This window comes from Anolis sagrei, chromosome 7 (genome assembly GCF_037176765.1).
Source record: "Anolis sagrei isolate rAnoSag1 chromosome 7, rAnoSag1.mat, whole genome shotgun sequence".
Lineage (NCBI taxonomy): Eukaryota > Metazoa > Chordata > Lepidosauria > Squamata > Dactyloidae > Anolis > Anolis sagrei.
In genome coordinates, this window is record NC_090027.1 from 20,392,181 (window position 1) to 20,680,538 (window position 288,358).

General features: G+C 42.8%; 5 protein-coding genes and 1 non-coding gene across 10 annotated transcripts in view; 3 read left to right on the forward strand and 3 right to left on the reverse strand.

The window, feature by feature from the left end:
- The window catches only part of NFU1 (NFU1 iron-sulfur cluster scaffold), a 21,258-nt gene extending 8,273 nt beyond the window's left edge, over positions 1-12,985 (reverse strand). Inside the window, exons 1-6 of the mRNA XM_060787493.2 lie at positions 12,829-12,985; positions 9,569-9,672; positions 8,365-8,509; positions 5,531-5,597; positions 3,440-3,554; positions 2,497-2,560 (exon numbers count right to left, since the gene is read on the reverse strand). Of these exons, the coding sequence (XP_060643476.2) occupies positions 2,497-2,560; positions 3,440-3,554; positions 5,531-5,597; positions 8,365-8,509; positions 9,569-9,672; positions 12,829-12,884 (551 nt within the window). The 5' untranslated portion in view covers positions 12,885-12,985. The remainder of the gene's footprint in view (positions 1-2,496; positions 2,561-3,439; positions 3,555-5,530; positions 5,598-8,364; positions 8,510-9,568; positions 9,673-12,828) is intronic.
- Positions 12,986-22,409: 9,424 nt separating this feature from the next.
- AAK1 (AP2 associated kinase 1) lies at positions 22,410-130,935 on the reverse strand. Of its 4 annotated transcripts, XM_067470710.1 has the most exons (22): positions 130,515-130,930; positions 125,722-126,149; positions 97,531-97,649; positions 97,060-97,168; positions 94,652-94,794; positions 91,957-92,078; positions 89,813-89,894; positions 84,474-84,606; positions 79,871-79,974; positions 79,265-79,344; positions 77,460-77,614; positions 75,652-75,950; positions 75,201-75,446; positions 69,540-69,769; positions 65,731-65,888; positions 61,256-61,375; positions 57,737-57,832; positions 49,210-49,311; positions 46,716-46,829; positions 43,258-43,368; positions 38,807-38,911; positions 31,642-35,620 (listed from the first exon to the last, which is right to left on the reverse strand). In XM_067470710.1, the coding sequence occupies exons 2-22, from the start codon at positions 125,894-125,896 to the stop codon at positions 35,526-35,528; spliced, it is 2,898 nt and encodes a 965-aa protein (XP_067326811.1). In that variant the 5' UTR covers positions 125,897-126,149; positions 130,515-130,930; the 3' UTR covers positions 31,642-35,525. The 4 variants fall into 4 exon arrangements, with proteins under 4 accessions (XP_067326808.1, XP_067326809.1, XP_067326810.1 ...); XM_067470707.1 differs by lacking the exons at positions 31,642-35,620; positions 38,807-38,911 and adding an exon at positions 22,410-25,908 and having other exon boundaries at positions 130,515-130,935; XM_067470708.1 differs by lacking the exons at positions 31,642-35,620; positions 38,807-38,911; positions 49,210-49,311 and adding an exon at positions 22,410-25,908 and having other exon boundaries at positions 130,515-130,935.
- Positions 73,401-73,519, forward strand: LOC132782826 (5S ribosomal RNA). Its single transcript, XR_009632104.2, has one exon. It is a non-coding gene; the product is annotated as a 5S ribosomal RNA (ribosomal RNA).
- A 6,563-nt stretch (positions 130,936-137,498) lies between the features above and the next one.
- Positions 137,499-182,561, forward strand: ANXA4 (annexin A4). Of its 2 annotated transcripts, none has more exons than XM_067470713.1 (13): positions 137,499-137,686; positions 154,132-154,179; positions 157,919-158,006; positions 158,102-158,196; positions 161,028-161,141; positions 163,698-163,788; positions 164,914-164,993; positions 167,042-167,098; positions 170,475-170,568; positions 176,637-176,732; positions 176,964-177,022; positions 178,171-178,293; positions 181,965-182,561. In XM_067470713.1, exons 2-13 carry the CDS (start codon positions 154,177-154,179, stop codon positions 182,022-182,024), a joined length of 960 nt encoding a protein of 319 aa, XP_067326814.1. In that variant the 5' UTR covers positions 137,499-137,686; positions 154,132-154,176; the 3' UTR covers positions 182,025-182,561. The 2 variants fall into 2 exon arrangements, with proteins under 2 accessions (XP_067326814.1, XP_067326813.1); XM_067470712.1 differs by having other exon boundaries at positions 137,588-137,720.
- A 1,787-nt stretch (positions 182,562-184,348) lies between these two features.
- Positions 184,349-212,992, reverse strand: TSR1 (TSR1 ribosome maturation factor). Its single transcript, XM_067470711.1, has 15 exons — positions 212,816-212,992; positions 210,057-210,160; positions 207,967-208,183; positions 206,540-206,674; positions 204,207-204,628; positions 200,550-200,709; positions 198,769-198,929; positions 196,206-196,396; positions 193,947-194,109; positions 191,766-191,876; positions 190,375-190,507; positions 188,788-188,904; positions 187,643-187,783; positions 186,022-186,096; positions 184,349-184,832 (listed from the first exon to the last, which is right to left on the reverse strand). Exons 1-15 carry the CDS (start codon positions 212,919-212,921, stop codon positions 184,657-184,659), a joined length of 2,412 nt encoding a protein of 803 aa, XP_067326812.1. The 5' UTR covers positions 212,922-212,992; the 3' UTR covers positions 184,349-184,656.
- Positions 212,993-213,979: 987 nt separating this feature from the next.
- On the forward strand, positions 213,980-231,961 carry GMCL1 (germ cell-less 1, spermatogenesis associated). The gene is made up of 14 exons (XM_067470714.1): positions 213,980-214,369; positions 216,578-216,701; positions 217,118-217,214; positions 218,417-218,514; positions 219,783-219,895; positions 220,317-220,382; positions 223,192-223,276; positions 223,488-223,578; positions 224,733-224,873; positions 225,711-225,780; positions 226,817-226,892; positions 228,191-228,336; positions 229,156-229,243; positions 230,551-231,961. Exons 1-14 carry the CDS (start codon positions 214,128-214,130, stop codon positions 230,677-230,679), a joined length of 1,566 nt encoding a protein of 521 aa, XP_067326815.1. The 5' UTR covers positions 213,980-214,127; the 3' UTR covers positions 230,680-231,961.
- The last annotated feature ends 56,397 nt before the right edge of the window (positions 231,962-288,358 follow it).

Here is a 288,358-nt window from a genome sequence, read left to right on the forward strand (position 1 = left end):
TGATGTCGCCATACTAGATGACAGTCGCCTTGAGGAAAAACAACAGGAAAAACTCAGCCGCTATCAAGACCTCAAAATCGAACTGCAAAGGCTCTGGCATCAACCAGTGCAGGTGGTCCCAGTGGTCATCGTCACACTGGGTACCGTGCCAAAAGATCTCAGCCAGCATTTGGAAACAATAAACATTGACAAAATCACAATCTGTCAACTGCAAAAGGCCACTTGACTTGGATCTGCGCACATCATTTGAAAATATATCACACAGTCCTAGACGTTTGGGAAGTGTTCATCTTGCGATTTTGTGATACGAAATCCAGCATATAGATCTCGTTTGCTGTGACATACTGTGGTGTCAGTAAAATAATAATAATAATAATAATAATAATAATAATAATAATAGATACATAGCCGCTTTGGATTTCATTCAGAAGGGATAAGGCGGGGTATAAATAAACATAAACGTAATAATAGATATGTTGCTGCTTTGAGACTCCTTTGGGAAAGATAAAGCAGGGTATACATAAACATAAACATAATAATAATAATCCCAATTAAAATAAATGAATAAAGAGCAGCTTTTAAAGAGCGATTCAGGCAAGAGCCCCTCATTCAAAATGCATCAGGTCGTTTATTCTAACTATTTGAATTTATGGCAAAAAGTTGGTAGAAGCAGAAACCAAGGAACATTGGTCCCCATTCTATCCCTACAGAGGCTCTGTGCTTCTTCTTGCACAGAATGAATGCATTCATTCAGAGCGGCTCATATCAATTTTATTGCAGCCAATGAGTTTCTGGTGTTTGCAGCAGCTGGCAAAGTGAAGCCTCCCATTCAGATCTTTGCTTCTCGTTTTGGGCACAAAAAGGCTCTTTCTCATGTCCCACAGATATTGACTTTCTGATATTTAGGCAAATATTTACCATTCGGAGCCATAAAAGCTCTCTATTCACAGAGCATGGAGAATCCCAGAGCTAGAAAGGAGTCTCATCTAGTCCAGATCATTCCTCAAAACACAGATCTTGATTGAGGAAAGGTCTAGACTGGATGGCCTCTGGGGTTCTTATTCTGGCTCTAACACGTAAAAACATTAAAAGAGAACTAAACATAGAAATATATTTGAAAAACACATTGTTAAAGCCTTGGTTCAACGAAGAGCTGGCAGCCATGAAGCGTGTGAAGAGGGAACTAGAGCATGTGTGGCGTTTAGGGCGCAACAAGTCAGACCAAACACAGCTGTGTGCCTATCTAAGGGCATAAGCCGCAGCAAAAGACATTGCAAAAAAAAAAAAAAAAAAAACCACAAAAAACTGCCAATAGTGCGTCCACACAGAACCATCCAGCGGAGAAGAACAGGGAGAAGACCTGGTTATGGCTCATGAGTGGAACACTGAAAAATAAGACAAATGCCATTAAGGCCAGAATTGAAAAATCAGCTAATGACCCAAAATGTAGACTGTGCAAGGAAGCTGATGAAACCATGGATCATATCCTCAGGTATTGTAAGAAAATTGCAGAGATGGATTACAAACAGAGGCACAACTCTGTGGCCCAAATGATTAACTGGAATTTATGTCACAAGTACCACCTGCCAGCAGTAAATAATTAGTGGTGGGATCATAAACACACAAAAATACTGTGGGACTTTTGAATCCAGACTGACAAAGTTTGGAGCACAATACACCAGACATGATTGTGGAAAAGAAAAAAGTTTGGATTATTGATGTCGCCATACCAGGTGACAGTCGCATTGAGGAAAAACAACAGGAAAAACTCAGCCATTATCAAGACCTCAAAGTCGAACTGCAAAGGCTCTGGCATAAACCAGTACAGGTGGTCCCAGTGGTCATTGGCACACTGGGTGCTGTGTCAAAAGATCTCATCCGGCATTTGGAAACAATAAACATTGACAAAATCACGATCTGTCAACTGCAAAAGGCCACCTTACGTGGATATGCAGGCATCATTCGGAAATACATCACACAGTCCTAGATGCTTGGGAAGGGTTTGACTTCTAATTTTGTGATACGAAATCCAGCATCTAGATCTCATTTGCTGTGACATACTGTGTTTTTGGGTCAGTGAAATAATAATAATAATAATAATAATAATAATAATAATAATAATTCCCATATGTGGTATTGCCAGGTCATATGTCTTTCACGCGTACATTTCATTTTCATTGTCTGAATATAGGCATTTGCTTTTGCTGTTTTCAGTGGACTGAATTGGACATCCTTTTAGGAACATTTAGCCATTTTTAAACTTTTTTAAGAGAGGGAAAAGTGGCCTATAAAAATAAATATAATAACAAAATGCCTTTGGGGAGAAGACAACCTCGTCTTTGGTTGCATTATTATTCGTTTTATGGTAATTTAGCTGTTGTTTACATCATAATCATTATTATTATTGTTGTTGTTGTTATTTGGGACTCCCTGACACACACGCACACACCCCTGCTTTAACCCTACACATTAGATCCAATAAAGTGATGGATGTACCTTATCCTGGTGTCCAGCAGCTCTTTTATCATAAGCACAACTTCGTCATCTTCCTCGGAGGGAGCTTGAGAATAATAGAAACAATGGCCGGTGTTAAGATCTATTATCCATCTATTATCCATCTATTATCCATCTATTATCCATCTATTATCCATCTATCTATCCATCCATCCATCCATCCATCCATCCCTCTCTCTATCTACCCTTATTTTTTCTCTCTCTATCCATCCCTATTCTTTACCTATCTATCCATCTCTATTCCTGACTGATTGATCAATCAATCAATCCATCCATCCATCCCTGTCTTTATCATTCTTATCCATCTATCCCAATTCCTGATCTATTTATTCATCCCTATCCCCTATCTGTCCATCCATCCATCCATCCCTATTCTCTCTCTACCCATTCCTATTCCTTAGCTATCCATCCCTATTCCCGACCGATCTATCCATCCCTATATTTATTATTATTCTCTTATCCATCCATCCCTATTCCTGATTCATTTATTCATTCCTATCCCCTATCTATCCATCCATCCATCCCTATTCTCTTTGCGTTCCTATTGCCTATCCATCTATCTATCTATCTATCTATCCATCCCCATCTATCTATCTATCTATCTATCTATCTATCTATCTATGCCTATCCCTGATGGATCTCTCTCTCTCTCTTTGTCTCTCTCTCTCTCTCTGATTGATATTCTCCAAATGGACCTGGAATAAAACTTTCCAGTTTCTGTACATTCCTTATGGTTGTAAACTGCTTTGGGTCTGAGTTCCCGAGAGCAAAGACAGGTACAAGTAAGAGCAACGGCGATGATTATGATTATGATGATGTGCCTGGAAGCTGGGAAGGAGAGCATGAAGGGGTGGACTCTTCATGTTGCCTCCTTGCCTCCACCTTGGATGTCCACTTTTTCCATTTCAGAGCATCATCCGCTCACCTGTCTCTGGGCGAGGGGCCTCATCGGTGACGACAGGGAGGCCGGAGGCAAAGAAGTCCATGATTGTGGCGTAAATGTCCGGCTTTATTAAGTTCCAATCCACGTCCTCGCTTTCCTAGAAAGGTTTACGAGAAAGAGCTTCATGAATTGCAGTCGTTCTGCGATGGGACATCTTTTCTTACTTAAGGCAGAGAAAACAGTTCTGAAAAAAGATGGTCTCCAAGGTGCCACTGAGTTGAAACATGGGCGCATATACACTGTAGAATAAATGCATTACTGTTATATTGAAATATACAACATTGTAATATGTTATATTGTTATATTGCAATATGTAACATTGCAATGTTATATTGTTATATTGCAAAATGCAATATACAACACTGAAATGTTATTTTGTTATATTGCAATATGTAACATTGCAATATGCATTATATTGTAATATATTGCAATATGTAACATTGCAATATGTTATATTGTTATATTGCAATATGTAACATTGCAATATATGTTATATTCCAATATATTGGAAAATGCAATATGCAATACTGCAATACGTTATACTGTTATATTGCAAAATGCAATATGCAATACTGAAATGTTATATTGTTATATTGCAATATGTAACATTGAAATATATGTTATATTCCAATATATTTCAAAATGCAATATGCAATACTGCAATACGTTATACTGTTATATTGCAAAATGCAATATGCAACACTGAAATGTTATATTGTTATATTGCAATATGTAACATTGAAATATATGTTATATTCCAATATATTTCAAAATGCAATATGCAATACTGCAATACGTTATACTGTTATATTGCAATATGTAACATTACAATATGCATTATATTGTAATATATCGCAATATGCAACATTGCAATGTTATATTGTTATATTGCAAAATGCAATATGCAACACTGAAATGTTATATTGTTATATTGCAATATGTAACATTGCAATATATGTTATATTCCAATATATTGCAAAATGCAATACTGCAATACGTTATACTGTTATATTGCAATATGCAATATGCATTATAATTGCAATATGCATTATATTGTAATATATCGCAATATGCAACATTGCAATGTTATATTGTTATATTGCAAAATGCAATATGCAACACTGAAATGTTATACTGTTATATTTCAATATGTAACATTGCAATATATGTTATATTCCAATATATTGTAAAAAACTGCAATGTTATATTGTTATATTGCAATATGTAAATTGCAATATATGTTATATTGTAATATATTGCAATATGCAACATTGCAATATGTTGTATTGTTATATGGCAATATGTAACATTGCAATACATGTTATATTCCAATATATTGCAAAATGCAATATGCAATACTACAATATGTTATACTGTTATATTGCAATATGTAACATAGCAATACGCACTATATTGTAATATATCTCAATATGCAACATTGCAATGTTATACTGTTATATTGCACTTGCGATATGCAACATTGCAATATGGATTATAGATGCTGGATGGCCATCTGTCAAGGGTGCTTTGAATGCAATTTTCCTGCTTCTTGGCAGGGGGTTTGACTGGATGGCCCACAAGGTCTCATCCAACTCTATGATTCTATGATTTTTACTGCGAGTCTCCTCGAGCGACTTTGACAACATTTTTTAAAGCAGTCCACGCGTTTCAAAAAATTGAGATTTTGGGGTTTTTTCTCTCCATTGCATTTGTTTCCCGTGGGAAAAGGACCATTAAGCAGCAACTGCTTTAATGTGTCTTTTCAAAAAGGAATCCTTTACAGAGTTTTGCAAAAACAGAAAGAGAGAGCAGGTGATAAATGGGGTCTGGCAACGAGGTTTGGAAGAGCTTTCCTCCTCCAGTTGCAATGGGGAGAAAACAAGGCAGAGCTTTGTGCAACAAAAAAACCCCAGACACAAATCTTTGCTGCCATCTATTTTGAAGCATAGAATCATAGAATCATTGAGTTGAAAGAGATCTTGTGGGCCATCCAGTCCAACCTCCTTCTGCCAAGAAGCAGGAAAAGCATGTTTTAAAGGCAGAATGCTGTAAACAAGGATGATTGAGATCTACCTTTGTGACTGTGATGAAGTCGGCCCCAAAGAAGATGCTTTTAACGCCTTCGATCCTGAAGAGCTGCCTATCGAAAAAGGAAAGGAAAACAAAGAAAATAATATTACAGTATAATGGTATAGCACAATATAGTAATATATAATAATAATAATAATAATATTGTGACATGCTAATAAGATAATATATTGTATGTACATATAATATTGATCATACTATAATCATAGAATCATAGAATCAAAGAGTTGGAAGAGACCTCATGGGCCATCCAGTCCAACCCCCTGCCAAGAAGCAGGAATATTGCATTCAAATCACCCCTGACAAATGGCCATCCAGCCTCTGTTTAAAAGCTTCCAAAGAAGGAGCTTCCACCACACTCCGGGGCAGAGAGTTCCACTGCTGAACGGCTCTCACAGCAAGAAGTTCTTCCTCATGTTCAGATGGAATCTCCTCTCTTGTAGTTTGAAGCCATTGTTCCGCGTCCTAGTCTCCAAGGAAGCAGAAAATAAGCTTGCTCCCTCCTCCCCGTGGCTTCCGCTCACATATTTATACATGGCTATCATATCTCCTCTCAGCCTTCTCTTCTTCAGGCTAAACATGCCCAGTTCCCTAAGCCGCTCCTCATAGGGCTTGTTCTCCAGACCCTTGATCATTTTAGTCGCCCTCCTCTGGACACATTCCAGCTTGTCAATATCTCTCTTGAATTGTGGTGCCCAGAATTGGACACAATATTCCAGGTGTGGTCTAACCAAAGCAGAATAGAGGGGTAGCATTACTTCCTTAGATCTAGACACTATGCTCCTATTGATGCAGGCCAAAATCCCATTGGCTTTTTTTGCCGCCACATCACATTGTTGGCTCATGTTTAACTTGTTGTCCACGAGGACTCCAAGATCTTTTTCACATATAATACACTAAGAATAATACAATATATATAATTCGAAACACAACAAGATGAGTACACTGCAAACAAGGTCACTATGCTGGCTGTTGTATCACACGTTGGACACTTCCCAAGTGTCTAGGACTGTGTGATGTATTGGCGAATAATGTGTGCAGATCCCAGTAGGGTGGCCTTTTGCAGCTGACCGGTGGTGATTTTGTCAGCGCTGATTGTGTTTAAGTGCAGGCCAAGGTCTTTAGGCACTGCACCCAGAGTGCTGATCCCCACAGGGACCACCTTGACTGGCTTGTGCCAGAGTCTTCGCAGTTCGATCTTTAAATCCTCATATCTTGTCAGCTTTTCCAATTGTTTCTCTTCAATCCTGCTGTCACCTGGGATTGCAACATCGACGATCCACACTCTGTTTTTTAACACGATTGTGAGGTTAGGAGTATTGTGCTCCAAAACTCTGTCAGTCTGAATTCAGAAGTCCCGGAGTAGTTTGGTGTGTTAATTTTGCGTAACTTTTTCAGGCTTGTGATCCCACCAGTTCTTTATCGCAGGCAGATGGTATTTGTGGCACAAGTTCCAATGAATCATCTGAGCAATGGTGTTATGCCTCTGCTTGTAGTCTGTCTGCACGATCTTCTTGCAGCAGCTGAGGATGTGATCTATCGTTTCATCTGCTTCCTTGCAGAGTCTACACTTGGGATCTGTGGTTGACTTTTCAATTCTGGCTTTGATGGCATTGGTTCGAATGGCTTGTTCTTGGGCTGCCAGAATCAGGCCCGCCGTCTCCTTTTTCAAAGTTCAGTTTGTGAGCCAGAGCCATGATTTTTGTCAATCTGGCTCTCAAAATAATAATAATAATAATAATAATAATTATTATTATTATTATTATTATTATTATTATTATTCTCTCCCCTCATGTCTCGAGGCAGGGCAAACACACCATCATATTGAAATATATTTCTATGAAATAAATATATGAAAACACAGAAGAAGTCCTTGGGCTGTCAGAAGGATATCAGGGCAAATCAAATCACAGAAACAGTATTTCACCTAGTTTTCTGTCCCTGTGAGAGTTGGATTTTGCAATATTTGGCTTGTTGAGGATAAGGCTTCATTGGAGACCCCTTTACCCCATGATAATCACTCTTCTGGGAGTAGATTTCCTTTCTATGGGGGAAGATTCCTCCCACTTCCTGTCTTGTGATGAAGTCAATGATACCTAATGTTGTACCTATTCAACCACCATTGATAACTGATGTTGTACCAAATGTCAATGATGGACTTGTGAGTCAGCCTGAGATTTTAAGTCCAGAAAGTGAGAGCTGTGTTTCTGGAGCTGCAGGCCAAATTCCTGAGAGAAGCCCAGGACAGCAGTCAGAGAGAGCAAGCTTGTTTTCTGCTTCCCTGGAGACTAGGACACGAAACAATGGCTTCAAACTACAAGAGAGGAGATTCCATCTGAACATGAGGAAGAACTTCCTGACTGTGAGAGCCGTTCAGCAGTGGAACTCTCTGCCCCGGAGTGTGGTGGAGGCTCCTTCTTTGGAAGCTTTTAAACAGAGGCTGGATGGCCATCTGTCAGGGGTGATTTGAATGCAATATTCCTGCTTCTTGGTAGGGGGTTGGACTGGATGGCCCATGAGGTCTCTTCCAACTCTTTGATTCTATGATTCTAACTCACTTTTGTTGGGTATGAATGACCAGCAGATATATCAGAAAACTGGGCATGTCCACACTGTAGAATTAATGCTGTTTGGCCACACTTTTAACTTCCAACGCTATGAGATCCTGGGAGTTGTAGTTTGGAAGCATCGTCACTCTCAGGCAGAGAAGAAGTCTAAGGGCCTTGTAGAACTACAGCTCCCAGGACCCCATAGCATTGAGCATTGGAAGTGAAGGTGGCGTGAAACTGCATGCAAAGACCCATGGCACCGGCTCTCACCTGGCTAAGGGCGAGCAAAAGGTGGAAGCAGGCGAGGTGAACTCCATGGTCCTGGACGGCAAGACCGGCTTTCCCGGAATGAACTTCAGGCTGTTTGGATTCGGGGTGTCTTGCGTCTGGATGAACATTGAGCGTACCAACACCTCTAAAAGGAAACACCATAAACAAGACATATTATAGAAGTGTGATATGTTGGTTGCAGTTTTTTTAGTAAATCAATTCTATGCAGGATTCTATTGTATCACCGGGGGTGTGAAATGGGAGGGAATTGCTATACATATTCTCTAACATATAAGGGAATTCCATCTGCAATATCTTCTATTTCAAAAGCAAGTGGATTCTTATCATCTGGCATTCACATTGACCTTTCTGTCTTCTTATATTGTCCTGTCTTTTTCTAATCTTCTCCTCTGAGCCTTTACTATCAATGTTTATTTATTTACCGTATTTATATACCACCCCTCTCAACCTTGAGGCAACTCAAGGCGGTTTTGTTGGAGCACGCAAGAAATCAGTTAATGTGTGTGCGTCTACTGTAAAATAAGATACATGAAACCGATTGGTTGGGCAATGCATGGGGAGCAGCCTGAGCCTGGGACTTTTGGGTACTGTTACATTTTTGTTCAGGCTTTAGCTATGCAAGTGCACAGAGAGATGGCGAGAGAAGCAGCGAGAGAGACTGAGTTTGGAGTGTGCTCTTACTTCAAGAACTGCTGGAAGGAGTTTCTCCACATGAACAAAGAAAGACCATTTTAAATCTCTCTAAAAAAAGATAATATCTGAGTTGATGCAACTGATCACATGATTGTACATATGTCGTTTTGAATTATGAAGAGTAAACTACTTGTGTGTGTGTGTTTGCTTTCAACAAACAAGGATTTTTTCTCCCATCCTGGACATTATTCCACAGGTGTGTATATATACATATACACTCCATTTGCTTCACTGCCAACAGAACCTCTGAGGATAACATTAGCCACAGATATAGGTGAAATGTCAGGAGAGAATGCAATCTGTTGGCCAGACAGCCAAGAAAACTCACAGCAACCAAATACTTTCCTAAGTTTCAGAGTTTTGAAAATTGAGGTTTGCATGAGACACAAGGTAAAGATGGTAACCGCGTGCATGGTTCATAAAACCTCACGAAGAAGTCCCTTAGCATGACGGATTCCTCTTTAGCGGCATTCCCCCATTGAACGCTCACCCGACTGCAGCATTGCAGGCCAAGCTGGGAACCTCTGGAGTGCAGCAAAGTGCGGAGGTTGCTTGGCTGTTGAATGAAGACCTCTCAATCCCAAATGACAGAAGCTGAAAGGAAAAGACAAAAGATACATTTGAGCAGCAACGTCCCAATGCCAGATCCAACCAGGGATACTTACATCTCCACTGTAGAATAAATTGCTCCAAAGACCTCTGAGCAAACTTCTGAAGATGATATCAGCCACAGATGCAGGCAAAATGTCAGGAGAGAATGCTACTGAAACATAGCCAAACAGCCCGGAAAACTCACAGCAACTCACTAATAACACAACGGTTTATCTTATCTGCAGATTAGCATATTCATAAACATAATATTATTATTCATGAGCTCATTATGCATATGCTAATTTAAGTGTCAGGTACATTTCCTTTTTCAAAAAAACTTTTGTGTTCATAATTTTTTTGAGAAAAGGAAATGCATCTGTGTCAGACTGTAGGATCTATATAGCAATATTAAATAACCACTCACAAGCCGTTTTGCTTTGAAATTGATATATTGCTTGTATTTCTGCAACAAAGGAAGACACGAATGACTTTTTCCCACCACCACTTCCTTTTATACACCTTCCCTGCCCATCTCCCCCTCTTCTCAGTTTCCTTATTAGAACTTGTTGCTTCACAAGTTCCAATATAAGGTTTCCAGTGCCCTCTGCTGGCTTCAAAATGTCACAGAGAGAGAATTGATTCAGCCAGGATGCCACGGAGGGGATTTGTGATGTTTTCATGCAGTCAGAAATTGACTCCTGACAATCTGAAACACCACACATAGATTAGCATATGCATAATGGCTCATGAATATTATTCATACATTTATGAATATGTTAATTTGCAAACAGGAAGAAACTTTCCATTATTTTTAAAGGTAATGCACCTGACACTTCATGCATAAATTAGCATATGCATAATAAGCTATGGATATTATGAATATGTTTATAAATATGCTAATTTGTAGGCAGGGAGAAACTAATTTTTTTAAAGAAAAGGTAATGCATCTGACACTTCATGCACAAATTAGTATATGTATAATAAGTTTGTGAATATTGCAACAATTCCTGGATGGCGCAGCTGGCCTGGACCCTTTCCAGTCAGGTTTTCACCGGGGCCATGGGACGGAGACAGTCCTGGTTGCCATTACGGATGAACTCCGTCGCCAGTCTGACAATGGTGGATCCGCGCTATTGGTACTTCTCAACCTTACTGCAGTGTTTGACACCGTCGACTACGATCTAATGATTCACCGTCTTGCCATGTCCAGAGTTTGCAGTCAGGCCCTTAATTGGTTCAACTCATTTCTCCGGAACCGGAGCCAACGCGTGGAGTACATGGATCAAGTCTCCGATAGATCCCCCCTCCTATGTGGGGTCCCCCAAGGTGCAATTCTCCCCCCTCTTCTCTTCAACATCTACGTTAGACCCCTTGCTAGTTTGGCTCGGAGTTTCGGCCTGGACTGCTACCAATATGCCAACGATACCCAACTCCTTCTGCACCTGGAGCCTGGAGCAACGTCAATTCCAGACAATTTCACCCTATGTCTGGAAGCTCTGTCAAACTGGCTACGTGCTAGCAGACTGAAAGTGAACCCGGCGAAGACCGAGATTCTCTGGCATGGCCGCCCGGCAGGTCTGACTCCTCCATTACCCACCTTCGATGGTGCCGCCCTATCTCCATCGACCACTGTTAAGAGCTTAGGTATCGTCCTGTATTCAGCTGACAATGGAAACTCAGGTCGCTGCTGCCAGCAAACAGGCCTTTTTCCATCTATGACAAGCGAGGCAACTGGCACCCTTCCTATCTGACGAGGCTCTGGCAACTGTCATCCATGCCACGGTCACGTCTAGGCTGGACTATTGCAATGCCCTGTATGTGGGCCTTCCGATGTCTACCACCCAAAAGCTCCGTATTGTTCAGAATGCGGCAGCCAGGCTACTCACAAAAACGCCCATGAAATGCCATATAACACCAGTGCTGCAACATTTACTTTGGCTTCCAACTGAGTACCGTGGCCTGTATAAGATGCTAGTTCTGACCTTTAAAACTCTTTACGGCCAGGGTCCATCGTACCTTAGGGACCGCCTCTCCTTCTCCCATCATCAGAGGTCGCAATGACCAGCCCAACGTGACTTACTCCATATACCGGGTCCTAGAGAAGCGCACTTGGAAAGGACCAGGCGCAGGGCTTTTTCTATTTCTGCCCCTGCCGTGTGGAATTCCTTGCCGCGTGACTTAGGGCCTTTTACTCTCGCACTTAAGACCTGGCTTTTTACTAGAGCATTCGATCTCTGTTGATTTTTAATTTCTGTATGTAAGTATTTTATCTTTTACAATTTAGCTGTAAATCGCCTAGAGCATTCTCGGATGGAGGGCGATTAATAAGTAATTAAATATTATGATGATGATGAATATTATTATGTTTATTAATATGCTAATTAGTAGACAGGGAGAATCTGTGTTCACCTGACATTTCATGCATAAATTAGCAAAGGCATAAGGAGCTCATTACTATTATTAATAGGTTTATGAATATGCTAACTTGTAGGAAGGGAGAATTTGGATTCGTACTTTTATTTGAGAAAAAGAAATGCAGCGAACTCTTCATGCATAAATTAGCATATGCATAATGAGCTCATGATTATTATTGATATGTTTATGAATATGCCAACTTGCAGGCCGGGAGAAACTGTGTTCACCTGACACTTGGTGCATAAATTAGCATATGCATAATACGCTCATGGATATTATGAATATATTTATGAATATGCAAATTTGAATTCAGGGAGAAACATACTTTTTTGTGTTTATACTTTTTGGGGGGAAAGGAAATGCACCTGATGCTTCATGCATAAATTAGCATATGCATGAGCTGATGAATATTATTGTTTATGGATATGCTATTTTGCAGGCAGGGAGAAACTTTGTGCTTACCTGACACTCCGTGCATTAAATTAGCATATGCATAAGGAGATCATCAATGTGTTGATTTGCAGACAGGGAGGTAAAGCTAGGCTGATATAACGGCCCGACACCAAGAAAACAGGGCTTGGGGAAAGAACTACGACTCCCAGAATTCCCTGCATGGCGGGCGGGCTGAGAGGCTTCTGGGAGTTGTAGTCCAACAAAGCAAAAAGTGCCTAAACAGCCGGCTGCCGCTTTAGGACTCGGCCTATTGCGGTTTCCGGGCCCTTCTTTCCTATAAAGGCCACCTACCGGCCCCGCAGCCTCCCCAAGGCCGCTGCTCCGAATCCTCTTGCCACCGCCGCCATCTTGCCTCCTTCGTTATCCACGAAGGACCCCTCGGCCGGGCTGCCCGGCGCGAACGCCTGATCCACGTCTTCCGATTGGCCCGCACGGCGTAAGAGACCCCGCCTTCCGTGACGTCGCTTCTGCGCCTGCTCCTCCGAACCTCAGGAGCGCCACCAGCCGCCCCTGCTGGCCATAGGTGGAAACTGCAGGTGGCAGCTTTTTTTTTGCAAAAGACTCAAAAGGTGGATTTTATTATTAGTATCATGTATTATATATATATATATATATATATATTGTATCACATTATACTCTTATCATATTGTTATATATTATTAGCATAGCAGTATATTGTACAATACAGGCAAACTGCAATATTATTAGTAATATTACATGTAATATATAATATATAAGTATATTATATTGTATTATTAGTATTATATTACATTGTATTGTAATATTATCAATATTATATGTACATACAATATATATTATTAACACAGCACAATATTAGTACTCTATATTACTATATTGTACTATACCGCTATACTGAAATGTTACTAGTAGGCTTGGGCAATCCATGGTTCTAAATGGTTCTAAAGTACTTACAAAACTAAAGTTCTGGTGGTGAAAATTTCAGAACTCTAACAAAACTCTCAAAATTTCATAATAAATGGCAGTTCCTAATTGGTTCTGTCATTAAAATCAACAATAATGAAATAATAATTAAATTTTGAAAGTTTTGTTAGAGTTCTGAAATTTTCACCACCAGAACTTTAGTTTTGTAAGTACTTTAGAACCATTTAGAACCATGGATTGCCCAAGCCTAGTTACTAGTAATATTACATGTAATATATAATACACAATTAATATATTGCATTATTGTTAGTATTATATTGCATTACATTATATGATCAATATTATATGTAAATACAATATATTATTAGCATAGGAGCCCCCGGTGGCACAATGGGTTAAACCCCTGTGCCAGCAGGACTCAAGACCGACAGGTCGCAGGTTCAAATCCAGGGAGAGGCGGATGAGCTCCCTCTGTCAGCTCCAGCTCCTCATGTGGGGACATGAGAGAAGCCTCCCACAAGGATGTTAAAACATCAAAACATCCGGGCATCCCCTGGGCAACGTCCTTGCAGATGGCCAATTATCTCACACCAGAAGCGACTTGAAGTTTGGGTTGTTGTAGGTTTTTTCGGGCTATATGGCCATGGTCTAGAGGCATTCTCTCCTGATGTTTCGCCTGCACTTTGGCAAGCATCCTCAGAGGTAGTGAGGACTTGCAGTTTCTCAAGCTGCTACTAACACGACAAAAAATAAATTATTAGCATAGCACAATATTAGTATTCTATATTACTATATTGTACTATTTATTTATTTTATTATTTGCATTTGTTGACCGCCACTCTCAGCCCGAAGGCGACTCGTGGCGGTGTACAGAACATAGAACATAGAGACAACAATTACAATGAATTCAAAGCCATGACACACATGTTACTAACACATAACTAATTACTAAAACTAAAAATCCGCTTCGTCTTGTTTGGGTCATAATCAGTCTCGTAGTCATAATCATTCCGGTGGTCATTCCAAGCATAGCACTTAATTGAAGGCCTTTCCGAAGAGCCAGGTTTTCAGGCCCTTACGGAAGGCCATGAGGGAAGGTGCCTGTCTAATTTCAGCAGGGAGGGAGTTCCACAGCCGGGGGGCCACCACCGAGAAGGCCCGCTCTCTAGTCCCCACCAGGCGTGCCTGTGAGGCAGGCGGGACCACGAGAAGGGCCTCCCCGGATGATCTCAAGGTCCTCGTGGGCTCGTAGGCCAAGATGCGGTACTCAAGGTATTTTGGGCCGGAACCGTTTAGGGCTTTGTAGGTTAGCACCAGCACCTTGAATTGGGCCCGGTAGCTGATCGGCAGCCAGTGGAGCTGGGACAGCAAGGGCGTTGTGCGCTCCCTGCGTCCCGCTCCGGTTAACAACATGGCTGCCGCGCGCTGGACTAGCTGGAGCTTCCGGGCCGTCTTCAAGGGCAGCCCCACGTAGAGAGCGTTGCAGTAGTCTGCTATACTGCATTATTAGTAACATTACATGTAGTATATAATTATTATATTATATTAGTAGTAGTATATTGTATTACATTATAATATTATGATCAATATTATACCTATATTATATTAGCCTAGCACAATATTAGTATTCTATATTACTATATTGTACTATACTGCAATATTATTGGTAGTATTACATGTAATATGTAACATACAATTATTATATTATAATATTGTACTATATTATTGATAGGATATATTATTAATATATTATTAATAGGATATATTAATAGGAGCCCCCGGTGGTGCAGTCAGTTAAAGCGCTGAGCTGCTGAGCTTGTTGACCGAAAGGTCGCAGGTTCGAATCCTGGGAGCGGTGTGAGCTTCTGCTGTCAGCCCCAGCTTCTGCCAACCTAGCAGTTCGAAAACATGCAAATGTGAGTAGATCAATAGGTACCGCTCCGGCGGGAAGGTATGGGCGCTCCATGCAGTCATGCCGGCCACATGACCTTGGAGGTGTCTACGGACAACGCCAGCTCTTCGCCTTAGAAATGGAGAGGAACACCAACCCCCAGTATTGGACATGACTGGACTTAATGTCAGGGGAAAACCTTTACCTTTGCATGTATGTATGTTTATATGTATATTTGTATTTATTTCTATATGTGCATGAATGTTTGTATGCATGTTATTTATATGTATGCCTGTTAGTATGTATGTTTATGTGGGCATGCATGCATATGTATGTTTATATGTATGTATGTAGTGTATGCTCCGTCTTCCAGGAGCATGGTTTATTATTATTATTATAACTTTATTTGTACCCCGCTAGCATCTCCCAAGGGATTCGATGCGGCTTACAACAGGCCGGAGCCCAACACAATACAACAATACAATACATAGCAAATAAAACAATTTAAGCAGAAAAAATAACAGTAGCAGTACAACAGGACATTATTTAAAACTGAGCCGGCCAGGAGTAGGGTACAGAATTAAAAGTGCTGAAGTGTCGGAGGGATATAGGATTAAAATATAAGTGCAGTGTGCGGTGAGGGTGATCTTGACTCTACTAAAGTGCCTTTTGGTTTACATTGCCTTTTAGCTGCATGGGATAGCATTCCTTTGCATTTCCCCAGGATTGCTATAGACCCAGCAGCACCCTGGAAGTTAAACAGTATCAGAGTCTGGAAAGCCAGCCTGCAGGCCCTCTGCAGTTATTGGTTTAGAAAGTATCTCTTTGGGTTAGGAATCTGCCCTTTTTCCTGGGGTTGAGATCTCCATTTTGGAATCTCCCCTGCCTCCTTCAGTAGAGAAAAGAGCCTCAGATGTGCTGTTGGTCAGACAGGCAAAGCTCTGAAAAGTCATTGTGAGTACAATTGAGATAGATAGATAGAATAGCAATTGAGTATAATTGAGATACTGAGATAGATAGATAGAATAGGAATTAAGAAATTGAGTTATAGAAATTGAGTTATTGAGAAATCGGGATAGATATTGAATACTGTTGAACATTACTTCATCTTCAAAGCTAACCTTGTGCTTAGATAGGGGAAGACCTGTTCTTTCTAACCATAGCAGCTCAGGGTTAGGGTGAAAGATCCCAGGATTTTTTCTACCATTTGGAGAAAAGTTACCTCAGTAATTGAAAAAAAGGGGGAAAAAAGAGCATCCCTATGGTTTCCCAAATTGACTGTTTGTGTTGTAACTTTATCAAGCTGTGCCAAGTCTGCCAAGGACTTTGGAAATAAATATTTTGTTGATGTTCATATCTTGACTGGCATCAGTTGCTGAAAGTATTGAGTTATTGCTTCAAAAAAGACCTCCAGCAGTTCGCCCAGATAAAGAGAGAAGCACATTTTAGTTTTAACATCGCATCAGGGTGTGACGGCAGTGTATGTATTTGTATATATCTTTATATGTATGTGTACATGTTTGTATTTGTATGTATGCATGTTTGAATGTATGCATGCCTGTATGTGTATATTTTCCAAGATGGCTCCCACTTCCAGAGTACCATAACTCTCACCAACAATGGATCTAGACCCCACTTGACACACAGATCCTTACTTTGAAAGTAGTTGCTATCCTGCAGAAACATCGTTGTTTTTGTGGCAACCACAAACTAAGTTCAATGGGTTGAGGCTTGATCTTCATTGAAAAACTAGAGCAAAATGGGCTCTGCAGGATGATGCCCTTCTTGCAAAAACCAAGTTTGTGCAGTTTAATAGACTTTTTGTATGATAGAACTAATTAGAAAATAATATTTATCACCCAGGAACCAACATTATGTTACATAGTGTAATATATTATAATAAAAACATGTGCGCCAGCTGCGCCCGTACCTTGGGAAGTTTGACTTGGCCACGGTGGTCCACGCTTTGGTTACATCCCGTCTAGACTACTGCAACGCTCTTTATGTGGGGTTGCCTCTGAAGACTGCTCGGAAGCTGCAGCTAGTCCAACGCTCGGCAGCCAGACTACTAACGGGTGCTGGGTACAGGGAGCACACCACTCCGCTGTTACACCAGCTCCACTGGCTGCCAATTAGCTTCCGAGCACAATTCAAAGTGCTGGTGTTAACCTATAAAGTCCTAAACGACTCCGGCCCTGTTTACCTCTCCAAACATATTCTCCTCTATGAACCATCATAGTTTGGAGAGGCCCTGCTCTCGGTCCCACCGGCCTCACAAGCGCGTCTGGTGGGGACGAGGGACAGGGCCTTCTCGGTGGTGGCCCCACGACTCTGGAACTCTCTCCCACCGGAGATCAGAACCGCCCCTTCTATCCTGACATTTAGGAAACAGGTGAAGACGTGGTTATGGAGACAGGCTTTCGATGAGTGAGACAACACCCTGAGATATGGATGGAAGATGATATATAATTGATTTTAGTATGACGAGTGACCACTGTAGTTTTGAATATATTTGTTGTTTTAATGTGTTATTGTAATATGAACTATGATGTTTTACCAATTGTATGTGTTTTTATGGTTGGAAACGGGTCTGAGTCCCTCAAAAGTGGTGAGAAGGTCGGTATATAAAACTTTGAAATAAATAAATAAATAGTAATATAATAAAATAATAATCAATATAATATAATATATTGTGCCGCAGGGTGATGTCCCTCCCGCAAAGGCAAAGTTTGTGCAGTTTAATAAAACTTTCCCCATGTTTTTGTAATAGAACCAATTAGGGAATGACATTGATCACCCAGGAACATAGTGTTATGATGATTAGAAATACATCTTTATCGCCATCATCCTAATGACAAAGCTTTTATTTCACAAAGAATACAACCGTTTCCAGCGCTAGTGTTTCCTCCAGACAAGACTAAAGAGGCGGCAAGTGCTGCAGGCAGGCCAGGCTCCTCCAAAGGGCTTTTTCAAGTCATTTCCAGCCATTGTTTTCAATGTTAATACACCTTCTTGGTGTTGAAACCCGACCCCCCCCCACCCAATAAAGTATTAATAATAATATATGCAATAATGATGGAGCCATTAAGAGATTTGTTTTCCCACCCAAATATAAATATCATAACAGTCAAAATATTCCCGCGGTGGAAACAAAAAGGAAAGTTATGTCCAAATAATGACCGTGACTCCAAGTATTCCTTCGCTTGATTTAAACGCTCCCCAAAAATAATGAAAAAGAGGAAAAAATAGGATAAATAATAATAACAACAACAATGATCTAGCCTCAGAGTCTCTTGTTCATGGTCCACAAATCATAGCCATAAATGGGTTTAAATACAGCACCGTCGGTTTGGAATGGCAACTCCCATCACCCCCAATGTAAAATAAGCGATACGGAAGGCAATTTGGAGATTTTTAGGAGGGGAAAAGAAGAAGAGATGGTGGAATGGAGACCTTTTTCGTGAAGCTGCATTGCAGCTCCTCTTGAAAAAATATTATGAACTGCTTCTAGGTACAAACAAACACCAAGTTCCTCCTTTGGGGACTGAAGTCATCCTTTTCCCCAATGATTTTATATGTGTGTGTGTTTGTGTGTGTATGTATGTGTATATGTATATGTGTGTGTATATATATATGCATATATATATCCTCATTTGCCTATATAGAGAGAGTGCCTAATTTATCTCATACACACACACACACATACATATATATATATATACACACACACACACACACACACACACACACACACACACACACACCCCCAACTCTCTGGGTCCCTTAGCAGTCAAAGTGCCATCAAACTGTGTTAACTCTACAGTGTGGGTGCACTCTGATTGATATATATGTGTGTGTTGTGTACCTCGTTTACCTACCTACACACACCAACTCCCAGGGTCCTTTAGCAAAGTGCCATCGAACTGTGTTAACTCTACAGTGTCGGTGCACTCTGATTGATGTGTGTGTGTGTTGTGTACCTCGTTGACCTACCTACACACACACACACCAACTCCCAGGGTCCCTTAGCGGTCAAAGTGCCATCAAACTGTGTTAACTCTACAGTGTGGGTGCACTCTGATTGATGTGTGTGTGTGTGTTGTGTACCTCGTTTACCTACCTACACACACACCAACTCCCAGAGTCCCTTAGCAGTCAAAGTGCCATCAAACTGTGTTAACTCTACAGTGTGGGTGCACCCTGATTGATATATGTGTGTGTGTGTGTGTTGTGTACCTCGTTTACTTACCTACACACACACATACACACACCAACTCCCAGGGTCCTTTAGCGATCAAAGTGCCATCAAACTGTCTTAACTCTACAGTGTATGTGCACTCTGATTGATATGTGTGTGTATTGTGCACCTCATTTACTTACCTACACACACACACATACATATATACATACACACACAAAACTCCCAGGGTCCCTTAGCAATCAAAGTGATGTAAAACTGTGTTAACTCTACAGTGTGTATGCACTCTGCTCTCTCTCTCTCTCTCTCTATAAATATATTCCTTTGTCAGCACACACACACACAGAGAGAGAGAGATACATACATTAGCCAGTATACACACACACACATATTTTTGCAAATGAGGCATACAAACAATCCCATTGAAATTTAGACCCCATAGTAAGACTGAAGGAAAGTTGCAATCAGTGGATGTCTGTATCAAAAACGGAGCTTGGAGTCTAATATTTTGCTAGTTTTAAGAAAAGCCTGCCATTTGAACCAGACAAAAATAATAATTATTTGTTGGGTAATAATGCACCCTAAGCCAAGTTGTGTTCCTCCAAAACAGAGTGTGTCCACACTGTAGACACCACTTTGCAGTTCTGCAAGGCAGTTCTGCAAGACCTCTGCTAAAGAGGCTTCCCAGGATCCCGTCGCTTGCAGCCATTGCAGTTTAAAGCGGTGTCAAAAGGCGTTAAATCTACATTGTGGATGCTTCCTTGGAGACGCCAAATGGGAAACTCCAATGAAGGTTTTCCTAAGAGCTCTAGAGCTTCTTCTTCACTGCACTACAATTTCCATCATCCCCAGAAAGATTTGCAGTATCCAGATGAGAGGAAACAACCAGCAAAACAATATAACTGCAGTTGCAAAGAGCAAAAAACTGACCCATCTCCCGTTCTGAAAATTCTGAATATTCACATTTTTACACATTGGTCCATAGGAGGCTTAGAACTCCATGAAAAGTTGGCGGAAATCAGCAAAATGTTATAGTTTCCCAGGCTTTCTAAAGAGGTTTATTCATGGAGAGGTTTGCTTTGCGTTGTGCCCAATTCCATCTTGGCCCTTTTTTCCAAATCCAAAGAGGGTTATAAGGGCTGCAAGACTCAGAAAACGCACTCACTGAAAATAATAATAATAATAATAATAATAATAATAATAATGGGTTTTTGTGAGTTTTCCGGGCTGTCTAGCCATGTTCCAGAAGCATTCTCTCCTGACGTTTCACCCACACTGATGGCAGGAATCCTCACTGGTTGTGAGGTTTTTTGGAAACAAGGCAAGTGAGGTTTATATATCTGTGGAATGTCCAGAGTGGGAGAAAATATCGGTGTAATGTCAATATATATTGTAAAAGTTTAAAAATCTCCATGTTGCTAGCTGTGAAAGAGTTAAGTTGTGGAGCATGATGAAGCATGCGTGGAACATACAAAGAAGATATTGGAATAGACTAAGAGGCTGATAACAGTGGGGTATAAATATAGCGGACGCCATTTGTTCTTTCTCTTGGCTCTTCTCCCTTCCATCTGACCGTGATAACAAGTAAGTGTTATTGCAATGAATGAAATGTAAATAAAGGTAAGAGCCGCTACTGAAGCAGAAACAACTGTCTGAAGTCAGTTAATTGGAAGATAAGAAACAAGTTGGCCCGTAAATTGCATTGACAGAAAGAACTCTCATCAGTTGGAGACAAGTGTGAATGCTGCAATTGGCCACCTTGATTAGAACTAAATAGTCTTGCAGCTTCAAAGCCTGGCTGTTACTGCCTGGGGGAATCCTTTGTTAGCAGGTGTCTGGAATTCCTCTGTTTTCTGAGTACAGCACTGCTCTTTATTTACTGTTTTGATTTTAGAGTTTTTTAAATACTTATAGCCAGATTTGGTTCATTTTCATGGTTTCCTCCTTTTTGTTGAAATTATCCATGTGCTTCTTGTGAATTTCAATGGCTTCTCTGTGTTGTCTGACATGGTAGTTGTCAGAGTGATCCAGCATTTCTGTGTTCTCAAATAATATGCTGTGTACGGGTTGCTTCTTGATGAACCAAGCAGAGCGCTTGATGAACCAACCTGGATACGGAATATTATTTGAGAACAAAGCAATGCTGCACGGCAATGTCAGACTGCACAGAGAAGCCATTGAAATCCACAAGCAGGTGGACAATTTCAACAGAAAGGAGGGAACCGTGAAAATGAACACTATCAGGCTACCAGTATTTAAAAAAGAATAACCTTCTAAAATCAAGACAGAAAATAAAGTGCAACACTCAAAAGACAAAGGAATTCTAGACAGGAAACATTCAGGGCCAGCTAACACCTTCCAACAAATGATTCCCCGAAGCAGGAAGCAGCCAGGCTTTGAAGTTCCAAAGCTACTCAATGCTAATCAAGGTGGCCAATTGCAACATTCACACTTGCCTCCAACAGACAAGGGTTCTTTCTCCAACCATGGACATCATTCCATGGATATATATTCACTCACCTCGTTTCCAACAGACCTCTATGTAGATGCTCTCACTGATTGACTTTGCAGCTGCAAGCTCTTTCTTTCTCCCACCCTGGACATTGCACAGATATATAAACCCCACTTATCTCATTTCCAACAAACCTCACAACCTCTGAGGATGCCTGCCATAGATGTGGGTGAAATGTCAGGAGAGAATGCTTCTGGAACATGGCCAGACAGCCTGGAAAACTCACAGCAACCCAGTGATTCCAGCCACGAAAGCCTTTGACAACACAATAATAATATTGAACTTGGTCCAATAAGCGTCGAAAAGCACCCAACGAAGCCAGTTTGTTTCCTTATAGATCTTCACAATGATTCGGTGAAAGGAGAAAATGCCCACTGATGTTTAATAACAAACAGGCCTCTTGAGTCTCTGCATATTCTGCAATTCAATGTAATTCATATTATTACAGCTCTGTATTTAAACCCTGGGAGTTGTAACACTGCAGAGAGGAATTGTTTTGCATTTTGGAGAAGCCAGAAACTTGCAGTTCAGCCCTTTAAAAGGAGCAAAGGAGGATTGTCCAGGCGGCGTGTTCTTAAAGGAGAAACTTCCTGGTTTCCTTTTGGAGAAAAGAATAACGTGAGGATGCAGGAGCTGTGTCTACAGAAGGTGGAAAACTACAGCTTCCAGTTTCCTTATAACAGAGGCAGTGCTGTTTCTACATTTCGAAGATTTGCCTTTCGTCCTGATCCCGAAAACATCGCAATGACAAAAAGAACACACACAAAAAAAACTTTCCCATTTGCTTCTTTCTAATAATGAAAAATAATACAGAATGAAAGAGGATGAAAATGGATGGAAGAATAGCTTTTCTTTCCTCTTCTTCCCAGGCAGGTTCTGCAAGCTTTCTATCGTCAAACAAATGGGTGGGAAAAGCACACAGATTCCAGCATTTCCTTTTCTGCAAAGAGGTAGAGATGAGTTTCCTTGTTGCATCGATGACAGCGATGATGGTTCTCTCTTTTTGCAAAATACAAAAGAGCAATACTTTTGGAGAACCAAAAGAGATGGGCTCTGGCAATGCAAAGGGAGGGCTTTCTGCTCATGCTCAGAGGCACTTTTCCCAAGAGAGGAGAGAAAACCCGGGGCCGAGGCGCATCCGTCTCATAAAGTGCTGCTTCCTTAAGGAATAGGTCCTACTGCTTCCATATTCCTCTTCCTGCCGTAGAGACACAGAAAGAGAGGCATCCTTCAGAGAAAATCCTTTCCAAACGTCGCCTTTTGAAGGGACGATGGCTCCCATTGGAAGCCAGATCTTCAAGTCATGAACATGTTGAAAATGTATGGCTGTTTTGCTTGAAATCGGCTCGACAATCTTTCATTACGTTCTCACCTTCAACAATTGCCCATCAATGAGGTCCATTGTGATCCATTAATGATAAAGGAAGAAAAGGACTTTGGATTTGTTTGTTATGAGCATGGCTCAACCGTCGACACAGCGATGGAGACAAGAATGGGTTCCGGAGGCATGTTTGCAGAGAAATAATCGATATTCTTCAGCAAGAGGCAGGAGACTTAATCCAGCAGTGAGTTATTCCCCAGAGTCAATATCACTGAAAGGGATTGGAAGGCTGTTGGGAGGGTTTTTCCCTACCCCAAATGACCCACCAATCCACAATCAATCAATACAATGGGTCTAGTTGGGAATAAGGATAGAAGCCATTCACTGGTGGATTGGGCTTTTTGAAGTAGATATATCCTTCCTTTTGGACCCATGGATTTCCAGAGGTTGAGGTATAACATCCATGTTTGGGAAATGCAGGCTCCTTTGCAAAGTCTGGATCGGCCGCACTGCAGCGCGAAACACTCCTTTCCCCCAAAACAAGGCACAAGGCGACTAAATGCGCCGCTCCATTTTCTTGCAAACGAATCCCGTCCTATGCCAGCTTCTTGGATTGTTGGTGCAATAAAAGCAATTTGAAGATTGTCCTTCACGAAACGGGGTGGGGTGGGGATTGCAAGACACCTTACCTGTCATGCTGCAAGGTAGAAGGTGGTGTATCAAGAAACACACATCTAGAGCACTTTCCTCCAGAGAAATGAAAAACTCTTCAATACGGTGCAAATATGGGAAAGCAATGATGGCAGAAGTTTTGTTATTGAGGCTATGTGTGCATGCATAATTCAATCTCAAGGAGGCGGTGTGACTGCACCTGGCCCCACCTTCTATTTGGGTGCCAATGCTGCAAAAAGGAGAGCAAACACTTGTGTCCAGATGGAAAGGAAAGGACACACAAATGTGCCAAATTCCTGAAGTTTTCTTGAAGGAATGTGCCGAGAAGTTCTTTGTAGGGCAACAATGCCTAGTCCCAAATCTCCTCCTTTACTTTTCCTAAGACTCCAACCCAGTTAGAAGGGCTGCGATCTCAAAATCACCTAGAAAGTGATGCTAGGTAGGTAGGTGTGTGTGTGTGTATGTGTGTGTGTATATATATATATATGGACGCAAACACATTGCAGGACAAAACTTCTGTTTCCAGCAACTATTTCAAGAGTAAGATGCAGGAACTGTTTGTGTAGTTTTTGTCAAAGCTTCTTCTCTCTGGATGCCACTTTTTTCGAACCTTTACCAATCTTAACGGGTGCAAATAGCAAGAGGGAAGGAGTTCTACCCAGTACCTTCCCCTTCTGGTTCCTAGCTTAAATCGTTGCTTAAATGTTGGAGGAAGAAATGGAAGAAAGGAGGAAGGAGAACATGCAATGGCCCGAAACCAATGGCTTCATAGGATTCAGCTGAGCGTCACAGCAATTGGATCTTCAAATATATTTATCTCTCTATACGGAGTGTATTCGGTCGTCACAGGCTTGGCAGGGCAGCCTATGCAAAATAATAAACCAAACGGCATCCCTATGTATACGGGGGAGAAACGCTTCAGGGCTTCGGCTTCCCCGGTTTAGAAGGAAAGGGCGCGGAGGCAAACGGGTCGGAGGCAGGCAGCTCTGTAGTCCTGGAGGAAAGGGAGGTGGCCACCGAGACGGAGCCAGCAACGACCTGTCGGTTGGTCTGAGACACTACTTTGTAGGCCGCGATGGGCTGGGCACCAGCCTCCACTTGGTAGTGCCGGGAGTATTTGGCCAGCGCCTGTGGGCGCAAGGGCTGAGCGGCCATTGGGCCCAAGAGGCCACGCAGGAGGTCGTTGCCAACACTGGACGGGTCCCCAGCCGCCTCTGGAGCCGGGGCTGCATCCACATTGTGGGGCTGGGAGAACAAGGCTGGCGGGTATGGAGCCTGGCGGAGAAGGCAATTCGGGGGGCCTGATTCCGGGGTCTGCGACACCAGACCAAAGCCGTACTGACCAGTTCCCGGAGCAGATGGAGATGACTCCTTCGCTAACTCCTTTGCCAGCTCCTTTGCAAGCTCCTCCTGACTCTTCTTCTTGGTGAACGGGGCACGGAGGAAGACGTCGCCTTCATCCAATAGCTTGGCTGAAACAGGGCTCTTGGAGGCAAACGGCGCTTTGGCGAAGATGTCCTCCTGGACCGACTTGGAGGTCCGGAATGGTGCGGTGGCGAAGACGTCCATCTCCTCGGATTCCGGAGCATCTCCGGAGACTCCGACCCTTTCCTGGTTGGCTTTGCAGGGCTCCTCCTCCTCTTCAGACTCCATCAGCAGAGGCCGGGATCCGCTGCAGTCCAGCAGGTCCCCCTCGTCCTCTGTCGCTTCCCCTTCGCTGCTGTGGAAGGAGCCGTCCTTGGCTGGCGAATCCGGCGCATGACTTCCGCCGCCCGGGATCTCCAGCTGCCGCCGGTTCAGCAGGAAGGGAGGCTCGCCTCGGCTTTGCTCGGTGTCAATCACAAAGTAGACAGTTGGCTCCACGGGATGGGCACCTGCGAAACACAAAACGAGAGGAGACGTCAGCACACCCGAGACTCCCTTCCTCCTTTTAAACCACAGGTGAGTGCATGACGTTTTGACTCACAACCACCAGCACACATGGAGGGAGGAATCCGATTGAAAATCAAAACATAACATGTAAAATGAAAATTATAAAAATTATGCAGAAATGAAGCCAGGTATTCACAGCACACAGACATAGGACACTACGAACCACCGCCTCATGTATCAGGACTCCACAAAAATGGACATTTGAAAGAGATGGAAGATGTTACAAATGCCACAGACACTCAAAACCTCACTCAAGCCCCCCAAGAGATGATGGAAGGGAGATGAATGCATTGTGCATGTGTGTCTTGATTGGAAATGAAAAAGAGCAGACTCAAATCCTTCTGGATTCTGCCAGAGAGTTAGGGAGCCTTTGAAAGGGGCACTGACACTTTCCGCAGGAAAGATAGCCTTGGGATCCCATGGAGTGAATGCAAGATGGAGAAAGAAATGCCTCCCGATCTCCCTAATTTAGCTTCTTGGGCCCTCTTATAGCAGAACACGCCTGTTATCTGCAAGGCCTGTGTCCAAATTCTCTCTCTTGGGAATCAAACTGCACAAGCAAAAGGCAATACATGCAAAGAGGGGGTGGGTTGTCTTCCCCATCTGCCTGGGCCTTTCCCAGATTCGCAGAAGTCGGTTGGAGGACTCCAGCACATCTTTCTTGGAAAGTGCCATTGGCTGCCAAAGGTGAAATGTTGGGAGCTTGGAACACATGGACTCCAACTCCCAAGCGATGTTGGCTTGGGATGATGGGAGCTTGGTTCCTACCCATGTTGCCTGTGAAAGTGGCTCTCTTGCATTAAAAACTACAGAGCAACCCAATCTGCCACTCGCTTAAACTCATGGCTGACGGACTGACTCCTTTGGTTTCCTGACTTGCTCCAAAGCAAAATAATTGATACCATTTTCTATTTAAATCAATGCAAGAGTGGTCACAGCTGGCCAAGGATTCTGGGAGTTGAAGCCCAAGTTCCTTGGAAGGCCAAAGTTCTGTTTATGGTGGCAATATGAAGAATAGGACGAGACCGTCATGGCCGAATCCATCCCTAAACCCGAGTTAACTAAGCCAGACGGTCAACCCTGAATTGCCCTTCAAATGAAAGAGGGTCGCGTCCTTGGGCTGTTCTTTCAGAACAACAAAGCAGAAGAGCTCTTATCTTATTACCGCTTTACCAAAAGAGCCATATCACTTAATTTTGGATGGAGAACACAGACATGGACCCGAAGACACAAGAGCTTACCTTACAAGGGGTAGGAGCTGCTTTATCGTGGCAATGGACTCATGTGAGCAAGGGGACAAGGAGAAAAGGCAGGTGAAAACTAAGCTGCCGGAAACCCAAATCCAAGGCTCATGTTCATTTGGGGGGAAAGTTGTTTTCTGGGGAATACAACGACGATGACTCAGGGTCCCACCACCCCTTCCCAAGCCCTGAAGCCATTGCAAATGCTCATCCTCCAACTGCAGAGAGACCTGGAATCTGACAATGCACATGGTGGGTCGAGGTTTTATGTGAAACGAGGAAAAGGAGGAGACCGGAAATGCCGATGCTTTTCAAAACAAGAATCCCCGCTACCCTTTATGATTGACGACAATATAAGGTCAGCATCAAAATCATTGTTTATTGAGCAGCCGTTCAATGCTGGCACATTACATTGAGAACACAGAGACACCGAAGAAGGGGAATTGGCAGTATATGTACCCAAAATAAAAGAGGTCTTTCCACTCACCCTGAAATAAGCACATGCAATATGTGTGTGTGTGTGTTGCTGCTGATCTTGGTGCCATTTCTGTTTCACGGAGACCCTAAGGGGAGTATTCTTGGCCAGGTTTCTTTCAAGGAGGTCTGCCACTGCCTTCCCCTGAGGCTGAGAGAATGTCACCCTGATGGCTTCCATGAGATTCAAACTAATGTTGTGCTCACAATGGAAACCCATGGGGAAGAGTCAGGAATGCCTTCACAGCTACACGGCAACAATAAGCCAACCCCAGCCTGTAATGGTACCGTTTTGACTTGAGTCTCATATGCCATCGAATCTAATGTGCACTTCCATTTCCAAAATCCTAAAACCAAAGACAGAATTCTCTGCCAAATGTAATGCGCAACGGCATGCCTTGCTGCTTGTCTCACATGTCTGGTTTTGGCACGTTTAAGTAATAATGCCGGGCTTATTTCCAATACAAATCATAAGCCTTGAACTGGGTTTGTGTAGCCTATCATTCATTCACTGTAACCATATGCACATATTAATGCTTCTTGTTTACCGGCTGTTAGGATTTGTGGAAATTGTAGTCCAAAACACCTGGAGGGCCAAAGTTTGCCCATATCTGTTCTACGCCATGTCTGAGTCAGAAGAAGAAGAAAAAAGCTTTGAGGGAGTTCATTGACAAATCCTATAATAATTCCAACCATTCATCAACTGGGGTCTCCCTATTTAAGGCTGTGGGGGGGGGGGGGATTTTTCCCACTTTTCCTAAGTTAGCTAGAAGGATGCCAAGTGAGTAGGGAGAGAAGGTTGCTGCTCCCTGGCCGATGATACATTCAACACTGGCATCCACCAAACACGATTACAAACAATTGGCTGATCAAAAGAAGGCTGTGCAACCCCGGTTTCAAAGGGCGGAACTTGGTTTACCAATCGACCAAATATCTGAAATCCGCACAGCCCTCTCGGAAGCTGTCCCCACAGTTTATCGGTCCCTTTGCAATAACCACAATTATCAACCCGGTGGCTGTTTGCTTGGACTTGCCATATCCGCGGAGGAAAGTCCACCCAGTTTTCCATGTTAGTTTGCTCAAGTGGGCCTGTACTTCCTCCTGGTGAACTATTTATTTATTTGTTTATTTATTATTTACAGTATTTATATTCCGCCCTTCTCAGCTTGCAGGGGACTCAAGACAAATTACAATGTATATAATACATGGCAAACATTCAGTGCCATAGACACACAACATATATAGACAAACACACAGAGGCTATTTAACATTCCAGCTTTTTCATGAGGGTATTCTGGCCACCAGGGGAGCTGTTGCTTCACTGTCCACTTGTGATACTGATAAAGTACTTCCTCATTCTTTGCAGGCTTGCTGGAGATTTTTATAGCATCGTAAATTAGTTAAATTAGCCTTCCTGCATAGGCGGTACCTAAATTTCCTACTTGACAGATGCAACTGTCTTTCGGGCTGCAAAGATTGACAGCAAGCTACACAAATTGGTCGGACACTCACTCCGACCCAGGCTGGCTTCGAACTCATGACATTTCGGTCAGTAGTCATCTTAATGCAGCTGACTCCCAGCCAACTGCGCCACAGTCCCGGTGTAATTCACATGAACAGGTGCAATCTCTTTAAAGGCATCAACATATGTTTTCATTGGCTTCATATTTTCTCTTTACTGGAAACTGTGAACTAAACCTGACTCTGGGACTGTTCCAATAATAGTGGGGTCTCATACTCATTTTGAGATGAAGTCTATCTTGGACTCTAAGAGCTTCTCAGGGACGTTTATATCATCTAGTCCAATGGATGTCTCGAGTCTTGCATCCTGTGTGGGTGGCTGCTGAACACATGCGGGCTCCCCAGTTGCTGAAACTGTTTCACAGAGACTTCCTCCTTAAGCCTGGACCTTGACTGGTTTTTTAGTTTTCGTCTTTTTCCTTTGTTTGGAGGGGAGTTATGCCAGGATGTCCGTACCAGCTTGGGACTGTTTCCTCTGTCTGTGACATGATATGAAGAGGGGGAGGTTGGGCAGATGGATGACAGCAAACTATAGATAAGGCCAACTGGTCTTATGGGAAACCAAAACTGTAGGACGACCGCTGTAGAAACTGAATGTGGCCAGTACAGGGGGATGGGGATGGGGAACAATGTGCATGAGGAAACTTTAGAACTGTCTTTCTTACTATGGTGGTTGTTGGAATTCAACCCCACACTGCCCAAGTCTCAAGTCCTCAAGCTTAGTATAGGCCAGTGGTTCTTAACCTGTGGGCTGTGGACCATCAGTGGGCCGCAAGGACAAAAATCTATGAGTCTCCTTCCTTGTTAGACTAAAGTTATTGACATATGCGGATTGAGTTGGACATGATTTTATCTTGGCAAACTGACATATGTATTTTATTTTATATGTATTTTAATATATTGTTGCTGTATGATGTTTTAGACTGTATTGTGGCATTGAATCCTTGCTGTTAGCTGGTCTGAGTCCCTCCGTGGAGGTAGAGAAGATTGGGATAGAAAAGTTTTAAATAAATAAATTTTATTTTATTCATTTTATTGCCGCTCTTTTCGCACTGCCTGCCACTCCTTCCCTGTCGCTGACCAGCCCCAAACATTTGGATAGAGTACACCAGCTCTAGATGATTAAATATGATTTTATGTGGGCGAGCAAATGGCAACTACTGGATGACATATGTTCTGTATCAGAAAGCAGAGCTGATGTGGTCTATCCAATGAGTTTTCTGAATCAGCACCCCAAATAACCACAAATCAAAAGTTGGCCAAAAACTGATTCATAAACCTTTTTGGTACTAATGGTGGAGAGTGGTCAGTGGTCAAAGTTATCCCTGGTTAAATAAAAAAAGGTTGGGAACCATTGGTCTAGACCAGGGGGTCCTCAAACTAAGGCCCGAGGGCCGGCTATGGCCCTCCAAAGTCATTGACCCAGCCTTTGCTCAGGATCAACCTAAGTCTGAAATGACTTGAAAGCATACAACAAAAACAATCCTACCTCATCAGCCAAAAGCAGGCCCATTGAAATACTAATAAGTTTATATTTAACATTGTTCTTCATTTTAATTATTGTATTGTTTTTAAGTGTTTTTGCACTACAAATAAGATATGTGCAGTGTGCATAGGAATTCATTCATGTTTTTTCAAATTATCATCCGGTCCTCCAACACTTTGAGGGACTGTGACCTGGCCCTCTGTTTAAAAAGTTTGAGGACCCCTGGTTTAGAATAAGGGTTTCCATTTCTCCCTTTCTCCTGTATGACAATTGGGAATGTATGTATTTTGTTCTCTCCTCTCTGTTACTGTTCTCATTCTGATTGATTGTTTAAAATTGATACCTTTCTACTGCAAGCTTTTTGAATCTGCCTTCTGCCTTCTTACACTTTAGTATGGAGAGTATGTGCTGTGTGCTTTGAGATCTCTCTCTGCTTGTGTGTCAGGAGAGATCTAGTGATTGGTGGTTTTCCCTCTCTTGAAACTGTAGAAGAGATAGGTGTTGGAGTAGCTTAGACCCAGTTCTTTACTATTAAGAAATTAAGTTATTTCTTACTGTTGTAAATAAACCTTTTGTGATTTTTTAAAGATTGGACTGCATGTTTGTCTCCTAAGCTCTGAATTCTTTACAGCCACATCTCACGGCACTTCATGCTCTGCTCGCTAATGCTCAACGTTTGTATCCTATTTATGTTTTTGGATGCTCTGTTATATATTTAGGGTAGTTTTCCCTAACAATGGTAAGACGGAATAAGCCTGTTTCCAAAGATTGTTCTTTGTGAACTTGCTTTTTGTTCCAAGAGCTTCCAGATTTTGACGCCCCCTTTGCCATACAACAACAACAACAACAACAAAAATAAACAACACCCATTTACAGTAAAATAATATACCAAGGCGGAACAATATTTAAACCTCTCGCATGGAGCTACAAATATTACTCATTCCCAACTAAGGTTCAGTTTTTGCTCTGTTTATTCAAGAATCTGCTACATGTCACTTCAATGACGCTTGGGTCCAATCCATCAACCTTGGTACAGGATAAATGGTTTCAGCCCCCCCCCCCCTCCCCCCAAACGGATTATCTTTGCATGAATCGTTTCTGGAAAAACAAGAGATAATTCCCCCCGGCCCCAAACAAAAAAAATAATACCATTCAGTTCTATTTCAGTTGGCATCCTCCATTCACTTCTGCACTCCGAACTCTTCAACAAGTTCAATCAAACTTTTGGAAAAGTACTTTTAATTCACTGAATGTCCTTTTTTGGTTCTTAATATACAGCAGATGGTGCACTTTGTTTAAAAAAATCCATTCTTTTTTATTTTATTTCATTTCATTTTCCATATATTTTTTTCTTCTTCGGCATCTGACTATACAATAACGTTCTATCTAAAGCTTTGCCCGCCTTCACCCAGCACCAGCGGCCTGTGCTTTAGAGGAATATCCCCCTCCCCCCCCCAAAAAAATCAAGCCCGATTTCACCCCCAAAATCCCACCCTAAAAGCCCCCAAAAATATAAAGAATCTATCCACAATTTTTCGCTAAGATCACTTCCATAATTATTATTTTTCTCATCATCATCATCATCATCATCGGGAGGGGGAAAAAGTGCAGCACGCAAAATGGACACATCACACGGAAGCGATACTTTCCAATTTTTTTTCCCATCATGAAGACTGTTAAGAACAAACGGACGGATCAAATCCTATTTACAGAATTGGTTAAGCTAATTTCCGAAAGGGAAACGAGAAAGAGAGGGGGATTATACGAGGGTGGGTGAAAAGGTAATGCCTCCGTCGTTCTAACTTTTCTTTCTAAACTTGACTGATTAGAACCATGAATCGGAAGTCAAAAGAAAGAGTCATCATTGGATTTCTGGCCCAAAAGGTTAATATGCACCTCAGGAACTCCATCATCGCTTGAAGAATGTTTATGATTTGGCCCCTTCTGATTTTTACATGTTTGGACCTCTGAGAGACAACCGATGTGGTTTCAGATTCAATGTCTTGAATGATGTTCAAACAGCTTTAAAGTTATGGCTCACAAAGTTAAACCCTGCATTTTTCCAAAATGGTTTGGATGCCCAGGTTAAACAATGGTGCAAATGTGTCCAAATTGATGGTGACTGTGCTGACCAGTTGTTTTGGTAGAGGACAGTTCAGGCTATAATAATAATATGATAACACTTTATTTATATTCCGCCCTATCTCCCCAAGGGGACTCAGCGTGTATCATAGTACACATATGTGGCAAACATTCAATGCCGTTTTGGATCGACAGGACAGAGACAGACAGAACAGAACAGAAAGGAGGTTTGTTTTGCTAACGTCCAGCTTTTTAGCGCCTTGGAGGTTGTGCTTGAATCCAGCCACAGGGGGGTGCTGTTGTTTCATCCTCTATGATAAAGAGCCATCAGGACTTCCTCCTTTCTTTTGGTCGCCGGGCATTATCTGACCTTTTTCTTTATGGTGTCGTAAAATACCTCCCCCGCATGTTTAGCAGTACCTAATTTCTCTACTTACAGCTCTAAGCTGTTTTCAAACTGCTTAGGTAAACTATTGTTCGTCCCCAAACTTTTTAAACAGAGGGCCGGGTCACAGTTCCTCAAACTGTTGAAGGGCCAGATTATAATTTGGGAAAAAAAACCATGAATGAATTCCTATGCACACTGCACATAACTTATTTGTAGTGCAAAAAACACTTAAAACAATACAATAATTAAAATGAAGAACAATTTTATCAAATATAAACTTAGTATTTCAATGGGAAGTGTGGGCCTGCTTTTGGCTGATGAGATAGGGTTCTTGTTGTTGTTGTTGTTGTTGTTGTTGTGTGCTTTCAAGTCATTTCAGACTTAGGTTGACCCTGAGCAAGGGCCGGGTAAATGACCTTGGAGGGCCGTATCCGACCCGTGGACCTTAGTTTGAGGACCCCTGGCTTAGGTAAACTGTCAGCTGGTTTGACAGCCAGGAGCTCACGCCAACCCAGGGCTTTGAACTGGTAACCTTTCAGATGGTAGATTTTATCATTGCCAGATTTTTTAAATCATTTTATTTACATTTGGCCCGCCCCCTGTCATTATGTTTGGTTTCTATGTTCTGTGTATATTGTTTTATATGTTTTGATGGTTTACATTTTGTGTTTTATATTGTAGTTTGTTGTTCGTGCCTGGCCCCATGTAAGCCGCTCCGAGTCCCCGTTGGGGAGATGGTGGCGGGGTATAAATAAAGTTTATTATTATTTATTATTATAGCTGGTGATTTACCAGCTGTGCCAAAGCCCGGCCCCGATCTGGAGCAACTTCTGCTGTTATAGGTTCATTTCTAACATTTTTAGGACCCAGGAGGCAAAACGTTTTGACCCATCCTCATATGATTCAATGGATCGGGAAAGACTCCTCCTCGGAGCCTTTTCCCTTTATGTATTCCATTAGGAGGGACAACAATTAAAATCTTAGCCATTCATACTTTTGAGAATAAACAACTGCACCTTTTTAAAATGAAAATTTAAAATAATCCAAAAATAACAAAAATATCCTAATACAGCTACATCCACATCCACAAAGGTAGCCCATAAGCGAACAGTTATCCCACTACGGAGTTATAACGAGAGGCTCTTCCTGTTGGAAAAGCTTTGGACTCCAAGAAGAAGAAGACGGAGAAGAAGAAGAAGAAGCCAATGGGAAACAAGTTTACTATATATCCAGTATTATTATTTTGACGAAACGGAGCGCATGGGAAGTTCCGGAAACCCGTTTCGGGGAAAACACCGAAGCTGGGGAAAGCACTTGGCCACCGGCTGACAAAGGAGCGCATGCGACAAAAGATGCTCAAGGGAAGCGACAGTCCTTTTTTTCCCCATTTCAAAATGGTCTACAGCGAAGGTCAGGGAAATGGCTCCGATTACCTGGACGATGTATATATATATATATATATATTGCAAAAGAAAAGAAAAAGGAACAGACACACAGGCCCCAAACAACCTCACCTGGCTCAGAGGGAAGGAAGGAACACAAAGAACCCGGAAATGTACATACAATTTGCAGAAAAATAAAAAAATCAAGGATCGGCGGAGTTTGGTGCTTGGCCCCCGAAACAAACGAGTTCACTGGACATCGAAAAGGGACATGAGCCATGCTTCTCTTAAGGTGTGTTTCTGCATGGGATAGTTTCCAGAGCTTTAATGGCATCTTTTGTTAAATTATTAGTATTCTTATATATCTATATATTTCAAAGCACAGTCCATTCCTAAGCGGAAGAGGAAGCGAAGCTTTTAAAAGACCTTTTCTGTGTTATTCAGTGGTCTTAAGGCCCCGTTTTGGCCTTCGATATGACCGCTTTCCCCTCCAATTTGGCATCAGAGAGAGAGGGTCAAGGCTAACTATTTTTTCATTATCCTTTTTTGGATCAGGGCAATAAAAGGACGAGTATCGTTTGTTTAGCGATCTATAGCCTAATGCAAAGCAAGGAGGGCATTGCTCGTCGCCGGCATTTTCTAGCAAGGAATTGTAATTTTTTTTGGCAAGGAAGGAAACCCCCGGCGACGGGGTTAAACGGCTGGTTGCTTCCTTTGAAGAGAATGGAGAGATCAGGATTTGTAATAGCCGTTTTTGGGGAGAATGTGCTAAAGGGGAAAGCCTCCTCCCCCAATTGAAACCAAAAAGAGAACGACCCGGAAAAACACAAAAGCCATTTGGGAACGCAAAGGCTGGTCCATGGAGGGGGCAAGGAAAGGAGGGACGGAAAGTCAACCAGAGAAAAAAATAAAATAAAGGAATATATATCTATTATCTATGTATATATATATATGTATATTCCTCCCGTGAAGCACAAGACCTCTGCTACAGGTCTATGAGTTGATCCACTAGCAGGAGGGACCTGGCGAGGTTGGGGAGGCTGGACTCTGAGCTTCCGCTGCTGTTTCTAGAATGACCACCTGGAAGTGCGAGAGACAGCAGTTCAGTATTCAGGCACCAGGAAGGAAAGAAAGGTTAGCTTTTTCGTCAAGACAAAAATAAAGAAAGGAAGAAAGAAAGGAATGGGTTCAAAAACAAAGAAGGAATTAAATAGGAAAAAGGCCACGTGTTCCACAAACAAGCCAAAAAAAAAAAAAAAAAGAGTAGAAATAAATAAAATACTAGGGAGAGAGAGAGAGAAAAAAAACACATTCCAGAATCTATGTGGGATCTCTAAAGATGTGATCAGTAGCTCAAACGTTAAATGGGGAGCCTATGGATTTTGTAGGGTTTTCTCCAGTTTGGAAACTCTGTCCGTTCCCCTTCCTCTGAAATAAGAGTCGAGAGTGACGGGTATCCATTGACGATCTCCCATCCAAATCCTAACCAGAGCTGAGCTTGCTTAGTTTCCAGGCTCAAGTGGCTGGGATCCAGGCCTTTTTAGTGTATATTTAGGCCCAGCTACTTGGACCTGAATCAGTGGTTCCCAATTTGTGGTCTGTAGACCACTAGTGGTCTACAAGAATGAAAATATGGTCTTCAGCCTCTAGGCATGTGCAATCCATGGTTCTAAAGTACTTACAAAACCAAAGTTCTGGTGGTGAAAACTAGGAGGCACTGGTGCTTTGCTTCTACAGTGTTGCTAAAGTTATGGAAGGCGAAAGGGAGACGTGTGCCAAGAGGAAGGCGCTTCAAGCCAACCCCGACCGAGATCGCCTTCCACCTGGAAACCAATGCCCTCACTATGGAAGAAGATGCAGAGCAAGAATAGGGCTCCACAGCCACGTACGGACCCACAAGAATACTGGAAGACAATCCTCCTCGGAAAACGAGGGATCGCCTAAGTAAAGTTATGGTAGTCAAAATTTCAGAACTCTAACGACATTTTCAAACTTTCATTACAAATGGCAGTTACTAATTGGTTCTGTCATAAAAATCATCAATAATTAAATAATAATGAAATATTGAAAGTTTTGTTAGAGTTCTGAAATTTTCACCACCAGACCTTTAGCAACACTATAGAAGCAAAGCACCCTCTAGTTTTCACCACCAGTTTTAATTTTGTAAGTGTTTTAGAACCATAAGCATGGATTGCACATGCCTAGCAGCCTCACCATTACTACACCGTTGCCTCAAAACCACGCGGCAACGGTAGCAACTTGTCTCACAAAACCCTCTTATAGTGCTGAGCCAACAGGGATGTTAGGAAGGGACAGGCTGACTACCAACAAAAGATTACTACTATTACATCATCTGAGGATTAAATATGGTTTTCTGTGGGTGAGCAGATGGCGACTACTGGATGGCATATGTTCTGTAATGGAAACTAGAGCTGATGTGGTCTATCCAATGCAATTTTCTTAATCAGACCAAAAACTGATTCATAACCCTTTTTGTTGGAAAGTGGTCCCTGGTCAAGTAGTCCTAGTTTAAAAAAGTTGGGATTAAATAGATGGGGTAGGATATAAATAAAGTCTGATTGAGTTTGATTGATAAATAAGTAGTTTAGTTAGTTCCATCTTGTCTCCCGCATATGCCATCAGCTGGAGACCCCTCTCCCCAGCACCAACTGCTGCTCTGGACCAGAGAGAGGAGAGGGGAGGCCAGGGGACAGTTCCATCTTGTCTCCTGTGCTATTCTAATAATATAGTATAATATAATATAATATAATATAATATAATATAATATAATATATTGTATATACATTTAATATTTATGATATTATAATGTAATGCAATATAATACTAATAAAATGATATTGTAATTATATACTTATATTACATGTAATATTACTAATAATATTACAGTATAATTGGTATGGTACAATATAGCAGTGTTTAATGCTGATATTCTACTATGCTAATAGTATAGGGTATTGTATGTATATATACTTTTAAAGCCGCTCTGAGTCCCCTTCGGGGTGAGAAGGGCGGCATATAAATGTCCTAAATCAATCCATCAATCAATCAATCAATCAATAAAATCTACAGCCTCTTCTGTCCCAAGAAGGTTGGGTGGTCCTCCTGCCCTTTAGAACAAGCTTAAGGGTTTTCTTTAAATGAACCAAGGAGAGAAAAAATGGGGCATAAACAAACGTAATAATAATAATAATAATAATAATAATAATAATAATAATAATAAGGAGACCATCCTGTTTTCATGGAGTTAAAGTGGCCTCTTCTCTCAATGAAAGGGAGGGATGCCATGCTATTTGGAGAAGGATTGCCAAGGGGGATGGAGCTAGGGATGGCAGAGGGTCATTTCCAAAGCCTTTAGGGTTCTGTATGTGAGAAACATACAGATATAGAAGTCTTGTACTACAAGAGAAATACCCTGGAGTTTGATGGAATCCCAGACCGTCTCCATGCCACGACTGAGCCAGAATCAGGAGACCAGTGAACAAAGTCTTGAGCTGATCAGAGGCGTGAGGACATTTTGGAGTCCAATTCAACCTAGCTGCTGGATTTTTTTTACCCTGCTTGTTTGCCCTTGACCCTTACTTTTTAGGTCAGTAAAAGGAAAGGCAATTGAAGCCAAGCCTTTGATAAACTGTCTGCAAAAATCTGCAAATCCCAAGAAGCTCTGCAATTGCCTCCTACTCTTGGGCCTTTTATCCCATTCAGATTTGAAGAACTCACACTTTTGAAAGCTTGGCATCCCATTGAGGCCATTCTCAACTTCTCCTGCGCCTGTTTTACCAGGGTTTCGTGTCCCTGTATTGATCTTGAATAAATAAAGATGTCATCCAAATAACAGGCGTTGTAGAGAAGAATATTGACATTCTTTCCTCTGGCCCTGTCATGGCACAGAGATGGTCTGGCATTCCATCAGACACCAGGCGAATCCATTACACCCTGGTTATTGGTTATAGCTCTTGAGGACCTTCTGAAGTCTAAAAGAACCTAGGATGTAGTTTGAGAGGCAATGTTTGCACTTTCAAGGGGGTTCGGAGCAGCAAAACTCTGTCAAATTTAGGAAATGCTTGCTTCTTCACAGTAACTTCTCAGAAAAAGATAGGACAGGGGAGGGTGATTTGAGTGCTGCCAAAACTCAGGAAGCTGGAGGATATAGAGCCTTGCATGCAGCGCAGAGATCTCCGCTGTCTCTGGTTTGGGATTTGGGACAGAAAGGCAGATGGAGGATGGCTGCCTCCTTGCCCTGCTTACCTTGTGCATTTTTGGATATCAACACAGGGATGGGGTCAAACTCATCTTCGGCCACTTTCTCAGAGCCCTCCGGGACATCAAAGCCCGAGATCAGGTTAGTATCTTCTGCAGCGTTGAGGGAGCGAGGGAGGGGAGGAGGGAGAACCCAAGTGGAAAACAACAAAAGGAGCAAAAAGATAGAACAGAGAAAAGCCGGTTAGAAATCATCGGAGGCATGTTAGGCGGAAGGTGGGGGGGGGGTGTGTGTTAAAGAGCAAAAAGGAAGGCAGGAGAGGAAAGCAGGATATGAATACAAAATCATAAACAAGGTGTCAAAGGGGCCAAAGAAGCAACAGGACAGAGAGAAAGCGGCCCAGGGGTGCAGCGGTTGGTTAGTGCCTCTCCTTATGAGAGGAAAGAAGTGGCTTCCAAATTGTTGTCTGCGGAAACAACTGTGCAATTTGCCCAGAGGACCAGCCTGCAAGATGGTCATCTCCTTTCTGCTACTGAGGGTCAAGGAGGAAAGAGGCAACGGGCATTTCCTATCCTCTTAAGGCGCCCACCCACATAGGGCAACAACAGCTGAACAACGTCATGGACGACCGGGGCCAATCTATTCCCTTATAAGCAGCCTTTCCCCTACAGCAAACCCAAACAGCCTCTCTATATTTTGCTCTGTAGTCCTTCTCAAAACAGCAAACATTTGGAGAGGGACTGCAAAGAAAAAATAAACACAGAGTTGAGAAGTGAGTGACGGTTCTATACCACGCCTGTGCGGAAACTGTATGTTAGATATGTTGGAGGAAGCATCACTATTTCTATAGAGATATAAATATTATATAGAGGTATTATTAATATTGTCTCCCATGTTGTTTAACATCTACGTGAAGCCGCTGGGGGAGATCATCTGGAGTTTCGGGGTACGGTGTCATCTGTACGCGGATGATGTCCAACTCTGTCACTCCTTTCCACCTGCTACTAAGGAGGCTGTCCAGGTCCTGAACCGGTGCTTGGCCGCTGTGACGGTCTGGATGAGGGCGAACAAATTGAAATTGAATCCAGACAAGACAGAGGTACTCCTGGTCAGTCGCAAGGCTGAACAGAGCATAGGGTTACAGCCTGTGTTGGATGGGGCCGCACTCCCCCTGAAGATGCAGGTTCGCAGCTTGGGTGTGACCCTGGACTCATCGCTGAGCCTGAAACCCCAGGTTTCGGCGGTGACCAGGGAAGCATTTGCACAGCTAAAGCTTGTGCACCAGCTGCGCCCATACCTTGGGAAGTCTGACTTGGCCACGGTAGTCCACGCTCTGGTTACATCCCGTTTAGACTACTGCAACGCTCTCTACGTGGGGTTGCCTTTGAAGACAGCTCGGAAGCTCCAACTAGTCCAACGCTCGGCAGCCATGATTTTAACAGGAGCGGAGCGCAGGGAGGATACAACCCCCCTGTTGCGCCAACTCCACTGGCTACCGATCTGCTACCGGGCTGAATTCAAAGTGCTGGCGTTGGCCTTTAAAGCCCTAAACGGTTCCGGCCCAAGCTACCTATCTGACCGCATCACTGCCTATGAACCCACCAGGAGTTTGAGATCTTCCGGGGAGACCCTGCTCTCGATCCCGCCTGCTTCTCAAGCTCGGCTGGCGGGGACGAGAGATAGGGCCTTCTCGGTGGTGGCTCCTCGGCTGTGGAACGCCCTTCCTACGGACATTAGACTAGCACCATCTCTAATGGTATTCCGCAAAAAGGTGAAGACCTGGATGTTTGTGCAGGCGTTTGAGTAATTTAGTGCAATCTGGTAATGGAACATAGGAATGGAACAATGGACGACGAACCTGGACTACGCTTGGATGATGAGAAGATTGGGTACGGTTGTTTTTTGTAATAATTGTGCATTGTAATTGCTTATTGGTAATTTATGGATAATGTGTTAAGTCAATTGTTATATGTTGTATGGAACCACTGCTGTTTCTACTGTTTTTACTGTTTGTGAACCGCCGTGAGTCGCCTTCGGGCTTGAGATACAGCGGTATATAAGCAAAGTAAATAAATGAATAAATAAATAAATAATTATTGTATATAAATATTGTATAGAGGTATTATTACATAGAGTCTCGCTTATCCAACCTTCGCTTATCCAACATTTTGTCTTATCCGACGCTCTTATCCGATGCCCACATTCCCAATAAGGGAAAAAGGCAAGACAAGGAGGAGGAACAATAAAAATGAGCTTTTACCTTCTTTTCCATCTCACCAGAGCATCAATCCTGCATCTTTTCCCTGCTATTTCTTCCCATAAACTCATACAGAGCCCTGGCTACACTGCACTCAGCACACTATAGAGGCCAGATATTCATATTCACATGTCTACGCAAAGTCCTGCAATGTCACTTTTATGGATACAAAGGTTCATCCCACACAAGAGGAAAAAACTTAACCAGGCTCCCTTTGATGCTTTCGTTTGGCTAAGCAAATTGGAGCTTTATGAAAATGCAAACAATATTTTACTGATTCATGCAGACGTGATGAGGAGACTGGGTCTTTTGTGCCCAGGCCATTTGAAAAGTGCAAGAGAAAGGGGAGAATAAGACGGTTGCCGCATCGGTCAAGAGGCGCCGTTTTTGCAAAAACAGGTCAACCATTTTTGTCTTGATTTGGCGGATGAGATGGGCAAACCACAGCTTGCTCCAAAGGCCTTTGTAAGGAGAACATAGGATGGATTTTCTGGTCATTCAAGACAAATCTTTGCACAGAAGAGCGGACTTCTGCTCGATTTGGCTGGTGATTTTGTGGCCAGTTAAGCACTGAATCCACTCCTATTGAAAACCTTAGAGCTGCTATCCAAGACCAGGAACCTATTTTGGATTCTCAGTAACATGAAAGGATGGTTCCTTTCACGTTCAGACTAACCAGATTCCCTATGCCACGACTGTAGGAAACATTTTCCATGTAGCCATAACCATAGTGACCATAAGAATAATAGATAACTGAACAGACTCCTAATCATGATGGTCCAAAACTCTTGTAGATTGCAAGGATGTGGATGAAGATGAAGATGATGATTGACAGCCCTGGGGTTCAAGCAGGCTTATAACAATTACTTTGTGATGGCAATTATTATTAATATCCTGCTTTTCTCCCAAGACTCTATTTACCGGTAATTATATCCCACTTGTCTCCAAAAGTGTGTCAAAATTCAAAACAACAATATAATTAAAACACACACACAAAGTAATTATTGAGATAGAATTAAGATAGTACCATGTTGTTGTTTTTTTCAGAAGACAAAAGGTTTGAAAAAGAGTCCAACCAAAACAACACAACGTTTTTAATCCTTTTTTTAAACTTTCTGTTTGGAGACCTGTGCAATTTGGTGGCTATTTGCACACACAGTCTGCCTATCAAGGCTGCGGAGGAAGTAGGCTTAGGGTGCATCTACATTGGAGAATGAATGCAGTTTGGCACCACTAATTAAGCACCATGGCTCAATTATTATTGTTATTGTTGTTGTTTTTGTAGGTGCTATTATTATTACATGTACGTAACAACACAGCACATATGCACATGAGGTCCAAGGGTCTGGGATTCATCTCTGAAAATCGGGTTCTCTCAAAGGGCCTGGGATATTAGAAGTATCATTAAATGAGGATGATAAATTTATTTTGTGTACATAACAACACTATTATTATCATTACATGTACATATACACATCATTATTAATTATTATTATTATTATTACATGTACAATGTACACATGCACATTAGGTCCAAGCGTCTGGGCTTCATCTCTGAATATTAGGCTCTTCTCAAGGGCCTGGGATATTAGAGGAATCATTTAGATGATGGTGATGATGACAATGATGATGAATTTATTTATTATGTGTAAAACAAAAAAGGGTAGGGAACCATTGGCCGATAATGAAAACATGTTTTTTTTCCACCACCATTATATCTGGTGTGTTGTTGTTGTTGTTGTTATTATTATTATTATTATTATTATTATTATTATTATTATTATTTTACTGACACAAAATCACAGTATGTCACAGTAAACGAGATCTCTATGCTGGATTGCGTATCAAAAATCACAAGTCGAACACTTCCCATTATTATTGTTATTATTATTATTATTGGCAGCAACTCTCAGGCTCCCAGGTAGAGATGGAAAAGGAGAAGGTGGAGAAGAAGATGATTCACGGCAATTAACACGACGTCAAACTGCATCAAGTCTGTGGTGTAGATACACCCTTAAGTCTACAAAAGTGTGTGTCAAATCAACTTTGTGTCTGAGATGCTGCAAGATCCCTTTGCAGGTCAATTCTTACCAAGCCTAGCAACCTCCCTCGCCGACGCACCCTTCCCCTTGAGCATTTTCTCTCGGTCTCAATTGTCTCTGTTTCCAGTCTCTCCTTTCCATACTTCTAACCAACTAACCAACCAACCCACAGAGCGAACCCCAAGGGCCGTTGCCGTACCTTTGTGAGCCTGGGGCGGCAGGGCCAAAGGCGCAAACTCCTCCAGGAGGTCGGTAGCTGGGTTGGAGAGCAGAGAGCAGTCCAGGAGGGAGTCCTCTCCGGTCAGAGAGTCTGGTCACCACCAGGGAGAAAGCGACAGGCCCAAGAAACAGTACAGAGAAGAAGAATTGCAGGTCAGCAGGACCCTTGGGTGGTCAAGGAAGCCCTTGGACCACCCAAAACACAACACAAAGGGGAAACCAAGGCAGCATTAGAAAAGAGCCCCATGTTGCAGGCAGGGAAGGAGAGGGCTCTGAATGACAAACAGCTCCAACCTTTGTGTGTTTGATGTTTGGGGACTAGGAGACATTGACCTTCGATTAACTGAACAGGGCTCTTGAGGGCAGGGGGATTTGCTACAGGAACATTTCAAGTGAGGCTGCAAGATAAAAACTCAAAAATAAGGAGAGGAGGTTCATAAACGCATGAAATGTATGTACAGTTGGCCCAGGGGAGGGTGGATTTTGCTGCAGAAACACTGCAGGTGAGATGTTAGGAAGGCCCTTCGACTTAGTTACATATTATCAGGGGTTTCTTAATATATTTTATTGGGGTTTTAATTACAGAATTGGCTAATACTTATGATTTTAACTTGTTTTAAATTTTACATTGTTGTATGTATATGGAGATGTGGGTATGTGGCAGCTTTCTGACTGGCTCCCACTTCCACAGGCCACTGCGACCCTCACAAGTGAAGGACCAGGGCAGACTTGGCACACATAACCGCCATAACCAAGTGAGGATACAACAGGTATGGGCAAACTTTTCAGAAAAGGGACCGCATGCTGGGCTGGGGGGGGGGGGGAGTTGGTGCATGTACCTGCAGGGTGATCCTTTCTGTGGGAGGAGGTGGTGGCCTGCCATGTCCTCCTGGAAAGGGGAGCTTACACGTGGTTATGAGAGGCTCTTAGAAGAGCCCAGCACAGCTATGTGTACCTGCAGGGTGCTCCTGTCCAACATGTCCTCTTGTGAAGGTGAGCCTTGGGAGAGCCCTGCACAGCTGCATGTGAAGGCACTGCTCTTTGCAGGAGGAGATAGTGGCCCAGTCATCCTCCTGCAAAGAGGAGGGCTTACACATGACTGAGCACAGCTCTCTGGAGAGCTCTGCGCAGCGATGTGCGTTTTGGGGGCTATGCCACCCAGCTGGGGGCCAGGCCTGGGCCGTAGACAAGACCACAAAGAGCCCATGGACCTGGGTTTGCCCATGCCTGGACTACAAGATGAAAACTCAGAGGAGGTCCATAAATGAATGAACTGTATGTACAGTCGGCCCTTCGCATTTGTGGGTTTATGTTTTAGTTCAGCCAATGATTGTGTCTGATGTCACTGGGGATGATGGTTTTGCTGGGCCTGAGATTTCAAGTCCTAGCCTTGTTGAAAGGCCTGAGCTTTCAAGTCTTGAAAACTAACATTGTGTTTCTCTTGCAGAGTCTGAAGGCCACATCCCTGAAGGGGGCTCAGAGCAGCCTTTCTCTAGGGAACTGGCTTCTGAAGGTGAATTGTTAGGTGAAGAGGTTAATGAGCCAGGAGATAGAAGACCAATCTTCTATAAACTTAGAGCAAATTCCCAAGCTCACTGAAGATCATTGCGCCTATTAGCGAAGAGACCCTTATCTAGTTGTAAATGATTTCTTGACAGTTTATGAGACAGGAAAAGCTTTATATGAGACGTGGAAAAGGTTTTAGATCAGTCTGGGCAATGTTGGTGTTTCAAAGAACATCTTGCATCAAGCTTTTATCAAGGGAATTTCTAGTTTCATGTTTCAAGTCAGCCAAGTTCCCGTTTCCAAGTCTAAATAATTATTCTGGAGTTCTGTGTATTGGATATTCATGCTGTCTTTTTTATCCAGATTTTGCATCCTTGGATTTTGTATTCTACCTTTATACCTTGAAGTTAATGGACTATTTCACATCTTTGGACTATATTGTTTTTACCATTTTTATTGCTTTGCTTTTATATATTCTTCAATAAACTGTTTGATAATATTATTGGACTGCTCTGGGATATAACAGTTTAACTTCTGTGGATGTGATTACACTACAAAACAAAATCTGCACCGTTATCTTCTTGTATACAACTCCATTTATTTAACTGCTTCCAGACTCTACCCAGGTTAACAAAAATGAAAAAGGTGTTATTCCATCAAATTTCCCTGTCCATATCTCACGTATATTGATATTTTAAAAATTCCCATCTCCACCTAATAGTCCTAGTCAGTGTCATTTATCTCAGCCGTGTTCTTTTTTTCTGCCATTCCTCATCACTGATCATAAAAATGGCTAGCGGCCAACCTCCCCACTCTTCTTTTAAATAGCACTATGCAACAAAATTTGAAATATGTTCTATTCCTGGTTCGAAAGTGTTATTTCCTGTTTAATTGTGCGGTCCTGACTTCAAAAGCAGTTGTTCTACTCCAGAAACTTTGTTTTTGTGGCCACAAACAATGTTGAATTGTGTTGTTGAAGGTTTTCATGGCCGGAATCACCGGGTTGCTATGGGTTTTCTGGACTGTATGGCCATGTGCTTCTGGAACATGGCCATACAGCGCAGAAAACTCACAGGAACTCAGATGTTGAATTGGTTGAGACTCGATGATGAGAAACTAGAACAAAGTGTGCTGAAGTGTCTCCCTCCCGCAAAAAGCAAAATCTTTGCAGTTTAATAAACTTTTTACCATACTTTTATGATAGATCAGACCTGAGGCGTTTTACAGACACGGTTGCTAGCAGATCAGAATTCAATGGTAACAATTAAAGTGGTCTGATTTTATGCCGCAGCACTCGCTTGTCGCCAAAAAAGACATCATAAACTTAAGGAAAATTTACCTGCATTTAATAATATCTATTTTATATAGTTTTGTAATTAATAATATTTGTTCAGTTCTACTTGTTTGTATTTTATCTGATCTGTTGATTGTAATACATTTACTACCACTACCACTACTATTACTACTACTACTACTACTACTACTATTATTATTATTATTATTATTATTGAACAAACTAGGAAATGGCATTTATAACCCAGGAACAAAAACTGTGATACATAGTGTTAACTGAAAGGGCTCTGGGGGGAATACTGCTGCAGAAACATTTGCACGTGAAAACCAAAAAGAAGGAGTGCCGGCCATAAGTGCATGAAATGCATGTATGATCGGGCCATAAACTTTTGTGGATTTGATTATTAAAACCTGTCTAGGGTGATCACAGGATTCAAAAGGTTGGGTTTTATCCATGGCTTCCTGTTTATGTGATGAGGTTGGGGACGTCTCCCCGAAGGACGTGGGGGCCGAAAGAAGAAGCGAAAGCACAAAGCAAGCAGACAGGAGAGGATCCCTTACACCCATCCACTCACCCACCCTCCAAGTGAACCATGGGCACAGCTGCCCTTTGGAGCCCCCTTTTCTCCTCCCACCCACCTGCTCTGTTGGAAGCCACAGAGTCGGTCTGCGAGGAGGAGACGCGCTGCTGGCCGCTGGGGGCCTCCAGGCCCGGGATGAGGCTCTCTGCGGCCCCCGCCAGGTCGGCTTTTCCTTTCCAGAGGCAAAAGAGGAGAGAGCAGAAGCCAACAGTTAGGAGCAGGGAAAGGAAGGAAGGAAGAAGAAGAGAGAGAGGAAAAGAGAGAGGAGAGGAAGGATGGAGAGGGTGGAGCTGGAGAAGGTGGAGATGGAGATGGAGAAGGTAGAGATGGAAAAGGAGGTGGAGATGGACATGGAGAAGTTGGAGATGGAGGGGGGTTTCACCCTGAGCCCAGTTCTTTATTAATGACTGAGATGAAGGGCTAGAAGGCATGATTATCAAGTTTGCAGACAACAGACACCAAATGGGGAGGGAGAGCCAATACTCCAGAAGAGAGGAACCAAATTCAAAACTATCTTAACAGGTGAGAGAGATTATGGGCCAAAACTAACAAAATCAAGTTCAACAGGGATAAATGCAAGAGACACCACTTAGGCAGAAAAAATGAAATGCGAAGAGACAGAATGGGGGGTGATGCCTGGCTCAACAGCAGGATGTGGGGAAAAGATCTTTGAGTCCTCGTGGGGAAGAAAGGGAACAGGAGCTGGGAATGTTATGCAGCAGCAAAAAAAAGTCAATAGGATTTTGGCCTGCATCAAGAGGAGTCCCGCGCCTAGACCCAGGGAAGTCCTACTCCCCCTCTATTCTATTCTGCCTTGGTCAGATCACGTTACCTGGAACCACACTGTCCCATTCTGGGCACTGCAACTGAAGGGAGATGTTGACCCTAAGCTAGAATGTGTCTAGAGGAAGAGAGAGACTCAAAGGATCAAGGGTCTGGAGAACAAGCCCCATGAGGACAGAGCGGCTGAAAGAGCTGGTCATGTTTATAATGCAGAAGAAAAGGCTGAGAGGAGACATGATGAGGTCCATGGATCAAGAGGTGAGGGGAAGAAGGGAGCAGGCTTCTTTTCTGCTGCCTTGGGGACTGGGATGCAGAGCAATGGCCTCAAACTACAGGAAAGGAGATTCCATCTGAACACGAGGAAGAACTTCCTAATGGTGAGAGCTATTCAGCAGTGGAACTCTCTGCCCCGGAGTGGAGGCTCCTTCTATGGAGGCTTTGAAACAGAGGCGGATGGCCATCTATTGAGGGTGCTTTGAATGCAATTTTCTTGCTTCTTGCCAGAATGGGGTTGGACTGGATGGCCCATGAGGTCTCTTCCAGTTCTAGGATTCTATGATTCTATGAGGAAAAGATGGAGATGGAGAAAGTGATGATGGAGAAGGTGGAGATGGAGAAAGAGAAGGAGATGGAGAAGGTGGAGATGGAGAAAGTGAAGATAGAGGAGGTGGATATAAAGAAGTGGATGGAGGTGGTGAAGATGGAGAAGGAGAACGGGAATATGGAGAAGGAGAAGATGATGGAGAAGGTGGAGATGGAGATGGAGATGGAGAAAGTGAAGATGGAGAAAGTGAAGAAGAAGATGTAGATGGAGATGGTGGAGAAAGAGGAGAAAGAGAAGATGGAGAAAGAGAAGGAGAAGGTGGAGATTGAGAACGTGAAGATCTAGGAAGTGGAGATGAAGAAGCAGGTGGAGATGGTGGAGATGGAGAAGGAGAACAGGAATATGGAGATGGAGTAGGTGGAGAAGGTGTATATGGAGAACGTGAAGATGGAGAAAGAAAAGAAGAAGATGGAGAAAGAGAAGATGGAGATGGAGTAGAAGGAGAAGATGGAGAAAGTGGAGGTGGAGAAGGAGAGGGAAACAGGGAGGGAGAAGGAGAGGGAAGGAGGTAGGAGGGAGGGAAAGAAAGACAGAGAAGAGAGAAGGAAGGAAGGAGGGGGTAGGAAGGAAGAGAAGGGAAGAAGGAAGGAAGGGAAAAAAGGAAGGAAGGGAAAGCAAGGAAGGAAGGGGTGGGGGAAAAGAAAGAGAGAGAGACAGATAGACAGACAGACAGAAAGACACTTGCCACTTCTTCCCAGCAGTCTTTAGTGTGCTTTATTCCCCTTTGCTTTGAGAAGGGAGCACCACGAGGCTCTTCTCTGCCTCTAGAGCAGTGGTTCTCAACCTGAGGTCCCCAGATGTTTTTGGCCTTCAACTTCCAGAAATCCTAACAGCTGGTAAACTGGCTGGGATTTCTGGGAGTTGTAGGCCAAAAACATCTGGGGACCCCAGGTTGAGAACCACGGCTCTAGACAAGTTTACGCAGTGGCAGGAGAGTCAGGATTAAGGCTTTTTCTCCCAAAGTGAGATGCACAACAAATCTTCCTGAATCCCAAGCCCACCTTCCTCTGAGATTTCCCCCAGAATGGGTCCACAATGAAGTCCTCTCTTGCTATACTTTCTCATTTCAGAGGGTCCAAGGAGGGCCTGGTTGCAAACTGAAGGCAGCTGGGGAGGGCTGGGCATGCAGGAGAGAAAACCCCCAGGAAGGCCTTGGGGTGGTTACCATTCACGGCGTCAGAGGCGCAACCGAAGGGGTCAGCAAGAGGCAGAATGTCGGGGAGCAGAAGAGCAGGTTCGGGAGATTTGAGGCCCTCAATCAGTTTCTCTGACGGCCCAGAAGGAAAGCAGGGAGGGAGGAAGCAGAGAGGAAGAGCGTCAAACAGGAAGAAGGGAGGGGGAAACCAAGAACATCCATTAAAGAAAAGGCATTTCACAACTAAGGGGGCGCCCACACTGTAGAATGAAAGCGTTAACAACACTGTCTCGGCTCAATACTATGGGAGTTGTCGTTCGGTGAGGCACCAGCTCCATATGGAAGACGGAAAAACTTGTAAAACCACAGCTTCCAGGTTCACATAGGATCCAAACGCATTCATTTGACAATGACAACATACCCTAAAAGGGGTTTGCATTAGAGACTTGTCTCACCAGTCTTTAAATCATGCTTTAAAAAATTGGGGAAAGGGTGAGAAGACTTCCCAGGATCCAGGGACCAGGCTCATCTTCAATTTGAACCGACATATATCACACGTTCAAGGCCTGTGCTCTGCATGCTTCCACACACTTTAGTTAATGCTCCACAACAACCAGACCATGCGACTCCATTCAAGGTGCATCTACACTGCGGAATTAATGCAGCTTGGCACCCCTTTTACTGCCACGGCGCAATGCTAGGGAATCCTGGAAGTTGTCGAAGCCACAGCATTCTTCAGCAGAGAAGGCTTAAAATCTTATGATACTTCGCCTGCCATGATTCCATAGCATTGAACCGTGATAGGAAAAGCAGGCTCAAGCAGTGTAGAATATGCACCTTGAAAGGTGAATCATATGTTTAGTTGCACACAACTACTTCAAAACACACAGCAGACAGGAATAACACTGTAGGTAACAAAATGTGATTATTTTTTCTGGGTTGCTGTGAGTTTTCCGGGCTGTCTGGCCATGCTCCAGAAGCATTCTATCCTGACGTTTCGCTTGCATCTTTGGAAGGGCATCCTCTGAGGTTGTGAGGATTTTTTTTCTGTTCCTGGTTTGAAAGTGTTGAATCCTTTTTCATTGTGTGGCTCTTACTTTCAGAGTAGTGGTGTGACTCCAGAAATTTTGTCTTTGTGGCACGCAGCAGCAGAAAAATCTAGGATTGTGAATTAATTTCTACACATCACCTTTTCTCGGGAGGAAATGAAAAGACCTTTTTCCTTGATGTATTAGCTAAACTTTGAGTCTGTTCCAATCCAGTTAGAACTTGGGTAAATATAGGTTGCTTACCTGTAACCGTAGTTTCCCGAGTGGTCACCTGTGAATTCGCACATATGGTAGTTTCTGTGCTGGAGCAGACAGCTTCGGAACCTTCTAGATGAGTGGTTCTCAACCTGGGGTCCCCAGATGTTTTTGGCCTACAATTCACAGAAATCCCAGTCAGTTTATCAGCTGTTAGGATTTCTGGGAGTTGAAGGCCAAAAACATCTGGAGACCCCAGGCTGAGAACCACTGTTCTAGATAGATTTGAAAACCTTTCTGGTGGTTAGCCCCGCCCAGTCTCCCTTCGTGAGTATAAGTATAAGCCAGTGAGCAGGGCAACCACCTCAGTTCTCTTCATCTGCAGCTCTGTCAGCAGCTGAGAAACTTTGTTTGTGTGACTAGCTTTTTTGGACTGCCTGACTGACTAAACCGGAATGTCTATCGCTCTCTGACTTTCCCCACTCTGACTTGAGTCTGTTTGCTGAATTTCTAACTTTAAGTACTGTATATACTCGAGTATAAGCCTAGTTTTTCAGCCCCTTTTTTAAGCTGAAAAAAATCCCCTCCGCTTATACTTGAGTCAAGGTTATTTATTATTTTACTCTGCAATTAGTATTATTTGTATTACATGTATTATTTTACTCTATTAGTATTATTACATTTATTATTTTACTCTATTATTACTACATTTACATTATTTTACTGTATTATTATATTGATTGCATTTATTATTTTACTCTATTATTGTTATTATTACATTTATTACTTTATTATTATTATTACTATTATTAAATTTCCATTATTTACTCTATTATTTTTTTTATTACATGTTATTACAGTTATTATTTCATTCTATCATTATAGGTAATAGGTAAGTACATTTACATTGAAGGAGGTTAGAATAATGGTTGAATCAGAGTTGGGCAGTCTTATCTCAAATTAGAGTTTTGTGTAAATACTCAAAAACATTTGACCTACTGTATTGTCGAAGGCTTTCATGGCCGGAATCACTGGGTTGTTGTAGGTTTTTCTGGGCTATATGGCCATGTTCTGGAGGCAATTTTTCTCCTGACGTTTCGCCTGCATCTATAGCAAGCATCCTCAGAGACCTCACTACCTCTGAGGATGCTTGCCATAGATGCAGGCGAAACGTCAGGAGAAAAATTGCCTCCAGAACATGGCCATATAGCCCGGAAAAACCTACAACAACTCATTTAACCTACTGACGATTACCAGTAGCAGCTACATTTTCTCACCCTCTGCTTATACTCGAGTCAATACGTTTTCCCAGTTTTTTGTAGTAAAATTAGGTCCCTCGGCTTATATTCGGGTCGGCTTATACTTGAGTATATACGTATTCTCCTTTCGACCATCATGGCGGCCGCTTTGGCCTTTAAGCACTGTGCCTCATGCTCAGTAAGCTATTCAGACAACGTTGGCCTTTCGTTACATTTGTTGTGCCTGGGGGACAGACAAACAAGGAAAAATCTGGTACTTCGTCTGAATGCGTGCTTTATGAGCAGGGGAAAAAGAATTGCTGATTCTTGCAATTCACAGTTGACCACGATGTGTGATTCACAGTTGACCACGATGGGAAAGTTACATTTTAATTCACTTCTTGACGGAGGAGCTCGACAGCAGGACTGTTCCGCAAACATCCATGCTCCATCCCCCGCCCCCCAAAAGCTTGAAAGCCCACTGTTTCTTCAATCCATCCATCACAGCCGTCTTTGCCCTTGTGCCAAAAGAGGATGAGGTGCATTGCTTTGTCTGGGAGAGAGCGACTCTTGACTGTTTCCCTACAAAACACCTTGATTTCGTACTTCTGACCCTCATCCCTCCAGCGAGAAACTGTTTGCCTTTTGTCCTGTTGCAAAAAAGCCCAAATGAATGAGGTATTATGCAAACGATATTCCTGGAGGTCTGTAATTAGCTAGTTTTGCACAAAGAAAAGGGCTTTCAATGGCCCCAGCAGCTGTGTGCAAATTTCCTCGTGCCAATTAAGAGAGCCCATTAAGAGAGAGAGAAGCTACCAACTGGAAAAGGCAGGCAGAAAGAGTAGAAACAGCATTTTGAATGGGCATAAAGCTCCATTAGAAGAGGCCTGAGATGCTCTAGCATTGAGCAAAGAGTGGGACTAGATGGCCTCTAAGGGACCCCTTCCAACTCTCTGCTTTTAGATCAGGCATGGGCAAACTTTAGCCCTCCCTCCAGGTGTTTTGGACTTCAACTCCCACAATTCCTATATATATATATATATACACACACATACACACACACACACACACACATATATACATACACGCTATAGGCCTGCGAGACGTGTCTTCCTTTCTGTGCAAATGCGAGGCTCCATTTTTTAATAAACTTTTAAATAAACTTCATTATTTCCTTCCATTAGGTAACTTGGCCACGGTGGCGCCATGGGTGAAACCCTCGTGCTGACCTGAAGGTCAGCAGTTCGAATCCATGAGGTGGGGCGAGCTCCCATCTGTGAGCTCCAGCTTCTCGTGCGGGATATGAGAGAAGCGGTATCACAGGCTGTATGGCAGTGTTTCAAAAGCATTATTTCCTGGCATTTACGGCAGGCATCCTCAGTGGTTGTGAGGTCTGTTGGAAACTAGGCAAGGGAGGTTTATAAATCTGTGGAATGATGTCCAGGGTGGGAGAAAGAACTCTTGTCTGTTGGAGGCAAGTGTGAATGTTGCAACTGGCCAGCTTGTTTAGCACTGAATGGCCTTGCGGCTTCAAAGCCTGGCTGCTTCCTGCCTGGGGGAGGTCTTTGTTAACCCAGAGTGTTTCCTATCTAGAATTGCCCTGTTTTCCGGGTGTTCTTCTTTGTTTACTGTCCTGATTTTATAGTTTTTTAAATACTGTTAGCCAGATTTGGTTCATTTTCATGGTTTCCTCCTTTCTGTTGAAATTATCCACGTGCTTCTTGGGAAATTTCAATGGCTTCTCCTCTGTATAGTCTGACATTGTGGTTTTTATGGTGAACCACAGACCGCAGAGAGAAGCTGGTGAAGACACACAACCTACAAACGATCTACAGACCCACTTTTTACATATCAGGAGTGACTTGAGAAAACTGCAAGTTGCTTCCGGTGTGAGAGAATTGGCTGTCTACAAGGATGTTGCCCAGGGGACGTTACCCGGATGTTTGATGTTTAACCATCCTTGAGGGGGGGCTTCTCTCATGTCCCTGCATGGGGAGCTGGAGCTGACAGAGGGAGCTCATCTGCGCTCTCCCTGGATTCGAACCTGCGACTTGTCTGTCTTCAGTCCTGCCGGCACAAGGGTTTAACCCAGACTCACTAAGAAAATCCAACAAATGCTATGTTCAGCAAAAGACAAGAGGGATCCTCTCACCTCTGCAGAAGTCTACCATATACCATGCAGCTGTGGACAAGAAGTCTACGTAGGGACCACCAAGCACAGCAGCATTGTCCAGGCATGAATCAAGGAACATGAAAGGCACTGAAGACTGATCCAACCAGAGAAGTCAGCCATAGCAGAACACCTGATGAACCAACCTGGACACAGCATATGATTGGAGAACACAGAAATGCTGGACCACTCCAATAACCACCATGTCAGGTTACACAGAGGACACCAGAGACAACAGCCAAAATGGATAAAACTCAGCTAGGGGAATGCTTGTGGCACAAGATGCAGAAAGGAACTGTGGGAGTTGGAGTCCAAAACGCTGAAGGGCTGGGGTTTGCGCATGCCTGTTCTAGGATCTCCAAACAGGCCTCTCCTTGTTCTCAAGGGACGCCATGTTCCCACCTGGTTTGCAGTCCCCTGAAATCATGGATATAACCAAACGCGATTGAATTAATTCACAGGATTTCCACATGCTTCTTGTGGAGTGCGGGACCCATTTGGAGTGAAAGAGCTCATCACATTTCAGGTTAAATCCCAGAGTGGATCCACCATTCCACTCACATGGACTCCACTATCATCTTGCTTCTTTCTTCGTGTTTATATGTGCGAAAGAAAGAGCAAAAAACACAACTCTTTCTACAGGCAAAAGTTCAATAGAGGCAGGCAAAGGAAGAGGACCTGTTTTAAGCAAATGGCCTTTAAGATCCTGTCCTGCCGAAACTTGCGCCTCTTCCAAACACTCCATGCTATCAGTACTTTCAGGCTGGTTACACCAAGGTATGAATAGTATGTTAATGGCTGCAGCAAAAATCTGTAATTAGGAGGAAGGAAAAGTGCAATTGGAGCAACCAACGGGGTGCGAGTTAGAACAGGCAAAAGGGAAGCAGGCGCTTTTGGGCCCGTTACTCACTCTTTGCCTTTGGAAAGAGAGAAAAGGGCAAGGAGGTCAATAAAGGAGGCAGCAGCACAGGCCTTTCCTTTGGAGATTGGCTGAGGAAGGAAAATGCCAGGTAAGGAAGGAACCAAACGGAAAGGAAGAATTCTGAACTGAGGCGAGATCTGGGGAAGAAATGCATCAAGGAACAGGCCCTTTCATGCGGCACAATGTGCTATCCAATCCTGGGTTTGGTCAGCCATGCTTTGGCAGAGAAGTACAACTCTGATCATCCCAACTGCATTTGAGACCTGGCAATTAGAGTGGTGCTAAGACTGTGGAACGACCTGCCAAAAGAAGAGCTCCAATATGTCAGAATGTAAAACCCACCTCAAGACCCATCTCTTCCGGAAGGAGGCCTATGCGGCCAGTTTATAGAATTTTTACAATGCTTGTGTGTTTTGACTGGGCTGTGACCCATTTTGAGACACAAAGAGAGGCAGCAGGTAAGAAGTAAAATTATTATTATTATTATTATTATTATTTTACTGACACAAAAACACAGTATGTCACAGCAAACGAGATCTATATGCTGGATTTCGTATCACAAAATCACAAGTCAAATACTTCCCAAGCGTCTAGGACTGTGTGATGTATTTTCGAAGGATGCGCACAGATCCAAGGTGGCCTTTTGCAGTTGACAGATCGTGATTTTGTCGATGTTTATTGTTTCCAAATGCCGGCTGAGGTCTTTTGGCATGGCACCCAGTGTGCCAACGACCACTGGGTGCCGTGCCAAAAGATCTCAGCCGGCATTTGGAAACAATAAACATTGACAAAATCAGGATCTGTCAACTGCAAAAGGCCACCTTACTGGGATCTGCGCACTGATCCCAGTGTGCCAATGACCACTGGGACCACCTGTACTGGTTGATGCCAGAGTCTTTGCAGTTCGATTTTGAAGTCCTGATAACGGCTGAGTTTTTCCTGTTGTTTTTCCTCAATGCAACTGTGACCTGGTATGGCGATATCAATAATCCAAACTTTTTTCTTTTCCACAATCGTGATGTCTGATGTATTGTGTTCCAAAACTTTGTCATTCTGGATTCAAAAGTCCCACAGTATTTTTGCATGTTCATTTTCCACTACCATTATTATTATTATTATTATTATTATTATTATTATTATTATATTATTCTGCAGCAGCTTGGCTGCTTTGAGTCAGGAAAAATAAAGCAGGGTATAAAAATATAATAATATAATAATAATTATAATAATTGGCATCACTTTAGGCTTTCAAGGGCTGAAAATAAGCATGATGAAACTGTTGGAAATAGCAACTTCCTTCAAGCTTCCACTGGTTATTTGTTTGTATATAATTCAGAATACTTCCTGTATTATATATGTGTGTATTGGTTTGCAGTTTTCCTTAACTTTATGTTGTGGGAGGGGTTGCACACCATGTGATCAGATCTGAGACTGCTCTGATCTCAGACTCCAATTTAGAAGAGAGACACCACTAGACTGTTAAGACTGCAGAAGCCATTAGACTCTTAGAGAGGATAGAAGCCAATAGACTTTCAGATGCTATTAGACTCTCAGACCAAACAGATGCCTTAGATCAGTGGTTCCCATCCAGTGGCCTGTGGACCACCAAGTGGTCCCCAAAACCAAAAAAATGGTCCCCGAAACATTTTTAAAACCTTTATGGCAGTTGTTCCATGGATCACAGTGGTCTGCAAGAACTAAAATATGATCTGCGGCCTCACTGTTACTACACTGTTGCAACACCCCACAGACCACACTCCCTTCCTTGTGGCCCTGTGCCCGTGGAGGGGAGGCAAGAGAAAGTCGTAAGGGACAGTTTCTTGGGTCTTGCGTCCACATTTTGTATTTCTTTCAAACTCAGCACCCTCCCCTTCTTCTTTTTTTTACACGTGCATTAACAAAACCCACAAATCATAACACAGCCCAACCAAAACCAAAATTTGTTTTCCTTGGTGTCTTCGTTTTTGTGCCTGTTCCTGGGATAATTAGGGATGCTGATTCAGAAAATTGCATTGCGTAGACCACATCAGCTCTAGATGATTAAATACGGTTTTCTGTGAGCAAGCAGATGGCTTGCTCACAGATAAAATATGTTCTGTATCAGAAACTAGAGCTGATGTGGTCTATCCAATGCAATTTTCTGAGTAAGCACCCCAAATCACCAAACTGAATCTAAAGTTGACCAAAACCGATTTGTAACCTTTTTGGTACTAAAGTTGGAGAGTGTAAAAAAAGTTGCTTTAGATGTGGCCTGTTAAGATTATAAGAAGGATGCCCTGTGTTATCTAAACAGATAAACTACTTCAAATCTATCTGTAACTGGGTTGATATGCAATGTACCTGTATGCTGAATACATGAAGTCTGTGAGTAAACCAACTATGTTATTTTAATGAAGGCTACGTCATTTTTGGTCTCTTGAGAGCATAACTTAAACCAAGATTTTTTAAAGGGAGAGTAAATGTTTTTGACGCAACTGAAATAACACTTCTGAAACGCTGCTATATATGTTTTTTGTGCATTGGCATATATTTCTACCTAACAGTTCAAAGATATATCCAAGTATTTCAGTCTAACAGCCGAAAAACCTAATTGCCTTGTATGAATGCTAGTGGATTTTTATTACTAAGGAGAAGGTTGACTCAAGCAAGTTTTTAACTCTTCTCATGAAGATCATACTTTGCAAAAGGTTATGATTTCCAACAAGGTCATTCCTTTCAAAGATTCCATTTCACAAACGGTTATGGAGATTCACATTTTACAAAAGAAACAGTGTTTGGCCCTGAAATATAGGACTACTTGATCCACCTCAGTGTGAGGAGACTCCGTGGATTGTATGCAAGCAACAGCAGAACGTGAACTTACCGACGTAACCTGGAAGGGTTGTCGTGGATAACAGCGCATGCTAAAACCCCCAAATACGTCCACAATCCCCATCCCTAATGCAAATCCTTTCTCCCCACAGAGGCATAATGTCGCAGTTACCTGGCGTCTCTGACAGCGGAAGAGGAAGAGGAATGAAAGGGTCAGCGACCGCCAGCAGCGGAGGGCTGGAGTCCAAGATGTCTTTAGTTTTTTCAGCTGGAAACGAAGCCAAGGAAGGGAGAAGTCGGAAGGAAAGGGAGGAAGCGAGAGAAAAAGAAAAGGAAGAGAGGAGAGAAAGATGTCAACGCAAAGCAAAGCACAGGAGAGGAAATGCGACACAGAGCCACATGCACTCAAAAGGAGTTGAGCTGGAGTCTGCTAGTATGGCTACCTTATCCCTGCCCTGGACAGTAAAGAAAGCCATTTTTTGATCTCAAAATATATTTCCAAGATTCACAAAAAACACTTGATAGTGAGATTTGTCAGAAATATCAGGTCGCTGCTGCCAGCAAACAGGCCTTTTTCCATCTACGACAAGCGAGGCAACTGGCACCTTACCTGTAGGATGAGGCTCTGGCAACAGTCATCCATGCCACGGTCACATCTAGGCTGGACTATTGCAACGCCTTGTATGTTGGCCTTGCTATTTCTATGACCCGAAAGCTCCTTATTGTCCAGAATGCTGCAGCCAGGTTACTCACAAAAACACACATGAAATGCCATATAACACCAGTGCTGCGGCATCTACACTGGCTCCCAATTGAGTATCATGGTTTATATAAGATGCTGGTCCTGACCTTTAAAACTTTATATGGCCAGGGTCCATTGTATCTTAGAGACCGTCTCTCCTTCTACCATCATCGGAGGTCGCCACAACCATCCCAACGCGATCTGCTCTATATACCGGGTCCTAGGGAAGTGCACTTGGAAAGCACCAGACGCAGGGCCTTCCCTATTTCTGCCCCTGCCTTGTGGAATTCCTTGCCTCCCTATTTGAGAGCCATGCGCGACTTGGGGCATTTTGTCCTGGTGCTTAAGGCCTGGCTTTTTACTGGAGCATTTGACTCATGTTAATTTTAATATTTGTATGTATGTGTTTTATCCTGTGCAATTTCTGCAGTGTAAATCGCCTGGAGCATCTCGGATGGAGAGCAATTAATAAGTAATTAAAGATGAGATGAGATGAGAAATATTAAAAATTAACTAGGCTTTTTAAATTACAAAAATGTGAGTCAAGCACTGAAAGGGTAAAATGGAACAATGACTCGGCAAAAGCTGCAGTTCAATATAAGCAGGCGTGTCTGTAGCTTAAAAGCCCTCAGTGTTAGTAACCCTCAGTCTGTGAGAGAAGGGCCTCAGTGTGTTAGTAGCCTCAGTGTTAGTAGGCCTCAGTGTGTGAGAGGCCTCAGTGTGTGGCCTGATGCGAGAAGGATTCAGTGACAGAAGCCCCAAGTTGAAGGCCTCATGTGTGAAGCTCCAGTGTGAAGGTTGCTGTGTGTAAAACCTACTGTGTGAAGCTCCTGTGTAAGTTTAGTGTGAGAAGAGTCTCTGTGAGAGCAAAGCTTTTTATCTGCATGAGAAAGGAGCCAAGCGTGGAAGCAAAGAACTTTATATGTGTTCTTGTAAATAGTGCAACCATATTGTTTTGCTATAAAGAAAAGCTTCCTATGGAAGAGATAACATTGGCCTGTGTGTTTTTGGGCTACTGGTGTTGGGTTCATGCTGCTGTTGCTAAGTTACTCTGCTGTACATTTACAAGGAGGGTCTTTGGTTAATATATGAATTTTCCCAACAGGCCAAGCTTTTACCAAAAGGTTATGTCATTATCTTTCAAAAGGTTGTGACTTCTAACAAGGTCATGCTAGTCCAACGCTCGGCAGCTAGACTACTAACGGGTGCTGGGTACAGGGAGCACACCACTCCGCTGTTACACCGGCTCCGCTGGCTGCCAATTAGCTTCCGAGCACAATTCAAAGTGCTGGTGTTAACCTATAAAGCCCTAAACGACTCCGGCCCTGTTTACCTCTCCGAACGTATTCTCCCCTATGAACCATCAAGATTATTAAGATTGTCTGGAGAGGCCCTGCTCTCGGTCCCACCGGCCTCGCAAGCACGTCTGGTGGGGACGAGGGACAGGGCCTTCTCGGTGGTGGTCCCTCGACTCTGGAACTCTCTCCCATTGGAGATCAGAACTGCCCATTCTATCCCGACATTTAGGAAACAGGTGAAGACGTGGTTATGGAGACAGGCATTCAACGAGTGAGCCAATATCCTGAGATATGGAAGGAGGATGATGAACAACGATTTTAGTGTGACGACTGACCATTGTAGTTATTGAATGTAATTGCTGTTTTAATGTCTTATTGTAATATGAATTATGATGTTTTATTGACTGTATGTGATATTATGGTTGGAAATCGGTCTGAGTCCCTCTAGAGAGGTGAGAAGGTCGGTATACAAAACTTTTAAATAAATAAATAAATAATAAATGGTTAGCCCGATGTTTAACCTGGTGGCGCAGTGGGTTAAACCCTTGTGGACTGAAGACCAACAGGTTGCAGGTTCGAATCCGGGAGAAGCGGATGAGCTCCCTCTATCAGCTCCAGCTCCTCATGCGGGGACATGAGAGAAGTCTCCCACAAGGATGATAAAAACATCAAATCATCCAGGCATCCCCTGGGCAACGTCCTTGCAGACAGCCAATTCTCTCACACCAGAAGCGACTTACAGTTTCTCAAGTCGCTCCTGACACAACAAAAAAAATGTCTTTCCAACGATCATAAAATCTCCAAAACGGTTGAGGAGATTTCCATTTTCCAAAAACTTTAGTATGACTCAACTTCTGCTGGAAGTTTGATCACAGAGTTGCACTAAAGACCTAGAGATTCCATAGAGACCATATTCCTAAACTCCATAAATAACACTATGTAACACAATTTTTGTTCCTGGGTTATCAATGTCATTTCATAATTGGTTCAATCATAAAAACATGGAGAAAGTTTGTTTCTGCAGGAGGGACTCCCTGCTATAGCACAATTTGCAATAGTTCTCCCATGAATCTCATTATAGAGTCTGAACCAATTCAACCTAGTTTGTGCCAGTCACAAAAACAAAGTTCCTGGAGTAGAACAATGACTTTTAAAGGAAGTGCCAGAAAACAACACTTTCAAACCAGGAACAGAAATATTTTCAAATGTGTTTCCATAGTGTAATTGAATCTGCAAAAGAAAAGCCTGCCAAGATGAGGGGCTGACTGCAGTCCCCAAATCTGTGAAGTCCTAACTATATATCTTCCATCGGCTGAGATGTAATTTCACTCTTCTATTTATTGTTGCTGCTAAAACTGTTTTTTACACTAGTGGTCCCAAAACGGCACAGCAGTTTATAAAGCAATGCAAACAAGCAGGTGATAAATCAAATCCATCGCACCACGGCACTAAACAGGAAGGAAACTGACAAAGCAACCAAGCAAAGGCACAAGCGTCACAAATCAAAAGCCTTTGAAGCGGAGGCAGGTTTCAAGGCTGAGAAGTTGGAAAAGAATTCTCGGCGTGGAGATCAGGCACAAAGAAGGCCTCACAAAGACAGGCACGGGACCTTGTTGACACCATCGGAAGGCCCTGCATGGAGTGGGCTTACCTGGCACAGGTGCAAGGGGAGAGGGACCAAAGGCATCGGCCTGGGTTGTGGCGGGCGGTGCTGGCTGGAAACCGGGGATCAGGTTCTCCACCGAACTGCCAAGCTTTTCCGGAGGCTTCCCTGAAATCATAAGAGCAAGTTCAGGGCGGCATCCTCAACGAGACCCAAATTGGAAATACATCCTCATAGAACAGCTATATTACCATTGTGCTATTCTACAACAAAATTAAATGTTTTCCCCAGCACACACCACAAAACAAGATCCCAGTCCCTCCACACTCCCACCACCACCACACACACCCCAATGCCACGTCAATGTGAAGCCATAGAGTTCAACACAGCCACAGCTCTAGGATAAAAGCTTCTTCTCGATCTGTTTGTCCTTGCCTTTGTCACCGTGTACTGTCTGCCAGATGACAAAAGTAAGTCATTGTGAGGAAAGGCTTCTCAGAGATGGAGAAGGGAGAAAGTAGGCAGGCAGGGGTCCCAATGGCACTCAAGCAACACCGAGTATATACATGAATACTTAGAATAGCTTTATTGTCATTGCGCTATTGCGCTAAATTAAATGCCTTCCCCAGCACATGTCACAAAAACAACACACCTGTTCCTCTACGTTCTAATCGCTAAGGCACATCCTCCAATGCCACATCAATGCGAAACCATGGAGTACAACATATTTCTAGGATAAAAGCTCCCTCTCAGTCTGTTTGTCCTTGCCTTTGTCACCCTGTACCGTCTGTTAGAAGCAGAATAATAGATTTCTAGAGTTGTAAGAGACCATCTAGTCCAACCTCATTTTGCCAAGAAGCAGGAACATTGCATTCAAAACACTCCCAACAGATGACCATTCAGCTTCTGTTGAAAAGCCTCCACCACACTCCGAGGAAGAGAGAGAGTTCCACTGCTGAACAGCTCTCACTGTTACGAAGTTCTTCCTCATGTTCAAATGGAATCTCCTTCCAGATTGGACTATTGCAATGCACTCTACATGAGGCTGCCCTTGAAGACGGCCCAGAAATTTCAATTGGTCCAACAGACAACAGCCAGATTGCTAGCTGGAGCGAATTACGAGAAGCGGTCAATCCTCCTGTTTAAGGAGCGCCACTGGCTGCCGTTCATTTTCCGGTCCCAATTCAAGGTGCAGGTTCTTACCTACAAAGCCCTGAACAATTTGGGACCCGTCTACCTGCGTGACCGCATTTCCATTTATGAACCCACGCAATCTCTTCGATCATCAGAGAGGCCCTTATCTTGCTCCCGCCCCCTTTGCAGGTGCAACTGGTAGGGATGGGGGAGAGAGCCTTTTCTGTGGTGGTCCCTTGACTCTGGAACCCGCTCCCTAAGGATATTAGGCAAGCCCCCACATTGGCAGTCTTTAGGAGGAGCTTGAGAACTTGGTTGTTCCAATGTGCCTTACCTGATCGAAAGACCAATAATTTCCTGATATGACCAATTCTCTGCAAAATATCCTCTGAAGCACTTGATTCTACTTGTTAGGGCAATCAACTCTACCTCACCCTCTAAAACCTCTATTCAGACTCATTTTATTGCTATCACATCCAGTGTTTAAAATTTTTAATCTTTTAGACTTGGCCCTGCTCTTAGTGTTGGATCCTTGTGTTTTAAATGTCTTGTATTGCTGATATGTTATTTATAATGGTTTTGTATTGTATTTTTTTAATTTATTTTCCTTGTTTATTGCTATGTTAATTTACTAATGTATGTATTTTCGGGCTTGGCCTCATGTAAGCCACCCCGACTCCCCTTGGGGAGATGGTAGCAGAGTATAAATAAAGTATCATCATCATAATCATCATCATCATCATCATTATTCCTGTAGTTTGAAGCCATTGCTCCATTGTGACCTAGTCTCCAGGGCAACAGAAAACAAGCTTGCTCCCTCCTCCCTATGACACATTCCCCTCACCTCTTGTTCCTTGGCCCTCATCCTGTCTCTTCTCGGCCTTCTCTTCTGTAGGCTAAAAATGCCCAGCTCTTTCAACTGCTCTGTCCTCATAGGACTTGTTCTCCATACCCTGGATCCTTTGAGTCTCCCGCTTCCTCTGGACACCTTCCAGCTTATAGTCAACATCTCTCTTCAATTTCAGTGCCCAGAATAGGACACAGTGTGACTCCAGGTAAAGTGGTCTGACCAAGGTAGAATAAAATAGAGCACGGGGAGCATGACTTCACTGGATCTGGGCACGAGACTCCTCTTGATGCAGGCCAAAATCCCATTGGCTTTTTGAGCAGCCGCATGACATTCCTGGCTCATGTTTCCCTTCCTCCCCACGAGGGCTCCCAGATCTTTTCCCACACGTCCTGCTGTCGATTCAGGCCTTGTCCCCCATTCTGTCTTGTTGCACTTCATTTTTTCTGCTTAAGTGGAGTATCTTGCATTTATCCCTGTTTAGCTTCCTTTTCTTAGTTTTGGCCAATCATCTTTCTAATCCGTGAAGATTGTTTTGAGTTCTGCTCCTGTCTTCTGGGGTATTAGTTATCCCTCCCCATTTGGTCCCGTTTGCAAACTTGATGATCATGCCTTCTAACCCTTCATCTATGTAAATAAAAATGTAATGTTCGTTTATGGGATTAACAGAACTCAAAAACCACCGGACGAATTGACACCAAATTTGGACACAAGACACCTAACAACCCAATGTATGTCCTTCACTCAAAAAAATTGATTTTGTCATTTGGGAGTTGTAGCTGCTGGGATTTATAGGTCATTTACAATGAAAGAACAGGTTGTTGTAGGTTTTTTCGGGCTATATGGCCATGGTCTAGAGGCATTCTCTCCTGACGTTTCACCTGCATCTATGGCAAGCATCCTCACTACCTCTGAGGATGCTTGCCATAGATGCAGGCGAAACGTCAGGAGAGAATGCCTCTAGACCATGGCCATATAGCCCGAAAAAACCTACAACAACGCAGTGATTCCGGCCATGAAAGCCTTCGACAATACAATGAAAAAACATTCTGAACCTCACCAACCATGGAATTGAACCAAACTTGGCACACAGTTCTCCCATGACCAACAGAAAATACTGGAGGGTTTGGTGGGCAGTGTCCTTTGGTTTTGGAGTTGTAGTTCACCTACATCCAAAGATAACTGTGGACTCAAACAATGATGGATCTGGACCAAACTCTACAAGAATACTCAATATGCCCAAATATGATCACTGGTGGAGTTTGGGGGAAATAGAATCTTGACATTTGGGAGTTGTAGTTGCTGGGATTTATAGTTCACCTATAGTCAAAAAGCATTCTGAACTCCACCAACAATAGAATTGGGCCAAACCTCCAACACAGAACCCCTAAGTGGGCAACAGCAATGCGAGGCAGGGGATGGCTAGTGATAAATAAATAAAGAAATCCTGCTCTGCTATCTATATTTATCCAGCCCTCATCCATCATGATGTATTGGGCTCTCAATCTTCCGATCTCCCCCCTTTCGTGGATGTCTATGACCAGCTAATGTCACCTTCCCATTTCCTGCCCTGTCTGTCTATATGCTATGCGACTGCACCAGGCATGCCATCTATATAAATAAAAATGTAATGTTCGTTTGTGGGATTAAAATAACTCAACAACCGCTGGACGAATTGACACCAAATTTGGCCACAAGACACCTACTAACCCAAGGAGTGACCATCACTCAAAAAAGTTGATTTTGTCATTTGGGAGTTTTATTTCCCGGGATTTATAGTTAATGTACAATCAAATATCATTCTGAACTCCAATGATGGAATTGAACCAAACTTGGCATACAGGGCTCCCATGACCAACAGAAAACACTAGAAGGGCTTGGTGGGCATTGACCTTGTCTGGGAGTTGTAGTTCACCTACATCCAGAGAGCACTGTGGACTCAAACAATGATGGAACTGGACCAAACTTGGCACGAATATTCCATATGCCCAAATATGAACACAGATGGAGTTTGGGCGGGGGGGGGGGGGGGGATAGACTTTGACATTTGGGAGTTGTAGTAACTGGGATTTATAGTTCACCTACAATCAAAGAGCATGCTGAACTCCACCAATGACAGACCTGAGGCAAACTTCCCAAAGAGACCCTCATACTTAAGGCCACCCAGTCCAACTCCTTCACCAGGGCAAGAAAACGTAATCAAAGCCCTCCTGACATAGAGCCATCCAGCCATAGATATAGATAGATAGATAGATAGATAGATAGATAGATATGATTCACACACAGAGAGACACAGATATAGTATCATAGATTTGAAAAGGACCCCTAAAGAAGGACAATTATATGCTGCATGTTTCAGAGTTGGCAAAGCAGACAATCTCCACATCAACACTGCCAAAGAAACAGCAAGAAAATACTGTTTACCCACAAGCATAAAGAAATTACTTATATTAGAAATCAACACTTTCTAATAACGAGTGGCAGGGGACGACTGAAATGAAATGATTATGGCAAGTGAAGCCTGGAGTCCCTGCAAACTCACCGTCGCCCAACTTGGCGAAGTCTTTATTCAGCAGCTCTTCTGCCGTGAGTTTGGAGAAGTTGTCATCATCGAAAGGGTTCCATGTGGAGACGTCTGGCGGGTTGTAGACGTTCTGCTGCGAGGTCCTGGGAGATCCGGACGGCGTAGTGGAGGCTGACCTGGAGAGAAAATTTTCACCATTTGCATTTAATGCACCTCCGCTTCTAACATGACGCCAAGGCCTACCACTGCCGCTGGAGATACAGAATTAATTTCATTTGATTCAACTTGACTCTGTCATGATTGAATGCTGTAGAATCCTGGGAGTTCTAGTTTGGCACTCCTTGGTAGAGAAGGCTCAAGGCCTTAGGAAACCACAACTTCCAGGATTCCGTAGATTGGGTCATGACAGTTAAAGCAGTTCCAACTGCATTTATTCTACAAGGTAAACTACAATTTTCCAAACTGTGCGCTGCGACACATTAGTGTGTCGGCGACAAGTGTGTAGGTGTGTCGAGCAAACCTAAGGAGAAAGCTCTGAGTCTATATGAGGTAAGCAAATATTATAATAATATATTTAAAATAAATTAAAGGTTTTCATGAGATATTTTATCCCTCCATCTCTTCCAGCGGGTCTACCCAGTCGCCTTTCAATCATGAACTTTGATTTGCATTCTATTACCAATATATGCCAATTCTGTAGCTGTGTTTGGTATAGGTTTTCATGCATAAATATAAGTGTGTGTGTGTTTATCTATGTAATTTAGTATCTTATTGTATGTTTATGTTCATTCATTTTTTAATTTGTTGTAACTCACCTTGAGCCATAAGGAGGGGTGGGTAATAAATAAAATGTATTATTGTTGCTATTATTATTGTTGTTGTTGTTGTTTATAGAATATTTCTCCAAAGGGAATGGTAGGATATGATATGAGGAGAGGCAGGAATGTTACATTAGTGCTAGTCAATTAATAAATCTTAACAAATCTCTAATATATCATCAAGAGAGAGGAGAGTGATATGGAGGGCAAGTGAAAAACATTATATAACATTTTATTGTATTACATCTAGTTTTCAATCTCTGTTACCCTAACATTCATTGCTTATACTACTAAAGCTACTAACAAATTACTATTATTATTATTATATTACAATTTACCGTATATATTTGAGTATAAGCCTAGTTTTTGAGCCCTTTTTTCAGGCTGAAAAAGCTTCCCTTGGCTTATACTCGAGTCAAGGTTATTTATTATTTTACTCTGTTCTCATTATTATTACATTTATTATTTTATTGTATGTATGTATGTATGTATGTATTATTATTATTACTACTACTACTACTACTACATTTATTATTTTACTCTCATTATTACTGGAAGGATACATAAGCACATTTACATTGAACAAGGTTAGAATAATGGTTTAATCAGAATTGGACAGTCTTATTACAGTTTTATAACTGGCCCCTCGGCTCTGGAATTCTCTCCCATTGGAGATTAGAACTGCCCCTTCTCTCCTGACCTTTAGAAAGTTGGTGAAAACCTAGCTCTGGAATCTGGCATTTGATGAGTGAGTCAATAACTCTTGACCACACGGACGGATGGTGATGAATTGTGATTTTATTCTGACGACTTGGCCTTATGTAATTATACGATTGTATTTTAATGAGTTTTTTATATTAGTGTACAAGGGGATGTGATGTTTTAAACTATTGTGTATTAATCCTCTGTTGTAAACAGGCCTGAGTCCCTCGTTGAGGTGAGAAGACCGGTATATAAAAGTTCTAAATAAATAAATAAATAAATAAATTTTATGTAAATATTCAAAAACATTTAACCCGCTGATGCCTCAATTAATGTCATTTTATTGGTATCTATTTTTATTTTCAAATTTACTGTATTTCCCACCCTCAGTTTATACTCGAATCAATATGTTTTCCCATTTTTTTGTGGTCAAATTATGTTTATGTTTATTACTTTATTTATTATTGTTATTATTACATTTATTTTACCCTATTTATAATTATTATTACTTTTATTATTTTACTCTATTTATTATTATTATTACTATTATTATTACATTTATTATTTTACTCTCATATTGGAAGGATACGTAAGCACATTTACATTGAACAAGGTTAGAATAATGGTTTGATCAGAACTGGACAGTCTTATTACAGTTTTATGTAAATATTCAAAAACATTAAACCCGCTGATGCCTCAATTAATGTCATTTTATTGCTATCTATTTTGAATTGATCCGTAGCAGCTGCATTTCCCACCCTCGGCTTATACTCAAGTCAATACGTTATCCCAGTTTTTTGTGGTCAAATTAGGTGCCTCGGCTTATATTCGGGTCGGCTTATACTCAAATATATATATGGGTATGTATGTCTTATAACTAGATACTAAGGTTTTTATATCAAGCTGCTTTGTGCCCCTTCGGGTTAGTTTAGCTTCCAGTTTCCTGGTAAAACCGAATTACTGTGTCATGAATTGATGAATGTCTAAAAAAGTGTGTCACCAATGTAAAATCTTTGGAAAGCTCAGGTGTAAACCAGGCATAGTTAAACTTGGGCCCTCCCTGCAGGTGGTTTGGACTTCAACTCCCACAATTCCTAACAGGCTACCAGCAGGAATTGTGGGAGTTGAAGTCCAAACCACCTGGAGGGAGGGCCCAAGTTGGCCCAGGCCTGGTGTGCACTATTATGGCCCTGTGCACTTCTGCCCCACACAGATCTTGGTGGCTCCTGGTCCATCGCAAACCTGACCGGGGTATAGGGTGGCAACCGGTGTTGGACGGGGGGTTACACTCCCCCTGAAGCCACAGGTCCGTAGCTTGGGAGTCCTCCTGGACTCATCGCTCACGCTTGAGGCTCAGGCGTCGGCGGTGGCCGGGAGGGCTTTTGCACAACTGAGACTTGTGCGCCAGCTGTGCCCGTACCTCGCTAAGGCTGATCTGGCCGGGGTGGTCCATGCCTTAGTCACCTCTAGACTGGATTACTGCAATGCGCTCTACGTGGGACTGCCCTTGAAAACAGCTCGGAAATTCCAATTGGTCCAATGGGCAGCAGCCAGGATGTTAACAGGGGCCCATTACAGAGAGAGGTCAACCCCTATGTTTAAGGAGCTCCACTGGCTGCCGTTTATTTTCCGAGCCCAATTTAAGGTGCAGGTGCTTACATACAAAGTCCTGAACGGTTTGGGACCACCCTACCTGCGTGACCGCATCGCCGTCTACGAACCCACACGCTCACTCCGGTCATCAGGAGAGGCCCTGCTCGTGATCCCGCCTGCGTCACAGGCGCGTTTGGTGGGAACGCGAGACAGGGCCTTCTCTGTGGTGGCCCCCCGCCTCTGGAATGCCCTCCCGAAAGATCTTAGACAGGCCCCTACTTTGGCGATTTTCAGAAAGAACCTGAAAACCTGGCTGTTCCAACGTGCCTTTTCAGATTAGGAACCCCACTACCAAAGCCCAGAAGCACCTTAGTAGAGCCAAGATCACCCTCACCGCACACTGCACTTATATTTTAATCCTATATCCCTCCGACACTTCAGCACTTTTTAATCCTGTACCCTACTCCGGCCGGCTCAGTTTTTAATAATGTCTTGTTGAATTGCTATTGTTATTGTTTCTGCTTTAACTGTTTTATTTGCTATGTACTGTATTGTTGTATTGTGTTGGGCTCCGGCCTGTTGTAAGCCGCATCGAATCCCTTGGGAGATGCTAGCGGGGTACAAATAAAGTTATAATATAATAATAATAATAATAATAATAATAATAATAATAATAAACTGCAGGCTATGCAAGACGCTATGCAAGGTGCATACTTGGATTTGTTGAGGCTGGCTTCGGCCGCGGCGGCCTGAAGGAGCTGCGTGGACTTGCTGGCCGGAACCCCGAAGACGGTGCTGTGGGTCACATCGCTGAGGATCCTGCGGTGCCCGGCTCGCTGGGCCTTCGGGGAGGAGGGTGGCGTGAGGGCGCCCGCCTTCTGGCCCTGGACAGCCGCCGCAGGGGTCGCTGGGAGGTGCTTGTCCTTCTGTCGTGGAGGCGCTTGCTGTGCAGAGGAAAGGAAGGAAGACTGTCAGACTTGGAAGTGGAAACGCAGGGTGCCTCTATGATGTACAGGCAGTGAAGTAATGTATAGGCTTTCATGGATGGAATCACTGAGTTGCTGTGAGTTTTCTGGGCTGTATGACCATATTCCTGCAGCATTCACTTCTAATGTCTCGCCTGCATCTGTGGCTAATGGCATCTTCAGAGTGAAGCAAGTGGAATATTTACAATACACACACACACACACACACACACACAAACCTGTGGAAGAATGTCCAGGGTGGGAGACAAAACTCTTATCTGTTCAAGCAAGTATGAATGCTGCAATGAGCAAGATGATGAGCATTGAGAAGCCTTGCAGCTGCAAAGTCAATTGGAGAAGGTATCTTCATATCTTCACTGTCCCTGGAGGCATTTCTATGTTCTCAAATATTATCCAGGTTGGTTCATCAAGTGCTCTGCTATCACGGACTTCTCTGGTTGAATTAGTCTGCCGTGCCTTTCATGTTCTTTGATTTGTGTTTAGGATTGGTTAATTTGAAAAGTTAAATGTAAAATCCTGTGAATTTAACAGCAAATTGTTTTTATGCATGTATGAATATATGTATAATTTAAATTGGGGGTTTTTTGTAATCAAAATGAAGGTGTGTCAGAAATATTAAATATTAACTGGGTATTTTCGATTGCAAAAGTGTGAGTCAAGCACTGATAGAGTTAGAAGGTTGAAGCCTGTTAGAATTAGTGGGCCAAAGCTAGTGTCATTCATTCATTCATTCATTCATTCATTTATTATTTACTGCATTTTATACCCCTTTCTCAGCCAAAGGCCACTCAAGGCAGTTCACAATCGGCAGCGATTCGATGCCATAATAATAACAGGGTACAGTTAGAAACAATTATAAAAACAGTTATAAAACAGTTCAACATTAAAAATATAAAAAGGAGAGTGAGTAGGCGGAAGCCTATAAGTGTTAGTGGGCCCAAGCTAGTGTTGTCCTGAGGAGTGTGAGGTAAACCTCAGTGTGAGAGAAGCCTGTGTGAGGAAGTTCCATTGTGAGAAAGCTCCATTCATGTGTGTAAAGCTACTATGAATTTGTCTTTTGTGATATAGAAACCTAGTTCTTGTAAACAGTGCAACCATATTATTTTACTATAAAGAAAAGCCTCATCTGGAAGAGATAACATTGGTCTATTTTCTTGAACAAACAAGGGTAGTGGGGTACAAGTAAAGGATTACTATTATTATTATTATTATTATTATTATGTCTCCCAACCTGGACATTCTTCCAGAGGTACAGTAGAGTCTCGCTTATCCAACCTTTTCTCATCCAATGTTCTGTATTATCCAACGCAGTCTGCCTCTCACCCATATCCACAGCTATTTCAATAAATTGTGATGTTTTGGTTCTAAATTCGTAAATACCGTAATTACTACGTAACATTACCATGTACTGAACTGCTTTCTCTGTCAATTTGGTGCTTAATTTGTAAAATCATATCATAATCTGACATTTAATAGGCTTTTCTTTATCCCTCCTGATTATCCAACATTTTCACTTATCCAACGTTCTGCCAGCCCGTTTACATTGGATAAGCGAGACTCCTCTGTATGTGTGTGTGTGTCTATCTATCTATCTTTCTATCCCATATAGTGTGCAGCTGTGGACAAACCTCCATAGAGTCCCCGAAGTGCACCAGCAATGCCCAGACACAAATCAAGGAACACAAAAGGCACTGGAGACTGAGTCAATTTGAGAAGTCAGCCATAGCAAAACACCTGAGGAACCAACCTGCACACATAATATTACTGGAGAACACAAATGCAGCACCATTCGGACAACTATCATGTAAGACTACACAGAGAAGTCACTGAAATCCACAGGAAACACGTGGTAAATGTCAACACAAAGAAGGAAACCATCAAAATGAACAAAATCTGACTACCACTATTAAAAAAAAACCAGAATCAGGACAGTATATAAGGGAGAACTCAAGACAACAAACAATCAAGGGTTAGTGAACACCTCCCAAACAGAGGATGCCTCCAGGCAACAGAGGCCAGGCTACCTCTATGCAGAACGGTTTGGGACCCGCCTACCTGTGTGACCGCATTTCTGTGTACAAACTCACACAATCTTTTTGTTCATCTGGAGAGACCCTGCTCTCGCTTCCGCCTCCCTCGCAGATGCGATTGGTGGGGATGAGGGAGAGGGCCTTCTTGGTGGTGGCTCCCTGACTCTGGCATTCACTTCCCAGCGATATCAGGTATGCCTCAACACTGGCAGTCTTTAGGAGAAGCCTGAAAACGTGGCTGTTCCAGTGTGCCTTCCCGGAATAAGAAAATAATACCCAGCAAAATGTCCTCAGAATTCACTTTAACTATTCGTTGGATTGCGCTCCCCTCACTTCTTTTAAAACCCTCCTACCAGATACATCCTACCTTGTTCATGCCTAGTGTTTATTTTTTTAATTTTAAACTATTACATTTGGCCCGGCCATAGGTTTTTAAATCTTTGTGTGTTAATGTTTATATGTGATTTATATTAATTGTATTGTTTTTGTTTATTGCTTTCTTGTTTTATTGATGTGTTGTTGGGCTTGGCCTCATGTAAGCCGCTCCGAGTCCCTTGGGGAGATGGCGGCAGGGTATAAATAAAGTTTTATTATTATTATTATTATATTATTATTACTATTATTACTATTATTATTATTATTATATCCTCACTGATTGACTTTGCAGCTGCAAGGCTACTCAGTGCTATTCAAGCTTGCTCATTGCAACGTTCACACTTGCTTTAAACAGGGAAGGGTTCTTTCTCCCACCCTGGACATTATTCCATGGGTATATATACACCCCACTTGCTTCACTGACAACAGAACGTCTGACGATGCCAGCATCCTTAGCATCCACTGGACTTTGGTTTTACTGTGGATAAGGGTATTAGAATGAACAGAAGAGATGGTCTAGGAGCTCCTTCAAGTGATGATTTCCGCCTGCGTTCTCCTATTCCAAACTCACTCTGGAAAGCAGATGGCAAAACAAAAGGCCTTTGGGCATCACAGAAGAATTCTAGCTGGAGATAAGTATCGCCTTGGCTAGAATGGTTTCTTCTATGTTCAAAGACACACAGGCAAGAGTAGGAAAGAGTGGCTTTCAGTGCAAAAAAGAAACAAAGGGGAAGTCACCTAAAAATGCAAATTTTAAAAAATGCAAATTTAAAAAAATGTATTGATTCACACACAGACACACACACACACATATATATCAATCACCCTTGAATAGCAATGAAGGGAAGGGACTAAGAAAGAGAGTCCAAAGTGAAATTGCATTTGCAAGCATCTGCAAATTCCTGGCCTATTGCCATCCCTCCCCCTTTCCCCCCTTTTTTGCACAGTGAGGCAGCTGCTTCATTCGGTGCAAAGAAAACCATTTCTCATTAAGGAAAGAGCACTTGCTTGAGATGAATGTATGCATTATATGAGCATTAAATGGAGGGCTTGTCTCTCGTCCTTCCCTTTGGCGGAGGAGCTGCAGATAAGGAAAGGAGGGGAAGGGGTGCAAATCTCCCACCAGCTTGGTTTCGAGCAGGTAAGGCCCCCAACTGTTTTTTTAATGTTTATGTATTGTATGTGCCTACGGCCATACCACCCTGAACACACCCGATCTCATCTGATCTCGGAAGCTAAGCAGGGTCGGGCCTGATTAGTACTTGGATGGGAGACCGCCTGGGAATACTGGGTATTGTATGTGAATTTGTGTTCCAGCACTGAATATTGGCCGTGTATATACTGTGCTCCGGCCTGAGTCCCCTTCGGGGTGAGAAGGACGGAATATAAATGTTTTAAATAAATAAATAAACTTCTGGGTTCCTCCCAACACACATTTTGCACCAAAGTTACAACATTTGACCCCAAATCAGTAGGGATAGCTAATAATAATCCAGAGGACAGGGTCAAATCAGCAGCTGAATAGCCGTTTGTCAGATCATGGCAAAATGGCCGCTTCCAATGCAATGAGTCTAAGCCAGGCCTGGGCAAACCATTAAGCTGTATTTTTGGCATTGCAGAGGGATTGGCTGGTGCCTTTTCCTGGAAGAGCACTTTGGTTTTCTCGATGTTCAATGAGAGCTTCTCGTATGCTTCTGCAAAGGCGTTTAGAGTGGCTTGTAGGTCTTCTTCTGAATGCACACAGATGTTATAATCAGCATATTGGAGTCTGAGGTTAAATAGCTTGCCATCTGTCTGATAGATGATTCCACTCCGGTGGGAAGCTTCCCATCAACAAGGTTAAGTATCATAGCAATGAAAACAGAGAATAAGGTTGGGGCAATAACACATCATCTCTGTTTGACACCTGATTCCACCTTAAATGGGTCACTTTGGGAGCCATTGCTGTCCAAGATTGTTGCCATCATGTCATCGTGGAGGAGCCACAGAATGTTCACAAATTTGTCAGGCAGCAACCAGCCAGTCTTTGAAGCTGAAAGGCCATTAAATGCTAGCCAAGGTGGCCATTTGAAACATTCACACTTTCCTCAAGCACACAAGAGTTCTTTCTCCCACCTTGGACATAATTCCATGGGGATATATATAAACTCCACTTGCCTAGTTTCCAACAGACCCCTCAACCTCTGAGGATTCCTGCCATAGATGCAGGCGACACTCACAGCAACCCAGTGATTCCAGCCATGAAACCCTTCGGCAACACCCTGACAGGTCTGCTTGGGTTGTGGCCATTTCTCAAGGGTGTTTAACCAGTGAATTTTTGCACTAACTAGGGATTGAACTAGATGGCCCTTTCATTACTACAATTCTCAATAATAATAATAATAATAATAATAATAATAATAATAATATCAAGGAAAAGCTTTATGAGAACTACCACTCCTCTTGGCGTCCCCCCCAGCAACAGCAAGGGTATCTCTCTGGGCAGCTAAATCAGGAAATCCCAACTGGATGGCCCCCCCGCGAGAGGCAAACCAAGAATGGGCAACGCGGAAGTCCCTGAATAGACTCAGAAGCGGAGTGGGCAGATCAAAAGACAACTTGGACAAATGGCACTACCTAAAATAATCCCGTACCTTGTGTGACTGTGGAGCAGAACAGATAACTCTGCATCTGTATGCTGGTCCATTGTGCCCTGCCTCATGTACAGAGGAGGAATTGTTGGAGGCTACAGACAATGCCGTTGCTGTTGCCCGTTTTTGGTCAAAAGACACCTATTTTTATCAGTTTTATACTAATTTATGCAATGCTTTTGATACGAAATAAATAAATAAATAAATAACGTAACATCGGCTGTTAGGAATTGTGGGGGTTGAAGCCCAAAACTCCTGGAGGTCGAAGTTGGTCCAGGCCTGGTCTAAACCAAGGCAGATTCAAGCACTCCATTTGTTTGGTATCAAACACAGAGTTTAGATCTAGCGGCTTACCGGGTGATCCTGCGACGGGACAGGCTGGACCGCTGCTTGCGGCACCATCTGAGTCGGAGGCTTTGGCTGCCCAGCCGCTGCTTTCTGCTGGAGGCCAGCCTGCTGGGCCAACAGCTGCTGCTGCTGCATGTAATTCTGCACAGCTGGAGGCTGTTGCGGCTGCTGTGGCGCCGACGGCTGTGTGGGTGTCACGGTGGTCCCCTGCGGCCCCACCCTCACCTGTGGCTGAGCAGCCGGAGGCATCACCTGGAAGTACAAAACACAACAATATACCACGCTGGCTCCCTTATCATCATCATCATCATCATCATCTTTATTCCTATTCTGCTTTATCTCCCAAAAGTGGCTCAAAGAGGCTTGACATAAAATTTAGCAAAAAAAAAAAAGAAGTGAGCATTGGATCTGAGTAAATACTGTATTCCGACAAAGGTTACAAAACCAACTGTCTCACCTGTTGAGCCTGCAACGGAGGCTGCGGCGCCTGCTGATAAAATGCAGCGGGTGCTGTCGGCTGTGGCACTGCCTGCACTTGCTGCTGTTGCTGCTTGAGGAAGAGCTGGTGCTGCGGCGTGACTTGGACTGGAGTCCCAGGGCCTTGCGGCTGAGTGGCCACAGCAGGTTGCTGCCCCGAGAGCGCCTGCTTGGGCTGGGCCTGTGGAAGGGGGGCGGAGGGCTGGGCCAGAGCCTTCGGCTGCGCAATGACCGCAGGGTGCGCGGGCTGCCCGCCGGCCAAGGCTCCTACAGTTGCCACTGCAAAGAAGACAGAGGGTGTCCCGTGAAAACAGGCATGACAGCAGTCATTATTGTTCTCCAGAAGTTTCTAACTGTTGTAGCCTGATCAGATTCTGAGCGCTCAGAAGACGAGGAAGGGGATGCTAGGATAGATGCAGAGGGCCCAGAGGAGGATAGATAGGCCTGGACAGCATTGTTTTGGAATCTCCTGGCAGTTCCCACGAGACTGGAGAAAGCAATATAAATTCTCATGAGAACCTGCCAGAAGTGTCGGCTGAGAGAAATGTGGGAGACGAATGTTTGTCTAGACTAGGCATGGGCAAACTTTGGTAGGCTGTTAGGAATTGTGGGAGTTGAAGTCCAAAACACCCGGAGAGCCCAAGTTTGTCAATGCTTGGTCGAGATCAAGACACTTGGAATTGCAGAGACAGGGCATACAACAAACACAGACTCGCTTTTCCCAGAGGCTTAGAGATAAGGAGAGGAAAAGCAGGTGCATGACAAATGATGTTATGGGCGGGATGGAGAGGTTTTAAAGTGGTTCCTGCTGGTACAATCTTTTGTGAGAGCAACTTTGTCTTCATGTGAACAACTCTCGGTTTTGGGGTACTATGTTCCTGGAATTCACGTAATTCAAGTTGCTACGTTTGTTCTTGCTTCTAGTTCATGTGTGGGATAGGTTGCCTGCCTTGCATTCATGTGATCATTTAATTTTTTTGTGGATTGGCTCAGGAAATTATATTTGAAAGGATTTTGGACTCTCAACTGTCTTGGAAATAATCTTTTGAATTTTGATTCTCTCTTTTGAATTTGCTTATTTTTATAAGTTCTTCTTTAAATAAACTTTTACTCACTGGATTATCTGGGCAGAGTGGTTTGTGGTGAAGCAGTGTTTCAGGGTTCTAGTGCGACACTAACCACACTCAGATCAATACAGACAGGAGTATTCCCTTACCCATTTGATATGTGTTCCAAGGCCTACCATGGAGGCCTGGAACCCTGGATAGTGCTGAACTCTCTGTTTCTGGACCATGGTTTGTCAGGATTTGTAACAAAAACCAAGTATGTCATCATATCCAAGTACTAATTGTGTGATGAATAGATTGAATGAAATTGTATGATAGGAGTCTGACTAAGGCGAATTAAATCTTGGCAATTAATGCACCCAAATTCCTTTAGAACAGCCTCAACGTTTCCAGGTGTTTCAGAAGATACTATAGCTGAAAGCCAACATCACACTCAAGGAGATTTCCCTAGGAAAACATGACAATGTTTTTGGGAAAGTAGTGCACTTAGCTGGACCTTGAACGAACTCTCAGGACAGTCCATGAGAGCAACAACAACAACAACAACAACAAACTTTATTTCTACCCCGCCCATCTTCTCATGGTGACTCAGGGCGGCTAGAAGGTGGCTGTGCCAATGGATTTGGCTGTCCAGAGACACATAACACTGAATGGGAAATGGTCCAGGAACACATACACACGGACACCCCTTTTCCCTCCCAATGCCTGCCCTTCTGCTCACCCTGCGGCTGGACGCTGGCCTGCACCGTGGGCCTCTTCCTGGGTGTTAGGGCTGGCTGGATGGGCAGGATCCCCGGGTTCGGCTGCGTCTGTCCAGCTTTGGGTCTTTGGCGAGGAGTGATGGACGTCTCTGTTGTGGGAATCGGGTCTGTCAGCCTGCAAGAAGAGAAGAGAAATAGTCATCTACAAACCTTCTTGTACACAAACTTGTCCAATGTGGGATAGGCAATGCTACTATTAGGTGGATCTGTATTTGGTGAAGTGACCAAACCCAAAGGGTTCTCTTCCCAGTGGTGCCTCTTCTTCATCCTGGAAAAAAGGGGCTATTTGGGGGCTGTGAAGAGGGCTCTGTCCTGGGCCCAGTTCTGTTCAGGATCATTAATGACTTGGAGGAAGGTTTAGAGGGGACTCAATTGCAGATGGGACTCAATTGGGAGGGAGAGCCCACATTCCAGAGGGCAGGATCAGGATGCAAAATAACCTTCAAAGATTCGAAAGCAAATTGGCCAAAACAAACAAAATGGATTTCAACAAGAACTGTAAAATACTCCACTTAGGCAGAAATAAATGACAACAGCCCATGTGAGAAAGATATTGGAGTCTTTGTGGAGAACAAGCTGAACATGAGCCAAGATTGTGATGCAGCAGCTCAAAAAACCAATGGGATTTTGGGCTACATCCAAAGGAGTTATAGGGATAGAAATAAAGTTTTATATAATAAGAACAATAATAATAATAATAATAATAATAATAATAATAATGAGGAGGAGGAGGAGGCTCACACAAGAAACCGGAAGTGTTTTGCACCAGAATGCAGCAAAATTGAATAAAGCAACAACAACAACAACAACAACAACAGGAGTCTACCGTATTCCATGCAGCTGTGGACAAGTCTACATAGGGACCACCAAACGTAGCATTGCCCAAACACGAATGAAGGAACATAAAAGGCACTGCAGACTACTTCAACCAGAGAAGTCAGCCATAGCAGAGCACCTGATGAACCAACCTGGACACAGCATATTATTTGAGAACACAGAAATGCCGGGCCACTCTCACAACCACCATGTCAGACTACACAGAGAAGCCATTGAAATCAACAAGCATGTGGACAATTTCAACAGAAAGGAGGAAACCATGAAAATGAACAAAATCTGGCTACCAGTATTAAAAAAACTCTAAAATTACAACAGCAAAACAACAGAGAGTAAACAATCAGGCACATCTAATCACCTCTCAACAAAAGATTACCCCAGGCACTGCCAAGCCATTAAATGCTAATCAAGGTGGTCAGTTGGAACATTCACACCTAGCTCCAGCAGACAAAGGTTCTTTGTCCCACCCTGGTCATTCCACAGATATATAAACCCATTTTCCTACTTCCAACAGACCTCACTACCTCTGAGGATGCTTGCCATAGATGCAGGCGAAACGTCAGGAGAAAATGCCTCCAGAAAAAGGCCATATAGCCCGGAAAAACCTACAACAACCCAACAACAACAACACTTTATTTCTATCCCGCCCCATCTCCCTGGGGGACTCAGGGTGGCTCAAATACATAAAAATGCAAATATGCAATACCTTTTACAGTAATAAATAAGTAATACAATTTAACATTTACAATTGAAAGCACCCCTCATCTTTCTAGACAGGATGTGATAATCTTATATGCTAATTTGAGGTATCTGGGCTCTCTTTCTTCATGTTTATGAAACTTTTGGGTTCCTCTCTTGCAGCGTAAGCTAGTTGTCCAGAATTTAAGTTGCCAACTCTCACAGATATAGACAGATAGATAGATATTCTCACCTGGCTTTGGGCTGGGTTTTCTTAGCAGCGGCTTCGCTCGCTTTCACTGGCTCAGGGAGTTTGGCAGGGAGTGGAGAGTTCTGCAAAGGGAAAACCCAAAAATGATCATAACTAGACTTGTGCAATCTGGGTACACTGCGATCCGTTTCAGTGACCTGGATTTTGTTGGGGGTCCTGATCCATTTTCCGGGTGACAAATTCGGGAGGACAGAAATTTGTTTTTGATTTGGGAAGCCAAAAGATTCGTTTTCTATCCGGCCCATTATGAGAGCAGGTGGCAGGGGCTTCCCAGTCTCCCCATCTTGTCATTTTAGCCATCATTTGTCCTTATATCCTTCATTAAGACCTGGATTAAAAGCATCGCAGTTAAGATGCCACTCTTTCGATCCTTTCCCTTCTGTCTGCAGAGGAGATTGGAGGCTGAGCCCTTACCGTTACGGCCAACCGAACAAGCCGGACCAGTCGGATTAGCCAAAGGGAACCAGCCAAAATGAATCCGTGCACAAGCCTAATAACAACTTCAGATTCTCCGAAGTTGTGGGAAAGAGTAAAATAACACTCCTCTCTTTGACACCTTTTAGCTGAGACGAATTCGCAATGACTCACCTGTACATTCTGGACTGGGCAATCCCTCTTTGCCAGTTTGAAGGCAAAATGGGAGACCTGATAAATTTCTGGCCGTTTCTCAGGATCGGGCTCCAGCATATAGCCTAAAGAGAACAGAGATATTTAAAGATTTGGCACATCATGCTAAAAGCATGAATAATTATGACCCTAAATGCGCTACGAAAACAATTGCAATTACTGCAAAATGAAAATTTAGAAAAACAAATGAAGTTTGCAAGGGTAAATTTCTTCCAGAATGCAAATAAAATAGGTAAGTGGCTCTCTAATAAAATTAAAAAACAAAAACAAAAGCAACTGATAACTAAAATACAAATCAGAAACAAAATATATACAGAGGATAGTAGCATAGCCAATGAATTCACGAAGTTCTATAAAGATTTATACAAGAAAACAGAAGTAAGTGAGGAGAAAATAACAAAGTACTTATGTGATCTAAATATTGGAAAATTAACAGACAAACAGAGAGAATTACTAAATGGAACGGTCTCAATGCACGAAATTGACGCAGCAATCAAAAAGCTAAAAAATAATAAGGCGCCAGGGCCAGATGGCTTTACAGCCATATTCTATAAAACCTTCCACAATGAATTAAGCCCTTTACTTCAGGAGATTATAAACAACATATTAGAAAGGGGAGAAATCCCCAAATCGTGGGAAAAAGCAAATATAACGCTCTTACACAAAGAAGGAACGGAACCAACAGAAATCAAAAACTATCGCCCGATTTCACTCTTAAATAACGATTACAAAATCTTCACAATAATTATGGCCGAAAGACTAAAAGAATTTCTAAAAAATTGGATATCTAAAGAACAATCAGGATTCTTACCAAACAGACAAATTAAAGATAACACCAGAACCCTAATAAATATAATCGAGTATTACGAAAAACACAATGAGAAAAAACTCGCACTACTTTTTGTCGACGCTGAGAAGGCATTCGATAAAGTAAATTGGAACTATCTAAAGCTATTAGCGAAAGAGTTAGATATGGGGTATCATTTCAGAAATGCAATCGATGCAATATATGAACATCAAGAGGCCGCCATAATAATCAATGGGCAAGAAATAAAAAAACCGATAACAATCACGCAGGGCACACGACAAGGGTGCCCTCTCTCCCCATTGCTTTTCATTTTAGTGATGGAAAAGCTAGTAAGAAACATCAATAACGACACAAATCTAAAAGGACTTAAATTTTAAAACAACAATACAAACTAAGAACGTATGCAGATGATGTGGTATGTTTTATTGATGATACGGCAAACAATATTAGGGACTGGCTAAAAAAGATCGAAGATTTTGGAATATTGGCAGGGTTCAAATTAAATAAACAAAAAACAAAATTACTGGTCAAAAATTTGGATGGGAAAACAAAGGAATTATTAGAAAAAACAACAGGTGTCCAAATAGTAAGTAAAGTAAAGTACTTAGGAGTTAACATTACCAAAAGCAACGCAGCACTAATCAAAAATAATTACGAGATTTTATGGAAGAAAATACAAAAAGATATGGAAAAATTGAAGTGTCAAAATATATCCTTCCTAGGCCGGATTGCAATGGTAAAAATGGTAATTCTCCCACAACTACTATTCTTATTTCAAACTATCCCGGTGATTAGGAACAATTATTTATTCAAAAGATGGAATTCAGATATAACAAAATTCATATGGAAAAATAAAAAACCGAGAATCAGCATGAGGATATTAACAGATGATAAGAGAAGAGGCGGCCTGGGCTTGCCAGACATTAGAGTCTATTATGAGCCTTGCAACTTAGTTGCAATTAGAGTGGGCCACACTAAAAAATAACCAATTATTAACCCTGGAAGGTTATGATTTAAGAGCCGGATGGCACAGCTATCTGTGGTACGACAGAAGGAAAACAGAGAAAAATTTCAGCAACCATTACTTAAGAGCAGCCCTCATTAAAACGTGGGAGAAATATAAAACCCGACTATTCAGGAAGACCCCATTGTGGATATCATTGGTAGAAACAAAACACAAAAAAGAACTCGCAGAAGACAATTGGCTAACATATCACCAAATACTTAGGAAAAATGGAGAAGGTAAAATGGTACTAAAATCTTATGAAGAAATTAAAAAAATAAACGGGAAAATCACATGGCTAAATTATTTTCAGATAAGGGAGGGCTTCAGGAAGGATGAAAAATTAGGATTTGAACAAGAAAAAGGGACTTGGGACATCATTATGGAGAAAAATAAAAAGCTAATAAAAATACTATACAAACAACTGCTAGCGTGGAGCACAGAAGAAGAGCAAGTTAAGGAATGCCAAATAAAATGGGCAAAAGATCTGGGCCATAACATTCTGTTGAGCCAATGGGAAGAAATCTGGACAACAAAAATCAAATACACTATTGCCAGCGATCTTAAAGAGAACTGGTATAAAATGTTTTTTCGCTGGCATTATATGCCAGAGAAAATAGCGAAGTTCAACAAAAGCATTTCAGATAAATGCTGGAAATGCGAAAAAAAAGACAGGCACATTCTACCACCAATGGTGGACCTGTGAGAAAGTTAAAAAATATTGGAAAAAAATACATCAGACTACCCAAAAGATACTGAAGGTAAATTTCCCGCAAGCCCCAGAAACATACTTATTAGGCATACAAAATGAATCTAAAATGAATAAGAACCAAGAAAAAAATTTATTCCTACTTTGCACAGCGGCTAGAATAGTTTTAGCAAAGAAATGGAAGCAGAAAGAAACCATCCGAGGAGGACTGGATCATGAAGACATTTGATATCATACAAATGGACAATTTATCGCAGAGAATAAATGGTGCAATTAAAAGAACGGACTGGACAGACTTTAAGGATTTTATGAAAACAAAAGAAATACCTATTGTTCTTGACCTGACCTACATTTAAAAAAGAAAGGAAGAAAGGAGACTTGTCGGCAGACAGGGAAGGGAAGAAATCATTCCTACACCGAATGATAAAGTTTCCTGGAAGACCCTGGGAAGTCACACAAAGGAATGCACGGGGTATTTTATGGTGTTTTTTTTCTTTTTTTTCTTTTTTCTCTTTCTTTCTTTCTCTTCTTTCAAACACACTTCCCCCCCCCCTTTTTTTTTCTCCCTGCACTTTTGTTATATTGTCTGATTGTTATAACACAAAAACCAATAAAAAGTATTTTAAAAAAAATGCTAAAAGCATGAGCATAAAATATAAAAATAATGCAAACCTTACAACAGAATGAAATATAAACAGTATTTTAAAAATTCTCAGTGAAAATTCATTAAAACCTATTCCAAGTTTGCACTCTCAGACTTGATCTTAAAAACCTTCATCTTTAAAAACCTGTCTGAATAATTAGTAATATTATGATGTTTGATTCACAATAGGTGCCATGGGTTTTTAGATTATGATGATGATTATTATTATTATTGCTACACAATGCGTTGTTGTAAGGACACAGTCATCTCAAGCTGGAGATTGCAAATCTCTATCATTCAATTTTGTGCAATTCAGTTTTGTGCAGAGTGGTAGGTCTTAAGTATTAATGGGCACAAAAGGACCAAGTGTTACAGATATTGTACTGTCGCGCACTGGGCCTGTAAATGATTGTCTTTAAAACAGGACGTGCAACCTTTGCCCAACGGGAAGCCAGGGGGCCTAAAGAGAAGTTCTCAGAGGTTTCCACCACGAACAGTCTTTAGATGGTTTGAGAAGTACAACAAAGTCTTTTATTAATGAACAATCAAACAGAAACTCCTCCTGTCTTCAGTAAAGTTAAGCAAATGATTCCAAGCTTTTAGACAACTGGTGAATTCCTAATCTTGCCCACAAAGGACAGGCAACTGTCATCAATAACTTCTTCTTTAAAGGAAAATCCCCTTTTTGAACTTCTCCCAGGCTGACTGTAATCTAACCCATACTGATGTGGGCTCCGCTACCGGGTCAAACTGCGTCTCGAACGCCGAGTGGACCTACCAGCAAGGCAGTAGATGTTCTCCAGCTGGAGTTCTTTAGTCTTTAGGGCTGTTTTCCTGGAAATTCTTAAAGCTGTGGGGATGCTTCCCTGGAGTTCTTAAAGGTTGAAGCTTTTGTACAGGGGAAGTTTACACACATCCTGTACATAGCTTTCCTTGCTGAGACTAACTCAAAAATGGCTCCCTTCCCTTCCCAATTGCCCTGAGCAAGGGGCGGGACCAAACTCAATGATGATGGACAGGTGGCCTGCCCTATAACTGCAACCAAAAGAAGCCATCTATCTGCAGAGTCCCCGAAGCTTAGGACTGAAAACAAACATCCAATGCAAAGCAAACAAAATTGGAGCTCCTGGTACAGCTGTACCAGAACAGATATATAACCCAAATATATGACTCTGCTTTAAATCAAAATCAAAGGGTGAATCTACACTAGAATTAATGCAGTTTGGCCCCATTTGAATGGCATCGGATCAAAGCTATGGAATCCTGTGACTTGCTGCCAAAGAGATCCAGTGCCTCCGAAAACTACAGCATTGAGCCATGGCAGCTCAAGTGGGGGCAAACTGCATTAATTCTAAAGTGCAGACGCACCCAATGTCAGGGTCTTCAAGCGGACATACTCACGTATGAGGCAGTGCATGTCGTGGGAGTAGCGGGAGTTGTCAGGGATGGTGAAGTTCCCGTCGCAAATGGCCACTTGGCTCTCCCCAAAGGGCAGGGTGAAGTAGCAGATCTTGTATAGCAAGCAGCCCATGGCCTGCAAGGAAAGGAACAGAAATCATCATCATTATTAATCAGAGGATGGATCGCCATCTGCCGGGAGAGTTTGGATGGTGCCTTCCTTTATGCCAGAAAGGGGTTAGACTGGATGGACTTTGAGGATCTCTTCCAACTCCAGGATTCTATAGCTCTATCATTATTATTGCACGATGTAACAAAATTTGAAAATGTTCCTGTTCTTGGTTTGAAAGTGTTATTTCCTGTTTCATTGTACGGTCCTTCCTCCGAAAGTAGTTGTTCTACTCCAGAAACTTTGTTTTGGTGACACGAACTAGGTTGAGACTCTGTGACGTATTTGTTGATAAATTAGAGCAAAAGTTGGTGTCCCTCCCGCAAAAACCAAGTTTTGGCAATTTAATAAACTTTTCTCATGTATTTTATGATAGAACCAATTAGAAAATGACATTTGTGACACAGGAACAAAAAATTGTGTTACATAGTGTTGTTATTATTATTGCTGCTGTTGTTGCTATTATTATGTATATTCCACTCTGTCTCTACACAAAAAAAACTAGGAAAGAAAAGGAGCAATTCATCAGTACGCTACAAACAACTTAGAAAACAGAGGCCCCATCTACACTGCCATATAAGCCAGTTTCTGATTTTAGATCATCTGCTTTGGATTATATGGTAGTGTAGACTCATACTATCCTGGTGATGCAGCACGTTAAACTGCTGAGCTGCTGAACTTGCTGACTGAAAGGTTGGTGGTTCGAATCCGGGGAGTGGGGTGAACTCCTGCTGTTAGGCCCAGCTTCTGCCAACCTAGCAGTTCGAAAACATGCAAACATGAGTAGATCAACAGGAACCTCTCTGCACACCATGCAGCCATGCCGGCCACATGACCTTGGAGGTGTCTACGGACAATGCTGGCTCTTTGGCTTAGAAATGGAGATGAGCACCAACACCAGCACCAACCCTCAGAGTCAGGCACAACACAAACTCTATCTTCCGCGGAGGCCCTCCTTGTGCTCCCAATACCATCACAAGTACGGTTGGTGGGGACGAGAGAGAGAGGGCCTTCTCGGTGGTGGCCCCCTGCCTCTGGAACGCCCTTTCACGGGAAATAAGACAGGCCCCATCCCTCCCCTCCTTTCGCAAGAGCTTGAAGACCTGGTGGTTTCAACAAGCCTTTGAGAATGACCAGTTCTAGTCCAACCCAAACATTGTTGACTATGGCCTTGCACTCCTTACTTATTACCCCGGTCAACCCTCTAATAGGCCCTGGAAGTGAGCAGCCACAGTCCCGTTCCTGCTATTGCCGTTAGCCTCTTATAGAACTGTATTCAATTCTCGTTACCCTCATATTTTGAGATTGCACTAGCCTTGGCCTGGTTTTTTAATTGCTCTGAACAGACAGGATTACTTTCAACATACATGTGTTATTGTGATAATTTTATGTTTATGTTGTTTTGTTAATTTTATGTTATGCTGTTTACTTTGTATGTTTAGGTGATGTTACTTGGAAACTGCCCTGAGTCCCCCTCGGGGAGATAGAGCGGTATATAAATAAATAAATACATTATTATTATTATTATTATTATTATTATATTAATGCCAAGGGGAAACCTTTACCTTTACCTAGACTCACTGAACATCGAGAAAACCAAAGTGCTGTTCCAGTAGTCACCAGCCAATCCCTTTCCAATGCGAGATACAGCTTAATGGTGTAACATTAGAGATTGTTGACCATTTCCACTACCTTGGCAGCCACCGCTCCACAAAAGTAAACATTGACATCGAAATACAACACCGCTTGAGCTCTGCGAGTGCAGCATTTTTCTGAATGAAGCAGAGAGTGTTTGAAGACCGGGACATCCGTAGGGATACCAAGGTGCTTGTTTATAAAGCTATTGTCCTCCCAACCCATCTATACGCCTGTGAAACGTGGACTGTCTACAGATGTCACATGCAACTCCTGGAACAATTCCATCAACACTGCCTCCGGAAAATCCTGCAAATCTCTTGGGAAGTCAGGCGGACAAACGTCAGCATACTGGAAGAAGCAAAGACCACCAGCATTAAAGCGATGGTCCTCCACCATCAACTCTGCTGGACCGGCCACGTTGTCCGGATGCCCGACCACCGTCTCCCAAAGCAGTTGCTCTACTCCAATCTCAAGAACGGAAAACGTACTGTTGGTGGACAGGAAAAGAGATTGAAAGATGGGCTCAAAGCCAACCTTAAAAAACTCTGGCATAGACACTGAGAACTGGGAAGCCCTGGCCCTTGAGCGCTCCAGCTAGAGGTCAGCTGTGACCAGCAGTGCTGCAGAATTTGAAGAGGTGTGAATGAAAGGGAAAAGAGTGAAACATGTCAAGAGGAAGGTGTGTCAAGCCAATCCCAACTGGGACCACCTTCCACCTGGAAACCAATGCCCTCACTGTTGGAGAACATGCAGATCAAGAATAGGGCTCCACAGTAACCTATGGACCCACCTGCACACTGATCTTGGAAGACTATCCTACTCAGACAACGAGAGATCGCCTAAGTAAGTACTAAGTAAGTAAGTAAAGTACCTAGACTCATACAATCCCGTTCAAAGCAGATAATCTGGATTATACGGCAGCGTAGATCCAATCTGACCTGCAAGAACTTTGTCACTGTCTGGTTTCTTTGCATGGGATTCATAGGTTTCCAGATCTCGTTCCTTTAAAAATTGCAAATCTAATTTAAAAATAGAAATCTAGAATGTAGTGGAGACCAGGCTTCGTATCCCCGACACAGGGTGCATCTCCACTGCAGAACTGATGCACTTTGACACCCCTTTAAGGAAAAAGCAATATTTAAACAGTCCTAAACACCAAGTGATCCCTTGTCTGGTCAGGTTCATGGACCTGAAGCTAAAAAAAAAGCCTCCTCCGCCGGAACAAAGCCCTGATTGCAATGTAAATTTAGTGCTGATGAAATATTAAAGGCAGACATACCTATAGAACACATTAATAAAACATTCTGGTAACGATACCTCATTCTATGGCTAAATATACTTCCCGGCCTTGAAAGGGAAAGCTGCGGTCCTGAAATGAGTCAGGCTTCCTTGGAGTAAAAGGGGAGGAGAACCAATCTCGTCACATGCCTTTCTCCACATCTTTAGTGACTTTGACTCTTTCTCTGGGTGCATCCGCACTGTAGAATTATTGCGGTTTGGCACCACTTTAAACCCAAACCGCTCAATGTAATGGAATCCTGGGAGAGAAGGCTCAGGACCTTGTCAAAGACCTCCCAAGATGCCGTTGCATTGAGCCACCAGGAAAGTTTTCACACTTCAGCCTTTTGGCTAATTGGCTCTGTTACAGCACTGCAACATAATTAATTTTAATGTAATTGCAATTGAACCTTGGGGGGGGGGGGTTGTAAATTAAGGTTCATGTTTTTATGCAAAACTAGCCGTCCCCTGACACGCGTTGCTGTGACCGAGTCTGGTGATCTGGGAAATAAAATCATGAGAAAGTGTTGGTTTCTAATATATGTAATGTCTTTCTGTTTGTGGGTAAACAGTATTTCTTGCTGTTTCTTTGTCAGTGTTGATATTGAGATTGTCTGGTTTCCCTACTCTGGAACATGCAACATAATTGTCCTTCTCTAGGGGTCCCTTTCAAATCTATGATCTCTCTGTGTGTGAATCATATATATCTATTTATATCTATGGCTGGGTGGCTCTTTGTCAGGAGGGCTTTATGTTTCCTTGTCCTGGTGAAGGGAGCTAGACTGGATGGCCTTAAGTATTTTCTCTTGGTCATGGGGGTTCTCTGTGGGAAGTCTCCCCAATTCTGTCATTCGTGGGGTTCAGAATGCTTGTTGATTGTAGGCAAACTATAAATCCCAAAAACTACAACTCCCAAATGTCAAGGTCTATTTTCCCCCCAAACTCCATCTGTGTTCATATTTGGGCATATGGAATATTTGTGTCAAGTTTGGTCCAGATCCATCATTGTTTGAGTCCACAGTGCTCTCTGGATGTAGGTGAACTACAACAGCCAAACTCAAAGTAATGCCCACCAAACCCTTCTAATGTTTTCTGCTGGTCATGGGAGTTCTGTGTGCCATGTTTTGTTCAATTCCATCATTGGTCTTCAGAATGCTCTTTGATTGTAGGTGAAATATAGGTTGCTTACCTGTAAGTGTAGTTTCCCGAGTGGTCACCTGTGTATTTGCACCTATTCCTGTATCTTCACAGAGATTCTCTTCTTGGGTTGTTTCAACTATTAAACTTGCTTATCGCTTGTGTGGGAAAGACTTACCTTTACAGGTCAAGGCGCATTCCACAAGGGCGGTGGCGACATCAACGGCGTTTATTAGAGGAGTCCCGCTTGATGCTATTTGCAGAGCGGCTACTTGGTCCAGACCCACTACTTTTGTGAAGCATTACAAATTGGATGTGATGTCAAAGAAAGACGCGGCCTTTGGTAGAGCTGTGTTATTTTCTGCTGTGGCATTCTGAAGACCAATGATTGTAGGTGAACTATAAATCCCAGCAACTACAAATCCCAAATGACAAAATCATTTTTTGAGTGATGGTCACTCCTTGGGTTAGTAGGTATCTTGTGGCCATATTTGATGGCAATTCATCCAGTGGTTTTTGAGTTATGTTAAGCCCACAAACGAACATTACATTTTTATTTATATAGATTATTATTATTATTATTATTATTATTATCCATGAAACCCCATATTGCCTACTCTTGATATAGAATCCTAGAATGCTAGAGCTGGAAGTCCAACCCCCTGCCATGCGGAGAGGCACAACCAAAGCACTCCCAATAGACAGCCTCTGTGGAAAAGACTCCACCACATTCCCAGGCAGCCTAGGCCACTCTCCAACAGCTCTTACTCTCAGGAAGGAAGGAAAAAAGAAAGGAGGGAGGAAGGGGAGAAGGAAGGAAAGACAAAAGGGAAGGAAGGAAAGAAGGGAGGAAAGAGAACGAGAGGGGGGGAAGGAGGGTGGAAAGAGGAAAGCAAAGAAGGAAGGAAGGATGAAAGGGTGGAAGGGAAGGAGGAAGAAAGAGGGAGGTAAAGAAGGAAGGGAAGGAGAAAGGAAAGAGAGAAGGAAGGATAGGATGGTGAGAGAGAGGACGGCCTGAGAAAAGAGCCCAAAGGACCGCATCCAGTCCCCGGGCCTGGGTTTGCCCATTCCTGGTGCAGATGCACCCTTGCAACGCAATGGAAAGGAAGGCACCACCTACCCAAATGTCAGCTTTTGTTGTGATCAGTTTGCCGCTGTAGAGGTTAACCATCTCAGGTGCACGGTAGGACAGCGTGGTGTACCTGTGAGAAAACCAAAACACAGTCCATTATTTGAGGTAAAAGCTTTGGGAGGTGTTAACTGACACTTGAAATGCAGCATTGGCCAGACACAAATCAAAGAACACAAAAAGCTCGGCAGACTAATTCAACTAGAATGTCACAAAAATTAATGTGCAGATTTTATAAGTGTGGATTTAATATGATGTATGGGAATGAATAGAAGAATGGAAGGATGTATAGAGTTAATAATTTTGGAAACACCAGTAAAAGACCCAGACCTGCTTGCTGGACTGTAATTAAAAGTTGCTAATAAGAGCTGAAAAGTAAACTCTGATAAGAATTGGGACAGTGATAACAGAAATGTTTACAATGTTTACAATGTTAAGAAGGAAGTCAACATAAGAGCAACACAAATCAAGAAGATCAACATCTGGCCAGGAAACAGATGGATCCAGGATGGAAGACATCTATCATTAATTTACAACTTTGGGACTACATCAGCAGAATATTCCTATAAAAGACTCAGTCTAATAATGCTCAAAGTGAGTCTGTTCCACCTGCTATGCTCTGCTCCATGGAAAGGAGAGAGATAGTGTACCATGGAGTGGCAGATTTGCAAGGGAGCAGTCTGGTCACTTTGGGGCTTCTTAATGAACCAACCTGAACACAGAATACTATCTGAGAATACAGAATTGCTGGACCACTTGGGACAATCTCATGTTAGGCTACACAGAGAAGCCACTAAAATCCACAAGTAGCACGTGTACAATTTCAACACAAAGAAGGAAACCATGAAAATGAACACAATCTGGCGATCAGAATTACAAAAAAACACCAGAAGACAGTAAACAAAGAACACCCCTTGGAAATAGAGGAACTCCAGACAGCAAACAATCAAGGACTGATTAACAGAGGGTGTCTCCAGGCAACAGAGGCCAAGCTAATTCAATGATTGACTTTGCAGTTTCATGGGTACTCAGTGCTAATCAAGCTTGCTAATTGAAACATCCACACTTGACTTAACAGACAGAGGTTCTTTCTCCTGCCCTGGACACTATTCCACAGGTGTATATATATATATATATACTCCACTTGCCTCATTGACAACAGAACCTCTGAGGATGCCATTAGCCACAGATGCAGGCCAAACGTTAGGAGAGAACGCTGCTGGAACATGACCATACAGCCTAGAAAACTCACAGCAACCAAGTAATTCTGGTCATGAAAGCCTTCAACTACACATTGGACACTTTCCCTTGTCTGCTCCTTGGGCCATTAATGAGAATGGCTTGATCCTATTTCAAACAGGCCCAGCTTTTGTGTTTTTATGGAGCACAGCATCCTCCCCCTGGACTGACTTTGTTCTTTTAACATATAATTTTATTTGGTTATGCAGATAAATTATAACACCTATATTTCTATACTTATCTGCTACTTATACCTATGCAATTTCTCCCTCTTCCTCCCTCCCTACAGGAACATTGTCAGGGGAAAAACTTTATCTTTACTAAGTATTGTATAAACACCATAAATACACATATGAAAAATGTATTTCTACAAAAGATGCATATTCATCTTTGTTTCCACCGATACCTTCTATTTTCTGGGCAAAGAACTGATAATAATAATAATAATAATAATACTTTATTTATACCCCGCCACCATCTCCCAAAGGGACTCGGAGCGGCTTACATGAGGCGAAGCCCAACAACACATCAATAAAACAAGAAAGCAATAAACAAAAACAATACAATTAATATAAATCACATATAAACATTAACGCACAAGGATTTAAAAACCTATGGCCGGGCCAAATGTAATAATTATTCAACTCTATTTTTCTCCTATTATTTCCTCCATCTCATTCTTAATTTTTAATATATTTTTTGGTATATTTTCACAGTCCCACCACTTCTGATAAATTCCAATTCCACCACACTGATGCCAGCATAATTCTGATATATTTTTCATTATATGAACAAATTGTTGTGGGATTCGATACTGTTTTGTCAATAATAATTTATGCTGTGTTTCTTTCATCTTCAGATGTTACGTTATTTGCTTTTGTTGGTTCTGGACTCACTTTTTGATCTCCTCTTCCACTGCGTTCACTCCTTCCAGCTGCGGGTTCTGGAACTTGTTGGTGGCGCTTCCAAAGTCGCATAGGACGTAATGGCCGCGGTCGTGGAGGAGGATGTTCTCCACCTGGAAACGGGAAACGGATCATTATATGTAGCATTCTAATGATGTATATAGGATTACTATGGTGTATTTTATATTATATTTGATAATCCGGTTTTCTTGTATTTGTTTGCCTTGTATTCGCCTTTTGCACTGAAGCGTAGAGAGAGGAGGCACAGAAGATATATATGAGATAGTAAAATATATTATATAATATTAATGGTAAAATATACTGAATGTGTATTACATATATTGTGGTAAAATAATACAGTACAATATAATAATATAAATTAATATAATTATTGAATATTACTGTATATACTCGAGTATAAGCCTAGTTTTTCAGCCCTATTTTTAGGCTGAAAAAGTCCCCCTCGACTTATACTCGAGTAAAGGTTATTTATTATTTTACTGTGTTATTATTATTGTTGTTATTATTATTATTATTTTCATTTCATTTATTATTTTATTCTATTTATTATTATTACATTTATCATTTTACTCTATTATTATACATTTATTATTTTACTGTATAATTGTTGTTATTGCTACATTCATTATTTTACTCTTTTTATTATTACATTTATAATGTTACTCTTTATTATTATTGGAAGGATATGTAAGCACATTTACATTGAAGAAGGTAAATAATTAATCAGAGTTGGACAGTCTTATCTTAAATTACCATTTTTGTAAATATTCCAAAATATATAACCTACTGATTCATCAATTAATATAATTTAATTGGTATCTATTTTTATTTTGCAATTTACCAGTAACTGCTGCATTTCCCACCCTCGGCTTATACTCGAGTCAACCTGTTTTCTCAGTTTTTTGTGGTAAAATTAGGTACCTCCGCTTATATTCGGGTTGGCTTATACTTGAGTATATACGGGTATATTACATTTAATATTACTAATAGTATTGGGGTACAGTACTATAGTACAATGTATCTATTCTATCCATCCGTCCATCCATTCATCTATCTGTATATCTTCTATACACATAATAAAAGTGAAAATATGTATGTGTGTATGTGGCTGGGATGTCTACTTACACAGAGAAGCTCCTGCCTCCACAAATAGGCTATAGCTCCCACTACTCATGAGACACCGAAGGGTCTCCCTCCAAGGATATTCCATGTTGGAGTGAGCACCATAAACATGTCCAAGAGCCCTGCCAGTGCCTTCTATAAACACCAGACTGCTCACCACCCAAGTGATGGCTTTCATTCAGGGACAATTTCCTCCTAGATTTTAAGTGTTTCTGCTGGGAGAGATCAGAGTTCAATGCCCTCAGTATGCAGATGACACCCAACACTACTACTCCTTTCCACTAAAAGCCAACGTAGCAGTCCAGACCCAGCTGTTGTGGACTGGATGAGGATGAACAAATTGAAACTGAATCCAAACAAGACAGAGGTCCTCCTGGTCAGTTGTAAGGCAGCCTGTGCTGGATGGAAGGGGTCCCACTCCCCCTGAAGACCCAGTCCACAACCTGGGGCTCCTCCTGGACTCATCACTAAGTCTGGAGGTGTTGGCAGTGGCCAGGAGAGCCTTTGCACCATTAACACTTGTGCACTAGCTGTGACCATAGCTTGAGAAGCCAGACTTGACCATGGTGATCCATGCCTTGGTTACATCCCATTTAGACTACAGTAATGGGTTCTATGTGAGGCTGCCCTTGAAAAGTGTCCAGAAACTCCAACTAGTTCATAGATCTGCAGCCAGGTGATTGACAGGTGCTGGACCCAGGGAGCATAGCACCGCTGTTACACTGGCTGCCAATGTTGCCGAACCTGATCCAAGGTGCTGCTTTGACCTTTAAAGCCCTAAACCAGGCATCCTCAAACTGTGGTCCTCCAGCTGTTTGGGCCTCTAACTCCCAGAATTCTAGACCATTGAACAAGCTTGTGAGGGCTTCTGGGAGTTGGAGGCCAAAGCAGCTGGAGGGCCACAGTTTAAGAATGCCTGCCCTAAACGGTTCAGGCCCAATTTACTTATCTGACCCCATTGCCTCTTACCAACTGGACCAATCATTAAGATTTTCCAAAGAGTCGATTCTCTTGTTGTCACCGCCATTGCTGTCACAAATATGGTTGGTGGCAACGAGAGAGAGGACCTTCCTTCTTGGTAGCCGCCCCAGCCCTTTGGAACTTCCTCCATCCCCATTGAGATCAAAACTTCCCCTCCTTTCCCTGTTCTCTTTCAAGAGCCAGTTGAAGACCTACCTGTTCAAGCAAGCTTTTGATGAAGGAATTCAATTGCTAATGACAACAAGGTCGATTTGCACTGAGCTTAGCAAAATATACTATTTAATGGATGAGTCTCCACAATACTTGTAATTGGTTGTACATGTATTTAATGCTTAATATTTATTTATATCTGATTTCTGGGTGTTATTATGCTTTGTGTGATTTTTGTCTTGTATTTTATGTTAATTGTGCTTTGGTTTGTACTGCATCATGTTTTCAGCCACTTTGGGCCCCGTTAGGGAGAAAAGCAGGATATAAAAATTTATTATTTATTGTTATTATTATATTATAAATATATTTATTTCTATTATAAATAAATATTATATATATATAAAGGGCCCACCTTCAGATCCCTGTGGACGATGGGCGCCTTGCACTGGTGCAGCCTGGCCACAGCTTCGCAGGTGTCGCAGAAGATCTGCAGGACTTCATTCTCCGTGAAGCCTGTCTGCAGCCGCTGGTTCATCAGGTTGACCACTTGGCCGCCTGGAAGACATCAAGAAGAATTCTGGCTCATCACAAATGCAAAGCAATGGGATTTCCAGGACACAGGGCTTGAAAGTGAGCCCTTCTCAGAGGGGTCAAAGTTGCCTTAAATCAGGCATAGGCCAACTATGACCCTCCTCACAATTCCTAACAGCCGGTAATAATAATAGCATAATATACTAGTAGTGTGTTATATACAATGTGGTTTAATAACACAGTACAATAATATATAGTAATATAATTATTATATATTATATATAATATGAGCAATAATATTGCAGTATAGTAATATAGTATAATATAATAAATAATACTAATATTGTGCTATGCTAATAATATTATATATATAATATTAATATAATACAATATAATACTAATAATACTTCCATATAATAGTATTGTAATATAATAATACTAATATATTAACATAATAATATTATAAAATATAATATAAACAATAATCGTCATCATCTTTAAATTAATATAATAATTATAATATAACATAAAACTATAAAATAGTACAATAAATATCTAAAATTATATATTGTTATAAAAATATTATAATATATAACAATATAATAATATACCAGCTGTTAGGAATTGTGGGAATTGAAGTCCAAAACACCTAGAGGAAGGGCCAAAGTTGGCCCATGCCTGACTTAAATGAACTAAGCTGTTGAGAAATTTACTTCTTTCCCTGCTTAGAATTCTGCATTATTTTCATGGCTTTAAACATTATTGGCCTATTTTTCTACAGTTTCGGTTATTCAGTTGATGCAAAGGAACAAAACCCAGAGAAATCCGCATAAATTTTCAAAATATTAAGAAGAGGGTGGTTTTATTAGAGAGAAAGTGCCTCCGTTTATTTTCTTCTGGATGACTATAAAGGTCCTTGGTTATCTCGCATCATGAGGCCAGAGAAACATCTGCATCCACTGGGGTTTGGTTCCTGCACACCAAAATCCATCAATGCTCAAGTCCCATTATGGACATCGATGCTCAGATTCCATTTATATAAAGGTTTATCATTTGGATTTTTAAAATAACTAGCATATAAATCCATTGTTGCTTGGAAATGCATTTTATTTTTGCGCCTTCATTCCCTTATATACCATCTCTCTCCTCCCTCCCTCCCTCCCTCCTTTTCCTTTTTTCTTTCTCCTCCTCCTTCCCTCCCTTTCTTCCTCATCCCTCATAACAGTTTCCATTACTTTTCTTTTCCTTCCTTCCTTCTGCTTTCTTTCTTTCCCCTTCCTTCCCTCTTCCTTCCTTTCTCTTCCCTTCTTTTTCTTTCCTCCTCTCCTCTCATACCTTTCTTCCTTTCCTATATACTTCCCTTTTTCTTTCTTTTCCTCTCCCTCTGTTCCCCTTTCTTTCTTTCTTTCCTTCCTTCCTTCCTTCCTTCCTTCCTTTTGGTTCTTTTTCTTTCTTTCTTTTCTCTTCCTTCCCACTCATTCTTCTTTCCTTTATCTTCCCTTTGTTCTATTTCCTCCTATCCCCTTATACCTTTTTACCATTTTCCTTTCTTTCTTTTCCATTCTTCACTTTTCTTTCTTTCCCTCTCCTTCCCTCCCTTCCTTCTTTCCTTTCTCTTCCATTCTTTTTCTTTCATCCTCTCCCCTCATACCTTTTTCACTTTGCTTTCTTTTTCTTCCCTCCTCTTTCTTTCTTTCTTTTCCCCTCCTTCTCTTTCTTCCTTCCTCTTCTCACCTCATACCTTTTCCCTTTTACTTTTCTTTCCCTCCTTCCCTCCTTTCTTTTTTCTCCCTTCTTTCCTTCCCCTTTTCTCTTTTTCCTTCTTCCCCCTTCCTTCCTATTCCCTTCTTTTTCTTTCCTTCTCTCCCTTCAAACCCGTTCCCTTTCCTTTTATCCCTTCCTTCCCTCTTTTTGCTTTCTTCTACCTCCCCACTTCCTCTTTTCTTTCTTTCTTTCTTTCTTTGTCTTTCTTTCTTTCTTTCTTTCTTTCTTTCTTTCCTCCCTTCTGTCATTTTTCTTTTTCTCTCATTCCCTCTTCCTTCCATTCTCTTGCCTTCTTTTTCTTTCCTCCCCTCACACCTTTTCCCCTTTCCTTTCTTTCTTTCCTTCCTCTTTTCCCTTCATATGCATGTCACTTTGCATCAGCTCACCAACAAGTATATTTTGACTTTTATACACATAGAGGGAGATTTTCAAGATGTGGGTGGTCGAATCCATGGATGTAGAATTGGTGGTATTGCAAATGAGTAGATATATCTGTTTGTGTGGCTGCATACAAATGCTACGCACCTCGGCAGAAATCCATCAGGATCAAGACTTCCCAGACATCCCCGCTGCTGACGGAATTGATGCTGGAGTCGATGTACCCGACAATGTTCTTGTGTCCCACAAGATCCCGCTGGGAAAAAGTCAGAAACAAAGGGACAAGCTTGAATGCAAACCATCATCATAATACTACGAGAGAGAAAGAATCAATATCTGAGAAAGCCTCTGTTGGAAGTTAGAAGCATATATTGCAGGCATGGGCCAACTTTGGCCCTCCCTCCAGGTGTTTTGGACTCCAACTCCCACAATTCCTAACAGCCTACTGGCTGTTAGGAATTATGGGAGCTGCAGTCCAAAACACCTGGAAGGAGGGCCAAAGTTGGCCCATGCCTGATCTATTGGCTTTAAAATATCTGTTGGATTTGCGACAGTTTCCGATGTGCAAGGGTTTCTGTTGAGCAAGAAGGCATATCATTGCAACCAGCATTGGCTTACCATGATTTGAATCTCCCGTTTGCAGACTTGTAGGTCGTGTTCGTTGTTGACATACATGCGTTTGAGGGCACATTTCACGCCGTTGCCAGTCCTCACCAGGAAAACAATAGCAAACCCGCCTGCAGAGAGACACAGAGATAGGAAAGAACTGAGCCTACGAGACGGGAGGCGTCTGAAGTTACACAAGGTGAGAGGGAGATCGTATGGAGCGTCTATTATACTCTGAATACACTGAGTTGCCATAAAGACTCCAAAATTTCCTTGAGACAGTGGTGCTTTTGCTTCCTGATGGTTCAAGACAGACAAATATCATTCCTGACACAGCAATATGAGAAATATTGTATATAAAACTATCTTCAAGCAATGTGTAGTGCTTTGGGTGTTGGACAGAACAAATACGTGTGTGTATATATAGGTAGGTAGGTAAAGGTTTTCCCCTGACATTAAGTCCAGTTGTATCCGACTGGGGTTTGGTGCTCAACTCCATTTCTAAGCTGAAGAGCCGCCATTGTCCATAGACAGCTCCAAGGTCATGAGGCTGGCATGACTGCATGGAGCACCGTTACCTTCCCACTTGAGAAGTACCTATTGATCTACTCATATCTGCATGTTTTCGAACTGCTAGGTTGGCAGAAGCTGGGGCTAATAGCAGGAGCTCACGCCATTCCCTGGATTCGCACCTGCAACCTTTCAATCAACAAGTTCAGCAGCTCAGTGGTTTAACCCACTGCACTACTGGGGGCTCCGTGTATATATAGAGTAACCGCAGCATGGGAATCGTCCTCTCATGATATGGCACTCCGGTTAATAGCCTGGTCGCCGATCCTTGAACAAGTTGCTGGTTCCAAACTATCTTCAAAAGCAATCCCACATAGAGAGCGTTGCAGAAGGCCAGACGGGAAGTAACCAAGGTGTGGACTACCATGACCAGGTCTGGAGGCTCAAGGTACAGGCACAGCTGGTGCACAAGTTTTAGTTGTGCGAAGGCGCTCCTAGCCACCACCTGGGATTGCAGGGTCAGCAATGAGTCTGGGACAACCCCCAGACTGCATGTGCCTTCAGAGGGAGTGTGACCCCATCCAGCACAGGTTGTAATCCCACACCCTGATCCACCTCCCCACTGACCAGGAGTACCTATGTTTTGTTTGGAATTACCTTCAACTTATTAGCCCTCATTCAGTCCATCACTGATGACAAGCACCAGTTTAAAGGCAGGACAATATCCTTGGCTTTAGGTGGAAAGGAGTAATGAAGTTGGGTGTCATCAGTGTAAATTTGATAACAAACTGGAGGTCAGCTGAGACCAGCAGTGCTGCGGAATTTGAAGAGGTACGGATAACAGGAGAAAGAGAAAACATGCCAAGAGGAAGGAGACACCTGACGGGGACTGCCTTCCACCTGGTAACCGATGTTCTCACTGCGGAAGAACATGCGGGTCAAGAATAGATCCCCACAGTCACCATCATACTCAGACAATGAGAGATTGCCTAAGTAAGTAACGTAAGTGGACAGAAAAAGGATTTATTAAAATGATCATTATTATTATCTGTGCTGTTCGTTTTAATCCAAGCCAGTTCTGGATAATGCAAATTAGCAGTGCAGGAAAACACCATGTGGCACTTGCATAATGGCCTGTTACTCCCAATATGTTCCCCACTTAGTTCTGATTGGAAATCGGCCCTTTTAGACTCGTTTCCCCGCTTTTTGAATCTCCAAAAGAAATATTGGGAGCAGACCAAAGCTGCAGTGAATGCCGATTTAAAAAAAATAAAATAAAATAAAGTTGCTGTACATTGGGGAAAGTGTTCCTAAATGGAATCTACTCTTAACTTGTAAATAAAACAGCAACGATTTATCTTTCGCTTGGTTTGCAGCCGCAAAGGCCCAAGCAGTATGAGTTAAAAAGCTACTTAAATGGCGTTAAAAATGGATGAGTGCTCTAAAAAAGGAGGCTCAAAAGGTGCCTCTCTCACTGTGGGGCAGTCTTTTTAAAAAATAACTATTAATAGAACTGCTTTATCAAAATTGCAGGTGGTAAGCAAGACTGGTTTCCTGACACCGAAGGAAAAGACCTCTTCTTTGAGAAGACCTTGCTTCAGAAACATCACTTTACCTTTTTGTGTCCATTTAAAGGACAGATTGCACCTATTCAGCCACTATTCTAGAATGACTTAATTTCAACCTTCTGCTGCAAACGTGCTCTATAGCAGGCATGGGCAAACTTGGGCCCTCCAGGTGTTTAGGACTTCAGCTCCCACAATTGCTAACAGCCTACCGAGAGGTGTTCGCCTGAATACAATGTTGCTCTCACAAAAGATTGTACCAGCAGGAACCACTTTAAAAGGCCTCCAGCCCTCCCATAACATCATTTCTCATACACCTGCTTTTTCTCTCCTTATCTTTAAGCTTCTGGGAAAAGCGAGTCAGTCTTTGTTGCATGCCCTGTCTCTGCAATTCCAAGCACCTTGATCTAAACCAGGCAAGGGCAAACTTGGGCCCTCCAGGTGTTTTGGACTTCAACTCCCACAATTGCTAACAGCCTACCGAGAACTGTTCACATGAATATAAATTTGCTCTCATAAAGGATTGTACCAGCAGGAACCACTTTCAAAGACCTCCATCCCTCCCATAACATCACTTCTCACACACCTGCTTTTCCTCTCCTTATTTCTAAGCCTCTGGGGAAAGCGAGTCTGTCTTTTTTGCATGCTCTATCTTTGCAATTCCAAATGCCTTAATCCATAGCAGGCATGGGCAAACTTGGGCCCTCCAGGTGTTTTGGACTTCAACTCCCACAATTCCTAACAGTCTACTGAGAATTGTTCACCTGAATACAACACTGCTCTCAGAAAGGATTGTGCCAGCAGGGACCACTTTAAAAGGTCTCCACCCCTCCCATAACATCATTTCTCACGCACCTGCTTTTTCTCTCCTTATCTTTAAGCCTCTGGGAAAAGCGAGTCAGTCTTTGTTGCATGCCCTGTCTCTGCAATTCCAAGCGCCTTGATCTAGACCAGGCACAGGCAAACTTGGGCCCTCAAGTGTTTTGGACTTCAACTCCCACAATTCCTAATAGTCGGTAGGCTGTTAGGAATTGTGGAAGTTGAAGTCCAAAACACCTGGAGGGTCCAAGTATAGGAAGAAGAAATGGATAGAACAGTCCAACTTTGGAGGTACTGCTGGGTTTAAATAGTTCCCTGAATGTATATGGAAGCCATTACTATTGTTGCTGTGTGTCTCCACACCATTTCTGACTTATTTTCTTGGAGGAATGTGTCTTAATCTTCTGCTGAGGCTGAGTGTTAACGCCTATATATATTAGTTGCTTAATTATTCCATAGTATACATTGATCTACGGGCCCTCTTGAGCTACACTCCTTCCTATTTATTATGACTTGGTTTATTACTGGTGTTGCAAGTTGATTTGTTGTGTGTTTTATTATAATTCATACTGTCATCTTGTTGTAAGCTGTGCTGAGCCCCTTTGGGAGATGAGGCGGAATATAAATCAAGCTTCATTCATTCATTCAGTGTGACCTGCCCAAGAGCATCCATGGCTGGCCTCTCGGCCATGAAAGGTGCATCTACATGGCAGAATTAATGCAATTTGACACCACTTTGTGGCTACAGATTCAGGCTAGTTTTAGTTTGGCAAAGCAGCCGTACTCTTTGACAGAGAAGGCTACAGCTCTTCCAACATCATAATTCGCATTGTTCCATAGTATTGAGCCAAAGTGGTGTCTAACTGCATTAATTGTAACATGTAGACGCACCTGGAGTCTGACACTGAAACCATAACACTGGGCTGGCTCTCTGGGAAATACGGAGCCATACAAAATTTGTCACGGTTTCCAACACGCAGGTTGGGGATGCAGGGATTTGCAGTCCAAGATTACTGAAAGGCTGCTTAAGGAAAGAGACTGGATTGGCCTCAATTTGCAAGTTCTGTCTACCTGGATTCCTTCACTTGCTGAATGCAGTGGGGGAAAAAGTCTGAAAAACCCGGCTCTTCTTCTTCACTGTTCAAAGGGGCCATTATGACTTCCAGCATCCCAAAAAATTTCAAAACCGTCTTGCTTTCGCTTCCTTTGCAAGAACTATATTGACTGGGGGAGCCTATACATGGAAGGCTCGTAGGGAGAGCAGGGAGTGAAAGCAATGAATATTTTAAAGGGCTGGTAATTATACACACGAAACCCACTCCGGCCCCATTACTCCAAACCAGCCGTTGCCGGCCCTTCCGTCAGCGGCTCTTTTCAACCCTGTCGGTCTGAGTCAGCGTTTGCACACATTCACCTTTGGCTGGATTACTAATGGAAACAACTTCCAAGCAGAATTATTAAACCAAAGACGATCACAGGGCAGTTTTATTACCTAGCGGAGGCTGGGATAATGTAACCTGCACATTCCAAACTAAAACTCCATTGACTCTACAGCAGGCACGGGCAAACTTTGGCTCTCCAGGTGTTTTGGACTCCAACTCCCACAATTCCTAACAGCCTACCGGCTGTTAGGAATTGTGGGAGTTGAAGTCCAAAACACCTGGAGGGCCAAAGTTTGCCCATGCCTGCTCTACAGCACTGATTAAGAAAGAATGTCTCAGGGTGTATCTACACTGTAGGATGGAGTTTTCCAAAGTTACCAAACTTTTCATGTTGAGACATGCCTCCTTTTGTGACACTGTCATTAAGTTTTACTAGCAAGCTGAAGGTTGAACCAACCCCTAATATGAGTTTCATACTACACGCACACACATATACATACAGGAGAGTCTTGCTTATCCGACATAAAATGGGCCGGAAGAACATCGGCTAAACGAAAATGTCAGATAATTTCACGTGACACACCTAAGCACGACACACGACACACTAGTATGTCCCAACAAATAGTTTGGAAAGCTCTGCTGTAGAATGTTGTTGTCATTTGTATTCCATTGTATCGCTCCAAAAAGTGACTCAAAGAAGATCACAGTAAAATCCATAGGTAATGGTAAAGGTTTTCCCTTGACATTAAATCTAGATGAGTCCAACTCTGGTGGGTGGTGCCCATCTCCATTTCTAAGCTGAAGAGCTGGTGTTGTCCGTAGACACCTCCAAGGTCATGTGGCCAGCATGACTGTATGGCGAGCCATTGCCTTCCCACCGGAGCAGCACCTATTGATCTACTCACATTTGCATGTTTTTGAACTGCTAGTTTGGCAGGAGCTGGGGCTAACAGTGGGAGCTCACCCCGCTCCCCAGATTCAAATCACGAGGGGGCCCAATACAATTTAAAGCCCAGAAATACACAAACATCAAAACAGAATTAAACACCAACAGTATTAAAAATACTGTATATACTCAAGTATAAGCCTAGTTTTTCAGTCCTTTCTTTAGGCTGAAAAAGTCTCCCCCGGCTTATACTCGAGTCAATGTTATTTATTATTTTACTTTGTTGTTGTTGTTGTTGTTGTTGTTGTTACATTTGTTATTTTATTATTGTTGCTATTATTACATTTATTATTTTCCTCTATTTATTATTGTTATTGTTACATTTATTATTTTACTCTATTATTTTTTTACTCTATTTTTATTGGAGGACATGTAAGCATATTTACATTGAAGAAGGTTAGAATAATGGTTTAATCAGAGTTGGACAGTCCTATCTTGAATTACTGTTTTATGTAAATATTCAAAAACATTTAACCTACTAATGCCTAAATTAATATAATTTTATTGGTATCTATTTTTATTTTGAAATTTACTAGTAGCTGCTGCATTTCCCACCCTCAGATTATACTTGAGTCAATACATTTTCCCAGTTTTTTGTAGTAAAATTAGGTGGCTCGGCTTATATTCGGGTCGGCTTATACTTGAGTATATACGGTAAGTAATTAAAATTGCCACAAATGAGTGCTATTGGATCCTGGAAGTTGTGGTTTTGCAAGGCCCCAAGCCAAAGAATGCCGAACAACAATGGCCAGGACTCCACTGCAATTAAAGTGCTGTTAAACTATCTTAATTCTCCCATGTAGATGCCTCCTACGATTGATCAAGTCACCCGACTGCAGTCCAGTTCTTTGGGATGCTGACAAGCAAAGTTTCTGTTTGTTCTCCGCATCTTATACATGAAGAACTCTGTAATCGCAAAACCCGAATCTTTGGTTTCACTGACCCAACTGTGGCATTTCCCTGCCAAGTCCCCATAGAGTCACATTAGAGGACCTTGCAAATTCCAAATACCCAGGGCCGTCGCCAGAAAAAAATTTCGGGAGGGGTTGAAATTTTCGGGGGGAGGGTTGAAAATTTCACAGGAGGGTTTGAAACCTGCCTCCTAGCTCGCGCTGAAGCAAAGAGCACAGCAGGGGGCAGAGCAGCCTTCAATAGCCTGCAGCTCTGCCCTTGTCAACCACCTCCACCAAGTCTGGCCTCCTTAATGAGAGCATTCAATATCCCCCACCCCCAACTTGGTTGCTTCACTACTGTTCTATCACACGCTGGGCCTGTAAATAATTGTCTTTAGAACAGGATGTGCAACCTTTGCCCAGCGGGAAGCCAGGGAGCCTAAAGAGAAGTTCTCAGAGGTTTCCACCACAAAGAGTCTTTAGATGGCTTGAGAAGTACAACAAAGTCTTTTATTAATGAACAATCAAACAGAAACTTCTCTTGTCTTCAGTACAGTTAAGCAAATGATTCCAAGCTTTTAGGCAACTGGTGAATTCCTAATCTTGCCCACGAAGGACAGGCAACTGTCTTAAATAACTTCTTCTTTAAAGGAAAATCCCCATTTTAACTTCTCCCAGGCTGACTGTAATCTAACCCTTACTGATGTGTGCTCCGCTACCGGGTCGAACTGCGTCTCGAACGTCGAGTGGACCTACCAGCAAGGCAATAGATGTTCTCCAGCTGGAGTTCTTTGGTCTTTAGGGCTGTTTTCCTGGAAATTCTTTGGAGACTCTTAAGACCTTTCTCCCCCGGAAGGTCTTAAGGGTTGAAGCTTTTGTACAGGGGAAGCTTGCACACATCCTATACATAAGCTTACCTTGCTGAGACTAACTAAAAATGGCTCCCTTCCCTTCCCAATTGCCCTGAGCAAGGGGCGGGACCAAAACTTAGCAATGGTGGACAGGTGACTTGCCCTATGACTGCAACCAAAGAAGCCACCTATCTGCAGAGTCCCTGAAACCTAGGACTGCAAGCAAACATTTAATACAAAGCAAATAAAGTTGGAGCTCCTGGTACAGCTGTACCATAACAACTACATCGGCTATTGCTGCAAGTAATGACAGTGTAAATAAATTGCTAATATTTGCTTGAGATAGTGCTTGCAGTTCTGGAGGGACTCTTGATTTTTTGCATCTCATAGACTTAGCATGGGGATTTGGTTAACCAGTTAAAATTCATGAGTAAACCAGGTTTTTTAAAAAAAATCTGAAACATTTCGGGGGGGGTTGAACCCCTAACACCCCCCCTCGCTACAGGCCTGCAAATACCTCTCAAGAAATCCCGAGGCCCTTCAATGCAACCCTATGGGATGTGAAGTCTAGTAATTGAATTGGATTCGCTGTATCTGCAATTTCCAGAAATGGCAGCCTACCCAGCATTACAGCGCTTATTCATTTGTAAAGGCATTCAAACAAGGAGCTGTTGCCCGCAGAAACCAACTCCACCAATTAATAACAGCCTGCATGAAACCAAGGCCAAGACGTAAACCTTCAACATCGATTTCCAAGTTGGACCCTGAAATCTGCCAATGCAAAACAAGCCAGAGCAATCTGGATGACAAATGTGGATACGGAGCACTCGGTATCTCTTTTATCTTAGACTGTTCCCCTTTCCCCCACCATTCTCCATTAACACTGGAAGAGATTAACTAGACCGTAAAAACAAAAGGCAACCAAACAACCAAAAATCAATGAGCACAGCCTGTTCCTGTTTGGCTAAACCACGTCGTAGTTCCCCTGCCGAAACCAAGAGCATGGAAAGGATGTAGGAGAGAACCGTTCGGCAAAGTTAAGGCCCTGATGGCAAAATCTCTTATTTCTTATTTCTAGACTTGAGACCTCAAAGTGTCTCGAGTTTACAAAAGCAATGCAATCAAAGAGCATGCAAAAAGTACTTGGAGGAAGCCTACTAAGCTGGATGAAGAGGAGAGAAAGGCCAACAGTCTGTAATAGTAATAATAATAATAATAATAATAATAATAATAACAACTATATTTATACCCCACCACCATCTCCCCAAGGGACTCGGAGCGGCTTACATGAGGCCAAGCCCAACAACACATCAATAAAACACGAAAGCAAGAAACAAAGCAATACAATACAAATTAATATAAATCACATATAAACAATAACACACAAGGAAAGGACTTGAAAGCATGCAATACCCACAAGGAAAATCATAAAACCCAGGCAAGTTCCTATGGGGAGAGACAGCTGAACAAGCTATACACCAAATTAGGAAAGAGAGCGGAAACACCAGAGGAAAGGACCAGGATTCAAAAGGACCTTCCGAGATTGGAGAGACAAAATGAAGATAATGTATTTCGACAGGGAGAAATGTATGGTTTTAATATGTGTATATTTTAAGTTGCATTGTCATGCTTTTAATTGTGAGCTGCTTTGAGTCTCCATATGGAGAGGGCCCTCCAACAGGGGCCCCCAGGTGGCGCAATGGGTTAAACCGCTGAGCTGCTGAACTTGCTGACCAAAAGGTTGGTGGTTCAAACCCGGGGAACGGGGTGAGCTTCTGTTGTTAGGCCCAGCTTCTGCCAACCCAGCAGTTTAAAAACATGCAAATGTGTGTAGATCAATAGGTACCGCTTCAGCAGGAAGGTAACGGCAGCTCCATGCAGTCATGCCAGTGGCCACCTGACCTTGGAGGTGTCTACGGACAACGCCGGCTCTTTAGCTTAGAAATTGGGATAAGCACCACCGCCAGAGTTGGGCATGACTAGACTTAATGTCAGGGGGAAACCTTTAGAAAAGGTGGGATATAAATAAACATAATACATAACAAATAAAATATGGTAGCACACTTAGGCAAAACAAACTCCGAAATAAATAGATATAGGGTGAAAACAGCCCATGGGAAAGGGATCTAGGAGTCTTCATAGACAACAAGCTAAATATGAGTCAATATGGTGATGCAGCAGCTTAAAAATGGAATATGGACTGACTTGGAGTCCATATTGGGCGAGACGGCCATCTGTCAGGTGGGCTTTGGTGGTGTCTTGCCTGGTAGAAAGAAAGGGGGTAGACTGGATGGTCCTTGGGGTCCCTTCCTACTCTAGGATTCTAAGACCAACATACAGGAATCCACCTTCTCAAACCTTATCAGGGAAAAAGAGCTCCAGTGCATCCTTCATGCCTTCCAAGCACAGAGATTTGGACCAAAAATGCTCTATCTCCAGATTGCTAGCAAGTATTTGCAGAACCATATGACACTTCTCTGATCAACTTTCTGGAATGCGCTTCACGTCTGTGTGTCCGTAAGAGGATTTCTCCCCTTCTCTCCTCCCAATGACAGCTCAGCGGCCAATCCTTTGAAAGATTACTGAAAATGATGCCGCACAAGAGGAGAATATTTGGAAAGATTAACAACTATCAAAGTGTTTTCCATCCTGAACGCAGGAGAAAGATAAGTCTCGCCTCTCAGATCAGAGGCAAAACCATGGATGTATTGTCGAAGACTTTCATGGCCGGAATCACTGGGTTGTTGTAGGTTTTTTCGAGCTATATGGCCATTTCTAGCAGCATTCTCTCCTGACGTTTCACCTGCATCTATGGCAAGCAGCCTCACAACCTCTGAGGATGCTTGCCATAGATGGAGGCGAAACGTCAGGAGAGAATGCCTCTAGAACATGGCCACATAGCCCGAAAAGACCTACAACAACCCAGCAAAACCATGGATTTCTGTTGGGCGAGTGGGCTTATTAATGGAAGACCCTCCCCATGAATGTATAGAAGGGTAACTTATTAGCAGCAGTAACCCAAAGTGATAAAAAGAACACACAGACCAATGTTATCTCTTCCAATGGAAGCTTTTCTTTGTAGTAAAATAATATGGTTGCACTATTTACAAGAACAAGGTTTCCACAACACAAATAACATTCTTTATACTTCCTTCTTTGCTTCCACGCTGGGCTTCTATCTCATGCAGATGAACAGTCTCACTCTCACAGAGCCTCCTCTCACAACAAACTTCACACAATAGCTTTACACATAGGTTTACACACAAGGCCTTCAACCTGAGACTTCTCTCATTGAAGCTTCTCATAGACTAAGGTCTACCTCACACTGTGAGGCCTTCTCACAGACTGAGACCTTTCTCCCACTGAGGCAAACTAACACAGAAGCCTACTAAGTTACAGGCACACCTGCTTATATAGAAATGCTGAGACATCACATCCATTTAACCCAACTGAGTGCCTGATTGTCGCACCTCAGGATAGATTCACCTTGCTCAGAACACCACACACACCAAGGCTGTAGGTTTTGTAGTTTATGAAAGAAAAGGCAAAGTCTTAAACACAAAAGTAAAGTTGCAAAAGTTCAATAGCCAAACAGAGTCTTAAATGCAAAGGCAGATTTTCCAAAGTCCAAAGTCAAATAACATGAAGCATAATCCATAAGCATTGATCAAACAAGATTCCATGGCAGCATAACAAGAAGCCAAGATCCAAATCAAAGTCCCAAGAAGCCAAAAGCATTGCCTAAAAACCCAGGCAATCCAAAGAAGTTATCAGGGTGTTCGCTGAAATTGCACTGACAAAAGGTTGCCTGCAATCAGCTCACTAAATATACTTTCCCAGCATGAAAGCATTCCTTTGACCTCTTGTTTGCAAGCCTTGTACTACGGCGAACTTTGAATTGCAAGCAATCCGCCCTATCTAAGTCTGCAGAGCCTTCAAGGTCGAATAACTCATTATCCTGAAGCTGGGAATCAGCAGCCTGAGAATCAGCAGGCAGAGAGCTCACAGGCTGGCTCAACTCCTCCATCTGCACCTGTGAAGTTTTACTAAGATCAGAAACACCTTCTAAGACAACATCCCTTCCCATGGGAAACTGGAACTCCTTGTCTTCAGCATCAACATCGTCTGTATCAACAATAAGAACACGTTCAGGAATCTGAAACCCATCATCCTCTTCCTGAGGCTCCAGCTGAGCCACAACACTGACTCACATTTTTGTAATTTAAAAATACCTAGTTAATTTTTAATATTTCTGACAAAGTGCTCATGTGGACGGAGTGTTGGACTATGAAACTAGGGCTCAGCCATGCAAGGCACACTCAGAGAATGGCAAAGTCAAATAATGTCTGAAAATTATTATTATTATTATTATTATTAAACTTTATTTGTACCCCGCTAGCATCTCCCGAAGGACTCGATGCGGCTTACAAAGGCCAAGGCCTCAACACAACAACAACAGACAATAACAATACAATGCAAAGCAAATTAAAAACATATGCAATAACAAAACAAAAATTACACTATTACGCAATAAAACCAGGGCTGGGCCAATGAAGGGTACAGGTTAAAAAAGTGCTGGGTGTGAGAGGTGATATGTTGGGATTCTGGGCAAGTGCAATGTGCAGCGAGTCTTAAACTCTAATAAAGTGCTTCTGGGACGTAGTGCTGGGGTTATCCTATTCTGGAAAGGCACATTGGAATAGCCAGGTCTTCAAACTCTTCCTAAAGACTGCCAACATGGGTGCTAGTCTAATGTCTTTGGGGAGGGTGTTCCAAAGTGGGGGGGGGGCAACCACAGAGAAGGCTCTGTCCCTCGTCCCCACCAAACGAGCCTGCGACGCAGGTGGAATCGTGAGCAGGGCCTCTCCGGATGAACGAAGGGAGCATGTGGGTTCGTATACAGAGATGCGGTCATGCAGGTAGGCAGGTCCCAAACCGTTTAGGGCTTTGTAGATAAGCACCTGCACCTTGAATTGGGCTCGGTAGGTAAATGGCAGCCAATGGAGATCCTTAAACAGGAGGGTTGACCTCTCTCTGTAAGGAGCGCCAGTTAACATCCTGGCCGCTGCCCGTTGAACCAGTTGGAATTTCCGAGCTGTTTTCAAGGGCAGCCCCACGTAGAGCGCATTACAGTAATCCAATCTGGAGGTGACTAAGGCATGGACCACCCTGGCCAAATCAGCCTTTGCGAGGTACAGTCACAGCTGGCGCACAAGTCTTAGTTGTGAAAAAGCCCTCCCGGACACCGCCGATGCCTGAGCCTCAAGCGTAAGTGATGAATCCAAGAGGACTCCCAAGCTGCGGACCTGTGACTTCAGGGGGAGTGTAACCCCATCCAGCACAGGTTGCCATCCTATACCCACATCCGGTTTATGATTTACCAGAAGGACCTCTGTCTTGTTGGGATTGATTTTCTGCTTGTTCTCCCTCATCCAGACAGCCACCAAACTCTTTGACAGAGAAGATAAAGCCATTGCAAAATGACACCTCCAAGGATTGAAAAACATGCAGCCATGGCAATTCATGTGGTATCACACTGCATTCATTCTGCGGTGTAGATACACCCCGAGGGTCTCTCCATCTCCATTCCTCACTTTCAAAACCGCTTTTAAAACAATGCTATGGGGTGCTTATTTAATTACATTTTTTTTAAATCCCTTTTTGCAGCAGCGTTTGCTTTCAACCTCTGCCATAAGTCACCTTGAACGCCATGCGGGGAGAAGGGCAGAATGCAAACTAAGCAAATAATATAAAATAAAACCCTTCCCCTCCTTTTGTCTGGACGTCAAGTGATGCCTTTTCCACAAATGGAGAAACACGGAAAGCAACCCAAGGCCTGAATAAAGCGGAGCCACAGTGACGAAAGCCATTTGCTTAATATACTAATATATATGTATATATAGCTCATAGGGATTTTAAGTTGAGTCGAACATGTACAAAACCTTCTGAGCCACGTTCCAAAACATCTTGACACATCCTGCTGATATGGCAACAGCTAGAACATGGAAATACAGTAAAAAAGGGAACAAGCCTAGCATACACAATTCAGAATTCACATTTGCTCCTTTTGGATGTGCTGTTCCTTGCAGCTTTTTGTGGCTTGCCTGCCGCTGTGACAGGTTTCCCAAGGAGTCTTATATGAAGTGGTTTTAGTTGCTTGTTCAGGGTGGGACGTTGGGCGGACAAGGCAAAGTCCAATCAGCACATAGAAACATAAAAAGGGGTTCAAACTGCCATCGGACTCCATGCATAAACTTCAAAGGGCTGTAAAATCCGCCTTTTCTGCAGTGATGTGGGCATTTGGTATCCACCAGGATTTTGTTTCAAAACCCATTGATGCTCAAGTTGCATTATATACAAGAGTACTGTAAAATGGTCCTCTGTTGATGTATTTGTGGAGACTCAGAAATCGAGGATTTGCCACCTGATTTTCTCTTTGGCACATAATATTCAGGATCAAGATCCAACTTCTTGGGATCGAATCTACATTCCGATAATGTGTCCAAAAATATTTTCTCTGTGACACCAAGTCAAGGGTAACTCACAAGGTTTCTGTTTGTTTTGGCAGCCATGAAAATTCAGGCTGAGTTTATTCCTGATGTTGCAACTGAAAGCTATAAAGATGATCTCAGTTAATTTTATCCCATCTAAAATGTAATTATATTTATGTGATATTTAATTTTAAGCGGCAAGATTTTTATACTAATTATTTTATTTAATATTTTGTATTTTAATATTTTATATTTTAATATTTTGATATTTTTTTAATGTTTATGTATTGTATGTGAATTTGTGTCCTGGCATTGAATGTTTGCCATGTATATGCTGTGCTCTGCCCTGAGTCCCCTTCGGGGTGAGAAGGGCGGAATATAAATGTTTTAAATAAATAAATAAATAAATTGTTGCACTTTTCTATAGTGTTTTATTTGTTCAGATGGAAATGGCTTATTGCCTAGGCCAGTGTTTCTCAACCTTCCTAATGCCACAACCCCTTAATACAGTTCCTCATGTTGTGGTGACCCCCAAACATAACATTATTTTCGTTGCTACTTCATAACTGTCATTTTGGTATTGTTATGAATTGTAATGTCAATATCTGGTATTTAGGATATATTTTCATTCACTGGACCAAATTTTGCACAAATACCCGAAACGCCCAAATCTGAAAAATGGCGGAGGTTTTTTTTTGGGGGGGGGGTGCTTTTGTCTTTTGGGAGTTGTAGTTGCTGGGATTTATAGTTCACCTATAATCAAAGAGCATTCTGAACTCCACCAATAATAAAATTGAACCAAACTTGGAAACCAGAACTCCCATGAGCAACAGAAAAGACCTGATTTGGTGGGCATTGACCTTAAGTGTACTTCACCTACATCCAGAGATCACTGTGGACTCAAACAATGATGGATCTGGACCAAGCTTGGCACAAATACTCAATATGCCGAAATGTGAATACTGGTGGAGTTTGGGGAAAATAGACCTTGGCATTTGGGAGTTGGAGTTGCTGGGATTTATAGTCACCTACAGCCCACCGGCTGTTAGGAATTGTGGGAGTTGAAGTCGAAAACACCTGGAGGAAGGGCCCAAGTTGGCCCATGCCTGATCTGAATACTATAGATTTCTATAGTCTCACTTGCTGTTTGTGGGGATAAGCAAAGATCCACTGAAGTTGGAAATGTTACCTAGCCGTCATTCTCGCTTCTTAGAGCTCATAGGCATTGCCCACAAAGTGAAATCTGCACTCTTTCAGCAACTTTGTATGTGCTGCAGTTTGGTTCCAAGAATGCCCCCAAATCCATGGACGCTCAAGTCCCATCGTATACAGTACAGTGAAATGATGTCTCTTATAGAATCATAGAATAATAGAGTTGAAAGAGACCTCATGGGCCATCTAGTCCAATCTCATTCTGCCATGCAGGAAAAGCACAATCAAAGTATCCCAGAAAGATGGCCATCCAGCCTCAGTTTAAAACCTTCCATCAAAGGAGCTTCAACCACATTCCGAGGCAGAGAGTTCCACTGTTGAATAGCTCGTACCATCAGGAAGTTTTTCCTGATGTTCAGGTGGAATCTCCTCTCCTCTCATTTGAACCCATGGCTCCGTCGAGTCTTAGTTTCCAAGGCAGCAGAAAGGAAGCCTGCTCCCTCTTCCTTATGACTTCCTTTCACATATTTAGACATGTCTCCTCTCATGTCTCCTCTCAGATGATTCATTGGAACTTGTGTCCGGGAGGGCCTTTGCCCAATTAAGACTCATGCACCATACCTCGTGAAGTCAGATCTGGCCAGGGTGGTCCATGCCTTAGTCACCTCCAGATTGGATTACTGTAATGCATTCTACGTGGGGCTGCCCTCGAAAACAGCCCAGAAATTTCAATTGGTACAACGGGCGGCGGCCAGGTTGCTAACTGGTGCTTCTTACAGAGAGCGGTCAACCCTCCTGTTCAAGGAGCTCCACTGGCTGCCGTTCATTTTCCGGTCCCAATTCAAGGTGCAGGTTCTTACCTACAAAGCCCTGAACGGTTTGGGACTGCCTACCTGCATGACCGCATTTCTGTGTACGAACCCACATGATCTCTTAGATCAGGGGTCCTCAAACTAAGGCCCGGGGGCCGGATGCGGCCCTCCAAGGTCATTTACCCGGCCCTTGCTTAGGGTCAACCTAAGTCTGAAACGACATGAAAGCACACAACAACAAAAACATTCCTATGTCATCAGCCAAAAGCAGGCCCACACTTCCCATTGAAATACGAATAAGTTTGTATTTCTTAAAATTGTTCTTCATTTTAATTATTGTATTGTTTTTAAGTGGTTTTTGTACTACAAATAAGATATGCGCAGTGTGCATAGAAATTCATTCATGCTTTTTTCAAATTATAATCCGGCCCTCCAACAGTTTGAGGGACTGTGATCTGGCCCTCTGTTTAAAAAGTTTGAGGACCCCTGTCTTAGATCATCTGGAGAGGCTCTGCTCGTGCTCCCACCTCCTTCGCAGGTGCGATTGGTGGGGACAAGGGAGAGGGCCTTCTCGGTGGTGGCCCCCCGACTCTGGAACTCACTTCCCAGGGACATCAGACATGCCCCAACTCTGGCAGTCTTTAGGAGGAGCCTGAAAACGTGGTTGTTCCAGTGTGCCTTCCCAGAATAAGGAAATACCCTCAGCAATATGTCCCTAAATTCACTGTAATATTGATTTGGGATTGCCTGCGCGCCCTCATCTTTCTTTGAAAACCCTAACCTAGTTATACCCTACCTTGTTCATGCCCAGCATTATTTTTAAATTTTAATTATTACATTTGGCCCGGCCATAGGTTTTAAATGCTTGTATGTTATTGTTATTGTTTATTGTGTATTTTTTGTTTATGAGATTTATTTTCAACTGTTTTGTATTGATTATTTGTTATTGCCTTCGTTTATTGATGTACTGCGGGCTTATCCTCATAGAATCATAGAATCAAAGAGTTGGAAGGGACCTCATGGGCCATCCAGTCCAACCCCCTGCCAAGAAGCAGGAATATTGCATTCAAATCACCCCTGACAGATGGCCATCTACCCTGTTTAAAAGCTTCCAAAGAAGGAGCCTCCACCACACTCCGGGGCAAAGAGTTCCACTGCTGAACGGCTCTCACAGTCAGGAAGTTCTTCCTCATGTTCAGATGCAATCTCCTTTCTTGTAGTTTGAAGCCATTGTTCCGCATCCTAGTCTACAAGGAAGCAGAAAACAAGCTTGCTCCCTCCTCCCTGTGGCTTCCTCTCACATATTTATACATGGCTATCATATCTCCTCTCAGCCTTCTCTTCTTTAGGCTAAACATGCCCAGCTCCTTAAGCCGCTCCTCATAGGGCTTGTTCTCCAGACCCTTGATCATTTTAGTCGCCCTCCTCTGGACACATTCCAGCTTGTCAATATCTCTCTTGAATTGTGGTGCCCAGAATTGGACACAATATTCCGGATGTGGTCCAACCAGAGCAGAATAGAGGGGTAGCATTACTTCCCTAGATCTAGACACTATGCTCCTATTAATGCAGGCCAAAATCCCATTGGCTTTTTTTGCCGCCACATCACATTGTTGGCTCATGTAAGCCACACCAAGTCTCTTGGGGAGATGGTAGCGGGGTACAAATAAAGTTTTATTATTATTATTATTATTATTTTAATATGGAGGCCATGGCCTTGCGGGCCCAGTCTGCCTCTCCTGCCATTCCCAAAGGCAGCAGCCGGCAGGGAAGCATGTGAGGCTGAGGCCGTTGCATAAGCCAGGCTGCAGCGCGGGGTTAAGCATGCACAGCATGGGAGGCAGAGACTGCAGCCGCCAATGAGGAGCGGCCTGGCTTTTGCAAAGCAGCACCGGAAAGAGATCAGAGGGACTCTCCAAAATAATTGAAGGGGAAAGAAGTGTGCATCTGCTGGAGTGCAAAAGGCAGAGCAATTGCTCCTGAACAGCAGGGGGTGCATTAAAGCATGCACAATGGGGGGCCTACGGAACCACAGGTATCAGTAAACGCTGTAGAAATGAAGGACTTTTGGCCCAAGAATAACACAGAATCATACTGGATGACTTCCAAAATGCCTTGTCAGATCTGGACAAACGAAGCCGCAGATACAGGCTAAATAGCAAAGCAACCCCTTGCAACTATAATTGGGAGAAACAAATAAGGAGTAAACGGATGACTGTCACCAAGCATCTTGCAGGACATGCAGGCCCACCAAAATAAAGGCAAAGAGGCCCCCCTGAGCCACCAATAACCTTTCCAGCCGCCGGATCCCATGCAACACAGGGAGAGAAGGCTCAGCTGTCAGCATGGGTTGGAATCAGGCGAGAAGGAGTCATGAATAAGCCCCAATCCTTTCAGACTGCGACCGAAACACAACGCAGAGGGGTTGTTTACATGCGCCGACGCAACCGAGACGACAATCCCTCCAAGCGTTGTTGGTTTTGAGGCAAACTGTAAGCTGGCACCAAAAGGAATGGTCCGGATGCCAATCCTCAGCCCAATGGCTCCACATCACTCCAAGAAAACTGAGTGAATAGAGGATTTCCTTCATGGGCCAACTTGGGCCCTCCTGGTGTTTTGGACTTCAACTCCCACCATTCCTAACAGCCTCAGGTCCCTTCCTTTTCCCCCTCAGCCGCTTAAGCGGCTGAGGAGGAAAAGGAAAGGGCCTGAGGCTGTTAGGAATGGTGGGAGTTGAAGTCCAAAACACCAGGAGGGCCCAAGCTGGCCCAAGCCTGCCTTAGAGCGAGTGAAATTTCAACCTGAAAACTATGGATCTTGCAAAGTGCACCAAGAAACAAGGATTGTGGCCTCTCCGGTGGAAACTGTGGCACTAACAAGCCAATGAACTCCATCACATTTTCCAGCAGTGTCTATTCACTTCTGTGGGCCCCACAAAGTGTGTTTCTGTGCTGCCCTCACAGCACAACTGAGAGATTGTGTGCTTTTTGCACATGGAGGGCCCCAGGTTCATTCCCTGAGAGAATGTGCACAACTCGGTCACAATTTTAAAGATGGGTTACGAAGATATCAGGATCAAAGGTTGAACCGGGCCTTGAAAGGACTGGATTCTGGTGTTGTTTGTGCCTTTGTTTTGGGCTGTGAGAGCCATTCAGCAGTGGAACTCTTTGCCCTGGAGTATGGTGGAGGTTCCTTCTTTGGAAGCTTTTAAACAGAGGCTGGATGGCCATCTGTCAGGGGTGCTTTGAATGTAATATTCCTGCTTCTTGGCGAGGGGTTAGACTGGATGGCCCATGAGGTCTCTTCCAACTCTATGATTCTACGGCTCCACAGAGGTGGTTATGACAGTTCCTTTCTCTCAAATAGAGCCTGTGGAACCTGGTGTTCATTGAAGGTCTCTCAACCAAGTATCGACCAGGGCTGACCCTGCTTAGCTTCCACAATCAGGTGCCTTTGGGCATTTAAGGGTGTGTAGCTATTGCATATCCATGTGCCTTCAAGTCATTGGGTAATAAATTCCACTGTGTTTTCTAAGGTAAGCAGTCCTCAGAGGTGGTTCTGCCAGTTCCTTCTACTGAAGCAGAGCCTCCAGGGCTTGGCATTCATTAGCGGACTCCCACTCAAGGACCGACCATGCTTAGCTTCCAAGATCAGATGGGACCGAGCGCCTTTCAGCCTGCACTGAATGTGACTGTTTACCTCTGGAGTCTGCATAAGCAGCAGAAATCCACATCAACCACTGCAAGGCCTTCCTCAGGTAGCTCAGAGTTTGCAATAAAAGGATATGTTTTATTTATTCTGCCTCTCTCAAGGCTGACCTATTCCGCTCGAGTGAAAAAAGAAGATGAAGTCACAGATCAGAGGCTGGCTAATGGGTGACTTCCCTTTCGTGTCAGTGGCCACCTTTGTACCAGGAGTTTGTCAGTTTCACATGCGGACCACGGCCTTGCAAAGTGAATCTTAAAGCTTCAGCAGGTTGAGGGCCCTTCTGCACAGCCCTATATCCTATATCTATATTTATCTATCTATATATCTATCTATCTATCTATCTATCTATATATATATATATCGCTCTGTGCGTAATGAGTACCTTAAAAACAAAAGAACCAATGAACGAAATCACACCAAATTTGGCAACAAAACGTCTCACAACACAAGGAGTGACCATCACTCAAAAATTATGATTTTGTCATTTGGGAGTTGTAGTTGCTGGGATGTATAGTTCACCTATAATCAAAGAGCAATCTGAACTCCACCAATAATGGAATTGAACCAAACTTGGCACACAGGACTCCCCTAACCAACAGAAAACTCTAGAAGGGTTTGGTGGGCATTGACCTTAAGTTTTGGACATCTAGAGAGCACTGTGGATTCAAACAATGATGGATCTGGACCAAACTTGGCACAAATACTCAATATGCCCAAATATAAACACAGATGGAGTTTGGGGGAAATAGACTTCGACATTTGGGAATTGTAGTTACTGGGATTTATAGTTCATCTACAATCAAGGAGCATTCTGAACCCCACCAATGACAGAATTGGGGCAAACTTCCCACACAGAACCCTCATGTCCAACAGAAAATACTGTGTTTTCTGGTGGTCTTTGGCAACCCTTCTGATACATCCTCGCAACCCCCCCCCCCCCCCCGAGGAGTCCCAAACCCCAGATTGAGAAATGCTGACTTAAGGCCATCCAGTCCAACTCCCTTCACCAGGGCAAGAAAACATAATCAAAGCCCTCCTGACAAAAGGCCATCCAGCCATTCATACACACACATATATGTATATGACAGATGCAGTATCAAAGATTTGAAAGGGACCCCTAAAGAAGGACAATGATATGTTCCATGTTCCAGAGTGGGCAAACCAGACATCAACACTGGCAAAGAAACAGCAAGAAATACTATTTACCCACAAGCATCAAGACATTACATATATTAGAAACCAACACTTTCTCATTACTTTATTTTCCAGATCACCAGACTGGGCCACAGCAACGTGTGGCAGGGGACCGCTTGTAGAATATAAAGGCAGAAAATCCCACAATGTCTGCTTTGAACCGGGTTATTGGGAGTCCACACTCGGATAATGTGGGGTTTTCTGCCTTGATGGTCTGGGATATAGGGCTGTGTGGAAGGGCCCTTAGACGGGAGCAAGAAGTATCTGCCGAGAAGCCCAGCTTTAAGCCGGTTAGGGCTTTAAAGGTCAAATATCATCAGGAAAGCTGACCCAGATACTAATGGGAAGCCAATGCACATGGGCTTCAAGCTACACGAACGAGAGAAGGGACGCCGCTTTGCCAGCCATGGCCCCATGGCCCCAACTGTCAATCTCTGGGCCCTCAAATGCAAGCAGGGCTGACAAAGTGAGTCCTGGAAGTCCTCAGAATGGTTGCAAAGAAGAGGACATTTCAGCAGGATGGATAACAAGGCCTAGGAATTTCTCTCCTTGGTTTTCAATATCCGGCAAGGAAAGGTCTGTTTTGTAACCACTCCTGCTTTAAAGCAGTCGCCTGTCAACTTAAGGAGGGACCATGCATTTCAATGGGTTTTCTTAGGCAAGAAACATCCAGAGCTGGTTTTGCCAGTTCCTTCTTCTGAAGGAGAGCCTCCAGCATCTGGGATTCTTCAGCAGTCACCTATTGAAGCACTAACCATGCCTGACTCTGCTTAGCTTCCATAATCAGATGTAACGTGGTATTTTTAAAACAGGTATTTCGATCTAGAAGCAGTCAAAAACAACCTGCATCACAATGCTGCTTATACAGGTAGGAGCCATTTGAATACTAATCCCATCCCCCCCAAAAAGGTGATAGGAATATCAGGTCAGGGGTCTGGTGAGGACAAGGGGAGACTGGCCTTCCAAGTCACAACAGCACTTGCTGAATTTGTGATAAAACATATCCTTCCGCCAGTTCACAGCAGGACCCTCAATGGTTGTTATTACAGCCAGTCCTCCCCATTCACTGGGATTAGGGGAACAAGTCCCACCATGAAAGACAAATATCACAAATAAAGAAACTACATATATATATGTGTGTGTGTGTATGTAAAGGTTGTCCCCTGACATTAAGTCCAGTTGTGTCCAACTCTGGGGTTGGTGCTCATCTCCATTACTAAGCCGAAGAGCCGGCGTTGTCCGTAGACACCTCCAAGGTCATGTGGCCGGCATGACTGAATGGAGCGCCTATATACATACACACACACACACACACACATCTATATAAATAAAAATGTAATGTTCATTCGTGTGATTAACATAACTCAAAAACCACTGGGCGAATTGACACCAAATTTGGACACAACACACCTATCAGGCCAACGAGTGACCATCACTCAGAAAAACCGCCAAAAAAACACAGCTCCAAAAGGCTGTTAGTAAGGCTGTTAGGAATTGTGGGAGTTGGAGTCCAAAACCCCTGGAGGGCCCAGGTTTGCTCCTACCTGGTCTACACCGTGGAATTATTCCACAGCATTGAGCCATGGTAGTTAAAGGGGGCCCATAAGCCATCCAGCCCAACCACTTTTGGCAGTAAAGGAGGACACCATCAAAGCCTACCCGACAGATGGCAATTCAGTTGGAAAGGAGCCCCAAAGGCCACCCAGTCCAACCTCATTGGGAGGTAATTCAAGCCTACCCAACAGATGGCCAACTAGTTGGAAGGGGGCCCCAAAGGCCATCCAGTCCAATCCCCTTTGGTCTTAAAGATGTGTGTCTGTCTGTCTGTCTGACCTATCTATCTATTTATCTATATTCTATCCATCTACCTTCTGTTCCATCTATCAATGTCCCTTCCATCTGCCTCTTCTGTCTATTGTTTCATGCCTGGAATTCCTGTTTTCAGAGGGCCACAGCAACTCGTGGCAGGGGACGGCTAGTGTGTGTGTGTGTATATATATATATATATATATATACACACACACACACACACACACACACACACACACACATATACTAGCTTGAGTCTGTGGTCAACCTGGAGACCATGAATCCCTATGTGGGCCGTATTAAAGAACTGGGTCTGTTTAGCCTCCAGAAGAGCGGGTTGAGAGGAAACATAAGAGTAATGTATTAATATGTCAAAAGATGTCATAAGGAAGAGGGAGCAGACCTTGTGTTCTGATGCCATGGAAACTAGGACCTAATGGAGCCACGAGTTTAAATGGCAGGAGAGGAGATTCCACCTAGAATCATAGAATCCTAGAGTTGGAAGGGACCTCATGGGCCATCCAGTCCAACCCCTTTCTATCAAGAAGCAGGGAAATCGCTTTCAAAGCCCCTCCAACAGATGGCCATCTAGCCTCCCCTTAAAAGCCTCCAAAGAAGGAGCCTTCACCACAATCCGGGGCAGAGATTTCCACTGCTGAACAAACCTCACAGTCAGGAAGCTTTTCCTCATGTTTTGGTGGAATCTCCTTTCTTCCTGTCGTTTGAAGCCACTGTTCCGCATCCTAGTCTCCAGAGCAGCAGAAAACAAACTTGCTCACTCCTCCCTATGACTTCTCCTCACATGGCCATCATGCCTCGTCTCAGCCTTCTCTTCTGAAGGCTAAACATGCCCAGCTTTTTAAGCCGCTCCTCATAGGGCTTGATCTCCAGACCCTTGATCCTTTGAGTTGCCTTCCTTTGGACACATTCCAGCTTGTCAACATCTCCCTTCAACGGTGGTGCCCAGAACTGGACACAATATTCCAGATCTGGTCTGACCAAGGCAGAATAGAGGGGTAGCATGATTTCCCTGGATCTAGACACTATACTCCTATTGATGCAGGCCAAAATCCTGTTGGCCGCCGCATGACAGTGGAAAAAAAACTGAACATTAGAAAGAACTTCCTGACTGTAAGAAGTGATGTTTAACAGAGGACCTCTCTGCCTCAGTGTGTGAATGAGGTTCCTTCCTTAGAGGCTTTTAAACAGAGGATGGATGGCCATCTGTCAGGGGTGTTTTAATTGTGCTTTTCCTGCAGGGCAGGGGAGTGGACTAGATGGCCTTTAGAGGCCTCTTCCAACTCTATTATTCTATTATGTGATTCTATGAAATGCATGTGAGCCACCCATGGTCACTTTGAACAATTTGGTGTCTGGGTCTCACAGACATCCTCCAACAAATCATCCCACTTAGCATGTCTACACTGGGCAGGACTAACACCAGATGCACAGTCAGCCAAATGACTCACTGGGGAGCAGAAGGGGCATGAGTCAATGCACCACTGGGCTCCCTTTCTTCCCATTGTAACGCAGTAAAGACACAGGGCAGTAGCAACGGATTCACAACAGTCCGAGTCCCCAGTTCTGGGAAGAAGTCAGGCATTTTCCAATCCCGCTCAAGGCCCTCGAGCCACAAAGACAAAAGGAAAGAGCAGGGAGTCAACACACATTGCTTGAGGTCTTCCTTGAGGTTCTTCTGCTTAATTATGAAATTTACAATAATTGTAGTTCCACTCCTTTGAGGCCAGGCCCTCATGTGTTTCCTTGTCCCATAAAGGAAAAACAGGGGCCACCAGTTCTGCAACTGAAAAGCAGGCTTCTTTTAAAAGAATGCAGAAGGGCTTCAAGCAAAGACACAGTCCTAACGCATTCAGAGTTTCGTGTTAAAGGGTGCAAAGTGCAGTGGATCCTGGACCTTGCATATTGTCATCATGCATCTCAGAAGTTACGTTTGTGGACCAAAGTTCAAGTGAACTTTGGTCCCTTCTACACTGTCCTTCTATCCCACGATCTGAACCCAGATTATCACAGAATCATAGAATCATAGAATCAAAGAGTTGGAAGAGTTGGAAGAGTTATTCCAGATTATAGGGCAGTGGAGACTCATATAATCCAGTTCAAAACAAATAAGATGGGATCAGATCCTGGGATAGAAGGACAGTGTAGAAGGGGCCTTGCAGGAGTTCTCCAAGGTACTGAAGGTGCTGAGGACCAGCTTAACATCTTGGAGACCCCCCTGAAAGTCACTGGAGAAGACTGAGGATGCTGCTACATTGTGGGATTAATGGAGGAACACCACTGGAGCAAGGGCTGCTGGTGCTAGAAGAGTGCAATAACAAGGGACCATCCCTGTGAAGGCCATGAAGCATAGTTGCAAGGACTATAGGAACCCAGTTTTGCTTTAATCCAACAAAAGAGGGGAAATACCTTCTAAAGCAGTGTGATCTGGCAACCCCCCCCCCCCCCCACACACACACACACACCTCATGTTCCAATGAAAGAGTCGTTTTTTCTTGCCCTTCACTCATCCTGGACACCCCCACTTCTCCACTTCTCTGTCTCCTTTCCTTTCCCATTCCACCTTTCCTTCGGGCTTTAGACATACAGGGCCCCCATTTTGGACCAATTCTTTGCTCTTCTTCTAATCCAAACAGCTTCTGAATCTGGAGGCCTCAATAGCAAACATTGAGGCCTCCAGATTCTTTCTCACTATTTATTTATTTCGTACATTTCTACCCCGCCCTTCTCAACCCCCGAGGGGGGGACTCAGGGCGGCTTACAAAAGGCACAATTTGATGCCTTTTCTAAGCCTAGGTACCATGCTCGCAAAAAAGAGAGAACAAGATCAGAGCATGGCATGAAAAGGTTGAAGAAGGCAGAAAGAAAGGAAGGGAGAGGGGAAAGAAGGGGGGAAGGTAGAAAAGAAGGGAGGGAGGGAGGAAGGAATGAAGAAGGGAGGAAGAGAGGAAGGAAGGGAGGGAGGAAGAGGGGAGGAAGGGAGGGATTAAGAGAGGAAAGGAGGAAGAGAGGAAGGAAGAGAGCACGGGGAAGGAAGGAAAGAAGGAAAGGAGGGAGGGAGAGTGGAGGAAGGGAGGGAGGGAGGAAGGAAGAGGAAGGGGGGATGAAGAGAGTAAAGGAGGAACAGGGGGAGGATGGAAAAGAGGAAGGAAGGAAGGAAGGAAGGAAGGAAGGAAGGAAGGGAGGGAGGGGAAGGGGGGATGAAGAGAGGAAAGGAGGAAGAAAGAAGGAAAAGAGGAAGGAAGGAAGGAAGGAAGGAAGGAAGGAAGGAAGGAAGGAAGGAACAAAGGAAAGGAGAGAGGAAGTGAGACAGGAAGGATAGAGGAAGAAAGAAAGGAACGAAGAGAGGAAGGGAGGGAGGAAGAGAGGAAGGAAGGGTGAAAGGATGGAAGAGAGGAAGGGAGGAAGGGAGAGAGGAAGGGAGAGAAAGAAATCCAGTAATACAGGGAGGAGTTGATTTCCTGCCTATGTCAACATCAGGGATTCAACCAGCAGGTCTTACATTTCCTGAAAGAAACGAGAGGAAAATCAGACTTATTTGTGGCTTGGGTCTCCAGACCACCATGGAAAAAAAGGCCTCATTCAAAAAGCAGGCCGGTTAACCATTCAGCTAAACTCATGCCTTGCCAAATAATTAAAAAAAACCCCTCACATTTCGCTTTGTTATTTTGGGAGAGAGAAAGAGAGAGAGAGATGACAAGAACTGGCTTTTTGCCCACACTCTCTGTCACCGCCTGCAGCAATTTACCATGACCAGCAAAGCAGCATTTCAGTGACGCTGGGTCACCAAAAAGAGGGGAGACCGCCCTTAACAAAGTCGATATCCCTTTAAAAAACATACGAGGGAGCAAAGAGCCCCAGCCTTGTTAAAGACAGGCCTCTGCTTTCCGTTTTGATTTCCAGAAGGCTTGTTTCATCATTGTGCAAAAGCAAAAACCTTTGCACAGGGGTCACAACCGAAATATAAAGCAAAACATGCAAAAGATGAGATTTCTCCATCCCATCCTATTATCCTGACATCCCCCCCCCCCTTTGGGACTTGGGCTTCATACATTGCATTATAAGCCCTAAATTTCAAAATCCTGTTTGGAACAGATGCTCTGCTCCAAGTCCAAGTACACATTTAGCACAATCCTGAAGGTCAAAGCTAAATTTATGCCATTTTTTCCCTTGGGGAGGAAAAGAAAGGAAAAGGTCCCACTGATGAGCGACCCTGGAGCCAGTTTGCAAACATTGAGGAGCTGCGTAGGGCCGCCTCTCCCCTCTCAAAGCGGAGATTATAAGCAGAGAGAAGCTTTAAAATGCAAGCTGGCTTGCAAACTAGGCCAACCGCTTGCCATACCTTGAACGTGATGGCTCAGATTCACGCAGCCCACAACACAAACACACGTCACTTGAGCGTGCCTTGAACTCGCCACCGGAAAATTTGATGGGGAACTCGCTCCTATTTACATACAATTAACCCTTTTCTTGCAACACCCAAAACCAAAGAAAGGGGGAAAAACGACTCCCCTCCCTTTAATATTGACATTGATGCAGCTTTGGAAGTTACATAACGTTATTGCTATATATGGGGGGGGGGGGGTGAGTAAGTATGTATGGGGCTTGTCTGCTTGGGTCTGCTGATTCAATAAAAGTGTGTGTATATATGTATGTGTGTATATATTATACATGGGTATGTGTGTGTGTATGTATAGGTATGTATGTGTGCACACATATATATATACACACACACACATTTATATATATGGGTATGCATGTGTGTATGTATGGGACCGCCTTCCACCTGGAAACCAATGCCCTCACTGCAGAAGAAGATGCAGAGCAAGAATAGGGCTCCACAGCCACATACGGACCCACAAGGAAACCCATGATGGAAGACCATCTTACTCGTCCAACGAGGGATCGCCTAAGTAAGTAAGTATATATTTGAGTGTGTGTGTATATATGGGTCTGCTAACTGAATAAAAGTGTGTGTGTATAATATATGGGTATGTGAGTGTGTGTATGTGTGTGTGTGTGTGCACGCATACACACATAGATACCTGTATATAGTCCCTTTGATCCGCCCTGAGTCCCTTTGGGGAGATAAAGCGGAATATAATAATAATAATAATTATATACACACACACATACAGATCCATGTGTGTGTGTGTGTGTGTGTGTGTGTGTGTGTGTGTGTGTATGGGTCTTCTTGGGTCTAACTGAATAAATGTGTGTGTGTATGGGGCTCATCTTCTTGGGTCAGCTGATTGAATAAAAGAATGTAAGTGCATATGTGTGTGTAGATATATATTCTAGATTTATTAGTTTTACTCACTTATTTTTGGCTTGTTTATTATATGTTTATATTGATATTGTTTTACTTATTATTATTATTATTATTATTAACTTTATTTGTACCCCACTAGCATCTCCCGAAGGACTCGATGCGGATTACAAAGTCCAAGGCCTCAAAACACAACATAACAATACAACACCTAAAGCAAATTAAAACAATTAAAGCAGTATTAAACAACAAGCAATAAACAATACATCAAGACACTATAAAACTTATTGGTTTGATTTGGTTTGTCTGTCTGTTTGTTTTTTTATCATGGCATTGAATGTTTACCACTTTGCCCAGGAAGATCGGGCGGGTTATAAATAAAGAATTATTATTTTACTGACACAAAAACAAAGACTGTAAGAGCAAACAAGATATATGCTGGATTATTATTATTATTATTATTATTATTATTATTATTATACGGGGCTCATCTTCTTGGGTCTGCTGAATGAATAAAATAATACGTGTGTCTGTATCTATATCCATATAGATATAATAGAGACAGCTGTCATCCATTATCATTATTAAGCCTGAACATACTAGGACTTTTAACAAGCAAAAGCTATTTACAACCCCTCTGGAGAAAGCGAAATGGGATGATGGCAATTCAGCACCCAAACTGAGGCCACAAATAGCTTTCCATTAATTCCTGCTCATCCTCAGGGAAGGGGAAGGAGCTGGAGGGGGTGGGAGGAGGAGGGTGCCAGGGCCCGGGGCCCCTTACCTTCGGCCAGGACCTCGTCCACGGTAACCTGGTGCCTCCCAATGTTGAAAACCCGGCCGATGTACCCAGTGCCAGGCCCGCCGCTGCCTCCACTCCCCCCGAGGGGCCCGGAACCGGCGCCGGAGCCTCCCTGCTCCCGACGAGAGTCAAAAAACTTCTTCATGGCTCCAGACATGCGCCTGCTTCTGCGCCGTTGTCGTGCAAGTTTCCCTCTCCCCAAAAAAATAGAGGTATATGCGTACGTTTATATATAGATATATATAGAGAGATGAATATATATTTCCAATATACAGCTCCTCACGTCTTGAAGCGAGGCAAGATAAATTCCCTTTGCTGCAATACTGCTTTCTGCCTTAAAGGTCAAATGCTTCTTTTTGTCTCTCTTGGTCTGCCAGGCCTGAAAGGCAGAGCTTGGGAATTATGCACACCTGGAAAAGGGGCAGAAAAAAAGAAGACATAAGTGTGTTCAGACATCATTTAATAGCTTATTATTAAGCAGCACAGAAACACAGCCCTCCTTGGATGGGAAATATGCCTGATTCAGTCTAGGAGCAAAGGGAGAAAACACTGCTCAACAAAACCCTGAGTCATGTATTTGGAAATAATAATAATTGGAGACGGGAGGTGGAGGAAAAAAGACGTGGTTTTGAACTTTGAGTGGGTTTTGATGGTTTTTAACTGGGAATTGTTAAATACTGTTTATATTTAATCCTGTTTTAATGTTTGTATATTTGTATATCTTAAATTGTCATGCTGACGCTTTATGTTAAGCTGCTTTGAGTCCTCTTCGGAGGAGATAAAGCAGGCTAGAAATAAATATAATAATAATAATAATAATAATACAAGCTGTCGTCCCTATGCAGCCCTTGGCTTAAATGCTACAGCCTTAACTTGGACCGGAATTGTTTTCATATTGTCATTTATTCACACCGAACACGATGGTTCTTTTTGTGTATGGTTGTCACAGAGAGCTCCAAAAGTTTAGGGCATAAATATTAGAACAATCACAGATTTGGTGGGGAGGACTTATATTGAAACATTTGCTGGTAAAGGTAAGGCCTTTGGCCCTGTTTTGGGGAGAAAGATGTGGAAAGGTATGTCTGATTGGATGACCACCTTTTGTGATGGGGGGGGGGGGGGAGAAGGAAAGAAGCACCCTCCAAAAAAACCTTAGTCTTATTTCATTTTCTGGATGGAAGAAGAATGACTGTGGTAGAGAGAAAGAGAAAGGAAGGGGGGAAGGTTGGATACAATCTGGGGGCGCAGAAAGCACCCCCAAAACACTATATATATATATATATATATATATATATATATATATTGTGGGGGGGATCCTCAAAGAAAGCCTTAGAGGAGAGAAAGAGGGGAGAAAGGAAAGACAGGCAGCTGGAGGAAGTGGCAGAGGGAAGAGGGCCCTGGCAGGAAGGAAAGAGAGAAGGAAGGAAAGAAGGAAGGAAGGAAAAAAGAAGGAATTATTATTATATTTATTTATATCCCACTTTTCTCTCCATATGGAGTCACAAAGCAGCTCACCACCTAAACCATTTCAGCACATCTTAAAATATTAAAACAGTATTAAACAACATTACTATTTTAAAAAATCCAGGTTAAAACCATAAACACATATATTTATTTATTTTATTTATTTACAACATTTATATGCCACCCTTCTCACCCCGAAGGGGACTCAGAGCGGCTTATAAGTCATATGTACATACAATATACTATATTATTAGCATAGTACTAATACAATAATATATAGGAAGGAAGGAAGGGAGGAAGGGAGGAAGAAAAAAGGAAGAAAAAGGGAAGGAAAGAAGGAAAAAGAAAGAAAGAAAGAAAGAAAGAAAGAAAAAGGGAAGGGAGGAAGGAAGGAAAAGAAAAGGGAGGGAGGGAAGGAGGAAGAAAAAAGGAAACAAGGAAGGACCTTCTTCAAAGTGGGGAGAACACTTGAAGAATGACTGGAGAGAAGAAAAGGAATGATGGGAAAGATGCCGGAAGTGGGACAAAGAAGGAAACCTATGGAGGAAGGGAGCACCCCGATAATATCTTAAGCCTTATTAAAAGGGGGGGGGGGCTCTTGAAGAGGAGGTAAGAGGAAGAAAAGGAAGGAAGGAAGGAAGGAAGGAAGGAAGGAAGGAAGGAAGGAAGGAAGGAAGGAAGGAAGGAAGAGCTTCTTAGACAAATCTCTCTTTTTCCTTGGGGCGGCCCTGGAAGAAAGGAACAGGAGGGATACAGGAATGACAGGAAAATGGTGGAGACGGGATAGGGGAGCTCTGGATAGATGTGTTATACACACACACACACACACACATATATGTGCGCATGTGACTGAATGTGTATTTATTTGTATATGTATATATATGTATTTATGTATAGGTTTATATGTATTTATGTAGTGTGAAAGGATCTGTATGTATAGAGGTGTGTATGTATTTATACATGTATGTATACATGTGTGTATGTGTATGTATATATTTATGTGCATATAAATATGTAGGTATATGTATGCATAGATTTATGTGCATGTGTGTATATTTATTTATTTACATCCCACTTTATCTCTCCATATGGAGACTCAACATGGCTCACAATTAAAAATATTACAATACAACTTAAAATGTACTAATGTACTAATAATAAAACAGCATTACCATTATACATTATTATATGTTAACAGTATATTTTATATATTAGTACTGTTACAATATTATTATTATATTGTATTATATTATATTATTACTATTATCTGTATACACAACATATTGTGTTCTTAGCATAGCACAATGTTAGTATTATATATTATTTTACTGTACTATACTGAAATATTAGTCATATTATATATAATTATTATATTATCTAGTATTACATTGTGCCGTATACCACTATATATATATATATATATATATATATATATATATATGTATATATGTATATATGTATATATGTATATGTATATATGTATATAACACTACTATAACACTACTAGTATAGGACACCATTCGTATTATATAATATATTGTACTATTTAATTAGTTGTAGTCTAACATATTATATTACAACATTATTAATATTAGTACTGTTATATTACAATGTATACATGTACAGGTTTGTATATGTACAGGTTTGTATATGAATATATTAATATGCATATGTGTATGTATGTATATGTATGTATGAATTGATAGATACATAGATATGTATTAGGGGGTCTCGCCTATATGTATTTGTATGTTTATGTGTGTATATGCATGCATGCGTGTGTATATATCTATTTATATATATGTACATGTGGGTGGATTGGTATGTTTATGTGTGTATATGCATGCATACATATTTATGTATGTATATATACATGTGGGTGGGTAGGTAAATTATGTTCTTATGTGTATGTATATATGTGTGAATAGCTAGCTAGATAGATATGTATTAGGGGTCTCCCCCTGCCTGTATGTATATGCACGTTTATGTGTGTATATGCATGCATTTATGTATGTATATATACATATGGGTGGATTGGTAAATTATGTGCTTATGTGTGTGTGTGTATGTATGTATGTATGTATGCATATGTATCTGTGAATAGCTGGATAGATATGTATTAGGAGGTCTCCCCCTCCCTGTATGTATTTGCATGTTTATGTGTGTATATGCATGCATGTATATGTATATATCTATTTATGTGTGTATATATACATGTGGGTGGATAGGTAAATAGATAAATAGATAGATAGATAGATAGATAGATAAATAGATAAATAGGTAAATAGGTAAATAATAAATATGTAGGTGGGTAGATAAATAGGTAAATGATAAATAGATAGGTAAGTAGGTAGATAAATAGATAAATAGGTAAATGATAAATAGACAGACAGGCAAATAGATAGGTAGGTGGGTAGACAAATAGATAAATAGGTAAATGGTAAATAGATAGGTAAATAGATAAGTAGGTGCGTAGATAAATAGATAAATAGGTAAATGATAAATAGATAGACAGGCAAATAGATAGGTAGGTGGGTAGACAAATAGATAAATAGGTAAATGGTAAATAGATAGATAGGTAAATAGATAAGTAGGTGGGTAGATAAATAGGTAAATGATAGATAGATAGGTAAATAGATGTGTGCAACAGTCTACATGCATAGTCTTTGTGAAATTAAGATGGGTAGGTGGGTAGATAAATAGGTAAATAGGTAAATGGTAAATAGATAGGTAAGTAGGTAGATAAATAGGTAAATGATAAATAGATAGGCAAATAGATAGGTAGGTGGGTAGATAAATAGGTAAAAAGCTAGGTAAGTAGGTAGATAAATAGATAGGTAAATAAATAGATAGGTGGGTAGATAAATAGATAAATAGGTAAAGGATAAATAGATAGAAAGGTAAATAGGTAGGTGGGTAGATAAAATAGATAAATAGTTAAATGATAAATAGATAAGTAGTAGGTAGGTAAGTAGGTAGATAAATAGATTGATAAATAAATATGTAAATGATAAACAGATAGGTAAATAAATAGGTGGGTAGATAAATAGATAAATAGGTAAATGATAAATAGATAGGTAGGTAGGTAGATAGATAAATAGGTAAATGATTAAAAGATAGGTAAATAAATAGGTTGGTAGATAAACAGGTAAATGTTAGGTAGGTAGATAGACTGGTAGGTAGATAGGTAGGTAAATAAATAGATAAATGATAGATAGATAGGTATAGATAAACAGGTAAATGACAGATAGATAGGTAGGTAAGTAGATAGATAGGGATGATGCCTTGGGGCTCCCTGGCTTCCTGCTCACCTGCTGGGGGGGCTGCTGGGCTGCGCTGCCCGCCTGGGCGGCCTCCTTCCGGCATCGCTCCCAGGCCCTTCCGCCGCCACTTCCGCCTCGGCTTCTCGCTCAGCGACCGGGGCCGGCGGGGAGGAGACCATGCCGAATGAAGGAAGGAAGGAAGGCAGGCAAGGAGGAGGCCCAGTCCCCGGCTTCTCCTGCTCCTCGTGCCCGCCTGCCTGCTTCCTTTTCCCCCTCAGGCTTCAGGAAAGGCAGGCTCCGCCGGTGAGGAAGGCCTCACTGAGGAGGAGGAGGAGGAGGAAGAGACGCTCTCGCCGCTTCCACAGAGCCAGCCGGGCGGCGGGAGGGGCCCCGCTGCTAGGAAGAGCCGGAGCGAGGGGGCGGAGCCAAGTAGGAAGGGCTACCTCAAGCCCCGCCCCTTTCACCCCTTCCTGCCCGGAAAGCGCCGCCTTTCCCCTCATACAAGCCCTTTCATCAAAATCTTTTCAGTCATGGCGACACAAAGCAGAAGAATGATAATTATCCCTAGAATATGATAATAATAATAATGAGAAGAACAACAACTTATTTGGTTTTCACTCCTTTTTTCCCACCCCTCCCCCCCGGAAAATAAGACGTTCGCGACGCGTTGCATCCTGGGAGGAGGGGTTCCCGGACTCCGAGTCGTTTGGCTCTGCGGGGGACTACAAGCCCCGATAGGCGTCGCGCGCGACATAGTGCTGCGCAGGCGCAATGGAGTGGTGTGCTCTGAATGGCAGGATTATGTGTCATCTGTTGGCTAGAGCCGGTTTTGGAGTCCCAGCCTCCACCAAAAAGGAACTGGGCCCAAAGCTTAATGGTGATAACAATACTAATAGGTTATTATTATTATATAATAGGTTTATTTCCTGCTTTGATCTTAGGAACCAAGACCCAAAGCAGACCAGAAATCTCTAATTATAATGATAATAATAATAATAATAATAACTTTAATAATGTTGCAATCCCAGGTGACAGCAGGATTGAAGAGAAACAACTGGAAAAACTGACACATGAGGATTTAAAGATCGAACTACAAAGACTCTGGCACAAGCCAGTCAGGGTGGTCCCAGTGGTGATTGGCACACTGGGTGCAGTGCCTGAAGATCTTGGCCTGCACTTAAACACAATCAGGGCTGACAAAATTACCATCTGCCAGCTACAAAAGGCCACCTTACTGGGATCTGCACGCATTATTCGCCGATACATCACATAGTCCTAGACACTTGGGAAATGTCCAACGTGTGATCCAATACAACAGCCAGCAGAGTGATCTTGTCTGCTTGTGGACTCATCTTGTTGTATGTATAATAATAATAGAAATAATAATAGATTTAATAATAATTTAATAATAATAATAATAATAAACACGGGTGTCTGTGGTGGAGGAAGCACATAAAATCTAGGATGAAACAGTCCCCTTATGAAATAATAATAATAATAATAATAATAATAATAAACCTTTATTTGTACCCCGCTACCATCTCCCAAAGGACTCAGTGCAGCTTACAAGAGGCTGAGCCCAAATACAATAGTAAAAACAACAGCAACAACAAACAGCAAAATAACTAAAAAACAAAACAATAACATTAACAGCACACAACGACACAATTAAAATCAATGGCAGGGCCAAATGTAATAATTAAAAATTAAAAGTGCTGGGCATGACCAGGTGGAGTGTTTGGTGGGGGGGGGGGGCATGCAGATATCTTGGATCTCTGATAAAGTGCGTTGGGACATAATGCTAGGAGTTTCCTTATTCTGGGAAGGCGCACTGGAACAACCATGTTTTCAAGCTCCTCCTAAAGATTGCTAGTGATGGGGCCTGCCTGATGTCCTTAGGGAGGGAGTTCCAGAGTCGAGGGGCCACCACCAAAAAAGCCCTATCCCTCGTCCCCACCAATCACGCTTGCGATGCAGGTGGGATCGTGAGCAGGGCCTCTCCAGATGAATGAAGAGATCGTGTGGGTTTGTACACAGAGATGCGGTCACTTGTGTGGTAGGCAGTATGGGGTTGGTGGAGGACACTGGCAGAGTTCTTGGACATGTTCTTGGTGCTCCCCATGAACCTGCAATGTCATTAGAGGGAAGGCCATGAGTGTCTCCTGAGTGGTGGGAGCTGTACCTGTTTGTGGAGGAAATTTTCTCTGTAAATGAACAAGCAGGAGCTTGTTTCTGTAAGTCTCTGCAAAAGGCCACCCTGCTCGGATCTGCACGCGTTATTCGCCAATACATCACACAGTCCTAAACACTTGGGAAGTGTCCGACATGTGATCCAATACAACAGCCAGCAGAGTGACCTTGTTTGCTGTGGACTCATCTTGTTGTGTTTCAAATAGTAATACTACTACTAATAATAATAATAATAATAATAATTCACTGGCATGATTCACTGGAACTTATGTCACAAGTACCACCTACTAGTAGTAAAGAATTGGTGGGATCATAAACCTGCAACAGGAGTGGAAAATGAACACGCAAAAATACTGTGGGACTTTCAGATCCAGACTGACAAAGTTTTGGAACACAATACACCAGACATCACAATTGTGGAAAAGAAAAAAAGTTTGGATTATTGATGTCGCCATACGGGTGACAGTCACATTGAGGAAAAACAACAGGAAAAAACTCAGCCGTTATCAGGACCTCAAAATCGAACTGCAAAGGCTCTGGCATAAACCAGCCCAGGTGGTCCCAGTGGTCATCGGCACACTGGGTGACGTGCCAAAAGATCTCAAAGGGCATTTGGAAACTCTAAAAATGTAACAAAATCACGATCTGTTAACTGCAAAAGGCCACCTTACTTAGATCTGCGCGTATCATTCAAAAATGCATCACACAGTCCTAGACGCTTGGGAAATGTTCAACTTGTGATTTTGTGATACGAAATCCAGCATACAGATCTCATTTGCTGTGGCATACTGTGGTTTTGTGTCAGCAAATAATTAATAATAATAATAATAATAATAATAATAATAATAATAATAATAAATTACCGGTAATAACAAATGTAGTAACAATAACAATAGTCATAATATTTATATACAACAACCTACCTTTTGCCGCCCCCAGTGGCCACATCGGGAATTGCTCTCCTTTGAGATTCAGCTTCTTCATGCAACCACCCTTTGCCTATGGACGGTCCTTCGTCGCCCCCAGTGGCCACGTCAGGAATTGCATGGGTTGTTTTTTTCCACTCAAAAACCCTCATTCACTAAAAATCTAGGTTGAAATTGTCCCCTTATGAAAGCTTTCACTGGGGGGTGGGCGGTCTGGTGTCTGTGGAGAACATTGGCAGGCATTTAGACATGTTCATGGTGCTCACTATAACTTTCAATGTTTGAGGGAGGGCCTTTTGTGTCTCCTGATGGCTGGGAACTATAGCTGCTTGTAGAACTTTGTGTAAGTGGACTCTCTTGCCACATACATATTTCAACTTTTATTATGTGTATAGATAGAGAAAAAAATGTGCTCATTTTATGTCAAAACTAAATCAGGTATCTGCGACTGAGAATAATATGAGTCGACAATGTGATGTGGTAGTAGCCAGCCTCTCCCCTCCCAACATCCCCGTTGCCTCGCCACTATAAGAGGGTTTCACGAGAAAATGCAGGAGATTTTTGGAAGGAATTTGTCATTATAGGAATTCTAGTTCACCTACATCCAGAGAGCACTGTGATTGCAAACAACAATGGATCTGCACAAAATTTTGCTGCGCAGAAGCGGATTTTAGCCAAGTCCCATGCATAAGACACACAGGCAAGAGGAAAAAGGAACAGAAAAACTTATCAGCAGAGGCATAAACTTGCAGTGTTGCATACAAAATCAAACAGTACAACAAATTTACATAGTCCTTGTAAGTAACACAGAACAAGGCTTCTTCGTCTTCATTCAAATGAGAGAACAAAACATAAACCTTGAGTAAATAGCTATTCCACCATAGCAAAGAGCATCGCTGTTGAGCATAGCAGCATTACAGCATATTGCTTCTCTTCCTCGGAGTAGCGTATTGCTTCTCCAAACTGTATTCTAAAATCCATACAGTTATACCCCACCAGGTGTGGCCCAAACATGTTTATTTATCGTGTTATCAGAAACCATACCATTGTGTTACAATTCTAACAGAACAAAACAAACACACAGATTAAAAAGAAAAAGAAAAAAAACCACACAGATTTTGCAAACTTTGTAGTTGGTTAAATGTCCGTCGACCAAAGTTCTTGATTTGTTCCATCCGTAGATCATCCAAGCCAGCTGCTTTGCCATTCTTACATTTGTTGAGAGCCATGTCCAATTCAGTAGATGTAAAAGGTTCATGGAGGTTGTTGACTGACCTACATTACCAGCTGCACATAATAATTAACATCATAAGATTTTTCTTTAGCACACACTTGATCCTGCTACGACTTACTGTAGCAAATTTGGCATGCATACCCAATATGCCCAAATGTGAATGCTAGTGGATTTTGGGCTTTGACATTTGTTAGTTGTACTGGGATTTATAGTTCACCTGCAGTCAAAGAGCACTCTGCACCCTATCAATGATGGACTGGGACCTAACTTGGCACACAGAACCCCAGGAAGAACTGAATGTACTGGAGGGATTTGATGGGACTGACCCACCATGGTGGGAGTTGTAATTCATCCTGCAGCTGGAGAGCATAATGACCCCCACCGATGATGCATCTAAAGCAAAATTGCCCAGCATGACAAACTTTAAGTACTGATGGAGTTTCAGGGAATTAACCTGGCATGATGGGAGTTGTAGTTCATCTACAACCTTAGGCAAGCTAGTATTAAAATAGAGTAAGCAATCTGAGTTATATACATAACAAATAACTATTATAAGAGGCTTGTAGAAGGTTGCTATTTCCAACAGTAACTGCACAGTGGCAGATAGATAAGAAGACGCTCCAAAGGGTCACCACTACTGCCCAAAGAATCATTAGCTGCTCTCATTCTCCCCTCTTTGGAAGAACTTTACAGGCCTCACAGCCTTAAGAAAGCTCTGAGCACTCTTGGGCATCCATCTTGCCTGGGATCTTCTTCCTTTGAATTATTGCCACCTGGCAGACAATACAGAGTGACAAAGACAAGGACAAACAGACAGAGGGGCAGCTTTTATCCTAGAGCTGTGGCTACCTTGAACTACATGGCTTTGCATTGATGCGGGATTGGGGGCTGTGAAGTGGTGGTGGGAGTGTGTGTTTTGTGATGTGTGCTGGGGAAGGCATTTAATTGTGTTGTGCAATAGCACAATGGCAATAAAACTACTATATTCTATTAAGCCCTGGCAGTCCAAAAAGAAGACTTTCCCCAGTCCTAGGAAGCCACATTCTCTCTTTGCCACTTCCTTGCTCAAGAGAAGCAGTGCATTAAACCTACAGGTTTCCCATTCCCTTTTATACACAATACCTCAAGCAGGAGCACTTTGAATTGTGCCCGGTAGCAAACTGGCAGCCAATGGAGCTGGCGCCACTCCTGTTAGCAATCTGGATGCCGTTCGTTGGACCATTTGAAACTTCCAGACAGTCTTCAAAGGCAACCCCACATATAGCGTGTTGTAGTAGTCTATATGAGATGTAACCGGAGCGTGGACTACCGTGGCCAAGTCAGACTTCCCAAGGTACGGGTGCAGCTGGCGCACAAGTTTTAACTGTGCAAATGCTCCCTTGGTCACCATTGAAACCTGAGGTTCTAGGCTCAGCGATGGGTCCAGGATCACTCCCAAGCTGCAAACCTGCGTCTTCAGGTATAGTGTAACCCCATCCAACACAGGCTGTAACCACAGGCCTTACGACTGACCAGGAATACCTCTGTCTTGTCTGGATTCAGTTTCAATTTGTTTGCCCTCATCCAGATCGTGACAGCAGCCAAGCACCGGTTCAGGACCTGAACCGCCTCCTTAGTAGCAGGTGGGAAGGAGTGATAGAGTTGGACGTCATCTGTGTACAGGTGACACAGCATCCCAAAACTCCGGATGATTTCCCCCAGTGGCTTAATGTAGATGTTAAACATTATATTTCTTTGTGCTTTTAAATGCATGTTAACTGTGCCCTCAACTCGCTCTGACACTCTAAATCAGGGGTCCTCAAACTACGGCCCGGGGGCCAGATACGGCCCTTCAAGGTCATTTACTCAGCCCTAGCTCAGGGTCAACCTAAGTCTGAAATGACTTGAAAGCACACAACAACAACAACAACAACAATCCTATCTTATCAGCCAAAAGCAGGCCCATACTTCCCATTGAAATGCTTTTTTTTTTTTTGTCGCGTCAGGAGCGACCTGAGAAACTGCAAGTTGCTTCTAGTGTGAGAGAATTGGCCATCTGCAAGGACGTTGCCCAGGGGCGCCCGGATGATTTGATGTTTTTGTCATCCTTGTGGGAGGCTTCTCTCATGTCCCCGCATGAGGAGCTGGAGCTGATAGAGGGAGCTCATCTGCCTCTCCCTGGATTCGAACCTGCGACCTGTCGGTCTTCAGTCCTGCCGGCACAGGGGTTTAACCCACTGTGCCACCGGGGGCCGAAATACTAAGTTTATATTTGTAAAAATTGTTCTTCATTTTAATTATTGTATTGTTTTTAAGTGTTATTTGCACTACAAATAAGATATGTGCCGTGTGCATAGGAATTCATTCATTTTTTTTCCAAATTATAATCCGTCCCTCCAACAGTTTGAGGGTCTGTGACCTGGCCCTCTGTTTAAAAAGTTTGAGGACCCCTGCTCTAAATAAATAAGTGGGGCCCCTCCAGCATGAAAGTCTCTTGATTCACACCTGTAACCTTTTCCCTCCCGGTGGTGGAGAATTTGGGGAATGGCAGTCCAAAAAAAGACCCTTTCCCTAACCTAGAAGCACTGCATCTGCCTTCTTTGCTCCTTCCTGGCCTAAGAGAAGCCGTGCGTAAAATCCCTAGGGTTGCCTTTCCTTTTTACGCACCAGGCTTTTGCACACATTGCTTCTATTGTGCAATGGAGACGCTCCCCTTGCCTTTCCCGTTCGTTGCCCAGCCCTGGCCTCCCTCTGGGTCCCTCCCTTCCTTCTCCTCCTTCCTTGGAAGTGAGCCAGGCAAGTGTGGCCTCCCCTCAAAGGGCGGTCCAGGGCGAGGCGAAAGGGAAACGTCCTTTCTGGGTGGCCTAGTGTGGAAAGACAGCAGCCGGCAGGTGAGAAGCAAAGAGACAAAGAAAGGAGAGGCAGGTAAGGAGCACCTTTCCTTCTCTTTCCCTCTAGGGCAGGCATGAGCCAACTTCGGGCCTCCCTCCAGGTGTTTTGGACTCCAACTCCCACAATTCCTAACAGCCTACGGCTGTTAGGAATTGTGGGAGTTGGAGTCCAAAACACCTGGAGGGAGGCCCGAAGTTGGCTCATGCCTGCCCTAGACCCAAAGTCCCTTCCCGGACACATTGGCCCTTATCCAATGGATATGCATGTGTTCAGTCTTTTAATAGATCTGTCTTTCATGGTTTAATGCTCCTCTTCTCTATATGTTTTAACTTCTTCCGCCTTGAAGGAAACAGAGGCAGGTAGCAAAAGGAAACACAAGGCTGATCTGGAAAGGTTACAAGGCACATAGCTCTCTCAGGGAATTTTCTCAAGGGAAGCTGGTATCAGTGCCATGTAGCGGGAAGCCAGCAGAAGCAAATGAGCAGTGCTAGCCGTCAGTAGCCAATTGACTGGCATTGTGGTCAAGGTTAGAGATGAGTGTCCTCATTCTGTTTCCCTCTAAGTGTGAAGTTAACGCTGTACGAGAGTTATCCAGAAAGTAAAGTTCCAAGGCGCATAGCTCTTGCGGGGAATTTGCTCAAGGGAAGTTGGTATCAGTTCCATGTAGCAGAAAGCCAGTGGAAGCATACAAGCAGTTCCAGTCATCAGTAGCTCATCGACCGGCATTGTGGTGAAGGTTAGAGAGGAACGTCCTCATTCTGTTTCCTTCCAAGTGCGAAGTTCACGCTGTACGAGGGTTATCCAGAAAGTAAGGTTCCAAGGTGCAAAGGTCTCGTGGGGAATTTTCTCGGGGGAAGTTGGTATCAGTGCCATGTAGCAGGAAGCCAGCGGAAGCAAATGAGCAATGCCAGTCATCAGTAGCTCAACAACTGGCATTGTGGTGAAGGTTAAAGAGGAGTGTCCTCATTCTGTTTCCCTCCAAGTGTGAAGTTAACGCTGTACAAGAGTTATCAAAAAAGTAAGGTTCCAAGGCACATAGCTCTTGTTGGGAATTTTCTCAAAGGAACTTGGTATCAGTGCCATGTAGCGGGAAGCCAGCGGAAGCAAACGAGCAGCGCCAGTCGTCAGTAGCTCATCGACTGGCATTGTGGTGAAGGTTAGAGATGAGAGACTTCATTCGATTTCCTTCCAAGTGCGAAGTTCACCCTGTATGAGGGTTATCCAGAAAGTAAGGTTCCAAGGCGAATCGCTCTCGCGGGGAAATTTCTCAGTTTCCCATGTAGTGGGAAGCTAGTGGAAGTTCCAAGTGCAACATTTTTAGTGCCATAATACACCATCTAAATGCTAAGGGCATGAACACCGCTGCGACTCATCATGAAATCATTTCGATTTATGGAGAGGACGTAATGTCAAGACAGAATGTGACAAAATGGGTGTGGAATATATTGTGAGACCATGAAGAAACTTCACAGAGTGATACAAAACAAACGTGGGATGCTGATGGCAGGAGTCTGTCTCCTCCATGACAATGCATGTCAGTCTGCACACCGCTCATGCAACACAAGAGTGGTTGACTTCCTTTGATTGGGACGTTTGAAGCCACCCCACTCACAGCTCTGATCTCACACCCAGGGACTATCACCTGTTCACTCATTTGAAGGAACAACTGGGTGGAAAACACTTTTCTGACAACGACGAGGTGAAAATCATAGTGACGAACTGGCTGAAAAAGGCGGTGGGAGACTTCTATGACACATGCATCAAAAACTCGTCCCACAGATGACAAAATGTATTGAACTGAATAGTGATGATGTGGAAAAATAATGTGATACCTCATATGCTACAATCCATGTCGATTTTATTAAAATATATTCATTCTTCCTATTTTAAAAAATCTTGCAACCATACTTTCTGGATAACCCTTGTATGACGCTATGTAACACGATTGTTGTTCCTGAGTTATAAACCTACAGAACCTCTCTTGTTTGTAACTGTTCCTGTGGCTTTCAATTAGCCTTTGGGTACCCATGTATTTGGATGGAATTACACTGAAAACATATCACTGTTCCAACTTACATACAAATTCTACTTTAGGACAAACCTACAGGTGTGATCTTGTCTATATAAATAAAAATGTAATGTTCGTTTGTGGGATTAACAGAACTCAAAAACCACTGGACGAATTGACACCAAATTTGGCCACAAGACATTTAACAACCCAATGTATGTCCTTCACTCAAAAAATGATTTTGTCATTTGGGAGTTGTAGTTGCTAGGATTTATAGTTCACCTACAATCAAAGAGCATTCTGAACCCCACCAACAATGGAATTGAACCAAACTTGGCACACTGTTCCCTCATGACCAACAGAAAATACTGGAAGAATTTGGTGGGCAGTGTCCTTTGGTTTTGGAGTTGTAGTTCACCTACATCCAGAGAGCACTGTGGATTCAAACAAGGATGGATCTGGACCAAACTTGGCATGAATGCTCAGTATGCCCAAATGTGAACACTGGTGGAGTTTGGGGAAAATAGAATCTTGACATTTGGGAGTTGTAGTTGCTGGGATTTGTAGTTCAGCTACAATCAAAGAGCATTCTGAACCCCACCAACGATGGAATTGGGGCAAAGATCCCACACAGAACCCCCATGACCACCAGAGTGGGCCACAGCAACACGTGGCAGGGGACAGCTAGTAATAAATATAATAATATAATATATTGCCCTGCAGGGTGTTCCTCCTGCAGAAACAAATTTTGGCAGATTTGTAAACTTTTTCCATGTTTTTATGATAGATCCAATTAAGAAATGAAACGAAAATCATGTCACATAGTGTTATATACAATGGTGCACCTTGAGTGTGAAATTACCATATTTAAGGTTTAGAATTTTGTGGGTTTGATGAATACTTTTGAGTTGTGGATGCAGAATCCATGGGGAAGAAAAAGTGGAGGGTGCAAACTGCATCCAAACAATGGGTGTGATAGTGGCCTAAAGGTTGTTGCGTTTAAGCGGAATTTATTCTGGTCCAATGCAAAAGATACAATAACTTTGCACAAAAGCAGGAGGGGAAAAAAACCCAGAAAACTTTACTCTTGTCAGCAGAGTCAAAACATAAACTTACAGTGTTGCATACAAAATAAACAGTGCAACAAACTTACATGGTCCTTGTATGAAAAACAGAACGCAAAGAGCTTGGCTTCTTTATCTCCCTTCAAATGAGCAGCGCAAATGGTTGAGCAAAACACTGTGAGTCAAAAGACTCCTCAGAGCAAAGGCTTTTGAGTGTAGAGCTGAACTGTATTGTAAGCCACATACAGTTATGTGTGGCTCAAACCTACTTGCTGACCTAGATTAGCACCTGCACATGATAATTCACAATATAAGGTTTTCTTTAACACACACACACACACACATATACTTGGTACTGATCCTTTTACAACTCACCGTAACAAAGGTAAAAAAGGTAAAAGGTAGTCCCCTGACATTAAGTCCAGTCATCTGACTCTGGGGTGTGGTGCTTATCTCCATTTCTAAACCGAAGAGCCAGCATTGTCCATAGACACTTCCAAGGTCATATGGCCAGCATGACTGCATGGAGCACCCTTACCTTCCTGTTGGAGCGGTACCTATTGATCTACTCACATTTGCATGCTTTCAAACTGCTAGATTGGCAGAAGCTAGGGCTGACAGCGGAAGCTCACGCCGCTCCCCAGAATCAAACCTGCGACCTTTAAGTAAACAAGCTCAGCAGCTCAGCGCTTTAACCCACTGCGCCACCGGGGGCTCCTGTAACAAAGGTGCAATGGGTTTATTTCAACAGTGCTCTTAGCATGAGCAAAGGTGCCATTGGGTAGCCTCTGGGCATGTGCAGAGTACCTCCATCCCCTGTTTGGGTGCTTTTTGTTATTTAATGTCCAGTGACCGATTTTCAGGAGAGGATTCCCAGGCTGCAGCACCCAACACTTGGCTCAGCCTGTTTTAATATGGGCGCTTAATCCAATCCTGCCCGAACAAGCAAGCCTTTCAAGCCTCTGCTCTTGACGACCTGCATTGTTTTTGAAGCTGATTTTGATCTTGGAATACATTACACCATATAACAAAATTTGAAGACAATTTCTTTTCCTGGTTTGAAGGTCCTGTTGTTGTTCATTCGTTCAGTCATTTCCGACTCTTCGTGACTTCATGGACCAGCCCACGCCAGAGCTCCCTCACCACCCACAGCTCCTTCAAGGTCAATCCAGTCACTTCAGGGATACCATCCATCCATCTTGCCCTTGGTCGACCATTCTTCCTTTTTCCTTCCATTTTCCCCAGCATCATTGTCTTCTCTAAGCTTTCCTTTCTTCTCATTATGTGGCCAAAGTACTTCATCTTGGCCTCTACTATTCTTCCCTCCAATGAGCAGTCAGGCTTTCTTTCTTTTCTTTTCTTTTCTTTTTTTTGAATAATTTTTATTGAGGTTTTCTAGTAGCAATACATCAACAAGGTGTTCATCATTGACATATTGTTGTAATTTTAAAAAATGAGGCAGGGAGTGGGGAAAAAGGGATAGGGAAGGCGGGTGCCTAACAGCTAGAATTGGGAGGTGTATACGGGCTTTATTTCTTGAAGTATGGACTGGTTGGATCTTCTTGCTGTCCAAGGCACTCTCAGCACTTTCCTCCTATTTTCTTATTTTGAAATCCTATTTTCTGTTTAATTGTTTGGTACATATTTTGAAAGTAGTTGTCCTACTTCAGAAACTTCATTTTTGTGGCTGCCACAAACTCTATTGAATTGGTTGAGACTCTATGACAGGGGTCCTCAAACTACGGCCCGTGAGCCACATGCAGCCCGCAGAGGGCATTTGTCTGGCCTGTCGAGGGGACTGGGCCTCGCGGGAAGCCCCTCGCCGCTTCCATTGCTTGCACCACACAGCCTACTCTCGCAAGGAGCCCCTCGCTGCTTCCCAGGTCCAGTCACCTTACCTGCAAGCAATGGAAGTGGTGAGGGGCTTTGCATGAGGCCAGGCAGTGCGGTGCAGCTTACCTGGCTTGTGCTGCCCCTCGTACGAGCCAGGAAAGGGATGCTGCACTGTGCGGAGCCCCTCGCCAGGCCCAATCTCACCAGCAAGCAATCTCCGGTGAGGAGATTGGGCTACGCGAGAGGCTCAACGTGGTGCAGCCTCCCTTTCCTGGCTCGCACGAGGGGCAGCGCAAGCCAGGTAAGCTGCACCGCACTGCCTGGCTCGCGCGAAGCCCCTTGCCTCTTCCCAGGCCCAGGCCCCTTGCCTGCAAACAATGGAAGCAGCGAGGGGCTTTGCGTGAGGCCAGGGCACGCGGTGCAGCTTTCCTGGCTTGCGCTGCCCCGTGTGCGAGGAAAAGGAGGTTGCACCGCATAGCCTGCTCTCACGTGGAGCCTCTCGCCGCTTCCATTGCTTGCCGACGAGGAGATTGGGTCTGGCGAGGGGCTCTGCATGGTGCAGCCTCCCTTTCCTCCACTGGATCCAGGTCTGGACACCTCCAGGATGATCTTCAATGGCAGCTAAGCTATACATCCCAGCATCTCCCAAATCCAAGGTCTATTTTCCTCAAGCCTCTACAGAGTCTTCTGTTGGTGATGGGAGTTTGGCTGATAGGTTGATCAGTAAACATATTCGTGGGTTCCCTGCTGTTATATTAAGACTGTTACCCATGCTGTGACATGCTTAAGTCAAAATTTAATTTATTTGTAATTAGAAATAAGTATTTCACAGTGTATAATTACATATTGTTTTTGTGATTAATCACTATGCCTTATGTTCAGATTGTAACAATGAAAATACATCCTGCATATCAGATATTTACATTACAATTCATAAAAGTAGCAAAATAATATATGTGCAGTGTGCATAGGAATTTGATCATCGTTTTTTAAAAAAAACTATAGTCCAGCCCTCCAATGGTCTGAGGGACAGTGAACTGGCCCCCTGTTTAAAAAGTTTGAGGACCCCTGCTCTTTGAGCTACTCACTAGAAGACTATAGCAAAATGTGCGATAGCAGGGTGTCCCTCCTGCAAAGACAGTTTGTACAGTTTAATAAACCTTCCCCATGTGTGTATGATAGACCCAATTAGGAAATGTCATTGATAACCAAGGAACCAAAATCCTGTTATTCTACATAGTGTTATTCTATTGCTCTGCTTCACTAGATGCTTCCTTATGTGAAACTATACTAACCTAAGGAGTCATGTAGTATGTTTGAAACGGCTAGATTTATTATTTTCATGGACTAGAATCTGAGCACAGATTTACATAGTTGTCAAGGGGAAGTGAAGCACAGAATTTGGTTCTTCCGCACATTCAAAGTTATTTTGAACTCTCAAAGTATTATTTCCGATTGCAAATCTTCTGGCTGCTGCTTTGTCGCTGAATGCAAAAACTGACACTACGATAGCCCGCAGAGAACAGAGAACGAGAATGGAAAGACAGGAAACTAGCAACTAGCAATGGATGAGGGCAGAGAAAGGACAGGAAACTTGGAAATTATAATTAACTAGCCGTCCCCTGCCATGCGTTGCTGTGGCCCACATGGGGGTTCTGTGTGGGAGGTTTGGACCAATTCCATCGTTGGTGGGGTTCAGAATGTTCTTTGATTGTAGGTGAACTATAAATCCCAGCAACTACAACTCCCAAATGACAAAATCATTTTTTTGAGTGAAGGACATACATTGGATTGTTAGGTATCTTGTGTCCAAATTTGGTGTCAATTCATCTACTGGTTTTTGAGTTCTGTTAATCCCAGAAACGAACATTACATTTTTATATATATAGTCTAGCCGTTCCCTGCCACGTGTTGCTGTGGCTCACATGCGGGTTCTGTGTGTTGGTGGGGTTGAGAATGCTCTGTGATTGTAGGTGAACTATAAATCCCAGCAATTACAACTCCCAAATGTCAAGATTCTATTTTCCCCAAACTCCACCAGTGTTCACATTTGGGCATATTGAGTATTCATGTAGAGTTTGGTCCAGATCCATCATTGTTTGAGTCCACAGTGATCTCGGGATGTAGGTGAACTACAACTCCAAAAACAAAGGACACTGGTCACCAAACCCTTTCAGTATTTTCTGTTAGTCATGGGAGAACTGTGTGCCAAAGTTGGTTCAATTCCATCATTGCTGGGGTTCAGAATGCTCTTTGATTGTAGGTGAACTATAAATCCCAGCAACTACAACTCCCAAATGACAAAATCAGTTTTTTGAGTGAAGGACATGCATTGGGTTGTTAGGTGTCTTGTGTCCAAATTTGGTGTCAATTCGTCCAGTGGTTTTTGAGTTCTGCTAGTCCCACAAACGAACATTACATTTTTATTTATATAGATGAGAGGGAAAAGTACATAGCCATGAATGGAGAATCATGGGGAACAGGGAACTAGCAAGGATTAGGAGTTGAAGCATGCATTGGGATGAGACCTCACCAAACTACAAATCTCAGGCTTCTATGGGAAGCATTTGTGACCGGCCTCCACACTCCACCAAGACTTTCCTTTTTAAAGGTGTGACTAATGCCCGCCTCCTTTTCCACCCGAAGAACTTCCACTCCCAATTGCCAAGATGGCACAGGAGATGGGGAAAGCTGCCTGCCGCCTCTCCTTGTGCAACCCTTGCCAAGCCGGCTGGCCCTTCGCGTGGGACGGTGCGCACCAAAGGCCACAAACAAGTGCCAGCAAGAGAGAGTCAGCATGGCATTTCTCAACCGGAGAGAAGGAACCAAACCCAGTTTGCTGCTGCAAGTCACAAACACCTGACTTGTAAATGACTCCTAGTTAAGAAGGGAATGAGACAACATGAAGTGAGAGAGATTTGGATGCTTTTCTTTGGAGGCTTTTAAGCAGAGGCTGAATGGCCATCTGTCGGGGGTGCTTTGAATGCAATTTTCCTGCTTCTCAGCAGAATGGGGATGGACTGGATGGCCCACAATGTCTCTTCCAACTCTAGGATTGTAGATCTACCTTTAAGAAGGGAAATCCACTCCTGGATGAGTTATTATCAGGGGCGGGGGGGGGGGGGGGAGAAGAAGACTCCAATGAAGCTTTAGCTCCGATCCTTGTTTCCACAACAAGCCACATATTCCAGCTTTAAGAACCCAAAGATGTGTTAGAAGAGATCCTTTTAGGCAATTTGACTTCATCTCCCATAGCAACCCCCCGGTGGTGCAGCGGATTAAGAAGGACTGAAGACCGACAGGTCAGTGGTTTGAATCCGCGAAGAGCGGGTTGAGCTTCCTCTGTCAGCTCTAGCTCCCCATGAAATAAGCCTCCCACAAGGATGGTCAAACATCAAACATCCGTGCAACGTCCCCTGGGCAATGTCCTTGCAGACGGCCAATTCTCTCACACCAGAAGCGACTTGCAGTTTCTCAAGTCGTTCATGACACTCACACACACAAAATATTAATCATTGTGTAGCATGATTTTGTTCCTGGGTGATCAATGTCATTTCCTAATTGCTTCTATCATAAAAACATGGGGGAAGTTTGTTAAACTGCCAAAACTTTGTCTTTCTGGGAAGGACAGCCTGCTATAGCTCTAGTTTTCCAATGAATATCTCACAGAGTCGCAATCAATTCAGTGTAGTTTGTGATACAGAAACAAAGTTTTTGGAGGAGAACAATTACCTCAAAGTAATGATCTGTTTGTGATTTGAGAGTATTATTTCCTGTTTAATTGTGCAGTACTTACTTTGGAAGTAGTTGTTTTACTCCAGAAACTTGGTTATTGTGGCACAAACTAGGTTGCATTGGCTGAGACTCGATTATGAGATATATATTGAAAAACTAGAGCAAAATGTGGTACAAGATGATGTCCCTCCTGCAAAAGGCAAAGTTTGTGCAGTTTAATAATTTTTCCCATGTTTTTATGATAGAACCAATTAGGAAATGACTTTAATAATCCAGGAACAAAAATCATGCTACACAATACTTAATTGTGTGTGTGTGTGTGTGTCAGGAGCGACTTGAGAAACTGCAAGTCGCTTCTGGTGTGAGAGAATGGCAGTCTGTAAGGATATTGCCCAGGGGATGTTGCCCAGATGTTTGATGTTTGACTATCCTTGTGGCTTGTGGGAAGCTTCTCTCATGGGGAGCTAGAGCTGACAGAGGGAGCTCAACCCTCTCTTCCCGAATTCAAACCACTGACCTGTTGGTCTTCAGTCCTGCCGGCACAAGGGTTTAACCCGCTGCACCACCAAGGGGTTCCAACAACAACAGCAACAACAACAACAACAATATCCTCAGCTGTTGCAAGAAATTCGCACAGACGGACTATAAACAGAGGCACAACTCTTTAGCCCAAATGATTCATTGGAACTTATGTCACAAGTACCACCTGCCAGCAGTAAAATAATAATAATAATAATAATAATAATAATAATAATAATAATGTATTGTCGAAGGCTTTCATGGCGGAATCACTGGGTTGTTGTAGGTTTTTTCGGGCTATATGGCCATGTTCTAGAGGCATTCTCTCCTGACGTTTCACCTGCATCTACGGCAAGCATCCTCAGAGGTAGTGAGGTGCAGAAGGCCACCTTACTGGGATCTGCGCGCATTATTCGCCGATACATCACACAGTTCTAGACACTTGGGAAGTGTCCGATGTGTGATCCAATACAACAACCAGCAGAGTGATCTTGTTTGCTGTGGACTCATCTTGTTGTCTTTCAAATAATAATAATATAGGGATTGATTCCAGGGGTTGCTGGGGAAAGTTTCCATAGACGTCTCCTGCAAATCTGGAATCGGAATGAATTGGAATGAATGGCTCTTTTCTCAAATCCCACTGAATACTAACAGAAACCAGCCCTTTATGGGGAGTTGCTGACTTCATTTCTCCAAATAGAAAACAGGACTTTCCACTTGCGGTGATTTGGAAGAAGAGTCTTTGCAAAGCAAATGGAAAAGAAAACAGTGCTGATCCTATTTATATTTTCATTGCCTAAACTCTGATACGGATGATTTGCATTCCAAAGTGTGCACCTAGACGGTAGCATTGAGGCAGTATTGGCACTGCTTTAAGTGCCATGATTAAGGCTACGAAATCCTGGGAGCTGTAGTTTTGCAAGGCCTTGATAGTGCAAACTACAATCCCGCAAGATTTCCTAGCATTGAGCCGTGGCACTTAAAAGTGGTGCCAAAATTGCATTAATCCTACCGTGTGGGATTAATGCACCCATTCTCAGCTTGGTTGATGATGGAGAATAATGGGAGTTGCAGGACATTTGCTTTGTTTGCTTTGCTTTGCCTAGGATTGAAGCTTGTAAGATTCAAAAGGTTTGAAGTCTATAAGGGAGAGAGAGAGATTAATTGTATACTGACAAATCTATCTATATGAATAATAAAAATGAAAATATGTATATGTCTGTATGTGCCTGGGGTGTCCACTTACACAGAGACAAGCTCCTGCCTCCACAAACAGCTCTAGCTCCCACCGCTCAGAAGACACCAATGGTCCTCCCTCCAATGACATTGCAGGTTATAGTGAGCACCATAAATATATCCAAGAATCCTGCCAATGTCCTCCACCAACAGCATCCTGCCCACCACCCAAGTGAAGGCTTTCCTGCGGGGAAATTCCATCCTAGATTTTATGTGTTTCCTCCACCACAGACATTCCAGTGCTTTTTACTCTCGCAATTGGTGTGGGATTTGCATGACTCCGCCCACTGCCTCTCCCTGAACCCTTTCCTGTTCTTTTCTATGCCACAAAGCAAATAGAGGAATTGATCAGCAACTGAACATAATAGAGAGGTTTGGGGAGAATTCACCATGATTTCTAGGAGTTGTAGGGATGTATAGTTCACCTGCAATCTAAGAACTGCAGTCTGAACTCCATCAAGGATGGACCTGGAACTAACTGCAAAACAAATAATTCCTTCTTCAAATAACCCACTGTGATGAAGTCTAAATAGTTAGCTACAGTTATGTATTGTTATAGATAGGTGTTTGTAAGGGTAAGTATATAATGTTGCATAATATTGGAGGACGGTAGCCAGCTCAGCTCGCTTTGAGCTTAGTTGCTATGGAGATAGGGGCGGAGCCAACTGCCACTTGGTAGAGCAGCCATTTTAAAGCAGTCAGTCTGTGGTCGGTGAACTGCAGAAGTGGCTGGTTCTGTCGTGTGTGACAAACCAGTGAAGATTCTGTAGTTAAAGAACTACAGGGGAAGGCTGATTCTTTGGTATTAAGAATCAGGAAGGTTTTGGCTTTGAGCCAATATAGTGACTCATTTATATTAAAAGTAACGGTTGTGGAAAAAGAGGGGAAGAATAAGCATGTGCCTGAAACAATCTGTTGAAGGAAGAAACATCTTTTTAAAGGAACTAAGTTTGAGACCTGTTTGTTAGAAGAATTAGACCTCCTAAGAGTTATTTAAGAACTGTTATGAATGTAACCATTGAAGATCTGTACCTCTAAGAGAAAGGAAACTTTGAAACCATCAAGCTTCTGTACCTCAATAAACTTGTTACAGTTTCTTTTTAAAGTCAAGTCTATGTTACAGTTCCTTTCCAAGTCAAGTCACGCTACATATTGAAGAAAGACCAAAGCAATATTACAAGCTATTGGTTGTGTTATCAATTTAATACGTCCTCACAAAGAGGTGGCTCTTTTTACCAACTCTCTATAAATTAGTAGCAGTTATATTTATACATCTTTACAATTTGGTGGCATCATTACAAATTAGTGGCCAAGCCTTTACAATTAGGAGCAGTAATATACGGACTCCTTCACACCCACGTATTGCTGGGTACTCAAGCTAGATAATAATAATAATAATAATAATAATAATAATAATAATAATAATGTATATTTATGCGCCCCTTTTGCTTTGTACGAGGGTTGAATAAAAAGTAATACCTCCACCTTCATAACTCTTCAACAGATGGCAGTACTGGTATGCAGCAGGTACTGGCTTGTTCAGTACACTCTCCTCTACAGTTCCATTTTGGCAGGAAGCCTTAGCATTGAACGGGTGTGTTGTTAAAGTGCGAAGTATGGAACCCTAAACAGACAGTCGGTCAATGCAACTTAAGCAATGTGCAGTCATTGAATTCTTGACAGCAGAAGGTGTCACCTCAACATCTTTAAACTTACTCACTCAACTACGCAGGGTACTCACATTAACACAATCACCATAAATAAATACATTCATTATCTGCTGAATCCCTTTGGGGTGACACCTTCTGCTGTTAAGAATTCAATGACTGCACATTGCTTAAGTCGCATTGACCAACCGTCTGCACAGTGTTCCATACTTCACACATTTTAACAACACACCCGTTCAATAAGGCTTCCCACCAAAATGGAACTGTAGAGGAGAGTGTACTGAACAAGCCAGTACCTGCCGCATACCAGTACTGCCATCTATTGAGGAGTTACGAAGGTGGAGGCATTACTTTTCATTCAACCCTCGTACAAACAAGACTCAGAGCAGAATCTCAACTGGGAATCTAATTTCTAAAGTGGCCGGCATTTGCATCTCCAATTTGCCTCTTGTTTGCGGAAACTGCAAAGGGAGAGTGGAAATAACAAAAATAGGTATTTGCATTGTATATTTTGCCCCGATTTGCTAAACAAGGTGGCTTCAAGCAGGTAGATAGGAACAATAGCAATGGAGTAAGTGCCCGCTGCAATCATGGATAGAGGGCATGGGATAAAGTGCAAGGATGAGCAAGTACTGCGGTGAACAACTAGGGACTAAGTATTCTCAAAAGCTTGTTTGAAGAGCCATGTCTTCAAGTCCCTATGAAGGCAGGACAGTGTGGGGACCTGCCTGATCTCTCTGGGGAGGGTGTTTCAAAACCGGGGGGCCACCACCGAGAAGGAAGGTCCTCTCCCTTGCCCCCCACCAACCACGCTTGTGAGGAGGGCCTCCCTGGCAGAATTTTAGAGCCTGTACCAGTTCATCGGAGGGGAAGTAATCATGAAGATAGGCTGGATTCGAATTGTTTAGAGATTTATAGGTGTCAACCTGCACTTTGAATTGGGACTGGAAACTTACCAGCAGCAAATGGAGCTGCTTTAATAGGGGTGTCGTGTGCTCCCTTTAGCTAGCTCCAGTTGGTAGCCTGGCTGCTAATCTTTGCACCAGTTGCAGTTTCTGAGCCGTCTTCAAAGGCAGCCCCACGTTGAGTGCATTGCAATAATCCAGTCTAGATGTAATTTACTTACTTACTTACTTAGGCAATCCCTCGTTGTCTGAGTAGGATAGTCTTCCAGGATCAGTGTCCTGGCAGTGTGTCCATAGGTGACTGTGGAGCCCTATTCTTGATCTGCATCTTCTCCCACAGTGAGGGCATCGGTTTCCAGGTGGAAGGCGGTCCCGGTCAGGATTGGCTTGACGCGCCTTCCTCTTGGCACATTTCTCTCTTTCACTCTCCATTCGTGCCTCTTCAAATTCTACAGCACTGCTGGTCATAGCTGACCTCCAGCTGAAGCGCTCAAGGGTTTCCCAGTTCTCAGTGTCTATGCCATAGTTTTTAAGCTTGGCTTTGAGCCCACCTTTTAATCTCTGTTCCTGCCCACCAATATTCCGTTTTCCGTTCTTGAGTTCAGAGTAGAGCCACTGCTTTGGGAGACGGTGGTCAGGCATCCGGACCAATGCTGGTGGTCTTTGCTTCTTCCAGTAGTAGTTTTGTCCGCTTGTCTATCCAAGAGATTTGCAGGATTTTTCAGAGTCAACGCGGATGGAATCGTTCCAGGAGTTGCATGTGACGTCTGTAGACAGTCCACGTCTTGCAGGGTTGGGAGGACAATAGCTTTGTAAACAAGCACCTTGGTCTCCCTACGGATGTCCCAGTCCTCAAACACTCTCTGCTTCATTGGGAAAAATGCTGCACTCGCAGAGCTCAGGCTGTGTTGTATTTAGGTATCAATGTTGACTTTGGTGGAGAGGTGGCTGCCAAGGTAGCGGAAATGGTCAACATTTGCTAGTGTTACACCATTAAGCTGTATCTCTGGTATTGGAGAGGATTGGCTGGTGACTGCTGGAACAGCACTTTGGTTTTCTCGATATTCAATGAGAGGCCGAGCTTCATGTATGCTTCTGCGAAGGTGTTTAGAGTGGCTTGTAGGTCTTCTTCTGAATACGCACAGACGACGTTGTCATCAGCATACTGGAGTTCCTAAACAGATGTTGTTGTAACCTTGATTTTGGCTTTCAGTCTGCTAAGGTTGAATAGCTTGCCATCTGTCCGATAGATGATTTCCACTCCGGTGGGAAGCTTCCCATCAATAAGATGAAGTATCATAGCGATAACTAAGGCGTGGACTACTGTGGCTACGTCAGGCGTTTCAAGGAACATGGCAGGGTACAATACAGTTAAAACACAGCAAAACATAACTCCAATAAGACATCTTCTCTCTTCTCTCTCTCTCTCTTCTATATACATCTATCTATCTATCTATCTATCTATCTATCTATCTATCTATCTGTATGTGTGTATGTGGCAGAGGTGTCCATCCTAGGGTGGACATCCCAGGGTTCCTTACTCTCTCCATTGCTGTGGAATTTGCATGACTCCGCCCACTGCCTCTCACTTAACCCTTACCGGCCCTTTCTTACGGCACACAGCAAACAGGAATTGATCAGCAGCTGAACAAGAGGTTTGTGGGGAATTGACCTTGATTTATAGGAGTTGTAGTTCACCTACATTCAGAGCACTCTGGACCCCATCAATAACGGATCTGGACCAAACTTGGCACATAGATGCAACATGCCCAACTGTGCATAGAGGCAGAGTTTGGGGGTGATTGCCCTCGGAATCTGGGAGTTGTAGTTCACCTACATCCAGAGCACTTTGGACCCCATCAATAACGGATCTGGACCAAACTTGGCCCACAGACACAACATGCCCAACTGCATAGAGGCGGACTTAGGGGGGGTGATTGCTGTCAGAATCTGGAGTTGTAGTTCACCTACATCCAGAGCACTCTGGACTCCATCAATAACGGTTCTGCACCAAACTTGGCACACAGACCCAACATGCCCAACTGTGCATAGAGGTGGAGTTTGGGGGTGATTGCCCTCGGAATCTGGGAGTTGTAGTTCACCTACACCCAGAGCACTCTGGACCCCATCAATAATGGATCTGGTCCAAACTTGGCACATAGATGCAACATGCCCAACTGTGCATAGAGACAGAATTTGGGGGTGATTGCCCTCAGAATCTGGGAGTTTTAGTTCACCTACATCTAGAGCTCTCTGGACCCCATCAATGACGGATCTGGACCAAACTTGGCACATAGATGCAATATGCCCAACTGTACAGAGAGATGGAGTTTGGAGGCAATTGCCCCCGGAATCTGAGAGTTGTAGTTCACCTACATCCAGAGAACTCTGGACCCCATCAATAATGGATCTGGCCCAAACTTGGCAGAAAGACTCAACCTGCCCAACTGTGCATAGAGGTGGAGTTTGGGGGCAATTGCCCTCGGAATGTGGGAGTTGTAGTTCACCTACATCCAGAGCACTCTGGACCCCATCAATAATGGATCTGGCCCAAACTTGGCAGAAAGACTCAACCTGCCCAACTGTGCATAGAGGTGGAGTTTGGGGGTGATTGTCCTCGGAATCTGGGAGTTGTAGTTCACCTGCATCCAGATAAACGGTGACCCCCCTAACGACAGTGAACTGGTACCACACTTGGCACAGAGAAGCCCCATGACCAACTGAACAGGGGGTTGTGGGAATTGACCTTGATTGTGTGAGTTGTAGTTCACCAGCACCCAGAGAGCACTGAACCCAGCCAACTACAGATCTGGACCAAACTTGGCACACAGATCCATCATGACCAGATGTGCATACAGGCCTGGTTTGGGGAGGATTGACCCACTATTTTGGGAATTGTGGTTCATCCACATCATTATGTATTTTCTAATGAGAGCATTCACAAACAACGAAATCAAAGACTGTTTTTTTCCCTAATAGCTAGTGTTACTAATTAACTAAATGATATGACCGAACACCCCAAAACAAACAATGACTTTCTCAAATAACCCAGGCACTGCCAGGTACCCAAGTTAAGGAATATATATATTAAAAGACATAGACATAAGATTAAAACACATTGGAAATTATTCCTATCAGCAAAAGGCCACTTTAAATGTATGTTTATTAATGTATAGTTGGGTAAATTTTCCAATAGCTGGGCTTCATTTCCATTTAGATTTATGACCGAGAAAAATATTGCAATGTCTTCATTACCGGTCTTAAATTGACATTGTACATGATCCGTGGACGTGGTTATGTTTAATTTCCTGATTGGCTCCAGGATACGGATTGTTTGCCCAAACTCCCCATAAAAGCCACCGGTTGCGAGGAAGGAATGGGATTTTATGGGCCCTTCTCCCTTATCATAGAAGCCCATTATTATTTGAAATCTGTCAAATATTATCTATAGCGTTTTGCTTCCTCTTTTTCTTGCAGAGATCCATCCGACTGGGAATCAGGAAACTCCACTTTCGGCTCGTCATGGTGAGTGAGTGCCATGTGGTGCCTGGCATTTTCGGGGCCAGAAAGATAAGAGCTGCTCTTATCTTATCTAGGGAAAGGCTATCTGATTCCGTTGGGAAGACTTTGCCCTCCCATCCTAGACTTGGAAGGGGCCCCCAAAGGCCATCCAAACCAACCCCTTTTTTCCATTATGCATGAAAAGCGCAACCAAAACCCTGCTCAATAATAATAATAATAATAATAATAACAACAACAACAACAACAACAACAACAATAGGATCCTAGAGTTTGAAGGGGTCCCCAAAGCTCATCCAGACCAACCCCTTTTCTGCCATTATGCAGGAAAAGCACAAGCAAAACCCTCTGACAGAGGGCCATCCATCCTGCCTCTGTTTAATAACAACAACAACAACAACAACAACAGAACTATAGAATCATAGAGCTGGAAGGGGTCTCTAAAGTCCATCCAAACCAAGCCTTTTTCTTCCATTATGCAGGAAAAGCACAATCGAAACCCTCCTGACAGAGAGTCATCCAGCCTCTGTTTATTATATTATTATTGTTAATAATAATAATAATAATAATAATAATAGAATGATAGGATCCTAGAGTTTGAAGGGGCCCCCAAAGGCCATCCGGACCGACCCCTTTTCTGCCATTATGCAGGAAAAGCGCAAGCAAAACCCTCTGACAGAGGGCCATCCATCCTGCATCTGTTTAGTAATAATAATAATAATAATAATAATAATAATAATAATAGAACTATAGAATCGTAGTGTTGGAAGGGATCTCTAAAGTCCATCCAAACCAAACCTTTTTCTTCCATTATGCAGGAAAAGCACAATCGAAACCCTCCTGACAGTCACCCAGCCTCTGTTTATTATATTATTGTTGTTAATAATAATAATAATAATAATAATAATAATAATAATAGAACTATAGAATCCTAGCGTCGGAAGGGGACCCCAAAGGCCATCCGGACCAACCCTTTTTTCTGTTATGCATGAAAATCACAATCGAAACCCTGCATAATAATAATAATAATAATAATAATAGAATGATAGGATCCTAGAGTTTGAAGGGGGCCCCAAAGGCCATCCGGACTGACCCCTTTTCTGCCATTATGCAGGAAAAGCACAAGCAAAACCCTCTGCCAGAGGGCCATCCATCCTGCCTCTGTTTAATAATAATAACAACAACAACAACAACAACAGAACTATAGAATCATAGAGCTGGAAGGGGTCTCTAAAGTCCATCCAAACCAAGCCCTTTTCTTCCATTATGCAGGAAAAGCACAATCGAAACCCTCCTGACAGAGAGTCATCCAGCCTCTGTTTATTATATTATTATTGTTAATAATAATAATAATAATAATAATAGAACTATAGAATCCTAGCGTCGGAAGGGGCCCCCAAAGACCATCTGGACCAACCCTTTTTTCTGTTATGCATGAAAATCATAATTGAAACCCTGCATAATAATAATAATAATAATAATAATAATAATAATAATAGAATGATAGGATCCTAGAGTTTGAAGGGGGCCCCAAAGGCCATCCAGACTGACCCCTTTTCTGCCATTATGCAGGAAAAGCACAAGCAAAACCCTCTGACAGAGGGCCATCCATCCTAACTCTGTTTAATAATAATAATTAAAAAATAGAAATAGAAATATAGAATTCTAGAGTTGGAGGGGACCCCCAAAAGCCATCCAGTCCAACTACTTTCTGCCAGGCAGGAAGACACAACTAAAGCCTTCCTGACAGATGATAATGATGATGATGATGATGATGATGATGATGATAATAAGAGAACTATAGAATTGTAGTGTTGGAAGGGATCTCTAAAGTCCATCCAGACCAAGCCTTTTTCTTCCATTATGCAGGAAATTATTATTATTATTATTATTATTATTAATAATAATAATAGAAGTGTAGAATCCTAGAGCTGGAAGGGGCCCCAAAGGCCATCTGGACCAACCCCTTTCCTGTCATTATGTAGGAAAAGCCCAAGCAAAACCCTCCTGACAGAGGGCCATCCAGCCTATGCTTAATAATAATTATAATAATAGAAGTATAGAATCCTAGAGCTGGAAGGGGTCCCCCAAAGGCCATCCAGACCAACCCCTTTCCTGTCATTATGTAGGAAAAGCACAATCAAGTCCCTCTTGACTGAGGGACATCTAGCCTTTGTTTAATAATAATAATAATAATAATAGAACTGTATAATCCTAGAGCTGGAAGGGGTCCCCCAAAGGCCATCCAGTCCAACCTTTTTTCTGCCTTTATGCATGAAAAGCACAATCGAAACCCAACAAAGGGCCATCCAGCCTCTGCTTAATAACAATAACAATAGCAATAACAACAACAACAACAACAACAACAACAGAACAATAGAATCCTAAAATTGGAAGAGGCCCCCAAAAGCCATGTAGTCCAACTCCTTCTTTCTGCCAGGCAGGAAGACACTATTAAAGCTCTCCCACCCGATGATGATGATGATGATTAGGATGATAATGTAAGTATAGAATTCTGGAGTTGGAAGGGGTCCCCCAAAGGCCATCCAGACTAATCCCTTATATGCCATTATGTATGAAAGGCACAATCGAAATCCTACCGACAGAGGGACATCTAGCTTTTGTTTAATAATAATAATAATAATAATAAGCACAATAATAGAACTATATAATCCTAGAGTTGGAAGGGGTCCCCCAAAGACCATCCAGACTGACCCTCTTTTCTGCCATTATGCGGGAAAAGCACAGACGAAACCCAACTGACAGAGGGCCACCCTGACTCTACATAATAATAATAATAATAATAATAATAATAAGGAATCCTAACATTGGAAGGGACCCCCAAAGGCTATCTAGCCCAACTCACTTCTGCCATTATGTATGAAAAGCACAATCGAAACCCTCCCGTCAGAGGGCCATCCAGCCTCTGCTTAATATTAATATTATTAATAATAATAGAATGATAGAATCCTAAAGTTGGATGGGGCCCTCAACCCACTTGTTTCTGTCAGGCAGGAAAACACTATTAAAACCCTCCTTGCAGAGGACCATCCAGCCTCATGTTAGAAATCTTAGTTCCAATATTGTCCAGCGGTTGTAATATTATATAACAACAATCATAATTTATTCCATCATCATTATTATATCATTATATTGTTGTCATTCTTATTGTTATTATGTATAGGAGACGGACTACAAAGCACCTGGAAAACCCAAAAGGTTGAGAAATAGCGGGTGCATCAGTCTACACTGCAGAATTGAGGCAGTTTGAGTCCCCCTTAACTGGCATGGCTCGGTGCTACGGAATTCTGGGAATTGTAGCTTTGCAAGGTTTTTATCCTCGCTCCATACTTTGAACTATGGGTGTTGTAGCATTGCAAGATCTTTTGCTTCCTCTGCTCAAGAGTACTAAACTACAACTCCCAGAATTGTATGGCATTCAGCTATGTCTGCTAAAGTTGTATTAAACTGGATTAACATCGCAGTGTAGATGCACCCTTAAGGTGCCGGAAGCCATTTCAGCCGCGGGAACTCATTGGAGAACATTGAGGAGGTCACACTCTCTCAGCCTCATGGGAAGGTCACAATGTTGTTGACCCACTGTGCCCTTTGATCCAAGCCAGCCGCGCTTCCCTTTTAACAACTTGAGGAGGGTTGCAACACAATTAAAAAACCATGAACACTGCAAAAAATCAACAAATATACCTGTTTCTATCAAAGATCCCCATTACAACTGTATTTCTAGGCTGGGAACCGAGGCACCATCCGGGGAGCATCCAACTTCAATGCCAACGAAGATGCCCAGAAGCTGCGCAAAGCCATGAAAGGCCTGGGTGAGACCCCGAACCCCCCTTTGCAAATTACATTGATCTGGCATTTGGGGAATTTGGATGCAAAACCCATGGTTTTCCTTTCTCTCCTGGGCCAGGAACGGACGAGGACGCCATCATCGACATTCTGGTCAACAGGAACCTGTCCCAGCGGCAGGAGATTAAGATGACCTACAAGGCCACCATTGGCAGGGTGAGTGGCTAGCAAGGCACTATTCTTCTTATTATGATTATTAATTGTGTGTGTGTGTGTGTGTGTGTGTGTGAAGGCATAATCATTATTGGGTTGTTGTAAGCCAGACCTTGAAGCTGCAAGGCCATTGACTGCTGGGCATTAAATCAAGGTCGTCAGTTGTAACACTCACACCTGCCTCAAGCAGACAAGAGTTCTTTCTCCCACCCTGGACATCATTCCACAGATATATAAACCCAATTTTCCTGGTTTCCAACAGACCTCACAACCTCTGGGGCTGCCTGCCATAGATGCAGGTGAAATGTCAGGAGAGAATGCTTCTGGGACATGGCCATACAGCCCGAAAAACTTACAACAACCCAGTGATTCCCGCCATGAAAGCCTTCGATAATACAATAATAATAATAATTATTATTATTATTATTATTATTATTATTATTATTTTACAAATCAACATCGGCAGGGTGCATAGCTAGCAAGGTATTATTATTATTATTTATCATTATTATATTGTATTATTATAATAATATTATTATCATTATTATTACTCTTCCAAGGTATTATTATTATTATTAACAAATCCACCATTGGCAGGTTGAGTGGCAATGAAGGTGTTATTGTTATATTGCATCTGTGTCAAGCATCCTCAGAGGTTGTGAGGTTTGTTGGATACTAGGAAGCTAGGAAAAGGAGATATATAAACCCAATTTTCCTAGTTTACGACAAACTTCACAACCCCTGAGGATGCTTGCCACAGATGCAGGCGAAACATCAGGAGATAATGCTTCTAGAATGTGGCCATACAGCCAGAAAAACCTACAGCAACCCAATAATAATAATAATAATAATAATAATAATAGGAAAAGGAGATATATAAACCCAATTTTCCTAGTTTCCAACAAACCTCACAACCTCTGAGGATGCTTGCCACAGATGCAGGCAAAACATCAGGAGATAATGCTTCTAGAACATGGCCATACAGCCCGAAGAACCTACAGCAACCCTATAATAATAATAATAATAATAATAATAACAATAATAGGAAAAGGAGATATATAAACCCAATTTTCGTAGTCTCTAAGAAACCTCACAACCTCTGATGATGCTTGCCACAGGTGCAGGCGAAACATCAGGAGAGAATGCTTCTAAAACATGGCCAGACAGCCCAAAAAACCTACAGCAACCCAATAATAATAATAACAACAACAACAACAACAACAACAATAATAACAATAATAGGAAAAGGAGATATATAAACCCAATCTTCATAGTTTCTAAGAAACCTCACAACCTCTGAGGATGCTTGCCACAGGTGCAGGCAAAACATCAGGAGAGAATGCTTCTGGAACATGGCCAGACAGCCCGAAAAACCTACAGCAGCCCAATAATAATAATAACAATAATAATAATAATAGGAAAAGGAGATATATAAACCCAATTTTCCTAGTTTCCAAGAAACCTCACAACCTCTGAGGATGCTTGCCACAGATGCAGGCAAAACATCAGAAGAAAATGCTTTTAGAACATGGCCAGACAGCCCAAAAAACCTACAACAACCCAATAATAATAATAATAATAATAATAATAATAATAATAGGAAAAGGAGATATATAAACCCAATTTTCCTAGTTTCCAAGAAACCTCACAACCCCTGAGGATGCTTGCCACAGGTGCAGGCGAAACATCAGAAGAAAATGCTTTTAGAACATGGCCAGACAGCCCAAAAAACCTACAACAACCCAATAATAATAATAATAATAATAATAATAGGAAAAGGAGATATATAAACCCAATTTTCCTAGTTTCCAAGAAACCTCACAACCCCTGAGGATGCTTGCCACAGATGCAGGCAAAACATCAGAAGAAAATGCTTTTAGAACATGGCCAGACAGCCCAAAAAACCTACAACAACCCAATAATAATAATAATAATAATAATAATAATAGGAAAAGGAGATATATAAACCCAATTTTCCTAGTTTCCAAGAAACCTCACAACCTCTGATGATGCTTGCCACAGGTGCAGGCGAAACATCAGGAGAGAATGCTTCTAGAACATGGTCAGACAGCCCAAAAAACCTACAGCAACCCAATAATAACAACAACAACAACAACAACAATAATAATAACAATAATAGGAAAAGGAGATATATAAACCTAATCTTCATAGTTTCTAAGAAACCTCACAACCTCTGAGGATGCTTGCCACAGGTGCAGGCAAAACATCAGGAGAGAATGCTTCTGGAACATGGCCAGACAGCCCGAAAAACCTACAGCAGCCCAATAATAATAATAACAATAATAATAATAGGAAAAGGAGATATATAAACCCAATTTTCCTAGTTTCCAAGAAACCTCACAACCTCTGAGGATGCTTGCCACAGATGCAGGCAAAACATCAGAAGAAAATGCTTTTAGAACATGGCCAGACAGCCCAAAAAACCTACAACAACCCAATAATAATAATAATAATAATAATAATAATAATAATAGGAAAAGGAGATATATAAACCCAATTTTCCTAGTTTCGAACAAACCTCACAACCCCTGAGGATGCTTGCCACAAGTGCAGGCGAAACATCAGGAGAGAATGCTTCCAGAACATGGCCAGACAGCCCAAAAAACCTACAACAACGCAATAATAATAATAATAATAATAGTTATTACTATTATCATATTGGCAGAGTATATAATCATATAATATACATATATTATATAATAATATAATATAATATAATACATAATATAAATATAGTGTATAATAAAATAATATAATGTAAATATAATAATATAATACAGGGTGAGCTGATCTTTCCTTCTTCTTCCCAACAGGATCTGATGAACGACTTGAAGTCAGAGCTGGGCGGGAAGTTTGAGAAGGTCCTGCTTGCGCTGATGACGCCCATCACCTTGTATGACGTGGAGGAGCTCAAAAGGGCCATGAAGGTCTGGAAAATGCCAGGAGACTGCAATTTCTGTTGGAATATACAGGCCGTCCCCAAGTTACAAGCATCTTACTTGCAAACAACTCCTAGTTAAGAACAATGGGGCATGAAGTGAGAGACATCTCCTCTTTGGAAAGGAACTCCACTCATTATCGGGGGGGGGGGGGGGGGAAGGTTCTCCAATGAAGCCTTATCTCCAATCCATGTTTCCACAACAAACCAAATATTGCAAAATCCAGTTCTCAGAGGGACAGAAAGTGGGGTGAAATTTTCTGAACAGGACAGGCACAAGGAGCAATGGAAGCGCAACAGGAGGGGTGACCCTTCCCCATGCCATCCAAAGCTAAATAAATATAGTTACATTTTTAAAAAGTCCCTGTTCTGACTTACATACAAATTCAACTCAAGAACAAACCTACAGAACCTCTCTTGTTCGTAACTTGGGGACGGCCTTCATAATATTGTGGTGTTATTGCACCGTGCTGTTATCCCACCATAGCAATTCATTAGTCCCACCATTGCTCTCTGCTACTTTCCAGGGTTGCCGAAAGACTGAGTGAACCTCTGTTGAATATAATAAATAGCTCCCTTGAGCAAGGAGTTTTTCAAGAGGGTTTAAAAGAGGCGATGGTATCTCCGCTGCTGAAAAAAACAGTCTACCGCCCATAGAATCATAGAATCATAGAATCAAAGAGTTGGAAGAGACCTCATGGGCCATCCAGTCCAACCCCCTGCCAAGAAGCAGGAATATTGCATTCAAATCACTCCTGACAAATGGCCATCCAAATCACTCCTGACAAATGGCCCAGTCTCGAACCTTCCGTTTCTGGGCAAGGTGGTTGAGAGGGCAGCAGTGGAACAGTTGCAGCAGTTCCTAAATAACACAGCCAGACTTGATCCCTTCCAGTCCGGCTTCCGTAGGGGGCACGAGACGGAGACTGTGCTGGTTGCCATCACAGATCAGCTTTGCTGCCAGATGGATCAAGGCGGATCAGCGCTGCTTGTGTTACTGGACCTCACAGCAGCATTTGATACGGTCGACCACAATCTATTGACCCACCGCCTAGCCATGACTTGGGTTAGGGGGATACCCCTTAAATGGGTGTCCTCCTTTTCCAGAATCGGGGACAGCGTGTGGTGAGGGGAGGGATGGTTTCCGAGAGGTCTCCGCTAACTTGCGGGGTCCCGCAGGGAGCTATTCTCTCTCTTCTATTATTTAACATCTATATGCGACTGCTTGCCCGACTGGTGTGGAGCTTTGAGCTTGAGTGCCACCAGTACGCTGATGACACTCAGCTCATTCTGAGGATGGAGGGCTGGCCGGACTCTGTACCCGAAAATTTCCATCAGTGCCTTGAAGCTGTTACCGGATGGTTGCGTGCCATCAGGTTGAGGGTAAATCCAGCGATGATGGAGATCCTTTGGCTGGGCCGTCTGGGTGGGAGGGAGATCCAGCTGCCTACCCTGGCTGGTGAGACACTACATCCATCATCTTCTGCAAGAACCCTTGGTGTCTTATTGGACCCTTTGCTCACAATGGAGGCCCAGGTCTCTGCTGTGAGCAGATCTGCGTTTTTCCATCTACGTCAGGCTAGGCGACTGGCTCCCTTCCTATCTAGGAACGACCTGGCTACGGTGATCCAGGCGACGGTTATCTCGAGGCTTGACTACTGTAATACCCTCTACATTGGCCTTCCTTTGTCAGTGATCCGGAAACTGAAGCTAGTGCAAAATGCGGCGGCTCGTCTTCTCACCGGCGTGCCAGCGAGGTGTCGTATCACCCCAATTCTACAACAGCTGCACTGGCTTCCGATTGAGTACCAGATCACTTTTAAGGTGCTGGTACTAACCTTTAAGGCCTTATATGGTCTGAGGCCGGCATACCTGAGGGCCCGCTTATCCCCCTACCAACCCCAGAGATTACTTCGGTCCGAAGACCAAAATTTGCTTGAAGTCCCCAACATCTGGACTTACCATCTGTCCTCTACTAGGCAGAGAGCCTTCTTGATTGTGGCCCCTTATTTATGGAATGCCTTGCCAGTTGAAACCCGAACCATCCGAGAGCTACTTGCTTTTCGGAAAGCCTGTAAAACCTTTCTTTTCCGACAAGCTTTCGATGGGTGAATAACTCGGGACTATGTCTGTTCTCGTTTTTATTGTATTTTAAAGTTGGTTGTATTGTTTTAATCTACTGTTGTAAACCGCTCCGAGCCAAATTGGGAGTGGCGGTATACAAGTCAAATAAATAAATAAATAAATAAATAAATAAATAGGGCATCTACCTAGTAGGACTGATGAAGATTGCTCCCACTTAAATTGCCATACTCATTTCTACAGGGTCTTGGGAGTTGTAGTTTCACAAGGCTTTCTTTTGCCTTCTCTGGGTTGCCTCTTTGCACTGTGGAATGTTTGGCATCTCTATCATCATCATCATCATCATCATCATCATCATCATCACATGGAGTCTAGTATTAGTTAGGCTTTTTATTATTGTTGTATGGAGTCTAATGTTAGGCTTATTATAATTTGTAAAATGTAGTGTGATCTGTCTTCTTAGGGGGCCGGGACGGATGAAGGCTGCCTGATTGAGATCCTGGCATCTCGCACCAATGAGGAAATCCGGCGGATCAATGAAACCTACAAGCACCGTGAGTCCAAAGACGCTCCGTGCTCTGATCCAAGTGTTTTTTCCAGGTGGCCGTTTTAAGAAGGATTATTTGCAAGGTCCAGTCATGGAGAGGGGTAATAGTGATTCCTAATAATAATAATAAGGCTCTCTGACCTTCCTCCTTCTCAAGCACGATTGGTGGGGACGAGAGACAGGGCCTTCTCGGTGGTGGCCCCTAAGCTGTGGAACTCCCTCCCCGATGAAATCAGAACAGCCTGGCTCTGGGGTCAAGCCTTTGGAAATTAGATACAGAGCAAAAATAACTACAAAATATGAGCCATGATTTTTGGAACGGCTCTGGATTACAATTGTGGATGGCGTGATTTTAATAGTGATTATAATATTTGTATATTTTTATGTGCGTTTTAACTCTAATTTTTAAATTTTAACTTAAATATATTTAGGTGTCTGTTGTCTAAAGGCATCAAATAGTTGCCATTTGCAAAGCAGCCTTGAGTCCCCTTCGGGGTAGAGAAAGATGGGATATAAATACAGCAAATATATTTATTTATTTACAGTATTTATATTCCGCCCTTCTAACCCCAAAGGGGACTCAGGGCGGATCACAACACACACATACACAGCAAACATTCAATGCCAATTGCACAATGACAAGAGAGACAACAGATAGAAGTATATATAGGCATTTTCTCATCATTCGGCATCTTTGGAGGTTGTGCTCGGTTCCAACCACAGGGGGGTGCTGTCCCTCCATCTCCTTGTTGAAGAGCTTTCTTTGTTCACTGGGCTGAAGTCAGCAGCTCACCCTGACCCGGCTTCGAATTGTCAACCTTTTGGTTGGCAAGACTTACTGCAGGTGATTAACCTGCTGTGCTAAAGCCGGCCCTTATAATGATGAATAATTATATTATTATATTACTATTATTATAATATAATATATTATTATTATTATTATTATTATTATTGCCTTCTTATTCTTCTTAGAGAGACTGAAGGCTGTGTTCAGACTTCTACTGAATAAGGGAAAATAGTTGGCCCTTGGGATCCACTGGGTTTGAGTGGTGTTTTAGTTGGAGCTGACTTCAAGGTGCGTAATCGCAACACCTTGCAGATAGGTAATGCTGCCATTGCGTTTTCCCTGCAGAATACGGGACCACCCTGGAGGAAGACATCGTATCGGACACTTCCTCCATGTTCCGGAGAGTCCTGGTGTCCCTGGCCACCGTAAGTCACACCAAAATGCCAGCAATCCCACCCTTCCATTGAGTTACTATAGGGTCACATGCTCTCAACCAGTTGGAGTAGATCAGTGGTTCTCAACCATCCTAATGCTATGACCCCTTAATACAGTTCCTCATGTTGTGGTGACCCCCAAACATACAATTATTTTCGTTACTACTTCACAACTGTAATTTTGTAGCCATTATGAATTGTCAGGAAAATATCTGATATGCAGGATGTATTTTCATTCACTGGAACAAATTTGGCACAAATACCCACTAGCCCAAATTTGAATACTGGTGGGGTTCGAGGGGGTATTTATTTTGTCATTTGGAAGTTATAGTTGCTGGGATTTATAGTTCATCTATAATCAAAGAGCATTCTGAACTCCACCAATAATATAATTGAACCAAACTTAGCACACAGAACTCCCACAACCAACAGAAAATACTGGAAGGGTTTGGTGGGCATTGGCCTTCAGTTTTGGAGTTGTAGTTCACCTACATCCAGAGAGTACTGTGGATTCAAACAATGCTGGATCTGGACCAAACTTGGCACAGATACTCAATATGCCCAAATGTGAACACTGAGTTTGGCAAAAATAGACCTTGACATTTGGGAGTTATCGTTGCAGGGAATTATACTTAACCTACAATCAAAGAGCATTCTGAACTCCACCAATGATATAATTGAATCAAACTTGGCACACAGAACTCCCACGACCAACAGAAAATACTGGAAAGGTTTGGTGGGCATTGACTTTGAGTTTTGGAGTTGTAGTTCACCTACATCTAGAGCACACCGTGGACTCAAACAATGAAGGATCTGGAGCAAACTTGGCACGGATACTCAATATGCCAAATGCAAACACTGGTGGAATTTGGAGGAAATAGACCTTGACATTTGGGAATTGTTGTTGCTGGGATTTATAGTTCACCTACAATCAGAGACCATTCTGAACCCCACCAATGATAGAATTGGGCCAAACTTCCCACACAAAATTCCAATGATGAACAGAAAATACCGTGTTTTCTGATTGTCTTTGGCAACCCCTCTGACATCCCCTCGTGACTCCCCCAGGGGTCCCGACCCCCAGGTTGAGAAATGCTGGAGTAGATGCTGAAGGTGACCACACTGGTGTGGTGGTTGATGTTGATTGTCTGGTACACCATGCTTCCGCCATTCCCTTTATTAATCAGCTGGATGGTCTGGTAATAAAGGAACAAGGATGGCATTGTAGTGGTTGGAGGGAGATCATCTAGAGGTGGGCTGGATGACCTCAAGGGAACCCCTACAGAGAAGGCTGTCCCTTCTAATGACCCTTCATTTGGCCTGGCATCAAACCCAGAGAATATTCTGGAGCAGATCATTAAGGAGACACTTTGTCATCACTTAGAAAAGAAGACTGTGATTATATCATGTCACAAAATCTGTTTCTGTTTTGAAAGTGTTATATCCTGTTTAATTGTGTGGTCCTTTCTTTGAAAGGAGTTGTTCTGCTCCTACCCTCTGGTAGCTCCTGCTCCTCTGGTAGCAATTCAGGGAGTACACTTTCATCCCCACACCCTTCAGGGACATTCTCATGGGAAACTACACTTTGCACAGGGGTCTCCTGGTCCTTCTCTGCATCAGTATCATTGACCAAACCATTGCCATCTTGAAATTCATTGGCATCACTTCCCACATCCAAAGCACCCTGATCCTGAAACACAATCACAGGCTGAACTCCAACAGTGGTGTTACTCTTTATTTACATTTCTACTATTTACAACTCAATGAAACTTACTCATCAGAGGCGATGTTGAAAGAGAAATAGTAATGGTGACCCTTGACATTATATATTGCTCCTTATCAGCTCATTAATTCAAGCCCAGCCCGTTGCTCTGACATGTTGTCTCCCTTTCTGGTCTCTTCACATTCCAGCTGTTTAACTAGTTCATGGTTGGCAGCATGGGTTTTAAACTAATTTATACAGTCATCTATCTAAAACACTGACATTTCCCAAATACTACTACTAATAATAATAATAACCTTTGCTTTCTGTTTATCAGGGCAACCGGGACGAAAGCAACTACGTCGATGAATCCCAAGCCAAGCAAGATGCTGAGGTTTGTAACACAGAAATTCTCCTCTAAGTTATGCAGGGAAAAAAAGAAATACTTAGGGAACGTCTTATAGATTGCAATCTCCTTCTTTCAAAGAGCATAGTGTCTACGTCCAGGGAAGTCATGCTCCCCCTCTATTCCGCTTTGGTTAGACCACACCTGGAACATTGTGTCCAATTCTGGGCACCACAATTGAAGAGAGATATTGACAAGCTGGAATGTGTCCAGAGGAGGGCGACTCAAATGATCAAGGGTCTGGAGAACAAGCCCCATGAGGAACGGCTTAAAGAGCTGGGCATGTTTAGCCTGAAGAAGAGAAGGCTGAGAGGAGATATGATAGCCATGTATAAATATGTGAGAGGAAGCCACAGGGAGGAGGGAGCAAGCTTGTTTTCTGCTTCCTTGGAGATTAGGACGCGGAACAATGGCTTCAAACTACAAGAGAGGAGATTCCATCTGAACATGAGGAAGAACTTCCTGACTGTGAGAGCCGTTCAGCAGTGGAACTCTCTGCCCCGGAGTGTGGTGGAGGCTCCTTCTTTGGAAGCTTTTAAACAGAGGTTGGATGGCCATCTGTCAGGGGTGCTTTGAATGCAATATTTCTTCTTCTTGGCAGGGGGTGGGACTGGATGGCCCATAAGGTCTCTTCCAACTCTATGATTCTATGAATCAGGTAATACGGTTTGACACCGCTTTAGCTGTCATGGCTCCGTGCTGTGAGATCCTGGGATTTGTAGTTTGGTGAGGCACCGGCCCTCTTTGGCAGACATTGTCAAACTACAGCTCCCAGGATTATATAGCATTGAGTCCTTGGGTCCTCCATTAATTCTACAGCATAGATCAGGTGTGTGCAAAGTCCAGCCTGCGGGCCAATTGCGGCCCATGTTAAATTTTCCACTGGCCCGCAGCCTTTGTTACAAAATCAACAATATGCATCCCGACAGCACTGTTGACCACAGTATAAAATACACACGGTTGCACCCTAGCACAAGAACACCCTTTCACCCAACACCACACCAGCGTCCAGTGATCCAATAGAAGAAGAAGAAGAAGAAGAAGAAGAAGAAGAAGAAGAAGAAGAAGGGGAAGAAGAACTTTATTTTTCTACCCCAAATCCATCTCCCCGAAGGGACTCAGAGCAGCTTACATGGGGCCCAAGCCCAAGGCAGAATACAATTAAAAATAAAGCAATAACAATTAAGACAGCACAAAACAGCGTGAAGCAACATAACAACAATAGCTAGCAACAACAATAACACCAGACTAATTTTGGAGGAGGGGGGAGGAAAACCACTATGTGAACTCGTTAAAGGATAAGGTGGTTTAGTAAGGTGGATGTTTATTAAAGAAAGAATATAAAAAAGGGAAAAGGCACAAATCCGCCAAAGTCGGTACAGATCTAAAATGCAGTACTCAAAACAAACTAGAGTCCAGTAGCAGTAATCCGAAATGCTAGGATAGAAGACAAAGCCAAGGAAACCCCAAAGCACAGAATTAATCCAAAGGTATATCCACGAACATGAAAACAGAAACTTTTCAGAAGTAAATTCTTCAAGGAAACATAGGCATAACACAGGAAGATGAAACAGGAATCTTGACAATAGAGGAACCATGAACAGGAATCATGAACACGAAACTGTTCTCCTACAGCAGCGTTGTCTCCTCTGAAAAGCCTGAAAGCAAACCACTTAATTTAAGCCATCTAAGACACCCATGACATCATGTCTGACACATCTGGACTTTAGTGTCTTATCTCATATCATCTGAGAATATCTAGTTTGCTGGTTTTTCACTCTCTGCGTTCTCAGGTCTAATCTGTTCTCCCTGGAAAACTCCCCATCCTTCCAAGGCTTTTTCTCAAGGGAACTGGAACTTTCATTTTCCCCTGTTGCCTAGGGATCATAGAATCATAGGAGTTGGAAGAGACCTCATGGGCCATCCAGTCCAACCCCCTGCCAAGAAGCAGGAATATTGCATTCAAAGCACCCCTGACAGATGGCCATCCAGCCTCTGTATAAAAGCCTCCAAAGAAGGAGCCTCCACCACACTCCAGGGCAGAGAGTTCCACTGCTGAACGGCTCTCACAGTCAGGAAGTTCTTCCTCATGTTCAAATGGAATCTCCTTTCTTGTAGTTTGAAGCCATTGTTCCGTGTCCTAGTCTCCAGTGAAGCAGAAAACAAGCTTGCTTCCTCATCCCTGTGACTTCCTCTCCCATATTTATACATGGCTATCATGTCTCCTCTTCTCTTCTTCAGGCTAAACATGCCCAGCTCTTTAAGCCGCTCTTCATAGGGCTTGTTCTCCAGACCCTTGATCATTTTTGGATGAGCAAAAGAATCCAAAACACCAGCCTCGTCTGCTTGCAATTCAATCACTCACAGATTCCTCACTTTGAAACCCATCATCCCCATTCTCTGAACATTCAGAAAAATCCTCCGATGCTTGCCAGACTGCGGCACACACGTACAAAAAAGATATTTTATATTTTACTAGAAGATGATCAAAGCCACCGTTTTAAATATGCACTGAGTCTTTCCAAACCATGTATTGGTTGTTCTTTTGTTTTTCAATTGGCAGTCAAGCCAGTTTTGTCTCGTCAACCTGACAAATAAAAATTTAAAATCAAATTCGGTCCAACAGCAGCCTGTTTTTCCATTTCGTATTTTTGATCCATCTAAAATTTGAAATAAGGAAAAACATGGCCTTTTTTGCTTGTGATTCAAAATTAAATAACATATTTGCATCTTTTTATTTTTGATGGTTAATTGAAAAACAAAAGAACAAGTGAAAAAACGGGTTTCTATGGTCCTCAGTGTTTTGTACTTCTGAACCAGATAACTATTAGTGCTATTTTCCTGTCCACATGTTTTGAATTTAGAAGTTAAGGTGAGCCTTTAATAGTAATATGTAGTTTCAAATGAACTTTGATAATATGTTTAATCTCACACATTTTCTTCATTTTATGTGGTCTTCAAATATATGAAAAGCAGAGTGATTTTTGTAAACACTTGTTTAGATTTGTGTTCTGTGTGAAGAAATGAAAAGAATGCCATGTGCACAATTTCATGAAATAGTTCCTTTGCATTTAATGTTGCTGGTTCAAAGAATGTCAAGCTGACATCTCTTGCAATCTAAATACAAACTTGAGCCTTCCCAGAAGTGGTCCCCTAGGTATTTGGGAACTACAGCTCCCAGCATTCTTAGCTTAGGCTTGATGGGAGTTGCAATTCCATCAAGTTCCACAGAGTTGATGTTATCCATTTCCTTTGACTTCTTTGTGAAAGTAAGCTCTTTCTCTTCTCTGCACTGTTTTGACCAATGGGTCAAAATGAAGGATATGTTTCCAAAAAGCATGCTGCTCTTTATTCTTATTTTTAGTGCCTTTACGAAGCAGGGGAGAAACGGTGGGGGACAGATGAGGCCCAATTCATGACGGTCCTCTGCACAAGGAACCGGAACCACCTGCTAAGAGGTAAGGCCCCAACCCCTTAGCCATCTGTCAGGAGGGCTTTGATGGTGCTTTTTCTACATAATGGCAGAAGGGGGTTGGACTGGATGGCCTTTGGGGGTCCCTTCCAGCCCTGGGATTCTATAATTCTATTATTGACATTATTATTATAATATTATTATTAAGCAGAGGCTGTTGGGGTGGCTTTGATTGTGCTTTTCCTGCATAATGGAAGAAGGGGGTTGGACTAGATGGCCTTTGGGGGTCCTTTCCAGCCCTGGGATTCTATAATTCTATTATTGTCATTATTATTATTATAATATTATTATTAAGCAGAGGCTGTTGGGGTGGCTTTGATTGTGCTTTTCCTGCATAATGGAAGAAGGGGGTTGGACTAGATGGCCTTTGGGGGTCCTTTCCAGCCCTGGGATTCTATAAGTCTATTATTGTCATTATTATTATAATATTATTATTAAGCAGAGGCTGTTGGGGTGGCTTTGATTGTGCTTTTCCTGCATAATGGAAGAAGGGGGTTGGACTAGATGGCCTTTGGGGGTCCTTTCCAGCCCTGGGATTCTATAATTCTATTATTGTCATTATTATTATTATAATATTATTATTAAGCAGAGGCTGTTGGGGTGGCTTTGATTGTGCTTTTCCTGCATAATGGAAGAAGGGGGTTGGACTAGATGGCCTTTGGGGATCCTTTCCAGCCCTGGGATTCTATAAGTCTATTATTGTCATTATTATTATAATATTATTATTAAGCAGAGGCTGTTGGGGTGGCTTTGATTGTGCTTTTCCTGCATAATGGAAGAAGGGGGTTGGACTAGATGGCCTTTGGGGGTCCTTTCCAGCCCTGGGATTCTATAATTCTATTATTGTCATTATTATTATTATAATATTATTATTAAGCAGAGGCTGTTGGGGTGGCTTTGATTGTGCTTTTCCTGCATAATGGAAGAAGGGGGTTGGACTAGATGGCCTTTGGGGGTCCTTTCCAGCCCTGGGATTCTATAAGTCTATTATTGTCATTATTATTATAATATTATTATTAAGCAGAGGCTGTTGGGGTGGCTTTGATTGTGCTTTTCCTGCATAATGGAAGAAGGGGGTTGGACTAGATGGCCTTTGGGGGTCCTTTCCAGCCCTGGGATTCTATAATTCTATTATTGTCATTATTATTATTATAATATTATTATTAAGCAGAGGCTGTTGGGGTGGCTTTGATTGTGCTTTTCCTGCATAATGGAAGAAGGGGGTTGGACTAGATGGCCTTTGGGGATCCTTTCCAGCCCTGGGATTCTATAAGTCTATTATTGTCATTATTATTATAATATTATTATTAAGCAGAGGCTGTTGGGGTGGCTTTGATTGTGCTTTTCCTGCATAATGGAAGAAGGGGGTTGGACTAGATGGCCTTTGGGGGTCCTTTCCAGCCCTGGGATTCTATAAGTCTATTATTGTCATTATTATTATAATATTATTATTAAGCAGAGGCTGTTGGGGTGGCTTTGATTGTGCTTTTCCTGCATAATGGAAGAAGGGGGTTGGACTAGATGGCCTTTGGGGGTCCTTTCCAGCCCTGGGATTCTATAATTCTATTATTGTCATTATTATTATTATAATATTATTATTAAGCAGAGGCTGTTGGGGTGGCTTTGATTGTGCTTTTCCTGCATAATGGAAGAAGGGGGTTGGACTAGATGGCCTTTGGGGATCCTTTCCAGCCCTGGGATTCTATAAGTCTATTATTGTCATTATTATTATAATATTATTATTAAGCAGAGGCTGTTGGGGTGGCTTTGATTGTGCTTTTCCTGCATAATGGAAGAAGAGGGTTGGACTAGATGGCCTTTGGGGATCCTTTCCAGCCCTGGGATTCTATAATTCTATTATTGTCATTATTATTATTATTATTATATTATTATTAAGCAGAGGCTGTTGGGGTGGCTTTGATTGTGCTTTTCCTGCATAATGGAAGAAGGGGGTTGGACTAGATGGCCTTTGGGGGTCCTTTCCAGCCCTAGGATTCGATAGTTCTATTATTATTGTTATCATTATCATTTGTCAGGATGTCCTACCAGCTTGGAACTAGCTGCTCCCCCCCCCCCCCCCCCCCCCCCCCGCTCCCATGATATGCAGAAGGGGAGGTTGAGATGGATAGGAGCACACTATAGTAAGGCCATCTGGTCTTATGAGATAACAAAACAGTAGAAGGGGGTGGGATTGGGGAATGATATACACGGGGTTGGCAGGAAACCCTTAGAACTGTCTTTCTTACGGCTGTGATAAGATAGAAAAAAAGCTGTTTCCAAAGATTGTGCTTTGTGAGCATGCTTTTCTTCCAAAAGCTTCCAGATTCTGGCAATCATTATATTATTATTATTATTATTATTATTATTATTATTAAGCTGAGGCTGTTGGGGTGGCTTTAATTGTGCTTTTCTTGCAGGACAGAAAGAGGTTGGACTAGATGGGCTTTGGAGGTCCCTTCCAGTCCTGGGATTCTTCAGTTCTATTATTATTATTATTATTATTATTATTATTATTATTAAACCAAGGTGTGGATTATGCTTTTCCTGCATAATAGTAGAAAGAGGTTGGACTAGATGGCCTTTGGGGGTCCCTTCCAGTCCTGGGATTCTTCAGTTCAATTATTATTATTATTATTAAGCAAAGTTGTGGATTATGCTTTTCCTGCATAATAGCAGAAGGGGGTTGGACTGGATGGCCTTTGGGGGTCCCTTCCAGTCCTGGGATTCTTCAGTTCTATTATTATTATTATTATTATTATTATTATTATTATTATTAAGCAAAGTTGTGGATTATGCTTTTCCTGCATAATAGCAGGAGGGGGTTGGACTGGATGGCCTTTGGGGGTCCCTTCCAGCCCTGGGATTCTTCAGTTCTATTATTAATATTATTATTATTATTATTAAACAAAGGTGTGGATTATGCTTTTCCTGCATAATAGCAGAAGGGGGTTGGTCTGGATGGCCTTTGGGAGTCCCTTCCAGTCCTGGGATTCTTCAGTTCTATTATTATTATTATTATTATTATTATTATTAAACCAAGGTGTGGATTATGCTTTTCCTGCATAATAGCAGAAAGAGGTTGGACTAGATGGCCTTTAGGGGTCCCTTCCAGTCCTGGAATTCTTCAGTTCTATTATTATTATTATTATTATTATTATTATTATTAAACAAAGGTGTGGATTATGCTTTTCCTGCATAATAGCAGAAGGGGGTTGGACTGGATGGCCTTTGGGGGTCCCTTCCAACTCTAGGATCACTACCAAGAGTGCAACTACACTGTAGAATGAATGCAGTTCGGCACCGCTGTGCTTTCCATGGCTGAATGCAATGGTATACTGTGTTAGACTCTGGAAGATCTTGGAGTTAAAATCAAGCTCACAACAATAGAACGCTGGAGACAAGTGGTTTATGCTTTCTTTCCACAATCCTAAAAAGACAGTTCTAAAGCTTCCCCACTCCAACCTGCTGTATCTATCAGCCCCAACTCCCATCTGCCTCCTAGTGGCCAAACTCTGTGCCCACCGTCTGTTAAATGCAGTTTCAATTTCCCTCACAAAATAGATGTCTACATTTCCTTCCTCAGCTGTACCCATCCTTCTTCTCCCATCTCCCTTCTTTATGGCAGGGAACTGAAGCAGCCAGTCCCAAGTTGATATGGTGATCCTGACATACAGGGAGTTGTAGTTTGACAAAGCCTTTAGCTTTCTCTGCAAAAAAGTGCCAAATGTTAAGTCCCGAGACTTTATAGCACTAAAATGGTATCAAACCACATTAATTGTACACTGTAGATGAGGCATGGGCAAACTTTCTAATTTGGGGGCTGCATGCTAGCACTCCCTGTTAAGAGGATTGGCTGCCTGGTGGTGGAAGGAAAGAAGGGAAGGAAGAAGGAAAGAGAGAAGGAAGGAAGAGTGGAAGGGAGGAAGGGAAGGATAGAAGGAGAACGAGGGAGGAAACATGGAAGGATGAAAGGGTGGAAGGAGAAGGAGGGAAGTAAGGAGGAAGGAAAGAGAAAGAAGGAAGGACAAAAGGATGGAAGGAAGGAAGGGAAGGAGGAAGAGAAGGATGGAAGGAAGGAATGGAAGGAAAGTGAGAAGGAAGGAAGAACAAAAGGGTGGAAGGAAATGGGAGAGGCAGAAGAGGGATGGAGACAAGGAAGGGAGAAAGAGGGAGAGAGGGAAGGAAGGAGGAAAGAGGGAAGGAAGGAAGGACAAAAGGGTGTAAGAGAAGCAAAAAGGGAGGGAGAAAGAGGGAGAGAGGGAAGGAGGGAGGAAAGAGGAAAGGAAGGAAGGACAAAAAGGGTGTAAGAAAAGCAAGAAGGGAGGGAGAAAGAGGGAGGTAAGGAAGAAAGGGAGGGAGGGAGGGAGGAGAGAAGGAAAGAAAGAGAGAAGGAAGAGTGGAAGGGAAGGATAGAAGGAGAAAGAGGGAGAGAGGGAGGAAACAGGAAGGAAAGAAGGATGAAAGGGTGGAAGAGAAGGATGGAAGGAGAAAGAGGGAGGGAGGTAAGGAGGAAGGAAAGAGAGAAAGAAGGAAAGACAAAAGGGAAGAACGAAAGGTTGGAAGGAAGGAAGGGAAGGAGGACGCGAGGAAGAGAAAGATGGAAGGAAGGGAAGGAAAGGGAGAAGGAAGGAAGGGAATGGAGAGAGGCAGAAAAGGGAGGGAGATAAGGAAGGGAGGAAAGAGAAAAGGAAGGAAGGAAAGAAGGAAGGAAGAGAGGGAGAAAGAGGGAGAGGGGGAAGGAGGGAGGAAAGAAGGACGAAAGGGTGTAAAAGAAGCAAGGAGGGAGGGAGGTAAGAAAGAAAAGGGGGAAGGAGGAAGGAGAGAAGGAAGAAAGAGAGAAGGAAGAGTGGAAGGGAGGAAGGGAAGGATAGAAGGAAAAAGAGGGAGAGAGGGAGGAAACAGTGAAGGAAAGAAGGATGAAAGGGTGGAAGGGAAGGGCGGAAGGAGAAAGAGAAAGGAAGGTAAGGAGGAAGGAAAGAGAGAAAGAAGGAAAGACAAAAGGGAAGGAAGGACGAAAGGATAGGAGGAAGAAAGGCAAGGAGGAAGGGAGAATGAGAAGGGTGGAAGGAAGGGAAGGAAAGGGAGAAGGAAGGAAGAACAAAAGAGTGGAAGGCAATGGAGGGAGGGAAAAGAGGGAGATAAGGAAGAGAGGGAGGAAAGAGAGAAGGAAGGAGGGGAGAAAGAGGGAGAGAGAAGGAGGGAGGAAAGAGGGAAGGACAGAAGGACAAAAGAGTGTAATGGAAGCAAGGAGGGAGGGAGAAAGAGGGGGGTAAGGAAGAAAGGGAGAGAGGGAAGGAGGAAGGAGAGAAGGAAGGAAAGAGAGAAGGAAGAGTGGAAAGGAAGGATAGAATGAGAAAGAGGGAGGAAACAGGGAAGGAAAGAAGGATGAAAGGGTGGAAGAGAAGGATGGAAGGAGAAAGAGGAAAGGAGGTAAGAAGGAAAGAGAGAAAGAAGGAAAGACAAAAGGGAAGGAAGGACAAAATGTTGGAAGGAAGGGATGGAAGAAGGAAAGGAAAGGGAGAAGGAAGGAAGGAAGAACAAAAGGGTGGAAGGGAATGGAGGGATGGAGAAGAGGGAGGGAGATAAGGGAGGGAGGGAGGAAAGAGAAGGAAGGGAGAAAGAGGGAGAGAGGGAAGGAGGGAGGAAAGAGGGAAAGAAGGACGAAAGGGTGTAAGGGAAGCAAGGAGGAAGGAGAAAGAGGGAGGTAAGGAAGGGAGGGAGGGAAGGAGGAAGGAATGAAGGATAGGATGGTGAGAGAGAGGAGGGCTTGAGAAATGAGCCCAAGGGACCGTGTAGATGTATCCATATAGGTCATTCTGCATCCCATTCATTTGCACAACTGGATTTGAAGGCAAATCAGCTCCGTTTCTGTTGACGTGTTTCTTCCGCTTGCAGCTTCTTTTGCATTCGCATCCCTTTTGCAATGCACATCTATGAAAAGTACAGGCGGCCTGCTTCTTCCTGGCAAAAAAACTATTTTTAACCTCCTTTTGTATTTTGTGAAACTCCCCGTGTAAAAGCCGCTCCCCAATGCCTTGCTTTTTCCTTTCCCAGTGTTTGACGAATACAGGAAGATTGCCGATAAGGACATTACGGAGAGCATCAAGTCCGAGATGTCGGGAGACCTTGAGGATGCCTTGCTGGCCATAGGCAAGTCCGATATTTATTTATGCAAATTTCTTCGGGTGCGTCCGTCCACACTGTGGAATTAACCCAGTTTGACACCAATTGCTATGGTTCAATGTGAACAAATTCTATAACTCCCAGGGTCCCATAGCATTGAGCAATGGCAGTGAAAGTGGTGACAAACTGGGTTAATTCCACAATGTGGATGCACCCATCCTTTCTCTTTGCTAACTCGGCTTCCTTTTCTTTCTGCAGTCAAATGCATGCGGAGCAGGACCGCCTACTTTGCCGAAAGGCTCTACAAATCAATGAAGGTAAATGAGTAAAAAATAATAATAATATGCAAATAATGATCCTTTAAAAAAAGATAAAATGTAAAGGAATGCTATTTTGAAGCAGCTCTAATATGTGACTCAAACTGCATTGAACTGCAATGATTCAATGCTATGGGATGCTGGGAGTTGTAGTTTCCCAAAGTCCATGCCATGGCTCAACGCAATGATTGTTATAGTTTCCCAAGGTTGCCCCCTGGGCAAACTACACTTCCCAACCTCCTCTCCGTGGCTCAATGCTACGGGATTCTAGGAGTTGTAGTTTCCCAAGGTCTCTGGCCCCTGGACAAATTAGAGCTCCAAACCTCCTATTTTTGGCTCAATGCTACAGAATCCTGGGAGTTGTAATTTCCCAAGGTCTCTGGTCCTGGAGCAAACTACAGCTCCCAACCTCCTCTCTGTGGCTCCATGCAAAGGGATCCCGGGAGTTGTAGTTTCCCAAAGTCTTGGGCCTTCTCTGCCAAACAGGCTTGGGCCCTGGTAAACTACAGCTACCAAGCTCCTCTCCATGGCTCAATGCAATGGGATCCTTGGGAGTTATAGGCCTTGGCCTTTGTAAGCCACATCGAGTCCTTCGGGAGATGCTAGCGGGGTACAAATAAAGTTTAATAATAATAATAATAATAATAATAATAATAATAATAGTTTCCCAAGGTCTTGGGCCCTTCGACAAACTTTCATCCCACCCCCACCCCCCACGGTTCAATGCTATAACAGTTGTAGTTTCCCAAGGTCTTGGACCTTCTCTGCCAAAGAGGCTTGGCCCCTGGGCAAACTACAGCTCCCAACCGCCGCTCCATGGTTCAATGCTATGGGATACTGGGAGTTGTAGTTTTCCCAAGGTCTTGGCAAACTATAGCTTCCAACATCTTCTCCATGGCTCAATGCTACAGGATCCTGGGAGTTGCAGATTCTCAAGGTCTCTGACCCCAGGGCAAACTATCTCCTCTATGTGGCTCAATGCAACGGGATCCTGGGAGCTGTAGCTTCCAAGGTCTCGGCAGTCTACAGCTCCCAACCTCCCTCCCACAGCTCAATGCTATGGGACCTTGGGAGTTATAGTTTCCCAAGATCTTGGGCCTTTCCTGCCAAAGAGGCAAACTACAGCTCCTGCTCTCTTCTCTGCACAGGGCATAGGGACAGACGACGACACGCTCATCCGCCTGATGGTGTCCCGCTGCGAGATCGACATGATCGACATCAAGGCGGACTTCAAGCGGATGTACGGGAAGTCCCTCTACTCCTTCATCAAGGTCAGCTGCCCTTCTTGTTTTTCATTCCCCCTCGTTTCGTGCTTCCCCAAATCAAACTTGGCTTTATTTATTTTGGGATGCGGAATATTTTTATTTTGGTGGACATGAGAGCTATGTTTAAATTTTCAGGAATGTTGTCCCATTGAGGGAAAGGAAGCAGCAAGGCTTCTTTTCGGCTCAAACAAGCCTACTATCTATTTATCTATCTATCTATCTATCCCTCCCTCCCTCCCTATCTTAAGTAGTTGGACTGGATGGCTATCTATGTATCTATGTGTCTGTCTGTCTGTCTACCTACCTACCTGTTCATCCATTCATCTCTATCTTAGATGGTTGAACTGAATGGCTATCTATCTGCCTGTCTGTCTATCTAACCATCCATCCATATCTATCTTAGGTGGTTGGACTGGATAGCAATCTATCTATCTGTCTATTCCTCCATCCATCTCTATCTGGTGGTTGGACTAGATGGCTATCTATCTATGTATCTATGTACCTACCTACCTATTCATCCATCCATATCTATCATAGATGGTTGAACTGAATTGTTATCTATCTGCCTGTCTGTCTATCTAACCATCCAGTCATCCATCCATCTCCATCTTAGGTGGTTGGACTGGATGGCTATCTATCTATCTATCTATCTATCTATCTATCTATCTAATCTATCTATCTATCTATCTATCTATCTAATCTATCTATCTATCTTATCTATCTATCTATCTATTTATCTGCCTGTCGGTCCATCCAGCTCTATCTTAGGTGGTTGGACTGGATGGCCATCTATCTATCTATCTATCTATCTGTCTGTCTGTCTGTCTATCTATCTATCTATCTATCTATCTATCTATCTATCTATCTATCTGCCTGTCGGTCCATCCAGCTCTATCTTAGGTGGATGGCCATCTATCTATCTATCTATCTATCTATCTATCTAATCTATCTATCTTATCTATCTATCTATCTATCTATCTATCTGCCTGTCGGTCCATCCAGCTCTATCTTAGGTGGTTGGACTGGATGGCCATCTATCTATCTATCTATCTATCTATCTATCTATCTGTCTGTCTGTCTGTCTGTCTGTCTGTCTATCTATCTATCTATCTATCTATCTATCTATCTGCCTGTCGGTCCATCCAGCTCTATCTTAGGTGGATGGCCATCTATCTATCTATCTGTCTATCTATCTATCTATCTATCTATCTATCTATCTAATCTATCTATCTATCTATCTATCTTATCTATCTATCTATCTATCTGCCTGTCGGTCCATCCAGCTCTATCTTAGGTGGTTGGACTGGATGGCCATCTATCTATCTATCTATCTATCTATCTATCTATCTATCTATCTATCTATCTGCCTGTCGGTCCATCCAGCTCTATCTTAGGTGGATGGCCATCTATCTATCTAATCTATCTATCTATCTATCTAATCTAATCTATCTATCTATCTATCTATCTATCTATCTATCATCTATCTATCTATCTATCTATCTATCTATCTGCCTGTCGGTCCATCCAGCTCTATCTTAGGTGGTTGGACTGGATGGCCATCTATCTATCTATCTATCTATCTATCTATCTATCTATCTATCTACTCATCCATTTATCCATCTCTGTCTTAGAGACTAGAAAATATTTTTAAACACATCTGTGAATAATCATCAAATCTCTAAATGTCAACTATGGATGGATGATTGTACAATCTGATTGAGCTGAATTCTGTTTCTTTGGCCAGAAAACAGCCCAGTTCATTCAGAGCCCAAAACTATTGAGGATTATGGCCATAGGGGACTGGGATAGAATTTTCACCATTCCTTCCAAATTAAAATGATAAATTAGGAAGAACTTCCTGATGTCCAGAAGCGTTGAATGCTGGAATATATGGCCTTGGGATCCAGTGCAATCTCCTTCTCTGGAGGTTTTTGTGTAGAGGCTGGATGGCCATATGTCAGGAGGGTTTCCATTTACTTACTTACTTATGCGATCCCTCGTTGTCTGAGTATGATGGCCCTCCAAGTGCGGTATCTTGGTGATGGATACGTAGGTGGCTGCGGAGCCCTATTCTTGACCTGCATGTTCTTCCACAGTGAGGGCATCGGTTTCCAAGTGGGAGGTGGTCCCGGTCAGGGTTGGCTTGAAGCGCCTTCTTCCTCTTGGCGCATTTTTCCCTTTCGTCCTCCATTCATGCCTCTTCGAATTCTACAGCACTGCTGGTCACAGCTGACCTCCAGTTAGAGTGCTATGAGGTCTTTGCAAGGTCAAGAAGTTGGTTTTGTTCCAACCTTTTTCTTGGAGCTATTGTGCAGTGAAGGTCATGTCCACTGTTCCTCTGGAGGGGTGGAAGCCATTCTGGGATTCTGGGAGCATGTCTTCTAAGACAGGGAGAAGGTGGTTTGCAAGGATTCTTGAGGATTTTCCCAGCAGATGTCAGAAGCAAGATATCTCGATCAAACCTGCGTCACAAATACATTTGGCGGGGATGAGAAGCAGGGCCTTCTCAATGGTGGCCCCTCGGTTATGGAACTCCCTTCCTAGGGACACTAGATCGGCCCCCTCCCTCTTAACATTCCAGAAAAGAGTCAAGACCTGGCTGTTTGAGCAAGCATTTGAAAATGCAATGTAAAAGACATAGGAACTTGGAATGACTGGACGACAAGATGAATAATGTTTTTAATTAGGAGACACAAATGGCTTATGTTTTTATTACTTTTTTTGGTTTTATACTATGTATTAATGTTTTAAATGTTTTATGATGTTCTTGGGCATCAAATTGTTGCCTCTGTAAACTTCCCTGAGTCACCTGAGGGCTGAGAAAGCCGGTATACAAATATAGTAAATAAATAAATAAATAAATATTTTCTGCAGTCTGTTCTTTCCCCCTTTTTGAAAAGGGTGATGATGGTGGCATCCTTGAAATCTGCTGGGATTTTCTCAGTCATCCACACTGGTGAAATTGTTGTGTCAGATGAGGTCCACTCTTTAAAAACGTCAGCAGGGATCCCATCAGGTCCACTGGCTTTGTTATTTTTTTGTTGACTGATGGCATTGCTGACTTCTTCCAATCTAGCCAGTGCTGCAAACCCATCCCTGGTTTGTTGCTGTGGGATTTGTGAAAGAGCCTCTTTGGCCACGTTGGAGCTGCGATTCACGAGGCTTGGGTAGTGTTCTTTCCAATGTAGTGAGATTGATTTTTTGTCCTTCAGAAGTTTGGTTCCATCTGATGAGCGTAGAGCAGTGGTTCTCAACTTGTGGCCCGTGGCCCAGCAGTGGACAATGAGAATGAAAATCCAGTCTGTGAACCTCCTTCCTCTTTACACACACACACACACACACACACACACACACACACATATATATATTATTTCTGCTCCTTTCCCCAGAGTTGACCAGTCCTGTCCTTTTTGGTACTAATGTTGGAAAGTGGTCCCTGGTAAAAGTGGTTCTTGTTCAAAATAAGGTTGGGAATCAATGGCGTAGAGAGTGTATGCCATGATTCCTTGGTCCGTATATAACCTTTGTGGCTTTAAAAAATCCCTGAGATTCTACAAAGTGTTGGATTTCTTTAGCCTTTTTTGTCCATTCTTTTGTATAACAAGAGGTTGGACTGGATGGCCTTTGGGGGTCCCTTCCAACTCTAGAATTCTAATGCTCATCTCTTTCTTTTTCAGGGAGACACTTCAGGAGACTATAGAAAAGTTTTGCTCCACCTTTGCGGAGGGGACGACTAAACTCTTTTGCTACCGGTAGTAAAGCAGCTTCAAGCTATTGCAACAATGCTTGCAAATAATGCCATTTCTATATCATGCAAACGAAAGTGAAAGGAATGAATGGCAGCTTGGTATGCAATATATATACAATAGAATGGTAGAAAATCTTTCTAATAGTGGATAAATAGGTATCCTCTAAAGTAATTCCCATTTATGTTGTTCATCATTATTTTCTGTCATTATTGGGGGTGAAAAATAAAGGAATCAAAAGATTTCTTAGCTTCAGTCCTGGGATTCATAGTTTGCAAATAGCCTCATTTGCACACACCGCAGATGCCAATTTGTGCCTTTCCTAGAACACAATGGAAATGTAACTCAGGTGGATTTGGTGTTGGAGCTTTGAAAAAAACACTTTAAAATGGCCTTAAACATTGCAATAATTTCAATTGCCTTCTAGTTCAATTATGGGAGAAAAGGACAAGCACAATTTAGACTTCAATGGCATGTCTATATGTAATATATTGCTACCCAAAAATAAAATTTGCTTTGGATTGAAAATGAATTTGAGATGCAAGATTTGTTATAATCACTAAGATGGAAATCGGAAACTGTGACTTAAATCAGGAAACATTCCCCATCGGAACGAATATTCGGTGTGAATCCTATGGAAAGAAATTGTTAACACTGATATAATGGAAATAGGTGAACGCCCAACTCTAAAACAGTGCTGTTTTAATCTCCTAATTCAGCAAAGAACATTGCGTTCAAATGGGGGAATGCCACCAAAAAAGGGAGAAGGGAGAAAGAAAAAGGAGGGAAATAAGGAAGAGAAAAGAAAGGGGAAAGGTATGCAACGGGGGAAGGAAGGAAAGAAAGAAAAAGGGAAATAAATGGGAAGGGAGGAAGGGGTAGAAGAAAAAGAGGGTAAGGAAAGGAAGAAGGAGAAAGAAAGGAAAAGGAAAGAAGGTAGGAAGGAGAAGGGAGGGAGGGGTGGAGGAAGCAAAAGGGGAAAGATAGAAAAAAGAAAGAAGGGAAGAAGAAGGGAAGAAGAGAAAAGGAAAGAGATGAGGGAGGGAGGGAAGGGAAAAGGAAAGAAGGGAGGGATAGAAGAAAAAGAGGGGAAGAGAAGGAGAAGGGAACGAAGGAAGAAGAAGAAGAAAGGAGAAAGAAAAATGGGGAAGGGAGGGAGAAGGAAAAAGGAAGAAAAAGGAAGGAAGGAGAAAAGAGGGAGGAAGATAAAGAAGGGAAGGGATGGAGGGAAGGAAGGAAGGAAGGAAGAAAAAAAAGGGAGGGAAAGGGAAAGAAGAAGAGAGGGAGAGCTGGAGGAAAGAAAAGGGGAAAGGGAGGAAGAAAGAGAAAAAGGAGAAGGAAGGAAGGAAGGAAGGAGGGAGAAGGGTGGGAGGGGTGCAGAAAAGAAAAAGAGGGGACAGGAGAGAGAAACAAAGAAGCTAAGAAAAGGGAAAGAAGAGAACGGAAAGGAAGAAAGGTATAAGACGAGGGAGAGAGGGGTAGGAAAAGGAAAGGAGAAGGGAGGGATAGAAGAAAAAAGAGGGGAAGGGAGGGAGGAGAAAGAAAAGAATGGAGATGGGAGCAAAGAAAAAGAGCAAGAAGGGAAGAGGAAGGAAAGAAGAGCAAGGAAAGGAGGGAAGATATGAGACCAGGAACAGAGGGAGGGAAGGAAGGAAAAAGAGCAAGGGAATGGCAGAAAGAAAGGGAAGGAAATGGGAAGAGAGGGAGGGGTAGAAGGAAGGAAAAGAGGAGAGGGGAGGAAGGAGAAAGGAAGACAGGAAAAGGAAGAAGAAAGGGGAGAAGGGAGGAAGGGGGAAAGAAAAAGGGAGGAAGGGAGAAGGGAAGAAAAGGAAAGAAGGGAGCGAGAAGGAGGGAGGAAGGAAGGAAGGAAGGAAGGAAGGAAGGAAGGAAGGAAGGAAGGAAGGAAGGGGAAGGTGTATGAGGGGAAGGAAGGAAAGAAAAGAATCTCAAAGAAAATACATATCTATATATGCCAATAGTTACTCAAAAGCATTGAGTAATTATTCTCCGTCCTACTGCCATTTAGGATGGATTGAGATCCGCTCTCTCCCTTCAACTCCAATACAACTCTCTGCATACATCCTGCAAACAAAACCCTAGGACCTTCTATCTAAAGGGTTAGGCCGAGACGACAAAAGCCGATGTGGTGCACTCTTCTCCTGAATACTCTTTAATGAACCTTCCATGACCATTTGGCATGATCCAGAGTGTGAACGGGTCGAAAGATGCAAAAACAAAAATGTTTAAGGGCGCCCCTTGCCTTGGATAAAACAGGAGGGTCACCATCGCCCTGAACCTCGTAAATAGAGCCCGAGTAGATGAAATAAACCCACATTTATTGACTTAAGGCACCGTAAAGCCAGAAAGGGATGGAGTTCAGGATTTCATTAAGTGGAGATACACCGCTCCTTTTAATCCAAACCCAGGTTGCTTCACATCCAAGATGCCACGGTGATGTGGAGGTGCCTTCCTTTCATAGCAACCAGCCCCTACTGGGATGAACTTCTTCTCCTTGGGAGTTGGGATCACCAATAAATAAAGGCAAAGGCATCTCTTGGAAAGGATATTTTTGCGGCAAAGAAGCCAAGCCCAGCGTGCGAGAGAGAAAGGCTCTTGACAAGTCTCAGGCCATGTCTTCCTCCTCTTTGCAAGGTGAGGAGCTTGCGTTTCTTTGGCGCGGCTCTGGCACAAAAGGGTCGTAGGTCCATTTGGGGAAGACCCGCTTGTAGAGGGTCATGAGGACAGTGTCCTGGGACTTCAGCTGCCCGTCAAACTGGCATTTCATGTGGCCGTGGGTCCCTGGCAGGAAGAGAGGGAGAGACACTTGTGACAAAGGTATGAATGAATGAATGAAATTCTATAATTGGCCGGGGCTAAATGTCTAGAACAGGGGTCCTCAAACTAAGGCCCGGGGGCTGGATATGGCCCTCCAAGGTCATTTACCCGGCTCTCACTCAGGGACAACCTAAGTCTGAAACGACTTGAAAGCACACAACAAAAACAACAACAATCCTATCTCATCAGCCAAAAGCAGGCCCACACTTCCCATTGAAAGACTAATAAGTTTGTATTTGTTAAAATTGTTCTTCCTTTTTAATTATTGTATTGTTTTATGTATATTTGCACTACAAATAAGATATGTGAAGTGGCATAGGAATTCATTCAAGTTTTTTCAAATTATAATCCGGCCCTCCAATAGTTTGAGGGACTGTGACCTGGCCCTCTGTTTAAAAAGTTTGAGGACCCCTGGTCTAGAAAGACTGAAGACACCATCAAAAAAACCCTGAAACTGGCATTATAGAGGACAAATAAGGTGAAGAATTCCTGAACTAAGCCCTGAAAAGTGCTAATGAGAAATCCAGAGAACTGACCTGAGAACTTTTGGTGTAAACAAAACCTGTTTACATCATCAAAGGCAATGTTACTTTATTTATTTATTTATTTATTTATTTAAAACTTTTGTATCCCAATCTTCTCTACCTCTGTAGGGGGACTGAGACCAGCTAACAGCAAGGATTCAATGCTAAAAATACAATCTAAAATATTATACATCAACAATAAATTAAAATACATATAGACTAAAATACATAAAAGCCAGTTCGTAAATATAAAAATCATGTCCAAGAAAGAAGTTAAACAACTTAGCAGTTCTGGGACTGATGAGGTTCTAGCAAACCTGAGCTGAACGACAGGCTGTCTAAACAACCAAGTAATGGATAACCAAACATCGTTACATAAGGAGACACTCTTTTCTTTAATCTGTGTGCCAGATCTGCAAAGAATGCAGCTTTTGAACATCTACCTCCTTCCAAGAAGATCAATCAACTGAATGAAGAAGGATGGTGAGAATGAATGTTAAATGTATGTGAGTGAAACTGGCTGTTGGGAATTGTGGGAGTTGAAGTCCAAAATACCTGGAGGGAGGGCTCATGTCTAGTATACATCAAAGACCCCGCCCCCAACCTGCCCCCAGGCCTGCCCCACTTACCCAGAGGCTCCTTGATGTGCCCCCGCCTCCCCCACTTGGTGCGCAGCTCCACCGGCTTGAACCACGTCACGTCCTCTGCAAGACAAGAATAAATAGGAGTCGTCTACTTGGGCATCGGATTCCCCTTTCCCACTGTTGGTGTATAGCTCAGAATACAGTCAGTCCTACACATTTACTTCATAGAATTATAGGATCCAAAAGTTAGAAGGGACTCCAAGGGTCATCCAGTCCAACCCTTTCCTAGGCAGAAACTCACCATCTGAACCCTCCTGACAGATGGCCATCCAGCCTCTGTTTAAAGGCTGCCAGATAATAATAATAATAATAATAATAATAATAATAATAATAAAACTTTCTGCGCGCATCATTCGAAAATACATCACAGAGTCCTAGACACTTGGGAAGTGTTCAACGTGTGGTTTTAAGATACGAAATCCAGCATATAGATCTCGTTTGCTGTGACTTACTGTGCTTTTGTGTCAATAATAATACACTTTATTTATACCCCGCCACCATCTCCCCAAAGGGGACTTGGGGCGGCTTACATGAGGCCAAACCTAGTAGTGCATTACAACAAAATATAACCAAAAACACAAAACAAACATTACAATAAAGTAAAACATAGGAATACAATAAAACAATGGAAAATACAAACACAATGAGCAGGCCACATGAACAAGAAAATATTTGTGCAGGAGAGAATAATTGGAAACGGAGTGCTGGAGACAGGACTTCAAACAGGTAGGGGAAAAATACAGTAAGGGGACAAGCATAGATAATTGATTCCTGGAGTTGCAAGAGACCTCACGGGCCATCCAGCCCAACCCTGTTCTAAGCAGCAAGACACCATCTGAACCCTCCCGAAAGATGGCCATCTAGCCTCTGTTTAAAGACCTCCAGAGAAAAAGATAAAATAGATATATAAACAACTCTTCCAGATATATAATTCCCCTTCCTTCTGAGGGTAGATTCCTCTCACTTCCTGTTGTCTCAGCCTCATTCTTAACTAGGAGTCATTTGTAAGTTGGATGTTTGCAACCTAGGGACGGCCTGTACTGGATTTAGTGGGGTTAAGGGTCTCCAGTCTCGATAAAATAGTGAAGAGTAGAGACATCACACTGGCAACAAAGATCCGCCTAGTCAAAGCCATGGTATTCCCTGTAGTAACCTACGGATGTGAGAGCTGGACCTTAGGGAAGGCTGAGCAAAGGAAGATCGATGCTTTTGAGCTGTGGTGTTGGAGGAAAGTGCTGAGAGTGCCTTGGACTGCGAGAAGATCCAACCAGTCCATCCTCCAGGAAATAAAGCCCGACTGCTCACTGGAGGGAAAGATACTAGAGACAAAGTTGAAGTACTTTGGCCACATCATGAGGAGACAGGAAAGCCTAGAGAAGACAATTATGCTGGGGAAAGTGGAAGGCAAAAGGAAGAGGGGCCGACCAAGGGCAAGATGGATGGATGGCATCCTTGAAGTGACTGGACTGACCTTGAGGGAGCTGGGGGTGGTAACGGCCGACAGGGAGCTCTGGCGTAGGCTGGTCCATGAGGTCACGAAGAGTCGGAGACGACTGAACGAATGAACAACAACAACAACAAGGGTCTCCTGCAACACAAAGGCTACCTCTGTTGAAGAACATGTAGCGCACAACAGCCATCTTGCGGTGGATCTTGAACGGGTGGCCACTGAGAACGATCCGCTTGATGACCAGCCGGTCGGGGTCAACGCTGAGCAGGGAGCCGGTGGCCAGGAGGCTGTGGGTGCCTAAAGAGGAAACACCACTGTGTCAAGGCCAATGCTAACCACAAACCTCTATAACCGTGTGGCCCTTGCGTCCATAGGGAGCCCATTCCCAGGTCTGATAGGGAGATATGAAACCACAGATAACACTATGAAACATGATCTTTGTTCCTGGGTTATAAATGCCATTTCTAATTGGTTCTATCAAAAACACATTTTTATTTTATTTTATTAAACTGCATAAACTTTGTTTCTGCAGGAGGGAAATCTTGCAACACATTTTGTAATAGTTTCCCAATGAATAGTTCATCATTGAGTCTCAACACATTCAACATAATTTGTGACACATAAACGAAGTTTCTGGAGTACAACAACTTCTTTCAGAGTAAGGTCCACACATTAAACAGGAAATAACTCTTTCAAACCCAGAAACAGAACATTTTCCAAATGTATTAAACATAGTGTAATAGCAAATTCTGCTCAAATGAAGCATTTCCAACCCAAGAGTACTCCATGAAAGTGTTGTGGTTCACTCAAAGGCTGAAGATGAAGGGATGGGTTCAATCAGAGGTTATGAGGAATGATGGGCTTTCCAGTGTGGGAAATGAGGGGAGTTTGAATCATGATTCCGTCTGGGAGGATGTGTCAGTGTCTGGTAAGAAAAAAACGGCTTCAGAGCAGGGAGGAGGTGGAGATCCTTTGGGAAAACACCTGAGGTAGGAGAATGAGACTCGATGTACAGGAGAAGGGAGTCAGATTGCGGAGGACGCAGAGACTTCGCGAGAAATCCTTGAAACAGACCAGTGATAATGACTCTTCCAGGAGTGAATTTTCATTAAAGGTACGTTTCTCACACTTCCTGTCATCTCAGTCCTGTTCCTAACTAGGAGTCATTGTAACTTGGATGTCTGTAACTCTGGGATTGACTGTACTTACACTTAAAATCCACAGCCACGCAACCTATGCACAACTAGGCCTTTGGATTCTCACAACCCAGAGCCTGGCACAGAAAACAAGCCCAAACTCACCTTCCTTCTCTTGTCTGAACAGCAACACAGAAGCTGGAGGAAAAGTGATGGGTCCATAGATGGTGGCCACTATGGCGGCATCGGAGGGAAGGAACTGCTCCAGCTTGTGTTTGTCTCCTGAGGGAGAGAAGAGCCTGCTTTTAGAGTCACATTGTTTTCATGGAATCGTAGAATCTGAAGGAACCACCAAGGGCCATGTGATGGCACAATGGGGGCTGAAGGACAACTATATGTCTGGCTATTCCCCAGTGGCTATCAGTATACCCTCTGATGTACTTTATTTCTTTAAAATAACACTCCTGAGACAGGATTAAAGCCAACCAAATAAGTTTACTGGAAACAAAGGCAAAGTGAATTTCAGTCAGAGCTCTTGAAAGGTGAACCAGAGTAAAATATTACAAAGACGAAGTCATTGATTGATCATAGTTGCACCGGTAAAAAACATGATGCTCAGGGATTTTTCAAAGCCACAAAGGTCATCTATAGACCAAGAAACCATGGCATACAGCCTCTATGCTCATCAGATGGAACCAAACTCCTGAAGGACCAAAAATCAATTGCACTACTACATTGGAAAGAACACTACCAAAGCCTCCTGAACCGCAGCTCCCATGTGGCCGAAGAGGTTCTCTCACAAATCCCGCAACAACAAACCAGGGATGAGCTTGCAGCACTGCCTAATTTGGAAGAAGTCAGCAATGCCATCAACCAACAAAAAAACAAAACAAAACAAAAAAACAAAGCCAGCGGACCTGATGGGATCCCTGCTGAAATCTTTAAAGAGGGAGGACCTGAGCTGACACAACAACTCCACCAGCTCATTGAAAAAGTGTAGGTGACCGAGAAAATCCCTGCAGATTTCAAGGATGCCACCATGATCACCCTCTTCAAAAAGGGGGAAAGAACAGACTGCGGAAACTATTGAGGTATCTCTCATCTAACCTCAGCTGAGAAAATTCTTGCAAGAATCTTTGCAAACCGCCTTCTACCCGTCTCAGAAGACACTCTCCCAGAATGACTTCTGCCCCTCCAGAGGAACCATGAACATGATCTTCACTGCAAGAGAGCTTCAAGAAAAATGCAGGGAACAAAATCAACCTCTGTTCATGGCATTCATTGACCTTGTCGAAAGCTTTCATGGTGGGAGTTACTGGGTTGTGAGCTTTCCAGGCTGTCTGACCAAGTTCCTGAAGCATTCTTTCCTGACATTTCACCCACATCTATGGCAGGCATCCTCAGAGGTTTTGAGGTCTACTGGAAACTAGGTAAGTGGGGTTTATATATATCCCTGTGGAATGATGTCCAGGGTGGGAGAAAGAACTCTTGTCTGCTTGAGGTACTTATTAATGTTGCAACCAGAGAAGTCAGCCATAGCGGAGCACCTGAGGAACCAACCTGGGCACAGCATATGAGAAAAGCTGAGATTGTCCTCGATTGTTTGTGATGTATTATTGAGATCAGTCATGGGCCAACTTGGGCCCTCCTTACAGGTGTTAGGAATTGTGGGAGTTGAAGTCCAAAACACCTGGAGGGAGGGTCCAAGTTGGCTCATGCCTATTCTAGCTCAATAAAGCCCATCTCTCCCACCTGTGCTGTGCTGCGAGTAGAGCGGCGAGGCCCGGAAGCGCCGGAACCCACAGTGGATGATCACTTCCTCCTTGGAGCGGATGGGTTCGCTGTAGCCAGGATGACGCCTCACTAAGAGGTTCAACACAGACATCTGCAGGCCACAAAAAGAAAAGTGTGAGGGTCAGGAGCATTTGGGAGCCCACAATGGCACTCCCTCCACCCCAACTTTCAAAGAGTCATCCACGGACACTAAAAAGTTCCAATACCATGGTGGAAAACAACAGTCACTGGCTTCCAGGCCCAAGAGGGCTTCTGCCAAGGGCGCTTTCAAAAGCATACATATGTTGTGGCTCAGCAAGCAGCAGGGGATTTTCCTGATCTTTCAGAGGATGAGAGCATGGATGGGTTTCAAAGTGAAGAGTTGGCCAGTGATCAGAGAGAACTGCAGGCCAAAGAAGCTGTTTGTAATTCTAGTGTTCATTCCCAAGCAACTGAAAGTGAAGATCCTATAACACTATATGCGTGTGTGTGTGTGTGTACATACTAGCTGTCCCCTGCCATGCGTTGCTGTGGCCCACATGGGGGTTCTGTGTGGGAGGTTTGGTCCAATTCTATCGTTGGTGGGGTTCAGAATGCTCTGTGATTGTAGGTGAACTATAAATCCCAGCAACTACAACTCCCAAATGTCAAGATTCTATTTTCCCCAAACTCCACCAGTGTTCACATTTGGGCATATTGAGTATTCATTCCAAGTTTGGTCCAGATCCATTATTGTTTGAGTCCACAGTGATCTCTGGATGTAGGTGAACTACAACTCCAAAACCAAAGGACACTGCCCACCAAACCCTTCCAGTATTTTCTGTTGGTCATGGGAGAACTGTGTGCCAAGTTTGGTTCAATTCCATCGTTGGTGAGGTTCAGAATGCTCTTTGATTGTAGGTGAACTATAAATCCCAGCAACTACAACTCCCAAATGACAAAATCTTTTTTTTTTTTTAGTGAAGGACATACATTGGGTTGTTAGGTGTCTTGTGTCCAAATTTGGTGTCAATTCATCCAGTGGTTTTTGAGTTCTGTTAATCCCACAAACTAATATTACATTTTTATTTATATACTAGTCGTCCCCTGCCACACGTTGCTGTGGCCCAGTCTGTGTATATATGTGTATATTTGTATATATGTGGTTTTGTGCATGCATTGTAATTTTTTTTTTGCTTTTTAAGTCTCTTCCGCTGTGTTTTTCAGTGTTTTTATGAGTGATGGTCACTCGTTTGTCTGGTAGGTGTATTGTGTCCAAATTTGTTGTCAATTCATCCAGTGGTTTTTGAGTTATCTTAATCCCGCAAACGAACATTAGATTTTTATTTATACAGATATATATATATAGAGAGAGAGCCCCTCAGACTCACCTTCTGCTCATAGGGAAGCAACGCAAAGAGCACTAAGGGACTCCCTTGTTGGAAGTTCTCCATGACAGCGAGGGGCACGTTGCAAATGTGGAGAGTGACGTACCACCCGACCTGAGGAAAGTCAGAATGATGGAAGAAATGAGCAAGGAGACCTTGCCACTAAGTGTCACATGCTGTAAGAAAATTTGGACACATATAATACCAAGGAAGACATGAGCAAAGAATACTATCATGTAACAGAACCCATGTTTGCATGCAAAGGATGGCTTCAGTTCTGCCGCATAACCCACCCCAGCCTTCTGTATGTGTCTCTCTTTGGGTTGCCTGAGGTTAGTAAAAGTAGCCCACTAGCATATATGACCCTGTTTCCCCGAAAATAAGACATCCCCTGAAAATAAGACCTATTAGCGCTTTTGCTGAACTGCTAAATATAAGGCCTCCCCCTGAAAGTAAGACCTAGCAAAGTTTTTGTTTGGAAGCATGTTCCTCCTGGTGGCCAGAAGCTGCATTACTGTCCCTGCTGTACAGGAACTGGTGAAGGAGATCCTTACCGTCTCCAGGAAGTGTGGGAGCCAGGGACTTTGCAGCCCTTATTGCCCAGTGTGCAAGTGCCAGCATATTTATTAGATACTGACAACTATTGTAATACATCTCCAGAAAATAAGGCCTAGCGCATCTTTGGGAGCAAAAATTAATATAAGACACTGTCTTATTTTTTTGGGAAACAAGGTAATACATTTTCAACCTGGAAGAGACCAGAAAGTCAATTTCCAATTTGCCTTCCAGTATTTGAGCCCTGTTTATCATTACTGGCAACCTGCTTCTTCATTAAAATAGGCAAACTTGGGCCCTCCAGGTGTTTTGGACTCTAACTCCCATAATTCCTAAGTCCAAAACACCTGTGTCATGATTAATTTTGAACAAAGGTTCTTTTTATTGCAATTTCAGTGTGAGAGGGTATCTCAGAACAGCGTTTACACAAATTGTGGTGCAGCTGGCTGGGAGTCAGCTGCCTTAAGATCACTACTGACCGAAAGGTCATGAGTTCGAAGCCAGCCCGGGTCGGAGTGAACTCCCGACCAAAATTGTGTAGTTTGTTGTCGACCTTTGCAGCCCGAAAGACAGTTATATCTGTCAAGTAGGAAATTTAGGTGCCACTTATGTGGGGAGGCTAATTTAACTCATTTATGAAACCATAAAAATCTCCAAGAAGTATGCAAAGAATGAGGAAAGTACTTCATCAGTGTCACAAACGGATGGTGAAGCGACAGCTCCCCTGGTGGCCAGAAGCTGGAATATTAAATAGGGTCTAGAGAACAAGCCCTATGAGGAGCGGCTTGAAGAGCTGGGCATGTTTAGCCTGAAGAAGAGGAGGCTGAGAGGAGGCATGGTAGCCATGTATAAATACGTGAGAGGAAGTCCTTGGGAGCAGGGAGCAAGCTTGTTTTCTGCTTCCCTGGAGACCAGGAAACGGAACAGTGGCTTCAAACTACAAGAAAGGAGATTCCACCTGAACATGAGGAAGAACTTCCTGGCTGTGAGAGCCGTTGAGCAGTGGAACTCTCTGCCCCGGAGTGGGGTGGAGGCTCCTTCTTTGGAAGCTTTTAAACAGAGGCTGGATGGCCATCTGTCAGGGGTGTTTTGAATGCAATATTCCTGCTTCTAGGCAGGGGGTTGGACTGGATGGCCCATGAGGTCTCTTCCAACTCTTTGATTCTATGATTCTACTACAATGGGGCCTGAGCCCTGCCACATATACAATGGAGGACCTTCTCACAGCCACACCAGAGGCACTCCATGTGGCCAGCTTCTGGTCAAAGGACATTTAGCATCATGGCAAGTTCTTTTTTTAAAAAAAACTTTGTGTTTTAAAATAAATTTTAAATGTACCCTCAACTTGATTCAGGCACGATAAATAATTAACAGCAACTTTTAATTACGATTCCTGAGTACAGTTGTTTTCCAGGGCTCAGTATTTTAGAGTTGTGTTTTCATCCCAGTTAGGTCCCATTCATACTCCTTTCATACAATTGCATTCAAATCATATGTCATCACACCTGGAAGGAGGGGCAAAGTTTGCTCGTGACTGTTCTAGAAAGCCAGGACACTGGAGTTGCCAATGGAGGTGCAAAAGGAGAACATATCTGAGCCAAACAGGCAGAGATGACGGTGAGGTCTCACCTCGGCTCCTTCGCCTTCCTCTTTCTCCATTTGCCGGAAGACGTGTTTCCTGGATCGAAAGAAGTCTCTGAATTGGAAGATCCGGGCATAGTCCATGGGCAGGTTCTCTTTGGGGTCCCACGGCGAGGTCCGGAAGCTCTTCAGCCCTCTGTACTTTTGGAACCTATGAGACAAAAAGATATTACTCCTAAAGCCAAGGGGTTCCCTATTCCCTTTCACCCGATCCCACAAACAGCCATAGAAAAAGGCGTCACAAAAGGCTCTATTTGCTTCCATCGTCACCTGGGTGTCAAGACCTAGGCCTGTTTTGGCAAAACTGAACTGCAAAGAACTATAGGGAAATTACTACTGCAAGCATGCATTTGCTAGTTTACCAACATTTTTAGAGTATAGCAGTCTGAATTTGGAAATTCCAGAGTAGTTTGATGTGTTCATTTTGCTTAACTTTTTCCGGCTTGTGATCCCACCAGTTCTTTGTTGCAGGCAGATGGTATTTGTGGCACAAGTTCCAATTAATCATCTGAGCAACGGTGTTGTGCCTCTGCTTGTAGTCTGTCTGCGCAGTCTTCTTGCAGCAGCTCAGGATGTGATCTATTGCTTCATCTGCTTCCTTGCAGAGTCTACATTTCGGATCTGTCGTCGACTTTTCAATTCTGGCTTGGATGGCATTGGTTCTAATGGCTTGTTCTTGGGCTGCCAGAATCAGGCCCTCCATTTCCTTTTTCAGAGTTCCATTTGTGAGCCACATCCATGTTTTTAATTGACCATCTGGCTCTCAATTTTTCCCAGGAACTGTCGATAGAGAGCTTTCTTTTGCCAGTTTTCTCTTCTGCTCCGAATTGTATTTTTACGGTATTCATTCTTTGTCTTTTGCACTTTGAGTAGTTTTCTCCTATTGACTTCCACAATGTTGGCTCTTGACTACCTTTCCCATAATCTGCCAGTGCATGTTTCTCTTTTTCTTCTTCTACAGTTTGTCTCACTTGCAGAAGCCCTCTTTCTGCCTCCTGATTTTCTGGCAGGTCAAGCCTGTCGACATCACTACGTGGGTGTCATGAGTGGATTGTCATCAATTTTCTTGTTTTTCTGTCCTGATACTGCAGCGCTGCTTGTGTCCATTATTATTATTATTATTATTATTATTATTATTATTACTTGCAACACAAGATGAGTCCACAGCAGACAAGATCACTCTGCTGGCTGTTGTATTGGATCACATGTCAGACACTTCCCAAGTGTCTAGGACTGTGTGATGTATCGGTGAATAATGCGTGCAGATCCCAGTAAGGTGGCCTTCTGCAGCTGGCAGATGGTAATTTTGTCAGCGGCGATTGTGCTTAAGTGCAGGTCAAGGTCTTTAGGCACTGCACCCAGTGTGCTGATCACCACTGGGACCACCTTGACTGGCTTGTGTCACGAGTCTTTGCAATTCAATCTTTAAATATTCATATAATGTCAGTTTTTCCCGTTGTTTCTCTTTAATCCTGCTGTCACCTAGGATTGCAACGATCCACACTTTGTTTTTTAACAAAATCATGAGGTCAGGAGTATTGTGCTCCAAAACTCTGTCTGTCTGAATTCAGAAGTCCCAGAGGAGTTTGGCGTGTTCATTCTCTGTAACTTTTTCCAGCTTTTGATCCCACCAGTTCTTTGTCGCAGGCAGATGGTATTTGTGGCACAAGTTCCAATGAATCATCTGAGCAACGGTGTTGTGCCTCTGTTTGTAGTCTGTCTGTGCGACCTTCTTGCAGCAGCTCAGGATGTGATCTATTGTTTCATCTGCTTCCTTGCAGAGTCTACATTTGGGATCTGATGTCGACTTTTCAATTCTGGCTGCCAGAATCAGGCCCTCCATCTCCTTTTCCAAAGTTCCATTTGTTAGTCACAGCCATGTTTTTAATTTGTCAATTTGGCTCTCAATTTTTTCCAGGAACCGCCCATGGAGAGACTTCTTTTGCCAGTTTTCTCTCCTGCTCTGGATTGTTGTTGTTATTATTATTGTATAGAAAACTTCCCACCTAATATGGATTAGGCTGTAACCTGTGAGAAGGAAGAAGTATAAAGCCTGGCAACATCACTATGTGGGTGCCAGGAGGAGTGCTGCTTATTATTATTATTATTATTATTATTATTATTATTATTATTATTATTATTATCCCCAAAGAGGACTCAAAGTTGCTTGACATAAAAGCATTAACACAGAATTTAAAATGTACTCGCTCTTCTTAGCCTTCCTGCAGGAAAGTGGGGGTCTCTTACCGGACGCGTGCTGCCACGTCCCGAGGGGTGTCCACCTCATCGGGGAACATCTCCTGCTGCCGCTCCTGCCGGTACTTCTCCAGCATCGCCTCCTCTTCCTCCATCTTGTCCTCTTCCTCCTCGGCCTCCGGAAGTGTCATGGTCTCACACTCTTCTTCCTCGCTACCTTCCTCCTCCTCACTGCTCCCATCCTGGTGCATGAGAAAAAAAATGATTTGGAGAGACTGGAAGAGCAATACCGCACCAGTCCCCTATCGATGGGGATATGTTCTAACATTTCCCATAGATACCTGAAACCATGGAAGACAGTAAACCCTATAGAAATGAAGGGGCATCTGGCCCAAGAATATTATACAGCTGCACAGAAGGACCCAGAAAAAGCCTAGAAATGACGTCTCACCAAAGGTATGGAAACCATGAATACCTCTGAAGAGAGAGGTTAGAGAAGGAGACATAAATGGTTTGTTTTCTGTTTCCCTGGAGACTACATCTCAATGGAGCCATGGGTTCAAATGACAGGAAAGGAGAGTCAACTTGAAAATTGAGAAGAACTTCTTAGAGCGGTTCAACAGTGGAACTCTCTGCTTCAGAGTTGGCAGGCTGCAATGAAAACAGTGTCTGGCCTAACAGGTGTTCTTCTCCAAGGAGGAAGAAAAGGAAATGGTAATGGGTTGTGTGTTTTCCAGGCTGCCTGGCCATGTTCCAGAAGCATTCTCTCCTGATATTTTGCCTGCATCTATGGCAGCCATCCTCAGACCTCACAACCTCAGAGGATGCCTGCCATAGATGCAGGTGAAACGTCAGGAGAGAATGCTTCTGGAATATGGCCAGACAGCCCAGAAAACACAAAACAACCTAGTAATTCCAGCCATGCAAGCCTTCGACAATATATAGATATGGTAATATTTGGAGGCATGAAGGTGAATGAATATTCATATGTGTGTGAATGCTAAGTAAAAATGTAACCTTTCTTTGTTTGTTTGTTATCCAAGGTTAGTTGTTTGTGAATTCTATGTAGTTGCATAGAATCTGTATGTCCAATGTTATTCTTTGTAAAAATGTTGTTCTGCTATACCTCCTCACACTGGAAATTGCAATAAAAAGAACCCATGTATTGTCGAAGGCTTTCATGGCTGGAATCACTGGGTCGTTGTAGTATTTTGGGCTGTAGAGCCATGTTCAAGATGTCCTCAGAAGCACTTTATCTATGGTTCGTGCAATTAAATCCTCCCTTACTCAGATCCTCATCCTGATAATTTTACATTGTCCTACCTCCCAGTGTTTTAAAATTTTATCCTTGAATGTGGCCCTGCTCAGTGAAATCTTTTGTTTTTAATTGCTTGTTTTTATACTATTGTTGTTTCACTTATTATATTGATTTTTGCATTTTATGTATTTTATTTTCAGGTATTGTTATGTTTTTGTTTTATAATGTATGTACTATATTGATGGGTGTGGCCTCATGTAAGCCGCACCAAGTCCCCGTGGGAGAGATGGAGTGAGTATAAATGAAGTTTTATTACTATTTATTATTATGTTCCAGAAGCATTCTCTCCTGACGTTTCACCTGCATCTATGGCAGGCATTATGAGAGATTGAGGATGCCTGCCATAGATGCAGGCGAAACGTCAGGAGAGAATGCTTCTGGAACATGGCCATACAGTCCAAAATAACAACAACAACAACAACAACAACAACAACAACAATCTTTATTTATACCCCACCACCATCTCCCCGAAGGGGGACTTGGGGCGGCTTACATAAGGCCAAGCCCAACAATACAGCAATACAATAAACAACGTACAACGACAATAACACATAAAAATAAAAAATAAAATTCAGAAACAATATAATAGACATAAACAATGTAAAATCACAATAATTTAAACACCGAGACTAAAACACAGTGGGCAGGGCTGATAGCAAGGATTAAAAATTTTTAAAAGTTTAAAAACACTGGGTGAGAAGGCAATGTATTGTATCTGGAAGGGGATCAGAGGGACAAAAATAGGGTTTAATTACACTAGTAGGTAGAAAATAAGGTGCTTCCAAGGACATTATTTTACAAGGTTTGGTCAGGTCAGAGGTTATTTTTTTTTCCTTTCCTTCTTCTCTTTCTTCTTGCTTCTTTTTTTTTTACTTTCTATCCTTTTTTCTTTCCCTTTTCATCTATTATGTAATATAAAAATTTCAATAAAGAATATTTTTTAAAAAGAGGTTATAATTCAATTAATCATTCCTTGAAGGCACACTGGAACAGCCAAGTTTTCAAGTTCTTCCTAAAGACTGCCAGGCTTGCCTAATTTTTCTGGGGAGCGAATTCCAGAGCCAAGGGGCCACTACAGAGAAGGCCCTCTCCCTCGTCCCCACAAGTCACAACAACCAAAACAGAACCTATGCTTTAAAGTTATTGAAAAGTTATTCATGCCATAGGCTGGAAATTGTAGCCAGAAGTGACATGACATAACTTCTGATTACATCAAGTAGTCCTTGGGAGAAAGACAAAAACTGTCCGACCCCCGTCTTCTCCAATTTCCTGCTGTATATTTCCAAGATACATTACCTGTGAGAAAGCCTCTTCCATTAAATCGTCATCCTCTTCTTCCTCCTCTTCCTCCTCACTGCCATTCTGCCATTCCTCCTCATCTAGGATCCAGGCAGCCTGGTAGGCCGATGTGCCTTTCGGGACCTTCCTGGATATCTTCTTGCCCCTTTGAAGTGAATCTGCACCAAAACACAATAGCACAAAGCATCAAAACCTGCCTTTCTATAGCCAGATTAACATTATACTCCAGCCTACTTCCCTGTACAGGCAGTCCCCAAGTTACAAACATCCGATTTACAAACAACTCATAGTTAAAAAAAGGGGGTGTGACAACAGGAAGTGAGAGAAACCTCCCCCTCAAAAGGGAAATGCACTTATAAACACACAAATATATACACACACATATATACACATCTACACACACACATATATACACCCACACATACATATCTATCTATATCTTGGGAAGTCTGACTTGGCTATGGTGGTCCACGCTCTGGTTGCATCCTGTATAGACTACTGCAATGCACTCTACGTGGGGTTGCCTTTGAAGACGGCCCGGAAGCTTCAAATGGTCCGGCGTGTGGCAGCCAGGTTGCTAACAGGAGCTGGGCTCAGGGATCATACAACTCCCCTGTTGAATCAGCTTCACTGGTTGCCAGTCTGCTACCGGGCTCAATTCAAAGTGCTGACTTCAGCCTATAAAGCCCTAAACAGTTCTGGCCCAGTCTATCTATCTGAACGCATCTCTCCCTACGAACCCCCCAGGAACCTAAGATCGTCTGGGGAGGCCCTGCTCTCGATCCCGCCTGCTTCACAGGCACGTCTGGCGGGGCCGAGAGACAGGGCCTTCTCTGTGGTAGCTCCCCGGCTGTGGAATTCCCTCCCCAGGGATATTAGATCAGCCCCCTCCCTCCTGACTTTCCGAAAAAGAGTAAAACCTTGGTTCTTTGAGCAAACATTCGGAACCCCGGAGTAAACAGACAAACTAGAGTTGAAAATTGACCCAGGAACGGCCAAAACAATGTAAATGGATGAAGATTTGAACAGAGGACATCGTTTCTTTTTAAACTGTTATTATGCACTGTCGTTTATGTTTAATTGCACTGAATGCTTTTGCTTTATCAATGTATGTATTTTGTTTCGGCATCGAATTGTGCCAACTGTGTATACCGCCCTGAGTCGCCTTCAGGCTGAAATGGGAGGGATAGAAATAATGTAAATAAATATATATATCTGTACACAGACAGACACACAAAAACACACATATATACTCGGAAACACAAATATACACACACATATAAATACATATATATACACACAAAAATACATATATACAGATTGGGCCACAGCAATGCGTGGCAGGGGACAGCTAGTGACTTCTAAAATGGAGTCTCAGTCTGAACAATTCCAGATCTAGTCACATGGTCTGTAGTCCCTCCAACAACCTCAAACAACATAGAGTTAATGGAAAACCGCATATCAAAATATACATACAATATAGTAAGCAATCTGAATTATACATATATAACAAATAACTAGTTACTTGTAGAAGGTTGTGATTTCCAGCACTTAAGAACACATGTCTGGTATCCAAAGGGATATTTCAAAACCCAAGAAATCCATAAAGAGACAATGGGTGCATCCTACAAAACTAACTAGGGAAGGGAGTCTATCCAGAGAGCTGAAGATTTACCCAGACCAGAGACAACTCAAAATGCAGCCCAGTCTTTTTGCAAATGGCAAGAATTCAAGATTTCTGGCAAAAATAAAAAACCCAGGGCTTATCATCAGCTGACCTTGAGCCTCCTTCAGCTCCTCCTCCGTGGGCCAGGTCTGCTCGCCCTCCATGGGGTCCGGGACCGCTTCTGACTGGAGTGGCTCCTGTTTGCTCAGGTCAGCTTTGCTCAGCACCTTCACCTCCTCCTCCATCTCAGCTGCTCCATCCACCAACTCATCCTAAGGACCAAGAGAGCGAGACTCAACGATGGAAGGTGGTTTGGAGGACAAAGAGTTTGAAGCTTACTTTGAGTAATGATTTGTTTGGTCTTCTCTTCTTTCTTAATTTCGGGATGAAAATGAGTAAAAGAGGGAGAAATAAACAGTTGTCATCCACACTTAGTGCTCTTTTGTGTCCCCGCCTTCAGGATTGGAGGCAAAACCACAAGGACTCGCCTGCTCCTAATAATAATAATAATAATAATAATTATTATTATTATTATTATTATTATTACATGTATTATTTTACTTTATTACTGCTGTTATTTTTACATATTTATATGTTTATGTTTATATGTTTATGATATATGTTTATCAAACAAAATGTATAAGTACACATACAGTGTACAAAATTACACTGTCTAGCCGGTATCGCACCACCTGACCGCCGAGAAGTAGCAGCCAATCGTGAAAGGACCCAGGCAGTGACATCTCCAGCCCATCCCTTGTTTGGGTATCAGCCAGCACGTCAACAACTTAAATCAAAAAATAGTTTTCTAAGATCTACAGAGACACTTGCTGGAACACCTCAGCAAGCGAGAGTCCAAAAGTGGCAGGCTCAAACCCAGCACCTCAGCAATGGCTGATACCAAATGAGAGACTCCCCCCGGCACACAGAAAACTGGACAACTTGGAAGGCACTGAACAGACTGCGCTCTGGCACCACGAGATGCAGAGCCAATCTTAAGAAATGGGGCTACAAAGTGGAATCCATGACATACGAGTGCGGAGAAGAGCAAACCGCTGACCACCTGCTGCAATGCAAACTGAGCCCTGCCACATGCACAATGGAGGACCTTCTTGCGGCAACACCAGAGGCACTCCAAGTGGCCAGATACTGGTCAAAGGACATTTAATCAACTACCAAGCCTGCAAATTCTGTGTTTTGTGTGTTTGTATGTTTGTTAAAAATGTAATACAAATGTCTGGTTGCTGATGACACGATAAATAAATAGTACACATTCGTCCCTCTTTTTACAATATCTTAGGCAAAAGAGTATGTCATATTATATACAATCTTACAGTAAAACAAAAAAAAATCAAAAACATCTTAAAGCATATTTCTTATCATTTCTTAAACTTTCCATTACAACTTATACTACATATACCTCTATCACACATCTTTTATCAACTTATACATTAAAAGGTACAGTAAGTGATATCTATAAACTATTATTAATGGACGAACAGGAACAAAACCATTGAAGGAAGTATGGGAAGTAGACTGGGAGGAAAAAGCGAATAACCAGGAATGGGCAAAGATATGGAGTATGAGATTACTAAAAAATATGTCTATAAGAATTAAGGAAAATTACTATAAAATGGTATGGAGGTGGTATCTAACTTCCATTAGATTAAATCAAAATGATAAAAAATACTCAAATCAGTGTTGGAGAGGCTGTCAAGAAATAGGGACATACCTTCATATGTGGTGGTCATGAAAATTATACAAAATTTTGGGAAAGCATATTCAAAGAAATAAGAGCAATAATAAAAATAGAGATCGAGACTACACCAAAATTAGAATTATTACTTATACATGACAATAAAATTCCATCACAAGAGGAGAAAGAATTGGTTTCTAATTTGATAACAGCAGCTAAATTGTTAATAGCAAAAAAATGGAAAGAAAAAAAGGAAATTTAATTAAAAGAATGGTATAGGGCAGTGTTTCTCAACCTGGGGGTCAGGACCCCTGGAGGGGTCACAAGGGGGTGTCAGAGGGGTCACCAAAGACCATCAGAAAACACAGTATTTTCTGTTAGTCAAGGGGTTTTTGTGTGGGAAGTTTGGCCCAATGCTATCGTTGGTGGGGTTCAGAATGCTCTTTGATTGTAGGTGACCTATAAATCCCAGCAACTACAACTCCCAAATGCCAAGGTCTATTTCCCCCAAATTCCACCAGTGTTCACATTTGGGCATATTGAGTATTGGTGCCAAGTTTGGTCCAGATCCATCATTGTTTGAGTCCACAGTACTCCCTGGATGCAGATGAACTACAACTCCAAAACTCAAGGTCAATGCCCACCATACTAGTATTTTCTATTGGTCGTGTGAGTTCTTTGTGCCAAGTTTGGTTCAATTCCATCGTTGGTGGAGTTCAGAATTCTCTTTGACTGTTGTTGTTCATTCGTTCAGTCGTCTCCGACTCTTCGTGACCTCATGGACAAGCCCATGCCAGAGCTCCCTGTAGGCCATCACCACCCCCAGCTTCTTCAAGGTCAGTCCAGTCACTTCAAGGATGCCATCCATCCATCTTGCCCTTGGTCGGCCCCTCTTCCTTTTACCTTCCACTTTCCCCAGCATCATTGTGTTCTCTAGGCTTTGCTGTCTCCTCATGATGTGGCCAAAGTACTTCAACTTTGTCTCTAGTCTCCTTCCATCCAATGAGCATTTGGGCTTTATTTCCTGGAGGATGGACTGGTTGGATCTTCTCGCAGTCCAAGGCACTCTCAGAACTTTCCTCCAACACCACAGCTCAAAAGCATCTCTCTTCCTTCGCTCAGCCTTCCCTAAGGTCCAGCTCTCACATCCGTAGGTTACTACAGGGAATACCATGGCTTTGACTAGGCGGATCTTTGTTGCCAGTCTGATGTCTCTGCTCTTTACTATTTTATCGAGACTGGACATTGCTCTCCTCCCAAGAAGTAAGCGTCTTCTGATTTCCTGACCACAGTCTGCATCTGCAGTAATCTTTGCACCTAGAAATACAAAGTCTGTCACGGCCTCCACATTTTCTCCCTCTATTTTCCAGTTGTCAATCATTCTTGTTGCCATAATCTTGGTTTTTTTTTATGTTTAGCTGCAACCCAGCTTTTGCGCTTTCTTCTTTCACCTTGACTGTAGGTGAACTATAAATCCCGGCAACTACAACTCCCAAATGACAAAATCAATTCCCCCCAACCCCTCCAGTATTCAAACTTGGGTGTATTGTGTATTTGTGCCAAATTTGGTCCAGTGAATGAAAATACATCCTCCGTATCAGATATTCGCATTATGATTCAGAACAGTTGCAAAATTACAATGATAAAGTAGCAATAAAAATAATGTTATGGTTAGGGGTCACCACAACATGAGGAACTGTATTAAGGGGTCACGGCATTTGGAAGGTTGAGAAACACTGGTATAGGGAAATTTGGGATATAACTATTAATAATAAGTTAACTTGCAATATTAAAATTTAAAAAGGGAATATGGAAATAAACAGATTTTCGGAAAATATGGGGAAAATTTATAGGGAAAATGAGGGAAAGCCAGCAACAGAAACAATGACATTTTGGAATTGGGAAATAACATGAGTTGGTTGGTCCTAGTGAAGGGGGCACAAAATAAGAGTAAGGGGAAGAGGGGGAAAAACAGTATAATAATAATTATTAAGAAATAAAATATGAGAAGTGGGTTGAATTCCAATCATTTTAGCAGTATCTGTTATAAACATTTTTTCAAGAAGAGCGCACCTGGTCTTCCATTCTCCTTGGTGGCCCTTTGGTGACTCGAGGGTTGAGGGCAAAGGGCTCTGGAGGGGCATCCATCTGGCTCATCAGGAAGTCCCCATGCCCTGCGATGTGCACCACAGCGTTCACGTTCAGGCGGCGGCCTCGCAGGTACCCGGACACTTTCAGGGTGCCCACCGAGGGGCTCTCTGGGTTGGGAACAAACTGGGCCACCTCTGCCATCAGGTGTGGACGCCGGTCTCGGAAGGCCAGGTGTCGCTGCTTCTGCCCGGCAAGGTGCTGGAGGAGCAAGGCCGACTCCTGCTCTGTGTCAAGGGCAAAGAGCCTGGCTCCAGGGAAGCGCTTTTCCATAGCTTTGCTCAACTTCTTCCGGCACTCACTTTGCTTCTTCGGCGGCTGCCCAGCTAGGCCCTGGACGGCGAGGCCTGGAGGGGAGAAAGAACCAGCTGGGTCCCAATGGAGCAATAAGCATGGAAACTCAATGCACTGCCTTGCAAAAGTTAGCTTAGAAAGCCAGTGCTTGGGTTCTGGGTTGACCTGGGTTCGAATCCCCAATAAGCATGGAAACCCATTGTGTTGCCTTGCAAAAATTAGCTTTAAAAGCCAGGCATTATAGCATTTTCTGTAATGGCAGACCTGGGTTCAAATCCAAAATAAACATGGAAACCCACTGCATTGCCTTGCAAAAGTTAGCTATAAAAGCCAGTAAATTACAGTATTTTGCGCATTCGGAGATCTGGGTTTGAATCGCCAATCAACCATAGAAACACATTGCATTACCTTGTAAAAATTAGCTTAGGAAGCCAGTACATTAAAGTATTTTGTGCATTGTGAGACCTAAGTTTGAATCCCTGGGTTGCGATAGAAACTGTTTGGAGCGGGGTAGATTCATAATTAAAACATATGGAATAAAGATTAAAATACAGTCGCAATAGAACATATGAGGGTTGAATGAAAAGTAATGCCTCCACCTTTGTTACTTGGGTTTGGATGGCAATATTTTAATAAATCAAACACAGAAATAATCCTTAGAATGTACTCTTTAACTACCACTATTCACTTTCCCACATAATCACCAGGAAATTGGATACATTTCTGCCAACAATTAACAAGTTTTCTGAAGCCGTCACAGAAGAAGTCGACACTCTGTTTCTGCAACCAGCATGTCACAGTTCTCTCAACGACTTCATCAAAAGCATAATGATGTCCCCGCAAATCTTCTTTCATTATCGGGAACAGATGGAAGTCAGACAGTGCTAAATCTGGACTGTATGATGTTATACAGTGGTGAGATGAAGTCTCTGAAGTTTCAAGTCTGTGCGCTTTCATTTCAGGTGTCAGCATCCTGGGTACCCATCGTGCACAGATCTTCCAATAGCCAAGCAAAGCAATAATGGGACCTACACGTTCTTGTGAAATGCCAATTATTCTTGAAATTTCTCTCTGAGTGATACGACGATCGTCCTGAATCAATGTGTCAACCTTTTGCTTGTGAAACTCGGTGATTGCTGTCACAGGATGTCCAACTCTTTGTTTGCCACGCAAGTCAGATGTTCCCACCTCAACATCTTTAGACTTACTCGCCCAACGGCGCACAATTCTCACATCAACACAATCACCATAAACAGCTTGCATTCTCCGATGAATTTCCTTTGGGGTGACACCTTCTGCTGTCAAGAATTCAATGACTAAACGTTGCTTAAGTCGCACTGACCGACCGTCTGCACAGGGTTCAATACTTCGCACTTTAACAACACAACCGTTCAATGCTAAGGCTTCCCGCCAAAATGGAACTGTAGAGGAGAGTCTACTGAACAAGCCAGTACCTGCCGCATACCAGTACTGCCATCTGTTGAGTTACGAAGGTGGAGGCATTACTTTTCATTCAACCCCCGTAAATTTAAAATCCCTGGTTTGAAGTGGACTGGGTAGGCCTGCCGGAAGAGATAGGTTTTTAATTGTATTTTAAATTCTAACCCCTCATTTAGTTACACTTCGGATGTCAAAAGTATAGTTTGTCTTTCACGTTTGTAGACTTTTGCGGACTTGATTATAACTTTTCTTCAAGCAATCTTCAGGCCCTCCAGTGTGATTCTATACGTCGACCCTCAGCAGAAACTGACCCAAGAGTCACACTCAGGGAATTAAAAGATTCCTCCCATGTTAAAAAAATTATTGTGGTGGATAGGCTGTTAAGTATAGAAATCAAACTATGAATGGCACAAAAGACGAGTTCCATCTCTTCCTCAACATCTTGGGGTTTAGGATTGGCATTTCTCTGAATAGGAAAGAAGGAACTGTCCTGCAATCCCAGCCTTCTTTTGCATGACACTCACCGTAACTAGGGAGGCCCTGGGCAAAAATGCAGGAGAGGCAATGATCCCCAGCAGCGTCCCAGCCCTCCATGGGATCCAGCAGGAAAAGGAGTGTATCGGCAACCTTGGCAAGGTCCAGCACAGTATGAAGGTTCCCTGGAAGAGAAGAAGTGTGTGGATGATCGAAGTATACAAGTCCATGGACCTTTATTAGCCCCAAACATTGGCAGCTGTACACACCAGATTATTTATTTACAACATTTATATGCTGCCCTTCTCACCCAGAAGGGGACTCAGAGCGGCTTACAAGATATATATACATACAATATACTATATTATTGGCATAGTACAATATCAGTATTATATATTACTATATTGCACTATACCATTATATTGTAATATTATTAATAATATTACATGTAATATAAAATATATAATTATAATACATTATTATTAGTATTATATTGTATTACTATAATAATAATATAATAATAACAATAATAATATAAATAAAACTTTATTTACACCCCACCACCATCTCCCCGAAGGGACTTGGGGCAGCTTACATGAGGCCAATCCCATCAAATACAAATACAACAATACATCAACAAAACAAGCAAGAAAATAAAACAGTATAAATAAAATAACTAAACATATAAGCAATAACACATAAGAGATTTAAAACACTATGGCATGGCCAAATCTAATAGATTAAAATTTTAAAACACTGGGCATGTACAGAGTAGGATATGTCTAGACAAGTGGGTTTTAGAGAGTGATGTAGGGAGATCAATCCAACTGATGGATAAAGTGCTTCAGAGGACATATAAAAGGAAATTGATCAGATCGGACATTGTTTCCTTTATTCAGGGAAGGCACACTGGAACAGCCACATTTTACATTATAATATTATAAATATAATGTGCATTGTATGTATATACAATATATTATATTACATTATATTATATGCATGGATTTGATTCATATGGTTATCTCTAGGTCCTCCAGTCCGATTGCTCACAGAGCTATGCTGCAGAACTAGAGATTCTTAGGAAGAGCCAATATGTTTTGAAACTGAAATATTTCATGGCCTTCTTCCCCTACTAAGATGCCAAAGAGTGTCTCTGAAGCTTATGCCCTTAAACTGAAGTCAGCTTGAGCGGCATTCCTTTTTGAATCCATGTGGATTGCTTTTAGCTGCTTTGAATGTCTTTTAGGAGAGAAAAAGCAGCATATAAATAAATTAATAATATTTAAAAAACTAATCCCCTAAAAAAGCCCAACTTTCTTTTCCACATCTTGAGACTGCATCTTTGTTACATGACGCCCATCAGGTATTTCCAGTACTCTTTGCTCTTAGAAGAACTGAGTTTCTGGTCACAATCTAAGGATTCAATTAAAGTTATTAAAAAAAAACTGCAGGTGTGCAAAAGGTGGATCCTCCTCACCTGTGTTGGCCACCACAAAACGCCACCGCAGCTTGAATCGGGGGCAGAGCAAAGCGAAGCCTGGTGGGCCCCCCTCAGTACGGCACACGACAGAATCTCCATCACTCTGGAACAAGTCCAAGGCACTCTGGGCAACAACGCTGGCATGCAGCGGCACCACGACCACCAGGTGTGGCGGCCCATCCTTGCGGCCCAGGTTCCGCTTCTCTTCTAGCACCTGTGAGCAAAGAGTAAGGCACTGAATCATGGAAGCTTCGAGCTGGAAGAAGCCCAAAGGTCTGGAGTAGAAAAACTCACAGCAACCCTGACATTTGCTAGCTTGAAACCAGAGTCATTTGGAATGCTATGAATGGTCCCACTAGAAAATTCATCACAATCATCACTATTATTATTATTATTATTATTATTATTATTATTATTATATGAAGCACAACAAGATGAGTCCACAGCAAACAAGATCACTATGCTGGATGTTGTATTGGATCACAGGTCAAACACTTCCCAAGTGTCTAGGACTATGCAATGTATTGGCGAATAATACTCCAGATCCCAGTAGGGTGGCCTTTTGCAGCTGGCAATTTTGTCAGTGCTGATTGTGATTAAGTGCAGGCCAAGGTCTTTGCAATTCGACCTTTAAATCCTCGTGGTGTGTCCGCTTTTCCAGTTGCTTCTCTTCAATCCTGCTGCCACCTGGGACTGCAACATCGACGATCCACACTTTGTTTTTTAACATGATCGTGAGGTCAGGAGTATTGTGCTCCAAAACTCTGAATTCAGAAGTCTCTGAGTAGTTTGACGTGTTCATTTTCTGTAACTTTTTCCGGCTTGTGATCCTACCAGTTCTTTGTCGCAGGCAGATGGTATTTGTGGCACAAGTTCCAATGGAAGATCTGAGCAACAGTGATATGCCTCTGCTTGTATTATTATTATTATTATTTGAAATACAACAAGATGAGTCCACAGCAAACAAGATCATCACCATCATGATTATGATTATTGGGTTGCTGTGAGTTTTCCAGGCTGTATGGCAATGTTATATTTTACTATGCTCTTATTTTGTGTTTTTGCTTTAATATTTATTTGTTTATTTATTTATTTGCTGTATTTGTATACCGCCTTTCTCTGCCAATTGGCGACTCAAGGAGGTTTCCAACAAATCAGCATACATAAAACATAATAGATAAAAAACATTAAACAGTATAAGACATCACAAAAGCAATAAAATAAGATTGTTTTGTATTTGTGTCTTAGGGGCATTTTGTCTCATATGTAAGCCACCCTGAGTACCTTCAGGGAGATGGTGGCAGGGTATAAGAATAAAGTTGTTGTTGCTATTATTGTTATTGTTGTTGCTATGTTCCAGCAGCATTCTCTTCTGGTGTTTGGCCTGCATCTGTGGCAAATGGCATCTTCAGGGGTTCTGTTGGCAGTGAGGCAAGTGGGGTGTATGGAGTAATGTCCAGGGTGGAAGAAAGAACCCTTGCCTGTTTGAAGCAAGTGTGAATGTTACAATAGCAAGCTTGAATAGCATTAAGTAGCCATGAGGCTTCAAAGTCAATCAGTGAGGGTATTTGCATAGAGGTAGCCTGGCTTCTGTTGCATGGAGGCATCCTCTGTTTGGGAGGTGTTCACTGACCCTTGGTTGTTTGCATTCTGGAATTCCCCTGTTTCTGAGTGGTGTTCCTTATTTACTGTCTTGATTCTGGGGTTGCTTTAAATAATGGTAGCCAGATTTCCTTCGTTTTATGGTTTCCTCCTTTCTGTTTAAATTGTCTACATGCTTCTTCTGGATTTTAGTGGCTTCTCTGTGTAGTCTGACACGGCGGTTGTTAGAGTGGTCCAGCATTTCTGTGTTCTGAAACAGTCAATCTGTGTCCAGGCTGGTTCATCAAGTTCTCTGCTATGGCTGACTTCTTTGACAACCACCATGTCAGTGTGAATGTTGCTTGCTTCAGTTCCAACAGGACCTCTGATGACGCCATTAGCCACAGGTGCAGGAAAAACATCAGGAGAGAATGCTGTTGGAACATGCTCAAGAAGCCTGAAAAAGTCACAGCAACCCAATTTATTCGCCAATATCAATGACTTACAGCCTCTTTTCGTTGTTGGCGGAGCTGCCAGGCCCGGTTCTTGCGGTCCAGCTTGGCCAATGTGCGACGCTGCTGCTGGCTAAAGGTCTTGACAGGGATGCGGCCTGAGAAAGAAGAAAGGCAGCTTGAAACGGCCTCTCTACTTTTTATGAAACATTAGCATTTATGATGATGATGTCTATTTATATGCTGTTTTTCTCTCCATCAGTATACTTACAGCAGCCAATGGAGAAGATAGTCATGCACACGTTTAAATCCATTGAGAAAGGGCTAGTAACAATAACATCATCAACATCATTAGGCTCAGTGACAGGCAACTTATCCACAAAGAAAAGGATTTTATTGGGATGAAATGGATGGTTTGTATAAATTATCATGACATTAGCATAAATTAACATGAGCTAACTCAGCACATAGAAGATGGCTTTGAAAAGCAGCAGATCACAGGAGCTGTCTTCATAGACCTGTCAGCGGCTTAGGATACTGTGAACCACCGCCTCCTCCTGAGAAAAATGTATAATATCACAAAGGACTACCACCTCACCCGCCTCATAGGAAACCTGCTACACAACAGGAGCTTTTTTGTTGAGTTACAGGGCCAGAGAAGCAGATGGCGGAACCAGAAGAACAGCCTGCCTCAGGGGAGCGTGCTTGCTCCATCCATGTTCAACATCTACACAAATGACCAGCCACTGCCAGAAGGGACAGAGAGTTTCATCTATGCTGATGATCGTGCCATTACCACTCAAGCAGGGAGCTTTGAGATGGCTGAACAGAAGCTCTCTGAAGCTCTAGGTGCTCTAACTGCCTATTACAGGGAAAACCAACTGATCCCTAATCCATCTAAAACACAGACATGTGCCTTTCACCTTAAGAACAGACAAGCATCCCGAGCTCTGAGGATGACTTGGGAAGGAATCCCACTGGAGCATTGCAGCGCACCCAAATGCCTGGGAGTCACTCTGGACCGTTCTCTGACTTACAAGAAGCACTGCCTGAACAAAAAGTGGGTGCTAGAAACAATATCATACGAAAGCTGACTGGCACAACCTGGGGATCACAACCAGATACAGTGAAGACATCTGCCCTTGCGCTATGCTACTCTGCTGCTGAGTACGCATGCCCAGTGTGGAACACATCTCACCACACTAAAACAGTGGATGTGGCTCTTAATGAGACATGCCGCATTATCACAGGGTGTCTGCACCCTACACCACTGGAGAAATTACACTGTTTAGCCGGTATTACACCACCTGACATCTGCCGGGAAGTGGCAGCCAATAGTGAAAGGACCAAGGCAGAGACATCTCCAGCTCATCCCCCGTTTGGGTATCAGTCAACGACTTAAATCAAGAAATTGTTTACTGAGACATTCGCTGGAACACCTCAGCAAGCGAGAGTTCAAAAGTGGCAGGCTCAAACCCAACACCTCAATCCGTGGGTGATACCAGATGAGAGACTCCCTCCTGGGTACACAGAACCTGGGCGACTTGGAAGGCACTGAACAGACTGCGCTCTGGCACCACGAGATGCAGAGCCAACCTTCAGAAATGGGGCTACAAAGTGGAACCCACGACATGCGAGTGCGGAGAAGAGCAAACCACTGACCACCTGCTGCAATGCACCCTGAGCCCTGCCACATGCACAATGGAGGACCTCCTTGCGGCAACACCAGAAGCACTCCAAGTGGCCAGATACTGGACAAAGGACATTTAATCAACTCCCAAACTCACAAATTTTGAGTTTTGTTTGTTTGTTTGTTGTTATTGTTTTATTATTGTATTTGGGCCTGGCCTCTTGTAAGCCACACCGAGTCCTTCGGTTCCGGCCCAAGATACCTAACTGACCGCCTCTCGGTCTATGAGCCCACGGGGGCTTTGAGATCTTCCGGGGAGGCCCTGCTCTTGATCCCGCCTGCGTCACAGGCACGGCTGGCGGGGACGAGAGATAGGGCCTTCTTGGTGGTGGCTCCTCGGCTGTGGAACACCCTTCCCGTGGACATCAGGCTAGCCCCCTCCCTGTTGATATTCAGCAGGAAGTTAAAGACCTGGCTGTTTAAAAAGGCATTTGAATAAGAAATGCAATGACTGGTAATTTGACCATAGGAATAGAACAACGGAAATGATATCGGATTGTGGGTTTGACGATGAGACGACTCGGAATGGCTTTTGTAGTAATGTTTATGTTTTGATGAGATGTTTTTGATAATGATGAACTGTGGATTATTTTACACTATGTTTTGTATTTTGCACCTGTTTTTCTATGTTGTACACCACAATGAGTCGCCCTTGGGCTGAGAATTGCGGTATATAAGCGAAGTAAATAAATAAATAAATAAATAAATGGTAGTGGGGTACAAATAAAGGTTTATTATTGTTGTTGTTCTGTTAGAAATGTAATACAATGGACTGGTTGCCCTGACACGACAAATAAATAAATAAATAGCATAAATTGACATGGAAATAGCAGAAATTAAAATGACTGGCATAAATTACCATGACACTAGAATATATGAACTTGACTAGCATCAACATGACACTAGCATAACATGAAAAACATTAACATGACTAGCATAAATTACCATGAGATAACCATACATTTGCATACGCCTCCCTTTGGCCTAATAATGACACATCAATTATATATATGGATTTGCTCCGTGAGGAATATTTATTGAGGGGGAAACACATAAACACGTGTCTATTTTGCATATATTTGCATACGGTCCGCCCCCTTTTACCGGCCTATCACGTCCTCACCGGCCTGCCTCTGGGCGTTGTTCCCGCGGTGCTTCCCTCCCTTGTGCGGCTTGTTCTGCTGCTTCAACAACCCCGCTCGGTGCCCTCCTCCGCCCTCCTTCGCCATCGCCGCTCACGTTGAGCCTTCCACGCGTGGGGAAAGAACTCACTTCCTGTTTCCGGCCGAAAGCGGAAGTGACGTATTTATATGTTCAGGCTTTCCTCCCCAGCATAGCAACTTTTTCAGAATGCGCATGCGTCCCGAGAGGGAAGGAAATTTTCAGGGGACGCATGCGCTCTGAGGTGGAGGAAACCACGCATGCGCAAATTAGAAACGCTGTGTTTTATGCTTTTTCATCAGGAGGGTGGATGCTCTTTGATATGGGCGGAACTACGCATGCGCAAATTAGAAACGGAGTTTCAAGCCCTGTGCTCAGAGGACGCATGCGCTCTGAGGTGGAAGGAACCACGCATGCGCAAATTAGAAGAGCTGTGTTTTATGCTTTTTTATCAGGAGGGATGCTCTTCATATGGGAGGAACTACGCATGCGCAAATTAGAAACTGACTTATAGAATCATAGAATCAAAGAGTTGGAAGAGACCTCATGGGCCATCCAGTCCAACCCCCTGCCAAGAAGCAGGAATATTGCATTCAAATCACCCCTGACAGATGGCCATCCAGCCTCTGTTTAAACGCTTCCAAAGAAGGAGCCTCCACCACACTCCGGGGCAGAGAGTTCCACTGCTGAACGGCTCTCACAGTCAGGAAGTTCTTCCTCGTGTTCAGATGGAATCTCCTCTCTTGTAGTTTGAAGCCATTGTTCCATTGTGTCCTAGTCTCCAGGGAAGCAGAAAACAAGCTTGCTCCCTCCTCCCTGTGGCTTCCTCTCACATATTTATACATGGCTATTATATCTCCTCTCAGTCTTCTCTTCTTCAAGCTAAAAATGCCCAGCTCCTTAAGCCGCTCCTCATAGGGCTTGTTCTCCAGACCCTTGATCATTTTAGTCGCCCTCCTCTGGACACATTTAGCATTGTGCTTTCTTCCGGAGGGCGCATGCGCTCTGAGGTGGAAGGAACCACACATGCGCAAATTAGAAGAGCGGTTTGAGGTCTGTTTTTTAATCTGAAGGGCGCATGCGCACATTAGAAGAGACGTTTCCTTTCCCTTCGCACTACTATGACGCGAGAAAGGGACCCATCGCTCAGTGCGCATGCTCGCCTGACTGCCTCAACTGTCATGGCGGCGCAAGATGACGGCGGTGGGGACCGTTGGGAGCCGTTGAAGGCCCGATGAAGAGAAGAGACGCGGAGGCGGCGGCGCCGGGAGGGCATGGGCTTGGTGGGGAGCCGCCTCTGGAGCGGCTGGGGGGCCTCGGCGGCAGGAGGGGGCCCCGCTGAGGGCGGGCGAGCGGAGGGGGCGCCCAGGCGGAGCGGGGCCGGCAAGCGGAAGCGGGGCCGGCGGAGGGAGCGCGCCGCAGACAGCGACGAGGACGACGAGGACGGGGAAGAGGACGAGGACGACGAGGAGAGCAGCCGCAGCAGCCAGGAGAGGCTCCTCAACACCCCCAGGAGGTCGGAGAAGGGAACCCCAAGGGCCAGCCCCCTTCTGACATAAAGGAAGGCACCACCAAAGCCCTCCCTACAGATGGCCACACACCCTCTGCTTCACAACAACAACAATAATAATAGAATACTAGAGTTGGAAGGGATCCCCAATGGCTACCCAATCCAACCCCATTCTGCCATGGAGAAAGACACCATCCAAGCCCTCCTGACAGATGACCACCCAGCCTCAGCTTAATAATAATAATAATAATAATAATAATCCTCACTACCTCTGAGGGTGCTTGCCATAGATGCAGACGAAACGTCAGGAGAGAACGCCTCTAGACCATGGCCATATAGCCCGAAAAAACCTACAACAACCCAATAATAATAGAATCCCAGAGTTGGAAAGGAACAAAGGACACGCAGTCCAACCCCGTTCTGCTAGGAAAGTAAACACCACCAAAGCCTTCCTGACAGATGGCCATCCAGCCTCAGCTTCAGAATATTTTTTTTTTGTCGTGTCAGGAGCAACTTGAGAAACTGCAAGTCGCTTCTGGTGTGAGAGAATTGGCCATCTGCAAGGACGTTGCCCAGGGGATGCCTGGATGATTTGATCTTTTTATCATCCTTGTGGGAGGCTTCTCTCATGTCCCCGCATGAGGAGCTGGAGCTGATAGAGGGAGCTCATCCGCCTCTCCCCAGATTCGAACCTGCAACCAGGGGTTTTACCCACTGTGCCACCGGGGGCTCCTTCACAATAATAATAATAATAACAATAGAATCCTAGAGTTGGAAGGGAACCCCAAAGGACACACAGTCTAACCCCATTCTGCTAGGAAGCACCACCACCAAAGCCTTCCTGACAGATGGCCATCCAGCTTGTGCTTCATAATAATGAATCCTAGAGTTAGAAGGGACTCAGAAGGCCACCCAGTCCAGCCCCCCTCTGCCAGGAAGGAAGGCACCACCAAAGCCTTCCTGACAGATGGCTATCCAGTCTCTGCTTCACAATAACAATAAAGTTGGGAGGCAACTCTAAAGGCCACCCAGTCCATCCCCCTTCATTCTGCCATAATACCCCATCCAAGCTCCCCCAGACAGATGCCACACCCAGCACTTTTTAACTTGTACCCATCACTGGCCTGGCCCTGGTTTTTATTGCATAATTGATGTATTGTTTTTTATTGCTTATGTTTTTATTTTGCTTTAAATTGTACTGTTATTGTTTTGCTGTTGTTGTGTTGAGGCTTTGGCCTTTGTAAGCCGCATCGAGTCCTGCGGGAAATGCTAGCGGGGTACAAATAAAGTTTAATAATAATAATAATAATAATGGCCATTATTGGATCCTAGAGTTAGAAGAGACCCCAAGAGCCAACCAGTCCAGCCCCATTCTGCCATGGAGGAAGACACCATCAAAGTCCTCCCAACAGACGGCCATCCAGCCGCCTCCTCAAAACCTGACACTGCTTAGAAACATGACACGTCATGTATTCATCTATGTTATGTGCTGCAGTGATTGTATTATACTTCAATGGTTTAGTCTGTTTAGTCTCCAGAAGAGAAGATTGAAAGGAGACACGAGAGCTATGTTTCAATATCGGAAAGGCTGTTTCCGTCTGCCCTGGAGACTAGGCCTCAGTGGGGCCATGGCTCCAAATGGCAGGAAAAGAGATTCTGAATTTTAAGAAGAATATCCTGACCATAAGAAGAGCAGTTGAACTGTGGAACTCTGCCTCAGAGTCCAGTGGAGGCTTTAAAACAGAGGCTGAATGGCCATCTGTCAGGGTGCTTTGATTGTGCTTTTCTTTCGTGGCAGGCGTTGGACTGGATGGTCGTTGACGTCTTTCCAAATCTATCATACCACTTTAATTGGCGTGGTCTAGTGCTATGGGATCCTGGGAGTTGTAGTTATAAGGCACAAGAGCTTGAAAAACTCCCAGAAGTGGCACTGAGCTGTAGCAATTCAAATGGAGTCGAAATTGCATTAATTCTGTAGTATAGATGCACCCTCTGTTCCACACTCAAGCCACTACACCACCTCTCTGGGTTTCTTCTCTTAGTTTAATATGAAAACTAGTCTTAGAACTGTTGATTCAAAAGATGAGGAAAGAGTTCTTAAAACACTTCAGAGGCTACTTTGCACAGAAGAGTTGTCTGTCTACTAAGTTCTCAAACTTTCATGTGCAATATCCTTTGCTGGATTCCAACATTTCAATTTCTTCTTTAATGCAGGAAAAAGCTAAAGAGCACCTCAAAGTATGTTTATCAGACTCTATTTTTGAATGGCGAAAACAGCGATATTAAGATTTGCGCTCTGGGAGAAGAATGGAACTTGCACAAGATATACTTATTTCAGGTAAGAGAAGAGCACACAATGCTTCCCCCTCCAGCTGTTTTTAACTATGTTCATAAGCATATTTATTAGTTCAAAGGTGGGAAGAATTCGTGCTTTCAGAGTCTTCCATGTCTGAACAAAGAAATCTAGCACTGTGTTTCACAAAATGGAAATATGGTTTTATTTATTTATTTACGACATTTATGTGCCGCCCTTCTCACCCCGAAGGGGACTCAGAGAAACTTACAAGATATATTTGTATACAATATATTAAATTATTATTAATAGTACATGTAATATAAATATATAATTATAACATTGTAATATTATTAGTGGCATTATAATTGCATTGCACCTTATGAACATTTGCTGTAGAGTTTCATTGTGTTTATGTTTTTAAAGAACTTTGAATTAAAGGCATGTTCCTTTTTCTGTAGTCTGGCTATTTCTCCAGTATGTTCAGTGGTTCTTGGAAGGAATCAGGCATGAGTACGATAGAATTGGAAATTCCTGATCAGAATATTGATATAGAAGGTAAGCTAGACTGTTTTGTCCTGCTTTCTATTTATTTATTACCCCACTGTTATGCCAGCTCCACTGGCTGACGGTCCACCTCCTAGCCCAATTCAAAGTTCTGGTTTTGACCTATAAAGCTCTATACGGTTCGGGCCCAGCTTACTTGTTCGAACGCATCTGCCCCTCCGTCCCACCTCGCAATTTAAGATCATCCGGGGGGGGGGGGAGGCTGCTCTCGCTCCCGTCAACAACGCAAATGCGGCTTGCGGGGACGAGGAGCAGGGCCTTCTCGGCTGTGGCCCCCCGCCTGTGGAACATACTTCCAAAGGAGGTAAGGTCTGCTCGCTCGCTCCTGACCTTTAGAAAAAAATTAAAATCATGGTTCTGGGACCAGGCCTTCGGACAATAGATGTATGCAGCTTTTAGTGGGACAAGGACTGGAACGGCGACTCGACTGATAAGATTGTTTTATGGTTTTAATAACTGTTTTGATATTTGATGATGTATTGTTTTTAATTTGTTTTATGTTTATAGTGTGGTTTTACTATTGTAAGGCATTGAATTTTTGCCATTATCTATGTGTAAACCGCTTTGAGTCCCCCTAGGGGTGAGAAAAGCGGTATATAAATACTGTAAATAAATAAATAAATAATAAATATTTTTTACTGTATTTTTATACTGCCATTCTCAGCCCATAGGTGACTCAAAGCGGTTAACAGGGTAAAATTCAATGCTTACAGTATCATAAATACAATTTAAGACATAACATACAATGAAAATTAAGCATATCAATAAAATATAAATTCATAGTGTTACCTTGTTAAAAACGTTGTCCGGTCTAATTTGTCGTTCCATTTTCCTATGTCAGTTACTCTGCATTTGGAAACACTTGTTCAAAAAGCCACATTTCGACTTTTTTCTGGAATGTTAAAAGGAAGGTGGCTGATCTAATATCTATAGAGAGGGCGTTCCACAGCTGAGGGGTCACCGCCGAGAAGGCTCTGTCTCTCATCTCCACCAAACGTACTTGTGACGAAGGCGGTAACGAGAGCATTTAAAAAAATGTTGTGACTCTCATTAGGTTAGATGCAGGCTTCATCATATGTAAAAGAAACCCATTAATTTGTGTAGGACACACTAACTTATAAAAACACGTGGACTCTCTAAAAAGCTTCTCTCCCTGTACTTTTGACAGCCCCGATGGGTCGTTTCTTTTTTAGCTTTGCAGGTGGCATTTGGTTCACTTTATCGAGATGAAGTTCTGATCAATCCAAGCCGAGTCATTGCTCTCCTGGCTGCGGCCAGCATGCTGCAGTTGGTAAGTGGGCACAACAACCCGTCTTTAATGAAAGTCCATTCAGTTTGTGAATTGAGAAGAGGGGATTGAGGGCCCTTCCACACAGACCCTTTATCCCAGAATCCAATCCCAGTTTTTCTGCTTTAAACTGGATGATATGAGTCCGCACTGCCAAATAATCTGGGGGCCCTTCCACACAGCTGAATAAAACCCCACATTTTGTGCTTTGAACTGGAGTATATGGCAGTATGAACTAGTATAACTTACGGCGCTTCCAGACAGGCCCTATATCCCAGGATCTGATCCCAGGTTTTCTTTTTTTAAAATTATTTTTATTGAGAATAAAAGATTCCAGAAACAATTCCAAAAAAAGAAAAAAAAGGAAAAAGATAGGAAAAAAGAATGGCATAGGGTATTCGTTTACATGGAAAGCAGGTGAACAATGTAATTGGGAAAGTAGGAAAGTGAGAGAAGAGGGAAAGAGAAAAAAGGAGGAAGAAAGGAGAGAGAGAGAAAAAAAAAGGGGGGGGGGAGAGAAAAATAAGAAAAAATAAAATAAAGTAAAAGATGAGGGGAAAAAGCCAAAGAATATAGTTGTACTTCCAGGTCTCTTCCAGCTGGGGAGTCTTCTTTCGTTTAGTTTGCTGTTTTATTTATATTTATATATTAAAAAAAATTAATTTAGATGTTATATTTCTTTTAAATCATGTGTGTGTGTGTGTGTGTGTGTGTGTATGTACGTATGTATTTATCTTTTCTCTAGTCTTTATGTTAGTAGATCCATATTCATGATATCCATTACTTTTAAAATCCATCTTTCTATGGTAGGTGTTTGTTGTGTTTTCCATAGTTCTGATCTCAGGTTTTCTGTTTTTCCCAGATTGTCTGACAGTGTGTTCTCATATAATCAAATTAAAAGCAGAAAACCTGGGATCGGATCCTGGGATATAGGGCCTGTGTGGAAGGGCCCCCAGTTCAAAGCAGATATTGTGGGATTGTCTGCTTTGATATTCTGGGTTATATGGCTGTGTGGAAGGGCCTATAAACTCCAAAAACAGCAAGTTTGTCCACTCTTGTTCTATGGCTCAAAGAACAAATCTCTTCTCGGTGCTCCTCATAGCATAAATAAATGGTATTTAATCTGCCGACTGGAGACATATCCGATCACTTCTAGGCAAGTAGAAACTATGTAGGTAACAAGTGGTTCCACTGGAGATCAACATGAACAGCAAATTATAGCTAGCATTTTGTTCTGTTCTGATGTGTTCTGTATGCCTTTGTATTGACAGGACGGCTTAATGCAGCAGTGTGGAGAGACCATGAAGGAAACCATCAATTCAAAAACTGTCTGCAGTTATTATAATTCTGCAGGGACATATGGATTAGAGTCCTTGAAGAAACGGTCAGTATCCCCATGTAGCATATGCACAACAACAAACTATATGTAAGGAGAAGAGCCTGGGTGTCTTGAAAATGTTTTGCCCCGATGGTCTCTTGCTTAAGGGTTTTAACTGTTTGTTTTATAATACTGATAATATTTTATTCTATTTTAATGTTTGTATGTTTTTGATTTTTAAATTGTCTCCCGTTGGTTTTACTGTCAGCTGCTTTGCATGTCTTTTTTTAGAGAGAAAAAGTGGGCAATAATAATGTAATTACTCTGGTGGTGAGGGAGCAAATGGCATGGTTCTTTACTAGACATAATACTTTTGCATGACTGTACCATTTTGGAAAATATTGGTTCCAGGACAGATCTGCAAAGTTGATCTTCGGCAGATTTTTTTTCTGTGCCCTTTGAAAATAATGATTTATTTTGAACGTAGGTGTCTGGAATGGCTTTTGAACAACCTGATGACCCACCAAAGCATAGAACTCTTCAAAGAACTCAGGTACGGAGATTTTGGTTCTCTGGGAGTGACTCTGTGTTGGATAACTAGGTGTATACATGATTAGAGAGATTCTTTTGTAATCATTGGAGCTAAATATGACTATTCAGTGACACAGCTTTAATTTCTATGGGGCTATGCTAAATCCTCAAGATCCTGCCAGGTAGACTCCAGCAAGACATGGAGCGAGAGTTGCCAGATATATTTATTTATTTATTTATTTATTTATTTATTTTATTTGCTTCATTTTTATACCGCATTTTTCAGCCCTTAACAGGCGACTCAATGCGGTTTACAGTGCAATTAAAACACAACAATGCAACAACAGGATCAACGACGTCGATCCACAACAATTAACAATCAGACAGGACAAGTCAACAAACAACATATATAACGCCTCAGTTGAAATCAGATCCGTTCTCATAGTTGTTGTGCCGTTCCTATGTTCCATTTACCGTCTTCCTTGATTAGTTGCATTGCTTAGCCAAGCTGGGTTTAGAAAAGGCAAAGGAACAAAAGACCAAATTGCCAATATCTGCTGGATAATTGAGGAAGGCAGGAAAATTCAGGAAAAAACATCTATTTCTGTTTTATTGACTATTCTAAAGCCTTGGGTCTGTGTGGATCATAATAAATTGTGGCAAGTTGTTGGTGCTATGTATGGGGAGATCAAGCCACCTTGTCTGTCTCCTGAGGAATCTGTGTAATGACCAAGTAGCAACTGTAAGAACTGACCACGGAACAACAGACTGGTTCAAGATTGGGAAAGGCGTACGGCAGGGTTGTCTACTGTCACCCAACCTATTCAACTTGTATGCAGAACACATCATGCGACGTGCGGGGCATGACGAATGCAAGGTGGGGGTAAAAAATGCTGGAAGAAACATTAACAACCTTAGATATGCAGATGATACCACTTTGATGACTGAAAGTGAGGAGGAGTTGAGCCTTATGACCGAGGTGAAAGAAGAAAGGGCAAAAGCTGGGGTGCAGTTCAACATCAAAAAACTCCATATGATGGCAACCAGACTGATTGAGAACTGACAAATCGAGGGAGAAAACGTGGAGGCAGTGACAGGGTTTATTGCTAGATGCAAAGATGAGTGCAGACGCAGAGTGCAGCCAGGAACTCAGACGCTTACTTCTTGGGAGGAGAGCAATGACCAATCTTGACAAAATAGTGAAGAGTAGAGACATCACACTGGCAACGAAGGTCAACATAGTTAAAGCAATGGTATTCCCTGTGGTAACCTCTGGATGCAAGAGCTGGACCATAAAGAAGGCTGGGTGAATGAAGAGAGACACTTTTAAAATGTGATGCTGGAGGAAAATTCAGAGAGTGGCTTGGACTGCGAGAAGATCCAACCAGTCCATCCTCCAGGAAATAAAGCCTGGTTGCTCACTGGAGGAAGGATATGAGAGGCAAAGATGAAGTGATTTGGCCACATAATGAGAAGACAGGAAACCTTGGAGAAAGACAATTATGCTGGGGAAAATGGGAGGAAAAAGGAAGAGGGGCCAACCAAGGGCAAGATGGATAGATGGGATCCTTGAAGGGGCTGGTTTGACTTTGAAGGATCTGGGAGTGGCCACGACCCACAGGAAGCTCTGGCCTGAGCTGGTTCGGGTGGGCACAAAGAGTCGGAAGCGACTGAACGAAGAAACAACAAAATACTAAATCTTGATTGGAAGAGAAAGGAATGCCCAGAAACAGATCAAGACCAAATCTTAAAATGAAAAATAGAGAAAGATAAAGGAATGTGACTTTATATGTAGGAAAATTGTAAAAAAAACAATATAACTTGAAACATACTGATTGAGGTATGGAAAGAAGAATTGTACAGTAATGAGAAGGACATTGAACTGGATAAATTCAATTTAAAAAATAAGTACTTAACTATTAAGGAAACACAGTGGCAAATATTGACAAAATAGTATGTTCTTATTGATGCAGGCCAATGGGATTTTGAGCTGCATCAATAGGAGCATAGCGTCTAGATCTAGGGAAGTCATGCTACCCCTCTATTCTGCCTTGGTTAGACCACACCTGGAATATAGTGTCCAATTCTGGGCACCACAATTGAAGAGAGATATTGACAAGCTGGAATGTGTCCAGAGGAGGGCAACTAAAATGATCAAGGGTCTGGAGAACAAGCCCTATGAAGAGCGGCTTAAAGAGCTGGGCATGTTTAGCCTGAAGAAGAGAAGGCTGAGAGGAGATATGAACATTAGGAAGAACTTCCTGTTCAGCAGTGGAACTCTCTGCCCCAGAGTGTGGTGGAGGCTCCTTCTTTGGAGGCTTTTAAACAGAGGCTGGATGGCCATCTGTCAGGGGTGCTTTGAATGCAATATTCCTGCTTCTTGGCAGGGGGCTGAACTGGATGGCCCATGAGGTCTCTTCCAACTCTATGATTCTATGAACTCCACATCAATTAAGTCATCTTACAAAAAGCACATCCAAACAATGTTGGCATAAATGTGGTGAAGAGGAACCCTTTTATGTATGTGGTGGGACTGTGATGAGGTACAAAATACTTATAAAAATAAAGGGTGAGGTGGAGGAAATATTTGGGCAAAAATTAGAGCTGAGTTAAAAAAAAACAAACAGATTTTTACTCAGAAAATGGAAGTGGGAATAAAGAATGGGCAGATATTGTAAAATATATATTAGGAGCGGCACAAGCAACAATTGCCCTGAGATAGAAAAAGCACAAAAATGGGAAGTGAAAATATTATATGAGAATAATGTTTAGTATAACAGAATACAGCTTCCAGTGATTCTGTTCTCATTCCATATTTTCTTGGGTTTCAGCATAAGCCTCATGAGACAGCTGATCAGTTCCTCTAACCTGTTTGTCATGCAAGTGGAGATGGATGTCTACACTGCACTCAAGAAGGTACTAACGCAAGAGCCCCAAACTATTGATGCAGACCAAATCTAATCTAGTAGTCAATTCCTATAATGCCTTTCTGCCTCAAAATTTGTCAGTATAGTCGTCACTTCTTCAGTATGGCCCTTAATAGTAAAAACTGCATGTTTGTGTTTGTCTTAAGACTCAGTTTCTCTGATAGATAAGTTAAGCTCACAGCTTTCTTGTTTCAAACTAGTGGATGTTCCTTCAGCTGGTGCCTTCTTGGAATGGATCATTAAAACAACTCCTAAGTGAAGCAGATGCTTGGTTTTCTAAGCGCAGAAAAGGTATTTATTCCGTTGGAAAATCTCAAGTTCCCCCTGTTCTTTGCATGCTTTATTAGCAGGCTGCTCCATATGTATAAAGAAGCTTTCCCATCACGTAATACATCACTTTGTGCTTCTCTGTTTTGGTTTCTACTTCTCATTAGTTTGTCTTTGAGTAGACAAGAGCCTGAATGTTTACATAGCCAAACTGGAACCTAATGACATTAAAAGAGACTGGTATTTCCTGACAGTTCCTTCTGTTTAATCATCCATTTCTCCATTTCTCAGTGCAAAAAACCCCCAAAACACTTAGAATTCAAAAGGACGTATGGGTCTGATATCCAGAACCATAAGAGGTTTGCCCTGACATTAAGTCTAGTCGTGCCTGATTCTGGGGGTTGGTGCTCATCTCCAATTCTAGGCCAGCGTTGTCCATAAGCACCTCTAAGGTCATATGGCTGACATGATTGCATGGAGCACCGTTGCTTTCCCATCGTGTTTCCATGTTTTCGAACTGCTTGGTTCGGGCCCCACCTATCTTCGCGATTGCATCTCCCTCTATGAACCAGTGCGAACTTTAAGATCTTCCGGGGAGGCCCCCCTCTTGCTCCCACCACTGTCACAAGCACAGTTGGTGGGGACAAGAGAAAGGGCCTTCTCGGTGGTTCCCCGCCTCTGGAATGCCCTTCCTAGAGAAATAAGACAGGTCCCATCCCTCCCCTCCTTTCATAAGAACTTGAAGACCTGGTGGTTTAAACAAGCCTTTGAGAATGATTAGTTCTAACTCAGCCCCAGATATTGTTGAATATGGCCGTATCTTTTTCTACGACTTATCCAGGTCACTTCCTCCTATTAGGCCCAGGAAATGAACAGCCATAGACTATTTATTTATTGTGTCAGGAGCAAACCAAACATTTGTATTGCATTTTTAACAAAAAAAACAAAAACAAAACACAAAGTTTGCAAGCTTGGTAGTATCTGCCACTTGGAGTGCTTCTGGTGTTGCTGCAAGAAGGTCCTCCATTGTGCATGTGGCAGGGCTCAGGTTGCATTGCAGCAGGTGGTCAGTGGTTTGCTCTTCTCCACACTCACATGTCATGGATTCCACTTTGTAGCCCCATGTAGTGTGTTGAATATATTCACTGAACTCATTCTGGTTCATTATGACGTTGCAGAGTTTGAGGATGGCGTTTCATTCTTGGAAACTGAACAGGGCAGTGCATTTTGGACAGTGTTCCGGCACCTAAGGCTGCAGTACATTGTCAGCGATCTGGCATCTGCACGGATTGTTGAGAGGGACAACCTGATACCCGCAGGTAAGAGCGGAGCAGTTCCTCTCCTCATCCCTCCCCCGTCTGCGTGGGCTTCAACCTCCAGTTCAGTCACATGCAATCAAAGCAGAGTCTCCATAGATATCTTCTTCAAGCCCAGTTTGGCAGACTGGACACTGAATATTTCTCCAATTTAGTGCAGCATCCCTTGTGCTTCTGCTAGCTAGCTTTGGGAATTGGGCTCACCCCACAAGTGCAGGGAATCTTGAAAATAATTGGAGCTGAGCTCCAATTATGACCAAGATCCAGTGGCAGATGTTGATATCTGACCAGAGCAGAGTTGGAACTTTATTCCTCTCCTATGACACTTCTGTGCTTTCAGAAATCTTCCAGATTCCAACTCTTTGTGGAAGGTTTTTTGGGAGGCGGGTGTCAAGCAGGGAAAGGAGACTGACCTATTCTAGCCAAAACAATTGGATCTATCAGGACGGCACTTTGGATTCTGACCACATATCTTTCGTTCCTATTGCACTATAGAACACTTTTTTGTTCCTGGGTTATCAATGTCATTTCCTAATTGAGTCTATCATAAAACATGGGAAAAGTTGATTAAACTGCCAAAACTTTGTTTTGTTGTTGTGGGACTTGAAAGGTTAGAAATGGCAGCCACAAAAACAAAGTTTCTGAAGTATAACAACTACTTTCAAAGTAAGTACCAGACAATTAAACAGGAAATCACACTTTCAAACCAGGAACACTTTTTTCAAATTTTGTTACATAGTGTTATTAATGCTGCATATGTTTGCAGTTAAAAAGTTGTAAGTGCTGCTTCACCTGTCGTGGCCCCAACTTTAAAGACCTCTTTGATTTCTTACATTTTAGAGTGGCTGTCCTGTGTTTACAAACAGCAGTGGTTTGCCATGCTCAGAGCAGAACAAGACAATGACACTGGGTATGTATAGCCCACTTCACCCCCTTTTCCCCTCTAATAGCCTGGTAGGCATACTTTACATCTCTTTATCCAAAAGAGGATGTTCTTGCTTAGCTTGCCTGCAGTGAGAGCTAATCTTCAGGTCTCCATTTATAATTTGAGAGCCACCCCAGAAATGAGTGAATGAGTGAAGAAAAATATATTTATTAGAAACTTTGAAAACTTAGAATAGCAGATACTTGCTTTGAATGGACATTGGCATGAAGACGTAGACGATCCCTTGTTGGCTGAGTAGGATAGTCTTCCAGAATCAGCGTACTGGTGGGTCCGCAGGTGGCTGTGGAGCCCAATTCTTGATTTGCATCTTCTCCCGCAGTGAGGGCATTGGTTTCCAGGTGGAAGGCGGTCTCGGTTGGGGTTGGCTTGACACGCCTTCCTCTTGGCACGGTTCTCTCTTTTGCCCTCCATTTGTGCCTCTTCAAATTCTGCAGCACTGTTGGTCACAGCTGAACTCCAGCTGGAGTGCTCACAGGCCAGGTCTTCCCAGTTCTCAGTGTCAATGCCAGAGTTTTTAAAATTGGCTTTGAGCCCATCTTTAAATCTCTTTTCCTGCCTCCAACATTCTGTTTTCCGTTCTTGAGTTCGGAGTAGAGCAACTGCTTTGGGATATAGTGGTTGGCCATCCGGACAATGTGGCTGGTCCAGCAGAGCTGATGGCGGAGGACCATCGCTTCAATGCTGGTGGTCTTTGCTTCTTCCAGCACGCTGACGTTTGTCCGCTTGTCTTCCCAAGAGATTTGCAGGATTTTCCGGAGGCAGAGCTGATGGAATCGTTCTAGGAGTTGCATGTGACGTGTGATGGCATGAAAAGAACAGTGTAGAGAATGAAGAACGCAAAAAAATAAACAAGGGGGTTAAATCAAAGTGTTTGGTAGAAGGTTTAACTCATTGAAATACTACCATTTGGTTAGCTGGCTTTGCATTCAGCCTGACAGGCTGCTTTTCTTCCCTTTTGACCAAAATGCCGTTTTACCGGAGGCTCTTTTGTGTGTTCCAGGCCTCAAAAAATTAACAAGGAGGAGCTTGAGGAAAACAGCATGCGGTGCGGCAGAAAACTGGCCAAGGACGGGGACGTAAGCACTGATCTCTCCCTATGTAATCTGTCATCCATTTGTAGTTTATTTATTTATTTACCGTATTTATATGCTGCCCTTCTCACCCTGAAAGGGACTCAGGGTGGATCATAGAACACATACATGGCAAACATTCAATGGTTTTAAACAGATAGGACAGACAACAGATAGAAGGAAGGAAGGAAGGAAGGAAGGAAGGAAGGAAGGAAGGACAGAAGGATAGATAAATAAATAGATAGAGGCTTTTCCCATCTTCTAACATTCTGAAAAATGGTTAAGACCTGGCTCTTAGAGCAAGCTTTTATTACTGGAACATAATTAGACGAAAACGAATATAAGGAACGACTGATAATGCAATTGGACAACTATTTTAGTAAGGAGACGCCGAGGATTTTGTTTGTACAGGCTGTATTCTTTCTTTTATATCACATTTTAAATGTTTTAATTGTTTTTATATTTTTTTAACTGTATTTTGATAATTGTTATGGCATTTAGTTGCTGCTGTGAACTGCCTTGAGTCGCCTCTGGCTGAGAAAGACTGTATACAAATGCGGTAAATAAACAAACAAATAAATAAATATGGCATATTTTGAGGTTGTGTTTGGTTCTAGCCACAGAGGGGTGCTGTTGCTCCATTTTCTTGCCAGAGAGCTTTTATTTGTTTGTAAATATATTGTATATACATATAATATTTATAATATTAGAATGTACTGCAATATGATGATAATAATAATATGATATTATAATTATATAGTTACATTACTTGTAATATTACTAATAATATTACGATATAGTGGTATGGTGCTGATATTGTACTATGCTAATAATATAATACATTGTATGTAATATATACCTTGTAAGCCGCTCTGAGTCCCCTTTGGGGTGAGAAGGGCGGCATATAAATGTCGTAAATAATAAATAACCTCCTTTTTCTGATTGCAAAGCCATGCCTAGAATACCTCCCCGCCTTAATGCGGTTCCTATGTATCTACTCATATTTGTTTTTGAACTGCTAGGTTGGCAGAAGCTGGGCAGACAGTCAGGCAATCACCCTGACCCAAGCTTGGAACTGTTAACCTTCTGGTTGGCAAGATTCATTGCAGCTTTGTGATTAATCTACTGTGCTAAAGCCTGGCAAACTATTGGCTGAAAAACATATGGGGCAAGTTGTGTTTTTGTGCACAGAGCAGTTATCAGATTTCCTGGGCAGACTTGGCCATTTGAACAGTCAAAATAGGCCAGGGACCACCCGGAATAAGGGTGCATTAGAGAAACAGACATCTTTGTGTATTTCCAAGTATTGCTGGCGATGGACAGGCTTCACCTTTGGCTTTGACTTGCTGGTGACCTACACCAACCGCTATATCATCTTCAAGCGCAACACCCTGAACCAGCCCTGCAGCGGGTCAGTCAGCCTGCAGCCCCGGAGGAGGATCGCTTTCAGGTTGGTGGGACTATGCATATGTACGTACATCCCCTCTCCAACTTGCATTCCCATTGTGCTGCCCCAGCTCCCACCTCTTTTCAATCATAGGTGTTTCTCATTCAAGGAGAGTTTTTAAGAGCAGGAGCATTTTTCTTTTAATGTCAGCAGCTACCTGTCTGTGTGTGTGTGTGTGTGTTGGGGGGGAGGCGGTGATGGTGGTGGCAGGTCTTCTCCTTGCTCCTCAGCTGTGTGTTGTGTGGACGCCTTTCTGTCGTGTTATTGAACAGTATTTTGGCAATATTTCTAGGCATCCCGCCTTGCAGTTTCAACAGCAAAAACAGTGGAGTACAAATACTCACAAAGACGACAAAACAAATTAGGGTGAAAAGAACTTTGAATTTTCCCCATCCCTTCCACTTTCCACAGCGTTTGTGCATGTGTGTTTTTTGCCAGATTGGTTAACTGGTGCACATGTTCAGTATTAAAATGCTTGCCAGTTCCATTCTGCATGTGCAGAAAGCTGTGGTATGGCAGCCATCAGAAGCTAAATGACTCTCAGGCATTACAAACTTCCCTAATGTGTGGGTTGCTGTGAGTTTTCTGGGCTGTATGACCATGTCCCTGAAGCATTCTGTCCTGACGTTTCGCCCACATCTATGGCAGGCATCCTTATGTTGACTTACATAAAATCTGCTCAGAGCCTTTTGAAGGAGAGGCAAGGATTTGTTGGCAGCATGGAATATTTTATTTCAACCCTTTCCCCCTCTCACCTCCCAACCTGCTGTTCCTCTTGGCCCCAAGCAGGGGAAATCCAATGAAACTTCCCACTGTCTTTAGGTTGCGCCTGGCCTCATTCGACAGCAGTGGGAAGCTTATTGGCAGCAGAACAGTGGGATATCAGATTCTGACCCTTGAGAAAGATCAGGTATGTTCGCTTTGGTTCCTTCCAGGTGGCAGCGCGTAAAAAAGGGGTGATTGTTCTTCCCTCAAAGATTTGGTTTCATTTGGAGGCAGCAGAAAGGAAAACAGGCCAAGGGAGGGCATGGGGAGGAGGAGTGGTTAGGCCGCATTGCTGGGGGTGATGGCCTGCTGGGCTTTCCCTTTCCTTCCATTCAAGGACCTCCTCTGCCCTTGTTGCTTACCTCCTCCGAAGGCTTGCCTAGGCCCAAAGAAGCGCCTCTGGACACTGACTCCAAGGCACGCTGTCACTCAGCACGGCCCAAGGAAGCGTCTCCAGATGACTCCTAGCAGCGCTGGGCGACAGCGTGCCTTGGATGTGCTCCCAGGGGCATGCTGGGAGCAGTAGGAGTCAGGGAACTACTGCTTCCAGCATGCCTCTGGGAGCACATCCAAGGCACGCCGTCACCCAGCACTGCTAGGAGTCGACGTCTGGAGGCCCAAGGAAGCGTCTCCGGATGACTCCTAGCAGCGCTGGGTGATGGTGTGCCTTGGATGTGCTCCCAGAGGCATGCTGGGAGCAGTAGTTCCCTCACTCCTACTGCTCCCAGTATGCCTCTGGGAGCACATCCAAAGCACGCTGTCATCCAGTGCTGCTAGGAGTTGGCGTCCAGAGGCACTTCCTTGGGCCTAGGCAAGCCCAGTGGCCTTCGGGGAAGGTAAGCAGCAAGGGCGAGGAGGTCCTTGAATGGAGAGCGGCAGGGGCCACGGGGGCATAGTCTTGGAAAATGGGGGGTAGTTAAATGCCGAGTATATCCCTAACTCTGTATTTTATCATCAAAAGTTGGGGGGTCGTCTTATACCCCCGTCGCCTTGTATTCTAAAATATACAGTATATGTATATACAATATATTACATTGCATTATATTATATTATTAGCATAACACAGGAGACAAGATGGAACTGTCCCCCTTTCTCTTCACTCTGGCTCAGAGCGGCAGTTGGTGCTGAGGGGAGGGGTCCCCAACTGATGACATATGCGAGAGACAAGATTTTAGCCCAGACCATGCCCACATGTTGGAAATCACTTTGGAAGTACAGATTTTACTAATCTTAATCCGAATTAAGACTAATCCAAACTTTTTCACCAGCCTAGTAGACAGCCTTCAAAGGGGGAAAAGATAATGTAATGTTTCCTCTCACAAACCTTAGCAGAGCTAGAGATTAAACTTTGAACGCATGTTGGCCAAGCAGCCTCTCTGAAGCTGCACCATCCTGGCTAAATTAGAGTGGCTTTGACCAACCATAAAAGAGTCCTGTCTGTTGGCTTTTCAGGAGCAGGTGGTGATGAACCTGGACAGCCGGCTGCTGACCTTCCCTCTCTATATTTGCTGCAACTTTCTGTACACTTCTCCAGAGAAGAGGAGGGAGAATGAGGAATTGTCGGAAAACCCTGAAACTTGAGGCCAGTCTCCTTTGGGTCTTCCTTTCCGGACAGCTTTAAATCCAAGGGATTGAGGGGGGGAAATCCAAAGGCCCCTTTAACTCAGTGTAGCAGAGAAAAATGAAACTCCCACGTCTCCCCCATTTCAACATTCCTTTGCATATCAAAAAGGATTGGGATGAGCCTCTGGAATTCTGAAAAGTTGGGAAGACTATATTAGAGAACGGTTTGTCTTTCTTGCCTCTTAGAGAAAGAATTTAACTTGAGCAAAGCTAAATTGGACCTGTGCTTGAAATGTGGAAAGCCTATCTATAAAGTCGAGGATATATGTTAGCTTAATTGTCAAATGATCATTCCTCTTCCTCCTTCATAGGATTCCCCCCCCCCCCTTTTTTGTGTTACTCATTCTGAATCCTTGGTGTAACATATTCTGTTTTAGTTTTGAGATGTATATTTTGTGAGCAGAGGATACATTGGAATGTGTTGGTTTTTTTAAAATTTGTTTGGAATGCACAGAAGCAGGACGTAAAAGCAGAGGTCGCTCAATATGGGGGAAGGCTCTTCATTTGGGATTATAGTTTTTGCATGCCATTAAAAGCATCTACCTCCTCTGCAGCGAGGCTTGCCAAGTCCTGACACCTAAAAAAGTCTGAAAACTGTATTGAAAACAGTTGCATTCTGTTTGCTAAGGCTCAGCCATAATGCGCAAATTGCTATTGGTGTTCAGTTCCGGATTCCTATTTTGGAAAGGCACAGGAGGCTTCGCAAGGTCTGGGTTCTTTGTTCCCTTCTCTGGAGAGGAATGTTGGAAGAAAAACCTTGTATTGGGACCAACATCCTTGAGAAATGCCTTCGTAAAAGACTCATATCTCTCTCCATGATGTGTCTTGTGTGCATGAGAAGCACACAGCATTGGCATATCATTTTGCCTTCAAGTTTTGCCCAGAGCCAAATACGACAGGGCCTTTAAGCATCGATTACCTTTGGGCGTATCTCCATCCTGATTCCATTCAGGAACCCGCACACTTCCGAGTGCCTTTTTTTAGTTGCCTGCGCATTCACCCCTTTTAAAAATATATATATTACTTTAAAATGTTGCTTGAGATAAGTTGCCACTCCCTCCAAAAAAGATAAATTGCAATGTACATAGCTGTACATAACTGTGTCTGGGGGGCTTGCTATTCGATTTCTACCATTTTATTTGTCAGCAGCCTATTTTGTAAGATCCGATTCTATACCGTTTGTATGCCATGTAGATACAATAACATGTTAAGGCTGTGAATAAACCCTCTGTCAATGAGAGCGTGCTGTCCTGTTTTGACTTTTTTTGTGACTCTGATTACTCACAGATTTTATTTAAAACTAGTGTGGCTTCCCAGTGTTCCTGGGTTTTTTTAAAAAGTCAATTTTTAATGGTACAAAATGCATAAGGTTGTGGGAGAATTACAGGGTGAGGCAGCATAACTTCCTTTTTTCAAAACTTAATAAAACCCATTGTATGAATCAGAATTTTTTATTTTTTTATAATGAAAGTGCATACCTAAAAGTTTGTTTTACGTAGTTTTTAAAAATAATAATTTTATTAAGTTTTCAAGTATACAAATATACGATAAAATCACAAGTCTAGTTTATAAGTCATAAATCGGAAAAAGAATAACAAGAAGAAAGAAAAGAGCGTGAAGAAGAAGAAAAAATAGACAATAAAAGGAAGAGAACATAGAACAAAAAACCAGACTCTCTCTATATGTATATGTATATGTATATATATGTATACAGATATATACACATGCATATATATATACATGTCTACACCCACATATACACGTAAACATACCCATACATACACCCGCACACCTATACATTCACTCACATAAAGAAAGATATACTATCTAAACACATATAAATACAAACGAAACCGTCGTTCTTGAGACCTTCACCCTTCTCTAGTATGGCTTTCAAAAATTTCTCTAAAACAGCTTTTCAACGTTGTGTCTTTCCCATTGGCAGGCAACAGTGTTTTCACCTTTCTTTCATTCCTCTTTCCTTCCTTTTTCCTTCCCTTTTTTTCTTGTTTTGTCTATCATATTATTCATCCTATTCCTCTTACTACTAGTTAAGTTCAAATTAATATCTTTATCTTGTTTTCCTTTAATCAGTCTTTAACAGGGTTCCAGTCTGTTGCTCTTATAGGTGTATTTCGTAGGGATGCTATTTATTTATCGTGTCATCAGCAACCATTGAATTACAATTCTGACAGAGCAAAACAAACACACAGATTAAAAAGGAAAAGAAAAAAAAAACACAGATTTTGCAAATTTGGTATTTGGTTAAATATCTTTTGACCAGTATCTGGCCACTTGGAGTGCCTCTGGTGTTGCCGCAAGAAGGTCCTCCATTGTGCATGTGGCAGGGCTTAGGGTGCATTGCAGCAGGTGGTCAGTGGTTTGCTCTTCTCCGCACTCGCATGCCGAGGATTCCACCCTGTAGCCCCATTTCTTAAGATTGGCTCTGCATCTCGTGGTGCCAGAGCGCAGTCTGTTCAGCGCCTTCCAAGTCGCCCAGTCTTCTGAGTGCCCAGGGGGGAGTCTCTCATCTGGTATCACCCATGAATTGAGGTGCTGGGTTTGGGCCTGCCACTTTTGGACTCTCGCTTGCTGGGGTGTTCCAGCGAGTGTCTCTGTAGATCTAAGAAAACTATGTCTTGATTTAAGTCGTTGACGTGCTGGCTGATACCCAAACAGGGGATGGGCTGGAGATGTAGGGATGCTAATATGTATGTTAGTTGGTCCATGTTCATGAAGCCCATTATTTTCTCCATCCATTCCTCCTTTGAAGGGATTATGGCTTGTCTCCATACTCTGGCCAGTAGAATGCGGGCTGCTGTGATTAGATAAATAAATAGTTTATCCGTCTCCTTATCCCACTTATTATCTGTTAGTCCTAGTAAGTAGGATTCAGGTTTTAGGGGTATTATTCTCTTCAGTATCTTCTGGCATTCTTCTTGGATTATTTTCCAAAATGATTTCACTTTTACACAAGACCACCACATTTGGTGGAAAGTCCCCTCTTCAGTGCCACATTTCCAACATTTGTTACATAGATTTTTTGAAAATTTAGCTAATTTGCATGGTGTAAGATACCATTGGTGGGTTTTACGTAGTTTTGAAGATCAAATTAGGTAGGTGACGTCCCCCATTCTCCATTCTCCATACAATGAGTAAACCGATTTCTGGCCTTTATCATTACTCTTGCCAGCATAGCAGGCGTTATGTTGGCAATTTCTTCCTGGATGTTGGTCTTCGAATCTTGTAGGGTCCTTGGACGGTTCACATAAACACGGGGTTTCAAAAAACCCCATAGAAAAAAATCACAAGGGGCCAAATCTGGAGAGCGGGCTGGCCACTCCAAATCCGCTCGAAAAGTCGGCCTCAACGGCAAAAGCACGCTCCTCACTGTTCCAACGCATGATGGCGACTGAACTGTGTCAGGACAAAACTTTATACTCCCGCCTCTCAAACGAGACCACTAGCACTCCGCTACGTCTTTGACCGACTGAATGGCACGCATTTAAAAAAAGTTATGCTGCCTCACCCTGTACAATTCCCATCATGCCAGTTTAACCCAAGAAATTCCATTAGTGCTTAAAATTTGTTATGTTGGGTAAGTTTGCTCTAGCTGCAAACTTGCCCAACCTAACATCGGTGGAGTTCAGTGTGCTCTCTGTCAGTAGGGTAAACTACAACTCCCACTATGGTGAATCAACCCCCTCAAATCTCTCCAATAGGTTGAGTTAGTCATGGGAATTCTGTGTGCCAAGTTTGGTCTGTTAGGGAAAAGCTACCCTAAAATAGCAGAGCTTTCAAAAACATAAACAAGATACAAAAGTTGAGCATCAGCTCATTAGCGAGCAGAGCGTGAAGTGCCGTGTGATGTGACTGTAAAGAATTCAGAGCTTAGAAGGCAAACATGCGAAGTCCAATCTTAATAAATCACAAAAGGGTTATTTACAATAATAAAGAAACTAGCTACATTTTAATAGTCAAGAACTGGGTCTGAGCTACTCTGACACCCATCTCTTCTAAGGTTTTAATGAGAGGGAAAAACTCAAGTCACTACATCTCTCCTGACACACAAGCAGAGAGAGATCTCAATGCACACATTTGGCCCAGCCATAGGTTTTTAAACGTCATTGTGTTACTATTAATGTTTATTGCTTATTTTCTGTTATGAGTTTTATTTTTATTGTTTTGTATTACTTGTTATTGTTTTTATTATTGATGTATTGTGGGCTCGGCCTCATGTAAGCCGCACCGAGTCCCTTGGGGAGATGGTAGCGGGGTATAAATAAAGTATTATTATTATTATTGTTATTATTATTATTATTATTATTATTATTATTATTATTATTATGGTCTCTATGGCCAATGTCCTATAGTCTTGTTGGAAAAACCTAAAGATTTTGATCATCAGCTTGGATCAGAGGTTGAGCACAGATTCATGCTGGAGGACCTTGAAATTCTTAGAGAAGTAAACACTCTGACCTTGAAATTCCTAGAGAAGTAAAAAATACAGCAATTTTTCTGTTCAAGGTTTGTCATTTTCATTGTGCTCCTAACTCGAATGAATGTGCATATAACCAGAGACTTGCTACATGACTAGACTTTCACCAGAAGATGGCACTCGAGTCCCATAATTTGATTTGTTACCATGCGATAGCCTTCCAAGCCTGAGAACTGTATATCTCTACATAGCAGGCTTGGGGAAACTTCGACCCTTCAGGTGTTTTGGACTTCAACTCCCACTCTCTGTGTCCTCCAGCGCAACTTACATGATCCATGTCTGGCAATGGAACAGCAACAGTGGACAACTCAACGCAACTTCATGCACAGCTTAAGCTGCATAAGCATTGGCATGTGCAGTAGCACTTTTTTTCATGTCTCTCCTCTTGTATCCAGTGAATGCAATTGTTCCAAAACTATCTCCATAGTAAAATTCCTCCATGCCCTAAACTTGGCTCCACACTGTTGAATGAATGCAGTTGGACCCCACTTTCAACAGCCATGGCTCAATGCAATGGAGTCCTGGGAGTTGTAGTTTGGGGAGGCACCAGACCTCTTTGATACGAGGGGCATTTGTTAAAGATTTATCCTGACCCACTTCCTGTGGACGGAGAGCAATGAAACTTGGCCCAGTTCTGAGCCCTTCTCTCCATGGGTGCTACCTCGGTGAGATCAAACCCAGAACTCCCTGCTTTCAAGCTGATCTGACCTGCCGCAGGGAGTTCCACAGTTCTCTACTGCCCACTTGGACCAACTTCCAGGGGCCACAGCAGCAGCTTCAACCAAGAACCTTTCTGTTTGCCTCACTTTCTTCCCCTCTCCTAACATTGTAACAAATCCCCCCAATAAAGTTTCAATTAATTGTAAGTTTTTCCTCTCTATAATGATACTTTGTGTCTTTTACTGTCTCCAAACTCCTTGCTACATGAACCTTTCCTCTCCCCGGCCGCAGATGGCTGCTGGCCTGCCCGGGATGCGAATTTCACGTCCTGGGGAGGCCAAAATTGTGCTCCTCTGAACCGCAGATACGGAAACCCATTGGGCCCCCGTATCCGCGAGTCAACGGATCGCTTCAAAATCAGTGCCATTCTTCCTCCTGGCAAAGACCTCTAAATTCTTGTTCGACATCATCGGGACCCGCACTTCTCCCATCTTTTCAAGCAACTCTAAACATCTAGCTTGTAGAAGTCGACAGGTTGCTCAAAAAGCCACACTGTGACTTCAGAAATCAGAGTCTCCTCACCTGAAAAATGCTTGCCCTTCACAAATAACTTCCTTGTTGGAAAGAGGTGGAAGTCCGATGGTGCGAGATGGGGTGAATAAGAGGAATGCAGTAGGATTCCAAAGCCACAGGAGCATGCTTCTTCCATTTGGGCAACAGGTGAGTTGTGAACTGATGCAATTACTTCCTTTGGGGAGCATGCCACATTGTCTCTTGGTTTGGATGGCCTCCCACAATGTCTGCAGCAGTGAAGCCGAGTATGCCCCAGTGATCATGGTCCCCTTTGCTAGGAAATCCATAAATATGACTCCGTGCTGGTCCCAAAATACTGTGAGCCTGGCCTTGCCTGCCGAGAGTTGGGCACGTGCCTTCTTTGGAGGCGGTGAGTCCTGATACTTCCATTGCATCGACTGGATTTGAGTCTCAGGATCAGAGTGATGGACCCAACTTTCACCCTGTGTGATCGGTCTGTTGACAAAGTCCTCCTGGTTCCTATGGCACATCATTGTCAAGAGAGCCTGAGAGCATTCGACTCGTTCCTGCTTCTGGAAAGGTGTGAGCAGCTGAGGGACCCAACGAGAGGATACCTGATGCAGGTGAAGATGGTCTTGAGTGATTACTTTCCACGGACCCCACACTCATCTTGATATTTTGGGCTACGTGGCCAATGGGTACTCAGTGATTTTCCAAAATGGCAACCTCCACTTGTTGGATGGTGTGTTCATCAAGAGCAGAGTGGGGTCGCCCTGGAATTGGAGCTGTTTCCACCGAAGTCCGACCACATTGCAATGGACAATGCCAGTTCTTGACTCCATCCTATGAAAGAGAATCCTCACCATGAACCTCTTCCATCTCATTGAACGTCTCCTTTGGTGTGCAGCCTTTCAAGGAAAGGAACTCGGAACTCAAGGAAAGAAAAGGATCAAATCTCACTTCACTTCAGCACATGTACAATCAAGACCATTATCAGTTCTGAGTTGTACATTGGCATGTAACCTAGAGAGGCTGATATCATTATACACATACAGTTTCAGCGTCCTGTGATAAATAGAAGTGGGTCAGGGGAAATCTTTACTCGTAGAGTAGGTGAAAGGTCTTGGAAAGCTAATGCTCCCAGGATTCTATAGCATTGAGCCATAGCAGTTCCAAGTGTAGATGCCCCTCCAGCTGGATTCTGGGCTTAAATTCTGATCCATCCTTTACATTAAATTCAATGTTGGTATATTTGATGCTCCAGAGCACTTCCCTTTGCAGCCTCCTGGTCATCCTTCCCATGCCTTTGCAGTGAGTGAATCAATGAATGAATGGAATGTATTGATTCAGTTAATCATCCTCATAAAAGAACTCGTGCAAATGGAGCTTGACCCACAAAAGCAAACCTTGGCAAAATCCGTGGATAAACTCCAGAAACACCTAATCCGTCTCAGTCCAGAAAAGGGAGTCGCACATCCTTCCCTCTTGTTATCTTCCTTGGGATGTTTGGGTTTAGTAGCAGACCCTTCTGAGTCAGACAAATGGGGCGCAAAGGGAGAGAGGCATCGCGTCCGGGGCTCTTTCCGGATATAAAGCGCTCAGAAGGTTTCAATCAAAGTTGTAGAAGACAAAAATGTTGCTTACACTGCGTCCGTTTTGTCTGAAAGGCAAAAGATGAAGTAGGTTCTTGTGCAGTGTTTCTCAACCTGGGGGTCGGGACCCCTGAGGGGGTCGTGAGGGGGTGTCAAAGGGGTCACCAAAGACCATAAGAAAACATAGTATTTTCTGGTGGTCATTGGGATTCTGTGTGGGAAGTTTGATCCAATTCTATTGTTGGTTGAGTTCAGAATGCTCTTTGATTGTAGGTGAACTATAAATCCCAGCAACTACAACTCCCAAATGTCAAGGTCTATTTTCCCCAGACTCTACCAGTGTTTACATTTGGGCATACTGAGTATTTGTTTGGTCCAGATCCATCCTTGTTTGAGTCCACAGTGCTCCTCTGGATATAGGTGAACTACAACTCCCAAACTCAAGGTCAATGCACACAAAACCCTTCCAGTGTTTTCTGTTGGTCATGGGAGTTCTTTGTGGCAAGTTTGGTTTAAATCCATTGCTGGTGGAGTTCAGAATGCTTTTTGATTATAGGTGAACTATAAATCCCAGTAACTACAACTCCCAAATTACAAAATCAATGCCCCCCCCCCCCAAATCCCACTAGCATTCACATTTGGGCCTATTGAGTATTTGTGCTCAATTTAGTCCAATGAATGAAAATATATCCTGCATATCGGATATTGACATTACGATTTATAACTGTACTAAAATGACAGGTATCAAGTAGCAACGAAAAAAAATATTATGATTGGGGGTCACCACAACATATGGAACGGCATTAAGGGGTCACGGCATTAGCAAGGTTGAGAACCACTGTTCTTGTGGGTTTTTTCGGGCTATAGAGCCATGTTCTAGAGGCATTTCTCCTGACGTTTCGCCTGCATCTATGGCAAGCATCCTCAGAGGTAGTGAGGTCTGGAGATGAAGTCTCCAGTTAATTTCAATTTATGGCAGACATATTCTAGATTCCATCTGATCTTGGAAGCTGATCAGGGTCATCCCTGGTAGGCACTTGGACAGGAGACCATGAAGGAAAACCAAAGGAAGGGCCTATCATTAAGATCACTACTGACTGAAAGGTCATGAGTTCAAAGCCAGCCCAGGTCGGAGTAAGCTTCCGACCAATTTGTGTAGCTTGTTGTCAACCTTTGTAGCCCGAAAGACAGTTGCATCTGTCAAGTAGGAAATTTAGGTACCACTTATGTGGGGAGCCCCTGGTGGTGCAGTGGGTTAAAGCGCTGAGCTGCTGAGCTTGTTGACCGAAAGGTCGCAGGTTCTATTCCAGGGAGCGGCGTGAGCTTTCGCTGTCAGCCCTAGCTTCTGCCAACCTGGCAGTTTGAAAACATGCAAATGTGAGTAGATCAATAGGTACCGCTCCGGCTGGAAGGTAACGGTGATCCATGCCGGCCACATGATCTTGGAGGTGTCTATGGACAACACCGGCTCTTTGGCTTAGAAATGGAGATGAGCACCACACCCCAGAGTCAGACATGACTGGACTTAATGTCAGGGAACAACCTTTACCTACCTATGTGGGGAGAGTAATTTAACTAATTTACGAGGCCATAAAAAACTCCAGCAAGCATGCGGGGAATCAGTGTCGCGGATGGACAGTGAAGCGACAGCTCCCCTGGTGGTCAGAAAAAGTTGAAATGTTAAATAGCCTCTGACTGACTGTCTATATATGTTGTGCGTCTATGTTGTTGCTGTTGTTCATTCATTCAGTCATCTCCGACTCTTCGTGACCTCATGGACCAGCCCACGCCAGAGCTCCCTGTCAGCCGTCACCACCCCCAGCTCCTTCAAGGTCAGTCCAGTCACTTCAAGGATGCCATCCATCCATCTTGCCCTTGGTCGGCCCCTCTTCCTTTTGCCTTTCACTTTCCCCAGCATCATTGTCTTCTCTAGGCTTTGCTGTGTGTGTCTATGTGTGTCTATGGCATTTATTTATTATTTATTTACTGTATTTGTATTTGTATACCACCTTTCTCAGCCAATCAGCAACTCAAGGCGGTTTCCAACAAATCAGCACATATAAAAACATAATACAGATTAAATGTTTGCCATGTTGAATGTTTGCCATGTATATGTACATTGTAACCCACCCTGAGTCTCCTGCGGGGTGAGAAGGGCAGAATATAAATACTGAAATAAATAAATAAATAAATAAATAAAGAAGGCATGGGCCAACTTGGGCCTTCCCTCCGGGTGTTTTGGACTCCAACTCCCACCATTCCTAACAGCCTCAGGCCCCTTCCTTTCCCCCCTCAGTAGCTTAAAGATTGAAGACTCGCCAGGCGTGAAGACAAAAGACAGAGGTTTTTAATGCATTCTGGCCAAGAATGGATGCATGTGCCCAAAAGTACAAGCATCAAAGATAGGATTTTGGAGTCTAAGCAGGGCCAGCCCTGGTTGGTACCTGGATGGGAGTCCAAGGTGCTTGAGGTAATATTGCAGAGGAAGGATCTGGCAGAACCATCTTTGAGGATTTCTCATATGCTAAGAAAATCATATAAGGTCCCTTGACGGCACATGAAATGTGCATTTCAATTCCGTGAGTCACTTCTCTTTGGAAGCAGCACTGTTCCCTCTCCTGGGTTAAGGCAATTGCCCTTTTCCTTTGGAAAAGAACTAAGCCACGTGTGGTTCCCAGGTGAGCCTGGGCTTGGCTTGGCCACCCGTTCCTCCATCCGCTCCCATTGAGCCTCCAAGGGAGAAAGAAGCCCAGATTTCCTGCTGAAATGAATCAGAAGAAACAAAGCCATGGAGGGCAAAGGAGGAGGAGGAGGAGGTGGACGTGACCTAGTGGCCCAGGAATGACAAGCAGTTAGCCCCGATGAAAGTGCCTTCACAAGTGGGAAGAAGGGAAACTCAAGTGCAAAGGGAACCAGTATTATATAATAATGCCTTGAGCACAGGGGGACCTGGGTTTGGCTCCCTGCTCAGCCATGGAAACCCATTGCTTTGCCTTGCAAAAAGTAATTGGTAGTATGTTGTGAAGGCTTTCATGGCTGGAATCACTGGGCTGCTGTGAGTTTTCTACCGTACACCATGCAGCGGTGGACAAGTCTCCATAGGGACCCCCAAACGCAGCAGCACTGCCCAAATACAAATCAAGGAACATGAAAGATATTGCAGACTAATCCAACCAGAGAAGTCAGCCATAGCAGAGCATCTGATGAACCAACCTGGGCACAGCATATTATTTGAGAACACAGAAATGCTGGACCACTCTCACAACCACCATGCCAGACTACACAGAGAAGCCATTGAAACCCACAAGCACATGGACAATTTCAACAGAAAGGAGGAAACAATAGAAATTAACATAATCTGACACATAGTATTAAAAAATATCTAAAATCCCGAGAGTAAATAAAGAGCAACACTCAAAAACAGGGGAATTTCAGACAGGAAACAATCAGGGCCAGCTGACACCTCCCAACAAAGGATTCCCTCAGGCAGCAAGAAGCTAGGTTTTGAAGTTGCAAGGCCTTTCCGTGTTAATCAAGGTGGCCAATGGCAACATTCACACTTGCCTCAAGCAGACAAGAGTTCTTTCTCCCACCCTGGGCATCATATAAAACCTGACTTGCCTAGTTTACAACAGACCTTGATGTTGCCTGCAATATATGTGGGCGAAACACCAGGAGAGAATGCTTCTGGAACATGACCAAAAAGCCCAGAAAACTCTCAGCAATCTAGTGAATGAAAGTGTTTTGTACATTGGGAGTCCTTGGTTTGAATCCTCAATCAGCATGGAAACCCATTGCTTTGCCTTGCAAAAAATAATAATATTGATAATGTTTTGTGCATTAGGAGACCTGGATTTGAATTCCCAACCAGCATGGAAACCCATTGCATTGCCTTGCAAAAGTAACCTTAAAAAACTAGTACATTATAGTGGTTTTCACATTGGGAGACCTGGGTTTAAATCTATATAAATGAAAATGTAATGTTCGTTTGTGGGATTAACATAACTCAAAAACCACTGGATGAATTGACACCAAATTTGGACACGATATACCTCTCAGGCCAACGAGTGACCATCACTCATAAAAACAGTGAAAAACACAGCAGAAAGAACTTAAAAGGCCAAAAAATAAAAATTACATTATAATGCATTCACAAAACCAAATATATACACATATACAAAAATATATACACTCACATATACACAAATAAATATACACACAAAACACATATACACAGACTGGGCCAGAGCAACGCGTGGCAGGGGATGGCTAGTCTATATAAATAAATATGTAATGTTCATTTGTAGGATTAACATAACTCAAAAACCACTGGACAAAATGACACTAAATTTGGACACAATACACCTATCAGGCCAATGAGTGACCATTACTCATAAAAACACGGGAAAACACAGCAGAAGAGACTTTAAAAGCCAACAATAATACATTACAACACATGTGCAAAACCACATATATACACATATACACAAATACACACACAAAACACATATACATAAACTGGGCCACAGCATCGCGTGGCAGGGGACAGCTAGTCCCCAATATGCATGGAAAGTAAACCCATTGCATTGCCTTGCAAAAGTTAGCTTAGAAAGCCAGTGCAGTATTTTGCACATTGGGAGACCTGGGTTCAAATCCCCAATCAGCCAATGTGATTTGAGTATCAGACTGTAAACATTGCTCTTGTAACTCCGAATCCCTGGAAACCCAGAGGCACACTCTCTCAGCTTCAGAGGGAGGCAATAGGCAAACCTGCTCTGAACAAATCTCACTCAGGAATAAGTTTTCCTTAAGTTGGAAATGACTTGAAAGCACACAAGATAACTCATCTGCGGCTGGATTTCCTTGGCCAGCCAAGTCTCCATGGGTGAATGCTGTGTTTATAGCCATTTATTAGCTCAGCAGAAAGTAAACAGGAGGAGGAACACTTGCAAATTAAAGGTGTGCGACCCGTGAAGACCTCAAAGGAGGTGGGAGGGCACCCAATTAATTTCAAAACGTGGGAAAGGTTTCTTGTGCTTTCATGAGAATACATCCCAAAGTGCCCAAAGCGCTCTGGGAAATGGTGGAGTCTTTCCTTGCAAATCATGCATCACTATCTGCATATCAAAACTACAAGTTCAAGATGCTGAACAAAAGTAACAAACGCCTCCTCTGTTGCATGGTTTTTCGCTAGAGTAGAGTCTCGCTTATCTGACATAAACGAGCCGGCAGAACGTCAGATAAAGGAAAACGTTGGATAATATGGAGTCTCCTACTGTTACTTGTCTGGTGCAGCGCTAGATTAGACCACACCTGGAATATTGTGTCCAATTCTGGGCACCACAATTGAAGAGAGATGTTGACAATAGGCTTGGGCGGTTTCGTTCGTTAATTTCGTAATTCGTTATTAATTCGTATTTAAATTAGCTTATGATCCAATATTGAGCCATGCAGAAATAGTGTGAGGAGTAAATTAGATTCGAAACAATTTTTTCAATTTATTTCGTAATTATTTCGTAATTATTTCATTATTATTTCGAAATTATTTCGTAATTATTTTGTAATTATTTTGTAATTATTTTGGCATGTCTGGTGCAAGTTTTATAGTTGTTGTTTGTTTTATCACACCAACAGTCAACAACAGAGGGAGAGGGAAGCTTCAGAAGTCCCCCCTGTCCCATTTGGAGGTTTTTTTTTAGCATATTGCGCAATCACGTCCGCCATTAACGAATCGATTTGTAATTTTACGAAATTTCGTAAATTTCAAAAATTTTAAAAGGAAAATTTCAGAATTCTTTAAAAAAACGAAACGTGTTGGACCCCTAAAAACGAAACGAGTTTAGAAACAAATTTTTCCGTTCTTACCCAGGCCTAGTTGACAAGCTGGAATGTGTCCAGATGAGGGCAACTAAAATGATCAAGGGTCTGGAGAACAAGCCCTATGAGGAGTGGCTTAAGGAGCTGGGCATGTTTAGCCTGAAGAAGAGAAGGCTGAGAGGAGATATGATAGCCATGTATAAATATGTGAGAGGAAGCCACAGGGAGGAGGGAGCAAGCTTGTTTTCTGCTTCCTTGGATTCTAGGATGCGGAACAATGGCTCCCAACAACAAGAGAGGAGATTCCATCTGAACAAGAGGAAGAACTTCCTGACTGTGAGAGCTGTTCAGCAGTGGAACTCTCTGCCCTGGAGTGTGGTGGAGGCTCCTTCTTTGGAAGCTTTTAAACAGAGGCTGGATGGCCATCTGTCAGGGGTGATTTGAATGCAATATTCCTGCTTCTTGGCAGAATGGGGTTGGACTGGATGGCCCATGAGGTCTCTTCTAACTCTTTGATTCTATGATTCTATGATTCTATGCCTGGAATACTAACAACAGGGACTCAAAGGATTAAGGCAAGGCAATGCCTTGGGGCTGGAGATGCCCAGCAGGAAATGCCCGATGCGGAAGAGGAGTGTGGAAATCACAGAGGGAAGGAGGGAGGATACTTCCACTTCCAGTCCTGTCTCTTTTCCTCCTTTCCTCCCTCCTCATCCTCCTCCTCCTCCTCCTTGTCTTGCCTTTTTCACTTATTGGGAATGGAGCGAGAGTTGGGGAGCGCTCCTTTAATTGAAGGGGAAATGCTCAAGGAAAAGGGGGCCTTCGAATAAGAGCATCAGATAAGACGGAAGGTCGGATATGCAAAGGTCGGATAAGCGAGACTCTACTGTATTTGCAATTCATTCCTGTCCCACAATTGTTTCCGCTATAAGGATGCCGTGTGATTTTTGCAACGAGCTAGACTCGCAGACCTCTTTATTGCCTCCTGTTGACCAATCATGAAATGTAAATACAGAAAAATAAGTGGCCTTGCATGCTATAACCAACAGAAAGCATGGCCAGAGAAATGTGGTACCGCTAAAACAAGCAGGGGAGGTATTTTACGATACCATCAAGAACAAAAAATCAGAAAATGCCCAGCGACCATAAAGGAGAACGTTCTGATGGCTCTTCGTCATAGAGGATGGAGCAACAGCACCTCCCTGTGGCTGGATTCAAGCACAACCTTCCAAGGCACCAAAAAGCTGGACGTTGATACAACATACCTCCTTTCTGTTCTGTCTGTCTCTGTATTGTCTATCCAAAATGGCATTGAATGTTTGCCATTTATGTGTACCGTGATCCGCCCTGAGCTCCTTGGGGAGGTAAGGCGGAATATAAATATATTATTATTATTATTATTATTATTATTATTATTATTATTATTTGAAACAGAACAAGATGAGTCCACAGCAGACAAGATCACTCTGCTGGTTGTTGCATTGGATCACACGTCGGACACTTCCCAAGTGATGTATTGGCAAATAATGCGTGCAAATCCCAGTATTTATTTATTTATTTATTTAGAACTTTTATAACCCGGTCTTCTCAACCTCTGAAGAGGGACTCAGGCCGGCTAACAACAGTAAGGTGGCCTTATTCAGCTGGCAGATGGTAATTTTGTCAGCGTAGATTGTGTTTAAGTGCAGGCCAAGGTCTTTAGGCACTGCACCCAGTGTGCCTATCACCACTGGGACCACCTAGACTGGTTTGTGCCACAGTCTTTGTAGTTCGATCTTTAAATCCTCATATCATGTCAGCTTTTCCAGTTGTTTCTCTTCAATCCTCTGTCACCTCGGATTGTGACATCGACGATCCATACTTTGTTTTCTAACACTATCGTGAGGCCATTTCTACTGCAATCCTCCGCATTCTGAGTGGTCACATGAATAGAATAGCCCCCTCCCATTCTGCATTCTTCTTTTTTCAAAAGGGAAAGGGAAACTGCAATTGCGGAAATCCGAAATCTAAGGCAGTGGATCCCAGCCTGTGGGTCAGTGGGCCACGAGACCTAAAATAAGATCCGTGGCTCTAGATTATTAAATATGGTTTTCTGTGGGCGAGCAGATGGTGACTACAGGATGGCATATATTCTGTAGCAGAAACTAGAGCTGATGTGATCTATACAATGCAATTTTCTGAATCGGCATCCCAAACAACCAAATCAAATCTAAAGTTGACCAAAAAGGGATTCGTAACCCATTTGGTACCAATGTTGGAGAGTGGTCAAAGTGGTCAAAGTAGTCCCTGGTCAAAAAAAGGTTAGGAATCACTGATCTAGGAATTTTTAAAAAATGGGAAAACATTGCCACAGTGAAATGGCATCACTTAGACATTGCGCAATTCCTGATGAATAAATTGATTAAAAATAAGTACAGTAAAAGTTTCAAGAAAGGAGTGCAGGCCATCCCTGACTTACAAACATCTGACTTACGAACGATTCCTAATTAAGAATGGAGGTGAGACAACAGGAAGTGAGAAGAATCAATCCCTCGAAAGGAAGGGAAATCCACTCCTGGAAAAGTTATTCTCCCACTGACTTGGAAGCTACTATCTAGTGCCATCTTCTGCCACGTTCACCAATGAGCCAGTGGGAGTCTGATAAGGAAAACTACAGCTTCTGTTGCTGGCGTTTAGCTACCAAAGCCTTGGAATAGTCCACAAACCTGTGATTGCAACGGAAAAAAGCTTCCAAAAAGGGAGAGAAAGGGCCACAAAGGGACCCATGGAAGTGGAACGACTCCCAAGAAGAGTGTGCCTTGTCTATTTTCCTCCCCATTTTCTGTCTAGGAACAAGCCTGCTGCCTGAAAGGAGGCCTTTTTCAGGGGAGTTTCCAAAGAGCCAGGAGCAGAACAAGGGGAGCTTTTCAAAGCCGCCAGCAAAAAGAAGCCGGAGCGAAAAGACAGAAAAAATCTTTGCAGATTCCATGGCCGGGCTCAAAGGCCTCCTAAAAGTGGATGGGCACCCCAAGGGGGTGACCTCATGCAGCAGTGAGTGGCTTGGCTTCCCTATGAAGGCATCGGGTCGGAGACCCTAAATCTCATGGGTTTATTAGCAAGATACTATTTTGCTGTTTTTGCAGACTTTAGTTTCATGTTCAACAAAACTCTCCCATTTGCAATATTGCGCAAGGAGGAATTTTTTGCAGACTTTAGTTCCATGTTCAACTCAGTCCTCCCATTTGCAATATTGCGCAAGGAGGAATTCTCCTGTTTCTGAGTGGTGTTCCTTGTTTACTGCCTTGATTCTGTTGTTTTTTTTTTAATATTGGTAACTTGATTTTGTTCATTTTTATGGTTTCCTCCTTTCTGTTGAAATTGTCCACGTGCTTCCTGCGGATTTCAGTGGCTTCCCTGTGTAGTCTGACATAATGTCTAGCATTTCTGTGTTCTCCAGTAATATTCTGCATCCAGGTTGGTTCATCAAGAGCCCTGCTATAGCTGATATCTCTGGTTGAATTGGTCTATAGGGCCTTTCGTGTTCTTTGAATCATGCCCAGGCAATGCTAATGATGTCGAGCACCCCTCCCCCCCCCCAAATAAGGGATAGTGACTTATAGTTCTGCAAAGGGCAAGGGCACCAGACTACACAACAAGGGTCAAGTCTTGGTCACATTGCCAAAGCACTGACGACAACAAGGACCCCACGAGGCTTTTGGGAAATGGCTGGATCTTGGGACTTCTGCCCTTTGTAAGAGTTGTAGTTTCCCAAGGACCAAAGTGTGAATCAGTTGCAGCACAGCTGGGGTTTCATCTGCCAGCCTTCCCAATGATCATGGATGTCTTGGACTTCAGTACATACTATCTCCCTCATGAACTTTCCTCAAAGACCTTTTCAAACATTGGACTTCAGGCTTCTTCATGAAAATTAATCCTTTTATTAAATATACTTGGGATGTGGGACAAAGATGGGGTTTTGTTGCTATGAAATGCATATGATTTGAATGTATGTATCTTGCTATGAAATATTGCTTGCCCTCCTGCCTTCCCCCCCCCCCCCGACTTTTGCCCTAGAAAAATGTGACCAAGGACTGTTAAAAATGCCTGAGGGAGAGCCAAGCTTCCCCGAAACCAACCAAATCATCAAACATTTTGCATGGACAATAGCAAGCTGAAACTTCCTCTTGTTTGCTTTTTGAGTTTTGTCTGGCAGGCAAGGAAGCTTCTCTGGACACTTTGATTGAATCACAAAGGGACAAGGACGACCCCCCGTGGTCCCCTCGTCCCAGTCCTGTTTACTTCATTCACCAAGCCCATCAAGAGGCACACCTTATCAGATCTAAGGCAGGAAAACTTTTCTTAATGAAATCAACCTTTGCTGGCCAAAACAATGCCTAACCAATCAGCAAGAAGCTGGGCGGAGAGGGGCGGGTGGAAAATTTGAAATGTTTTTCTGTAATTTGCCTATAAAAATGCCTGTAAACTCTGTGCTGGTATGCTTGTGGTGGAACTATTCCTACAATGCATCCGATCTCAGCTGAATCGCTAATAAAAATGCCTCGGTCGCCATCTTCCTCCGCTTTGGAGAGGATTTATTATTTTTAATATTTTCTGCTGCTGAAATTGGCTTCGCTGACCTTGCCAAGTTTCAGGGACCCTCTTTGGTGCGGTCCTCGGGATCTCCTCGGCTAGGGAGATCCTCCTAAAAGCGGCTCGATATCATTGCTGCCTGTGGAGGTCCCTATGGAGACTTCTTATCCACAGCTGCATGCTATGTGATACACTCCTGAAGTGGACAAGCCTACAGAGGAACCACCAAACGCAGCTACTCAATGCTATTTCAAGCTTGTGCAACATTCACACTTGCTTTAAACACCACTCAGAAACAGAAGAACTCCAGACAGCAAATAACAAAGTGCCAGTTAAACAGACGATGCCTCCAGGGAACAACAGCAAGGACACCTCTATGCAGATACCTTCACTGATTGGCTTTGCAGCTGCAAGGCTACTCAATGATATTCAAGCTTTCTCATTGCAACATTCACACTTGCTTTCAACACCGCTCAGAAACAGGAAAACTCCAGACAGCCAACAACCAAGTGACAATTTAACAGAGGTGTACCCTCATTGATTGACTTTGCAGCTGCAAGGCTACTCAGTGTTATTCAAACTTACTCATTGCAACATCCACACTTGCTTCAAACAGACAAGAGTTCTTTCTCCCACCCTGGACACACAAACACTTCACTTGCTTCACTATGTCTATGCAGATACCTTCACTGATTGACTTTGCAGCCGCAAAGCTACTCAACGTTATTCAAGCTTACTTCAAGCTTCAAACAGACAAGAGTTATTTCTCCCACCCTGGACATACATGCATAGACACACTCCACTTGCTTCACCACCTCTATGCCAATACCTTCACTGATTGACTTTGCAGCTGCAAAGCTAGTCAGTGCTCTTCAAGCTTGCTCATTGCAACATCCAAACTTGTTTCAAACAGGCAAGAGTTCTTTCTCCCACCCTGGACATACATGCATAGACACACTCCACTTGCTTCACTACCTCTATGCCAATACCTTTACTGATTGACTCTGCAGCTGCAAAGCTACTCAGTGCTATTCAAGTTCACTTGTTGCAACATCCACACTTGCTTCAAACAGACAAGGGTCCTTTCTCCCACCCTGTACATTATTCCACAGATATACACACCACTTGCTTCACTACCTCTATGCAGATTCTCTTACTGATTGACTTTGCAGCTGCAAAGCTACTCAGTGCTATTCAAGCTTGCTCAATGCAACATCCACGCTTGCTTCCAACAGACAAGGTTTTTTTTTTCCTCCCACCCTGGACATTATTCCACAGATACACACACCACTTGCTTCACTACCTCTTTGCAGATCCCCTCACTGATTGACTTTGCAGCTGCAAAGCCTCCCAGTGCTATTCAAGTTCGCTTGCTGCAACATCCACACTTGCTTCAAACAGACAAGGGTCCTTTCTCCTACTCTCCCAGCAATCCAAAACATCACTCTTTCCCCTGCTTTTCCTCCCGAGATGCCAGGCAAACCACACGCCTTTTGCTCCTCATCAAAGGGCCCTTAATTTCCTCAAGGATCTGGGCACGCAATGGGCTCCAAAGTGCCACCAAATCCATTGAGTGGGACTCCCATAAGTGCCGTTTGGCAAAAACCCACTCCAGGCCTTGGCTGCATAAAGGGCTCTTTCTCTCGGAAGAAGGGTTCTTAATGGGCTTCTGTCGCTGTGTGAGGCTGGGCCCGCTTTCGTGCAGGAGTCTTGCCCAACGCCTTTCGGAGGAGCATTGCTTGGGCCGACTTTGACACGCTGGAAAATTATGGTTGGTCCCAGACTGTGTGGCTCGTGCGCTTTCCAGAGGTGCCTTTGTCTCTCTTGGATGAGGTCTCCAGGCCTTTCCCACCGGAGCCCGGCTTCTTCTTGCTTCTGCCAGGAGTCACCCCAAAAAGCAACCTGATGGCACATGTGGCTTCACCAGTTAGAGATCCCATCACACTACGTAACACAATTTGTGTTCCTAAGTTATGCATGCCATTTCACCTACTTAAAATGTGGCTGCCCAGTAGAGGTTCTCCCAGCTGACCCCTCTGTCATGGTGACCTTGTGTGAATTGGTACATAACCTCTTCCCATTTTTGGAAGCTACGATCAACATTTGGGAAGCTTCATAGAAAAACAGGTTTTGGAAAATGGCATTCATAACCCTTTTTTGGGGGGGGGGACACCTTTTGGAGATCATAACTTATTAAAAAAGCACAATCTTTCAGAGAATAGTAAAAAAAAACCCTTCAGAGTCGAATCTTCTCTTGTGGTATACATGCAAGGCAAAGGTTTCAGTTGTTAGACTGAATAACCTGTTTTCTCTGCTCTGTTAGGAAAACTTACTTACTTAGGTGATCCCTCATAGTCCGAGGATGATGGTCCTCCAAGTTTGGTGTTCTGTCGACGGGTCCGTAGGTGACTGTGGAGCCCAATTCTGGATCTGCATCTTCTCCTGCAATGAGGGCATTGGTTTCCAGGTGAAAGGCAGTCCCAGTCGGGGTTGGCTTAACGCGCCTTCCTCTTGGCACGTTTTTCTCTTTCACCCTCTATTTGTGCCTCTTCAAATTCTACAGCACTGCTGGTCACAGAGACAAAGTTGAAGTACTTTGGCCACATCATGAGGAGACAGGAAAGCCTAGAAAAGACAATCATGCTGGGGAAAGTGGAAGGCAAAAGGAAGAGGGGCCGACCAAGGGTAAGATGGATGGATGGCATCCTTGAAGTGACTGGACTGACCTTGAAGGAGCTGGGGGTGGTGACGGCCGACAGGGAGCTCTGGCGTGGGCTGGTCCATGAGGTCACGAAGAGTCGGAGACGACTGAATGAATGAACAAGCTGGTCACAGCTGACCTCTAGCTGTAGTGCTCAAGGGCCAGGGCTTCCCAGTTCTCGGTGTCTATGTCAGAGTTTTAAAGGTTTGTTTTGAGCCCATCTTTCAATCTCTTTTCCTGTCCACCAGCATTCCGTTTTCAATTCTTGAGTTCGGAATAGAGCAATTGCTGTGGGAGATGGTGGTCGGGCATCTGGACAACGTAGCCGGTCCAGCGGAGTTGATGGCGGAGGATCATCGCTTCAACGCTGGTAGTCTTTGCTTCTTCCAGCATGGTGACATTTGTTCGCTTGTCTTTCCAAGATATTTGCAGGATTTTCCGGAGGCAGCACTGATGGAATAATTCCAAGGTGCTTGTTTATAAAGCTATTGTCCTCCCAACCCTGCCATACGCTTGCGAGACGTGGACAGTCTACAGACATCACATGCAACTCCTGGAATGAACTCCTGTTAGGAAAACAGAGATTTGCCAGTGCATAAAAACAGCAGAGCTTCAGAAGTGTTTTTTGGTTGCACAAAATCTATATAAATAAAAATGTCATGTTCGTTTGTGGGATTAACATAACTCTAAAACCACTGGATGAATTGTGGCCAAATTTGGCCACAAGACACCTACTGACCCAAGGAGTGATCAACACTAAAAAAAATGATTTTGTCATTTTGGAGTTGTAGTTGCTGGGATTTATAGTTCACCTACAATCAAAGAGCATTCCAAACTCCACCAATGATGGAATTGAGCCAAATGAGGCACAGAGGACTCCCATGACCAACAGAAAACACTAGAAGAGTTGGTGAGCATTGATCTTGTGTTTGGGAGTTGTAGTTCACCTACATGGAGAGAGCACTGTGGGCTCAAACAATGAAGGGTCTGGATCAAACTTGGCACGAATATTCTATATGCCCAAGTATGAACATAGATGGAGTTTGGGAGAAATAGACCTTGACATTTGGGAGTTGTAGTTACTGGGATTTATAGTTCACCTACAATCAAAGCATTCTGAAACCCACCAATGACAGAATTGGGCCAAACTTCCCACACAGAACCCCCATGACCAACAGAAAATATTTAAGGCCATCTAGTCCAACTCCCTTCACCAGGGTAAGAAAACTAATCAAAGCTCTCCTGACAAAGAGCCATTCAGCCATAGATATAGATACATAGAGATAGATAGATAGATATGATTCACACACACACATATAGTATAATAGATTTGAAAGGGACCCCTAAAGAAGGACAATGATATGTTGCATGTTCCAGAGTAGGCAAACCAGACACTCTCGACATCCAACACTGACAAAGAAACAACAAGAAATACTGTTTACCCATAAGCAGAAAGACATTACATATATTAGAAACCAACACTTTCTCATTACTTTATTATCCAGATCACCAGACTGGGCCACAGCAACGCGTGGCAGGAAACCTCTAGTATATATATAAAAAGTAAAGGTTTCCCTGACATGAAGTCTAGTTGTGTCTGACTCTGGGGAGTGGCGCTCATCTCCATTTCTAAGCCAAAGAGCCAGCGTTGCCCATAGACGTCTCCTAGGTCATGTGGCCACTGACACGACTGCATGGAGTCCCATTACCTTCCTGCAGAAGCAGTACCTATTCATCTACTCACATTTGCATGTTTTTGAACTGCTAGGTTGGCAGAAGCTGGGACTGACAGAGAGAGCTTATCTCACTCACCGGATTCAAACCTGCAACCTTTCGATCAGCAAGGTCAGCAGCTCAGCGGTTTAACCCACTGTGCCACTGCGTCACAGATAATGTAACAACAAAAAATATTGTATACCCACAATACAATAATGAAATTACATATATTAGAAATCAGCTCTTTCTCTTTTCTTAACCAGACTGGGCCACAATAATGCGTGGCCGGGGATAGCTAGTAATAATAATAATTCCTGTAATATCCAAGATAACTGAAGAACATCTGGAAGACTTCTTGCTCCACTAAATGCAGAGATAAGAGCAGCCCTGCAGTCAGTTTCTGTGGTTGGTCAGTTCGTTAATCCTCAAATGACAGGCCTGTAATTAAAATGACACGCTCTGATAAGATGCAAGAGGAGGGGGAGGAGGACACCAGATGGACTTCCATTGCCAGCTTCTCTTTTGGCTGTTATTATGATGTGCCTTTGAGCCCTTTCTGTCTTACGGCCAACCCATCGCAGGGTTTTCCGTTCAAGGTGGTGTTTTCCCCATGGCTTTGCTCTGAGGCTGAGAGAGTGTGACTCGCCCAAGTAAACCCAGTGCATTTCCAAGGCTGAATGAAGATTCGAACACAAGTCTTGGACAAGTCAACCTTTCTCAATTGGAATGATGCATAACATGACAAGGAAACGCATTAACAGAACTTTCCAAACTTTTCATGTTGGTGACACTCTTTTGAAACATGACTATTCCATTCTACTCTCAAACTGGAGGTTAAACCAAGCCTTTATAAGAGTTTCATACATTATTATTATTATTATTATTATTATTATTATTATTAGAAACACAACAAGATGAGTCCACAGCAGATACTCTGCTGACTGTTGAACTGAACCCTAATAATAATAATAATAATAATTATTATTATTATTATTATTATTATTATTTTAAATGTTTACAGTTTATTATATCATTATATGTAAGTTTCATATAATATTTACAGTATAAAAGAGGTTTGAAATTGTTTTTCTTCACATCCTACAGATGATTTCTGTGTTGTTTCCTCTCTAGCCACTCCATTGTCATTGTCAACAACTGTGCAAATTATAAAACTTAGGACCTATGCTTGAACAGCATCAGCACTCCACTTCTGTAATGGTGAAATATCTCTAGCAGTTCTCAAACAGAAGACGATGGCCATCTGCTGGGAGTGCTTTGATTGTGCCCCTCCTGCTTGATAGAAAGGGGTTAGGCTGGATGCCCTTTGGGGTCCCTTCCAACTCTATCAGTATGTGGCTCTATATCCTTACTTGTCTATAAACCTTATCTATGAGGCTGGATGACCATCTGTCGGGAGTGCTTTTATTGTGCCCTTCCTGCCTGATAGAAAGGGGTTAGACTGGATGCTCTTTGGGGTCCCTTCCAAGCCTATGAGTATGTGGCTCTATAGCCTCACTTCTCCATAAACATTGTCCATACACCTTCTGTATAAACCTTCTCATATCTCACGTCCATCTGCTGGGAGTGCTTTAATTGTGCATTTCCTTCCTGATAGAAAAGGGTCGGACTGGATGCTTTTTGGGGTGTTGTATTCTATAACCCTGTCTCTCCATAAACATATCAATGAGGCTGGATGGCCATCTGTTAGGAGTGCTTTGATTGTGCCCTTTCCTGCCTGTATAAAGGGGTCAGTCTGGATGCTCTTTGGAGTCCCTTCCAACTCTATGAGTATGTGGCTCTATAGCATTATTTCTCCATAAACCTTCTCATATCTATGAGGCTGGATGTCCATTTCTTGGGAGTGCTTTGATTGTGCCCTTTCCTGCCTGTATAAAGGGGTCAGTCTGGATGCTCTTTGGAGTCCCTTCCAACTCTATGAGTATGTGGCTCTATAGCATTATTTCTCCATAAACCTTCTCATATCTATGAGGCTGGATGTCCATCTCTCGGGAGTGCTTTTATTGTGCCCTTCCTGCCTGATAGAAAGAGGACAGATTGGATGCTCTTTGGGGTCCCTTCCAATTCTATGAATATGTGGCTCTATAGCCTTACTTCTCCATAAACCTTCTCATATCTATGTGGCTGGATGTCCATCTGTCGGGAGTGCTTTGATTGTACCCTTCCTGCCTGTAGAAAGGGGTCAGACTGGATGCCCTTTGGGGTCCCTTCCAATTCTACGAATATGTGGCTCTATAGCCTTACTTCTCCATAAACCTCATATCTATGAGGCTGGATGTCCATCTGTCGGGTGTGCTTTGATTGTGCCTTCCTTCCTAATTGATGAGATTGGCGCATTTCTCATGTGATGCTCCTCAGAACGCACAGTTTGGAAAGCTGTGCCCTAGACCATGTGTGTCCCTTGTCAATGTCAGTTGGCCCTATAGATTCTGTAGGGTTTTCTTCTGCAGAGCTGGTTTGGCCCGTTCCTTCCCTTGGCACATGGCCTTTCACACCCAGGCCTGAGTCACAAAACACACAACTCGGCCATAAAGTCCCAACCGGTGTGGGTTTTCTTTTCCTAATCACATCCGCTTCCCAACGATATCATTCCTTTTTTGCCGGTGCCAAAACCGCTTTGGATAATTTCGCTCTGAGTCATTCCATGAGGCAACAGGGTTTGCGCATGACTCAAGGCGAGGAGCGGGTAGCGCATCGAAAGACCTCACAAACATCATGGCTGTGAGCCTGCAAATGAGGCAGAACACCAAGCTGGGTTGCCAGCTGATCGAGCCCAAGATGCTCCTTCCATAGAATGGCTTGGTTTGAAACAACAACAACAATAAAGATAATGCGTCTTTATTTTTACTCCAATTTTCTCCCAATTGGACTGGGTTGCCAACTGATCAAGACCATGATGCCCAGTGTGCTCCTGTTCCTTTAATGACATGGCTTAGTGGGCAGTAATCATCATCATCATCATCATCATCATCATCATCATCATCATCATCTACTTTATTTTAATCTTGCCTTTCTCCCAATTGGACTGGGTTGCCAACTGATCAAGACCATGATGCCCAGTGTGCTCCTGTTCCTTTAATGACATGGCTTAGTGGGCAGTAATCATCATCATCATCATCATCATCATTATCTACTTTATTTTAATCTTGCCTTTCTCCCAAATGGACTGGGTTGCCAACTGATCAAGAACAAGAAGCATAGCATGCTCCTGTTCCTTTAATGACATGGCTTAGTGGGCAGTAATTATCATCATCATAATTTATTTTAATCTTGCCTTTCTCCCAAATGGACTGGGTTGCCAACTGATCAAGAACAAGATGCCCAGCATGCTCCTGTTCCTTTAATGACATGGCTTAGTGGGCAGTAATCATCATCATCATCATCATCATCACTTACTTTATTTTAATCTTGCCTTTCTCCCAAATGGGCTGTATTGCCAACTGATCAAGAATATGATGCCCAGTTTACCTCTGTTCCTTTAATGATATGGCTTAGTGGGCAGTAATTATTATTGTCATTATCATAATCAGTATTATCATTATTATTGCTTACTTTATTTTAATCTTGCCTTTCTCCCAAATGGACTAGGTTGCCAACTGATCAAGACCATGATGCCCAGTGTGCTCCTGTTCCTTTAATGGCATGGCTTAGTGGGCAGTAATTATTACTGTCACCACCACCACCATCATCATCATCATCAATTACATTATTTTATCCTGCCTTTCTCCCAAATGGGCTGGGTTGCCAACTGATCAAGAACAAGACACCCAGTGTACGCCTGTTCCTTTAACATAATGGCTTGGTTTGTTGTAATGACAATTAATAATATTAATAATAATAATAATTTATTTTATGCCGCCTTTCTCCCAAGTGGGCTGGGTTGCCAACTGATTATACAAAAGATGTCCAATGTGCCTGTACCTTTAACAGAATAACTGGGTTTGCAATTATTATTATTATTATTATTATTATTATTATTACTATTATTATTATTATTATTATTATTATTATTAGATGATTATTATTATTATTATTATTACTAATGTATTTTATTTTATTTGTATCCTGCTTTGCTTCCCATTTAGGGACTCAGGGTGGCTAACCATAAATATAATACAATGCTAATTAAAATAATATGAATATATTAAAATACAAACAATACAGATGGAGCATTATTTGGAACTCCAAATCGGAAATTCTCCAAAATTGTTGTCTGAAACAGGGATGCCTTTGCTTTCCAATGGCTCCATGCATGCAAAGTTTGTTTCATGCACAAAATTGTTTGAAATTCTGTGTGCAAACTAATCTGTAGTCTATGTGCATAAGGAGTATATCGTTATTGTTGTTGTTGTTAATTGTAATGGCTCAATGATGTGGCATGCTGGAAGCTGCAGGTTTACAAGATCTTCTGTGCCAAACAACTACAAATTCTGGGTTGTTGTAAGTTTTTTGGGCTATATGGCCATGTTCTAGAAGCATTCTCTCCTGACATTTCGCCTGCATCTATGGCAAGCATCCTGTTGGATGCTTGCCATAGATGCAGGCGAAATGTCAGGAGAGAATACTTCTAGAACACAGCCATATAGCCTGAAAAACCTACAACAACCCAGTGATTCCAGCCATGAAAGCCTTTGCCAACTACAAATTCCATTGGTCCATAGCATTGAGCCATGGAGGGGTTCAAGTGGGGTCAAAATGCATTAACCTTCAGGCTGTATGCATCAGGTGTATATCATTATTATTACTATTATTATTATTTGCAATGGCTCAATACTATGGAGTGCTGACAGCTGCATTTTTACTAGGCCTTCTGTGGCCAAGAACTACAAATCCCATGAGTTCATAGCATTGAGCCATGGGGGAACCAAGTGGGGCCAAACTGCATTAACCTTTAGGTTATATGCATGAGATGTATATTATTGTTGTTGTTGTTGTTGTTGTTGTTGTTGTTGTTGTTGTTGTTTGCAAGGGCACGGTGGAAGTTAAGTGGGGCCAAACTGCATTAACCTTTAGGTTATATGCATGAGGTGTATATTATTGTTGTTGTTCTTGTTGTTGTTGTTGTTGTTGTTTGCAACGGCATGGTGGAGGTTCAAGTGGAGCCAAATTGCATTAACCTTTAGGTTGTATGCATGAGGTGTATGTTGTTGTTCTTGTTGTTGTTGTTGTTTACAACGGCATGGTGGAGGTTCAAGTGGGGCCAAATTGCATTAACCTTTAGGTTATATGCATGAGGTGTATGTTGTTGTTGTTGTTGTTGTTGTTGTTGTTGTTGTCGTCGTTTCCAACGACACGGTGGAGGTTCAAGTGGGTCCAAACTGCGTTCACCTTTAGGTTATATTATGAGGTATATATTGTTGTTGTTGTTGTTGTTGTTGTTGTTGTTGTTTGCAACGGCACGGTGGAAGTTCAAGTGGGGCCAAACTGCATTAACCTTTAGGTTATATGCATGAAGTGTATGTTGTTGTTGTTGTTGTTGTTGTTGCTGTTGTTTGCAACGGCATGGTGGAGGTTCAAGTGGAGCCAAATTGCATTAACCTTTAGGTTGTATGCATGAGGTGTATGTTGTTGTTCTTCTTCTTGTTGTTGTTGTTTACAACGGCATGGTGGAGGTTCAAGTTGGGCCAAATTGCATTAACCTTTAGGTTATATGCATGAGGTGTATGTTGTTGTTGTTGTTGTTGTTCTTGTCGTTTGCAACGACACGGTGGAGGTTCAAGTGGGTCCAAACTGCGTTCACCTTTAGGTTATATTATGAGGTATATATTGTTGTTGTTGTTGTTGTTGTTGTTTGCAACGGCACGGTGGAGGTTCAAGTGGGGCCAAACTGCATTCACCTTTAGGTTATATATATGAGGTGTATATTGTTGTTGTTGCTGCTGTTGCTGTTGTTTGCAACGGCACAGTGGAGGTTCAAGTGGGGCCAAACTGCATTAACATTTGGGTTATATGCATGAGGTATATATTATTACTGTTGTTGTTGTTTGCAATGGCACGGTGGAGGTTCAAGTGGGGCCAAACTGTATTAAGTCTGCAGTGTAGATGCAGTCAGTGATGGTCCATAACTCCAGTCATCCTCATGCACCAATGACGCACGCCTTGCGCAAAAGGATCTTGCAAGTGATGCAAGGCTTTGGAGACCAAGGATTTCAGAAAGGAAATGGCTCAGAGAAATGGCATCAGCCTTGCGTGCCATAAATAGGGCAGGGGCGCCCCCCCAAAATGAGGAAGGAAGTGGGCACTTGCGTGGATAATGGGGGCAAGAGTTTATGTTGAGCATTTTGTCTCCGACTTTGGCGAATGCTGAGATCATTTCAAGGATTCTCTGTATGGGTGCCTTGTGACAAATGATGACAGAAGGCAAAGGCCAAAGAGGGGAGGAAAGGGAGTCTTCCTCTGTCTAGGAAAGGGCTTGGGTTCCATCTACACTGTGGAATTGATGCAGTTTTGTCCCATTTGAACTCCCATGACTCAATGCTATGCTACCCTGGCAGTTCTAGTTTAGCCAAGCCTTCTCTGCCCAAGAGTGTTAGTGCCTCTCCAAACTACAGTTCTCTCAATGCTATACCGTTGAGCTGTGGCAGTCCAAGCGGTCTCAAAGTGCGTTAAATCTACAGTGTAGATGCATCCAGAGAGTTGCCTGCCATTATAGAGGTTTGCACATTATAATGCACTGCACAAACTACACTGATTCAAAGTGCATTAGGTTGTCTTATATGACTGCATATACTGCATTATGTGGGTCTACACTGACCATGTAATGCAGATTCAAAGTGCATCATTTTGCATTGTGTGACTCTTCACATTACATTACATTAAATTATCTATACTGAGCACATATTGCAGATTCAAAGTATATAATGCTGCATTATATTGGTCTATGTTGACCATATAATGCAGATTCAAAGTGCATCATGCTGCATTATATGACTTTGCACATTATAGCACATTATGTGGGTCTACGCTGACGATAGAATGCAGATTCAAAGTGCATCGTGCTGCGTTGACTCTGCATATAGCACATATATTTAAGATCTTTAATTATACTGCATTATGTGTTCTTCACTAGCCATATAATGCAGTTGCAAAGTGCATTATGTTGCATTATATGACTGCACATTACACTGCATTATATGGGTCTACACTGACCATATAATGCAGATTTAAAGTGCATCAGGCCGCATTATAAGGCTCTACACATTATACTATATGTGATCTCCACTAACCATATAATGCAGATTCAAAGTGCATCTGGCTGCATTATATGACTCTGCACATTATACTGCATTATGTGGTCTATGCTTACCATATAATGCAGATTTCAATGTTGCATTATATGGCTGCACATTATACTGCATTATATGCATCTACACATTATAATGTATTATATAAGCTACGCTGGCCATATAAAACGGATTCAAAATGCATTATACTGCATTATGTGGGTCTACATTGACCATATAATGCAGATTCAAATATTGCATTATATGGTTGCACATTATGCTGCATTATATGCATCTACACATTATAATATATTATATGAGCTACGTTGGCCATATAGAACAGATTCAAAATGCATTATGTTGCATTATATGACTTTGCACATTATACTGCATTATGTGGGTCTTTGCTGACCATATAATGCAGATTCAAAGTGCATTGACTTTGCACAGTATACTGATTTATATGGATTTACAATGACCTTATAATGCAGATTCAAAGTGCATTGACTTTGCATAGTATACTGATTTATATGGATTTACAATGACCTTATAATGCAGATTCAAAGTGCATTGACTCTGCACAGTATAGTGATTTATATGGGTGTGCAATGACCATATAATGCAGATTCAGAGTGCATTGGGCTGCATTAAATGACTCTGCACACTATACTGCATTAAATGATCTATACTGACCATATAATACAGATTTAAAGTGCATTGGTCTGCATTATATGATTCTACATGTTATACTGCATTATATGGTCTACACTGACCATATAATACAGATTCAAAGTGCCTTAGGTTGCATTATATGGCTGCAGATTATACTGCATTATGTGCATCTACACATTATAAGGCATTATATGAACTACTCTGATCATATAAAACAGATTCAAAGTGCATCATGCTCCATTATAAGGCTCTGCAAATTAGACTGCATTGCAGTATATGGGTCTACACATTGACCATATCATGCAGACTCAAAGTGCATTATATGGCAGTGTCAATGGGGGCCAGAGATAGACACGAGGAACTTTCCAAAGAATATATGACACGAAGGTAGAACATTCTGTGCCTCTTTGAAAAGGCTGAAAGAAACACCTATTTTGTTTTTATTTTTTCGCCAAAGAGAGGAAGCACCCGCGTTGGGTTTATGAGCCGAAAAGGCGCATGACGTCTTTCCAAGGCGGCTCTTCTGCAGACATGAACTAATTCACCATATTTTGCAAAGCAAAAAAGAAAAAGAGAGAAGAGGTTCCATCCAAATAAAAATAAAAGAAGGGACGTCATGGCATGGATGGAAAAGTCCCCGGCTGAAGGGCGTCAGTGTGCGAACATGTGCAAATCCCGGGTCAAAAAGGCTCCAGGCGCGCCAGGCCGAGGCGCACACAGAGCCTCACTCATCGGGAGCCAAAGATGCAGATTCAGAGGGAGGGAGAGAGAAGGGTTTATTGATTCCCTTTTGAAGGTTTTCGCCTTGAACATTTCACATCCTCGGAAGGAAGGAACAGTGGGGACTCTCAAGCTTTGCAAGAGTTGATCTCACTTCAATTCAAGCCATTGCCAAGGCTGCGCTCAGTGCCAGGAATCCAAGGCGCCTCCGCTTCTGTTCTGCTCCCCAAACTGAAGTATTATTATTATTATTATTATTATTATTAATATTATTATTATTGACACAAAAGCACAGTATGTCACAGCAAACGAGATCTATATGCTGGATTTTGTATCACAAAATCACAAGTCGAACACTTCCCAAGCATCTAGGATTATTATTATTATTATTATTATTATTTGAGACCCAACAAGATGAGTACACAGAAAACAAGATCACTCTGCTGTTTGTTGTATTGGATCACACATTGGACACTTCCCAAGTGTCTAGGACTGTGTGATGTATCAGTGAATAATGCGTGAAGATCCGTGTATCCTTTTGCAGCTTACAAATGGTGATTTGATCCGCACCAATTGTTTTCCCGTGCAGGCCAAAGTCTTAGGCACTGCATCAGTGTGTCCATCACCACTGGGACCCCCTTGACTGTCTTGTGCCAAAGTCTTAAATCCTCGTCTCGTGTCAGCTTTTCCAGTTGCTTCTCGTCAATCCTGCTGTTGCCTGGGATTGCAACATCGACAATCCATACTTGTTTTTTCCCCCCACGATCATGAGGTCAGGAGTCTTGTGCTCCAAAACTCAGTCTGAATTCAGAAGTCCCAGGGTAGTTTGATGTGTTCATTTTCCCAAAAATCCCACCAGTTCTTTGTCACAGGCAGATGGTATTTGTGGCACAAGTTGCAATGGATCATCTGAGCAATGGCGTTGTGCCTCTGCTTGTAGCCTGTCTGCGCAATCTTCTTGCAGCAGCTGAGGATGTGATCTGCTTCATTTCATCTGTTTCCTTGCAGAATCTACACTTGGGATCTGTGGCTACTTTTCAATTCTGGCTTTGATGGCATTTGTTCTAATGGCTTGTTCTTGGGCTGCCAGAATCAGGTCCTTCGTCTCCTTTTTCAGAGTTCCATTTGTGAGCCACGTCCATGTTTTTAATTTGTCAATTTTGCTCTCAATTTTTCCCAGGAACTGTCCATGGAGAGCCTTCTTTTGCCAGTTTTCCCTTCTGCTCTGCATTGTCTTTCTGTGATATTCCCTGTATTTTGCACTTGAAACAGTTTTCTACTATTGACTTCCCTCAATGTTGGTTCTTGACTGCCTTTCACATAGTCTATCAGTGCATGTTTCTCTTTTTCTACCATTTGTTTCACTTGCAGAAGCCCTCTCTCTGCCTCCTGGTTTTCTGGGCAGGTAGAGTCTATCGACATCACAACGCGGATATAATGAGTAGTGAATTGTCATTTGTTTTCTTGTTTTTCTGTCCAGATCATCCAGCTCTGCTTGTGTCCAGTTCACAATTCCAGCATCATCATCATCATCATCATTAGAAACACAACAAGATGAGTCCACAGCAGATGAGTCCACAGCATAATATTAATAGTATTGGACAACACGTCAGACATTTCCCAGTGTGCCGATCACAACTGGGACCCCTTTGACTGGCTTGTGCCAGAGTCTTTGCAGCTCAGTCTTTAAATCCTCATATCGTGTCAGCTTTTCCAGTTGAAAGTAGTTGTTAGATTTGAGAAACTTCATTTTTGTTGCAGAAAGTAGATCTATTATTTCCTTTTGTCTACTTAGGCACTTTGTTTGTAATTTTCCTTAATGAAAATATGCCATTTTAAACCTTTTCCCATGTATTTATGATAGAACCACAGCACAGAGAAGCAAAGAGGGTTTGAGGACCAGGACATCCAAGGTGCTTGCATATAAAGCTACTGCCTCCCAACCCTGCTATATACTTACGAGATGTGGACTGTCTACAGACGTCACATGCAACTCCTAGAATGATTCCATCAGCGTTGCCTCCAAAAAATCCTGCAAATCTCTTGGGAAGACAGGCAGACAAACGTGAATGTGTTGGAAGAAGCAAAGACCACCATCATTGAAACAATGGTCCTCTGCCATCAACTCTGCTGGACCGGCCACATTGCCCGGATGCTCGACCACCGTCTTTCAAAGCAGTTGCTCTATTCCGAACTCAAGAATGGAAAGCAGAATGTTGGAGGACAGGAAAAGAGATTGAAAGATGGGCTCAAAGCCAACCTTAAAAACTCTGACATGGACACTGGGAACTGGGAAGCCCTGGCCCTTGAGCGCTCCAGCTGGAGGTCAGCTGTGACCAGCAGTGCTGCAGAATTTGAAGAGGCACGAATGGAGGGAGAAATAAAGAAACGTGCCAAGAGGAAGGTGCATCAAGACAACCCCGACCGGCACCGCCTTTCACCTGGAAAACGATGTCTTCCCTGCAGGAGAACATCCAGATCAAGAATAAGTCTCCACAGCCACCTACGTATCCACCACCAAGACGCTGCACTTTGGAGGGCCATCATCCTCGGGCTATGAGGGATCGCGTAAGTAAGTAAGTAAGTAAGTAAAGTAAGTATGATAGAACCAATTAGGAAATGACACTGATAACCTAAGAAAAAAATCGTTTTACATTGTATTATTATATATTATGATATAATATCCAACTTGAAGGGATACAAATGCACAACGACCCCTGAAGGGATAAGGATCTTGCAGTTGGAAGCCTCCAATCCCTTGCCTTTTAAGGTCCAGCCATTAGGGGCAGTTATGCAGTGTGCACATTTGCAAGATGCCCGTGGGATGACTTCATGGCCCTTAAATTAGACCAGGCTCTGTCTAAAAGTGGCAATCCTCCTCCGTCAATCTTTTTGCAAGTTTGGCTGCTCGCTTTGTTCTGCTTCCAGTTTTCACAGCTCTTCTTCCATCGGTCATGGCTGCCGTCCATCATAAGATGGGAATACAGTAGAGTTGGACAGGCGGAATGTTGGATAAGTAAAAATGTTGGATAATCAGAAGGAATGAAGGGAAAGCCTATTAAACGTTAAATTATGTTATGATTTTACACATTAAGCACCAAAACATCATGTTTTACAACAAATAATAATAATAATAATAATAATAATAATAATAATAATTTTACAACAATTCAAAAGCATTTCAATACATGGAAACGTTATGTAGTAATTACTGTATTTACAAATTTAGTACCAAAGCATCACAATGTATTGAAACAGCTGTGGATCCATGTGGAAGACAGCCTGCGTTGGATAATACAGAACGTTGGATGAGCCAAAGCTGGATAAGTGAGACTCTACTGTACATGCATTGCACAGACATCCTCAAATTAATTGCACAAGTTACGTGGGTTTTCTCCCCATGGGTTTTATCAGGCCAGGTGCTCTGCTGCCCCACTGACATCATCATCATCATCATCATCATCATCATCATCATCATTATTATTATTATTAGAAACACAACAAGATGAGTCAACAGCAGTCAAGATCACTCTGCTGGCTTATTATTATTATTATTATTATTATTATTATTAGAAACACAACAAGATGAGTCAACAGCAGTCAAGATCACTCTGCTGGCTTATTATTATTATTATTATTATTATTATTATTAGAAACACAACAAGATGAGTCAACAGCAGTCAAGATCACTCTGCTGGCTTATTATTATTATTATTATTAATATTAGAAACACAACAAGATGAGTCAACAGCAGTCAAGATCACTCTGCTAGCTTATTATTATTATTATTATTATTATTATTATTAGAAACACAACAAGATGAGTCAACATCAGTCAAGATCACTCTGCTGGCTTATTATTATTATTATTATTATTATTATTATTATTATTATTAGAAACACAACAAGATGAGTCAACAGCAGTCAAGATCACTCTGCTAGCTTATTATTATTATTATTATTATTATTATTATTATTATTATTAGAAACACAACAAGATGAGTCAACATCAGTCAAGATCACTCTGCTGGCTTATTATTATTATTATTATTAATATTAGAAACACAACAAGATGAGTCAACAGCAGTCAAGATCACTCTGCTAGCTTATTATTATTATTATTATTATTATTAGAAACACAACAAGATGAGTCAACAGCAGTCAAGATCACTCTGCTAGCTTATTATTATTATTATTATTATTATTATTATTATTATTAGAAACACAACAAGATGAGTCAACAGCAGTCAAGATCACTCTGCTAGCTTATTATTATTATTATTATTATTAGAAACACAACAAGATGAGTCAACAGCAGTCAAGATCACTCTGCTGGCTTATTATTATTATTATTATTATTATTATTATTATTATTATTAGAAACACAACAAGATGAGTCAACAGCAGTCAAGATCACTCTGCTGGCTTATTATTATTATTATTATTATTATTACTAGAAACACAACAAGATGAGTCAACAGCAGTCAAGATCACTCTGCTAGCTTATTATTATTATTATTATTATTATTATTATTATTATTAGAAACACAACAAGATGAGTCAACATCAGTCAAGATCACTCTGCTGGCTTATTATTATTATTATTATTAATATTAGAAACACAACAAGATGAGTCAACAGCAGTCAAGATCACTCTGCTAGCTTATTATTATTATTATTATTATTATTATTATTATTATTATTAGAAACACAACAAGATGAGTCAACAGCAGTCAAGATCACTCTGCTGGCTTATTATTATTATTATTATTATTATTAATATTAGAAACACAACAAGATGAGTCAACAGCAGTCAAGATCACTCTGCTAGCTTATTATTATTATTATTATTATTATTAGAAACACAACAAGATGAGTCAACAGCAGTCAAGATCACTCTGCTAGCTTATTATTATTATTATTATTATTATTAGAAACACAACAAGATGAGTCAACATCAGTCAAGATCACTCTGCTAGCTTATTATTATTATTATTATTATTATTAATATTAGAAACACAACAAGATGAGTCAACAGCAGTCAAGATCACTCTGCTAGCTTATTATTATTATTATTATTATTATTATTATTAGAAACACAACAAGATGAGTCAACAGCAGTCAAGATCACTCTGCTAGCTTATTATTATTATTATTATTATTATTAGAAACACAACAAGATGAGTCAACATCAGTCAAGATCACTCTGCTGGCTTATTATTATTATTATTATTATTATTAATATTAGAAACACAACAAGATGAGTCAACAGCAGTCAAGATCACTCTGCTAGCTTATTATTATTATTATTATTATTATTATTATTATTAGAAACACAACAAGATGAGTCAACAGCAGTCAAGATCACTCTGCTGGCTTATTATTAGTATTATTATTATTATTATTATTATTAATATTAGAAACACAACAAGATGAGTCAACAGCAGTCAAGATCACTCTGCTAGCTTATTATTATTATTATTATTATTATTAGAAACACAACAAGATGAGTCAACAGCAGTCAAGATCACTCTGCTAGCTTATTATTATTATTATTATTATTAGAAACACAACAAGATGAGTCAACATCAGTCAAGATCACTCTGCTGGCTTATTATTATTATTATTATTAATATTAGAAACACAACAAGATGAGTCAACATCAGTCAAGATCACTCTGCTGGCTTATTATTATTATTATTATTATTATTAATATTAGAAACACAACAAGATGAGTCAACAGCAGTCAAGATCACTCTGCTAGCTTATTATTATTATTATTATTATTATTATTATTAGAAACACAACAAGATGAGTCAACATCAGTCAAGATCACTCTGCTGGCTTATTATTATTATTATTATTATTATTATTATTATTAATATTAGAAACACAACAAGATGAGTCAACAGCAGTCAAGATCACTCTGCTAGCTTATTATTATTATTATTATTATTAGAAACACAACAAGATGAGTCAACAGCAGTCAAGATCACTCTGCTAGCTTATTATTATTATTATTATTATTATTATTAGAAACACAACAAGATGAGTCAACAGCAGTCAAGATCACTCTGCTGGCTTATTATTATTATTATTATTATTATTATTATTATTATTAGAAACACAACAAGATGAGTCAACAGCAGTCAAGATCACTCTGCTAGCTTATTATTATTATTATTATTATTATTATTATTATTATTAGAAACACAACAAGATGAGTCAACAGCAGTCAAGATCACTCTGCTAGCTTATTATTATTATTATTATTATTATTATTATTATTATTAGAAACACAACAAGATGAGTCAACAGCAGTCAAGATCACTCTGCTAGCTTATTATTATTATTATTATTATTATTATTATTAGAAACACAACAAGATGAGTCAACAGCAGTCAAGATCACTCTGCTGGCTTATTATTATTATTATTATTATTATTATTATTAGAAACACAACAAGATGAGTCAACAGCAGTCAAGATCACTCTGCTGGCTTATTATTATTATTATTATTATTATTATTATTAGAAACACAACAAGATGAGTCAACAGCAGTCAAGATCACTCTGCTAGCTTATTATTATTATTATTATTATTATTATTATTATTATTAGAAACACAACAAGATGAGTCAACAGCAGTCAAGATCACTCTGCTAGCTTATTATTATTATTATTATTATTATTATTATTATTATTATTAGAAACACAACAAGATGAGTCAACAGCAGTCAAGATCACTCTGCTGGCTTATTATTATTATTATTATTATTATTATTATTATTATTTCATATCAGGAGTAACTTGAGAAACAAGTTGCTTCTGGTGTGAGAGAATTGGCCGTCTGCAAGGGCATTGCCCAAGGGATGACCAGATATTTGAAAATGGTTTGTAGCTGAGATTCTTTTAATATTGTTTATTTTTAATTCTGTGTTGATGTTTGCATATTTGTATATTTTAAATTTTATGCTGATACTTTTATGGGTTTTTTTTGTCATGTCAGGAGCGACTTGAGAAACTGCAAGTCGTTTCTGGTGTGAGAGAATTGGCCATCTGCAAGGATGTTGCCCAGGTGATGCCTGGATGTTTTGATGTGTTACCATCCTTTTGGGAGGCTTCTCTCAGGTCCCCGCATGAGGAGCTGGAGCTGATAGAGGGAGCTCATCCGTGTTCTCCCCGGATTTGAACCTTCAGTCCTGCCAGCACAGGGCCACTGGGGTCTCCATATACTTTTATGTTAAGCCGGTTTGAGTCTCCTTCAGGAAAGATAAAGTGGGGTATAATAATAATAATAATAATAATAATAATAATAATAATAATTATTATTATTATTATTATTATTCTGACCAAAAACACAGTATGTCACAGCAAATGAGATCTGTATGCTAGATTTCATATGACAAAATCACAAGTGGAACACTTCTCAAGCATTTAGGGCTGTGTGATGTATTTTTGAATGATACACACAAATCCAAGTTAGGTGGTCTTTTGCAGTTGACAGATCGCAATTTTGTCAATGTATGTTGTTTCCAAATGTCGTCTGAGGTCTTTTGGCACGGTACCCAGTGTGGGTACCGTGCCAAAATCACCTGTACTGGTTGATTCCTGGGGTCACCTGTACTGGTTGATTCCAGAGGCTTTGCAGTTCAATTTTGAGGTCCTGATAACGTCTAAGTTTCTCCTGTTATTTTTCCTCAATGCAACTGTCACCCAGTATGGTGACATCAATAACCCAAACTTTTTCTTTTCCACAATTGTGATGTCTGGTGTATTGTGTTCCAAAACTTTGTCAGTCTGCATCTGAAAGTCCCACAGTATTTTTGCATGTTCATTTCCCACTACCTTTGCAGGTTTATGATCCTACCAGTTCTTTACTGCTGGTAGGTGGTACTTGTGACATGAGTTCCAGTGAACCATTTGGGACACAGAGTTGTGCCTCTGTTTGTAATCCGTCTGTGTGATTTTCTTGCAGCAGCTGAGGAGATGTTCTATGGTTTCACCAGCTTCCTTGCACAGTCTGCATTTTGGGTCATCTGCTGATTTTTCAATCCTGGTCATAATTGCATTGGTTCTGATGGCTTGCTCCTGGGCTGCAAGAATCAGGCCTTCTTCTGTCTCCTTATCTGTGAGCCACCACCAACTTATCAACTTTTCCTTCAATTTTGTCAAGGAACTGCCCATGAAATGCTTTGCTGTTCCAGCTGTCAGCTCTGGTTTGCAATGTAGTTTTCTTGTACTGATTATTTGTCATCATCATCATCATCATCATCATCATTGAGTCTAGTGTTAGTTAGGGCTATTATTATTACTGTTGTTGTTATTGTTGCTTTTGCATGGCATCTACCAATCCCCAATTAACTGCAAGTCTACTGTATACGATACAATAATTTTATTGATTAGCCCTTAGGCCATATCACTATATCAAACCAAACCACAAGGCTTGAGAAGATACTCTATGTAGTAAGTTAAAATAAGCAAGTCTACTGTAAATGGGAAGGAGCCCCCGGTGGTGCAGTGGGTTAAACCGCTGAGCTGCTGAGCTTGTTGACCAAAAGGTCACAGACTCGAATCTGGGGGGTGGCGTGAGCTTTCACTGTCAGCCCCAGCTTCTGCCAAACTCGCAGTTTGAAAATATGCAAATGTGAGTAGATCAATAGGTACCACTCCAGCGGGAAGGTAAGGGCGCTCCATGCAGTCATGCCACTGGCCACATGACCTTGGAAGTGTCTATGGACAACGCCGGCTCTTCAGCTTAGAAATGGAGATGAGCACCAACCCCCAGAGTCAGACATGACTGGAGCTCCAGCTCCTCATGTGGGGACATGAGAGAAGCCTCCCACAAAGATGATAAAAACATCAATTCATCCAGGCATCCCCTGGGCAACGTCCTTGCAGATGGCCAATTCTCTCAAACCAGAAGCAACTTGCAGTTCCTCAAGTCGCTCCTGACATGACAAAAAAAAAGTCAGGGGAAAACCTTTACCATACCTGTAAATGGGCTCACAGCTAGACAGCCCCTTATTCACATCTCCATTAAAGATTAATATTTGCTGAAGTGTGAAAGCTGGCTTCTTTGTGCTCCACAAGACTCGCCTTAAAGGCATCCAGTCCGAGTTTAAGTGTGAACTACATAACTGCTTTCCTTCCTTCTCTTTCCTTGCACTAAAAGATTGCCTTGAAAGCAGCAGACATCGCAATCACTATCCTGCAGCTGTGTTGCGGAAACCCAATGCTGGAGTTTTGTGATCCAAAAAAGCACCCAGACGTCAAGTTGGGAGACACAGAGCTCCTGTTTCACAAATAGGGGTGGATATATATTCTCTGCCTTGTCACACATTCTCCAAATGCCTTGGAGCATTAATGGTATTTGAAGCTTGGGATCCAATGTAATGGCGCCCTTAGGTTCTTTTCTTCTGCTTTTCCTCAGATCTTTTGCTGCCTTCAATTTTTCCTTTGGATAGTGAACTTGCTTTGGGACTGAAATGGGAAAGGAGCTCTCCATGGTGCTGTTTGGCCTATTTGGATCCCACCTTGAGTAGAGTCTCCTTTAAGAGAAGAAAACAATATATTATTATTATTATTATTATTATTATTATTATTGTTAGTCATTAATGTTCAGACTAAACCCCAGCATGGATCTGCAAAACCACAGTGCGCGCGCGCGTGTGTGTGTGTATGTATATATATATATATATATATAGGCGCAGTGGGTTAAAGCACTGAGCTGCTGAGCTTGTTGACCAAAAGGTCGCAGGTTCGATTCCAGGGAGCGGCGTGAGCTTCCGCTTCCAGGCCTTGCTTCTGCCAACCTAGCAGTTTGAAAACATGCAAATGTGAGTAGATCAATAGGTACCGCTCCAGCAGGAAGGTAACGGCGCTCCATGCGGTCATGCTGGCCACATGACCTTGGAGGTGTCTATGGACAACGCTGGCTCTTTGGCTTAGAAATGGAGATGAGCACCACACCCCAGAGCCAGACATGACTGGACTTAATGTCAGAGGACTACCTTTAACTATATCTAGAGAGAGAGAGAGAGAGAGAAGTAAAGGTTTCTCTTGACGTTAAGTCTAGTCATGACTGACTCTGGGGCTCTGGTGCTCACCTCAATTTCTAAACCGAAGAGCCGGCATTGTCCGTAGGCACCTCCAAGGTCATGTGGCCACTGGCATCACTGCATGGAACATGGTCGCCTTCCTGACAGAGCGGTCTCTATTGCTCTATTCACATTTGCATGTTTTTGATCTGTTAGGTTGGCAGAAGCTGAGGATAACAGAGGGAGCTCACCCCGCTCCCCGGATTCCAATTACCAACCTCTCGGTCTGCAAGTTCAGCAGCTCAGTGATTTAACCCGCTGCACTGCCGGGGCAGTAACACAATGCAAAGAATAATTAGGAAATACATACTATGACAATCGGAATGGCCACGGTGGACAATTTTTGGATCATGTGATTTTAATATTTATATTAGGATGTTTGCTGCAGAGGCAGATGGACCTCCAAGAGGGCAGTCTGTAATTCCTTGGCCCAAATCCTAGGTAAAAGATCACAGGATATAAGACTAAAAGCCATAGTGTGGTTGTGGAGGGATTACCAATCTTCTGACCGCTCCACCCGTCTTCAAATTTCACCTGAAGACAGCACTTGGCTTGGTGAGCTAATGGCTAAACAACCTGGCCTAAAGAAATGGGGCATCACTATTAGGAGGGTAGTTGTGGACCCTCACATCCGCCCCTTGTTTGATCCTGGGGCTTTGTTCCACCACACTCCACCTGGCCCCCAGGCGAACTCCACAACTAGCTCACCAGTTACGGCCCCCCCTCCTGGTTCGTATAATTTTGAGACCCCATCTGCCCCGGTCGCCTCCACTCAGCCAGTCACACTTCTCCGCTCGAGAACGCTCCCTTTATTCAGCCCACTTAGCTCCCTTGATACCTCTCTATCCACCTCAACATCAGAGTCATCCCTACCAAATGCCCAAGGGAGATTATTCCCCAGCCCAACTTCCTCCCCTGAGAGCTGACTAGATTCTGGTCGGGCGGGGGGGGGGGAAGGTTCCAGAGAAAGGGGGTGCTATCCGAGTTGTGTGGGGAAGGAGATTTGCGGATCACAAACATCCCAGGGAGAAGCGCAACAGAGTCTTTGCGACCCTGGAAAAGGTGGGTAGTGGTAGGCTCCTTGGCAGCCCCCTTGGTCTCAAGGTCCTGTTGATTAATGCCAGATCCGTTAATGGTAAGACCGCGGCCATCCAGGACTTGATCCTGGATGAGAGGGCGGATCTGGCATGCATTACCGAGACCTGGTTGGACGAGGTGGGGGGTGTAAACCTTTCCCAGCTGTGCCCTCCAGGTTTTGGAGTGCATCAACAGGCCAGACAAGGGGGGCGGGGAGGAGGGGTCGCAGTGGTCTTCCGGCAATCCATCGCCGTGACCAGATGCGTTGTCCCGCAAGCTTCTGGGTTTGAGTGCGTCCACTTGAAGGTGGGGAGCCGTGACAGTGTGGGGTTCCTGCTGGTGTATCGTCCACCCCGAGATCCAGCAGCTTCCCTGTCTGAGTTAGCGGAGGTGGTCTCTAATTCGGCCTTGGTCTCCCAGCGCCTGGTGGTGCTGGGAGACTTTAACATTCATGCCGAGACCACCTTATCTGGCGCAGCTCAGGACTTTATGGCCACCATGACGGCCATAGGACTGTCACAGATAATATCCGGCCCCACGCATCAAGCTGGGCACACCCTCGACCTTGTCTTTGTGGCGGACGACGAATTGATCAGAGTGGAAGATCAAAACATCCTTCCAGTGTCATGGTCTGACCATCATCTGATCACATTTAGACTTACTGCGACCCTAAACCTCCGCAGGGGTGGAGGACAAATTAAGATGGTCCGCCCTAGGAGACTGATGGATCCGGATGGATTCCTGAGGAATCTTAGGGTTCTTCCTGCCTTGGAGCCTGGCGATTCTATCGACGCCTTGGTAACTCTCTATAACGGGGAGATGGCCAGGGCGTTAGATATGATCGCACCCGAACGCCCCATCTCGTTGCGTCGTGACAGGCCATCTCCTTGGTTCACCGAGGAGCTGGCTGTGATGAAGCATACGAGAAGGGGGCTAGAGCGCAAATGGAGGAAATCTCGAGATGTGTCTGATCGAACACGGGCTAGAGCCTCTCTTAAGGCATACTCCGTGGCCATACGGGCGGCCAGGAAGTCATTCACGACCGCTCGTATAGCATCTGCAGCAAATAGATCATCGGAGCTGTTTCGGGTCGTGGGAGAACTCCTCCACCCACCTGCGGTGGAGGAGGTCCCTGACGACCCCGCAGCTCGGTGTCGCGATTTCGCACACCATTTTGCAGATAAAGTCGCCCAGATACGTCTCGAGCTCGACTCCAATTCCATCGCAGTGCCAGGAGAGGTGACGGAGGCACCTGCTTGTCCAATTTTGTGGGATTCTTTTAGGCTTGTTCTTCCTGAAACCGTGGAGGAGATTATTGGGGCTGTGAGAGCGACCACCTCATCTCTGGACCCATGCCCATCTTGGCTCATTAAATCAGCCAGAGGGGGGTTGCTTGACTGGTTTGTACCGATTGTCAATGCATCGTTGGAGCAAGGAATTTTTCCATCTAATTTGAAGCAGGCCGTGGTTCGCCCACTTATCAAAAAAGCTTCCCTTGACTCCACGGTGCTGAATAATTACAGGCCGATCTCCAACCTCCCCTTTTTGGGTAAGGTGCTGGAGAGGGTGGTCGCCTCTCAGCTCCAGGGTTTCCTAGACGATACCAACTACCTAGATCAGTCACAGTCTGGTTTCAGGCCTGGTCATGGCACCGAGACAGCCTTGGTCGCCTTGGTGGATGACCTCCGCAGAGAGCTGGACAGGGGGAGTGTGACCCTGCTGGTTCTCTTGGACATCTCAGCGGCTTTCGATACCATCGATCATGGTATCCTTCTGGGTCGTCTCTCCGGGATGGGCCTTGGGGGCACGGTTTTGTCGTGGCTCCAGTCCTTCCTGGAGGGACGAACTCAGATGGTGAAGCTGGGAGACGCCTGCTCGGACCCCTGGCCTTTGACCTGTGGGGTCCCGCAAGGCTCTATTCTGTCTCCCATGCTTTTTAACATCTACATGAAACCGCTGGGAGAGGTCATCCGGAGTTTTGGAGTTGGGTGCCATCTCTACGCGGATGACACACAACTCTACTACTCTTTTCCACCTAATTCCAAGGAGGCTTCTCAGGTGCTAGACGAGTGCCTGGCCGCTGTGTCGATCTGGATGAGGAAGAACAAGCTGAAGATCAATCCCGACAAGACAGAGGTCCTCCTGGTCGATCGTAAACCGGATCGGGGTATAGGGTGGTCACCTGTGTTGGACGGGGTTACACTCCCCCTAAAGCCACAGGTCCGCAGTTTGGGCGTCCTCTTGGATTCTTCGCTTACACTTGAGGCTCAGGTGTCGGCGGTATCCGGGAGGGCCTTTGCGCAACTGAGACTTGCGCGCCAACTGCGACCATACCTCGTGAAGGCTGATCTGGCCGGGGTGGTCCATGCCTTGGTCACCTCTAGAATGGATTACTGCAATGCGCTCTACGTGGGGCTGCCCTTGAAGACGGCTCGGAAACTTCAATTGGTCCAGCGGGCAGCAGCCAGGATGCTAACCGGGGCTCATTATCAAGAGAGGTCTACCCCTCTGTTCAAGGAGCTCCACTGGCTGCCATTTATTTTCCGAGCCCAATTCAAGGTGCAGGTGCTTACCTACAAAGCCCTAAACGGTTTGGGACCACCCTACCTGTGTGACCGCATCACCATCTACGAACCCACACGCTCGCTTCGGTCATCTGGAGAGGCCCTGCTCGTGATCCCACCCACGTCGCAAGCGCGCTTGGTGGGGACACGGGACAGGGCCTTTTCTGTGGCGGCCCCCCGACTTTGGAACGCCCTCCCAAAAGATCTCAGACAGGCCCCCACTCTAGCCGTTTTCAGAAGGAATTTAAAAACTTGGCTGTTCCGTTGTGCCTTCTCAGACTAGGAATCCCCACCCCAAGTCCTAGTAGCACCTTAGCATAACTAATTGTCGCTGCACACTGCACTTTTAATCCCACGTGCCTCCTGCCATTTCAGCACTTTTAACCCTTGTACCCCAGTGCGCCGGCCGAACCAGTTTTAATAATGTCTTGATGTACTGCTATTGTTGTTATTTTGCTTATTGTTTGATTTGCTTAGTTATTGTGGTGTTATGCTATTTTGTTTATTGCTGATTTGCTTGCTATTGTGATGTTATGCTCTCTATTGTATTGTTGTTTTGAGGCTTCGGCCTGTGTAAACCGCATCGAGTCCTTCGGGAGATGCTAGCGGGGTACAAATAAAGTTAATAATAATAATAATAATAATAATAATAATTTGCTGCCAGAATCCAATGAAAAGATCGGAAACGGAAGCCCCAAAGCTTCTTCTCCTTGACTTTCATCCAAAACCAAGTTCAAGGAGCTGCTTTTATAGAAGAAGGGATCCAGGCGGAGACTCCTAATCTAGAAAATCCATGCAGTTTGAGATCACTATATAACTCAATGTGATGGGAGCCTGGGATCTGTAGTTTGGCAAAGACAGACAGAAACCTTGCGAAACTACCACTCCCAGGATTTGTCCTGCAAGTAAGGAACTGGTTTAATTTTTTTAAAAAAAAAATTCTGAAAAGGAGACAGAAATGAATAAACTAATAAACACTTTGGCCTGATTTCTAAAAAAAACAAGCAAGGAAAACAAACATGTTTACAGCTTGATGATGGAAAATATTTCCCCTGATTTGGTGGTTTGGATCATTTTTGGAGAAATGGCCACTTCTGCTTTATTTCCAGCAGGAGAGGTCGGATGCGACAACAACAACAACAACAACAACAAGAAACAGATACACATAACTTTGGAATAAGTGAAGCTACAGGAAAACAATTAAAAGCAGCCCATTTTCCCCTTTCAAAGGTCCCTTAATTGAATTTTAAGTCATGGTTTGTTCCTATTGGGATATAAGGGGAAAAAACCTTTATATGCCATTTAAAGTCCCGGAGGTACATTTGGTGACCTAAAAGGAACCAGATTGGTTTTTAATAGTTTGAATGCTGAGCTGTGCTTCCATGGAAAACTACAACTTCCAGGACTCCGTATAAACCCTTGTTTGGAAAATTTCACCTCCCTTTCTGTCCCTGCGAGAATTCAATTTTGCAAAACATGGCTTGTTGTGGAAACAAGAATTGGAGATAAAACTTCAGTGGAGACCCCTTTCCCCATGATAATAATAACTCTTCCAGGAGTGGATTTCCCTTCTTAAAGGTAGATCTCTTTCTTACTGTTGTCTCAGCCTCGTTCTTACCTATGAGTTGCTTGTAAGTTGGATGTTTGTAACTTCGGGACAGTCGAAGACTTTCATGGCTGGAATCACTGGGTTGCTGTGAGCAACCCAACAGCAACCCAACTTGGGGATTACTTGTAAATAAATAAGTAAATAAATACATGATGCAAAAGGGAAAGAGTGTGGCCGAAGCACTTTTTATGCACATTGCAGCACATCCAACACTGCAGCACACTGGCAGTGATGTAAAAATCTCGGAGCCCATGGTGCCTTCTTGTGTGTGCATGTGTGCTCCTTCCTCCAGGAGCCCTTAACAGGTTTAGGATAGCAATTCCCCGTAAGCAGATAAAGGGTGCAGGTAAGCCACCCGTGTTGCCTTTGGCCCATTGATGCGGCTGCAGTGTCTCCCAGATCCCTGGCTCAGAGCCGGACAAACCCTTGGTTGATCTGATCCGCTTAGGAGGCCCGGCACCATCTGTCTCCTTGAGCTGAAGGGCCTGGAAAGAGCAACGGCAAAGCCAAAGCAAAGCAAAGGAGCAAAAGGCAGGTCCAGACAGCAAGGCTCCAAGCCATAGAATCCTAGTGATGGAGATGGATGGGCACCCCAAAGGCCATCCAGTCCAACTCCCTTCTGCCATGAAGGAAGACACCATCCGCCTCCTGATAAACAGCCATCCAGCCATAGATATGATTGAGAGGTAGATAGATACTAGATTCAATCCAACCTCCTTTCTGCTAGGCAGGAAGGCACCATCGAAGTCCTCCTGACAGATGGCCAGCCTCTGCTTAAAGACCCCTAGAAAAGAAAGGAGACTCTGCTGGACTCTCAGGCAGCAGATGATTCCATGTGGAACATCTCTTCTTCCTATCAGAATATGTTGAGGTGGAATCTCTCTTCTTCTTTTTTTCTTTTCTTATTTTTTTTCAGTTTGAATACATTCCTCAAGTGTGTGCATCCCATTTTCTGGTGCAGCAGAAAACAAGCCTTGCCCCTTCCTTCTCCTCAATGGGACATACTTCCAGGCATTTAAACACAGCTATTGTGCCCAAATTTTGAAGACATTTTGGTAACCACATTTTGAAGAGATTTATATACCCAAACTTTGGAGACATTTTTATGCCCGAAAGATGGAGACGGTTTGGTGCCAGAATTTTGGAGAAATGTTGGTGCTTAAATTTTGGAGACATTTTGGTGCCTGGATTTTGGAGATGTTGTGGTGCCTGAATTTTGGAGACCATTTGGTACCTGAATTTTGGAGACATTTTGGTGCCCGAATTTTGGTGCTTAAATTTTGGAGACTTTTTTTGGTGCTTGAATTTTGGAGATTTTTGGATGCCCGAATTTTGGAGACATTTTGGTGCCCAAATTTTGGTGCTTAAATTTTGGAGACTTTTTTTGGTGCTTGAATTTTGGAGATTTTTGGATGCCCGAATTTTGGAGACATTTTGGTGCCCAAATTTTGGTGCTTAAATTTTGGAGACTTTTTGGTGCTCGAATTTTGGAGATTTTTGGATGCCCGAATTTTGCAGAAATTTTGGTGCCCAAATTATGGTGCTTAAATTTTGGAGACTTTTTGGTGCCTGAATTTTGGAGACACTTTGGTGCCCAAAATTTGGAGGCATTTTGATGCCCAAATTTTGGAGACATTTTGGTGCCCAAATTTTGGAGACATTTGTCTTTTTTGGCAACATTTAATTATTAGGATGCCCAAGAAGCCTCCTGTCCAAATAATAATAACAATAAATGTTGCATTGAGATCGCTCCTTTTCTCTCTGAAAGAGACTCAGTGCTTAAAACACTAAAAATATATGATTCAAATTAGAGCTATCTAAAAATAAATCCATAAACATACACAATCAATGTGGAACATTATTGGAAAGATTGCAATGTTTCGGGGCTGGAGAATTTGGGGCTGAACAATCTGCTGAAGAATTTCAAATGCAAGGTTCATTAATGCAGGTTAATGATTCTCCAAAGCAACCGTTGCACACTTTGGCTGCAGTGAGCGTGTTCCCGTTTTTAAGGTGATGCAAAAGGCATTCCTTTGTCAAAATGCAAAGGTGTCTCCTGTGCCTTCCTCCAATGCAAAGCCTCTCCAGTTAATATTAACAAGTGAGTATGTGTTTGTGCAGTTAATCTGCTGAAATTAATCCCGGCCTGATTGCGTTCTTTGACACCGTCTTTGGAAAACTGGTGCACTCTGATCTCACCTTTGTTCCAAGTTGCAGTGTTGCCCTTGGCAACAACAGCAACAACAAACAAGCAGGGTTGTCAATTTGGAAGGACAACATCATGATATTTTTTACTACGAATTGGGTGAAAACTGACCTAGTAACATTCACGGTGCAATAACAAGAGAGAGAGAGAGAGAGAGATTGCAATAATAATAATAATAATAATAATAACAATTATTATTATTATTATTATTATTATTATTATATCCTGAAAACCATGGATATTTCTTCACGGAATTATTTCCTTTGCAAGACTTTCGGATGTTCAAAATATATGCAGGATACAATAGGAGAATATTGATTTCCTTCTGCAAATGAGGACAATAAGATGCAATAGATGAGGATTGATAACATTAACGGTTGGTCCTTCCTCCTTGTCCTGTCTCATAGGAATTGTAGTTTGTTGAAACCTCTTTGTAAGAGAAGGCAGGAGACCTTAAGAACTACAGGAGAGGCCCTGCTCGTGATCCCGCCTGCGTCGCAAGCGCGCTTGGTGGGGACACGAGACAGAGCCTTTTCCGTGGCGGCTCCCCGACTTTGGAACACCCTCCCCAAAGATCTTAGACAGGCCCCTACATTGGCAGTATTCAGAAAGAACTTGAAGACCTGGCTGTTCCGATGTGCCTTTTCAGAATAGGAAATCTCCAATACCAAGTCCCAGAAGCACTTTACTAGAACTAAGATTGCTGCACACCGCACACTGCACTTGCCCTATAATGCCTTAGATACCACCTGTCACATCAGCACTTTTAATCTTGTACCCATTACTCTGGCCCAGCCCAGTTTATTTTATTGTGTTTTAGTGTATTGTTATTGCCTGTTGTTTATTATGCTTTATTGTTTTAATTTGCTTAGGTTTTGTATTGTTATATTGTGTGTTGAGGCCTTGGCCTTTGTAAGCCGCATCGAGTCCTTCGGGAGATTCTAGCGGGGTACAAATAAAGTTTAATAATAATAATAAAAAATACAACTCCCAGGGTCCCACTGCATTGAGCCAAGTGTTGCCAAACAGCCCTCTTCTCTCTCTTAGGCGATCTCACGTAGCCCAAGTATGTTGTAGTGTTTTGGTGGTGGGTCTGTAGGTGTCTGTGGAGCCCTCTGCTTGACCCACATGCTCTTCCACAGTGAGGACATCGGTTTCCAGGTGGAAGGCGATCCTGGTCAGGGTTGGCTTGATGCGCCTTCTTCCTCTTGGCATGTTTCTTCCTTTCGCCCTTCATTCGTGCCTCTTCAAATTCCACAGCACTGCTGGTCACAGCTGACCTCCAGTTAGAACACTCAAGAGCCAGTGCTTCCCAGTTCTCTCTCAGTGTCTATGCCACAATTTTTAAGGTTGGCTTTAAGCCCATCTTTCAATCTTTTTGCTGTCCACCACCATTATGTTTCCTGTTCTTGAGTTGGGAGTAGAGTAACTGTTTTGGGAGACGGTGATCTTTGGCCATTCGGACAATGTGGTCTTCAGTCCAGCGGAGTTGATGGTGTAGGAGAATATGCTGGTGGTCTTTGCTGATTCTTCCAGCACACTGACATTTGTCCGCCTGTCTTCTTCCCAAGCGATTTGCAAGATTTTTCAGAGGCAATGCTGATGGAATCGTTCCAGGAGTTGAGTGTGACATGTGTAGACAGTCCCCGTTTTGCAGCCGTAGAATAGGGTTGGGAGGACAATAGTTTTATCAACAAGCATCTTGGTCTCCCTACAGATGTCCTGATCCTCAAACAATCTCTGCTTTATTCTGAAGAATGCTGCACTCGCAGAGCTCAGGCGGTGTTGTATTTTAGTGTCAATGGTGACTTTTGTAGAGAGGTGGCTGCCAAGGGAGTGGAAATGGTCAACATTTTCTAACATTACACCATTAAGCTGTATTGCTGGCATTGCAGGGAAATTGGCTGGTGCCTTTTGCTGGAAGAGCACTTTGGTTTTCTCAATGTTAAATGAGAGGCCGAGCTTCTCCTATGCTTCTTCAAAGAGTGACTTATAAATCTTCTTCTGAATGTGCACAGACTACGTTATCATCAGCATATTGGAGTTCTATAACAGATGTTGTAACCTTAGTTTTGGCTTTCAGTCTGCTGAAGTTAAATAGCTTGCCATCTGTCTGATAGATGATTTCCAGTCCAGTGGGAAGCTTCCCATCAACAAGATGAAGTATCATAGCAACGAAGATGGAAAATAAGGTTGGGGCAATAACACATCCCTGTTTGACACCTGATTCCACCTTAAATGGGTCACTGTCCAAGACTGTTGCCATCATGTTATTGTGGAGGAGCTGCAGGATGTTGCCAAACTGCATTCATTCCACAAAAAGGAACCAGGTTGCCAACAGACCCAGCAAATGGTAGACTGCTTTGCTTTTAATAGCATCACCTACTCCTCTGGGAACGTGCATCCTCCAAATTCCCACTTTTAGTCCGGATTAATTCTTCCAGACGCCCCAGTTTTGGGTCTTAACCCGGCTTAGCATTTGCTCGGCTGCAATAGCAAGCGTTGCCTATTCCTGACCCATATATATTGCCGGAGAGCTCTCTTTAATTATTATATGTGTTGATAGTCTGCTTTCTCTGCGTTGATCAAAACCTGAAATGGTTCACAACAGTAGCAAAATAGTGTAATTTAAAATCATGTAAACATTAAATTGGTGGAAACAATTTAAATCCAGTTAGGGTAATTAAAAATACTACATTGCTCATTCTTACTTGCATAAGATGCCATTGCGAAAACATTGTCTCTGAAATGGTTTTGTGCCTTGCACAATGATCCAGATTTGGGCAGCTGTTGCTGGGATCCCCCGCGGTGATCCCTCCAAAGAGGTCATTTCACAATCGAGGACGGATCTCCCATTCCATCTCTTTTGGCTCAAAGGAAGCTTTGCCCTACTTTCTCACATCGATGGGATGCGCTGGTCAATGAGCTGGAGAATGAATGCACTGTGATGCCACTTGAGTTGTGTGTACACTGCAGAATGAATGTGGTGTGATGCCACTTTGGGTGCATCTACACAGGAGAATGAACGCAGTGTGATGCCAGTCTGGGTGTATCTACACTGGAGAATGAATGTGGTGTGACACACTTTGGGTACGTCTACACTGGCAAATGAATGCAGTGTGACGCCACTTTGGGTGTGTCTACACTGGAGAATGAATGTGGTGTGATACCACTTTGCGTGTGTCTACACTGGAGAATGAATGTGATGTGATACCACTTTGGGTGTGTCTACACTAGAGAATGAATGTGGTATGATACCACTTTGGGTGCGTCTACACTGGAGAATCAATGTGCTTTGACACCACTTTGGGTGCATCTACACAGGAGAATGAATGCAGTGTGATGCCAGTCTGGGTGCATCTACACTGGAGAATGAATGTGGTGTGACACACTTTTGGGTACGTCTACACTGGCAAATGAATGCAGTGTGACACCACTTTGGGTATGTCTACACTGGAGAATGAATGTGGTGTGATACCACTTTGGGTGCGTCTACACTGGAGAATGAATGTGGTGTGATACCACTTTGGGTGTGTCTACACTGGAGAATGAATGTGGTGTGACACACTTTGAGTGAGTCTATACTGGGGAATGAATGCACTGTGACGCCACTTGGGATGCATCTACACTGGAAAATGAATGTGGTGTGACGCCAGTTTGGGATGCATCTGCACAGGAGAATGAATGCAGCGTGACACCAGTTTGGATGCATCTACAATGGAGAATGAATGCAATTTGACTCTATTTTGCATTTACACTGGAGAATGAGTTAAGTGTGATACCACTTTGAATGCGTCTACACTGGAGGATGAATGCAGTTTGACTTTAGTTTGGATGTGTCTACACTGGAGAATGAATGCAGTTTGACTCCACTGTGGATACAGCTATACTAAATGCAGTTGGACTCCACCTTGGGTGCGTCTACACTGGAGAATGAATCTAGTGTGACTCCACTTTACATGCCATGGCTCAATGCTATGGAACTTATGGGAGCTGTAGGTAGTTTGGCTCTCTTTGGCAAAGAAGGCAAACGATCAAATCCTTACCATGGGTTTTCCACCAAAGTTGGACTACGAATCCCAGGAGCAGTGGGACTAGTGGTCCAACTCATTGGGAAGCCTTCTGGTTCGGAAAAGGTCTTCTGAGGTGTATTCTCTTTTTTGGGGGGGAAGTGCTTTTCTGGAAAAAAAGAATGTTTTCCAAAATTGTCGGGCATCAACTTGTGACAGCTGTTTCCAAACCGAAGTGTCCTTTCCCACCCAAGTTGGAGGGTGACATTCACATTTAATTTTGTTTTGGCTCCTATGGGATGGAAATGCAGCGGAGAAAGCATCTCGGGCTTCGGAAGAAACGTTTGTTGAGGTTGAGAAAGGAAACCAAATAGTTTCCAAATTCTCCTTCAATGCAATGCAGCGAAATGTGGAGAAGGAGACCAAGTTCTTCAGTGGCTGAGGGCCCTACAGTAGTCCTCCTGCTTCCAAACCTGAGATTTGGAGTTTGGGCAAACGCATTATAGTACAATTATTGTACATTATAATATACTATGATAGTATAGGGCAGCGTTTCTCAACCTTCCTAATGTTGCGACCCCTTAATGTAGTTCCTCATGTTGTGTTGACCTCCAACCATAACGTTATTTTCATTGCTACTTCAGAACTGTAATTTTGCTCGTCATGTAAAACTATCTGATATGCGGGACGTAGTTTCATTCACTGGACCAAATTTGGCACAAAAACACAATACACCCACATTTGAATACTGGTGGGATTGTGGGTGATTGATTTTGTCATTTGGGAGTTGTAGTTGTTGGGATTTATAGTTCACCTACAATCAAAGATTATTCTAAACTCCACCAACAATGAAATTGAACCAGTCTTGGCACACAGAACTCCCACAATCAACAGAAAATACTAGAAGAGTTTGGTGGGCGTTGACCTTGAGTTTTGGAGTTGTAGTTCACCTACCTCCAGAGAGCACTGTTGACTCAGACAATGATGGATCTGGACCAAACTTGGCACGAATACTCAATATGCTGAAATGTGAACACTGGTGGAGTTTGGGGAAAATAGACCCTGAGATTTGGGAGTTGTAGTTGCTGGGATTTATAGTTCACCATCAAAGAGCATTCTGAACCCCACCAGTGATAGAATTGGGCCAAACTTGGCACACAGAACTCACATGACTAACAGAAAATACTGGAAGGAGTTGGTGGGCATGGATCTTGAGTTTTGGAGTTGTAGTTCACCTACCTCCAGAGAGCACTGTGCACACAAACAATGATGGATCTGGACCAGACTTGGCATGAATACTCAATATGGCCAAATGCAAACACTGGTGGAGTTTGACATTTGGGAGTTGTAGTTGCTGGGATATATAGTTTACCTACAATTAAATAGCATTCTGAACCCCACCAACAATAGAATTGGGCAAAACTTCTTACAGAAAATGACCAACAGAAAATATTGTGTTTTCTGATGGTCTGTACCCTCCTCACAACCCCCCCCCCCAGGGGTTCCGACCCCCAGGTTGAGAAAGACTGGAATAGGGCATTGTTATTATTATCCAACATTATAGTATAATTTGACAACAGAGTGCATTATTATTATTATAGGACAATATACGGCATTATAATATACTACTTTAGCAGAATGCATTGTTATTATAGGACATTATAGTCTACTATGATAGTCTAGCACATTATATTATAGTTATTACTTTAGTAGCCTGCATTGTTATTATAGGACATTATAGTACACTATGATAGTCTAGTACACTATTGTCACCATAGGACTTTATAGTATACTTTGATAGCATAGTACATTATTATTATTATTATTATTATTATTATTATTATTATTATTATTGGATATACAGGGCTTTATGGGAGTAGTATATTGCTTTAGTAGAGTGCATTATTATTATTATTATTATTATAGGACATTATATAGCATACTATGATAGGCTAGTACATTATTATCATTAGACATTACAGGTCATTATAGTATACTATGATAGCATAGTATATTATTATTATTATTATTATTATTATTATTATTATTATTGTATACCCTGATAGTATTGTTATAGGACATTATACTATTATAATATAGGACATTATTATTATTTCACATTATAGTATCCCATGATAGTATAGTACATCATCATTAAATGACATTGTAGTACTCTGACCAAAAGGTCATGAGTTCGAAGCCAGCCCGGGTTGGAGTGGGTTTCCAACCAATTGTGTGTAGCCTGTTGTCGACCTTTGCAACCCGAAAGACAGTTGCATCTGTCAAGTAGGAAAATTAGGTACCACCTTAAAGTGTGGGGAGGCTAAATTAACTAATGTATGAGGCCACAAAGAAGACTCCACCAGAGCATTCCAGTAGGGAAGCATGCGGGGAATGCGGAAGTACTTCATCAGCGTTGCAGATGGACGATGAAAGCGACAGCTCCCCTGGCGGCCAGAAAAAGTTAAATAGCCTCTGTGTATGTCTGTATGTCAAAAATTGGCATTGAATGTTTGCCATATATGTGTACACTGTAATCCGCCCTGAGTCCCCTGCGGGGTGAGAAGGGCGGAATATAAAAGCTGTAAATAAATAAATAAATAAATAAAATAGTATAGTAAGTATAAGACATTATTATTATAGAACATCATAATATACTATTATAGTATAGGACATTATTATTGTAGGGAAATATAGCATATTAAATGATAGTGTATTATATTATTATTATAGGACATTGTGATATACAATGATAGTATACTGCATTATTATAGGACAGTATAGTACAGGGTTAGTCAAAATGCATAGGCCAATAAGCCATTCAATTGAATGGCTTATTGGCCTATGCATTTTGACTAACCCTGTATATTATAGGGCATTATAGTATGACCAGTATCCAAGGGGTCCTGAAGTTATAGGAAACCGTGGAGAATATCGAACCCTACTGAAATGTGTTTGTGGGTCACCAAGCCTATTGGAGACCCCATTTCCACGCTCTGATACTTACAATATCCTGTCCCAAAGCTTGCTGACCCATATTTTGCAGGTCAGTGCATTTCAAATGACCCTTTGGCGATGGCTAAAGTGGGCTGCATTGCTTTGCATCCATTCCTTGCTTCCAACCTCCCTGTTGTCTCACTTTTAGAGTTGGGTTGCATCTATATTGTAGAGTTAATGAAGTTTTGTACCACTTTGGAATTCCTGGGAGATGTAGTTTTGCAAGGTCTTTTGCTTTCTCTGCCTGAGAGTGGCCAACCACAGCTCCCACAAGGTTCTATAGTTAAAGGGGTGCTAAACTGCATTAATACAATAGTGTAGACGCAGCCACCAACATGGCACGAATCCGCTACGGAATTTAGTCCGAACTTAAAAGGAATCCTCCACAGTTGGGATAGCTTGTATTGGATTGCCATTCATCTTCTTCCCGCTTTGAAAGAAAAATGTGCAATAAATCAAAGGAATAAATAAGTTCGGACTGAAATCCGGAACGGACTTAGCATTGCCATTGGGATGGAAGCAACAACTCTTATCCGACCATTTGAGAAAGAACGCTATCACCCAGTTATAAGGAGAAAGAGATATTCCCCATCACTATGAAAGTATGAATTGTACCTTGATGGAGTGAATGGTTTCAACACGGAATGGCTTGTGTTTCGGGTCTATGTATATGACTTTTTAATATTTATAACATGTACTCTCTCTATATATATATATATATATGTAATGTAATGTTATATAAGGTTAGCTTTTGTTTGTTAATGGTACAGTTTTAGCACCATTTGTCACCTTGAGTCTTGTTAAGAGAGAAAAAGTGGCATAACTGTAATAATACAATATATAACTAAAAGCCAAAAAACCCATTTAAAACATATACAATATATTGTATTAATAATATTATATACTTTTATTGCTTTTAGTTACATATTCTATTTGAATTCTAGGTTGAACCCTATCCTTGGGGAGAGGTAAATAAGAATTATTATTATTATTATTATTATTATTATTATTATTATATAATTAAATATATAATGATATATATTGTTATTGTTATTGCAACAGAAGCTTTGACTCTAAGGAAGGGTTACTAGATAATGCCGAACCTATAATTACAATATATTGTTTTTAAACCTATTTTTACTATATAATATAATATAAAATAATATGGCTTAATTGCTTTTAGTTATTGTAATTTTAGACTGAACCTCACTGCGATCCTTGGGGAGGTTTGAAATAAGAAATAATAATAATAATAATAATAATAATAATAAGCAGAGTGTCTGCTGTGGACTCATCTTGTTGTGTTTCAAATAATAATAATAATAATAATAATAATAATAATAATAATAGTGTGATGTGTGAGCAAATACAAAAGCCAACAGAGTGATCTTATTTGGTGTGTAATAATCTTGTTGTGTATCAAATAATAATAATAATAATAATAATAATAATAGCAATAATAATAATAATACCATCATATTATTGTTGTTGTTGTTGCATCTGCAACAGAAGCTTTGACTCCAAGGAAGAGTTGCTAGAGAAGGCCGAACCTATTATATTATATTATATTATATTTATTATATTTATTATATTATATTACATTACATTATATTATATTATATGGCTTTATTGCTTTTAGTTATTGTAATTTTGGGTCAAACTCACCTTGATCCTTGGGAAGGTTTGAAGTAAGAAATAATAATAATAATAATAATAATAATAATAATAATCATCATCATCATCATCATCATCATCAGACCTATAATCAGCCAGCATAGTGATCTTGTTTGCTGTGTAGTACTCTTGTTGTGTATCAAATAATAATAATAATAATAATAGCAGCAATAACAATACAATCATATTATTATTATTGTTGTTGTTGTTGCTTCTGCTGCAACAGAAGCTTTGATTTCAAGGAAGAGTTGCTAGAGAATATCAAACCTAATATATTATATTACTAGCCGTCCCCTGCCACGCGTTGCTGTGGCCCAGTCTGTGTATATGTGTTTTGTGTGTGTATATTTGTATATATGTGTGTGTGTATATATTTGTGTATATGTATAAATATGTTGTTTTGCACATGCATTGTAATGTACTTTTTATTTTTTGGCTTTTAAAGTCTCTTCCGCTATGTTTTTCAGTTTTTTATGAGTGATGGTCACTCGTTGGCCTGAGAGGTGTATCGTGTCCAAATTTGGTGTTAATTCATCCAGTGGTTTTTGAGTTATGTTAGTCCCACAAACGAACATCACATTTTCATTTATATAGATGTAATATAATATATTATATATACATATAATATTTATAATATTATAATGTAATACAATATACTACTACTAATAATATTATATTATAA

Coding starts and splice junctions, on each gene's coding strand:
- AAK1 (XM_067470707.1), bottom strand. CDS start 125,896: ATGTCTGGAGCCATGAAGAAGTTTTTTGACTCTCGTCGGGAGCAGGGA. Junction 97,650..125,721: donor GGACGAGGTCCTGGCCGAAG/GTAAGGGGCCCC, acceptor GTCTCTCTGCAG/GCGGGTTTGCTATTGTTTTC. Junction 25,909..43,257: donor GCCGCCCCAGGCTCACAAAG/GTACGGCAACGG, acceptor TGTGTTTCGCAG/GTGCCCATCCCGTGGAGCCA.
- ANXA4 (XM_067470713.1), top strand. Junction 158,007..158,101: donor CAAAGCCATGAAAGGCCTGG/GTGAGACCCCGA, acceptor CTCCTGGGCCAG/GAACGGACGAGGACGCCATC. Junction 176,733..176,963: donor GGATGCCTTGCTGGCCATAG/GCAAGTCCGATA, acceptor TTCTTTCTGCAG/TCAAATGCATGCGGAGCAGG.
- TSR1 (XM_067470711.1), bottom strand. CDS start 212,921: ATGGCGAAGGAGGGCGGAGGAGGGCACCGAGCGGGGTTGTTGAAGCAG. Junction 208,184..210,056: donor GCCAACAACGAAAAGAGGCT/GTAAGTCATTGA, acceptor CTTTGCTCACAG/GTGCTAGAAGAGAAGCGGAA. Junction 198,930..200,549: donor GGAGCTGAAGGAGGCTCAAG/GTCAGCTGATGA, acceptor GTTTTGGTGCAG/ATTCACTTCAAAGGGGCAAG.
- GMCL1 (XM_067470714.1), top strand. CDS start 214,128: ATGGGCTTGGTGGGGAGCCGCCTCTGGAGCGGCTGGGGGGCCTCGGCG. Junction 214,370..216,577: donor CTCCTCAACACCCCCAGGAG/GTCGGAGAAGGG, acceptor TCTTTAATGCAG/GAAAAAGCTAAAGAGCACCT. Junction 220,383..223,191: donor GAACTCTTCAAAGAACTCAG/GTACGGAGATTT, acceptor CTTGGGTTTCAG/CATAAGCCTCATGAGACAGC.